This window comes from Aricia agestis, chromosome 2 (assembly GCF_905147365.1).
Source record: "Aricia agestis chromosome 2, ilAriAges1.1, whole genome shotgun sequence".
NCBI lineage: Eukaryota > Metazoa > Arthropoda > Insecta > Lepidoptera > Lycaenidae > Aricia > Aricia agestis.
The window spans coordinates 7,765,131-8,053,488 of NC_056407.1; the positions used below are offsets into that span (position 1 = coordinate 7,765,131).

At 36.2% G+C, this 288,358-nt stretch overlaps 12 protein-coding genes across 18 annotated transcripts; 9 read left to right on the plus strand and 3 right to left on the minus strand.

Annotated features, from left to right (window-relative positions):
- Window positions 1-11,121: 11,121 nt before the first annotated feature.
- LOC121739910 (protein dissatisfaction) lies at window positions 11,122-47,681 on the plus strand (the record flags this gene model as incomplete). The annotated part of the gene is made up of 9 exons (XM_042132517.1): window positions 11,122-11,206; window positions 11,499-11,660; window positions 38,900-39,048; window positions 39,349-39,522; window positions 42,193-42,303; window positions 43,698-43,937; window positions 44,324-44,405; window positions 45,184-45,289; window positions 46,628-47,681. Coding segments are annotated over 9 exons (1,296 nt in total), but the record flags the coding sequence as incomplete, so codon positions are not given.
- Window positions 47,682-48,027: 346 nt separating this feature from the next.
- LOC121739908 (cysteine and histidine-rich domain-containing protein) lies at window positions 48,028-50,338 on the minus strand. Its single transcript, XM_042132515.1, has 6 exons — window positions 50,152-50,338; window positions 49,873-50,009; window positions 48,969-49,171; window positions 48,661-48,880; window positions 48,365-48,559; window positions 48,028-48,279 (listed from the first exon to the last, which is right to left on the minus strand). Exons 1-6 carry the CDS (start codon window positions 50,228-50,230, stop codon window positions 48,052-48,054), a joined length of 1,062 nt encoding a protein of 353 aa, XP_041988449.1. The 5' UTR covers window positions 50,231-50,338; the 3' UTR covers window positions 48,028-48,051.
- A 942-nt stretch (window positions 50,339-51,280) lies between these two features.
- On the plus strand, window positions 51,281-78,338 carry LOC121739907 (WD repeat and FYVE domain-containing protein 3). Of its 4 annotated transcripts, XM_042132511.1 has the most exons (55): window positions 51,281-51,796; window positions 52,051-52,296; window positions 52,377-52,535; window positions 53,040-53,232; window positions 53,645-53,709; window positions 53,845-53,966; window positions 54,093-54,131; window positions 54,586-54,787; window positions 55,367-55,686; window positions 55,763-56,145; window positions 56,388-56,557; window positions 56,827-56,994; window positions 57,167-57,312; window positions 57,665-57,821; window positions 58,132-58,328; window positions 58,974-59,132; window positions 59,517-59,648; window positions 59,829-59,983; window positions 60,300-60,521; window positions 60,972-61,121; window positions 61,428-61,597; window positions 61,929-62,303; window positions 62,446-62,730; window positions 62,831-63,411; window positions 63,577-63,729; window positions 63,854-64,157; window positions 64,242-64,362; window positions 64,770-64,948; window positions 65,434-65,508; window positions 66,020-66,229; window positions 66,306-66,484; window positions 66,571-66,749; window positions 66,891-67,087; window positions 67,256-67,440; window positions 67,599-67,857; window positions 68,113-68,264; window positions 68,347-68,450; window positions 68,521-68,618; window positions 68,815-69,044; window positions 69,138-69,243; window positions 69,820-69,969; window positions 70,330-70,548; window positions 70,788-70,939; window positions 71,018-71,145; window positions 71,662-71,896; window positions 72,514-72,740; window positions 73,057-73,310; window positions 73,537-73,785; window positions 74,931-75,110; window positions 75,217-75,460; window positions 75,539-75,877; window positions 76,074-76,256; window positions 76,624-76,778; window positions 77,145-77,252; window positions 77,388-78,338. In XM_042132511.1, the coding sequence occupies exons 1-55, from the start codon at window positions 51,596-51,598 to the stop codon at window positions 77,550-77,552; spliced, it is 10,716 nt and encodes a 3,571-aa protein (XP_041988445.1). In that variant the 5' UTR covers window positions 51,281-51,595; the 3' UTR covers window positions 77,553-78,338. The 4 variants fall into 4 exon arrangements, with proteins under 4 accessions (XP_041988445.1, XP_041988447.1, XP_041988446.1 ...); XM_042132513.1 differs by lacking the exon at window positions 65,434-65,508; XM_042132512.1 differs by lacking the exon at window positions 54,093-54,131.
- A 3,969-nt stretch (window positions 78,339-82,307) lies between these two features.
- LOC121739913 (protein numb) lies at window positions 82,308-146,932 on the minus strand. Of its 3 annotated transcripts, none has more exons than XM_042132522.1 (8): window positions 146,870-146,932; window positions 98,767-98,880; window positions 98,107-98,265; window positions 90,031-90,182; window positions 86,084-86,295; window positions 85,516-85,699; window positions 84,911-85,118; window positions 82,308-84,499 (listed from the first exon to the last, which is right to left on the minus strand). In XM_042132522.1, the coding sequence occupies exons 2-8, from the start codon at window positions 98,812-98,814 to the stop codon at window positions 84,278-84,280; spliced, it is 1,185 nt and encodes a 394-aa protein (XP_041988456.1). In that variant the 5' UTR covers window positions 98,815-98,880; window positions 146,870-146,932; the 3' UTR covers window positions 82,308-84,277. The 3 variants fall into 3 exon arrangements, with proteins under 3 accessions (XP_041988456.1, XP_041988455.1, XP_041988454.1); XM_042132521.1 differs by lacking the exon at window positions 146,870-146,932 and adding an exon at window positions 130,708-130,986; XM_042132520.1 differs by lacking the exon at window positions 146,870-146,932 and adding an exon at window positions 103,748-104,151.
- LOC121739916 lies at window positions 125,103-145,108 on the plus strand. The gene is made up of 2 exons (XM_042132524.1): window positions 125,103-125,452; window positions 145,092-145,108. Exons 1-2 carry the CDS (start codon window positions 125,219-125,221, stop codon window positions 145,095-145,097), a joined length of 240 nt encoding a protein of 79 aa, XP_041988458.1. The 5' UTR covers window positions 125,103-125,218; the 3' UTR covers window positions 145,098-145,108.
- An 8,099-nt stretch (window positions 146,933-155,031) lies between the features above and the next one.
- On the plus strand, window positions 155,032-155,842 carry LOC121739915 (cytochrome c oxidase assembly protein COX20, mitochondrial). Its single transcript, XM_042132523.1, has 2 exons — window positions 155,032-155,206; window positions 155,424-155,842. The coding sequence occupies exons 1-2, from the start codon at window positions 155,153-155,155 to the stop codon at window positions 155,736-155,738; spliced, it is 369 nt and encodes a 122-aa protein (XP_041988457.1). The 5' UTR covers window positions 155,032-155,152; the 3' UTR covers window positions 155,739-155,842.
- An 803-nt stretch (window positions 155,843-156,645) lies between these two features.
- On the plus strand, window positions 156,646-168,170 carry LOC121739912 (xanthine dehydrogenase-like). Its single transcript, XM_042132519.1, has 8 exons — window positions 156,646-156,788; window positions 163,072-163,226; window positions 163,585-165,712; window positions 165,807-166,115; window positions 166,238-166,575; window positions 166,680-167,484; window positions 167,558-167,725; window positions 168,096-168,170. The coding sequence occupies exons 1-8, from the start codon at window positions 156,717-156,719 to the stop codon at window positions 168,144-168,146; spliced, it is 4,026 nt and encodes a 1,341-aa protein (XP_041988453.1). The 5' UTR covers window positions 156,646-156,716; the 3' UTR covers window positions 168,147-168,170.
- A 1,555-nt stretch (window positions 168,171-169,725) lies between these two features.
- On the plus strand, window positions 169,726-177,650 carry LOC121739911 (xanthine dehydrogenase-like). The gene is made up of 8 exons (XM_042132518.1): window positions 169,726-169,965; window positions 171,865-172,019; window positions 172,505-174,632; window positions 174,878-175,186; window positions 175,285-175,622; window positions 175,746-176,550; window positions 176,847-177,014; window positions 177,526-177,650. Exons 1-8 carry the CDS (start codon window positions 169,894-169,896, stop codon window positions 177,574-177,576), a joined length of 4,026 nt encoding a protein of 1,341 aa, XP_041988452.1. The 5' UTR covers window positions 169,726-169,893; the 3' UTR covers window positions 177,577-177,650.
- A 635-nt stretch (window positions 177,651-178,285) lies between these two features.
- LOC121740045 (xanthine dehydrogenase) lies at window positions 178,286-186,076 on the plus strand. Its single transcript, XM_042132752.1, has 8 exons — window positions 178,286-178,483; window positions 180,823-180,977; window positions 181,113-183,288; window positions 183,379-183,687; window positions 183,777-184,114; window positions 184,188-184,992; window positions 185,370-185,537; window positions 186,012-186,076. The coding sequence occupies exons 1-8, from the start codon at window positions 178,409-178,411 to the stop codon at window positions 186,060-186,062; spliced, it is 4,077 nt and encodes a 1,358-aa protein (XP_041988686.1). The 5' UTR covers window positions 178,286-178,408; the 3' UTR covers window positions 186,063-186,076.
- A 195-nt stretch (window positions 186,077-186,271) lies between these two features.
- LOC121740046 (transport and Golgi organization protein 1) lies at window positions 186,272-200,327 on the minus strand. 2 transcript variants are annotated; one of them, XM_042132755.1, is made up of 14 exons: window positions 200,157-200,327; window positions 199,409-199,996; window positions 198,047-199,246; window positions 197,391-197,587; window positions 196,777-197,068; window positions 195,038-195,234; window positions 194,357-194,488; window positions 193,593-193,741; window positions 193,245-193,346; window positions 189,963-190,174; window positions 189,551-189,686; window positions 187,612-187,797; window positions 187,260-187,360; window positions 186,272-186,949 (listed from the first exon to the last, which is right to left on the minus strand). In XM_042132755.1, the coding sequence occupies exons 1-14, from the start codon at window positions 200,248-200,250 to the stop codon at window positions 186,909-186,911; spliced, it is 3,627 nt and encodes a 1,208-aa protein (XP_041988689.1). In that variant the 5' UTR covers window positions 200,251-200,327; the 3' UTR covers window positions 186,272-186,908. The 2 variants fall into 2 exon arrangements, with proteins under 2 accessions (XP_041988689.1, XP_041988687.1); XM_042132753.1 differs by having other exon boundaries at window positions 198,047-199,996.
- Window positions 200,328-210,101: 9,774 nt separating this feature from the next.
- Window positions 210,102-219,502, plus strand: LOC121739877. The gene is made up of 7 exons (XM_042132470.1): window positions 210,102-210,258; window positions 210,680-212,035; window positions 212,599-212,752; window positions 213,144-213,405; window positions 214,679-214,802; window positions 215,136-215,296; window positions 219,141-219,502. The coding sequence occupies exons 1-7, from the start codon at window positions 210,195-210,197 to the stop codon at window positions 219,360-219,362; spliced, it is 2,343 nt and encodes a 780-aa protein (XP_041988404.1). The 5' UTR covers window positions 210,102-210,194; the 3' UTR covers window positions 219,363-219,502.
- Window positions 219,503-269,509: 50,007 nt separating this feature from the next.
- On the plus strand, window positions 269,510-278,359 carry LOC121739879. Its single transcript, XM_042132472.1, has 3 exons — window positions 269,510-270,398; window positions 275,503-275,513; window positions 278,348-278,359. Coding segments are annotated over exons 1-2 (711 nt in total). The 5' UTR covers window positions 269,510-269,688; the 3' UTR covers window positions 275,504-275,513; window positions 278,348-278,359.
- Window positions 278,360-288,358: the final 9,999 nt, after the last annotated feature.

Genomic DNA, 288,358 nt, shown 5'->3' on the forward strand with positions numbered 1-288,358 from the left:
TTACAATAAAATCCCGGAAAACGTTCAAAATCTATCAATTAATAAATTTAAAAAAGTAATTAAAGAACGTTTGTGTGCCAAAGCCTTCTATACGGTCAACGATTTCCTAAACGATAGCACATCTTGGGAGTAGGATGGCTGCTTGCAAGGCTGCTTCTACATTTATTATATCTGACTTACAATTGTGTATTCATATTGTATAGATTAAGTTATTTACATTGTAAATTTTATTTTTTTTAAAAGAAAAATTTTCCACTTTTTTACTAAAAAGTGGCCCCGTGCGAGTTTCTTACGCCGGTTCTTCTCGCCGGGTTAGTTCCCGAACCGGTGGTAGGCAACATGTAGTTCAACGTTCTGAAAATATTGGATTCAAATTTATTCAGAAATAAAACATTAGAACGCAGAACAAAGAACGCGTACCACGCGACTGCGAAGCGGGAGCGTCAATACAAAACACACATATGACAAGTTGTCAAATGTGTGTTTGGTATTGACGCTTCGCAGTCACGTGGTCGCGTAGGTTTGGCCTAAGCCTTATAGTTAAAGTTACAGTTATAGCTTAAGTAAAATCCGTCTTCATACCCATACAAATTGCCGATCCGGGCATATGGGTATTAGACCGGTTCAAAAAAATCGACTATTTTTTTTTTTTCAAAACCCGCAGTGAAATATCTTCCTAGTAATGAAAAAAGAAGCCTGTGAAAACGGGAGCTCTTAATATCAATTTTGAAAGGTCGCTCATCGTGAATTTCTATTTTACGTTTAAATAACATGGGAAATATTTTTTTTTTAATTTGGAATTTTACAACTCATTTTTGAATTAACATGTCGGGATGAGCGATACATATTTTTGAAGGAAATTGAACGCTCTAAATAAATTGTCTCTTATGTTTTTTCTGTAAGTTCACTCCTTCAAAAGTTATTCAAGTTTAAAATCCAACATGTAATCAATTCGTTTTTTTTTTATTTTTCTTAAATATTTCATATTGAAAAAAAAATTTTGGCTTAAAATATTGAATCATCAAGTTTAACGTCGTTTATAAAGTAGATCTTTATGATTCTGCTATTAAAAATAGTTGACTTTTTAATTTAAAAAATCCGAAATTAATTCTTTATTTGAAGTTTACAAAAAATTTGGATTGTATGTACATACATTTTGGAATAATGACCAACTGTGGTTTATAGGAAATGTAGTGCACTTCTTTACCGGTGAAATAGAGATGTGCTGTAATATCAACTTACTTTTTCGGTACTGTTGCTCAATTGTTGTTCTGGTTCCTAGCTGTTTGTTATAATTACGATTTTGAAATATAAAAATGAATGTACTGGTAATTTTGTAATGTTATCGTAAATTTTATCAACTGAAAATAATCGTGTTAAACGTAAAGCTATCAACTATACAATTAATAAGTGTACAATAATTTTTTTTGAAGATAAGTATTATTATTATATCACAATTAAGGAAAAAAACGTTGAATTGATTACATGTTGGATTTTAAACTCGAATAACTTTTGAAGGAGTGAACTTACAGAAAAAACATAAGAGACAATTTATTTAGAGCGTTCAATTTCCTTTAAAAATATGTATCGCTCATCCCGACATGTTAATTCAAAAATGAGTTGTAAAATTCCAAATTAAAAAAAAAAAAAAATCCCATGTTATTTAAACGTAAAATAGAAATTCATGATGAGCGACCTTTCAAAATTGATATTAAGAGCTCCCGTTTTCACAGGCTTCTTTTTTCATTACTAGGAAGATATTTCACTGCGGGTTTTGAAAAAAAAAAAAATAGTCGATTTTTTTGAACCGGTCTAATGGGTATGAAGACGGTTTTTTTTTTTGAGTTCCCAGCATTGTTCTCATAGAAAAAGTTGTTCATTTTAACGGTCTCATTTGATGGTTTCAAGGATAACGGTGTTTATACTAACACACTGTATATTATTTATACACCAGATAGTACCTAATAACTTACTTTTCAATGCTTAGTTAATACTTTGTAACTCCCGACGATAAAAGTGTTATAAGTTTGACATGGCCGTCTGTCTGTCTCTGTGTCTGTCTGTGGAATCGTTAACAACATTTAGTAATTTGATCAGTTTAATATTTTGATATCTGTGTCCTGATCCTAATAATGATTGGGGTTTTCTATTCGGGGTTGTGTTTAAATTTCCTAATTTAATATTATTAAAGTGCTCTTTTCAAACGTCTTGTTGAACTATTTATGTTGGTTGATCGTCTAATTTCATTTTTAATTTTTTCATTTTGTTTTAACCTTTAAGTACACGCGTTGTTTTGGGTAACGTTCCGTCACGCGTGGGGTCTAGAAGTACCCCAATATAAATACACATATAAATTCAGAATGGTTTAATAATTTTTAAAACCTGTTTTATATTACGAGAAAAAATATTATTTTATTTATGAAAAGCATTTATAAATAATAAACTAACCATTATTTAGTCAGTAATGAATATTTTTATGAAATAACCAATCTCGTGCATAGAATTTTTAGGGCACATGTTTAATGTACCAAAACTCAATAAAAATGTCTACTTCTGACTAACTTATTATTTTTTTCTAATAAAATAGAACTTATAAATAAGTAATCAAAATAAAAATTAACACTAAACATTACAAAAAAAAATTGACAATCCTTGAAAAGTACTACCCTAAACTAAAATTATTCCTTGAGTAGGCTAGGTAAGTAACAAATAATTTTACTGAATGAGGCTTGCAAATAGTTTTATAGCAAGGCTTACGGACAATAATAATAAGTTCTGGAACAATAATAGCATCTTCGCTTCATTTTTGGTGCACTAGGTCTGCCTACCTCTAACTCTTCCAAAATGTTTCCAAAAACTTTCAGAGTCATGAAATTGTATAATATGATTTGAGCAATTTGATTTCCTGTTAGTTGGCAACAATTATTTCCATTTATACATAGGAAATTAAAAAAAAACAAATAAATAAACACATAAACAATGTGAAAAAAGTATATACGTTAAATCACGGGTGGGGTCTGCAGGTATCCCCACATAAGCAAAAATGTAACTTCTCTTAGCAGAGGAGCGACGGCTTTTTACTCACTGAAAGACCTCGCGTTGCTTTGAGATTAGCCGAAAATGTGCGATCGTAACTTTCCAATTTAAAAAATTATCGTCAAAAAACGGCCTGTGGGGTCTGCGTAGACCCCGCCCGTGATGTTAAAGGTTAATATAATGACATTTAAATATTTAGCATCTTATACTCACTGAGTTTAAAATCAGTGAGTATCTGATCAAATTAAATTATGGAACGGAGTAAGTAAGACGTATAAGCTAACTTTATTCAAACCAAGTATACATTATTTGGTTAACTACAAACTCAGTACCCTGGGCAATCAAAATATAAGGTTAAAATACCCAAGATGCCACGCAAGTGTAGCACCTGTGAAATCAATAGGTGTATGTAAACGAGGTCAGTTTGGGGCATTTTCTAACGTAATGTCACGTGGCTCGCTTCGTAGCTCCACGCGCCGCCCCCTGGCGAGCCGCGCTCGGATTGGTCGCGCGACGCCCAGCCAATTACCACCCCTTCCCCTCCGCTCTTGACATTTTAATGTTTACTATCTTGCGACGGATTACTTTCCGCTACATTTTTAATTAGGTTTCGATGAGGTAGTTCTAATTTAAATGTAAAAAGCGGAATGTAAATGTCGTGAAATTACATTTGTAAAGTGTGCAATATAATAACGAGTATTGTAAAAGATATATTCCGAAAAAGTCTCTTTTTAAAAGTAAAATCCTTTTTTTTTGAAGTTCCTCTTGATACTATATATTATATTTTAATTACGAACTCCTTACCTGTAGGTAATAGATATGTCAGTACTCTGCAGTAGGTATGTCACACTTAAGATAAACTCAAAGACATAGTACAGACATAACACCTTTAAAAACCTGGTAAATATAATTTCATAAAAGGTAGAGGAAGTTTCGCGTCGGGTAGCGTTGAGCCCACAGGTCAGATTCACCGTCACCGATATCGTGACAACGTAGCCTGTGGACCGGGTACAAGATGGAACCGCGTCCGTCCCGCTCGCACCCCCACCTAAACCTATTTCCGTCTCGCTCGGGGGTGGGACTCGATGTAATCAGGGGATGATGTGACTCGCGATCTCCGCAGCGGCTTCAAAGATCACAATTATCAGACCAGTCTGTCGAAAGCCGCGGCACCGTTGCGAAGTCAAATTAGACAAGTCATCGGGATTTCTCGATGATGGTGACTTTATTGAATTCTTTTTATTTCAATTGAATGAAAAATATTATTTTATAGGAACTGAAGTTATTTACAGTGATATTTTAAATTATTAATTAAGAAAAAATTAAAAATTGAAATAAGTATATTTTTTTGTTACTTAAATCGAGTGGTGCTATTTTTTTTTTAACTGTTTTATTTAACGTTCGAGCTGTCGACGTTTTGGGAAAAGCAGCGGGTGCCGGCCCCAGCTTTCCGTAGGATGGGAACAGGTTAGATCATTTTTCTAAAAGCCTTTTTATAATAAGTAATAATTTATTAAATTGTACTTTGAGTGCGTAGTAAAATTAACATTTTGCAAAGGAATGGCCTTTTGAACACCAGTGTAAATTGTCGAATTTTCTTTAAAAAAAATTAAAAAATTATAGTTTAAAATAAAATTTTGATTCCAATATTTTGATTTTAAAGAGCTCTTCAAAATATAATCAGTAATAATAACTAATTAATAGGCATTGAAAATTGTAAGTTGATTTTATGTAGGTAGGTAATATAATTTGTGGATGCGAGATGGTGCTTGTGATAAAAAGCTGTAGCTTCCATTTTTCAGCTGTATATTAAGATTTAGCTAATTCAAAACAATATATCAATAAACTAAAAGAACTTCTATGTTTCGGTAATTTTATGTAGGATCTAAATATTATTAGGTATTACATACTTCTTAGGTAATAGAGAAGAAATGTAGAGTTCATTAAAAAGCGACGACTGTGACGTATTTATTGAATTTTCCTAAATATTTACTAAGTTTTACCCAATTATTATAAAAAGTAAGGTAGAGCCGCTTTAAGTCTTTTTGACTAAAAGTAAAAAACTTCTCTATAACAAAAGACGTGTAACGTTGCTGTTAAGTCTTTCTTTTTTTTAACATGGGGAAATGCTTTACGCATCCCCGGCAAATTGTGGATATCGGCCGGGGTATGTGGGACTCTGTAGTCTACCCACTAAAACCCCATGGTGCTCCACTCCTCGCTTAAGGCAGAGTTGCGGGTACGATAGAAACTACCGCAACTCTACCAGTGCTCTTAAGACCCAGTTTCATCAAGCAATGTTCAATAAATAACGGCTTGTTAAATCAGTTAACGGCCTGTTAGAGCTACCGAGCGTTCCATACGCTAATGTCATGTCAAATCGCCTAACACGGTGTTAAATTTTAATTCCTGCTGGGGAGGTCCGTTAAATATATAACAGGCCGTTATAATAGTCAAAACAACAACTTTTTAAAGACAATATCCAATATCAATAAAAGAATCTGTTTTGACTTTTGAGTGTTGCCGCCATGTTTCGCCACATCCTTTCATATTATTTATTATTTTTCATGTTATGCATAATTATTTATTTTCATTTTGTCAAAAATTCAGCCCTCGGATTTTCCTTGACATTGCAAATACACTGACTTGTATCAAAATTACCAAGCCGAAATAAGTAAATAAAAGTTTGTATCACGATTCATGTTTTCAGCTTTGACAGATCTTAATTATTAACCTGGTAAATTAAAAAGAACTATTGTAGTGTAACAAACGTATGCGATCAGTGATATTTTAATTTAGTCGCATTATCTACCAGATGACGTATTATACGAATAAGGTGAAAATGACACATTGCAGCCAACATGTCGTATTAAACTTGTACATTGCAATTTCGTCGCTTTATAACAAGAACGAACGAATTGAATGTTATTCATTCGTTGTTCACTTAACGTTGTATTTACTAATCCGCTGTTAAATTTTTACTGTGGGACATAAGTATTTTAACAGTCTGTTTAATTTTCCAAGGTCCGTTAAGTAATGTCTTGTTAGGATTTAACAAACAGAGGTTGGTGAAATTGGGTCTAAGTCTAATAATATATTATTTCGTTATCTACTTACCCGTGTTCTTACCAGCTAAAATTATAAAATTGAAAAGTTTATAAAGAATTATATATTTTTAAAAGGTCGACTATTTTTACCAGGTAATCGGTATATTTGTCAAACCATGAATAATTTAAACACTTTACTTATAAAATGTTTTACTTATTCATGGTTTTGAATTGATTAAGGGGGCGACTAACCCTAAATTGTCGATTTTATAATTCATTTTTATACTTGAAAATAAGCCCCAAATTGTTTCATTTTCTAAAATTAGATACTACAATATATTTCCGAGAATTCGATCTGAGCAAAAACACGATATCTTAAAATTTTCTCGATAGAAAAAAATCACAAAGATGCATCTAATTTTTACGAATTTTTCATTTATTGCCATAACCGTGCATTGAACTTAGTTAATATTTTAACACATTGTATAAAATTCTATCATTGAGAGATCGACCTAGCGGATTTTTAAAATGTTGTATATTTATCGAGTTATTGAGAAAAAACTAATTTGGCGATGAATCCGTTCTTTTTCACCTGGCATATAAAAGACGGGCGTGAGTGTGAAGAGAGAAGGACGATGTTTGATTTTTGGGGTTAGTCGCCCTCTTAAGGATAGTAAGTTAGGAATGAGAATGTAGTGTGTATAAGCCCTTGATACTCCGTAATCCGATTAAAGTTAATAACGCCGCTGTGCTCTATATCCAGTAGTAGAAGCATCAGACTATTCGCCTGGAGGAAGTGGTTTCGATGCTAGTAAATTATAATAAATAAAAAAATATAAGAAATTGTAAGGCTAATTGAATAATAGTGTTAGATAGTGTTAGATTTTAACCGGTGCACTTACCAGCAACAGTAAGAAAATGAAATTCGTCGCGTTCAGTCCAAGAAAAGCAGTTAAAATTGCTGCGCCAGCAGAGCAGTATTTTAAGATTATGTTTTATGATGTATCTATATATATAAAAATGGATTTCCAATTGTGTCAGTAACGCTATAACTCGATAATGGCTGAACCGATTATGCTAATTTTAGTCTTAAAATAATCATTGCAGTCCAAGGAAGGTTTTAAAGTGACACGAAGTTCACCGGGACAGCTAGTAATCATGGGCTTACCGAGGGGGGGGGCAGCTGCCCCCAACCCCCCCCCCCCCCCCCCGAACATGTTGACGTCCCTACTAAGTATATTATCTAGTACTTTTATCTATAAAAATTAAAAATTAAGAAAACGATTTTTTGCCATTTGTTTGCAATTAAAATTTTTTTTATTCTTTATAAACACCTAGCATATGAAAAAATTTATTTGCCCCCCCCTGGTCCAGAACCTGTGTAATTTGCCCCCCCCCCCCCCCCCCCCTTGGCCCAGAACCTGTTTACGCCCATGCTAGTAATATAATATATATGTGTAACTTAGAACTTAATATAACTGAAAAGTACTAGGACTATATTTTAGCGAATATTTAAAAAATATATTAAGTATATTTATAAAATACTATGTAAATTATATTTTTTGTGTTGTTGAAGCGTAGCTTCTGCGTAGCCCTGCTAGGGTACGACAAAGGTATCAAAATCATGAGAATTTGTTTTTGAGCTAGTTGAAAATATAATGCATAAATAATTTTTGTCTTAACTTACAAATCCCGGAAAATTTAAACTTGATGACAATCTTAATTATTCATTAAAGTTAGCGAATGTATTGTAGAGTCAGTGAAACGCAACAAATCTCCCCGGCGCGGATGCTACTTCGGGATCCTAAAACTTCCCTTCGCAGCCCTTTTCATATACAGAGTGATATTTACATTTTAGTACAAGAAGGGGCAGTTACTTGCATCTTGAACCCGTATATTATCTTGTGTCAAGTCGCAAAAGTTTTGACCAAACGACACAGGAACATATGGCCCGTAATGATAATACGCTTCTACCGCTAAGATTACGCTCAAAATTAATTTCGGGCTCACCCGACTGACTGAAAAATTTTAATAACGGAACTTGCACTCAACTGTTCTATCATACTTTTTGAGAAGCTGTTTCAGGAGTGTGGTCAAACCTTGACTTAAGTGAGCGTATCCAGCGCTAATTAATTTAGTTCTCAGATAGTTTTAGCTTGCTCTGATATATAAAAGAGTTTTCATCGCTGATTACTTCTACTAAGGGTGGGTTCCACCAACTTACTTTAACTACAACTTTAACCTTCACAAAATGTCAAATGAACTGTCAAATCCCTAGTCTAATAGACGCCTTATTTGACGATAACCTTTACCTTAACTACGCCTCTGGTGCAACCCACCCTTACTTATTTAGTACCCTCTAAGGTGTTGCATTTGTGGGAATGAATAGTAGGCCAATGCCTGATTTAAAATGCATAAATTTATTAGGTCACTAGGGTCACAGTAAGAATAAAGATACAAAAAATCACTACTATTTCCGAAAAAAAAATACATTTTTTTAATTATCAATAATAATATCATAATATAATCACCGGGCAACCGAAGACTAAAAGACCGGGCATATATTATATGCCCGGCTTTTTATTATTTTGAAAGGAGTTTATTCTATTTAACAGCATTGTAGATTGGTTAATGTTTAGCTAGTGAATCTATTTATTCAGTCTTAGACTACGGTCATAAAATCTCTAAAACCGAGCACTAATGCGTTAAACATCAATAATTATTTGTAACAGTCTGTACAAGATTACTTACAAAAGCTTAAATTGGACGGAGTCATTCGTCACTCAGTCCCACATCACAAACTTCAGATCAACATGGAGCGTGTGTGCTCAGCTTCAACGTCTTAGTTTACTCGCCTATTCAATTAGCACGGTCCCTTTAAATGCGAAAGTGTGTCTGTCTGTCTGTTACCTCTTCACACCCAAACCTCTGAACCCATTTTGAAGACATAGGATGCTTTTTGTCTCGAAAAAATATTATATAGTTTCCGCGCGACAAACGAATTTTGGTCGTAGACAGACAGACACACTTTCGGATTTATAATATTAGTATGGATGTTGAATACAGAATATAAACAGATGACACCGGTGTGGATGACACCGTTTTTCATAGTTACAAAAAAAAATATCAAACTTGCTAAAATTTTCTCAGAATCAAATCAAAATATGAACATTATTTATCACAAATTTTACTTGTAACATTTCCTATTACTAATAAAACCTATAATGGTTAGATATTATATTAATTTGCTATGATGGCCTTTGTACACGGTGTATAGGCGCGTGTGGCGTTTCACACGAGTGGTATTTGTCGCGATTATGTTGGTTCGATGCCCGGGGCCTCACGCACCGCTGCCCCATACTCACCCTCTCCCCTGCCAAGGTAAATACATCATCTTACACTAATTAAAACTGGCAACTTTTTGCTATAATAACATTAAACAAAACGATATTTTGTTCAGAACCTAAATCAATCATAAGATTTAAAAAAAGCGAACGTTGCATGCCGTCGTCGGTGCAAAAATATAGGTACCTACATGAAATATTGGAAGAATATTAGTAGGACACAATTATTAGTATTTGCAAGGAGTTTGATTTATCAAAGTACTAACTATAGTACTCTATTTTAACTAAGAATTTATTTTGTGTTAAAAGAATCTTGCTTCATACCAAAACTGGTTTAAACTTTCCGTCGCATATATTAATCCATAGTACCAAGTCCAATATTTCAAACTTGAATTATACAGTACCCAAGTAAAATATAATATATCTATACGCTATAACGCCTAATTCTAGTTCACGAAAATAAATATTTTAGTAAAAAAGTATTAGAAAAAAGTAGCGTGCTGTTGTTAATGATCGGCTGATCGCATAAAAGTCTTTTGAGGAAAATCCTTTTGAAATTGTAAAGAGATAATTACGACACTTCACGGCTTTTCTTGGAGGCCTGAAAGACGATCTGTAAAGTCGTCTAAGTCCGTTTCAGCGAAAAAAAGATCTCTTCCTCAAAAAGGCTTCGCTGTATTAAGCTCGGCTTGCGCTGACACCGTTATTGCATATTCGTGTAAACGCAATTTATTTTTTTGCCTACAAACAAAAAGTTTATGATTTTAAATAAAAAAAAAACATAATATTCTTGATGACGTAAGTTATATCTACTTATCAACTTGGTTGGCTAGCAATTAAAATTCTCATTTTTAAAAAAATGTTCATTCTTTAAATGAAAGCCCATGTTTTTTTAAATTACTTACAGACAGTCAATGCAAAATTAATAAATACTAAATACGTAAATTGGTTTAGATCTTACCGAATTATATCAAAGTTGTAATTCTACAGACAGTACAATAACGCCAAACATTATCAATGAAGAAAAATCGCTGTTAATAAGATGTTGCAGCACTGTGTAAATGTATTTATTGATTCAGAGCGTTAAGGAAAAGGGTCTGAAGGGATGGTCGGAGTAAACACAACAAAAACACCACCGTTATTAGCGAGATTGTTGTAATCTGACTAATCTATTTTGTAAGGGAGACCATGAGAATCAAAGTATTTAGAAGCATCAATCGATTAAAGGATACTTTGTGTTGGTGTAATATGTGGTGAATATCAGAGTATGACGTCTTAGAATAGAAAAAAAAAGAGTGAAGGTCGCTTCGGTTTCTTGTAAATCATAATTATTATTACCAAAATATTATTTGTATGATTTTCTAAATGACCGAATAGCCTTGACAATATAACTATATAGTTATTTCTTCTTTATAGTTTCTCGTTATGACTTAAGCTCTGCTCAGAGAGAGTCTGGAGTAAGATAAGGATAGTATAAAGATGTATAAATGCTAGTGCGTACTAAAAACGTGATGACTGATGAGATGTTGTCGATGTTTTTTATTAGATTGACAGTTAAAAAAATTACTAGGTTTGTTTCATACGTCGTTTCAAACTTACCGAAAACCGAACTAATTCAAAGTCCTGCAATACCGATTATTCTTTGGTACGAGTATGTTAATTGATGTTAATACAATGCAATATGTTTGTTATGCACAGGGGATCGGCTTCTGGACATTCCGTGCAATGTGTGCGGGGACCGGAGCTCCGGGAAACACTACGGCATCTACAGCTGCGATGGTATGTACGAAATCGATGTGATATCTGAACGGTGAACACCGTCTGTTAACATGGCAACGCGTATTGCTGTAGCAATCTGTCTTGTCTTGTGTATAGCGACTTTAGTCTCTATCGAGCACAATCGGAAAGGAAAATTTAATACGTCGAATTTTACGTCGTTTTCTACATGACGGACACCTTTGGCGAGACGGAACATATCCAAATCATAAATACGAAGTTATAAACATCCCGTTATATTTTAAAACCTTATATAAAAGCACATTCTTCATCAAGTAAAAAATGTTGTACACAGGGTGTTCGGGGTTCTTCAAGCGGTCGATCCACCGGAACCGCGTGTACACATGCAAGGCCGGCGGCGAAATGAAGGGCCGCTGCCCCGTCGACAAGACGCACCGCAACCAGTGCCGCGCCTGCCGCCTCGCCAAGTGCTTCCAGGCCAACATGAACAAGGACGGTGAGTACAGACTACAGAGCCGCATCCTGAACGCGTCCCGAGAACAAGGTCAGCGGGTACAAACTTCAGAACCGCGCCTGCCGTCTGGCCGAATGCTTCCCAAAAAGAATAAAGACGGTGTACAGAGTCGCAACTGCCACCTCGCCAAATGCTTCTAAGCCAACATGAATAAGGACGGTAAGTACAGACTACAGACTCCTGGACAAATTAATAAAAACGCCAACAAGAACAAGGTCAGCGGGTACAAACTTCAGAAACGCGCCTGCCGTCTGGCCGAATGCTTCCCAAAAAGAATAAAGACGGTGAGTACAGACTACAGAGTCGTACCTGCCGCCTCGCCAAGTGCTTCTAGGCCAACATGAATGAGGACTGTGAGTATAGAAGTACATTGAATAAGACTCACCCATTGTAGTGTCGCGCCGCTCGACAATTTTAGGCCCAAATAATATTCATTTCCTGACAAGGTAAGTACATGGTAAGTTCTCAGTGGAGCTCAAAACACACCGAAACCGTAGAGAGTGTAAAAGATGCATTACAAAAGCCCGTGGATTTAACAAGTGCTTTCATTCTGTAAACGGAGAATAAGGGCCTGTTTCACCACTTCCTGATAAGGCTATCCACCAATTAACTTGACAGATCAAGTAGAATCTGTCAAAAAAGTTGTGAATAGCCTATTAGGCACTTTATCAGAAAGTGGTGAAACAGGCCCTTAATGTTCTTAACCTATCTGCCACAGAAACGGTAAATACTAAATAAATACACTTTTTTTTTGCTTACTAATAAATAATAATAAAAATTAGCTTAATATGAACTATTTTAATACTTAATAGTATTGAGTTTTAAGATATATTTTAACAAAGGCGCTAAACTTGAGCTGCGTTTTGTATTTTATAGTTAGTTATTTTGTGTGACGTCATCTTTATAAAATTGTGCTATTTAAACTTGTTCAATTGTTAAAATAGTTACAATATAATTAAATTATTATGATATACGAAGATATTCAGTATCGGTGAACATTGCACAAACTGTAGCAATGTCTACGGCGGCGGCGGCGGCGGCGCTACGGCGTAGCTCGTAGCACATCTGTAGCATCTCGTAGCATATTGTAATTTTCACAGCTAACCGCGGCGTATAGTTTTGATCGTCCAAAAATCTTTTTATATAACCTACTCATATCTTATTATTATATTTTGTGAACTGGTAAATGGCGAATAAAAAAAAGTAATGAAGAAAATTAGGGACAGTAGTAAACATATAGTTTTCTAAGATGTACTTTTAACTGTTTAAGGATTACTAAGGAGTAGTAGACGAAAAATTACCGATTCTCGCGAAAATCAAAATCCATTTTATAGTAAATCATAACTCGATAGGTATCGCATTGTATAGGGACAGTATAATGGAACAATTTGTACGTGCACAGCGGGCGTCATGTCCGCTGAAATATTGGGTGAAATAAAACTAGCCGTCCTCACACATCGCCGGCTGATCCTATCTGTCATTATGTCACTTCTATAGATCCAATATTGTGGGTGTTGTCAGCCTTTGTCGCTTTTATTTATTACGCCTGTCGATGCTCTCGCGAACAAAAACGTACGTGGGGATTTTACATACGGTGTTTTTGTGTTGACAGATTTCTATGTAAATACCATTCGAGTAGATGTGTGGTAGATGATTTGTACAGTAGTATAAAATAAGGCGTCATGCTTGGCAATTCATATCGAGCTGTACCTTAATAAGGCATCACTATGACTTTCTTAACTAATATTTGTATTTCTAACTACGATGTTATAAACCTACGATACGATCAATTTAGTGGCTCTTCATCTTGACGCGATCTGTAATACCCCATCAAACTATTCTAATAATATTCAACTAAAATATAATTTGTAGCTGAGAATTGATCCAAATCTGTTTAATTAGGGTTTCGTTACATTGAATATTCATGGAGGCCGTGTCGGCCGTAAGTCGGGCAGAGCTCATGTGACGAAGCTCCGCTCTCGTCGGGCTCACAATAAAATATTTACCAGGGCTGTCACCTCCAGGCTTTTAAATCACAATCAATTATTTACTGCCTGATAGTGCATGACTTAATTAACTTGTCGTGTAGCAGTGTACGTGGCAGTATGTATTTTGGTCGCATCTACCTGAATATGTGTTACATTCTAAATATAGGTAATGAATGTCTGTGTCTAAACATGTAGCTATTGTGAAATGAAGACTAAGTTTAATAATTCTATGAAATTATGTCAGAATGTATAGTTATATATTTCAATATTCATAATATGAGTTACTAAGCTACTAAAACTACTAAGCCGGTCACCTAGTTCGTAAAATTGTCGCGCTGCTATCTCAAAGCAAGATAGCCGAGACGAAAGACAAAGACAAGTTGCGATCAATTGCTGGATCACCACATATTCGGTGACAAAAAGCATTTATTGCCATATACAAATTACTTACTCACAGTTAAGATTTACCTTTTCTCCGCTGACGCACAGCAGACGGCAAACAACGAGTTACTAGCCTATTTACGTTTCGTATATAACATACCGCATAGCCCTGGCGAAGGCTGCGGTCTCGCCGCAGGTGCTCGGCGCTAAATTATTCAGGAGCATCACTTTGTGCCGCCGCGGCCCGGATTACCTTTATATGTTTACTCGCGCGCAATTATACGCCCTCACGAAACTTAACCGCCGCAGACTCTACTTCCACAAATCACTCCTTAGATGTATATCAATATTTACATGTAAGTTGAGTTCTCGTAAGGTCTAGTATGATGTTATATAGTCTTGGATAGATAGGTTAGATGTTGTAAGTTTCAAACGATACAAGGTATGCGTTAGTACACATGTCCTGTAACTTTATATACAAGCATCAAACTTCAAATGATTTCGACTAGCAGTATCGCGGTGACTTCTGCGAATTCATGATACGTGGTACATTGTCTAGTCGCATAGACAGACTAGATTAGAAACAATAATATCAAAAATGTCTAGGATCTGACATAAGGCAGTACTAGAGCGACGCTTGTCTGTGTCAAATCCAATACATCCTACTAATATTATAAAGGCAAAAGTTTGTTTGGATGTATGGATGTGTGGATGTGTGGATGTATGGATGTTTGTTACTCTTTCACGCAAAAACTACTGAACGGATTTTAATGAAACTTTACAATAATATAGCTTATACATCAGAATAATATATAGGCTACAATTTTAATCGACTTTCAAAATGGGGGAGGTGTTATGTTCGTTTTCTTATATTCAACGATTACTCCGCCGTTTGTTAACCGATTTTCAAAATTTTTCTTTTGGTATATATACCCTATAGGGTATCATCCCAATTTGGTATTATATTCACAAAAGTGGTGATCTGATGAAGGATGCATAAGTAATCGAGGGAACTCCTCAATTTTTTATGGAAATTTATATGCAAACATGTGGTAACTTCGGTTTCGTGAGAAGTATTCTAAGCATATGCTCCCAACAAGTAAGATTTTGCACCGAGGTATACCTGGTATACCGAAGGTATACCTGGTTCGGAAGGTGCTGAGAGAATTCCTGATTCTTTATAGATACAAGTTTGGGAGTTTCGGCGTGGTTTTAAGAACGGAAAGCATATGCTACTATGCAAATTACATTCATCATCATCATCATCACTACCATATTAACCCTCGGTTGTCGCGCTTTCAAAATAACGCCGTTGGTCACCTGGGGTCTTTGAAAGCCCGAAAATTAAATGACATAAAAATGGCATAAAGTTATATATTTCTTCACCTTTTTATCTATATTATTATTTAAAACAATAATAATCAGATTCAATCAAAAACTTAATAATATTTTGAAGATTATTAATCTAAACACACAATTTAAAAATACAAGTCAAAAAATTTCAGCTGGAGACTGTAAGATTGGAAAATTGAAAAAAAATCAAAATTATTTTATGATTGTAGTAAAACATGAAGATAACTGAAATAACAGTTAAATTTCCTATAACTTAGCCTGCAATTTAAAAAGCTAAGTCCAAATAACATATAAACTATTAAATGTTAAACATTGACCAATTATCAGCATCAAAACCTACTATATTTTATATATTTTCCTGTTATAACACTTAGCACGTATCATCATTTCGGTCTCGGTAGCAAAATATGAATTTTTGGAAAAGTACGTCTAACGCTTCTTCTAAGTGACATAAAACAATAAGAACCAACACACGATGATTTTTATTGATTTATTATTAAAATACAATGAAAATCACGAAATAAATCCATTTCGCTGTGAAAACTGTATGAAAATATCAAATCAAATATAGTGACGCGGTTGGTCACCTGGGGTCTTTAAAGACCCCAGCGTGAATAAACGCATATGTAACACACAACACATGCACGTGAGCTCAGACGAGTGGCGATTATATTAAAATATAATTCCTTTTAGGAAGCTACCTAAAGAGAGGAGTTGCTACGATTAATTTAAATATAGTTTTATCACGTTTTCGCAAACTCCGGGCTTTTAAAGACCCCACGCGACCAACCGAGGGTTAATAATAATATGGTATAACCAAACATCGTCCCATGGTTATTATGAATTATGAGCCTATAATTGTCATTGGTACTTTTCATAGTCTTTAAGATCGAGACTCGAGTTTGTCAAGCGATAATTGAAAAAAATCTATACTTAATATTATAAACCTGAAGAGTATATTTGCTTGAACGCGTTAATCTCAGGAACTACAGGTCCGATTTAAAAGCTTATTTCAGTGTTAGATAGCTAATTTATCGAGTAAGACTATAGGCTATATATTATCACGCTAAGACTAATGCGACCGAAGAAACTCAGGAAAATGTGGGAAAAACGTGGGAAATATTAGAAATTACGAACTACTGGAGCAATTTTTATGGCAATATTTGGCACAGATATAGAGTAGACCAAGTGAAGGAGTAGGGACATAAGAGCTATTTTATGGGAAAATATACGGTTTCCGTAAAATGCCTAATTTATGCGGGCGAAGCCGCGCGGGAGATCTAGTTTAAAATAATGTATAACTTCACCATCGAAATTATCGAATACCAGTCGACTAAGAACCCGGGTAAATTTATTATTAACCGATCACTTTCTCGATACCAACCGCAGCTGAATTGTTCATGAGCCCGAGCTATATTCTTCTCTCTTCCTTCAGGTGTTGTAAAGGCGTTTAAAATCATTATTTTATCGAGATATGGCGAGAAAAGGGAGCCGATGCGTTTTTCTATGTTTTTAATATTTTCCTTTACAAGATGATTATGCTCGTTAAATATTTATAATCAGAAAACTCTCGTTGCCATCTCTGGGAAGTGGGTATAGCATTACATAATGCGGTCTCTCCATGATGAACAGGATATTGCGAACATGTAAAATGGTTTGTTCGACTTTAATTGCCCATAATCAACTTGATGTATATGTATAGAATGATCTCGATTGTGCATATGGTAGATACTAGACAGGACACAGGTGTCTACAAAACACAATCATGATGGTTATCATGGTGCTGACTGCTTCAGACAATCTTCTCAGAATAATTAATACAAAAATATCACTCCCGTCTTTCCGTCTGATCAAATATACGTAATCCCCAATTTAACTTCACAGAATTAAATTAAAATGGAAGCCGCTATGGAGGAGGGGCTTTTACACTGACTCGCTCGCTTTTTCTTAAACTTCTTAAAAGTTAAGGGGTTTATATCAAAAAGCTCTCGATTTTTCGTATTAAATATTTACGGTCTGAAGGATTGATTCGATTTCATTTTGCTACTATTAACGTGTTACTAGGCTGAATACTTTTAAATTTTTCGAGGCTTAAACTTTTTAATTTGCATAGTTTTAGATTTTTTTATAAATGATTGTATGCTATAATTATATAGGTCGCACTTATACTTTAAGTAGGTAAGCAATTTCTAACTTTTAATTTATTACTTCAGTGACTACAATATCTGCAGATGACGTATTAATGCAAGGCTAATAAGTTAATATTTGTTAATTGTACGAAAGATTATCATAAGGTATTTTAATGTTCATTTAAATCAATGGGCGAGCAACGCTATAATATTATGTAAGTAAGTATTTTCAAAATTTTATTTATAAATTGAGTAGCTAAAAATCCGTTTTAAAATTCATAAATACATTTTACACAGCTTTAGGCAATTATCACGATAAAAACTTATTATGAAGTGTCACGAAGACGAGTACCGTGGCCGCCGTCGGCTCGACAAGGGGCAAACTTTTCAATTACCGCTATGTCATGTAACCCCGCAGCGGGTTAAATTAATTCTCTCCACTTCACAAAAAGATTCACCTTGCCTCCTCTCTGCTCCCACTCCTCTCACCACCCCCTCGACCAAACGTTTTACTTTTTTTAATTTCCCCCGATATTTTCTGACGCTCGCCCGTAACATACTGACGTTTCACAATATTTATTTTTAATTTCACGGTTTCCGCACAGAATCTGAATCAACGGTACGCTAACCTTTTTGCGAAGTCCTTTGTTTTAAAAAACGTCCAAAACCGTAATGAATTCTCAGTTACTTTACCCGCTTTACCTTTGTATTTATTAGAATTTAGACGTGTAAAAAGGTAGATTGTTGAGAAAATTTTCAAGGTTTGTTTACCGACCTTTATTTAATGTACAGTGTACCTTAGAGAAATTTGAAATTATGAAATGAAAAAAATTGAAATTTTTAAATCCATACTAATATTATAAATGCGAAAGTATCTCTGTCTGTCTGTCTGTCTGTCTGTCTGTCTGTCTGTCTGTCTGTCTTGCTTTCACGCCAAAACTACTGAACGATTGCAATGAAATTTTGTATACAGTTATTCTAGAGTCTGAGAAAGGACATAGGCTACATTTTGATGTGGGAAAATATCTTATTTCCATGAAAATTTCGATGAAAATGAATTCGCATTGCGCGTGGCCAGCGCTCATCCCGGGGGTCCTGGATTCGAGTCCCGCAGGCGGAACAAAAAGTTTTCAATATTCCTGGGTCTTGGATGTGTATTAAAATAAAATTTCAAAAATCTTAAACATATTTTATGTATAATATTATAAAAAATCCAGAAATATATCGATGGAATGAACATTTTAGTTCTAATACGATTCAACAGATGGCGTTTTATTTTTTACTTTATTGTAACACTAGCTGTTGCCCGCGACTTCGTCCGCGTGGACTTTAGTTTATAGCGCGCGGTGTCAACAAAATTTGTGTCAAATTTAAAAACTTTTTAAAACCCTGGTAAGTGCTTCCGGTGTAGCGCGGCCCTTAATTAATCAAAATACCCAAAAACAGCTATGCAGTGTGCACAGAATCTATACTAATATTATAAATGCGAAAGTATCTCTGTCTGTCTGTCTGTCTGTCAGTCTCGCTTTCACGCCAAACGCCAAAAGTATCTCTGTCTGTCTGTCTGTCTGTCTGTCTGTCAGTCTCGCTTTCACGCCAAACGCCAAAACTTCCGAACCGATTGTGAAAGCCTGAGAAAGGACATAGGCTACTTTTTTTACTGGAAAAAAGGGTTGTAAGGGGGTGAAAATGCGTAAATTTGTTCAAATTAAGTTAGTTCCAACAATTCATAATAGATGGCGCCGTGCGTCTTCTACATCGCGCTGACGCTTGCTCAAAAGTCTTTCTATAAGACGTGGTATCATCTTTTTAAGTTTCGATTTTTTTCGATTGTTATATCTATTCTACGGTATTAAATAACTCAGTACTTTATCTGTGCAGTGACGTAACCTTAAATCTATCAATGATAAATAGTTTATGGGTAAAGTTGTGTAATTGGAGGGCTAAATAAGTTTTAAAATTTGGCATAAAATATAAAGTTTAATATAAAAAAATGAAATACTTATTGTGTGCACACTGCACAGCTGTATTGATTTAAGGGGTACCAGGGTTTTTTTATAAAAGCTTTTGACACCAATTTTGTTGACATCGCGCGCTATAAACTGAAGTCCACGCGGACGAAGTCGCGGGCAACAACTAGTTTAGAACTATATATGTACGGTGTCATAAATCATACCGTAGCATTTTTTACTTCACTATGCATTTTACCGTCAGTACGCGTTCATAATCAGTAAGCACCGCGCATGCTCCCTAGCTTCTTCTTTGTCCATCCCATGTCCCCAGTTTATCTGGGGTCGGGTCTTCCTGTACGTTTGCGCCAGAATTTTCTGTTCTGGGTTGTCTCAGTAGTTAGGCTTTCCTAGTCCATCTCTCTCTTGATGTTGTTCTACCAGATTGCGGGTGGTCTTCCTGGTCTCTTGTACACGTTTGGTATATTGAGGACTTTCTTTACGGCGTAGGCATCGTCTCTTCTTTGTATGTGACCGTACCATCCCAGTCTGGACTCTGACTTTTTCCACAACAGAAGCTACCCCGAACGGGCCCCTTTAATTTACTCATTGCGGACTTTATCTATGCAGGTTACACCATCTGAGCATCTTCATCTCATTCACGTGCAGTTGTTGTTCGTGAGCTTTTTTCATAGTCCAACATTCCACACCATAGGTAAGAGCTTACCACGGACTTATAAACTTTACCCTTGATTTTGATGCGCATTCTAGGGTCACATAGAACGCCAGTTAAAGACCACCACTTGAGCCATGCTGAATTTATACGGTGTTGGACATCTTAGTCGGCGTTTGTATCTGATGTTAGGATGGATCCAAGATACTTAAAGCTCTCTACCTTCGGGAGTGCTATGCCGTCTATGAACACATTATTGCAAGCACTTTCCGTTCCTTCGTAATTACATTCCATGTATTCTGCCTTTTTTTTAAAGTTTTAGTTTCTCTATTCTATCTACGCGCATGCTCCCTAGCACCTTTATATATCAATCTTATGTGGGACAATAAATAAAATTATATGTTCGGGAACACATTTGGTTTCATTAGCCAAGCCCCCACAATATAGTTAGTATATTATAATATCAACTAAGTATACATATTTAATTCATACACCTGTAACCATAACATGCCTAAAAAGTAAAAATATAATAAGTTAACATTAATTGTCTCAACAACTTACAATATATTATATAAAAAATCGGCCAAGTGCGAGTTGGACTCGCGCACGAAGGGTTCCGTACTATTATAGAGCGAAAGTAGAGAAAAATTTGTGATTTTTTGTATTTTTTCCTTAATTATTAATTTTATTTTAATTTTATTATTAAATATTAAAGCACACATATTTTTGAGAATTTTGTGAAAATTTCAAGTGTCTACATGTTGCCATTATAAATTACGAGCCAAAAAGGCCAAAAAAAATGATGTTTGTTGTATGGGAGCCCCCCTTGAATATAATAATAATAATAATAAAATTTTATTACCATAGATAACAGTTTACAGTAACCAACAGTTCTGGCCCCCACGCTAGGCGAAGACTGTCCTGTGGGGGAGTTTATATTAACTTTATTTTGTTTTTATTAGTAAGTATTTTTTGTTATAGCGGCATGCACTAGAAATACACAGTCTGTAAAAAAATCAGAAGTCTAGCTATAGCGGTTCTTGAGATACAGCCTGGAGACAGACAGACAGACGGACAGACATCGAAGTCTCAGTAATAGGGTCCCGTTTTTACCCTTTGGGTACGGAACCCTAAAAATATTAACTTAGCAATAAACTGTACTACAGTCTGATCATTAGGTATACCTATGCTAGATCATTTAAGTGTGAAGACTCTATTCTACACCCAGCAAATACTTAAATATAAACAAAATATACTCAAGCTCAAGCCCCACTCGAAATGAACCCATTGCGTGTTACGGAACCCTAAAAATATTAACTTAGCAATAAACTGTACCACAGTCTAATCATTAGGTATACCTATGCTAGATCATTTAAGTGTTATGGAGACCTTATTCTACACCCGGAAAATACTTAAATATAAACAAAATTTGCTCAAGCCCCACTCGAAATGAACCCATTGCGTGTTACGCAGTAGGCAGCGTGTCGGATCGCGCTGATCGCAAGGAGTTAGGAGTTCAACACGTGTTCACACCTCTGACCGCGACCCCTCCGGAGGGTGCACTACTATTGTTGTAAAATTTGTTATGCTAGTGAAGATGCAATTAAGAGTGAACAATAATTATTTTTAATAGTTCTGTTTTGTTGTTTACCTTTGTAGGTGTAATTGAATTTTTAATGGTGGCGCAAAAATGAATTACTTAGCTGATTCTGGTTGCTGTTTTTTGCAATAGTATTTTTTATTTAAACGTTTGATTCAAATCTTCAAATGCTCATGAGCTGCTCATAATATTAAAAATGTAAGTGAATTTCTGTAAGAAATTACTACGTACAAACTGCTAATTTGTATGCACTATGTGGACTGTAGACAACAATTTTATATGTAGCACTTAAAATTAAATAATTTTAATGTCGTTGTCACATTCTACGTCCACAAGCAATAGACAAAATTGCTTTCATCTAAAAAAATAACCCTACAAACATTAGATAATGGCTAATTTCAATAAACCGTAAAATAATACCATCCCTAATTATATCGAACAACCTCTTAAATAGGTACAAATTTAAATTAATATTTTGCTTCCCTCCCGTGGGTAAATCTTTCCCATTTAATTAGATGTCGTGCGTGAACATATTAAATTATTGCACGCTCGAAACGTTTAAAAATGAGCATTATGATAAACTGATGCATCTGCCATTAATGATACTTTTTTCTATGATCTACGCGTTAGTTAATTAGTTCCCGCGTTACGTGGGCTCATGTGGGGTGTGAGGATTTGGAATTGATTCGGTATTATTTTTTGTGTACCTATAGTTTAATTACGTAGTGGTTATTATATTATTTTTAACCCCCGACAAAAAAGAGGGGTGTTATAAGTTTTAAGTTTGACGTGTCTGTCTGTCTGTCTGTCTGTTTGTCTGTGTGTGTCCGTGGCATCGTAGCATCCAAACGGGTGGACCGATTTTGATCTAATTTTTTTTTGTTTGAAAGCTGACATGATCGAGAGTGTTCTTAGCTATAATTCATCATCATCAGCCTGCTCAGTCCTGGACAATCAGGGTTTATATGGTTCATGAAAGGCCGTTAGCAACTTGTAGTCGTTTGATGGGTTTAATATTTCATTCTAGTTCGTGATATTTGTGAATATACAATATACGTATACACATAATAATGGTAAGTTGACCTGGTGCTGCAGCATCACCTGGTAATCAATAGGATATCCAACTCCTCGCCAACTAAGAGCAGAGGTTTCGTGTTTGGGCTCATTTTAATTGTGACAACCAGTAAAAAGTAGATAAAGTATAAACAGTAAATATTTACATGCTGCTGCTGCAGCATCACCTGGATTCTATAGGAACCGAGCTTCGTATGAACCCAAAGTGGAGGTTTCATGTTTGGGCTCATTTTAACGGCCTCATCGAAAAGGACATTGACAGATGGTAATCATGAGAATATGATTCTGTTGATAGGAATTATTCTGCACTATAACCAACACAAGTTTAAAAAGTATGAAATAAAATTAAATTAAGAAATTTACAAAAACCCCCGCCAAAACAACTTTAAAAAGTAATGAAATAATATTTACTGCCTTTAAGTTCAAATAATTCCTAACTTGTGTAAAGTAATATTTTAGTCTATAATTGTTGTCAAGGTGTGTCGGGGGACCGCTAATGTAGATGTTTGATTTCACTTAACAAGTTTAAGGACACACACAATTCACAGCGATCTGAATCGAGATAGGTAATCAGCGACTTGGCAGTTGTAGGTTGTAGTTTACTTGGCGGTCCCCCGACACACCGTGACAACAATTATGGACTAAAATATTACTTTACACAAGTTAGGAATTATTTGAACTTAAAGGCAGTAAATATTATTTCATTACTTTTTAAAGTTGTTTTGGCGGCGGTTTTTTTAAATTTCTTAATTTAATTTTATAGATGATTTTATTCGTTCCAAAAAGAATTGCAAATCTTCACAGATTCTCATACTCGTATCACTTGTATGTAGATAATGTTTATCAAATATTTTCGGTCCTTATTGAATTTTTGTTTATCCACATATTCGCCGGCTACATCTATTCGGTTCCGGTAAAACAATGTTTCAGTTTTACAACTTATAAACTTTATTTACGTGGCGAAGCGCCCGTCGCACTCCCAACTTGTTCGGAGCTCCGCGATACCGCTGGCGGATACATCGTCAACTTTTTACAACTCGCTCCACAAACTGTTGCGACATATTTTTGCATTTATTTTACGAATTCAAACGGGAATGCAACGAAATGTACCCTCGATTTTATACCGAAGGTGAGTTTTATTTGGAACTATGATTAGAATCATGAGTCCGCAACATTTTATACAAATGTGGACATCTACCAAGCATTAAACAGTACTAAAGCCTCTATAAAGTTCTATATGCATAGCTACCTTTACCTACAGAACATTTATGCTACGGTACACAAACTCTTTCAAATATTCAGTTCTATGAACAGAATTTTGATCTTATTAATATTATCATGCTCAAGGAAATGTACCAAGTGTCTTAAGGGGTAAATATCATAATCGTCGTGTAACTCTACCTGTGAAAAAATACACAGGTAGAGTCCGTGTCCGAGCTCGGGGAGATATCAACTCGGATAATTCTCATATTTATGTTTGTGCACTCAAAAATATTTTCCGGATCGCTACTCCTCACCTGTGAGCTCCGAGGAAATATATTCTTTAAGTCGGGTGACGGTAAGGAGTAATATCGTGCGCAGGTGTAACTAAGCGTGGGAGCCGGTCCATCTGACGCGCCCCCTCTGCCTCTTCGCTGCCCTCCGCCCTCTCTGGCTCGTTAATGATGATGTGCTCAGCCAGCAGACTATTTCACTTCTGAATACATCTTTCTCACTTTTGATCTCGCGTCCCTGTCCCTCCCGCGGGGTGGCCTCGCTCCGTCCCCCTCCGTCTAGATTCGCCTGGTCGCATCCACCTAGTCAATTCGACAAACGCGTATCTACTTTGTGTCGGAAATGTAATGGAACAAATGCGGCGGGAATTAGCGTCGAAACGAATGTCGGAGCACGGGGTCGCTCTCTCACAGGATATTTTCCGCGCAATGATTTCAATGCACATACACCGAATGGAATATCGTCGAATTACAGCTGGAGGAATAAGCTCACCTGAGGATCTATAGCTTACGTTTATAGGTCCTGTATTCTATAGAGATTAGAATATAATGAAATAGGTTATAGAAACTAGTTGACAATAATAATAATAATAATAATTGTAGGCGTCAGTTTAATACCCAGACTATAATTCGAAAGTGTATATGCCTTTTACCTTTTTATGCTTAAGACGTTATATTTTATGATTTGGATCGGTATATGTACCTACATATTTTGAGTATCGAAAAAATTGCCTGGCGTTTCCCGCACACTTAGCGAAATTTTCTGATAAATTCTAAATATTGCCTTTCTATTGAGGTATAACCTAAGATTGTATGAAAATAGGAGCTTAACCGTAGAATATCGCTAGTCACTCCGCTCGCATTACGTCCTTAACTCTACGTATCATGACGGTGCTGTATTCCGCTTGATATCTCTATGTCCAAAATTATGTGGAGTAGATACGAAGTACGAATGTATTTAAACGTTTTACTTTAGCTCATGTTTTGTATTTGATAAAAAAAACCGGCCAAGTGCGAGTCGGACTCGCGCACCGAGGGTTCCGTACAAACCTGCAAGGTTTACAAAGTTCGTTCATTACGACAATCGAGTCATAACTATGGTATTTTTATTGCAAAATGAAATTCATAACATTACAATGGGGAAAGATGGAGGAGCATAAATTTAAGACAAAGATCTCTTTATCGTTTAAGTAATCCTTTATTTTAGAATTTTTCCTTTATGTGTGCTATAAAACGTTGCTTCATGCCAAATTTCAAGATTCTAGGTCGACTGGAAGTACCCTTTAGGTTTTGATTCCCTTGCGAGTACTTGCGAGTTTCAAAATATGCAGCTTAAATTGCTGTTTCTTTTGATTGCGTTGACATAGAAGTTTGATTTTGTTACAGCTTAAAGGTATTATAGACCTGAGTATTTGGTATGAATTTCAATTTAATACCTCTACGCGTTTATGAGGAAATGGGTAGTAAGTTTAAAATTATTTAAAAAAAATATATTATGTGATGTAACTAAAAATTTATGGTTTTCGTAATTTTTCCTTTATCTATGCTATAAGACGTTGCTTCGTACCAAATTTCAAGATTCTGAGTTCACGGGAAGCACCCTGTAGGTTTTGATTCCCTTGCAAGTGTCGAAAATTTGCGACATAAACGGCTGTATCTTTTGATTGCGTTGGCTTAGAAGTTTGATTTTTTCACAGCTTCAAGGGACAGTAGACCTGAGTAATTGATATAAATTTCAGCTTCATACCTCCACGCGTTCCTGAGAAAAAGGGTCTTGACAGACGGACGGACGGACAGACGGACAACAAAGTGATCCTATAAGGGTTCCGTTTTTTCCTTTTGAGGTACGGAACCCTAAAAATATGTATCTACTTACCGGTGTTTGTTATTTTGAGCAATGAATTTTTGACCTTGTTAACCTTTGTTACCTTTTTTTCGTAATCTAACATGTGATCAATTCAGGAAGTTGTTTAGTTTGATCCTTAAAATTAAAGGTATTATAGGAATTATCATTTAATTGTCATGATTAAATCGGAAAATTACGTAAGGAATCGGAAAAGTACATACACTATACAGTACAAAATTTAGTCGTGTCAGAACATTAACAGAAACGTTGTCATACATCGTACAAATCTTTTGCTTACTGTCTATGCTGATGCCTGCCGTCTATATAATATATGTTATTGTTCAAATATTATACTCTTTCAGTTTTCATTTTTGGACGTGGGAGAGCCATGCTTCGGCACGAATGGACCGGCTCGACCGGAGAAATACCACGCGGGCTCACAGAAAACCGACGTGAAACAGTGCTTGCGCTGTGTTTCGCTGAGTGAGTGAGTTTACCGGAGGCCCAATCCCCTACCCTATTCCCTTCCTTACCCTCCCCTATTACCCTATTCCCTCTTAAAATGCCGGCAACGCACCTGCAGCTCTTCTGATGCTGCGAGTGTCCATGGGCGACGGAAGTTGCTTTCCATCAGGTGACCCGTTTGCTCGTTTGCCCCCTTATTTCATAAAAAAATGATAATTTCAATACTAACATAATACATAACATGTAATATAACTAAAGGCATACAAGTAAACCTATTGACCATTCACCAATTCGGCTTCGTGAAGCTTTCATAGGCCAGGAGGCGGCGGGATTATTGGGTCATTAATCACACCCCCCACCCCGGCTACCCCGGCCACCCCGGCCACCTCCTGAGCTGCGGTGTGCCGGAATATCGATAAATATTATATTACTAGATATTGCTTGCAACTTCTCTTCTTGCGTTCGATTATAGCGATATATATTCGACGACCTCCGTGGCTCAATTGTCAGAGTGTGTGCCAACTCAAGCCGGGGGTCGCGAATGTAATAGGTATGTACCATCCAGGAAATTGATTCCTAGGCATTTGACAGACCAATCATTTTGTCGGATCATGTCAATTCAATGTAAATTGTGATCTGTCAGCTGGGTTAGACGTAACGCGACATAACTACGTAGGTCCCCCATCTGCCTAGGAATCAACGTCTCTGATAGTACCTAGTAGTGATTAAATTTTACATATTCAATACAGGTATTTTACAAGTATCGACAAAGTAAGCGCAGCACTACAATATCGACCGAAGAGCGCCATTTACACGAGCACATTACGTAGATGTATAGCTGAGATCTGCACTACGGTCTACGCCGTAGCCGACTGTAACGTAGTACCGGCTTTGTTCTCAAATGTTACGTTTTATACAGTCCAAAAATTTGGAACCTAGAAAAGGTTTAACTGTAGATTTATGTAATAGACAATAGACATGGCATATCGCGGGGAAAAGAGTGGCCAAATAAGCTATTCATTAATAAGCATAATATAAAGTTTAATATTAGCTTTACGTTATATATATATTTTTTTAATGAAATAAGGGGGCAAACGAGCAAACGGGTCACCTGATGGAAAGCAACTTCCGTCGCCCATGGACACTCGCAGCATCAGAAGAGCTGCAGGTGCGTTGCCGGCCTTTTAAGAGGGAATAGGGTAATAGGAGAGGGTAGGGATGGGAAGGGAATTTGGGAGGGTAGGGAAGGGAATAGGGTAGGGGATTGGGCCTCCGGTAAACTCACTCACTCGGCGAAACACAGCGCTAGCGCTGTTTCACGCCGGTTTTCTGTGAGAACGTATCTATACTTATACTTAATATAATATTATAATGCGGAAGAGTTTGTTTGTTTGAACGCGCTAATCTCAGGAACTACTGGTCCGATTTAAAAAAAATGTTTCAGTGTTAGATAGTCCATTCATCGAGGAAGGCTATATGCTATATTTTTATCACGCTAAGACTAGTAGGAGCGAAGAAATAGAGGAAAATGTAGAAAAACGAGAGGAAATCATTTGAAAGGGCTTACCTCAAGAACTACTGTAGCAATTTTTCTGTTATTTGGCACAGTTAAGAAGTAGACCACGTGAAGGATCATAGACTTTTTGTGGACTAATTTGTCTGTGAAATATCTAATTTACGCGGGCAAAGCCGCGCGGAACGTCTAGTATTAAGATAAATGGAGATTTTTTTTCCTTGTGTGAAGAGTTTTTTCTATCAAACCTACATAGCTCTTTAGTTTTAAAATATTAAATGGTGTAAGCATGCAGCCATCTATTCGATTTTCAAACACAACGGGTTTATTAATTGAAATTTTGAGGTTCCTAAAATATTGAATCCTGAATTTAATAACAATATTTAATAATTAATTTTAATTAACTTTGTATGATAAATAACTTAATTTAAGTTTTATAACACAAATGTTTTTAATTTTACCAACTACTTAATATGATCCCTACCTTTATTGATAAGACTCCTACACACATGACACAGTACTTAAACATGTAGGCAAGTAAGTAAGAAATAAATTTTATCAAAGGGGGACTTCTGGTCGGAGCAAAATGTTTGAAGTTAAATCTCTCTTTTATATAATCAAAAGGTTATTCATGTCAAACCATTTACAAGGAGCTTACTCAGTTAACGCCTCCGTGGTCTAGTGGTATAGAGCACGGCTCTTGACTCGGAGGTCGTGGGTTCGATTTCCGCGTTGGAAACATGTTATTTTCAAGTTTGGTTAGGACAATGCAGGCTGATCACCTGATTGTCTGACAAGTAAGATGATCCGTGCATCGGATGGGCATGTAAAAAGTCGGTCCTGCGCCTGATCTCTCGCCAGTCGTGTCGGTCGTCCGTCCCACTGGGTTATGAGAGTAAAGGAATAGAGAGTGCTCTTGTGTACTGCGCACACTCTTGGGTACTATAAAATTACTCCTGCGTAGCTGGGCTGGTTTCAATGAAACCGGCCACCGTCACCGAAACCGGTGTGGGAGCTATTATTATTACTCAGTAATTCCTGTTGCAAAATTATACAAATATTTTTTCGTAGATACAAAATTTACTTAAATATTATGATAATAACAACTAACAAGACATATAAATTATAAAGTAACTTATTAAAAATTATAAGTTACTTATTAAAAATTATAATTAAATAATTACATAATTCTTATTAATTCTATAGGTGTTGGGTACTGAAAGATTATTAGGTTTATTATATTATGTATCTACCTCATACCTGTATTACGAGTACATTGTTGCCTTCTAATAGGGACGTACTTAAGTAATGTTATTACAGCAGTAAGACAAATAAATTTAAAGATATAGAGGCGATAGTAACAAGTCAACACATCGAGATCAAACTTCGTTTAAACCTCTTCGTAATGTAATTAAAATCTAGCTTATCCGCGTTACACTGGAAGACCCCTGAATTGTTGGCTATTTCGTAAATCCAAGGGAAAATAACTCGTAAACCTTTCATCGAAGGGTTTAATTTTGATGGTCACGATGCGTAAAAGGCAGGGTGGAAGCCGAGAAAAAAGCACGTGTTCTATTTGGGATTACACGCGCCCCATAAACAAAGGTTAACAGTTGCGTATAGTTATGGAGTATGATACATGTTGACTGTTACTATAATAGCCTATTTCGCTTTGGGCTATATTCTGCATGCTCTACAAAGTGATTCTTATATTGCCTACATTATTATAAATTTGGAACATTTGAGAGCTTATAATATTTATGTTGCGCATTATTATAATATGGGAATGCTTGGTTTAGATTTGAAGTTGAACTTCAGTAACTACATAATATTACAATATATCTATCTACATGTATACAAGAATATTGATTAAAAAAAAATAAGTTTTAATTTAAGTCAAGATTGTAGTTAATTATTGTAATTGGGGTGACCCGTTGTAATTAACTTTAATAAATAAATAAATAAATAAATTTTATAATTAAATCTGAAATAATCGTCTCGAGTCAATTATACAGCTGAACTTTTTCAGCTTTAAAGGTAAAGCTCTACCTGAGGCGTACAGTCGTACAATTTTGTTTCTGAACAGTACTGAAGCATAAGCTAGAGACAAAGTGGAATTCGCATATTATGTATCATTGAAACCCTTTATAGTGTTTAAGCCGTGCCTCGTCCACTATTCTGTATAAGCCGTGCTCGGCGCGGGAACGAGCGTATGCAGCCGCCATGTGCCCGCACAATGCCCGCATTCTCATGGACTCAGCCTCGGTAAGCTGATTGCGTGACGTCATTATACTTAGGGCTGTGCACACTGTTTAACTTTTTATGTGCGCTCGGTAACCGGGGGGCATGTGAGATTAAAAACAAATTAAAAAATAATAGAGAATTTCGCAATTGCGCGAGTCAAAATTGGATGTTATTGACTTGATGTTGTTTTTGTAGATTGCCTTTTGGTTGTAAAAATGTATGTTAGCGTTTTTGAAGAGGTGCAGTCGTAACTGAATATTATATCTTACATAGATAGTGGTCTTCTTTCAATCTATTTTTGGGCGTATATTGTCGCGTTGCTTACTTTGTACGATGCTTGTCATGTCGTGCATTCAAGAGAATCTCCCGACAAAAAACTATAATTTTACTGCCATTAAAAGTATCTATTCCTAACCTAGCCTAGCCTCTGAACACATTATTTAGAGGAGCTGTGGAATATCTGAACATATTATTCCACAACTCCTCTAAACTTTCCTATACGTTTGAAGTCTCTCATATAAACATATCTCTTAAATAAACTTTTATTGGTAATCAATATTAGTATATTATGTTGTCATGAATGTGCCCCTGCACTCGGTGTAATGTATAGGTGATAGGCCGTGATCCTGGCTTACCGTGCCGCGCCGGGCGCCGACGGCAGCGTATAAACGGCTCACAGCTCTATAATCCCATGTGTTAAACAACGCCCAAATAACGCTTAGCCAACACGTTTATATACGCAAAAATGGACTTTCGAACTTTGTAAATACTTTTTTTGTAGTGTAAGTTTTAGAACTTCAAAATCATCTTAAAAATACAAATGATATTATCCAGTTTTTATGGTATTATTAATCTCTACAATTAAAACCCGAATTGAACATTTATAACATAATTCTAGCTTTTTCCTGTGGCTTCGATAACGTGGAATGTATATTACATTTAAATTCTAAAAATCGGCCAAGTTCGAGTTGGACTCGCGCATGAAGGGTTCCGTCAACTGCCTAGGAATTAATTTCCTCGATGGTACATAATTTGTAAAAATTTCATCAGAAGAAGAGACAGGAGACAGACAGATGGACGTCGGACAGACAACGATGTCTTAGTAAGTAGTGTCCCGTTTTTACCCTTTGGGTACGGAACCCTAAAAGGACATGCCTTTTTAACAATTTTAACAATCCAGGGTTGCAACTTGAAAATAGGAATACTTTTGACTTTGTGAAAATATAATATTACGAGCTTTTGCCCGCGGCTTCGCTCGCGTTAAGAAGTATTACTATATATACAAACTTTCATCCTCTATTTGAACCCCTTGGGGTTGGAATTTATCAAAATCCTTTCTTAGCGGATGCCTACGTCATAACATCTACCTGCATGCCAAATTTCAGCCCCATCCGTCCAGTGGTTTGGGCTGTGCGTTGATAGATCACTATGTCAATCAGTCAGTCACCTTTGAGTTTTATATATAAAGATGACTATCGCAGTTTCTAGCTTTAATGGACTAATGGCGCTAATTTCAGGAACTCCTGGTTCGAATAGTAAAATTGTTGTTGTTGGATGGTCCATCATAATGGATGGAATATGAATGGTGGGAATCCGACCATAGATATACCATCCCAGGAATGGTATATCTATGGTACTGTTACATCCCTAGTTAGTTAGAACATTCCGTTTACTTACGCATTTCTATATTAAGTATTCGATATTTTTCCGTTTGCGTTGCAGTTTTCGTTTAGTATTCATTCTAGTTCAATTTCTCAGTCAGTTAGATTCTGGAAGCCGGGCAAGTAGGTGTGGGAAGTCGTAGCTTAAAGTGTAACTAATTTAATTTTGGGTTAATAAATTAATTTAGGGTGAACTTTTGATTTTTTTTAAAACTGACACAGAGGGTGCTGCAAAACAAATTGGTGTCAGAAGTGGGATGTAATTTGATCCCGTAAAAAGTCTAGAAAAATTAGACCAGGGATCACGAACCCGTGGCACCCGTATTTTAAAGTTTTTGGTCGACGGTAAGACTCCGCCACCGAAGGCGCGAGCCCGCACCACGTTTTTGGACGACAGTAAGCCTCCGCACCTCTGCGCGAGCCTGCTCCAACTGGTCCACACACTCGGACGACGGTCAGCCTCAGGCCCTAGCCTCAGCCCGCTCCAGCTACAACCCCACGAGGACTTCGGTCTGCCCCAGCAGTTTCAACAGCGGTGCTGTGCTGTCTGGGCCGCTCCAGTCGCCAGGGTCACATCATCGGCCCCCAGCTCCGGGTAAAGCGTAGCCTCTGCACGCGACTACGGCTCCACTCCAGTCTCCACGGCATGAAGGTTATCGTCGTGTTCCTGTGAGTGTTTTCTAATTTTTCTAAATCCTCTGTTTCTGCTATATTCAGGAAATCGTGCTAAATCTATAAAGTGTTCTAAATTGTGAAGTGAATTCAAAATCAAATTTTACAAACTCTTAAGTCTAAAACAATTCTAAATCCTAGTTTATTCTACACATTACGAGTTCACCAGAATGCCTTTTGGGTTGAAAAACGCCCCAGCCACGTTCCAGCGGTTAATGAATACCGTATTATCAGGTCTACAATGTCTAGATTGCTTCATTTATCTTGATGACATTGTTATTTTCAGCCAAAATTTACAAGATCACATTGAAAAATTAAAACGTATTTTCGACAAACTTCGTCAAAGCAATTTAAAGCTTCAGCCAGATAAATGCGAATTTCTTCGACATGAAGTCGCTTATCTTGGTCATATCATCACCGATAAAGGTGTCACTCCGAATCCTGATAAGGTCAAGGCCGTTTCCTATTTTCCAGTTCCCAAAAATCCTAAAGACATCAAATCCTTTTTAGGTCTTATAGGCTATTATCGCCGTTTCATTGATAATTTTGCTAAGCTTACTAACCCTCTTACGTGTCTCTTAAGGAAAGATGCTGTATTCCACAGCAACAAGCATTCGAATTTTTAAAAGAAAAATTAATCTCTGCTCCTCTTCTTCAATGTCCCGATTTTTCACAACCTTTTAACGTCACTACAGACGCTAGTAACTATGCTGTAGGCGCAATTCTATCTCAAGGTCCCGTAGGCAAGGACAAACCTATAGCATACGCCTCACGAACTTTAAATAAGCCTGGAGGCAATTATTCTACGACGGAAAAAGAACTCCTAGCTATTTTATTTGCTGTTAAAACTTTTAGACCATACTTATATGGTAATAAATTCAAAATCGTTACGGATCATAGACCACTTGTTTAATGTAAAAGATCCAGGTAGCAGACTCATTCGCTGGCGCTTGAAACTCGAGGAGTATGACTACGAGATTGTTTATAAACAAGGTCGTCTCAATTCTAATGCCGACGCTCTGTCTAGGTCAATTTAATAATCAACTTCCAATTTCTAATTCTATTATCGAAGAATGTACTCAAGGTTTACATTTATCTAAATTAAATAATATTGCGTGTCCAGTTTCTCTAGATTTCGACAATTCTATTCCGCATTGCGAAGAAATTTTATCGCAGTTAGAAAATGCTGACGAATTACTAAATTCTGAACGTGAGCCGTTCACAATTAAACATTATAATTTTAAAGATAAAAATTACTATTTCCTTTTTACTAAAGTTCATCATTTTCATGAAACTCAATTTAATTAATAGATTATAAAGATATTTATAATCTATTAATTAAATTAAGAAATATTTTAGTCGATTGCCAAAATATTACGGATCTTGCTATTTCAGATTTTTTAGATCCATTTTCTAAGTTATCTTATACTAAAATTTACAATATGATTTCCTATATTTTTCATAATACTAATATTAAAATTTATATTTACAAAAATCAATTGATTTATCCTACTCCGGTAGAAGTTCCTAAAATTTTAAAGGAAAATCATGATTCGCCTATTGCGGGTCATCCAGGTTCTCAGAGGATGTACAAAAGAATTAAAGCCAGTTATTACTGGAAAGGTATGCGCTCTGATATTGAGCATTATGTTAAAAAATGCAAACTTTGCCAAATCAACAAGCCTTTACGTAAATCTAATAAAGCTCCAATGGAGATAACTTCTACTTCTACAATTTGAGAGATTAGCTCTCGATATTGTAGGCCCTCTGCCCGACGCGGGTTTCCAAAATTTTAAATTCATCTTAACGTTACAAGATGATCTAACTAAATTCACTAGCGCTTATCCTATAGTTTCGTCGACAAGTGACGAAATAGCTCGAAATCTTGTTCATTTTATGTCTCTTTTCGGATTTCCTAAAACTATTTTAACAGACTTAGGTACGCCCTTTACTTCTGATTAATTTAAACAATTAACTGAAATTTTAAAAGTAAAAGCATTATTTACTACTCCTTATCATCCTCAAACAAATGGCGCACTAGAACGCTCTCATGCAACTTTAAAAGAATATTTAAAATCTTTTGTCAATGAGAATCAAAACGATTGGTATTGCTATTTATTTACTGCTATCTTAGCTTATAATACGACGCCGCATTCTTCTACTAATTTTACGCCACATGAACTATTGTTCGGCTACAAACCTTCTATTCCTAGCTCTTTATACGAGAGTAATAATAATACTACATATAATGAATATATTCGTGCTTTACAATATAGAATGCGCTTTAGTCGCGAAAAAGCAATTCAGAACCTTATTAGTAGTAAAGAAAGGTCAAAACAATATTATGATTCTAATTCTCGCGAAGTCTCTTATAAGACAGGCGATATGGTGTATTTAAAACACCATCATAGATTAAGAAAAGCCTTATCTCCGATATGGAAAGGCCCATATAAAATTGTTAAGGTTCATAATAAACATAATGTGACTCTACAAATAGGTCGCAAAAATGTCAAACATCATACTAATGAAATTAAGCCTGCCAGTTCTTAGCTTTCTATCTCTATGTTATAAAAACATATTTCGTCTCTTTCTTTTCAGAATATTATGCTGTCATGGCTTTTGCCGCAGCGACGCGGAGTCAAATATCATTCCTATATCGCATAGTCCAGGAATTTACTTTGAACCTGTTACTTATGTAAATTTTTATAATGATTATTGGAAAGTTGTTACGCATATCGATTTATTTTCTCTTGAGCCTTATTTAAATAAAATACAAAATCTTTTATCCAATACAATTGATATTTGTAACAAGATTCAATCGCAAGATTTAAATTTTTGTAAAGACATATCTAACCCTATCGAGGTCTTGATTCATAGTAACAGTATTAAATTGCAATCTTTGTCTCATATTATTTCTGATCATAAGACTACTAAAGTCAAACGGTCACTAGAATTTGGTGGCGAAATTTTAAAGTTTTTCTTCGGCACGTTAGATGCTGACGATGCTAGAAAATATGATGCTGCAATTGAGTCTTGTAAGAAAAGCGAATCTGAAATGTTTCATTTAATGCGTGATAATATACACGTTATAAAGTCTACAATTAATAATTTTAATAATACTATTTACAAGCTCAATCAAAATGAAATTAAATTAAATACGCAAATTAATAATATGAATAATATTCTTTCTAAAATTACGGATACAGATAATCTAAAATTCTATACGGTAATATCGATATGGCAAAAGTTGCAAAATAATAAATGGATTTTTGTGCAGTCAAAACCAAATAAATTAACTATTCGTTGTGATGATGAAATTAATGATTTTTCTATCCAGGGTATTGTTAAATTAACAGCTGATTGTGTCGGCTATTCGAAGACTGTGCAATTGTTGCCAACCAATTCTTATTCTTTTATGATTAAATCTCCTTTAGATATAAGTTTTGATATTACCGAGGACGATTGTTGTAAAAAGGACATCTATCTATATCTATACTTATAATAAAATCGTAGAGGTAAAATTTTTGTACATTGAAAATAAACTTGAAAAAACAAGTCAGGGGCATGTTAGAAGAATAATAGAACACATTTTAACTGTTTTTGAAATTTTTGTTTCTATGTCTGTTTGTCTGTTTGTCTGTTTGTACAGGCTAATCTCTGAATCCGCTCGACTGATTTCAGTGAAATTTGGCATGATGATATCTTACATCCCTGGTCAACATCTCAGATACTTTTTTTTAACCGACTTTCAAAAAAGGAGGAGTTAATGTTTACTTTGCTGTTTGTGGTCAGATTTTCAAAATTCTTTTTTTGTTGTAAAGATTGCCCAAATTTGATACCATGTTTACAATAAAATCGGCCAAGTGCGAGTCGGACTTGCGCACGAAGGGTTCCGTACCGTTATACAGAAAAAATAGGCCAAAAGTTGTGTTTTTGTATGGGAGCCCCCCTTAAATTTTAATTATATTCTAATTTTATTATTAATTATTACAGTCCAAATATAATTAAGGATTCTGTGAAAATTTCAAGCGCCTGCCTGTTGTCATTATTGATATCGAGCAAAAAAGGCCAAAAAAATCATGTTTTTGTATGGGAGCACCCCTTAAATATTGATTTTATTTTGTTTTCAGTGTTTGTTGTTATAGCGGAAACAGATATACACAATCTGAAGAAAAATCGGAACTCTAGCTACAACGGTTCTTGAGATACAGCCTGGAGACAGACAGACGGACAGACAACGAAGTCTTAGTAATGGGGTCCCGTTTTTACCTTTTGGGCACGGAACCCTAAAAACGGTGACTTGATAAGTAATGGAATTGAAGAAACTCCTCGAAATTTACAACGACAACCAAAGTGATTACCAATTCTAGCAAAGGTCGATCTTTAAAACTTTTCCTAATATTCGTAAACGTTTTTTTTTTTATAATGAAATAAGGGGGCAAACGAGCAAACGGGTCACCTGATGGAAAGCAACTTCCGTCGCCCATGGACACTCGCAGCATCAGAAGAGCTGCAAGTGCGTTGCCGGCCTTTTAAGAGGGAATAGGGTAATAGGGGAGGGTAGGGAAGGGAAGGGAAGGGAATAGTTGAGGGTAGGGACGGGAATAGGGTAGGGGTTAGGGGATTGGGCCTCCGGTAAACTCACTCACTCGGCGAAACACAGCGCAAGCGCTGTTTCACGCCGGTTTTCTGTGAGAACGTGGTATTTATCCGGTCGAGCCGGCCCATTCGTGCCGAAGCATGGCTCTCCCACGTATAGCCAAACCCTGGATGGATATTGACCACTGCGTATCTCAATTCGTTACCGGCCATGGACATTTTAAAGTCAAACTTTACGGATATAAATTACTAGCATCGGTCGAGCACATAGGTAGAAATGGTAGAATATGTACGACCGAAGGCAGTTTGTTTGAATAAACCTCTCATCATGTTCTCTGGAAGAGTTTTTTCTGCCAAGACGAAAGAACTACAATCATCTACAATGCTAGACAACCTACAGTGTAAATCTGATGTCGCATACGATATCCAAATAAAATAGTCGTAGATGGGTGTTCAATTTTCTAAATCTCGATTTTAATAACATACATTCACGCGGACGAAGTTGCGGGCAACAGCTAGTATTTAATAAAAGTTTACCACAATTATCTCCTATTTCCTTAAGTAAAATAAATTTAGACTCTTTAAAATATGCCTCACATCAAATGGATAATTTACAAATTTAACTTAACAATTTAGAAAAGGCATCTCATTTTATTAAATATGGCCATTATTATTCTACATTTACTTATATTTTAATTGTGTCTCTATTTTTGTATTTTGTGTATAAGATTTTCAGATGTTTTAAAAATAAAAATTCAACGAATGACTCAGGATGTTGCATTCAGATTTTTAATCAATGTAATAATAAGAAAAATAAGACATAAATCTAAAATTTCAAATTCTATTGAGATGACTCAGATTTCATCCTCAGATGAAGAAAGGCAATAAGTTAAATCCTTGCCATTGCAACATCGAATAAATATTTTTGACAAAAGTAAATTTTCTTCTCATAGAAATTTTAATTTTTAATTCAAAATAATTTTGTCTATTTTAACTTTGAAACAAATCATATTTTGTCTCGTTTTATTTTCAATTTCTTTATTTTTGTGAAGTTTACGATTTTTCTATTTTATGAATTTATGATGTTTTACTATGTTGATATTTAAATTATGTTTTTGATAATGTCAACGATGTTTTATTTTTTAGAAATTTACTTTCTATTTGATTTGTGTTTTATATTTCTATGTTCTGTAGACTTCGCACACTTCACGTCTCTATCTTTTTAACTTCGCTTATCTTAAAGAGATAAATCTTCGTCAAAAGGGGGGAGCTGTTACATCCCTAGTTAGTTAGAACATTCCGTTTACTTAAGCATTTCTATATTCTTCGATATTTTTCCGTTTGCGTTGCAGTTTTCGTTTAGTATTCATTCTAGTTCAATTTCTCAGTCAGTTAGATTCTGGAAGCCGGGCAAGTAAGGTGTGGGAAGTCGTAGCTTAAAGTGTAACTAATTTAATTTTGGGTTAATAAATTAGTTTAGGGTGAACTTTTGGTTTTTTTAAAAACTGACACAGAGGGTGCTGCAAAACAGTACGATAGGCAGTTCCAGCCTCCAGCTTATCATAGGCATTTTCTGTGTAGCGGTGCAGCACGAGCGCGGCCCCCGCAAGCCGAAGCCGCACAACTCGCTGGGCTCGCTGCCGCCGCCTCTGCACACGCACAAGCCGCACGCACTCAAGCTCTCACCGCCCTCGCCTTACACATCCCTACCTCAGCCTTTCAACTTTCAGGTAATCACTGTTTAGTCATTAATCGATAATTGAATATGCACTCGTGCTTCGACTCATACTTTTCTCAGTCATTATTCATTGTGAATTTACTTATGATTTTTCAGACGTCTTTCATAGCTCTATTTGGCTCTAAACTTTATTCAACCAAATCGAATACATTAGCACTTTTTATATTACCACTGTCTCTAAAATTTAAAGTTTCCGGGAATCATCATCAACTTCCATGCTTGCTTCTTATCGTCATCCAATATTAGACAGATTATCAACTCGTTTTAACCTACTCGTATCTTCTTGTGCCAGTTCACAATAACCAGTCCAAACGACTCTGCGCCACTGAGCGCGACGTCGTCGGCCGGGTCCAGCGGTGCGGGCGGCGCGGGCGCCGTCAGTCCTCTGCCGCTCATCACGGAGCCCTTCCTGGCGCCGCCGCCCCCAGGGCTTCTGCATATGCTCATGTCCAGTGATAAGTGTCAGGTAATATTATGTTCTCTGTACTAACTATTATAACTAGTCCGAAAGACTCCGCGACGCTAAGCGCCTCGTCGTCCGTCGGGTCTACCGGTGCAGGTGGTGCAGGTGTTATCAGTTCCCTCTGCCGCTCATAACGGGGCCCTTTCTGGGGCCGCTGCAGCAAGTTAGAATTTTTTTTTTTAGAATTTTTTATTTAGAAAAGACACTTAAAAATAACATATACAATAATTTGATGTTCTAGTACTTAAACTAGGCCTAGCCTGTCTCTTAAGTACTAGTTACTTCCAGTGTAACAAACTACTAATATGTTTAATATGTATTAATAATAACTATCGCAACCACTATTTACTGTGGGTAGTAAGAAATATTTATCTACTACGTGGACCGCGGTGCAAGCGCTGGCGATACAGCCGATAAGACCCGATGCGACGCGAAGAGGAGTTCGTAAATACTGGCTACGTCACAAACAAGTTAGTTATGGTTAGACCACTGAAACTGTGGACTTGTGACATACAATCTTAAATTAAAATTTTAATTTATTTTATTATTTTAATTTTACGTAGTTTTCACAGGATAACAATTTTAACTATAGTAATGTTATTATTTTATTTATATCTACTTTTTTAATGAGGTCTTAAGCATTTATGTTAAATAATAGTTGATAGTAATACAAATAATTAAAAGACGGTATTTACATCGAAGTAAGGCTTAAATATAGACTTTAAATACATTATTATTGCATCTCATTACTGTATGAATGATATTGGCAGCATGACATAATATGATATTACTAGCAGACCCGGCGGACGTTGTTTTGCCATATAAGCCATTTCTAGTATCAATATAAAAGTATATAAAAATCTAATCTCACCCTAATGAATGTACATACAAAATTATATTAGAAATCGGTTGATACGTTTTGAAGGGGTTCGCGCACAGAACCGTGACACGAGAATTTTATATAGTATTAGATAAGATATAATATTATGCATAATATGCTGTCATCAGCCACTATAATAATATTATCACATTTATCACGGTCGGTACTAAATATTCTCATTTGATAGGAACCAGTAATTTTTCGATAATTTCATACGTTTGAGTCTTTAGCCACATTGTAATAATATTTTTACATTTGTTCATATTATAGGTAGTGAGATTCAATTTCTGATTTAATTTTTTGTACAGTACAGGAGCTAGGTAACACTGGAATTTATTAATGAAGAATGTTCTAAACTGGGGGGTTTGAATCATCAGGTGTCTTCGGTTTCGTACTGGTTGTTCTGTAATAGTGGGTAATTTCTGGTGGTACTTGAGTATACTTTCTTTAATAAATATTTGCCTTACAGTCAGAAGGTCGCAATTTTTATAAAGATCTAGTGTAGGGGTTGTGTATGGTTTGAAAGTCATTACTTTGAGGAGCGCCCTTTGCGATCTCTCTAACTTTATTAAATGGCTTTTACTAGCTCCTCCCCATACAGTGATACAGTAGCTAATAATGGACTGTGCCAATGCAAAATAAACAGTTTTAAGGAGCTTAAAGTCGGCCACAGACCTCAGGCAACGAAATATGTACATCGTCTTTCGGATTCTATCGGATAGGTTATTAATTTGCTGTTTCCATGTAAGTGTTTGGTCCACTATAATCCCTAGATACTTTACATCTGTGGATTTTTCTATTTTAAGACACTTGCAATGAGTATTTGTAGGCTGATTACAGATGTGAATTTTAATAGTGTAATAGGTTTTTGGTATGAGTCCTAGAGTAATGCCAAAGGTGATAAATTTAGTTTTAGCTATATTTAATGTAAGTTTGTTTTCATTGAGCCATTGGAAAACAATTGAGAGTCCCTTTTCTGTGCGCGCCCTAGTCTCTTCCCAGTCCTTACCATAGAATATGAGAGCCGTATCATCAGCAAAGGTATATGTGTGACTATTATCAATTTTTAGGCTACATAAGTCGTTGATGTAAATTAGGAAGAGGCTAGGTCCGAGTACACTTCCTTGGGGAACTCCGTAGATGACTTCCTGATTTCTACTGTAAAAATCACCAATTTTAACTCTTTGGATTCTATTAGTTAGATAATCTTTAAACAATATCAACGGTAGACCTCTTATACCAACATGTTCCATTTTCGTTAGTAGCCTAGGAATAGAAACCGTGTCAAAAATAGAAACCGTGTCAAAACAGCAAGTGCTGTTGCATATGCTCATGTCCAGTGATAAGTGTCAGGTAATATTATCTGCTTTATACTTTATAGCCAGACTAAATGAGGCCGCACTATTATATAGTCTGTCAAGAAAGTGAAGAAATTAAAAAGTGGCAACATCGTAGGGATGACATAACGATGTTCACTTTTTAATTTCTTCACTTTCTTGACGGACTATATAACAAAGTGTCGTCATCATTCCAGAGATAAGAATGTTACTGATGCGACCATTATTCTAAGTATTTTTAAAAGGAAGTTAGTTATAAAATATGATTTCGACTCTAGTTGAAGATTAGTAAAATTACTAATTTGTTAACTAAGTTTATGTTTTGTATCAACGGCGATTTAAATGTTAGTAGGTTTTCGTAGCAGGGCAGCTACACGCTGGTTATTGCATACCAAGATGAGTCCGGTACAGAAGCATTCGTAGAGAATACAATGCTAACTTATAATAATATCTCAGGAGCTAATGTGGAGCGCGAAACAACTGCAGCTACAGGGGGACCCGTCGCTACTGCGGCCCCCGCCGAACGCGTTCGGAGCACCCCTTGCGCCAACATGGGAACTGTTACAGGTTTGTTGAAAACATTTCGAATGTCTTATTTTTATGATCTTTGATTTTAAAATTACCAATTCTTTCTTGGCGTAACAACATATTTTTTTATATATAATTGTAACAAATCTGTTAGAGGAAGAGCACATTTTATAACGTGCTCACAACAGCACAATTTGTTAATGATTTCTTAAGTAACCAAAGTACCAGCTACATAAACTCCTTCATTACATAAAAAACGCGCTCTAACTCTATTGTCATTGGTATCCCTATACAAAGAGAATATAATCACTACGTTTTATCCCTATATACCGCGACTACACGCCTGCCTTTTTGACTTGGCGGGCGGGCTCGCGTCGCGATTGGGCGGCCGAGGGTGACTTATCGCCTACTTGACTTACACCCATCGGCTTACTCCGCCCATCTCGCGACGTGACGCTGACTTCGTTACGCCTACTGCGAAAACGATACAAACTTTGTTCGTTGATTTTAAAGGCTTCATTGTTGAACTTACGTTCTAACTAGCTTAGTCTGTGGTTATGCTAATTTGTTATTAGAATTCATTATAGTGTAGTAATTTGTTGGGATTACTTAAAAGTTATAACAATATTAAACCGCAATTTGTGTGTTTTGTGTAAGCTATCGCAATGGCGGTAGCTAACAGCATTGTGATAGCTTACCTAGGTATATTGCAAAATTTTGCAAATAGCCAGTCTTTCAAAAGTATATTCCACAGCCCACATAAGGTCGCATTTCTATATATATTTCACTTGCAAAGAGGTAGAGCTTGTCTAATTTGAAATGACGCGCGCGAATATTTCACTAAGGTTCACTCGGCGTAACTTGGCGGTAGCGGTCATTGACTCCCTGTCAAAAACTTGTCATTTTCTATACAAAGCGCGATTGACAACATCTGACACCCTATTGTTAATTGTTAGTTTAAATTAAGAATATAAACTACGTATTGCAAAGTACTAGTGCAATATGTAGTTCATGTTCTTAATTTAAACTTCGGATGTTTCCGTATCCTGTCGGCCCACCCTGCTCCGGGGCAGTTCAGATGCCGAAAACGCTATTAATTTTAAATATAAATGAAAAATTTTATATTGTTATTCACAATATAAAATTTTTCATTTATATTTAAAATTGTTATTCACAATATAAAATTTTTCATTTATATTTAAAATTAATAGCGTTTTCGGCATCTGAACTGCCCCGGAGCAGGGTGGGCCGAGGGAGGGGCGCGTCATTTTAAGTTAGACAAGCTCTACCTACATAATATTATGGTTAAACTCGTTCGTGTACGAGTGGAAAGGGCAATACGAATAACGAATATGACAGTGTACGAATTTCTATAATCTATACTTTCGGCGGAAATATAGCAATCCAATAAATAAGTGCATAAACTTACCCAGGAAACCAGCGCCCGGTTACTGTTCATGGCGGTCCGCTGGGTCCGCTGCCTCGCGCCTTTCCAGGCGTTGGCGCCAGGTGACCAGCTGGTGCTGCTGCGGGCCGCGTGGAAGGACTTGTTCCTGCTGCACCTGGCGCAGTGGTCCGCGCCCTGGGACCTGGCGCCGCTGCTGGCGGCCCCCGCGGCCAGGTCCCGCCTGCCGCCCGAACCGCTGGCGGACTTGGAGCTGAATACGTTACAGGTGAGATCTAGTTACGTTGGGATAAAATGGTAGTTCGGGAATAGAGGATATGCTATAAAATAGTATGTTGAAGATGTGAAAATGCGAGCGTTTCATGCGGAGGAAAAAACGAAGGATTTATCATTTTTTTTATTTTGGTAAAAATCGATTTAAAATAGAACTAAAATCTTCACAAAATATTTTTAACTCCGTAGTCCGCAGTCAGTATCCACCATTTCCTATTATTAGAGCTTAGATGCTACTTTTATATTGATTCGTGCTTAGATATCTCCAAATCTTTACTTCATTTCGCATCATATATTACCTACTGCAATGGAAAGATCGTTACTTAAAAACACTGAAAAAAATGTATCCGTTTTCCACAAATGCAAATTTCCCGCTTTCAGGAAATCCTGTGTCGGTTCCGGCAGATTGCGCCCGACGGCAGCGAGTGCGGCTGCATGAAGGCCATCGTCCTTTTTTCGCCTGGTCAGTTCACAGTACACTCAAATATACCTCTTTGCACTCATATTCTGCTAAGTGATTTTAACATTCGAATGGAATCATAAGCGATGATTATGAAAGGTTAACATTTGAATTGTAAAACTTCAGTTGATTGATTGATTAATAAATAGTTATAAATATTAACTTTTAAATTATTGTAAAACCTCAATGATTTGATTGAATATTATGTAACAAAGACAATAAAGTTTGATTACATAATAGGTACAACGCACGTAGCGGTACGCGGCCTACGGCCTACAAGCTACGGCGTAGCTGTAGCGTAGTCGTAGCTTAAGTTTGCTACGTAATTTTTTCCAGTGTCAGATTTTTTTTCAGCTTCGATTAATGGCTGGTTTACACGTATTATGTAGATAAGTATTTAACTAAATTTTAACTAAATTTTAAGTTATTTATTGCATGTATACACAAAATTTAGTAGCAAGTAGTAAGTTAAAATTTAGTTGAGTACTAAACAAGGAAATTAGAATTTTGACTATTTTCTGTAAGGTTGGCAGGCGAGGCTTGTCACTTGACACATTTCCGGCAGGCACTTCAAATTAAGTTAAAATTTAGTTACTACTTATCTACTTAATACGTGTAAACCAGCCCTAATGTATAGATCTTAAAATTTCAGTTAGTACCAAACTTATAAGTTCTTTAATTTTCAATAATACAATGTAATAATTATAAGATCGCACGATCTCCGCGGTGTTTTATACTATTTTTTCACAAGCTAGAAATAATAAGAGCGTATTTTGAACAGATACACCGGGTCTCAGTGAAACCCAGCCAGTGGAGATGCTGCAGGACCAAGCACAGTGCATACTCGCCGACTACGTGCGGACGAGGTACACGCGACAACCTACACGGTACGATTTTTATTATTATTGAGATTTTTATGAAAACATGTTTTGTTTACAAGGCTGCCATTTGTTCCCTGTTTATGAGAGCGTCTTATATTGCTATCTTAAAAAAATACGTGTGGCACTTCGGGGACCGCGGGTGTCGCGGTTAAATAAATAAAACTAATAAAATAAAAAAATAAAACAAAATAAAATAAAATGTCTTTATTTCAGGTATCAAAGACCCATATCATGTAAATATTTCATTAATAGCATCACATAAAAATTCAAAAATCTACAATTAAATTAAGAATAATCTAGTTAATGCATAATAATTATGATGAAATAAATTTAAATTAAATTGATAAATAAAATTCAACTTAGTTTAGCTTTTGCATAGCATTTTTTATCAACTAAGGGTCAATTTATGATAGCGCAGAGTCGAAGCGAAGCGAAGTGAATTCCCAAACACTGAACACAGTAAATTCAACCTTAACTCTAGAGCGTAACGCATACATTACCTAAGCGAGGCCAATCAGCGTTGGTCGGGCGCATCGACGCGAATACGCGCGGATGCGCGCGCCTTTTTCAATTCTCAGAAGTAATACAGTGGTACCATAACGCTTTGGAGTTAAGGTTGAATTTGTTATGTTTAGTTTTAATAATTCGCTTCGATGCGCTTCGACTCTGCGCTAGTATAAATTGACCCTTATGCAATTATAATTCGCATACGTCTAGTCACACGCATACAAACACCGTGCCGAAGTCTGGCAACGCTGCACCGGCCGGCACAGCGGTCGACGGAGTGGGGTGTGTTAGGTTTTTAGGCGCTCAAAGCCCGTGATACAAGCTATGCAAAAGCTTAACAAGTTCATTTGCGACCAAACAATTTTCAAAAACACCATAATCTAATCGATCCGTCCAATGAGCGGTCATCCTAAAATGAATGTGCGACGGTTCATTTTTGGACATTTTTGTCTTTTATTTTGCATCCCTCATAGAGAAAAACGTCTGAACTAAAATTAAACATGAGTATTGATAATGGATTCATGGCACATCGGTTGTGTTACTACTAATACCACAGAATAGATAATAGTACAAGTACAAATACCAGTAAAGATTTTATCAAAGACTTATTATTTAAACTAAGAATTCTTTGGATTTTATCCATACTTACAGGCTTAGCATTACAACATTAGAAACGGGAAAGAATGGTCATAGACATACAGATTTTAGTGACAAAATGGCGGATTACCTTTGTCAATTCTTCCGTAGAAAGAAATCGTTCCTATGGAGACTATAATAAGCCTGCAGCTAAAACATTTCTCCGGTTATTCACGACGTAAATACCATTGGATATTCTAGATTCGGTCGTCTCCTCCTGCTGCTGCCGTCGCTGCGCGCTGTCCGAGCCCGGTCGATTGAGCTGCTGCTGTTCCGCGACACGGTGGGCGACGTGTCTGTGGCGACGCTCCTACACGACATGTACCGCATGCAGCCCGCGCCCGCCGCCTTCCCGTCCGCCACCATCACTGACTGCTCCTCGCCGTAACTTCATCGCTAGTTGCTCTTCAACTTTACAGCTGAGAGCGTAACTTTACAGCTGAGAGCGTAACTTTATTGCTGAGAGCGTAACTTTATTGCTGAGAGCGTAACTTCATTACTGACTGCTCCTCGCCGCGCGGTAACTTCATCGCTAGTTGATTATTACCGTAGCCTCATAACTGGCTGCTCTTCGCTCTAACTTCGTCACTGAGCGCTCTTCTCTGTAATGTTACTGACTGCTTCCTGCCGGAACTGAAATAACAGAGGGCTCTTCACCAAAACCTGTTAGTAGCCTTAACTTCATCGTTGTCTGTTCTTCGTCACTAATTCATCACAGGCTCGCTGTAGCGTTATAACTTAGCGCTCTTTGACTTTATCAGCTCTTCGTTACTTCATCACACACTGTTACTAGCCATAACTTCATCACTAGTGCCTACTTTATACTTACCTACCGTAATTTCATCAATACCTTCTCGTCACAAGAGTTAACATTCACGAATGTTAAAATTTTGATTTGCATGATATTACGTAATGAAAATAGAAATTATGTGCGTTAAAGACACTGCATTGGCACAATATATGGAGTGCAGCAGGGTTCTATTTTAGCCCCTTCTCGATATAATATAAAGTTGAATTTTTCAAGCCTAAGCCCTAAGCAGTGATTTCGCTCCTCATGAGCAATGAGCATACGTTCATAGGACTTTAAAAATAACAATGCGTTTGAATCGGAGTATAGTATCCAGAAACGCAGTTAGTGAAGATTATTATGGTAATGTGGTAACTATAGTGTAAAAATATATTGTAAAGAATAACCTAATAATGCATGACCGTGTATAGTTTATAAATTATATTAATAGTAATTTAAACTTTTAAGTAGACTAGATACCAACTTATTGGTTACAAACACTAGTCACAGAAATCAGATCTAGTCAATATTTTTTCTTTAAAAATTGTAAATTTTTATTACATAAATTATATCATAATAATATAGTAATTAATGTTATCATTACTTATCTTTATGTAAATAAATTAAAATGCAAGATGCTGTAAAATGCTTAAAATATTTATTGCATGATTAAAAGTTGTTTTATTTAATAAATTGTCATGATTTAGAAATTGTTTTCTTGCTCCTTATTTAGGTCTCGTATTTTTTAACTACTGCCTTTTTAACTTGTTAAAAATAAACACTAAACATTTACAGTAATAAAAACAACTTGTAATATAAATTATTTATTTGTGCATTTTTAGTCTGACACATTGACTTTCCCAATAGAATGGATGGCTTCAACATCTGACAGATCCACTGCATCGTCAAGATCTGCTTCAACAACTTGTGTTGGTGGTGCTACTTCCTTTTTCGGGGCTTCTCGGGGGAAGTCTAATTTACTCCAAGCACCGGGCTCACCCTTTTTAAGCTTAATCTCTACTTTTGTAGACAACATTGAAGCACTGCTCTTACTTACATCAATTACCTAAAAAATATAGAAATTAAAATGAATGAATTGATCATTACATAACAGAAATCAATTCAATTATTATTATAACAATTAATCTTACCCCTCTTAATTCTAGATCCAATTCAAAAGCAGCGTTGTCTTCTTCGGTAAAAATTAATTTAGTGTTTAAGCGAATAGGGTTTATTTTAACAAAGCTTGCTGTAGGATTGTACTTCTTAGCGTATACACTTATGATGACATAGTCGGGAGTTTGGTGCCAATCCCAGCGACATTTAACTGTACCAGAAGGTGCACTCTGAAAATAAATAATAACATATTATATTATTTACATCATATACTAAATATTGACTTAGACCCTGTAAAATAAATTTTATCATCATAAAATATAGTACACACCTCTTTCAGCCATTTGTGATTTCCAGTTGTGCAACCCGGTTGACTGAGGAAGGTGTTAAAATCGGTTGTGCGTTTCTGACAGCAGGACCAAAACTTCAGACCCTCGTGGAATACAGGACACCCTGGGTGATATGTGCACATTGAATTGTTACTCTGTGGCCCTTCGTAAGACACATTGCATCCACCGTTCTTGCATGTAGTTCCAATTTCTATGGCTCCACTGGAACAAAAATGTAAAATGTTGCCAATTTAAAAAATGATTAATATATTTTTAATTTCAGGCAATCATTAGACAGTACAGTAATTACCTTTCAGAAGATTTTGCAGTCTGTTGTGCACTCTTGTTGACAATATCTTTAAGTGAATCTGCAATACGTGCTTCTAGGGTTACCAGTGGTGTGTCAAATGGTGGTCTCACAAGCTGAGGTCCCACTATCGGTGCTCTCACTTCTATCACCTCTTTTTTATCCAACTCTTTGTCTAATGCTTTCTTCTCTGGCTCTGGTGGTTTCTTTAAAAATACAAAAATGGTTAAGATTTTTAATTAATACACATACACACATTTAATGCACATTTGATACTGAAAAATATTTTAGTCATTGCAAACTGCAGATTGTGCAGTTTGCAAAGAATAAATTATTTTTGAGTACTTCAATAATAATATTATACAAAGATAGTAGAGTAGTATGATGAATGTGCTGTGATGACACAATCAAATTATGTCTTTAGGTATTATTGTGATCAGGTTGTTTAGAAAAAAATAAATTTCTAAAAAACAAAAGAGATGAAGAACTAATGAAATTCTCTGTTAGGATCCGATTCAGTTTGACAAAGGTCATTGTGAAACTGAATCACACAGCGGACACATAAAAGCAGATGCTGATGAGCAATATAGCAATATTTTAACCCACAAAAAAACTGGAACTGAATATAATTCACATTCATCAAACTTATAAATGCAGTCTTGTACTTTAGATCATACAAAAAAAGACTGCATTCATATCTCAGTAGGTACTTGATTTTTGTGGGTGAACACATTAACCCATCAATCCCCAAGCGGCACCCGGCTGTCGCATAGCAATTGAAAACCTATTGTGTCTGCGATTCCCACGATCGAGGTATTAATACTTATCAGTGTCCATTATTTACTTATTTTTACTTATTCATTCATACATGCATTCATTTGTCCTTTCATTTATTTATATAACATACCACATTTGAGTGCTTTGACTGTGTGCATCCTTTGATATTTAGGAATTCAGTGAAATCAACACTCTTTTTGTTGCAACAAGACCATCCTTTATAGGCATCGTGGAACACAGGTGATCCAGGATGATGACAGCACTCATCTAAAAATAAAATTTCAATCTAAAAAAATTAAATAATAGAAGCGATTCACAAGTTAGTAGCAATATTATAAGGTGTAGTACTAAAATACTAGATAATACCAGAATTTTTGCTAGCAGTTTAGTGTTCTAGAAAAGTCGTTACCTTTGTCGTTATCATTGGGATTAAAAAGCTTTCCACATCCTCGATTGTAACATAGAACAAGATCCTTATTTTCAGGCATTTTTAAGGAATCAATTCTGGAGTAATTAACTGGTTAAATAATTGGTTTTGTTATAAAATGATCACTAGTTGCATCCACGCTCGATTCACAAAATACATTATACAATTGACAATTGACATGATTGACATTCAACATTGACAAACAAAAATATCGAAAGTGACACTGACAATTCTGACAAAAGGCCTAAGTCCTCTCCTCCCCCTGATAGTATAGGAAGTTAAGCATCGCTCCATCACATATATTCCTTAATACTCGATTTACACTCGCGCGCGAGCCACGAGGCAAGCCGCGAGACGCGCCGCGAGCCCTAAGTGTAAACTCGAGCTCACGGCTCGTCTCGCGGCGCGGCTCGCGGCTCGCAGGGCTCGCGTCGGGAGCGATTTCCAAAGTAGCTCGAGGGGGACGCGAGCTTTGTGTTTACAGTCGCGCTTCGACGCGAGTTGCGAGACGCGCCGCGAGCCCAGCCACGACCACGAGGCGCGAGTATAAATCTCATATAAGTGATTCTAAGCATGCACTGCACTGCACGGCCGTGCAGTGCAGTGGCGTGGCGGCCATCTTTGAACCACCCCCCCCCCCCCCCTCCCCCGCTAGCCACATGTTTCGTTTTGCCCCCCGGACTGAAAATGCTTAGAATCACTTATGGAACTTATGTGATGAAGCTCATAATCATTGTTTGTAAGTTTCCTATTTGACGACCATGTGTAGAAGGTCGTATATTTGCTTGTAGCTTGCGTATTCGTCAATAATGTTGCCGTGTGAACTGTGAAGTGCTAGCATTATAATCAATGACATAAGAATGTGAACCGTGAATGTTACCTAAATAATAAACATGATAAAAGTTATTGAAATTTGAAACATTGGTTTTGTTCTATTAATCCGAAAAATCGTGAGACGCAATCACGATTCACGAATCACGAATAATTTTTTTTTCAAAAAAAAATTTTGTTTTTTTTCCTAAGAATCTAAACGGCTAATATGAAAGGTTTTTGAGTAGCAAGAAGAAAACGATGTAGAACGACATTCAATCTGTCATTTCATTTTCTTCGAAAATTATTGGCAACAAAAATCGAAAAATTACTGTGGGCGTACAGCGTAATTTTTGTATTGGAAAAATTCATTGAACCAAAAATATTTATTTACAAGGAATTGATTTTTAGATCGTGGGCTAAATAATAATCGAGTGATGAGGAAAACAAGAAGAAACCGATATGTCGTTTTTTTGTTTAAATAAAAAATGTATTTCATCCAAACCATCTAAATAAAATAGCGAGAATGTGTTAAAATTACACAGAATAAATAAAAGTGATTCACAACATGTTTTTACAAAAATCTATTTGTTTTTGATCATCTGAAGTTCCCATTATGAATTTGATGCGCAAATTACGTGGGGCTTCGGCCTCTACGTCTTCAGAATCAGCAGAGGCAGCCAGTACTTCATCCCACGTCCAACTGGGTCTAATGCACCTGAAAAAATTGTTTGCCGAATACACTCACCCTCCACAGCCACTATCCGAATCTGAGAAGGATGATAAGTTGTATAATATGTTGCCACTATTTTGCAAGGTAAGTAAAACAGCTGATTTTATTTTGTAATTATTTAATTTTCTTACTCTTCTTACTATTGCAAAATCGATGCACCACTACTTAATAGTTGTGGTGCATCTATTTTGCAATATTTAACTGTCCAAAGGTTTTGTAAATTGATTAATTCATCAAGCCCCATATGGTCACCGGTGACCGAGACACAATAGAAATTCTATTGTGTTTCGTTTTTGCCATGATCAACGGTTAATTATTGTTACTTTATTTTCCTATAGGTTTTCGGTACCAGTCCTAGCAGTGATATGAATGAAAAATTTTGGGATATACTATCATTTTGTCAACAAGTTTCCAAATTAATGGTATCAGAAATAAGGAAGAGAGCGAGCAATCAGAGCACGGAGGCTGCTAGTTGTGCTATAGCAAAGTTTTTGGAAATAGAGAACTCTGAAGAGTCAAGCAACGGTTGGATGTTACTGTCAACCCTAAATTTACTAGCAGCTGGGGACCATTCTCTTATACAGGTATTTTAATATAGAATATTACTTATATTTTATATTCACAGAAGTATATGTACATTACTTAATTGTTTTACAATTTTTAGGTCATGACAACAGCGGCTATTCCCTCAACCTTAGTCAAATGTCTATATTTATTCTTTGATTTGCCGGAAATACCTGAATCTGAAGCAGACATCCAGGATGATAACAGTGAATTTACTCCTAGAGAAAGACGAATATTGCTTCAAAAGATTTTTGTTCAGGTGAGTTTCAAATTTAATACCTATACCAATATAATAAAGCTGAAGAGTTTGTTTGTTTGAATGCGCTAATCTCAGGAACTACTGGTCCGATTAAAAAAAATTTTTTGGTGTTAGATAGCTCATATTAATGATGAAACCGCATGGAACATCTAGTATAATATATTATTTTTAAAATATCAATTTTGTGCACAAGAATTTATTAAACTTATCCATTCTATATATTTTGTATGTAAAAATGTGTTTGTCTATCTGCTACCTGTTCGTGCTAAAACCTCTGAAATTAACGAATGTTTATGAAATTTGTTATTGAACACACTTTCAATTTCAAGACAAGACTTATGATAGTTGTTGTAAGTTGTTATCCACAGGCCCACAGCTAATAAATAAACTTTGACAAAATTAAGTTGCAGGCATCATCTAGTAAAAATAAATTTTAAATATTTTTCCTACTAAATAGTAAATATACTTCATATAAAAATACATCAATATACTTACTTTTTGTAGGTGCTTGTGAGACTATCCAGTCACCCATTTCCCTGTGAAGAGTTGGCGAGGAAAGATGACTTAAGTTTGCTCTTCTCTGCTATTACATCTTGGTGTGCTCCGTATAATATTATGTGGAGAAAGTCTGCTGCAGAAGTGCTGATGACATTGTCTAGACATGGATTAACACCAGCTGTTGTGCAATACATACACAGTAAGTCTATACTTAGTCTTATCATTAATATATTATAGTACAACATATTGTATACAACTATACATGTAAGTGTTTCATACACAACTAAAGGTCATAGAAAAAAAAAATCATATTAATATAATGCTTTAAAAAAAACATACATTTGCTATAAGTATTTATATCTCTAGTAATTAAAATTAACACTTTTCTACTATGGTAATCTTAGCTGGAAGTTGTTAGTTTGTTAGGGTCAATTTATAATAGAGCAGAGTCGAAGCGCAGCGAAGTGAATTTCCAAAAACTGTACACAGAAAATTCAACCTTAAATCAAGAACGTAAAGCACACGTTACTTCTGCGAGATCAACCAGCGTTGGTCGGGCGCATGCGCATAATTTACCCTTAGAAGAATATTGAGGTCTATTATTTTTTCAGATAAAGGATGTGTTGCATTGTGCATAGAAAATATGCAAAAAATACCAGAATTGACACCATTAGAGGTATGTGAGATTGTTTTTCTAATCTTATTCACATATATAAAGAAATAAAGAAAAGAAATATTTTGGGTTTAATATCTTATTGCATTCTGTATTTTAAACTGACGAAATATGTACCTACTTGTAAACTTTTTTCAGGTGGTGGAGATGTTTGTAGCAGTGTTTTGTTTTCTGAAAGATTCCAGTGAAGTTAGTCAACTGCTCTTAGATGATTTCAGATCATGTCAAGGATATTTGTTTCTATCAGAATTTCTTCTAAAGTATGCATAAAATTTATTATTATAGCTGCATGTATTAATTTTTAATGCTTAGTATCTAATGCTTTGTATGCAAACGCCTTTGTTTTTTTTTAATTTTTTTTTTACATTTTATTTTTGTTATCACAGACATCAACATCAAGGTGACCCTGATCTTTTGACTAATGGGTAAGATTACTTGTTAATTAACTAGTCAAGTGAATAATAAATTAAACAAAAAGTTTTAATTCCTATTTACCTAAATGGATACTAATTATTTTAGTGACAATTATTGCAAGATAAACAAGAACTTCTTTATATCAAATGAAATTCAAAATCATTTAAATATGAAATTTAAAAAACACGCAATGGCAAAGATAGATTAATTATAGTCATATCAAAAGATTCATGGTAACATATTACAGACTAAGCACAATATTATTTACTTTTTTTTATCTAGATTATTTTTTGTTTGTAATTTAGTATTCTAGGTGTATGTGCTAGTTTAGATAGTAGAATATCAAGTTTATTTGCTTAACAGACCGTAAATTGTAATAATATTGATACAAAATGTTTTTTAATATTGTTTTAGAAGGTGTATGAGTACACAGCGAAAATAACTTAGTGTCTTTTTCTAATGTAGGCTGGAAGAGGAAAGAGTGAGCGGGACAGAAGCCAGAGCTGCTTTGCGGAATTTGGTTCTAATGATATCGTCGCTCTGCGCCTGTGGGTTCTCAGAGCTAAGACCAACTCGGGCTAACACAGAACTATTCCAACTGCAAGGTTTTGTACTGCCTCAGCCGTCAGCTGCGGGACAGGCAGTAAGGAATGTTCAAGCATTTCAGGTAATAACTCCATTTATAAGAGCCTTCAAAAATTTCACTGCCTATAGGAAAAATATTGCTCATGATCTACAAATTCAAATTCTTTATTAAGCATACAATAATATACAATATTATAAAAGCTAGGAGGGCGTACATCACGTCGTCTAATCCCATGCTAAGTAAAAACTTGTGTTATGGCAATCAGATAACGGATGCACGCCCAACAATTTTATTCTAATAATCATATATTATTTACACATTCACACACACAATCACACTACACTTTATCACGTAAAGTCTCTTTCGGCCACGTGATGCGCGCTTCGTTCAGGAGCCTCCCTTGGAACCTCCGGTAAACTACACCGGCGGGCCAGAACTCCACCTCGAAGATGGATAAAACTTGAGTCGGCACTCCCACCACAAAGGAACTGAAATTCACTTTGTGGCGAGAGTTCAGACGCTCCACCCTCAAGGTGTAAGCGGTCTTCTCGCGGATGTAGTTTACGACGTCTTCGACCGTCATGGACCAGTGCAACAAGACAATAAGAGATAAAATGTTGGTGAAAAGATTTTTTATATTAATTGATTTGTTTTTTACAGGTTCTGCAGTCTGTGTTTTTAAAGTCCACTTCCCCAGCTTTATGCTGCACTATTCTTGATGCGATTTCGAGCGTATATCACGCCGATAACGCTAATTATTTTATACTAGAAAACCAAAACACACTGAGTCAGTTCTCCGAGAAAATCTACATGAAAAATGCTGAAATACAAGAGAAGTTCTTTGAACTACTAGAGTTTATAGTTTTTCAACTAAATTTTGTACCTTGTAAGGAATTGATATCGTTGTCGCTGCTGCTCAAAGCTAATAAATCAAAGAGCTGTAGTATTTTGTGTATAAAAACTCTTCTAAATATTCTTAAGTAAGTAATATTTGTTCATCCAATTTTTTTAACCCTCGCACTACGATATTTTAATACAATTTTTATGTACTCGTAGGCACAACCCCATCTTCAAAGACGTATACCGGGAAGTGGGGATGCTCGAAGTATTCGTGACGTGTCTCACGCGCTACGCCGTCTATCTCAAGGACAAACAACTCCTGGAGGAGGAAAAAGCTAAACAAGATGGCGACCGGGCGAACGAAATGGCGGGCTCGCCGAAAGTTCCAGAGAGGAGAAAAAGACAGTCGCGTCAGGATTCCCTGATCCAGGATCCAAATGCTGATACCGAGGAGGAAGAACTGGGGTCTCTCGTCATGGACGGCTTGACGGCACTGCTGAATGGCAACGTCAACAACTGCAACGTGTTTCGGGAGTGCGGAGGAGCGAAGTGCGTACACGGCATGGTCATACACGAGTCCTGCAGGAGTAAGGCGTTGGGTAAGCCACCAAATTGCTATAAGCTATTAGGGAAATCATTCTTATGCAGTATTGTTAATTTTCATGTAACCAAAAGGCGTGTTAGCATATAATCATATTATTATTATTGTTTAAACAAATTATAACAACCTGCTTATGGGATTCCGCAATAGAATTTAAACCTTGCCGCTAGTGCCATCTTATGTCAATTTGAATATACGTCTTTGATCCTAGTAATTTCACATTGAAATAATTCCATTCAGGTGTGGTTCGCGAGCTAATAGTGAGCGGTTCGGGCGAAGAGGACATGGCGGCGCTGTTGTGCGGCATGCACGCCGCGCCCGCCAGCGCCGCGACGCTCAAGCTGCACGTGCTGCGTGCGCTGCTCGTGTGTCTACGTGACTCGCACCGCACTAGGACTATATTTAGAAAGGTTCGCAATATATGAAGTGATAGATGAAAAATGTATAGGAAATATAATATTATGTCTCTTCGCATTGATGAGGCTGAAAGATTTGGGACAATTTTATTAAACTAGGCAAATAATCGACCACTGCCTACAAACTTTTATTTACAAGACAAAATGTATGACTGCGGGCCAGGAAGCAAGGCTGAATTTACTTCAGCTGACACAAAGTCGCAAGCTACATTTTTCTTAAAGTGGTTATGGCAAGCTAAGGTAACGTTTTCTTTGGTTCCTAGGTCAGCGGTTTCGTCTATGTGACCGGTGTGCTGGTTTCACTGGAAGGGAAGTTGAAAGGTGATGAACCTATGGATCGGGATATGTTGCAACTTATCCACATAGTGTTCTACACTATCAGCACAGCCATGAGATTTGAGCCGGCAAATGCAAAGTTTTTTCATCATGAGGTATGTTAATTTTTAATGGATAAATAAGGAAAACAAACCAATTATGTAGTGTTGAAATCAATGAATGATAGCAGCAACTTGTTATTTAAAAAAAAGTCTAGCTGTACATAATATAATATACATCGAAATTCGAAAAACACTGTATTACATTGTAAAATTGTTTTTTTTTCAGATATGTATGACGACACTATATGAGACCATACGCCTGTTGGGCTGTTTCACCGACGATACGGAACTCCTGAATGACACAGAACCCGGTGATCCAGAACTGTATGAGGTGTTTCATGAGATATTCACAGGAAACATCTTAGAAATGACGTTAGTATACTTTCCTTGTCATACCCATTTAAAAGCATTGCAATAAATTATAAAAAAAAAAAAATCATATTAAGAGCGGTTCTGCTACTATTCATATTCGATCGGAAGCAAAATCACAATTAATAGAGAAGTGAGGTAAACAAAGCCGGACCAAGTGCATAAGTTTTCATAGTTATATGTCTACACATGGACTGTTTTTTTGGATTTGAACGAGTGGACGTAGTGAAAAACCAAACTTAAAGTTATCTTTTATCTTAATAATGAAAATTATGCCAACAAATCTTAAAAATAGGTACAGATAATTAATTAGCGCTAGATCAAGTTGCTTTAACTAATCTTCGATCTTTGTCAGATTTCCCGACAAAGTTCCTGCGGTGTTTGTGCACGCGTGTGTAGTGCTGCGGCTACTGTACGATGTAGCGTTGGACGCGTTCGACAAGCCTAATTTCTGCGGCTCGCTGGACGTCAAATCGCCCAGTTTGACGAGACAGGGTTCGGCAATTAATGAGGTAATTAGTTTAGAACTATAAAACTAAAAAGTCCTACAGTTACCATTCATTGTATAAAAGTACTTTATGTATGAAAAGTAAGGTTTGCGGACTACATGGAATGCACTTTAGTGCAAATTAATCCTTTAGCAAGCAACTATATTATGTAAGTTTAAAACTTCTTATTTAAAGTAGGCGGGTTTAAGCTCCGTTAACGTTTAAGTTTGTTCTTCTTGCCTACAATTTCTTGTATATGTTGGGTTTTACGTGTTAATTTCTTTATCCACTTGTGTTGTTAACACCTTTATTTACTTGTTTATTATTGTATTAGATCAAACCGGCCGGTCGTGCTACATCGTTAAATCTGACATCAGGCGGCTCAAACAATGAGGCGTGGATAGTGCACTCGGGCGTCGTGATCGTTCTGGCCAAACTGCTGCCCGCTATGCCCCGCCCACCCGAGCACGAGAAACATGCGAGAGCTATTAGAGACTATCTCGCGCATGTTTTGAAGAGCCTTGTGAGGAGGTATGTAATAATTTCATCTTTAAGCAATAGTAATCTGGAATAGATATCGAAATACTAGTAATTATGAATCTTTCAACACTTAGATATAACACTATAATAATAGTTTCGGCCGCACTCATTTTATAATTACTTAACTTTGATTGTATGAAGATTTTGGTATAAACTATTTATTTCCTGATTAAATTAAAGTTAAGTTTAGTTTGATAATTGAATGTCTTTGAGTGCGACTGTTAGGGTTGTTATAGTTAAGGCGTTGTTATAGTTAAGGTTACGGTTAGCCCAATAGCGCACTATCGGCCAGACCGCAGCGGCCGGGTCGCGGTAGTCATCGGAAGTATGGTGTGGCCGCTGGCCGCCGTGCGCCAGGTGCGCGTGGTCTATGGCGGTTTCATACTAAGGTATCTTGATGGCCGCCGGCACCTGGCCGCTACGGCCTAGCCGCTAGTGCGCGCCTGGCCTTGTCGTCATATGGCGTTCATTATTGACTTTAACTAGAGATTTAACGGTTCATTTGACATTTTTTTTATAGTTAAAACAAAAGTTAAAGTTATAGTTTAAGTAAGTTGGATCAACCCATCCTTAATGACAGAAAAAAATTATAGAGATATTAAAGTTATAGTTACGATGAAACAAATTTTGCTCCAGTGAGCGCAATCAACAAGTAATGTGCGGCGCCGGCCTGGCTGGCGTGGTTTTGCGTGTGTGTGGGTGTGCGTTACGAGCGGAGCGTCATCCGCTTCACGCGCCCGCCATGTACGTGCTCGAGCGTCTTGCCGCGCACGCGCTGCGTCCGCATGAACTCAGGTACATTTTTTTATTTATTTATGCTAAATGGCAAGGTTAAAGACACAATAAATTAGTATAGCAGAATTGAAAAGCAATCAGTGTTTCAAGATATTGTAAAGTATTTTCGTTGTATTAAAATGATTTAATTTATTGGTAAGTATTTAGTATTATGATTAATGAAGATGTTGTTATTTAAAAGAATTACGTTAACTATACTTAATTATTTAAGAATGTACTTATCCTAATTCCTAAATTAACATTTGCATGTCGAGAAAATTGACAAAATATGTGAAACACTGTTAGAATAATAACACCTTATTGTACCATATTAAACCAAAAGAGAATATTATTATTATTATTATGCACAAAATAAATGTTTTTTAGTATAGTTTTCCTTTTTAGGGATTTTCTTCGAATGGGCAATCCATTGAATTGCCAAGCTCCCGAGCCCGGGCAAGTGTGGCAACCTGGTGGGCCGGTGCCTCTTACGAGAATCAAAACATTAGTGTCTATGACCACACCTCGCGATTACAGGTAAAATATAGATCTTAGCAAAACTATGTTTAACTGCAAAAGATAAAGCAAAGCCGTGAGATGTGGCACAGAATATCATAGAAATTGTGTGTCAGTACGAATATTTGGGCATCGTCTTACAGTTTTCACTTTTCTAATAATAGTCTAATAATAGTTAAAAATAATTAAATGTTATCGCAGGTCACAAAATTCGTGCACTCTTCCGCCATTCGTGGAATTCGACATGTCTGCCGAAGGTTTTGGATGTCTGTATCTACCGAGCATAGCGCCGCAGTCTGCAAATTTGAACGCATTGGGCACGCAAGATACAGCTACACTCGGCGGCATTGGATCAGGTACGAGAAAATAGAAATCATGATTTCATATTTTAATTAATCTCCCCTCTTAATTGTCCAATATCTTTCTGATATATAATAAAAAGTTTTCATTCGTTATAATACATATTCTAAAAACGAAAATAAACTATTATTGTAAAAATTTATGTCACATACTTTTTTAGGGTTCTTTTATTAAAATGTCAAAGAAATTGTTCGATGTGTAAGTTAGGTAATTTTTGTATTTTTGTTTCTCCTTCAAGGTACTTTTTAACAAGCATAACCTATAAGCATAACGTCTGTAGACACCGTTTTAAGTATATTTTTTCCCCCCCAGGTGACCGAGTCTTCCCGCCGCAAACCGGCCTCACATATTCCACGTGGATATGCGTGGAGAAGTACTCCGACCCGCGTACCGACCCGCACTGCGTCCGCCTGCTGACGCTCGTACGCAACATCAACAACAGCCGCGACGAACACCTCGTATGTCTGACGGTTGTGTTATCTGCCAGAGATAAGGCGATTATCGTGTCGACACAAGAGACTCTGGTTCCGCATAGTGAGTATTTTTTAAATTGTTTTTGTACTAAACTGATGAAGAAATATTGTAATATTCATACTAGTATTATAAATGCGAGGATGTATCGGTCTGCTTATCTGAATGTTACTATTTTAAGCTTGAACCTCTAAACCGATTTTGCTGAAATATTATGTTAGACACAGGACACTTCAGTTGCTGGAAAGGACAGGGCTTTAATATCCGAGACATCCTTTTATTATTAATTTCAATCACGTGTCTATAGATTTTATCGTAGAAATGTCTGGTTTGTTCTATAATATCGATTTTATGTCCGTGTTGCAACATTTAATTTTCTTGTAAACTCGGCGTACGACGTACAGTAGCTCGGCGTAGTTTCTTTTATCAGATAAACGGATTTTTGTAAATAATACACCCGCAAGCACTGTAATTTTTTAAATTACGTTAACCATAAGCATACTATATAATCAGACGTGGGCGAGTGGGAGCCGGAGGGCACGGGCGAGTGCGGCGCGCGCGTGTGGTGCCCGGACCTGCAGCATGAGGGACAGTGGCACCATCTCGCGCTGCTCTTCAACCGCGCTGTACTCAAGAACTCCTCGTTCTCGCTGTATCTTGATGGTAATTTATTTTTTTCAGTAACTTGTTTTATATAAACTAACTGACTGGCATGAAACCAAGTTGTAGAGTAAAACATCAATTACCAGGCATTTTTGACGCGTTGACTACTGAACTCTAAAATATGGTGTCAAGTTAGTACTAGTTATTCGCTAGCTCTTATCGACATTTAAAATTAATTTATTACGGCTTCAAATGTTTTAAAAAAAATATTTGATCCTCGCTATTGAGATTAAATATAGATTTTCTATATTATGTCTAATGTATTTACTGTACAAAAAGTTAAAAAACCATACATACCAATCCCAGGCCAGCACATGCACTCGGGCAAGCTGCACTACGTGAGCGCGAACCCGGGTGGCGGCGCGGCGACGTTGTCGGGCGCGTCGAGCGTATACTGCGTCGTGGGCACCCCGCCGCAGTGGCGTCGCTACTCGCGCCTCGTGTGGAGGCAGGGGCCCGCTCTGCTCCTAGAAGACGTACGTTATTTATTACGTATCTTTCAGATTTACGCGTATTTTGTATTTTGCGATGTTAATGTTTATGTCTCGTTCATATTTCGTTATCGTTTAGTATCTGACAGAAGAGCGTACTCTTACTACTAGGTATATGTTATCTAGTCCGGTTGTGAAACATGTAGAAATTCATAAATTATTGACCTAGCTCTTGCGTGCTAATATTAAATAAGATTACAATTATTTTCATGCACGATTAAGACAGACAAGTAACGTTTGTAATGTTTCTTTTACTACCGTCTCGCGTCCGGATTTTACAAAAAATATTTTATTCAATTTTGAAACATCTTTGCAGGTGCTACCAGCTCAGACGATATCAGTAATTTATCAGCTCGGTCCTCACTACGTAGGCACATTACAAGCTCCTATGTTACCTGGACCTAACCAAGAACCGCTTGCGCCGTTGATCGCAGAAGAGAAAGTAGTTTTTGGCATAAACGCCCGTGCTTTATCTCAATTGACTCTAGCTAAGATACGCAAAGTTTACAGCAAGAATGATAATAAAGCTATAGCGAAACAGCTCGGCATGTCGTCCCATGAGAATGCGACTCCTATAAGGATCCTACATAACTCCGCTGGTCATCTTATGGGGCCGGCGCGGTGCTTGGGTGGCACTGTTGTTGGCTATTTGGGCGTGAGGGTATTCTGTCCCAAGCCTGCAGCTATAATGGTAAGTTACAAGACATTAACTTTTCTAGAGCTGTTTTATAAAAACAATGTAAAAACCTTGTCTAAAGTGAATTCATAGAATAAAGTGTATGTAGGTAAAAAAAACATACTGTATATTATGTATGTATATATCTTTCTTACAGATTGATACCGTTGGTGGATGTTCAGTTCTTTTGGGGCTAATAGCAATGGCCCAAGACGTAGAGTGTTTGTATGCTGGTGTCAAGGCACTAGTATGCGTGGTACGGTCCAACAAAGCGGCTCAAGCCGAGATGGACCGGCGAAAAGGTTATCAAACATTAGCCATGTTATTGAAAAGGAAGAAGCAACTGCTCAACTCACACATATTGCATTTAGTATTTGGACTTGTCGGTACAGTTGATAGCCAGAAAGAAACGTCGTCGATTCCAAATTTAACAGCATTTCAGGTAAGCTGTAAGTTTTTATTTTAAATTTTTTTATTCCTTGCAATACTGGATTGTTTTTTTTTTTAATTTGTTTGATACGTTTTGATAAAATACTTTTTAGGATCTCATCTGTGACTTGGAAGTCTGGCTCGGGGCACCGGGTGGTCTTATTAAATCCTTACTGGAGCATCTACTGGAACTAGCCACGGAAACCGCACACAGAACGCACAATCTCCGCACAATGAGGGAACTTCAGTTGGTCCCGAAAATTCTCTACATAGTCAATGACGTCAAAGTCGCAAGCACAAAGAACGTTCTTATACACCTACTAACTGCCCTCCTAGGGGGTCAGCCTAGACCCAGCGACCTGTTATGCTTGGGTCAATTTATGGCGTACACTTTACCACTTCCGTCGCAAACAGAGAAAGAAATAGACATAAAAGATGGTGAATTTGACACCGAAGGCGAATGTGACAGTATTATTTTAAGAAATAAATGCCTGAGTGTACTACATGGTCTGCTGTTTACACAGAGGAATTTAGTTAATTCCATTGTATGCGAGGAGATATCGAGAGTGCTCGGTATGGATTGGCTGCTCAGTTTCATGCAAGAGAATGTTCACCCGAGCTCTGTGCTGTGGGCTCTGAGAATACTGGTTATTCTCTGCTCAGGACAAGGCCAACAGTCCGGTATATTACAACGGTAAGTAAAATATATTTTTGTTATTCGTGTAAACTATAAAAATGTTTATTTTTATAGTTTACATACTTAAAACATTTCCAAGAGCCAAATTTTCGATACCGTATTATCGTAAAAATTATAACGATTCGTATTAATAATAATAATTAATTATACACATACATCCAGATTTCGTGAGGGTGCGGGCACGGGCGGATGGTTGCGTCACACGGAGCCGGCTGCGCGCGCTGCGGGCGTACTACTGGCGGGCACGCAGCCGGCACCTAACTCGCATCTGCACGCTCCGTTGTTATACATGCCTGGATTTACGTTGCTCGCATGGTAAGTATGTTTGTAAATTTATTATAATGTGAAATGTATATGATATAAAGTTTTTTGAATTATGAATAAAAGATATAACCTCAAAAAATACAACGTATATCTTATTTATTTATTTCTCCTACAGGTCGTGTCTATACCACCTCGATATACCAGAGTTATACTACTTACTATTCGGCCTGGCTTTGGGCCAGCCGGCGCGAGCCACGGCTGGGGAACGCGCCCTAAGTGTCGAGCGTGTATGGGCGGCGGCGTGGGGTGCAGCCGCACCGCAGCGGCAATCCGCAGCGGCGCTTGCAGCAAGAATATCGTTGAGTCCCGAGCCCGTAGTGATATTACTCGCGGCTGCGCGTGCGCTCGTCCACGATCCTGCACGCACAGGCCCGGACGCGCCGGCGTGGAGGGCCGACCATCCGCTAGCTATTGTCCAGGTATTTATGCAAAAAAAGTCATGATGACTTCTTACTTAACATTACAATTCGGATCTTCAATATAATGTGTCTTGTTGCCTTTAGGTTCTCTTCTCTCTATACAACACATTACCGGATTTCGTGACTCTAGTGATGAGTGCCGAAGTTCTTACGGCACTGGCCTCGATACTCTTTCCACCAAACACAACGGATGATATACACATGCGTGAGTATAACTATATAGTGCTCCATAACATAATATGTTAAGTATGTAAATTATTAGGTTATTCAATTTATTGTTTGAATACTAATGTGAAAAAATGGAGGCATTGGACTTTTTTTTTTCTTTTTTTTAGTTTTAAAGTAAAATTGTATAACCTGTAAAAAAGGTTTATGATATTTGACTTTCAAATTGCGATATTTGAAAGGTGAATAGCATGTTTAGACTTTAGATATGAAAATTAATGATTTTAGTTTATAATACCTATTCGAAAGTTGAATATTTTGAACCTTTTTTACAGGTTATATAAGTTTACATTAAAATTCAAAAAAGAAACAAAAAATCAAGTCTAATGCCTCCATTTTTTTCACATTAGTATTCAAACAATAAATTCAATAACCTAATTTACACAGCGGCCATATGCGAGAGCGGCGACAGTTCTGGCGCGTCGACGCCGGGTACGGAGGACCCGCCCGCTCTGGGTGCGGGCGCGGCGCTCACCACGCACCCCGTGCGTACCGCTGTCATGGACTTCCTGCGCGTCGTCGTGTTAGACTCGCTACCGTTGAGCGTGTCGGCTAAGTCTGCACCGGTGAGTGATATTATCTATGTTCTTTTTTTTCGATTTTTATGTTATGTTCGTTTTAGTGCACGGTAGTTCAAAGTTTTTGCATTTATTACAAAGTTTAATATGAGTGAGGCATGAAGTATTTGCGATAAATTATTAACATAAGAAAATGATATATATAAGAGGTTTCAAGTAATAAAAATATGTGGTGCCAGGTCAGGGCATGACAATGGTATTGTGATTCTATTATCCGATTGGTTTTTTACTTATTAGCCATGGGAGCACGAGGTTAAAATATATTTCCTATGTATAACGGACAGAAAGGAAAAACCAGAAATTACTCGAATTTATTTAGATAAAGGCGTTCGACAGTTTATAACATCGAAGCATACAAATTCCTTGATGGATGTTTTAGTTTTGAAAAAGTTAGGATTCCTATCTTAGGAATAGGCTAACCGTTCGTTGGTTTTAAACTAACAAGTAACAAAAGCTTTGGGTGTTGCTTCTAGACCGCTGACACAGTGCAAGCGACAATGTTTTGTACGCCATGTAGTTTCGCCACGTCAAGATCGTATTTCTTTAGCGTAAATATTCAGAATTTTATTTTAATCGCTTATTGCATCTATGCTATTAATAAGTGGATGGCGGAAATCGCATGTGTTTGGGAAAACTTAAACTAACGTTACTAAAGCTTTTCAGTCTCGAAATCAGCGGCCAGCAGGGCGAGAGCGGCAAACGGCGCGCGACGTACCAGACGGCTTATCCATATAAATCTATAAATTGTCATTTGTTGTCTGATTTCGAGACTGAAGTCTTATTAATACTCTTCTTATTTATTCTCTTCTATTATTATTATTAAACTTTTCTACAGCTCTAACCAACAAAAGTAAACTAATAATTTTTCAAGTAGCACATGCTTTGTTTAAAACCTTAAAATTTTATTTAGCATAGTCAGTTAAACCAAGTCTATATTGGGTGTAATTAGGCAAAATAAAGTCACATTTTCTATTTATGCATTAAACACACATATTTATTGGACAAATTACTTATACATATTTTCTTTTAGAAATAACGTTAGTGATTTTACTATTTCAGGTAATCGATCTTGTATTGGATGCATCACCTGTAAATTCAACAAGTCAACAACAAATAGAATATCAAACAGAGGTTTTGACGACAATAATGGAAAATCTACTGAACACGGAACTATTTAGTTCAGAGACTAATATATCTAATGTTTGCTACTTGGCTGCAAGGCTAGTTGATAAACTATGGCAGGGGCAACTTTCGAGAGATCCACATGAGGTATAAATTGATTTCGATTTAAATTTTATTTCAAATAATAAATAACCAATAATGACTAAAAATATTTCTTTTGCAGGTATTTGATTTCTTAGTAAAATTACTAACTCAAGCGAAAAAGAAGTCATCTGTAATATCATTGGAAGGCCTACATCATTGCCTCAATCGGGCAATTCTGTATTTATTGTCGCGCTCCACTGAGTCTATTGCTGACCAAATGTCGGTTTTGGAAGCTTTACATAAACTGACTACAAATAGGTATGTTTGAAACGTAAATCGAAATGATATACACATTTTTATAACTATCAATAAGTTTTAATTTAACACTTTTTGATGTCTTGTAGGTTACTAATATTTGGAGCGGGTAATCATGAGCCAGAATTTATTGGCTGTTTAACTTACTGCTTGCTGCAACTGAGCGCAAATATGAAGATTGCTCTGGACTCGCACATGCGTACCACGTGGCATGTTAATCCTAGTGGAGATTTGGAGTCACAGGATGACAAACTTACAGCCCATCAAGGTTTGTATAATACGACTAATAATAATTAGTAGTTACATAAGCCATAAGGGATAGTATAAATGCCAGATTAATTGCAAACTCATTATACACAATATATCACTGCAATGTTGTAAATTATAAAGATTTTCTAAAACCTTGTAGGTCGTAATCTAATGGCGGGTGCGGCGCGGCGTGTATGGGAGGAGCTATATGCGTGCAAGAAGCCCGCTATAGAGGAGGTGTTCAAGGTCACGCTCGCTTGCGGCGCCGCGAAAGCACCCGCGTTACCGGCCGTACGAGACCAAATCGCAGACGCCGCCGCTAAACTGTGGCTCGCCTATCTAGACGCTGAGAGGAAGGTAAATAAGGTGTAATAAGCTGAATATGACGCAAAAATTCGAAGATATAACAGGAACTTTATCAGTTACTTTATATCAACAAAATTAGATATTATATCATACTATCTGACCGTCATAACTTGGTCCAGAGCTTATATGGCCCTTTTTAATGGTTATTTGATTTGACAGGCTGTTTATCGCGTACCATGGGAGCTACATAACCAAATACAGTCGAAGATACAGAAGGTGACCGGTGGGCTGACTCGACTAGCGTCGCGGACTAAAGTCAAGAAAGAAGAATCAGTGAAACAGAGATCTCATCTGCCCCGAGAACACGCTCTAGCGTATATGCAGGATCATGTTCAATTAGTGAGGTAGGTGTGTTTGTGTAATATAGGCGTTATAGATTACACAAATTTTATTTTATTTATTTTATTTATTTCGTGTTTACATAGCAAATAGTGGAATAGTTTTGTTTAAATAATTACGCAAATAGAATGTAAGTTAAAAAAAATTACAAATATGTTATCAGGGCCGCATGGGTGAGCGGTGCGGCGGCGCGGGCCAGCACGGCTGCGCATACAACACGTTACGTACAAGCAGAATGGGCCAGCGCATGGCGGGAGTTGGTTCGAGAGCGAGGTCTGTGGGGACCGCCCACCGCGTCGCCGCTCGACAAGTGGGCGTTACACTGCACCGAGGGGCCCGCGCGCATGCGCAAACAACTGCGCCGCAACCCCGCCTTCTACACGCACTACCCGCATCGCCCGGAGCTTGAGCGCTCTAACAACGTGAGTACTACTTCTTATCTTTAAAAGCAATGCAGAGTTGGTAAATTGCAACTGTATACAAAATATATTTGTTGCATGATGTAAAAAATATTTGAACATAAAATTCATTAATCTCAGTATTATCAGCCGTAAAGAAAGTACAATAAGATTCGTTTTTCGTAGGTTTTAGCGTTTAAAAAGATGTTTCTTAGTAACGTGCATATGTTACATCCTATCCATATACTCTTATCCTTAACATATATTTTGTTTATGCAGAAACAACTGAAATACAAAGTGGCGCAGAGCCGAGACAGTAAGGAGTACTACAGAGTGTACCAACAGTGGCGCAGCGTCAGCACCTACGGCGAAACCGACGTTATAGAGACGACAGAAATACAGAGCTATGAAGAAGATATTAACACATCCACGTTAGTAGTACTAGCTTTGAATTATAATACATCTATACTTATATTTAATATTAAGGCAATAAAATTATTATCTAATTTATAGGAATAAAGAACAAATCTCCATAGAAGTAGCCAATGAAGATGGTTCGCCTTCGGATTTAGTTAGCAGCGGTGTCGTGAGCAAAGGGACGATCCAGTCAATAGATGGTAAGTTATGGAGCTTTTATTGGGCGGAAAGTATATTTTTTTTCTTGCTACATTAATATAATTATTATAGCAAACGAAGATGGACCAGACGTTGAAGATGAGGATGAACAGCAACCTCTGCCTCCGGACAACCAGACACTACTCAGGCTGTTGGAACACCATGAAAAGGTAAGAAAATTGGTTTAACAGGGTTAAAAAAAACTATGAGGAATGAGGATAATCCAATTCCAGACAATCGATCTGTAGCCACTGTCTAATTCATGTGCTGTTGACTAAACACAACTAATTTGATAATTTAAAAAAGATAGAAATTTTTTTTTTTTTATTATTTTCTAGATTATTTTTGACGTATCCATTCTTTCAGATATCACACATGTTCAGATGTGCTCGTATACAAGGTCTCGATACCACGGAAGGTCTTTTGCTGTTTGGTCGGGAGCATTGCTACGTCATCGATGGGTTCACTCTCCTAAGAAATAGAGAGATAAGAGACTTGGACGGATGTCCTGAGGACTACGAGCCAATATTACCTAGTCAGGGCATTCAGCGCAGCAACCAGAGACAATGCTCTAAGTTCTTATACGAGGACATAAGGTAAATAATTTTTGATAAAGTTATTCGTATCATTCTGTATAGAGATTAGTCCTGATTCAATTACTTAGGTATTTAAATTATAATAATTTTTAGGGAAGTACACAAGAGAAGATATCTACTGCAACCAATAGCACTCGAAGTTTTTTCCAGTGACGGTCGTAATTACTTACTCGCTTTCCCGAGGAAAGTTAGAAATAAGGTAGGCTATTTGAATAATTGTTACATATAAAAGCATTACGGCACAACCCACTCTTTAATTTACTTATGCTATCTTTCTAATTCGCATAAACTACTACAGAAAACAGCGGGGCTAAAATGGTCACATTTAGCAATTCCTCTCAATCAATTCAGCAAATGAATTGTCAAAACTGTCAAACTGACAAATGTCAAATCAGTACAAAAATACAGAAATGAATTGCAAGCAGAGTTGCATTTTGCGATTTTAGAAAAATGAATCATTTTGATTCATATCATGATTCTTCAAAGCGACCATTTTAGCCTCGCTGACCAATAAACTGTTACGATCGGCAGCCATTGGGTGCGCTACCGTTTTAGATCTAGCGTGATTTGTTATTCATCAGTTGTAATTAAGACTGTGTTTCAGACTTTAAATAAAGCTGACATAAAAATAGATATAATATTATGTATAAACAGGTTCGAAATTGGACAAGTAAGATGGATAGTAATGGAGGGGGGTCCGGACCCCCAAGACACCCCCCTTATATACGCCCATGAACAGGTGCCATCATGGTTACATGTCCTATGCTTGTCGCAGGTATATAGCCGGTTCACGGCGCTAGCGACGGGCATGGCGGACAGTGCGGCGGGCTCGGTGGCGGGTCAGCGTCGCGGCGTGGCTGTCGAGCAACCCGCTGGGTTACTGGCCTCGCTCATCGGTGACACCTCTGTTACGCAGCGGTGGCTGGTAAGGCTTTGATAACTTTAGACTTTTTCATCACCTGGGAAGAGGTCCTTTCCTTCCTTCAACGATCATGTACGAATTACGATGGCTTTTATTGCGTTTCTAGTCACAAGAAGTGTAGCCGCCAATTTCGAGAACTGGTTACTTCTTTTCGTAGATTGCGATAAATAAGTGACATTCAAAATGGTTACCAAATACGTAAAAATTGGCTATTGATTTCGTTATCAAACTTATATGTCTTTCATTCACAAGCAAAAAGTATTGCTATTGTGCACTGCGTACATAATATGAAACCAAGGTCTTACATTTTCATATTTTTTTGGGTTATAAATTATAATATTAAGTATGATATTTATTTTGCAGAGAGGAGAAATAACGAACTTCCAATACCTGATGCATTTGAATTCTCTGGCGGGTCGATCCTACAACGATCTCATGCAGTACCCAGTGTTCCCGTGGATCCTCGCTGACTACGATTCGTTGGAGTTAGATCTTACTAATCCCGCCACGTTTCGTGATCTCACAAAGCCAATGGGTGCTCAGAGTCCAGATAGGCTTGAGCAGTTTAGGAAACGATATAAGGTATATGAAAACACTCAATAATATATTTTATGAATACGTAGTTATGTACAGTATTCCCCATACCAATAAAATTTTGTTAAACAATGGGTGCTCTATAAAACTGCAATGTATTGTCCATACTTATCAATCGACTTTTCCAATGAATTTTCATGATTCATTTTTATATTAGTAAGGGCTTAATGGTGCCTTAAGTATATAATTCTGATATAACATCTAAAGTTTTTATTTTTGTTTTACAGGAATGGGACGATCCTCACGGTGAAACTCCACCATATCATTACGGCACGCATTATTCTTCAGCCATGATAGTATGCTCTTACCTGGTACGAATGGAACCGTTTACTCAACATTTTCTAAGGCTCCAAGGTGGCCATTTTGACTTGGCGGACAGGTAAGATTTTATCACTCTTAATTTTGTTGTATTTTATGGTTGCACACAATAATAATATTATATATTTTGCCTTTCTAGAATGTTCCACTCCATTAAAGAAGCATGGAACTCAGCATCTAAACACAATATGGCAGATGTGAAAGAATTAATACCGGAGTTCTTTTACTTGCCCGAATTCCTACTCAACTCTAACAATTTTGATTTAGGTAAGTAGTTCCATTTGGTCAACCTACAGTAATAAACGCTACAAAAGATCGTTATTGAATAGTCTACAAATTCTGTGTACGTTTTTATGTGCGTATACGTGTGCGTATACGTGTGCGTGTACGTGTAGAGTGCGTGTGTATTTGCGTATACGTAAGCATTTTCTCTATACATATCGTCTTACACATGATTTACTTTATACGTGGGAGAGCCATGCTTCGGCACGAATGGGCCGGCTGGACCGCAGAAATACCACGTTCTCACAGAAAACCGGCGTGAAACAGCGCTTGCTCTGTGTTTCGCCGAGTGAGTGAGTTTACCGGAGGCCTAATCCCCTACTATATTCCCTTCCCTACCCTCCCCTATTCTCTTCCCTTCACATCCCTACCTATAGGGGAGCTATTACCTCTTAAAAGGCCGGCAACGCACCTGCAGCTCTTCTGATGCTGCTGCGTTTGTTCGTTTGCCCCCTTATTTCATTAAAGAAATGAAAATATCTCACCTAATATACATTTCAGGGTCCAAACAGTCTGGCGTCGCTCTAGGCGATGTCGTCTTACCGCCGTGGGCTCGCGGCGATCCGCGCGAATTCATACGCGTGCACCGCGCGGCGCTTGAGTCCGACTACGTGTCGCACCGCCTGCATCACTGGATAGACCTCGTGTTCGGGTATAAACAGGCCGGCCCACCCGCTGTCGAGGCCTGCAATGTGTTCCACCATCTGTTCTACGAAGGAAATGTCGATATTTACAAGTAAGTTGTATTGTTTGGTTGCAAAGCACGTAATCTAGACATCGACGTGAAGCTACTAGTGCTTTTCACTCGCGCACGAAAAAATATCGCGTAGTTGTGGAAACGAGAATCCATACTAATATTATAAATGCGAAAGTGTGTCTGTCTGTTACCTCTTCACGCCCGAACCGCTGAACCGATTTGTCTGAAATTTGGTATTTATTATTTTATTTTATTTTATATTCAGAAGGCTTACAGACAAATAACTTAAATAGCTAGTACAATAATTTAGATAACTAAATAGCTAATGACAAGTCTCCACATGTATGTAAAAAGATAAATATATAAGATAAATGTAAATATGGAGATACTTTGAGTCCCGGGAAAGGACATAGGATACTTTTTATCCCGGAAAATGTACGGTTCCCGCGCGATAAACGAATTTGGGCGCAACGGAGTTGCGGGCGTCATCTAGTACATTATAATCGGGTGCCGGTGAAGAAGGCAAGAGCTTTTACTTTCTTAAATGTATTGATTATAGGATTAATTTACATTTTATAGATCTATTTCAAAACTTCATATCTATAAAGATTAATAATTCTAGTCCTGTTCATTTATAACCTGTCTCTTTTTCATAGTATCGATGATCCACTAAAGAAGAATGCTACAATCGGATTTATTAACAACTTCGGCCAAATACCAAAGCAGCTTTTCAAAAAAGCGCACCCGAGCAAAAAGATGTCCCAACGAAGTTCCACAATACTAGATCCGAATAATATTATACCATCCCAAGGCATCACTCCGCCTGAGAAGTTGTTCTTCCATAACTTAGAGAATTTAAGGCCTTCTTTGCAGCCAGTCAAAGGTAAGTTAATATACTTTCCATACATTATATTATAATTATGTTACTTATACCCCGATTCTAAAATTTAATGCTACAATTACTGCAGATTCATATTTTCTTGTTCGATCCAGTCCGTATCCTATCAAACTGTACAATTATCTTCTCGTGAAAATATTAAATAAACTATATTACATTCATTTGTTTGATGGGAAAAAGGCTTAATGAAAGAAGGAACAAAGCTACATTGCATACATGCGTTGCATAAAAATAATATAGTTTCGTTACTAACTAAAGTATCCAGTTACGTTTAATACGTAATTACCCGGTATTTCCACAGAGGTAAAAGGTCCTGTCGGTCAAATCCTTTACACGGACAAGGCTATACTGGCAGTGGAACAGAATAAAGTGTTGATGCCGCCAACCTACAACAAATACGTGGCGTGGGGCTTCGCGGACCATTCCCTGCGTATCGGCAACTATGATAATGATAAGGCTGTATTCGTTTGTGAGTCCGTCGCGCAGGCTTGCGGGGAAATCGTCGCGTGCGTCTGTTTGTCCGATAAGACCATTGTCACGGCTGGTACCAGCACTGTAAGTACTTTTTTATAACTCATAATAGTTGTTGTTTAAAATTAGTTGAGTAAAACAGTTGTTTTAAAAGACCTGTAATTAATTCATCAATGAATATTATGATGACCTAAATCGTTTACGTCAATCCTGAAGATCTGTAGTAACAATTTCAATGTCGCACATATAAATGTTAAGGATCTATATAGACACATTATTGAAGCAATCGGGTAATAAAAAATCATCATAGGTGGTGACAGTATGGCAGTACTGGGCGCGCCGGCGGAAGCTATCAGTAAAGACGTGCCTGTACGGGCACAGCGACGCGGTCACGTGTTTGGCGGCTAGCCCCGCCTACAACCTCGTCGTGAGCGGCAGTCGCGACGGTCTGCTATTAGTGTGGGACGTAGAACGCGGCGCGTACGTACGCCAGTTGAAACCGCCCATCGCGACCGTATCGCTGCCGCCCGTGTCCGCGCTGGCTATTGATGATATCACGGTAAGGGTTTAAAACACTATAAACACTAGTGTAAAACTTTTTAAGCACAGTCACAACTTTATAGATAAAGTTTAATAATATCTAGTTATACCCTGATAATGTTATAATATTTTATTCTTTATTGATACGAATTTAGCCAGGTGATGTCAACCCAACCAATATTATGACTAACAAAAACTTGAGATAAATAATCTAACTAATAGGCTACTCGACCTCATTTTTTTCTTCATGCTAATCGCTTCATAATCATTCATTATTACAAAAAAAACTAATATTTTAATATTTTAGACAGTAGAAACCCATAAAAATGGTAATTGAAAAATATGCCTTATAAATGGCGCCGAAAACACTGTCCGCCATAGTGTGACGTCATACGTTTTGTATTTTAAGCTTTCTTTAATGAAAAATTTTTTATATGCTAAGTGTACGCATCTAAAAGTGCCCAAAAATTATAAAATAATTAAATAAGAAATTAGAAATCATTTGTAATGTTGAAAACTTTTGGAGAAAAGTTTTAGCCATTTCGTTTCCCGTCTACAATAAATGGAGATAAAATTATCTCCATTTATTGTAGAATTTAATATATTTTCTTGAATAATTCAAATAAAACATCAGCTTTATAAATATAAAGCTGATGTTTTATTATACAAATCTATTTTACTTTGTATTGATTTGTAAATATATTTTACAAATCTTTCTAGGCTTATATTTATTATTTATGTACAAATAAACTTACATATAACGAGCGCGATAAATAAAAGATATTAAATTAGGAATAGAATGACGTCACAACCAATTCGGAAGTACCGCAAAAGCGTTTTCGTCAGTACAAATCCTATTTTCAAATCGACTGCTGACTGAATCATAAGCTTTTATTTGATGATAAGGGTGAAATACGGTTTCCTAGGCCAAGTTCTACTAGAAATATGTATTTGTTCAATGAAATTGAATATAGGTCAAGTAGCCTATTGTTTAGCGTGGACTATTTGACTATTCAGAATTAATCTTACGATACTTTTAATTAATTTAAAGATTACTGACGGTACTTACAAAAAATATGGTTGAAGCTTTAGAAAAGTTATCTGCTTTAGTACCTCGATAAGAAATACGTAATATTCAAATAATACATGACTAAATATTACCAGGGTGACATAGCGACGTGTGCGGGCAGCTGGCTGCACGTGTGGTCTATCAACGGCACGCTGTTGGGCGGGGCAGACGCCGGCGGCGAGCGCGCGCAGATCCTGTGCGTCGCATTCAGCCAGACGCGAGAGTGGGACCCGCTCAACGTGGTGATTACGGGCTCCGGTGATGGCGTTGTTAGGGTATGATTAGTTTTGTTGCCATGTCCTAATTTATTAGAGGTACAGATTTTTTTATAAATATGTATGATATTATGTCTTATGTCACACCTTCTTTTGGTCACAACAGATGTGGTCTATTGAATACGTTCTGAAGACGGATGATCACGATACTACGGCAGAAATTGATGAAGCTGACAGTTTACAAAAAGACAAAACTTTGGAGAGCGGTGAGCAGACCACCCTCGAGATCGATAGCGTAGACAAAGAAGACGAATCACAGAGCAAAACGGAAACTGAGTCAGAGAGGGACGCAGCATTAAAGAGGGTGGAAGCATTGGTGAAACAAATGAGTTTGTCACAGGAACAAGAAGGTAAAACACACGAATTTAATAATAATAATTATTAAAAATTATATTCAGAATCATTATTGACCTAAAATAAATTTGCAGTACATTTAACGAAATCTGGATCGGAGAGTTCTTTATCGGACGTGGGAGAGACGACTAGCGCCAAGGAATCAGCGAGGAGGCACGACGAGAAAGATATATGCAGCGACGAAGAAACACATACAGACCACGTCGATTCCTGCGAAGAGGGTAAAGAATATGACAACGAGAAGGACACGGGTGCGGACAGAGATGACACTAGTGCAGATAGAGATGACACAAATGCAGACAGAGATGACGCGATTGCGGACAAAGACAACGTTACGCACCGGACCAAGTTGCAAAAGCAGGGCAATGTGGTACTGCGTCGCAAGTCAAAAACTAACCCCCTGTACCGCAAAAGTGAGTTAATTTATTTCTTACATTGTTTAAATAGGGAATCAATAGATTTTTTTATTTATTGCATACATTTTTTGACGGCTCACCGGAGAGAAACAAAGTCGGGGAGAAATGAACTCGATTGTAAATGAATGGTGAATCGATTTAACTTGATTCGATGAATCTAAAAAATTGAATTGATGTAACTTTTTATCTGTAGGTGGCGGCAGCATCGGCGACAGTAGCGAGTCCGGTTCAGTGGACATGGCGGTGCCGGCGGAGGGTGAGGGGGGGTTGCGGCCGAGCAAGTCCGACACTTCGCTCACGGACTCATTCGTTGTGCTCGCTGCGCCCGAGCCCGCCCCGCCCCCCGCGCCACGCCCAGTCGCTGAACCTGCACCAGGTATGTAAAAGTCCTGTCATACAATTAGAAATTCTATATTCATTATAATATGTAAAAGCTACAAGAAGTGATTCTAATATCTTTTACATTATAATAAATATCTTTTACGATTATATTGCTGTCTCGTTCCCACAGCTACGGGATAAGGCCAGATAGCGATGTTTTCGTGACTTTCGATGTCCAATAATTATTGTAATTATCTCTGCTTCTCTTTATTGTTAACTTGATAATACGATAAAGCCTTTTAATATCTTTTCACCTATCATTAGAACTCAAATGTAATTTAAGCAATATTCCATGTGTAACGTTAAAATGTCACAAAATATGCTGTTCTGTTAGTAATAAATAAAATAAACATCGTGCTCAGAGGGCGGTCAGTGGGTGCGTCGTCTGGTGCTGCGCGGCAAGCTGACGATGCACACGGCGTTCGAGCGGCGCGACAACGCCACGCCCGCCGCCGTCACCGCGCTCGCTGCGGCGCGCTCCGGACGCGGTCTCGCGGTCGGCGACGGACGGGGACGGGTCCGTATACTTGGTCCTAATCCTTACTATTATCTAGTTGTGTTAAGTCACTGAATCATAAACGCGCGTCATTGTGTAGATTAATCATATGGTCGTGTATACAATTGCTCGTGTTTTGGATCTGTCTAGGGGTTCCGACGTCGGTTAACGACCGGCGTTGCCGGTCGTTAACTCACCGAAACCGTTAAAAGCGTTGGGTTGGGGCGTCATCGTCAGTGTTCGGTTTTCTATAGAAATGGCAGAGCATGTCACAAAAGCTAGTTTCCTAAAGCCATTACCGTCGTCGTACTACTCATTGTTTGCCATGATTGACATTCCTTATCCCGCTAGAGTAGGATATCAAATTGATTTAACTATTTTGACTAGATATTCCGATGGTCGGCGCCGGACATGACGAGCGCTGCGGGCGCGAAGGGCGGCCCCGCGGACCACTGGATTCGCGATGACACCGCACCATTCTGCACGCAATGTCAGGTAAAAAGTTTAGCTCCTTTATTTACTTCAATTTGAAAGCGTGCTTATAAAAAAATATCATCATCTTATATGGTTCATATAAAATGATGAGACTATTTATTAACACTAACCAAAACTAATTTTATGTTTTATCAGGTCCGCTTCACGGCTCTAGAGCGGCGGCACCACTGCCGCGAGTGCGGCGCGGTGTTCTGCGGCCGCTGCTCGCGGTACGAGGCGCCGGTGCGTCGCCTGCGTGCGCTGCGGCCCGTGCGCGTCTGCCAGCGTTGTCACGACAACATACACGCCTCGCGGGATTAAACGTTGCTACGATAACCTCCACGACTCGCGCAGGTAGTAGGGTCGATTCCGACCGCAACGCGACGCGTAGATGCATTTCTAAATTTGTACGGATTCGAAAGATTTGCAAGACGTCTCACGCAATTGTAATTCTGTCAATTCAGTACAAATTTAGAAATGCGTCTACGCGTCGCGTTGCTGTCTGAAGTGACCCTTAGACGGCGTTGCAATGACAACGTACACGCCTCGCATCGTTATTCAGTGTTTCCATGCCAATATCCACGCCTCGTGCGATTAGACAGAGTTGTCAAGACAAAGTATACGCTCCGCACGATCAAACAGCGTGCGGTACCGTTGTCATAACGACACATGCGCAACAGCATTCAATACTTTAAAATATAATGATGTTATTATCTGGACGAATATACTTGTCTATATAGGTATTACTCCGACTTGATATTTAATCAACAATCGCGCTCAATATAATCCTTAAAATAAATAATAATCAAGAATCCAATAATCACTTTTAACCCTTGATGGATTCGATATGGACTATTTGTTGCAACTTGCAAGCAGTGTGGTCCAGCGATTAACATTATTGTTAAAGATTCTATTTAATATACTTTGTCACAAAGTTAAATCATGTATGGAATGAAAATTACCTATCACTATTTTATTGAGAAGTAATAACAATCACCATGGAGGCTGTTAAAAAAATAAAAAGTTTCGGGCTAACAAAAATGAGTATTAATGAAATAAGTTATATGGTAGTGACCATGACTAATTTATAATAAAAGTAGCTGTTCCGGCAAATGTTGTTTTGCCATAAAATGATTTTCCCTGTTTTCCTGCTTTTCTCTTGAAGTTTTTCTGATATTTTTTTCTATAGACCTCGCGGAGCCCGAGACCTTTCCAACGAATGCAAAACCGTGGAAATCGGTTCGTACCTTCGTTCTGGAGTAAGTCAGGAAGGAAACCCCGACTTATTTTTATATATTAGATTATAATTTATTAACCTTATAAATATTGCAAAAGGCGCAGGAATCCCTTTTGATATTTATGATGAAGATTAGTGTTGGTAAAAATATTATTTATAATACGAATGGATATAGTTTTAATACAGCTACGAGCACTAACATGTATAAAGACCATTTTTCACGAAATGAGCGACCAAATATGTAGGTTTACGTAAAAAACTAATTTAATATACAGAACAGTATAATTTGAGATAACAATGTATGGCTAATATCTTTAAAATTTAAGTTTTAGAGGAAATCATGCTCCGTGTATAAAATGTTTGAAATTGATGTATCTGTGTTAGTGCTTATAGCTTCAAAGTAAAGGTTGATTTTCTATATGGAATGTAAGATTATCATGTATTAACAATTATATAATAAGGATTAATTTCAACATGGCAGCTAAAATATTTTACCAATGTGATACACTGACATGTATATTTATAAAATTTATTATAAATTCTTATGCAAATGCTTGAACACAGTAAAATAATCTGCAGATAAAAGTAAGGCTGCCTTAAATCATTATAAACAAATTTTAGTGTATTCCCCTGCTAGTTTGCTTTTAAATCGAATAAACTTTATAGAAAATTATTTATAAAACGAGTGGAAAATATAATTGATATTATCGTACAAATATTTAAAAGTCTAAAATCTATTTAGATACTTATTTATTTTATTTATTACTTAGAGCTCCGAGTAGCGTTCGTTACTTGCTTATTAGTTTACAAAAAATAATTCTTATGAAGTCAGTATTAGAGGATGTATGATAAATTATAATACTACTTCTGTAGCGTGCGATCTCAATGCCTCGAAAATGAAATAATTTTTTGAGATTTTATTTGTGTAAGTATATTCCTTTAAATCAATTAACCTTTTATAGGGCGTGATATTTTTTTGATAAGCTATCTTACTCGAACTACACATTGATGTGTGAAATGTTATAAACGTTAGCTCTAGTCATAATATATTGAAAGATCACTGTATCTTAGTTATAACTTTTGTGTGTGATTTACCATACATTTGGTTGAATATAAATGTACCGAACTATTATTTTATACAACTAAACAATTATTTGCAATATTTGTAATGATTTTTCACTTTCAATTTTTAATAATTATATTTTTACTATTAATCAAATATGAATGCATTTTATAACATTCCTTGTGTTACTCGATGTCAATAATATATTGTACGTAATGAAACTGTAAACTTGTTGAATCATAGATAATATTATATGTATGTAAAATGCTTGTATGTCTCTATCGTAACGGCGGTTTGTCAGTCAATTGATATAGTAGCTGCATGGTATATCGCTTTCACGTGCACTCGCAGGTTTCTATAAAGATATAAATATATTAAACAGCTTTTGCCATTATCTTGCAGGGTATCGAGTAGTATTCCCCTAGCGATCCGTTCACAGAGTAGCACAGAGCTCTAACATTCAAATACAACAGAAATACCCCAACCGTAGCGTTCGAATATGTAAAAACGTTTAGAAAAATCATTTTATATCTTTGTAAATCCGTAGTGGAATGTAAAAATATATATACCGACCCGCAGCGAGTTCTGTCGAACATTATCTATTTGTGAACTATCTCTTGCTATCTAATGTAAATGTGTTTTCCGGTCACCTGATGTGCGGTGTTAGGATAAATCGCAGACAATAGTTACGTTGTTTAGGTAGTTTGTAGGCACTGAAGTTTATGCCGTTGATATGTTCATGTGTAAATGAATAAAATGGTGCAGCAAAATTATAACTATTTTATTTTGAATTCCCTTTATTTAACCCATTAAGATAAACTTGCGCCATTCTGGTTTAAAATTAAGTACTGTGGTTATAAACCATGTTTTTCTCCAATCGTTTCTTCAGTTCTATTGGAGGACATGTTTATAAAAAAAATTAATAAAATATTAAACATTTACTCCCTGACGAAGACATCTTGCAAAAGTAAAATTAATGAATGGCTGCTAACTCTTAACTACGAAAACACAGAAAAACTGATAACTGTACCGGACTAACACACACCCACACGTAAACACACACACACACACACACACACACTAAAGCACAACCAACCCTCACACCCTACACAATAACTTGTACTATTATCTATTCTGTAACAATAATAATAAGTTCACTACTCCGTGTGACTAGCTAGAAAAAACGAGCGAGATCCTGGTGTCCTGAAATACAGGCTACGCCTAATTTAGGCACCAGTCTCCCACATAAGTTGTGAGAACTTTGTAGAGTGTGTAAAACATCTTGTATTGGACCTGTGGTGAGTTAAATAAACCAATTTTTTATTATTTTATTATTTATTATTATTTTTATCTTGTACTCTGTAGAAGCGAAAGAGATAGCATGTTATGACATACGATTAATTTAGCTATAATCCAGATTGGAGCTGCTGGTGGGCTGGTGGGGATAGGTATAATGGCAGGAGAGTGGAGAAGTATAAATAAAATGAAAATGTTACCAACTAACATAATATTTATTATTCTTCATAATATTTGAACTTTCATTGTCTATTTAATATCTACATATCGTATGCCCCGGTATGTACAAGCTTGAAAGATATACAATTTAGAAAAATAATTCAAGACAAATATACAAAATAACGCCCAACAAGAAATTCCGAAACAACTGGATTATTTATATTAAGTACAATATAAGAAATATTTTATATTAATGTAACATATTGATCTAAAAATAAGTACGTATTGGCTTAGCTGGCATAGTCTAACGTTCATACTTCCCATGGCAACTGATAACGGGTGCAAAAAGTTTAAAAACGGTGCGAGTTATTAGAATCGTCATCACAATCAACAAGTCATTAACACCATCCAGTAACACGTACCGATAAGTACAAGCATTACACATTTAGGTTTGTAACCTAAAGCTTTAAACCTGAAAGCTTCGAACGTATACCTAATTCCAACTTTTACAGTAGGCTGGAAGAAATTAAGTACTATGACCTAGTGATTATTTCAAATCAATCGATCGCGAAATGTTGATTAGTAAGATTATTTCGGTAAAACAAAATTTAGAAGTACTCCTGGAATGTAATTCAAAATTATATTGTGCAAAATCATTGTGCTACTGACAAAATATTTACATAATTCAACTGACATTCTCAACGATGAGAGAATCAAAGTATGAACCGCTTAAATTAAACTTGAATTACTTTACATCAAAATAATAACAAAAAAAAAACTATAAAAAACTTTATATTAACTAAAAATAGGTAATATAAATCACACAAACCAACAACTCCGGCGCAAACTAGAAGTAATTTGATCGACCCCGTCCCTAATCGTTACTGCAATAATAAAATATAAACAAGGCAGATTCACAAAAGACGTAATTGTAAAGTATCCTACAAATTTACAATTATATACAAAAAATTAAAAAATATATCCAAAAAGCTCTATGATAAGAGTTTTGTAATAAATACTGTAAGATTTGTTCGCCTCTCAGCTGGACTCGGGCCCGGCTAATACTGTCCCCTGGACGTTTGCAGTGCGGAGTAAGTCTTATCTTAGTTACACATTGACGTACCATATCTAGAGACATCACAATCCTATGCGCAGTGTGTACACCGAACGCCGTAACAGCGTACAGCCCCTAGAAGAAATTAAAAAGTAGTGTCATCCCTTTCAAATCAATCTAAGAAAAAAGAAATGACACAACGATGTTGCCATTTTTTAATTTCTTCACTTTTTTGCCAGACTATAAAGCTTTAGATTTCGGTGTGGAACGGAATGCGACATCTTTAAATATAGTACATCGATGCAGTTTACGTATTTCTATCGAACAACATCGAGTGCAGAGTAAGCGCAGTGCACCTCACTATTAAGTACGATACTTATTACATTGTACATTATGTAAAGTTAAGTCTAGCGCCCATCTCTATGGCCTAAACGTGACTGCTAACCAGTGTTAGTGACTACTAAACAGTGTATGTAAATAATTCCTAAACGTTTTAAGTCCATTTAATACTCAAGTGTGTGCATGTCCTATTCACAACGTTTCAAACTTGAGCACATTAAGACACGAGAAAAATCACAAATTTTAGTAACTTGTTCGTCTATTGAGGAAGGTTTCTGTATGAAGACTGGAGGAATATTTTAGAAAAATATCCTTTTTAACAAAAATATATTTAGATTTTACCACTGTTTGGGATGTATATGAAGGTGCATATATATTAAAAGAACTGTGGATGTGCCGCTTTATGTCTAATACGATGGAAGGTTCTACGCGAAGTAAATTATACCTAAAATATTTACTTGGAAAGTCATTACGTAAATCGACTTGGTCACTTCGATTCTTTAAGCGCAAAGCACTTTTCAATAGGACAAAACTGTCAAGTTAGCATTATAATTATATGAATATACTTTTAATTTGCCGTAATAATATGTCAAGAATAAACGTTTATAATTCAAGTAGTTTAGTCCAATAAACATTTGAAACCGTATAAGTTGTTAATATCTAAAATATGTTTTTCAGTTTGGATTACGTCGTACACTAATATATTAGGAGTAAAAAATATTTATGTGCTCATTATACTGCTACAGGTGCAATAAATTTTTGATAATATTAGACATTGAAGACTAAATTGGACGACAAGTGAGCAGCTTTCAACCACTTTCCTTTCTAGACTCCTCTGGCCTAGTTCAAGCGTACACTTTAGTGACCAATTATTATAGTGACAATCATCACCGTGTTTTGTCAAAAAATCTTTGGAACTATTTAAGAATTTTTAAATAGTTTTCGTCATCATTTTCATAAGTCGTTACATTAAACAATATGTACACTTCACATGCGAGATTTTTATAAAATCGATATAATAATCATTCGTAACAATCGATAAACATTTAATAATGAAAAAACAATCATCAACGCCTGAAAAAGTAATGAATGGAAGTTCAAACTAAATTTTTTTTCGCGCAACGTGCGGTTCACTGTCAATAATTTTGTTTGGAAAGCCGATTAGATGAACTAAAAGTAATTAAGTAGTATTAACTTGTTCCTTGAGATCAGTCACTTGGCGTTGTTGCATTATTTCTTTGAATAATGACAACGAGTAAGACGAAAATGACTCGCAAACGCATTGCAAAGTTAGTCAAAGACAAAGTCATACGCATGCCGTATAAAGCATATTTCGTTGCCAAAGTTAAGTACACGCATTCAGAATACTCTCGAATGAATTTCACTTCGAGAAGTCAATTAAGTACATAATGTACTTTGAGTATTGTTATATAATGTTGACACATGTTTACGACTTTAATTTTTAATAAATTCGACACCAAAACGCAGTGTCTGAAAAATTAAAACCTGATATAATGGTTAATAGTCTGCCATTTTATAGGACAATAAATTCTTAACCGCTCGTTTTCTCCCTATCATTTCGCAGCATATAGGTATGCTTTAAGAATTAAGTTGCCTTAAACAGGCAATACAATGATTTATAGAAAATTAGGAACGAACTCTTAATAGTTCTTTTACCTTCGAGTATGATAAAGCCCCTACCCCTGTTTATAGTAACAAGCTGTAGCTGTAAAGTCTAAACATTAGTTACGGCTGTCAAGCGTTACGGTAACAAGCTACAGCTTGTCAAAATTAAGACGAGCTCAGCAATGTTTATTACAGTTTGTGTTACAGCTCGCGAGTTACGGTTACAGCTCACTGAAGTAACAGTTACTACTGGCGAGTTACATATAGCTCGTTTACATCGGAGCAGGCGTCAAGAAGGGGTTGGTAGGTTGTCCGGCGAAGGAGTTAGCTCGTGCGGCGGCGGAGAGCGCCGGTGCGCGGGCGACGCGGCCGAGCCACGCGTCGGGGTGCGGCAGCCCCGCGCCCGCCACCGGCTCCTCGGCCAGCGCCCGCAGACCCACTGACAGCTGCTGACACATTGCTGCCACCGCGTCGCTGCACACCTCGCTGCTCGACTGCGGAAGAGAATAAAGTGAGTGGATTGCAAAGGGAAGTTTTACTTATAAAGTGTTGTTAATGCTGGCTTTAACTATCCGGGACACCCGTACGGGCTGGTAATACGGACACATATGAGACGCCAGCACATCGTTTCACAGCGACGCGGAGCGGGTCGTGTGCGGATAACTGTAATGCCAGCCTTAGTTTTGTTAGACAAGTTTTCATTGTTTGTAAAATATGTTAAATTGCTTATTTCTTGTTAACTTTAGGAGAGTTTCAATAACAAAATCAACCTCTCGATAAATGAGGCTACTATTGACGTAATTAAATGTGGCAAGGTGTTTAAAAAATACTGTTTTATTAGTACTTGGGGTCTTTCGATTGAATATCATTAAGTTTCGCTAGATTAAAATAACTATTATACTTACATCGTTAGACGTATCAGTAATGGGATTGATAGGATTGATGGGATTGGTGATGGGGTTAGTTATGGGGTTGGCGGCGGGTATGGTGGGTAGCGGCGGCAGCGCGGGCGCGGCGGGCGCGCTCGACGGCGACTGCAGCCCGAGGCGCTGTCTCTCCAGGTTCGATGGTAATTCGCTAATGCGGAGAGACATCTGACGCTTGAAGGGCGAGCTAAAATAGACAGAGTTTGTATTTAGTATAATAAAATGCATATATTATGTTTAAGTTTCTGAGTAGAATATAATTTTTAAACGGCATGATAAAATTGATACGCACGCTTGATTAATATCGTACTTAATCAAAGTTAAGCAAATATAAATATTATCAACCAATCACATCTACCAAAATGGTAGATAATGTTGCGAAAGTCCAATAATCAAATTGTTACGCAACGCATTCAAAGCCAGTCAAAGTCCCTATCTTTGTCAATTGCTTTAACGTATCAGTCAAAGATTTTGCATTGTATGGTCTATGCATTGTGTTTTTAAATATTTTAGCAAGGGGAATATAATGATTGCCTTTATTTTATCTCTCTATCCATCAATCACGTGTTGAAATATAAACTAACTTGTTATTAAGATGCGCGAACCCGCGGAATGATCCCTGCCGCTCGAGCAGGTGCGGCGCTGCGTGCGGGCGCTCCACGGCGAACGGGTTGTGCGGCGCGCGGGGCGGGGCGCTGGCGGGCGGGGGCGGAGCTGCGGGCGCGGGCGACGGCGCGTCCGCCTCCGATACGCGCCGACTTATTATACCTGCAAATAGATTGTTTATTAGTTGGGAAAATATTCATTATAAGAGTACTCTCTTATAATGAATATTTTCCCAAGTAAAGTAGCGATAAAAGATTTTATTAATATTTTGTTTATAAGGTAAGGTTTTTTAATTAGATACTGCCCGTGTAAGCTAGGTTAGGTTAGTCTGGGGCTCTAACATTACGCAACTGTAACGGCTAACCTAACCTAGCTATAACTTATGTTTGAAACAAGAACGCATATAATATTATAAAGATATAATATTATAAGTGCACGATGAGTTTCTATAAGAGTAATCATGACGAGAATAATTTCGGAAGTTTTGTATAATAATTGTGACGTGAATAAAAATATAAAATGTTTGAGTAACCATTATAATATTACCTGACTTGCGGAAGGAGCCCTGTCTAGTGAAGGCGTGGCTGGCGGCGTCGATGCTCATGGAGACGGCGCACTCCTTGTCGCGGCGCTGCTTGCGCTCGAGGCAGGCGGCGAACGCGCACCCCACCGCGTGCGACAGTCGCTCCCCGCTGTCGCGGCCCGCAAGAAACCCGTGACACATCCAACGACGCGTCGTGCCGTCGCGGCATATGTAACTGCAAATTAATATACAATGTTAGCTTGAGATTTGATTGTAGTCGATTAGGGTAAGTCGAAATATAAGAAAGACTTCGAGACTATAATGGGCATTGTCCAAAAAAAATCACATGTACTTTTTATATTTTTTTTCGTTAAAATAGGGTATTTTAAGAATATAAATTAAATAATTTTGAAATTCATTGGCTAGTTTTTTCTCAATAAATTTTTAAAGTTTCGCTCTGACGTCATCATCAGCGGCCAATTGACCTCTGAGAATGTTTTAAATTTCCTTTCAATCTTATTTATAATGGCTGGTTCGTCAAATGCAAGTTCTCATTATGTGAAAGCTGATACGAGAAGCTTACCAAAAGTTCGAAACGTAATGTTGGTCGAATTTATTGCTAATTTAACGCCATTGAAGGTCAAACAAAGGTTAAACATATTTGTTCAAAAATCTAAGTAACTAATGGGTATTTTTTTCGTTTATATACAGAAAAACGATCACTGACCTTATTCCTCGAAATGTTTTTGTAATGAGCAAAATTAAAAAAAAATGGACAATCCCCATTGATGACCTAACGTTAAGCGTTATGACAATTGACATGTGTATGTAGCTCATATACTTAATAGATGTAAATTTTAATTTTGTTATCATTTAAACCACTTATAAGTACATATTATAAATGTAGAAATACCACAAAACTATGCATTAAATCCTAGATATTAAATTCCTAAAACAACAATAATTGATGAACGTATCAATCGTAATCTAAATCATTATTCAGGAGGCAAAATTATAACAACAAATTCATTTCATAACAAATTAATTAGATATTTTTTAGTTTGTTCAGTGTTCTACCTAAGATATCCTAGTTAATGGTCCTGTCAGATCTGCGAAAGTACACTGTAAAGTGCGTTTGATAAACTATTGCCTCGGAGATTGTAAGCTTTATCATAGAATATATATTAGTAGTACCAACAGAAATCTCACTGGCGAAACCCGTTTAAAGAAATAACGACTCATGCTACGATACTATAAAGTTCAAATTCCGACCGCACAGTGCTAGGTGCCCACAATTACATTCACCTACATGTCCGCTCTCTGTCTATCGCATAACTCGTACCTTTTCTGACGAAATCAAGGTTTTCGCCTTTTAGAAAACAAAATAATCTTTTTTAATTACTATCGGTACGAATAGCAAACCTTTTTGTAGTAATAAAAAATTTTAGGAATCCAAGCTATATTTTATAGTAGTTGTATATATTCGATTATAGTGCAGGAAACTTTTACAATTTAAACATAGTAACTTGTGTTTATTTCTGTGTAGTTTGTGCGTTTCTTTGTATGAAATTGGTTTATTTGCTATGTTTGTATAGTTTTTATCTACTTTTTGTATTTAAATACCTTATTCAAATACATATTTCATATGCCTTTTTTAGTTGTTTATTTTTATAAGATTTATAACGATTTTGTCACAACGGTTAAATCAGTATCATGAATAAAATTCCTCTATGATCAGTAAACAGTAGATACGCGACGAAAAATCTTGCGCGTGCGTCACCGCTCGCTTGTGAGTCCCTATTGATTGGCCACCCCCGGGTGGTACTTACAGTTCGATGCCTATTCTCGCGAGTGGGACAGGCCTGGCTTTATGTCGGTGGCATAAAGCGCTATCGGAGGTAAAACGCGAACGCAGCGTGCAGGGGTCACGAACTCTGTGCGTTCTCGTATTGCACTACGCGGTGACATCATCAGCTGAGCTGGCCGTAATTAAACACCGCGCTGTCACGCGCCAGCGACGACCAACATAGCTCACGAAAGGATAGACGGGGTAATGATATATGCAATAATAATATCATTGTTTGTTTATCATATTTTAGTTGCACTATTTTTAGGGTTATTACTTATTACAGTTCAGTCTCTATTGGTAACAGTAGAGTCCTGCATCTGTCTTTCTACAGGCTACATGTCGTGAAACGCGATTCCAGGACAGATGATAAAGAAGTTTGGACATATGCAAAAATCTAATAAAATCCAGATGACGCTCTCATATACAAGTATAAAAGTGTTATGTATTTATTTCTTCCGGAATATTTCGTGTGCGCGTGAAAAACTCACGATAAGTCGGGTTTTCTAGAAAATCAAGATTATCTCAGATTTATAGCTATACTATTTTCAGCTGACTACTACTACTTTCAATGAAGACAAATAATACGAAGCTGCAACACAGATTTTTATCATTACTAGACATCGCCCAATGTTAAAATTTAATAGTGTGCACATTGTAGTGTGTGCAGGCGCGGTCCGAAGGGGCGGGTCACAGGGGACATGACCCCCCCCCCCCAAAATCTAAGGTTAAATTGTAAAATCTCAAAATATTGCTAAATAATAAAAGGCTAGGCTAGCTAACCACCACTTTGTCCGACCTTAGACAGCTGCTGTGAACCCAGAACCGTCCGAGGACGCAGATAAAAAAAATAGTGTAGTGACTACTGAGTGACCCCCCCCCCCAAAATTTCAGGCTGCGACCGCGCCTGAGTGTGTGTAATGTTTTATTTGTTAAAAAAATTATGATAAAAGCATAATTTCAAAATAATATTAGTTCGATGAACTCCTTCACCATAAAAACTATAACTGTGAAAAATTTCATTCACCTACGTTTCCGCATTTTTCGTCAAAAGGGATCTAAAGGTTTTCGCTCGCGTAAATAAAATAATTAATAATAATAATACCCACCTACTATAAAACTATGTTACAGATTTATAATGTCTAACATTTTGCAACTAGACGAAAATGCGAAATAGCTGATCATATATTATAGTTCAATTATGAATTATTTGCGTGTGTTCCAAGTATAGGTTGTGCTTACTAATCATGTACCGACTTAAACAGTCACATCATCGCTATTTTATTAAACGCCCGATTGCGTAATCAGACGGGAAAACGTTTTATAATTTAAAATCAATAAACATCTAAATAAAACACCTGAATGTATTTTTATTCTGAGGATACACGAGCAAAGGCTGTTAAGAAACAATGAATTTCCGTAGACATTCACATAAACGCATTAAACAACGAGGTCCGCATAACCCAAATCCTGGTTGGCTCCCTCTCTTCATCTCATTCCAAACATGCAAAGCAATTCACGGAGATTTAGAACTAAATTATCTTCCCAAGACATAAGACACGTTTATACGTGGGAGAGCCATGCTTCGGCACGAATGGGCCGGCTCGACCGGAGAAATACCACGCTCTCACAGAAAACCGGCGTGAAACAGCGCTTGCGCTGTGTTTCGCCGAGTGAGTGAGTTTACCGGAGGCCCAATCCCCTACCCTATTCCCTTCCCTACCCTCCCCTATTCCCTTCCCTACCCTCCCCTATTTCCTTCCCTTCCCATCCCTACCCTCCCCTATTACCCTATTCCCTCTTAAAAGGCCGGCAACGCACCTGCAGCTCTTCTGATGCTGCGAGTGTCCATGGGCGACGGAAGTTGCTTTCCATCAGGTGACCCGTTTGCTCGTTTGCCCCCTTATTTCATAAAAATTAAAAATAAAATAAAAGACACACCGTGAGACAAGATATTTATTTAACTCGAATTGCGATTTCCTACTCTCTATTAAATGCACTATATCTTGTGCGCGCTCTACAAACGAATGAGTATTGAAGTTATTGAATCTAATCATCAAATCGAAAAGTTGACCTGGCCTTAATTTGAAAGGATCTATGCGATACATTACAAGGACAAAGTACCTGAACCCGCGCTCGTGGTTTCTGTCTGGCGCACAGAAGGACACCTTCTCTATGGTCTGGTCCACGATGAGGCCCTTCGTCTCCTCTTCCACCACCCGCAGGCCGTCTCCGCTCACGTGTAACACCGCACGGATAGGACGACGACGGGAGTTCTGAAAGAGATAAACAAAAATTATATCGACTGTTGCTAAGTATAGTATAGACCAGTGTTTTTCCCAACCTGTGCTCCGCGGGGCCCGCGGTATCCTCTATGAACCAAATATAAATGCAAATTTCTCGTAATCGCTATTCACTACGCTTACTTAGCAGGGCGAATCTGATTTTTTTTGCTGTTAATTTTATTAAGGGGGTCCGTGAAAATTCTGCTTGATTATCTAGGGGTCCGTGGCTAAAAAAGGTTGGGAAAAACTGGCATAGACTATAGAAGGTACACTTTAAAAGCATTTTTTGTTATTATATATTTTACTATTGGAAAAAAAATATATAAATCTGCGTATTTTTTTTCTCTTTGGCTATTTTTCAAAACATAAAACAAGTTGCAAGGCAACTACGTAACATACAGTCTGTCAAAAAAGTCATGAAATTAAAAAGTGGCAACATCGTAGTGTCATCCCTTTTTTCTTAGATTGATTTGAAAGGGGTGACACTACGATGTTGCCACTTTTTAATTTCATGACTATTTTGACAGACTGTACATAAAGTACGGCACACTAGATGTTGCCTGCAACTTTGTTGCAAAAATAATTGTTTATCACGCCGCGCGCGGAAACGTACAGTTTCCCGGGCTTAAAACTATATTATTTAGAGCGTACTTTTCCAAGAATCAAAGTTTCTAAAAATAACTACAACTAAAGGTAGGTATTGAACCTAGAATATCGACACATTAAGACATATTGCTAAGTTACTGCCGCGCTCAGAGACGAATATTAATTACTTAATTGTAATTAAATGTAGATTTTGACATATTAAGCACCGTACATTATCTGTCAAACTCTTCATTAAATTGAAGTTTAATCATCATTAAATGTCTCTGTGTGCGGCAGTAAGTTATGTTAACTAAGTTAACTCCTCATTATACAGATGGCAGTGTATGTTAAACAACCAGATAGCATCCGTAGTGTTCTTCAGATATAGGTATAAAATGCTGTTGGACGATATAACGACACACGAGTATGCTCTTAAAACTTTGTATGAGAGACTTGAAATCTTTGCTCGGAATTTTTGTGACATCGCTAGAGTATCTTTAGAGTTTAGGGGGATCGGGGCATTTTTAGTGCTTCTACCACGCTTAGGATTCCTACGAAAATGTTTCTTTCTACGGAAGAATAGACGAACGAAAAAAATGACATATTGACAATGGTCATCTTCATTGCCCGTAAAATCTTTTTTTTATGAAATAAGGGAGCAAACGAGCAAACGGGTCACCTGATGGCAAGCAACTACCGTCGCCCATGGACACTCGCAACATCAGAAGAGTTGCAGGTACGTTGCCGGCCTTTTTTGAAGGAATATGAGTAAAAGAGTAGGGGAGGGTAATTGTAAGGAAGGGCATAAGGAAAAGTTTGGAAGGGAATAGGTTAGGCCTTAGGGAATTGGGCCTCCGGTAAACTCACTCACTCGGCGAAACACAGCGCAAACGCTGGTTCACGCCGGTTTTCTGTGAGCCCGTGATATTACTCCGGTTGAGCCGGCCCATTCGTGCCGAAGCGAATTTTACCACGTAACCGAAGCATGGCTCTACCACGTAAATCGGTCATAATTTTTCAATCGTATTTCTACACTGGCCATGCTGACTGCTAGCATGTGATATTTAGCACACATCATAAGTCATAACTCAAATCAAACTAAGCGCAAATGCACTATAGACTATAGTCAATAGCCATATAATTCATGAAGCTATAATTGTGCTCATAGTAGACAGTATAAAGCCATACTAGTCACAGACGGAATCCTTATAAGTTATAAGATACATTCTATATTGCAGAGCGTAGAGCTGCGTGAGACGGAGGATTAACTAAATAAAGTTACAGCTAATTGACACTCACATGTTTGTCCTATTTCAAATCGGTCAAGAAAGTGTTAGGTCATACGTATGTTGTATTGGCTCTTCCACTTGCAATATATCTCTTATGATTTATTTAATCGATTATTTTGTATATGAAAAATGTATTGTATTTGTGTGTTGTGGAAAAAACTATCTAGTTATCTACCTGTTCTATTCTATAGTCTTAAATCAATTGGCAAACTATTATACTTATTTTTATTTGTACTAGAGATCGCCCAATGGTCGAAATTCGACCTTAGTTTCAACGACATTAGGACTACTACCTATAATATTTTGTAAAAAATATTGACTTTATCATATATTTTTTCAACTCTTGTCCCTGGGACTCAGCTGATCTCAGACTGGCCGTGTAAGCATTGTCTAATAGTATTTAAGATTCAATAAAAAAATTATAATCCATTTTCAATTTGTCACCTTGTTGTCAACAGACTTCAACCATAAGTAAAAGAGAATATTCCGTATGTATAGGCTTGTCACTCAAAAATCTGTCATTTTCCCTAGTGTGTGTGCTGTAGTGTGTGGGATGTTTTATTTGTTAAAAAAATGTATGATAAAAGCATAATTTCAAAATAATATTAGCTCGATGCACTCCTTCACCATATGAACTATAACTGTGCAAAATTTCATTCACCTACGTTTCCCCATTTTTCGTCAAAAGGGATACAAAGTTTTTGGCTCACGTATTAATATATAGATTTTTGTGCATTGCATAATTATATTATAAAGGACAAGTAAAGTTAACTTTGAGATTGACTGATTTCATAAATATTTTATCTATACTAATATTATAAAGCGGAAGAGTTTGTTAGTTTGTTTGTTTGTTTGAATGCGCTAATCTCAGGAACTACTGGTCGGATTTGAAAATTTATTTCAGTGTTAGACAGTCCAGTTATCAAGGAAGGCTATAGGCTATATTTTATTACGCTAAGACTAAAAGGAGCGAAGAAATAGAGGAAAATGTGGAAAAAATTTATTTGAAAGGGCTTACTTGAAAGCGCTAATCTCAGGAACTACTGGTCCGAATTAAAAAATTCTTTCAATGTTTGATAGCTCAGTTATTGAGAAAGGCTATAAGTTATATTTTATCACGCTAAGACTAATATGAGCGGAGAAATAGAGGAAAATGTGAAAAAAAAACGGGGGAAATTATTTGCAAGGGCTTATCTCACGAACTACTGGAGCATTTTTTCTGTTATTTGGGTGAGATAAGAAGTACACCACGTGCAGGATCATAGGCTTTTTTGTGTACTAATTTGTGTCTGAAATATCTAACTTACGCGGGCGAAGCCGCGCGGAACGTCTAGTAAATCATAAAATATGACTTGTAGTAATTTTTCCTGTTAAACCTTATTCAAAGACAAAAGCATGTTAAATATTTAAGTATGGATTCATGGAAAACTTAAACACGTAAAAAATTTTCTGAGACTTAGCAGAAATGAATGTACTTGGAAAATATTGCGAGTCACGACTAAAAACATTTTCCTCATTCCTCTCGTGTGCCGTCCATGCACATAACACATTGCACAGATTATGAAAATTCAATAGTCTATAAGCTTATGACTCTTAAAGCTACTTAGAAGAAAAATATCCAAAGCTGTCTATAATATTGTATAATGTACTAGACATATCCATAATATTATCTAACAGAAAAACACGTACACAAGTAGTTTGTCTTGGCAGACGCATGAAATAGTAGTATAGTAGGAGTGAATGATCACTTTATAATCCCAGACGTATAATATGTGGAAGACTGCCAAACCGTTTTTTCGTCGTATAAACGTTACACATTTTATGAGTTCACAAAGCGTGTCACTTCTAAAATATCTTCAATCTTAAAATATCAATTTTTAGGGTTCCGTACCTCAAAAGGAAAAAACGGAACCCTTATAGGATCACTTTGTTGTCCGTCTGTCCGTCCGTCCGTCTGTCAAGACCCTTTTTCTCAGGAACGCGTGGAGGTATGAAGCTGAAATTTATATCAATTACTCAGGTCTACTGTCCCTTGAAGCTGTGAAAAAATCAAACTTCTAAGCCAACGCAATCAAAAGATACAGCCGTTTATGCCGCAAATTTTCGACACTTGCAAGGGAATCAAAACCTACAGGGTGCTTCCCGTGAACTCAGAATCTTGAAATTTGGTACGAAGCAACGTCTTATAGCATAGATAAAGGAAAAATTACGAAAACCATAAATTTTTAGTTACATCACATAATATATATTTTTTTAATAGTTTTAAACTTACTACCCATTTCCTCATAAACGCGTAGAGGTATTAAATTGAAATTCATACCAAATACTCAGGTCTATAATACCTTTAAGCTGTAACAAAATCAAACTTCTATGTCAACGCAATCAAAAGAAACAGCAATTTAAGCTGCATATTTTGAAACTCGCAAGTACTCGCAAGGGAATCAAAACCTAAAGGGTACTTCCAGTCGACCTAGAATCTTGAAATTTGGCATGAAGCAACGTTTTATAGCACACATAAAGGAAAAATTCCGAAAACCTTAAATTTTTAGTTACATTACAAAATATATATTGTTTAATAAATATAAACTTATTACTTTTTTCCTCATGAACGCGTAGAGCTATCAAGTTGAAATTCATATCAAATACTTAGATCTTTGTACGGAACCCTCGGTGCGCGAGTCCGACTCGCACTTGGCCGGTTTTTTGGTAAAAAAATTGCAGTTTTCTGTATAGAGTTTGTAATACTAGTGACGACGAGTAGTGAAGACGGTACGTATATTTTGAATTAAAAATATAGATTTTAAGAAGTAAAATTACTGAATCCATAAACATATTTTTTTTTATCCCAAAAAACCTATACCTTGGCCGTAGCCGTAGCCCGGGCCGTGGCCTCTAATCTAAATTAAGGCCTTTGCATCCGTAATCCGTTGTGGATGATTTATACAATATTTTCAGAGCGAAGTAAGCATTCTTCGAATACTGTGGTGCCTGGAAAATGAAATTAAATGTCTGTATATTCTTACGCTTAGGCGGCTTAGGCAACCATTCGGACATTATACGGCATCCTCGCAACATAGTCCCCCTAATCTAAACCTATGTTAAAACTCGTAAATAGTAATTTGGCTTCGTATTTAGGTACTGACACCAGCTAAGCCTAATGCCGACACTGTGTAGTTTCAGTAAACGCGGATAAGTCACACCTCGCTACACACAGATAAGGTTGAGCGGCTACAAAATTGGTGGAACTGTGCTTTTTGTTGCTTCTTCATTATACAGAAGCTCGGCCTATCGTCGAGTGACATATTGATATCAAGGGTCCAATCATTGCTGCTTACGTCAATCGGCAGAAGTAATTTACGGACGTGACTTTTGTATAAATTACGAGCTGACTCGGCAGACGTCATTTTGCCATACGTTAGTATCTTATATCTTTAAACGAGCAATTCTTGTATATATAATATATATTTATAATTGGAATTTCGGAATCGGCTTCAACGATTTTCATGAAATTTAGTATATAGGGGGTTTCGGGGGCGATAAATCGTTCTAGCTAGGAATCATTTTTAGAAAATGTCTTTTTATTCGTGTTTTATCGATAATCGATAAACTGAAAAATATGACTCTTCCTGACACATCTATTGGCGAATAATAATACTATTTTGTGAGCAACTAATTGCTTTAACGACACAACAACAGCTAAAGCTATTCCAGCAGATGGCGTTGTTAAGTAACATGAAGTCAATGAGTGTTTGCTATACCGAGCAAAGCTCGGTGATCCAAAAAGGTACTACTTTTATATTATACAAGTACAAGCAAGTACAGACATATTGTTAATCTTCCTTTTGAATAACTCTAGTCTCTATTAGAATAATCGGGACAAGTGCGAGTCGGACTCGCGCACGAAGGGTTCCGTACCGTTACTTATAGAGGAAAAATAGGCCAAAAATTGTGTTTTTGTATGGGAGCCCCCCTTAATTTTTTTATTTTATTTAAATATTATTATTAATTATTATTAAAGTAGACATATAACTAAGGCCTACATAAAAATTTCAAGTGCCTAGCTATTGCCATTACTGATTACGAGCAAAAAGGCCAAAAAAAATAACGTTTGTTGTATGGGAGCTCCCCTTAAACATTATTTTAATTTGTTTTTAGTATTTGCTGTTATAGCGGCAACAGAAATACACAATCTGTGAAATAGAAGTCTAGCTATATCGGTTATTGAGTTACAGCCTGGAGACAGACGGACAGACAGACATCGAAGTCTTAGTAATAGGGTCCCGTTTTTGCCCTTTGGGAACGGAACCCTAAAAACCACATTACTGGATTATGTACCTAGTGATTATGAATTACAGACACGATTAAAATAGTAGTAGAAATAATATAATGAATCTGTCTCATCGTTATTATTTCATTACAGTCAACTCGTGTATATTATCTGGAAACACGAGTTTTTCCGGTTCAATATGCTCACATCATGCATTGTTTCGGCGACTTCAAATTACACTGACGACAATAACTTGGCAGCCATATTTTTTTTGAAACACGCTCAATAAAAAGTGGGTTATTTTTAGGATGGCCCGAGTTGAAACAGGAAACTTGAAACTAAAGATTGAAGGAAAACCCCTTCGTTGGATTCGACCTTTATTTTATAAAATCGTTTTTCCATTATAGGTTATTGACCCTAATGACGTCGTTATTTCAAGGTTTGACTTATCGATTTGACGAAATTAAAATATTTAAAGAAAAGCCAAAAGTGGCTCTACCGAGCTCTACCATAACCACCATAGTATAACTCCTACACCGATTTACATACGTCATGTCGGTTGCCGGTTTCACTGAAATGCAGAAATCATTTTTTCTGTGCCCAGTAGCCCTAGCACGGCCACCAGTAGAAATGCGAAAGTATGGACAAAATGTGGAGATAAACTTAAGGTAGCGTTTCGATCTTTTTTCGTTCCCAAAAATTCAATTAAAATGCCACTTTATGACAGACTATAGTCCTAAAAATTCAAATAATATCCTACTCTATGACATATTATGCTATAGTCTGTCATAAAGTGGCATTTTAATTGAATTTTTTTCGATCGCGATTGGTGCGCGGTAAAGATCGGAACGGCACCTTTAGTTTATGTCCACAGTTTGTCTATACTTTCGCATTTCTACTGGCGGCCGTGCAAGGGCTACAGGTGCCTTTACTATGATGGACATCACAAGATATTAAGTGCAGTATCGACTTTTTACTTGCTATCAGAAGCACTTTCTTTGTCCTCCATTAGACTTCAAAGATTTTTACAACAATCGAATTAAAGACTTCTAGATTGAGAGCTAGACTCCAACTTCAACCACGGCGTTGTGCAGAAGCCACCCAGTGACACCGCCGCGCCCTGCCTAAAATCGGTTAGGAGGCCATTCCACATAACTCAAAATACTTTTATAAGGCTGCACGTGAAATTTCACTTACTATCGAGTTCTTGAACCTAACTGTAAACATAAATCTTGCTGTCCGCAACCTACATTACTCAGGAATTTTGGCATCTCGTGACAATCTGATTAAGCAATAAGGCTTGATGCATTTGCTCGCATGATATTACGTACAAAGCTATAAATTTTATTCATAGTATTTATTAGTAAATACTATGAAAAAAACTAACTAACATATTCTGATATCAATTAATATAAGAATTAGAATATAAGCTGATACTAGGTAGAGAAGCTCTACATTTTAGAATCTTGGTGTTTATCGCTTAAATCTTTTTTTTAAACCATAATGACATTTTAAACATTCAACCTTTGTTTGTTAAATCCGTACTCCGGTTTCAGAGAATGTACTTGTACTACTGCTCAATCACATGACCTTCAGGTTTTAATTTGTATACGAATATATTGCTATCGCTTTTCCACAAGTACGCGACAGGAGCAGCAACAATATTCTCGTGCGAGAGCTGAGACAGGATTGATAAGAGAATGCTCCTCATCAATTATCATTTTTACACCTCGCGGCCATATTTTCTCCCACTCTTTCTCCATGCTAAACTCACCCGCAGCACCTTAAGCGCCTCCTCGCAGACCTGCATGCCGCGCGACTCGAACACCTCGACGCAGCCGAGGTACTTGACGGGGAAGGTGCAGGTGCCCGCGCGCACCGCCGCCTCGTCCGCGTGCCATTGGTGCGGCCGCGCCGACTCCGGCGGGGAACCCTGTGGTTGGTTAACGGCTCGTTATAGCTCACTGGGATTCTTGGATTAATAAACACTGGGGTTTCTTCCGGGTTATTAGATGCTCACATTGAGGTGAGTGGGGTTTTATATCAGGTCTTTGGCTATTGACGCTGGCTGCGAGCAACGAATTACGGGTTATCGCAGGTGCACTTAGCAACGAGCATGCGCTGTAAGTAACCGTAAAAGTGTCCTGGCTGACGTGACAATTGCCTCTTGCACGTAAACAGCTCTTACTAGTTGGCAGTTGCTACTGATTCCATAGACAAAATCGTTATTAGTCTATCCAGTCTTTTATAAAGTCTACCTTTACATATTTATAACTTATTCTAGTCTTTTCCGTCTCTACCCGATAAAGACTTCCTACATCGTCAAGTTCCACTCTACCCGAGGAGAAACCTCAATTTTTTCCCTAGAGAGACTAATCTCAAGATATGCCTCTTCAAACTCATATCAGTATGCCATACAATATTCAGTAATCACCTTGCGTCGTCGGAAGGACTCGCGGAAGGAACGTCGCAGACGCTCCATGCTCCGCGGCGGCGACAGCGCGGCGCCCGCGCGCGCCCGCCTCAGGGAGCTGCGGACCGACGACTTCTGGAATACAACAAGATGCACGTTAGCATGACACTCCAACGGGCTTAGCTTGGCCGCAGTAGAAATGCGAAAGAATAGAAACGCTGACAGTTTTTGCGGACATACTGACTTCCTTTGTTAATCCATCACTTTGTCTACTTTACAGCGAGAGTCTATGGTGGCCTAAGCCTGCAACCATGCATACTTTCAATGGAAACCCTTTCAAAGAATAGTTGCAGCAAGACGGAGCCGGTCAGTATAAGAATTCATTTTAAGTTACTAGACTTAGGTGCAAGAGGGTGTAAGTAGATTATTTGGCTGGACAGCGGGTTTAAGTAGACGAATGCATCACATTAAGTGAGGACAAGTATCTGGCGTTCTAGTGATTTGATCTGCTAATTTAATGTTTTAGCTGTATACGTCTTGCGTGTAGACTGCAGTGGGTTGAAGAATGTTAAGTTGCTAGACGTAGCTGTCTCTTTAGGAGTTTATAGAGTCATTAGACGTAGACATCACCTAAACTTACTAAACCTAGCGGTCCTACAGTATTCCTGACCTCTTTCATGACATGTTAACAAGAGCGAGGCGTGATGTGCAACGCAGTCGCGTGCAACTATGCACTCTACATTGATTAGACGCAGAGCACTGCAGATACCTAGCATGACAAAGTCTAGCCTAATACTCGTATAAGTACTTATATTCAAACTACAACACAAATTACAAAATGTTGAAGTTTTGTAACTCGCCAAGGTTTGGACCATAGCCAATATTCTTTACTCGAAAATTTTGTGAAGCAGTATGTAAACAACTGTACGTCAAAGTAAAGAACGCCCACACTATCATGGTGCATCTAACGTGTTTGGCTTCGTGAGAGGTCAATAGGTGCATGAGTGATGACTACGGTAAAAACAACCACGCCCGCACATTGTTGACATCCTATGGTCCAAACTACAAGCGAACATTTCTATCACATTTTGTGTCTGTACTAGACAAGTGGCTTTAATCAGCCCAACATCCGTATTATTAGTCGTTTTCTCGAGATTTTCTCCACTTGACTAACCCTCAATCCTCTAAAATCAAAATCTACAAATTACTAGCAAATGTCATAATTTTTGAGGATTGTGATTGAATCGAGTGAAGAAAATGTCGAGAAAACTAATGATACTCGGAGCGTAAGTCTATTGTAAGTTCTACAAAATTGTAGGCTAGATTCTATAATCTAGCGAGCTTTTAGACAATACTAGCCCAAGATTATTTGAGTCAAAAAGTCCATGCGGTGAAAACACCCTGTTATGTAAAACCATCAGTTAAAAACGTGTAAGTAGTTTATGTCATTTATAAATATTGTAGATAACATTTTAGATATCATTCCCCGCATTATTTACTTAAAAATTAGGAAGTTTCGTCTTACATCTTTAATTTAACCGAGATAAGATTGCGAAGAATTTAACTATGTGTTTAAGAAATTATGAAATCAAATGTACATAATAAGATTTTTTCCTCATCTGAACATAACATTTCTTAATTATTATTATGTCCCAATAATACAAAATACTCTTTCCCTCAAACTTATTAAATCGAATTTAAGAACAAGGTCAAACAACGAACTAAACTGCCACCGGCCCTTGCAGTAATATTAGCGCTATTATAAACACCAAAATTCAACTTTTTGGAGGAGAGAATCCCAATTTTTTTTACACGTAAATAATGAAACAAAAAATGTGTAATGTGAATGGGTCACGTTCGTATGTCAGAGTGATAAGCTGCTGGGTCCAATTACATGAATCTGGAGCACACAGGCACTGGGGAATTGTGGACGTGGCTAACTTCATTTTTAACCGATTACCAAGATTACACGTCGCAATTAAAGTCATTTAATGCTTACTTAACTGTAATTAATGACGAGTTTGACTGAGAATATATCGTCGAACTTACATCAAAATCTCCATTGAATAGAACTTGAGTTATCCTTATATTATATTTCTGAGTGCGGACTGCGGCCATAAACTATCATAATAAGCTGCAAGAATGCTATCATATTTGGTACAAATAATATTAAAAACAAATGAGACAAATGAAGGATAAGGGCGAAAGACCCATAGACAACATTTAAACAACAACAAACAACATTTAAACAATAATAATTATGAACCCGTCTACTAAAAAGAGGTATTTATGACATACAAATAGCCCACGAATTTAAGTTTGCCTGCATCAAGTCATATAAAAATAAACTAATCATCTGGGATACACTGTTGGCAAAAACTGAAAACTGTCTGCTCTACAATCAAACAATAACAAAATTTTTAATTATAATAAATACCCAATACTCCGCTATTAAAATACATTTTATTAGGGTTATTAATCCTTCTATGGGAAATTCAACCATATGTTTAAGTGAGGTATTCGGTATTCCCTATTTACATGAAGTATGCAATCGACCACATGTCATGATGTCAGTCATATTGGTAGGGGTGATAATATTACTGTAATAATATATTTCACTGAAATCAAAATTCATATTATTCTAGTTTAATTTTGGGATTGTAAATAGGAAAAAGTTATTTAAAGTTAAACAATGATGAATTAGATACTGTATTACGTAAGATATAATTTGGTAAAAATATGAAAAGAAAGTTGTCCAGGAAGGATGTTGCAAATTAGAATAAAATAATGTGTTTTTATTAATTTAAAAAGTTGAATTTAAAATTTAAATATTAATATACACTAGAGATCGCCCAATGGTCGAAATTCGACCTTACTTGCAACGACATTAGGACTACTACCTATATTTTGTAAAAAATATTGACTTCATCATAGTTTTTTTCAATTCTTGTCTCTGGGACTCAGCTGATCTCAGACTGGCCGTTTAAGCATTGTCTAATAGTATCTAAAATTAAATAAAAAAAAACAATAATCCATTTTCAATTTGTTAACGTGTTGTCAACAGACTTCAACCATAAATAAAAGAGTATAATTCGTATGTATAGGCTTGTCACTCAAAAATCTGTCATTTTTCCTAGTAGTAGTGTCATTGTGTGTGTAACGTTTTATTTGTTAAAAATATATATGATAAAAGCATCATTTTAAAATAATATTAGCTCGATGAACTCCTTCATCATATAAACTATAACTGTGCGAAATTTCATGCACCTACGTTTCCCCATTTTTCGTAAAAAGGGTTACAAAGTTTTTCTCTCACGTATTAATATATAGATAACTTGTATTTGAGTTAATTAAGGGTATTGAGCATCTTTTACTAAATTAATAAAGACGTAACTACTTCTAATTTTGGTGCTTAGGGTAACCAACATTTTTAGGAATACAGGACAGTCAGCAACTGTGTTAAAAACGACTACCACATTCCACAATATTACTCATTGCCTCATTAGCATTCGATGATGCATGCGCTGGCCTCGTAACTCGTAAGGACCATTTGATTTGCAAAATAATATTGACGTCAGCGATATTATGTATCGTAATATCTTTGTCCATTAAACCTTCACAAAATTACTGAAAACCCTCAAAGTGGATGTAACATTATCCTTATTTATAATCAGGAAGAAATTCCTGACATCCTACTTCAATATAATGTGCTTCCTTTAAAGAAAGAATGTACTTATAGGTGTTATTTGTGTCATCAAGTACCAAGTGTATAATTGTTGATGCCTACATAATATTGTCGATTGCATGAACTTATTAATCAAATTCGTAATACGTATTGGTAAGTGCAAATACTCGTATCAATAATTACAGTTAATTATTAAAATTCCAACACCACACAATTATTGCAACCCGAATAATATAAACAGTGTAAGCTAGCGATGTATTTTATCGTATAAAGTGCCTAGTTGTAAAGTCGTTTACATTTTCAACACGCAAAAAGTCATTTAAATGCGAACCATGAAGTGAAGGTCTCGTAGTATGTTAAATGTCAAACTCAGAATATATACAAGGCTTCTCAATTATTCGACGGATGTGTCTGGATACCAGTTTTTGTACATTCTGACGGAATATGTGTGAGCGTGACGGTTTAACATGTAACGAACAGCAAAATACACCTAATTCAAATCCAACGTGGAGCTATAAACGCACCGCATCTTGGCAAGCTTTCAAACCCCGGAAAAGCTTGATAAGATTACGAACGAAGAAACGTAAACAGTGAAGGATTACAAAAGCAGCAAACTAGAAAGTGAGATAATGGGACAACGGCGTGCGTAAATATTTAGTTTCCAAACTAAGAAGTACGCGTTAAAGAGTTAGTGGGACTAAATACTCACACGATTATGAATATAACACTTGGATTGTATGAATAAAATAATTTAGTCGTTGATGTCTCGCTTGTAACTAGGCCTTTACATCCGTTGTGGATGATTTATACAGTATTTTTCAGAGCGAAGTAACCACTTCTGAAATACTGTAGTGCCTAGGACAAGATTTTTAAATGACCGTATGGTTGCCCAAGCGCATACGGCATTCTCGCATCATAGTCGGCCTAGTCCAGAGGAAAGAACTAGTCAATACGTCTGGGACCAACTATGTGCGGGTTTCCTCACGATGTTTTCCTTCACCGTACGAGCGTCCGTATTATGTACTTGAGATCTGAAAATGTCTCATAGGTACGCGCCTCCACCCGGGTTCGAACCTGCACCCTCTATGAGTGCGAACCGAAGGTCTACCCATTAGGCCACGGACGCTCACTCGCTTGTAAATATTATGCAAATTAACGGAACTCGAGAAGGTCATCAAGTCGGGGTTTAAAGCAGTGTATAATTTTAATCCGTCTGCGATAAAGTTAATTGTTAAGCAAGAATACAATACAATCACGATGAATCAAGTGACCGAGGAAAGGAAGACAATAAGTCACTAATAAAATAACTGTTCGTACCATCTTAAGATCGGCGTTCTGCACTTGCGCACGATCCAAAGGTTCGTGAGGCGAGGATCCTTGATTGCCCATTGTTATTGATCGTTAACGGACGACACAACTCGATAAATACTGCTACTGCTGCATATTCTTCACAAACTTGGCGACACTTAGCACAGTCCGCGACAAACTTTTAAAACTCAAACTAGTAACGGCTGTTTTGCAACATGACACATTCGCGCACACTCGTTACCCGACGTTACTGTAGTCCTCCTCGGATAGAGACATTTCGCTTCACCCAATATGAGATAACTATTTCGTAGTATCTGATGCTTCACAAACATATCAAATCTTAAAACAAACAACGGTTCCGTGAAATATGGAATGTAAAGTCCTCAACCGTAACTATTATGACTAAAATCACGTCCCATTTTCTGCACGATGCTCAATCACAGTAATATTTGTTCACTTCACTTAAAAATTGCAAATCGAGACGACCACCATTTATTTCACGAACGCATCCAGCATGGACCCACTTTCGAAGATGCGGTAGTCACAAAAACGAAATCGTGTGAATTCGTTAACAATAAAATTTAAAAACGGGGGTCATTTTTTCCCACAAACGATGAATAAACGCACGGAGGCACGTTGAACCCGGTACCCGGTTAGCGGGGGGAGAGACGGAGGTAGCTGGGAACGCCCGTGCGCCAGCTGAACGTTATTTTTTCCCACAGCATTGTTCCTCGGACCGTGGCGGGACGTTCGGGTCTAAGTTACTATCGGTAAAGCACTAAAACGTAAACACTGATTCACCGGGTATCACTAAACTACATTTTGACTAGACACAAAAAATTGAGTAAAGATGTGTATTCGGGTGTGGGACGGGGCGCGCGCGCCGCGCTCGAAGCGGACAACTTTACTGCGGAGCGCGCGCACGGCTGGCGGCATGCGGTGTGCAGAAACCCTGCCCGGTGAGCCCCCCGGACGTCCCCGGCCTCGCCCGGCGCCCGCGACCCGCGCCGCTAGACCGGTCCCTGCATTGTTAAGATTGACGAGCGGTGAGATCATCGCTAGCCAGCCTTTAATTTCAATTCGATAGTACTGGACGATTAACTGCCCACATAAAGCTCTAATTACGAGAAGTAATTGCTTTAAATTTTCTAATGAGCTCCATCTAACGACTTGTTAATAGCGCATTGTTCATTTTAAAAAGCTTGTTCATTTTAAAAATTTTGTTTTTCGGAATCGAAGGTTTTACAAACAGCGCAACTTTTTATAATTGCCAAATCAAATTAAATGTTTCCTTTTATTTTTCCTCTTTTGATATTATACTTTAAAAAACTCAACGCTAAAATGCCGATTGCCTCTTAACTAGATATTAGATAATTAAAATTTTAGAGCCGCCATGAGGCATAATTCATAAATAACGTTTACGATATTGAATTTATGAGCTGCAATATCTCCAAGTCTATCAAAACAGCTTCCCAAGCTATAAACTATGTTTATTTCATAGTCTTATATTTTATCATAGAGTCAGATTATTCGATCTAAGTACTTTTCTTTTAAAATGTCCTCAATCCTCATAAATTGAATCCAGTTTCTTCTTAAAGTTATTTTAGTTCGCCCATAACAAGAAATTGGTAGGTACTATAACAATAACATAAACCTAGGATCAATGCGCCATATTCACTCTCTCAAGGGCACAATATGTTCGTCCTTAACATGTGACCAACCTTTACCAAAAACCAGGACAAAATACTATTTTTACAGTATAAAAACCTGTCGCCAAACAAAAATCTTGAACCGAATTATACAAAAAAAAACTATATATCTTTTTTATTATGTGACTTCTCTTGCCTCGTCCTTATTTGAACTTCACTAGTTTAGTAGTTTCAAAAGTTTCTGAGCATCCGTGATATTTGACAGATTTTTTTGACGTGCTTTGGCCCACCACACATTCCCACCGTTGTATCTCCCAACGGATATAGTAAAATATGTCAAAGAATTCTACTTCAAATGGTAAATGTCCACAAAAGTTCGTGACTATGGTCACCTCATCCAAAGCATCTGGCGGGGCGCGTGCTGCGCGGGACGGATGCAGGTGGTCCCGGCGAAGCTTACTATTGGCTCAAGTCGGGTAACTTACATTTTGCTACTGACTCTACATTCTACGATTAATTCATCAATTTTAATTTGCAATTTCAAACTTCAATGTCTTTGTCGGATATTTTGCAGACACTCTTGTAAATGCCACGACAAAAATTCGCGAGGATCGCTCTGCGCGCATCCTCGCTTGTTTTTGTTAGTGACATATTTTTTCTTAGTGACACATTTCTTTTGCGAATCTTTAATAACATTGAATATGGTCTTGCTTTCTTCAGATATTATTATCCAGTTTTCAACTCTCTCAACTTCAACTCAACTCTTGTTTTGATGTATCTTTGGTCTGGTCTTTTTAAATGCCTGCTCCAGTATTTTCTTCTAGATTGTTTCAGTAGAAACGAGTCTTTTCCATATTTCTCTTATTATTTGATAACCAGACATCACTTTACTTAAAATAATTTAAATATTCACGAGTAACGACTTTAGTACAAAGGTAGCTTTCAGTTTTCACAATGAATAAATTATTAGGATTGTTATAAATGTTATAAAAATCTAATAACTAATTTTTATCTTACATTTTCGTTTTCTAAGAAAAGGGAAAATGTAAATCTCTTTTGTTAATTTTTAAGCTTAGTTATTACTTTATTTTAGTCCGAGCATTTATTAAGTAAACACATTATTATTTATTTTTACTACCTTAATTAACAAGGTAGTAAAAATAAAATAACTTAAAATATATTACGAGCATTCGAAAATATTACTCAGTTTCATTTCTTTGTTATAAAAATTCGAATATCTAAGGAAAATTACCGGAGAGATTAAGACCGGAGCAAACACTCTAAATTCAAATCATCTTAATAACAATTATTAAGTACATTTCAACCGGAATTACAAAATCGTAAATTGTATAAGGCGAATGTATGTGCTTAGTTTTTAGGGTTCCGTAGCCAAATGGCAAAAAAACCCTTATAGATTCGTCATGTCTGTCTGTCTGTCCGTCCGTATGTCACAGCCACTTTTCTCCGAAACTATAAGAGATATACTATTGAAACTTGGTAAGTAGATGTAGTCTGTGAACCGCTTTAAGATTTTGATACAAAAATGGAAAAATTATAAAAAGTTTTAGGGGTCCCCATAGATACAACTAAAACAAAAAAAAAATCATCTAACCTATGCGTATGGGATATCTGGACGATTCCATTATCGCGGGTGCAACAGCTTGACACACTTAGAGCTTCCTACAGGCAACATGAAGCATATTTATTAATAAAATATCCCTTGAAGGGATACATTTTAACTAGTTTAACTATCATTTATAAATGAAAACCTTCATCAAATGTATGAAGGGCCACAAAACAGGTCTGAAGTGCCATCGCGGGTGCAACCAATTTGACCCTCCATTAAGAACTGCGATGAGTTCATATGTGAATACTGGTTATTGCGAAACTTTTACAAAATAACTTGCCTATATTTCAAAATAGCATAAAACAAAGAAACTATGTAACTAGATAAAAGTAATTATAGTAATAAGTACTAGAAATTATAACCATTTCTACGATCGCGGGTGCAACATCAAAATTCTCAAATCTCTTAAAGGTGAATTGAATCGTAATTCTCCAACAAATTTTAAAATTTTCGATATGGAATATATAATGATACTAGTAAGTTTGTAATAAAACCGCACCAAAATGTAGTTTTTTTTTAATTTTCAGTTGTTTATTGGCCTGACAAACTTAATCGTCTAAATCACTAAAAACGATTGAATAGTGTAATTTATACAAAAGATTTCGACGTATTGCTGTTTAACTATATTACAACTAAACATTAATTTGAAATAAATGCTATTTTAATTTAAAAATACGGGAAAAAAACATCGCGTCCCTTAGATGATTTTGCTTAAAAACGCTCTAAATTATTCGAATTCTATTTTTTTACCGATAAAAGTTGTTTTGTTAGTAAATACACATCTTCTTACGTATATTTCAATTAAAAAATGTAACTAATGCCACATTTTAAAAATTCTCGTTAAGGTCCGTCTCTTGGGGAATGGCCCATCTATGGATAGGTCTTCAAAAATCATATTAAGGTTTCTAATATCATTTTTTTCTAACCTGAATAGTTTGCGAGAGAGACTCTTCCAAAGTGGCAAAATGTGTCCCCCCCCTCTAACTTCTAAAGTAAGGGCATGATAAGTCTAAAAAAATATATGATGTAGACTACTACAAAAACTACCAACGAAAATTGGTTCGAACGATATCTAGGCAGTAGTTTTTTTTATACGTCATAAATGGTAAACCTTAATTTAACTTTCATTAAATCAACTGAAATCTTATATCTTTAAACGAGCAATTCTTGTATATATATATAATTGGAATCTCGGAATCGGCTCCAACGATTTTCATGAAATCTATACTAATATTATAAATGCGAAAGTATTTCTGTCTGTCTGTCTGTCTGTCTGTCTCGCTTTCACGCCAAAACTACCGAACCGATTGTAATGAAATTTTGTATACAGATAGTCTAAAACCTGAGAAAGGACATAGGCTACTTTTTTAGTGGAAAAAAGCGTTGTAAGGGGGTGAAAATGCGTAAATTTGTTCAAATTACGTTAGTTCCAAAAATCCATAATAGATGGCGCTATGCGTCTCCTACATCGCGCTAACGCTTGCCCGAAAGTCTTTCTATAAGAGGTGGTATTATCTTACATTTAGTTTCCGATTTTTTTTCGTTGTTATTTCTTATTTACGTTATTTAATAAATCAGTACTTTATCTATGCAGTGAGCCAGTGACATAACCTTAAACCTATCAATGATAAATAGTTTATGGGTAAAGTTGTGTAATTGCGAGGCTAAATAAGCTTAAAAATTTGGCGTAAAATATAAAGTTTAATTAAAAAAATTGAAATATTATGTGCACACTGCACAGCTATTTTGATTTAAGGGGTACCAGGTTTTTTTTTATAAAAGCTTTTGACACCAAGTTTGTTGACATCGCGCGCTATAAGGTAGTAGGCCTCATGTAGACACGACGTTCTATAAGTGTTAACTTTGTTAACCTACTTAGAAATAAATATTTTTCATTTCATTTCATTTTCATTTCATTTCATATAAACTGAAGTCAACGCGGACGAAGTCGCGGGCAACAGCTAGTTTAGTATATAGGGGGTTTCGGGGGCGATAAATCGATCTAGCTAGGAATCATTCTTAGAAAATGTATTTTATTCGTGTTTTATCGATAATCGATATACTTACTGAAAAATATGACACTTCCTGACATCTATTGGCGAATAATAATACTATTTTGCTGCATTTGCAGCTAAAGCTATTCCATCAGATGGCGTTGTTAAGTAACACGAAGCCAATGAGTGTTTGCTATACCGATAACCGAGCAAAGCTCGGTCATCCAGGTACTATGAAAATAAATCAAAAATCTCTTAATTTCATAAAAATAAACCTTATTGCTGCTGCGGAACCCTTCATGGGCGAGTCCAACTCGCACTTGGCCGGTTTTTTTTAAATGAAATAAGGGGGCAAACGAACAAACGGGTCACGTGATGGAAAGCAACTTCCGACGCCCATGGACACTCGCAGCATCAGAAGAGCTGCAATTGCGTTGCCGACCTTTTGAGAGGGAATAGGGTAATAGGGGAGAGTATGGAAGGGAATAGGAGAGGGTAGGGAAGGGAAAAGGGTAGGGGATTGGGCCTCCGGTAAACTCACTCACTCGGCGAAAATAACAAACACAGCGCAAGCACTGTTTCACGCCGGTTTTCTGTGAGCCCGTGGTATTTCTCCGGTCGAGCCGGCCCATTCGTGCTGAAGCATAGCTCTCCCACGTCAAATTGAAATGATATCAGAATTCCCAGAGTAATTTCCTTTCGCGCTTTCAAAATACGTTATCTCAAAATCACGGATATAATATGACTCACATATTGAAATGTGCCTGAAGTTCCGAACGTTCAAGTGAACGAATTAGCTACAAAACAAAAACAACTTATCTTGTGTATCAAAATATAATATGCATCATAGTGAGATAAGGGGACACTTTTAGAGGGTGCAAATGTTATTTCTAACTCAAAAAATAGTCACCCCTAAAACCCACCCTTATAATTCCAAGTCGATTTTCTTCCACCCCACAGTGATTGAAAATTCTAAAAAAATTCATGCTAGTATATTTATAGATCCTACATACGATGGTAATATTTTCAACCTGCGGACTCACCCCTAAAACTTACCCTTAAAATACAAAGTCGATTTTCTCCCACACCACAGTGATTGAAAATTCTAAAAAAATTCATGCTAGTATACTTATAGATCCTACATATGATGGTAATATTTTCAACTTGCGGACTCACCCCTAAAACTTACCCTTAAAATTCAAAGTCGATTTTCTCCCACACCACAGTGATTGAAAATTCTAAAAAAATTCATGCTAGTATACTTATAGATCCTACATACGATGGTAATATTTTCAACTTGCGGACTCACCCCTAAAAATTACCCTTAAAATTCAAAGTCGATTTTCTCCCACACCACAGTGATTGAAAATTCTAAAAAAATTCATGCTAGTATATTTTAAGATCCTACATACGATGGTAATATTTTCAACTTGCGGACTCACCCCTAAAACTTACCCTTAAAATTCAAAGTCAATTTTCTCCCACACCACAGTGATTGAAAATTCTAAAAAAATTCATGCTAGTATACTTATAGATCCTACATACGATGGTAATATTTTCAACTTGCGGACTCACCCCTAAAAATTACCCTTAAAATTCAAAGTCGATTTTCTCCCACACCACAGTGATTGAAAATTCTAAAAAAATTCATGCTAGTATATTTTAAGATCCTACATACGATGGTAATATTTTCAACTTGCGGACTCACCCCTAAAAATTACCCTTAAAATTCAAAGTCGATTTTCTCCCACACCACAGTGATTGAAAATTCTAAAAAAATTCATGCTAGTATACTTATAGATCCTACATACGATGGTAATATTTTCAACTTGCGGACTCACCCCTAAAAATTACCCTTAAAATTCAAAGTCGATTTTCTCCCACACCACAGTGATTGAAAATTCTAAAAAAAATCATGCTAGTATATTTTAAGATCCTACATACGATGGTAATATTTTCAACTTGCGGACTCACCCCTAAAACTTACCCTTAAAATTCAAAGTCGATTTTCTACCATACCACAGTGATTGAAAATTCTAAAAAAATTCATGCTAGTAAACTTATAGATTCTACATACCATGGTCATATTTTCAACTTGCGGACTCACCCCTAAAACTTACCCTTAAAATTCAAAGTCGATTTTCTACCATACCACAGTGATTGAAAATTCTAAAAAAATTCATGCTAGTATACTTATAGATCCTACATACGATGGTAATATTTTCAACTTGCGGACTCACCCCTAAAAATTACCCTTAAAATTCAAAGTCGATTTTCTCCCACACCACAGTGATTGAAAATTCTAAAAAAATTGATGCTAGAATATTTTAAGATCCTACATACGATGGTAATATTTTCAACTTGCGGACTCACCCCTAAAACTTACCCTTAAAATTCAAAGTCGATTTTCTCCCACACCACAGTGATTGAAAATTCTAAAAAAATTCATGCTAGTATACTTATAGATCCTACATACGATGGTAATATTTTCAACTTGCGGACTCACCCCTAAAAATTACCCTTAAAATTCAAAGTCGATTTTCTCCCACACCACAGTGATTGAAAATTCTAAAAAAATTCATGCTAGTATATTTTAAGATCCTACATACGATGGTAATATTTTCAACTTGCGGACTCACCCCTAAAACTTACCCTTAAAATTCAAAGTCGATTTTCTACCATACCACAGTGATTGAAAATTCTAAAAAAATTCATGCTAGTAAACTTATAGATTCTACATACCATGGTCATATTTTCAACTTGCGGACTCACCCCTAAAACTTACCCTTAAAATTCAAAGTCGATTTTCTACCATACCACAGTGATTGAAAATTCTAAAAAAATTCATGCTAGTATACTTATAGATCCTACATACGATGGTAATATTTTCAACTTGCGGACTCACCCCTAAAACTTACCCTTAAAATTCAAAGTCGATTTTCTACCATACCACAGTGATTGAAAATTCTAAAAAAATTCATGCTAGTATACTTATAGATCCTACATACGATGGTAATATTTTCAACTTGCGGACTCACCCCTAAAAATTACCCTTAAAATTCGAAGTCGATTTTCTCCCACACCACAGTGATTGAAAATTCTAAAAAAATTTATGCTAGTATACTTATAGATCCTACATACGATGGTAATATTTTCAACTTGCGGACTCACCCCTAAAACTTACCCTTAAAATTCAAAGTCGATTTTCTCCCACACCACAGTGATTGAAAATTCTAAAAAAATTCATGCTAGTATACTTATAGATCCTACATACGATGGTAATATTTTCAACTTGCGGACTCACCCCTAAAACTTACCCTTAAAATTCAAAGTCGATTTTCTACCATACCACAGTGATCGAAAATTCTAAAAAAATTCATGCTAGTATACTTATAGATCCTACATACGATGGTAATATTTTCAACTTGCGGACTCACCCCTAAAACCCACCCTTAAAATTCAAAGTCGATTTTCTCCCACAACACAGTGATTGAAAATTCTAAAAAAATTCATGCTAGTAGACTTATAGATTCTACATACCATGGTAATATTTTCAACTTGCGGACTCACCCCTAAAACTTACCCTTAAAATTCAAAATTTATGGAACTTTCCACGACTACATTCAAGCTCGACCATCTGTGACGTAACGCTTTGAGATATTTCGAGACATTGTGGTTTTTTACTTGGTTTAATTTATTTAAAATAACCCACAGCAAAAAAAGTTTCTCTCGCAGAAGTAATACCTACACTAATTAAAAATATAGAAAACATCGACGGTGTGTCGTTTTCATCGATTGCTAAAGGATCTCTGTGTCATTCGGTAAGTATACATTTATCAGTCATCTTTTTCGTATTTTATTTCATTGGAAGTAATAATATAAGTTTAAATAATAGATGCCTTATAGTTAAAAATATTTGTCAATAATAGATAACAGGGCAGTTCCATGTAAAAGTCTACCATAAACTAAAAAAATTAATACCCAATTTTGGTATTAAAAATACTTACCCTTACTTAGGATCTATAAGTATACTAGCATGAATTTTTTTAGAATTTTCAATCACTGTGGTATGGTAGAAAATCGACTTTGAATTTTAAGGGTAAGTTTTAGGGGTGAGTCCGCAAGTTGAAAATATTACCATCGTATGTAGGATCTATAAGTATACTAGCATGAATTTTTTTAGAATTTTCAATCACTGTGGTGTGGGAGAAAATCGACTTTGAATTTTAAGGGTAAGTTTAAGGGGTGAGTCTGCAAGTTGAAAATATTACCATCGTATGTAGGATTTTAAAATATACTAGCATGAATTTTTTTAGAATTTTCAATCACTGTGGTGTGGGAGAAAATCGACTTTGAATTTTAAGGGTAATTTTTAGGGGTGAGTCCGCAAGTTGAAAATATTACCATCGTATGTAGGATCTATAAGTATACTAGCATGAATTTTTTTAGAATTTTCAATCACTGTGGTATGGTAGAAAATCGACTTTGAATTTTAAGGGTAAGTTTTAGGGGTGAGTCCGCAAGTTGAAAATATTACCATCGTATGTAGGATCTATAAGTATACTAGCATGAATTTTTTTAGAATTTTCAATCACTGTGGTATGGTAGAAAATCGACTTTGAATTTTAAGGGTAAGTTTTAGGGGTGAGTCCGCAAGTTGAAAATATTACCATCGTATGTAGGATCTATAAGTATACTAGCATGAATTTTTTTAGAATTTTCAACCACTGTGGTATGGTAGAAAATCGACTTTGAATTTTAAGGGTAAGTTTTAGGGGTGAGTCCGCAAGTTGAAAATATTACCATCGTATGTAGGATCTATAAGTATACTAGCATGAATTTTTTTAGAATTTTCAATCACTGTGGTATGGTAGAAAATCGACTTTGAATTTTAAGGGTAAGTTTTAGGGGTGAGTCCGCAAGTTGAAAATATTACCATCGTATGTAGGATCTATAAGTATACTAGCATGAATTTTTTTAGAATTTTCAATCACTGTGGTGTGGGAGAAAATCGACTTTGAATTTTAAGGGTAAGTTTTAGGGGTGAGTCCGCAAGTTGAAAATATTACCATCGTATGTAGGATCTTAAAATATACTAGCATGATTTTTTTTAGAATTTTCAATCACTGTGGTGTGGGAGAAAATCGACTTTGAATTTTAAGGGTAATTTTTAGGGGTGAGTCCGCAAGTTGAAAATATTACCATCGTATGTAGGATCTATAAGTATACTAGCATGAATTTTTTTAGAATTTTCAATCACTGTGGTATGGTAGAAAATCGACTTTGAATTTTAAGGGTAAGTTTTAGGGGTGAGTCCGCAAGTTGAAAATATTACCATCGTATGTAGGATCCATAAGTATACTAGCATGAATTTTTTTAGAATTTTCAATCACTGTGGTATGGTAGAAAATCGACTTTGAATTTTAAGGGTAAGTTTTAGGGGTGAGTCCGCAAGTTGAAAATATTACCATCGTATGTAGGATCTATAAGTATACTAGCATGAATTTTTTTAGAATTTTCAATCACTGTGGTATGGGAGAAAATCGACTTTGAATTTTAAGGGTAAGTTTTAGGGGTGAGTCCGCAAGTTGAAAATATTACCATCGTATGTAGGATCTATAAGTATACTAGCATGAATTTTTTTAGAATTTTCAATCACTGTGGTGTGGGAGAAAATCGACTTTGAATTTTAAGGGTAAGTTTTAGGGGTGAGTCCGCAAGTTGAAAATATTACCATCGTATGTAGGATCTATAAATATACTAGCATGATTTTTTTTAGAATTTTCAATCACTGTGGGGTGGAAGAAAATCGACTTGGAATTATAAGGGTGGGTTTTAGGGGTGACTATTTTTTGAGTTAGAAATAACATTTGCACCCTCTAAAAGTGTCCCCTTATCTCACTATGATGCATATTATATTTTGATACACAAGATAAGTTGTTTTTGTTTTGTAGCTAATTCGTTCACTTGAACGTTCGGAACTTCAGGCACATATATTGAATCACGTTTCGCGCCGTTACGCGTGTTAAAGGTAAGGCTTCACTGTATGAAACAAGAGTTAAATTTAAAACAAGCAATCGAAATGCCATGCTATACAATCATATTTACCAAAAGACACATAAAGTTATCACTAAATGGAATTCAATTACAAAGAAGTATCTATCTAAGCATAAAACTACTGAGCTCAGTGCTCTACATTCATATTAACCAAAAGTCCTATTGCTGAAGACGCGTAAAAATATTTTGAGCCTTATCATTGTTGCAATAAGGTGCGCAAGCGCAGCAAAATGAAAGGGGAATGCAGGCATTCTTTGGTATCTGTCCTTCGGTAAAAGGCTTTGTAGTGTCGCTTGAGCGTGACGCATTGACAAAGTACTCGCATTATCTATACATCTATACATATAAATAAAATTGGAGTGTCTGTTTGTAATATTGAAAGAACCGTTTTTTACTACATGCATATTAATCTAAATACGATACATACACCAAAACAACATTTTTTACAATTTTTGTCTGTATGTCTGTCTGTTTGTTCCAGCTAATCTCTGAAATGGCTGAGCTATTTTGCCGGGACTTTTTTTGGTAGATAGCTGATGTAGTAAGGTGTAACTTAGGCTACTTTTTAACCGACTTCCAAAAAGGAGGAGGTTATATTTTACTTTTTTCATATTTGTTAGCGGACTATCCATCTTTGTTATACTATGTTAACGCGGACGAAGTCGCGGGCAACAGCTAATCCATTTATAAAGCACAGGTACTGTCAGGCTTACCACAGCCACTATAACGTTACATTCTACGGAAGAAGAAAGTGACAGATCTATGACAAAGAGAATCTGACTTTTTGTCCGGGCTAAACTCTATCTTTTTATCCATCTATCATTTAGTCAGTAAAATCTGTCACTATCCCTATTATTTCTTCGGTGTTAATTAACTGTGGAATTAAATTGTGGTCACGCTTAGACTGGGCTGGCAAGTGAAAAAGGAGCTTGCTAGAGCGCTATGATACAAACTTATCAGCCAAGTAGAAACGAACACTTTTTTTTAATGGGCTTTGGCTTCCCACCACTGTATCTCCTGTGTCGCCAGGATCGACAGCGGTATCCAACCACGAAAACCCTTTGATATGATTTTAGGGAGCCCGAGGGACATGCTTAAGCTGTCTTGGGACCCGCAACGAATTTAATCAGAAGAAGATAGGAGGAGTAGGAAGTATAACTGAAACGAACACCTTAACACCTTTTGATCTAATTCGTACTTCTTTCTGATGACTTAATAGGAAGCATCGATCTTACTTAGTTGACCTAAAATGAGGTTTCAAAGAAGCCGCGCTATTTATGTCACTGAGTGACTGAACTGTTAATTGTAGAGCTGTTGGATAATTAAATGTAACTCCATATACAAAAATATATATCATTTAGATACAAAATATCTAAATGATAATTAGCTACAAACACCAAACACAAACAGGCCATAAAATGGCGTTTTAACAAAGAGTTAGGTGGGATTTCACCAAACACACATAAAACTTAGTTCCCATTGAACGCGTTCATGCTGCAACGTAAATCTCGTTTTGTTTCGTATGGATTTCACAAACTTCTTTTGATCGCGATTATTAAATCTAAGTTTACGTGACGTCACGCGATTATTTTACATGTCTTCATCATTTTAAAGCCTTTTCACGTTAATTTAACTACAAAATAGCAAGAAAAAATACATAAACTAACAAACGCATGTGTCAAAACTGTCATCTTGACATTTCTTTTGTTTATGTTTTTCGTTCCGCCATGACAGGGCTTGAACGGGTTTTATGACGTTAAACTTCGGACTTTGGGCGTTCGGAAGATAAAACTCGGATTTGCTGTGAACGCGTTCAGTTTATGCTGGTGAAATGCATTTCGATGTTATAATCGCGTTTATACGGTTCAGAGTGCTTTGAACGCGTTCCATTTCTTTGGTGAAATCGCCCCTTAGCCATTTAACCCTCCGACTTCGCCGGGTTAAATATTTAATTTTTTAACTCGTGGTTAAGTCTTAACTGTTGGCAATGCAAGAAAATATAAATATTTAATCCAGAGTTAGAAGTTAACTCAGAGACAAATTATTTAACCCTGGAACGTGCAAGCGGCCCTTACTATAATAATATAATACCTACAGGATTACGTGCATAAACAGAAAAATAAAATCTCGTAATTTTATCTCTAAGTACAGTGATTAAGTTTCTATAATTATTTCGATGTATTTACTTTTTGTTATTGTTCAATTAGGTTCAAAAAATATTCGCTAACGTTAAGGCATGATAAATCTAAACTTTTTATTATGTGGTAAATGCTAATCGCTATGTCCAATAACTGGTTAGTACACTACAGCTATTATATTATTATTATCGTGTAGTTATAACCTCACTGCGAATTATTTGTCATGACTTGCCAATAAAGGCCACACATAATTTACTATTATTTATTCAACAAATGCACTTATCAATATAAAAAGTACCCAGTAGTCGATACTCAGACACGAAAGTACCCAGTAGTCGATACTCAGATACTCTAACATCGTGACACGAGAATTTTATACTATACTAGCTGTCCCGGCAAACGTTGTTTTGCCATATATTTTTTTTTGTATGAAAAATAGATGTTGGCCGATTCTCAGACCTACTCAACATGCTCACAAAATTTCATGAGAAGTATGGCAACGAAAATTGTGACACGAGAATTTTATATATTAGATAAGATAAAGGCAGTACAAAATTACTCGTAATTACATTTTATTTAACCTATACCAGCTTGTTTGAGTAATCATGGCATTCTATAATTACCTAATTTAAATTACCTATACGTCTATGATATGACTAAAGACTAAATGAATAATGACAAATAGACTAGACAGTAGACTAGAGTCGTAATAATATACGAATCACCCCTATGCCTACTATCTAATATGGTTTTAATATTCGAATGAACCACAATTGCAATGAATATTGCAGAAGTTAAATACAACAACCGCAGTATTTTTTTTTAAATGTAATAAAGGTCATTAAAATAAACTTTTACATGACGATTTTTTTTTTAAGTAGGTAGAGTCACAGAATATATTATATTAGTAGTACCAAGTAGAGTGTAGACGTAGGTACTTTACGTGCTGACGTTATAATACAAGTGGTTTTATTAAATAAATAATTTAGTATGCAAAACAAGCACCGACTAGTTATAAAGTCACTAATTTAAATAGCAAGTAGTTGGATACGTTGGCAGAAAACGTAAATAGTAGTTACTAGTTAGTTATACAGGGTGTAACAAAAATAAGTGATAATACTTTAGGGTGTGTACGTGTTCCTTGTAGAGAGTTCACTGTGAAAGTAGCAGCGCTGAAAGAACAATTTTTTTTTTTCACTTTTGTATGGGGAAACTCGTGACGCTCGGGCCCTTGCCCATACAAAAGTGAAAAAAAAATTTCGTCTTTCAGAGGTGCTACTTTCACAGTGAACACTCTACAAGGAACACGTACACACCCTAGTCCCTAAAGTATTATCACTTATTTTTGTTACACACTGTAGAGCTATATTATGTATTAGCTACAGCGTGTTTTAAAATTAATAATAATACTCCCCACACCGATTTCGGTGGCCAGTTTCATTGAAACCAGGCCTGTTACGCAGGAGTAATTTTATAGTGCCCAAGTGTGTGCGCAGTACACAAGAGCACTCTCTATTCCTTTACTCTCATCCCAGTGGGTTTAAAATTATAATAATAATAGCAATAAAAATATCACTCTACGGTAGAGTCTTCAAATCCACGTCTTGTAAGTTGTAGTAATAAGGTAGCGTATCTAATTTCTAACTCTATCTCCTTGCTGCCTAATTACCTGTCGGGTTTGTTTTTTTTTAATTTAACAGAAAACCGTTTTGTTTTGTAAATGTTCTTAATCATGTGGCGCTCTAGCTGTAAATACCAGACTATTACTATCCAACTTAAGGTGTAAATAATTACTAACCATCATCTATTAGATCTTATAAGGATAACTAATCGTTTATCTAATTGATATATATTTTATGTGCAATCCAAGCGCAATATCTTACTTTAATCAATTCCTCATATGCAAGTAACATTAATTAACATTTATTAACTTTGAGTGGCGTCAAGTATACCGCGTTCTTTGTACCGTATCTTTAACCGATTTCCAAAAAAGAGCGTGAAGTATTTTTTGCGCCCTGTGCTGTGTACGAGATTCTATAACTGCGCCCCTGTTTCTTTTTTAGATATTATAGTACCCGAGCAATGCTACGTATAGGCCCCTCTGGTCTGGCCATTCTTGCGCCCCCAAAGAGTCTACGCCCTGTGCCTGGGCACCGGTGGCAGGCTGTGATGCGTAGCTTAATACAGTGTTCGTGACAAAAACACAAGAAAATCCCGAGTCCCGACGTCGCACTCCAAATTTAGCAACCCCTTCGAGAAATAAACTAAAAAAGCTTTTTGTAATTGTACATTTTTGTTCGTTTTACTGAATCAGTTTTTAGCTTCAAGGTGACCAAACAAATGCGAAACAGTATAGGAAAAATACTGTTTATACGCTTTAAATAAAAAAAAATAAGATTTTATGGAATTTTCTATTACGGTCCTGTGGGAGAAACATCGACCTGCCCAGGTTCCATCGCGCATTTTTGAGTTTTTGATGTTTTCCTTTTATACTGCTCTCCCGTTTGGTTTCCCGGTACATCTTTATTCCTAAGTGCTCATAATATTAGCTAATAAATTATAATATGTTTTGAAGGCTCAATTAGTTTGCAACTAAGTACCATGTCTACTAGTATAAGGTATTAGTGCTCAAGTTATTTAAAATACCTGGTACGATGATAAGTAAGAGTGAATTCAGTGTTAAAAGGTTAATTGCGTTTTATCTTCAATTTCCAATTCTAAGTACTGTTTATCTCGGCGCGTTCACACGGAGCGAAAGTCTATGTAGCTCTTAATAATGCACTCAGTAATGATGATAACTGTTACTTAGGTATCTGCTTTTACTAATTATGGCTTGTGCAGGCTTTAGTTTAATGGTTTAGAAAGTTTTCATAAGCCTCTAAATGAATCTATACTAATATCTATACTAATATTATAAAGCGGAAGAGTTTGTTTGTTTGAACGCGCTAATCTCAGGAACTACTGGTCCGATTTGAAAAATTATTTCAGTTTATCTTTAGAACTACTGAAGCAATTTTTATGTTATTTGGCAAACATGAAGAATAGACCACGTGAAGGGACAAAGGCTATTTTTTGCGGAAAAATGTACGGTTGCGTGAAATTCCTAAATTACGCAAGCAAAGCCGCGCGGAACATCTATATATTATGATAAAATCGTAGGAAAGTCAATTCTGTACATTGAATATTTTTGTGCAATAAATAATACTTGGGATGTGAACTACTATGCTAACGCGGACGAAGTCGCGGGCAACAGCTAGTAATTTATAATTATAATTTAAATACATAGAGTTAGGATTAATTTGAGAAAAGTGGAGTTTAGATTTTTTACAGTAGTTCCTGAGACGCATACAGTAGCGCGTTCAAATAAGCCCTTTCCTCCCGTTTTTTCTACATTTTCCTCTATTTCTTCGCTCCTATTAGTCTTAGCGTGATAAAATGTAGCCTATAGCCTTCCTCGATCAATAGGCTATCCAACAGTAAAAGAATTATTCAAATCGGACCAGTAGTTCCTGAGATTAGCGCGTTCAAATAAACAAACAAACTCTGCAGAATTATTATATTAGTATAGATATGATTTAGAACTATTTAGAATAAATTAGTTCATATCAACATTTAGGTCATTATAATTCTAAATGTCAATGCCGCCAAATTGAGTCTCTACATTTTATCTTAATGTCATAGGTAAATACTTGACAGGTCATTAAAATAATTGCTTTGAACCACAGATTTTAGAAGTAAGAGATATGTTATAGAGCGTGTCACATGTCGCCAAATCCTGCCCATATGGGCACAAATTGTCAGTCGCATGTCAATCACTCCACGGCTTACACGTTTTCACTACGCCGTAAATTGTGAACAAAATGCTGACTTGTGCTATAATTACCTACAAAAATTGCAGCGATACTGTGAATTTCAAAAATAGCGGGATCACCTATCACAGCCAACTGTAATTTATTCGACTTTTTAATTAAAAAATCAATTATTCTTCACGAAAAATATTCTTCACGAAAAATGTTGCGTGAACTATCAAACTAAGGCACTAGTGATGTGGTGTGATGCAGATTTTGGTATCGATATTTTTATCGACATTTTTTATGCGGTTGCGTTATTACTTATTAGCTACACTAATATTATAAAGCTGAAGAGTTTGTTTGTTTGAACGCACTAATCTCAGGAACTACTAGTCCGATATGAAATTTTGAAGTATCCTTTCAGAGTTATATAGGTAGCTCATAGCCAAGAAACAGAGGAAAATGTGGAAAAAACGGGGAAAATTATTTGAAAGGGCTTATCTCACGCACCATCCAGCAATGTTTATGTTGTTTGGCATAAATAAAAAGTAGACCACATGAAGGATCATAGGCTATTTTTTTGGGCTAATTTGTCTTTGAAATTCCTAATTTACGGGGGTGAAACCGCGCGGAAGGTCTAAATTTATTATAAATATGCGGAAGTTTTATTTTATAGTCGAAAGAAGTGGTGCTTTAATGCTTACTCATATAATAACTTACAATAATTTGTGCATCTTTGAAGAATGATTTGTATTACCTTCATCGCTTTTAGTCCTATTTCAGTTTTCCAAGTGACGCAAAATTCAAAGAGAAATGTATGAAAAAAATCGGCCAAGTGCGAGTTGGCCTCGCGCACGAAGGGTTCCTTATTATAATAAGCAAGCAAAATTAGGCAAATAATGTGTTTTTGTATGGATCCTTAATTATTTTAATTATTTTGATTTTATTATTAATTGTTCAAGTATCTACCTATAAATACAATGGAGTATTTTGTACTTTTCAAGTGCCTAGCTAGTACCTGTTGCCATTATTATTATCGAGCAAAAAATAGCAAAAAAATCACGTTTGTTGTGTGGGAGCCCCCCTTAAATATTTAATTTAATTTGTTTTAGTATCTGTTACATAATATACATACGATAACAGACATACACAATCTGTGAAAATTTCAGAAGTGTAGCGGTTATTGAGATATACAGCCGAGACAGACAATAAGACATCGAAGTCTTAGGAATAGGGTCCCTTTTTTCCTTCTTAAAGATATTCAAAAAATAATAAGCGGGGGAAGTTAAAACTGTTGCTAGTTTTTTGTCTATCTGTCTGTCTGTATGTTTGTTCCAGCATCACACGAAAACTACTGATCCGTTTTGAATGCGGTTTTCGCAGATATATTTGAATGTTTGTTTATCTATTGCCTAGTTACGATTTTGCCAAACAGCTGATTATTTTTCCGAATTGAGTTGGTCCCATAGTGAAAGTTTTTACTATGGGACCAATTTCGTAATCGTAATCACGGATGATTTCAACCCCTTTCGGCCTTTAAGTTGTTATATCTTTAAACGAGCAATTCTTGTATATATATATATATATATATATATATATATATATATATATATATATATATATATATATATATATAATTGGAATCTCGGAATCGGCTCCAACGATTTTCATGAAATTTAGTATATAGGGGGTTTCGGGGCCGATAAATCTATCTAGCTAGGAATCATTCTCAGAAAATGTCTTTTTATTCGTGTTTTATCGATAATCGATAAACTGAAAAATATGAATCTTCGTTCTGAGCAACTAATTGTTTTAACGACCAGCAGATGGCGTTATTAAGTAACACGAAGTCAATGAGTGTTTGCTATACCGAGCAAAGCTCGGTCATCCAGGTACTAATAATTAATCGACACCGTAGATAGACCGGACATCACTAGACCGTTGACCGTGTACCGTTGACACTATGCTGACAATATAGTGTCATTGAAGTCGGCGACATAGGTTTCCATATAAACGGCGCTACATAACACTTCTCCTTATCTTCCTGTTCTGAGCTTTGAACGTTTTAAATTTGGAGCACGCTGTATTTTCATACTTTTTTATAACCAAAAAAATGTGCAGATGAAACAAAGGACATTGGCACTGTCACGCTTTTGCAGACCATAAAATTACTGCCGCCATTATTGTCTATAGACTATAGTGTTTCCACAGTATTTCAGTGCATTCATTTTGTATCCCGTTAGCTTTTGTTCGAGTTCGGCAGCACGGTGTACAGTGATCTATGAAAATCTATACTGTGCATCACATACTAATTTAAACAGTATCAAAAATTGTATAGTGTACAATCTTATGCTAAGTACATACGGTTTTGCTCGATCGAGCAATAACCTCGAGCAAAACCCGCGGCTCGGGCTTTCGTCCACACATTCAGCATTGCTCGATAGTTTTATTCTAAATCGATATATTTAATTCCATCGAGCCGGCTCGATGCGAGCCTTCGAGCGGCTCGAAAGTCGAAACGAGCCTTCGAGCTGTGAGTTTTGCGGTCCACACAGTAATAATTACTCGATTTAGAGTAAAACTATCGAGCAAAACCGCATGTGAGTACTTAGCATTACAAGGATCTTATGTCACTTGGCCGACACTTAAGGGTCAATGCAGACTTCAACGCGACGCGTAGGTGCATTTCTAAATTTGTATGGATTTGATAGACTTTAATTGCGTGAGACGTATTGCAAATCTGTCATTTACGCGTCACGTTGGTTTGAATTGACCCTAAAACGATACGCGTTTCTACTTATTTCATCCAAATGTAAAACGATAGTTTAATCAATAACTAAATTTATAGTGTGTGTAAACAGTTGTCTTTCAAGAGACGCTTTACAAGAGCAACACAACAGCAACGTTAGTTAATAGTTATGATTTTAGCCACGCCTTAAAACATCCTTGGAGAGCTGTAAGTTCAGTCAGTAAAAGTTGAATTTGACACACGAAATCATTTCAGTATGGAAAAACATGTGTTATCTAGCAAGTAGCAAATAGAGTTTTTCTATTACATTATCAATTATCATCTTAGTTTTCGTATCTTAAACCAGACAAAAACAATTTCAAACATTGTTGTTATCTGTTTGTCAAACAACTTTTTCCATAGGTACTTTAAAGTTGCTGTTTTATGGATGACAAAATATGACACGTATTTAATGGATTTTAAGTATTTCTCTAAGACCAGAACGAGTACCTAAATCTAAATATATATAACTCAAAGGTTAACTATGATCTATCAACGCACAGCCCAAACCACTGGACGGATCGGGCTGAAATTTGGCATGCAGGTAGATGTTATGACGTAGGCATCCGCTAAGAAAATATTTTGATAAATTCCACCCCTAAAGTACTATTGAAAAGTAAGTTAAGGCCATACATAAATAAAAAAAGAACCTCCTCCGTTTTTGTCAGTCGGTTAAAAATAGGAGTCATGAAAATCAAATCGTTGTCATGTAGACGAGTTCTCGTATTGATTGAAACAAGCGGCTTAGGTTAAGTATAAATAGAACACCTATCTACTTACTGGCGCACGTCAAACCTTGGGTAATCGTGTAACTTACAGGTGCCTTGGCTTTTAGGCCAGTTACTTTACTGAGCATGTAGATTGTAGAGTAAGTAGATATTAGGCACGTAACTTAGAATAGATTCAAGATTAGATTCTGAGCAATTTCCAGGCAATTTAAACAAATTGAACAATTAAAAATTAAGAATAGCAGCTCAAGTACAAATTGCAACAAAAAATAGATAATATCATCCTATTGTTTTATGCAGTAGCTAAGTATTAACAGTACATATTTGCAAACCGTTCTTTTCACACATCAAAATAAGGCCAAGTGCCAACTCTATAATAGATACAGTTAATTGTACAATAACGGCCCAACGCTATATGGAGCGAGATATACAAAAGAATCTAACCGATTGCGCGCTAAATTTGTTCACGATTGATTACTATGTATTTAACGTAACGATACTTTGATCATGTTTAGAATAAGACGGAAGTCACGTATGCGTGGACAGATTACAAATATCGCGTAGCCATCGTCCTCAACTGAGCAGTTGCCAACTGATGTTCGGCTCGGTCGGATACCCCAAAACCAGTGCACAGAGTGCAAAATAAAAATAAAGTTTTGAAAGTTCAAGAAAGTTCCACCCAAGACGGCGCAGTACGGGGACGAAGCGATGACCGCTTGGACGATGTTTAGCTGGAGAAGGCTCTACAACGGCAGGAGCGGGGAGAACTGCGACGACTCCAGGACAGAGCTGCCGGCGGACACCAGGCAGCTGGTCTACAACGTGTATGTCTACTTCAGCCGGAGACCGGGCAGGAGCGCCAAGACGATACTGACCAAGACGGCCCGAGCGACGATGCTGCCGCCCGACATCGTCGCGGACATCATCAGAGATAAGCATAGTGTCAGTGATTAAGTTTATGGTGATTAAGGTATTCTTTTAGGGACCAGAATTTTAGGGCAATTAACGTGGGCAATAGATTTTCGAAATGAAATGTCAACATTATAAATGTAGAGTCAATTAAAGAACTACATATCTACATAATAATTTTAATCAAGTTTAAATTCCAACAAAATAAACTATCCACGTAGATAAATTGCCACATCATCAGTCAGAACTATGCACATAACAACGAAAATCTGTTTAGAATTATTCAGATACTAGCTGTTGCCCGCAACTTCGTCCGCGTTAGCATAGTAGATCACATCCCAAGTATTACTTATTGTACAAAAATATTCAATATACAGAATTGACTTTCCTACGATTTGATTATGTAAAGATGTTCCGCGCGGCTTCGCTTGCGTAATTTAGGAATTTCACGCAACCGTACATTTTGCAGCAAAAAATAGCCTATGTCCCTTTACGTGGTCTATACTTCATGTTTGCCAAATAACATAAAAATTGCTCCAGTAGTTCATAAGATAATAAGCAATTCCATATAATTTTCCCAGTTTTTTCCACATTTTCATCTATTTCTTCGCTCTTATTAGCCTTAGCGTGATAAAATATAGCCTATAGCCTTTCTCGACAAATGGGCTATCTAACACTGAAATATTTTTTTAAATCGGACCAGCAGTTCCTGAGATTAGCGCGTTCAAATAAGCCCTTTCATATAATTTCCCACGTTTTTTCCACATTTTCCTCTATTTCTTAGTTCCTATTAGTCTTAGCGTGATAAAATATAGCTTATAGCCTACCTCGATGAATGGGCTATCTAACATTGAAAGAATTTTTCAAATCGGATAAGTAGTTCCTGAGATTAGCGCGTTCAAATAAGACCTTTCATATAATTTCCCCCGTTTTTTCCACATTTTCCTCTATTTCTTCGCTCCTATTAGTTCTAGCGTGATAAAATATAGCCTATAGCCTACCTCGATGAATGGGCTATCTAACATTGAAAGAATTTTTCAAATCGGACCAGTAGTTCCTGAGATTAGCGCGTTTAAATAAGCCCTTTCAAATAATTTCTTCCCGTTTTTTCCACATTTTCCTCTATTTCTTCGCTTCTATTATACTTAGCGTGATAAAATATAGCCTATACCTTCCTCGATAAATGGGCTATCCAACAATAAAATAATTTTTCAAATCGGACCAGTAGTTCCTGAGATTAGCGCGTTCAAACAAACAAACAAACTCTTCCCAATTATAATATTAGTATAGATAGGTTGAGCATTTTGTCTAATTGAAGCACGCATCCGGCATCATATTATTACGGTTTTACATAACAATAAAACCGATATTATGTGCCGAAGAGAAAAACATACAGCATTGTTTTGAAGAAAGCAGTGTATTCATAAACGGTCTATGCTCTATGCTATAACTGGTCTATGCTCCATCATAGAGATCGCTCCTAGCGCCATCTAGTTAAGTTACCGAAACCCGTTTATGAAGATAAAACAGACCGAAACAGATAAGTATACACTGCTTTCTTCAAAACAATGTTGTATGTTTTCCGGAGGCACATCAATATTATGCCAGCTAGCTGCAAGTAGTAGCTACAGTAAAACGGTAAATATTTGACGGTAGTTTTGTAGAGCAAAGGTTGCCTAACAAACAGGCCATTGCCTTTACATGTTATTTTTAATAATGCAGTTAAAATTATCATTCTTAAGTTTGTTTATAATAAGCTCACCAGTTTGTTTATAATAAGCTCACCAGAGTGCATATTTACATTTCGTTTATTATATAAGAATGTAAACGATGTAATTAAGTCATTATTCGTTACTATTTTTTAACTTTATTGTTCTACTGACTTACTAGACTTATTTTTATCAACAATTTTTATTCTACGTTTTATTTCTTTTGTACTTGCATTGTTAGCACGAAGTTGTATAGTTAATATGTTTTGCTCAATCTTGAAGTAGCAGCTGTAGGTAAACGTTTTATTTCAGTAATGAGGTGCTAAGCGCTTATCGCCTCCATTATTTCGGTGTAAATTAAAGTCTGGAAATAAAATGTTCCTTTTAATTCGGGAAATGAATTTGGAATTGCGTTTTAAATTGAATTTTGTTTTTGTTCTTTAATATAACATTCAGCATATGCAGCATGTTATAAACATATTTTACGTTTTATTGTATTGGAACTTCTTGTAAACATAGACATTGTGTCAGGCGCGGTCGCAGCCTGAAGTTTTGAAGAGGGTCACTCACTAGTAACTACACTAAAAATTTATCGCTGTTATAGGATAACTAGAAATTTCCTTTTATTATTTGGCAAGATTTTGAGATTTTTCAATTTGACCTTAGATTGGGGGGGGGGGGGGGTCATGTCCCCTGTGACCCCCCCCCCCCCTTCGGACCGCGCCTGCATTGTGTACTCCTATGAGCTTAGATCTAACATAATTATATCATCAGAGAAATAGCGAAATGTTACTAATTTTATATTTTTCCTTGTTTGGAAATGTGATCTCATTAATTTTGTATGAATGTACATTGCTTTGCAAATATTCACTGTCACCTTCACCACCTCATGTTATTATCAATTATAAATACATTATTATCTTTCGTATCGTGATGTCGAATTGTAAATAAAATTGTTACTTGTTGATGTATCTTTTCATTTTCTAACTTTTTCATTACATTATTTTTATTATTAATCTATATCTATACAGGGTGTAACAAAAATAAGTGATAATACTTTAGGGTGTGTACGTGTTCCCTGTGAAGAGATCACTGTGAAAATAGCAGCGCTGAAAGACCAAAATTTTTTTTCACTTTTGTATGGGGAAACTCGTGACGCTCGGGCCCTTGCCCATACAAAAGTGAAAAAAAAATCGTTTTTCAGTGCTGCTACTTTCACAGTGATCTCTTCACACGGAACACGTACACACCCTAAAGTATTATCACTTATTTTTGTTACATGTATATAATCCATACTAATATTATAAATGCGAAAGTATCTCTGTCTGTCTGTCTGTCTCGCTTTCACGCCAAAACTACTGAACCGATTGCAATGAAATTTTGTACACAGTTATTCTAGAGTCTGAGAAAGGACATAGGCTACATTTTGATGTGGGAAAATATCTTATTTCCATGAAAATATCGATGAAAGTGAATTCGCATTGCGCGTGGCCAGCGCTCATCCCGGGGGTCCTGGGTTCGAGTCCCGCAGGCGGAACAAAAAGTTTTGAATGTTCCTGGGTCTTGGATGTGTATTAAAATAAAATTTCAAAAATCTTAAACATATTTTATGTATAATATTATAAAAACTCCAGAAATATATCGATGTAATGAATATTTTAGTTCTAATACGATTCAACAGATGGCGTTTTATTTTTTACTTCATTGTAACATAGAACTAATCATACTTATTAGTTATTATGTTTTTGTTTATAGTTTTTAATACGTTAGAATATTATGTTTAGTAATATTATCACTTGGTATAATAATAATCAATATATCTTATCTTATAGAACTCCTACTGCATTTCTAATATATGTGACAAGTTGATAACAGAAGGCACTCTAAAATAAAGGAGTTCAAGTGTACCGTGTTGGCCTATATTCCATCCAGAAAATATTATATCAATGCAATCAACATTTTAATTTTAATATATGAAAACAGATGGCGTTTTATTTTTTACTTAAATATATTTTATGTATAATATTATAAAAAATCCAGAAATATATCGATGCAATGAACATTTTAGTTCTAATACGATTCAACAGATGGCGTTTTATTTTTTACTTCATTGTAACATAGAACTAATCATACTTATTAGTTACTAGCTGTTGCCCGCGACTTCGTCCGCGTGGACTTCAGTTTATAAAGCGCGATGTCAACAAAATTGGTGTCAAAAGCTTTTATAAAAAAACCCTGGTACCCCTTAAATCAATACAGCTGTGCAGTGTGCACACAATAAGTATTTCATTTTTTTTATATTAAACTTTATATTTTATGCCAAATTTTAAAGCTTATTTAACCCCCCAATTACACAACTTTACCCATAATACAATCGAAAAAAATCGAAACTTAAATGTAAGATGATACCACCTCTTATAGAAAGACTTTTGAGCAAGCGTCAGCGCGATGTAGAAGACGCACGGCGCTATCTATTATGAATTTTTGGAACTAACTTAATTTGAACAAATTTACGCATTTTCACCCCCTGACAACCCTTTTTTCCAGTAAAAAAAATAGCCTATGTCCTTTCTCAGGCTTTAGACTATCTGTAAAATTTCATTACAATCGGTTCGGTAGTTTTGGCGTTTGGCGTGAAAGCGAGACTGACAGACAGACAGAGATACTTTCGCATTTATAATATTAGTATAGATTATGTGCACACTGCACAGCTGTTTTTGGGTTTTTTTTATTAATTAAGGGCCGCGCTACACCGGAATGGCAGCGGCGAGGCGAGCACTTTCAGCGCTGCCATTCCGGTGTAGCGCGGCACTAAGAGGGGTACCACTTACCAGGGTTTTAAAAAGTTTTTAAATTTGACACAAATTTTGTTGACACCGCGCGCTACTAAAGTCCACGCGGACGAAGTCGCGGGCAACAGCTAGTAATTATATAAAACTCAAAGGTGACTGACTCACATGGTGATCTATCAACGCACAGCCCAAACCACCGGACCGATCAGGCTGAAATTTGGCATGCAGGTAGATATTATTATGACGTACGCATCCGCTAAGAAAGGATTTTGATCAATTCTACCTCCAAGGGGTTAAAATAGGGGATGAAAGTGTGAAATGTGAATATAATAATACTTCTTAACGTGAGTGAAGCCGCGGGCAAAAGCTCGTTTTAAAATATAGTTGGAGTCAAACCAACAAACGAGCAAAAAATGAAGAACAACGTAAGAAAATAAGAATAAATACTACTGGTTTTTACTTGACTTCCAGTTTAAAATGTAAACAAGCGGAAAAGTACGGTTTTAAAATATTCAACAACTCTACACCTATTTCGAAGTCAGCCCTTGGAATAATTGTACGAGTCGGAGTTATTTTGATGGCATAGTTTCATTACACCACATAATACTGCGTTCGATACATCGTTGCCCTTGTTATGAATAGTCTATCATCAATCTATTGACGATCAATGGAAAACAGATGGGTAGGTATCTATAACCGTTTAGATATTATATTTTATCTCGGAGTTTCTCAACTCATCCTTATATCCTTAGCATTAAGGTCTTGTCAAAAGTAAAATAGACTTTACCTGCTTCGTACAATAGAGATACAGTATTCCAAACAACGCAATCCAAATTTCCACCGTCTTATCACTCTCTTTCACTGATTACACACAATTTCACGGATAAACACTCGCGTGCTTCACTGAGCAACTTGGACTCGGTTCGGAGATTAATAATAACATGTGTCAAGTGCCAAATAACTGTATACAATAGTGGTTATGTATGTGCACTTGTGGAGCGGTAATTGTGGTGCACTATTTCAGGCGAGCGTCAAGGCACTGAATCACTTCACACGGAAGGCGTTTCGACATCAGATATTGACGAAGGTTAGGCCCTCCATTCTATTAAAAGGCCGAATTACTCAACGCGTACTCCTTATTATCGGGGATATCGGTATCGCACTATTACTGTGATAAATACTGCTAGTATCGACTTATAACAAGTAGATAATTTTTATTTCCACTCTAGCTGTTTTTGTGAGCTGACAATGGTTTGTCATTGAATTTAATGAGGTTGTAAAAAATTATTTTCTTTACTTCTAACTAGTGTTTTCATTGGCAATAAAAATTAATTATTACAATGAAAATTAAATTATAGTTTTTCTATGTCGCTTGTAGATTAGACAAAACTCTCGTTAAAATTACTGAAAACAGCTATTAGTTACATCAATGCAGACTATATTGTATTGTAGCATTATATTAAAGGCATAATTAATTTATGAAAGAACTGGGTGCTAAACTGAATATGAAGTGGGTGCTAATGCTACCAGAATAACAAGATTGTAAGTTGCAATAACACTACCTCTCTTCAAATGACTAGATCGAAAGCTACGCGACTCAAGTTCAATCCCCCGTCAAACTTTAAATTTCTGTGTCCTGCTAACTACGGTCTACGAATGGTGCGGGCGTGGACTTCCTATAAATCCATCCCTTCCTGCTTTTCTTAGTTTTTAGGGTTCCGTACCGAAAGGGTAAAAACGGGACCCTATTACTAAGACTTCGATGTCTGTCTCCAGGCTGTAACTAGGTAATAAGGTAACCGTAATAGCTAGAAAGTTGAAATTTTTACAGATTATGTAAGTATTTCTGTTGCCGCTATATAACAACGAATACTTAAAAACAAAATAAATTAAATATTTAAGAGTACCCAATACCCATACAACAAACGTGATGTTTTTTGGAATTTCTTGCTCAATATGAATGATGACAACAGGTAGGCACCTGAAATGTTCACAAAATACTCAATAATTGTTTTTATACTTTAATAATTAATAATAAAATTTAAATAAAATAAATAATCAAGGGGGGCTCCCATACAAAAAACACAATTTTTGCTCTATAATGGTACGGAACCCTTCGTGCGCGAGTCCAACTAGCACTTGGCCGGTTTTTTACTTTTTGTAGATAGGCCATGGGTTTCCTTCTGCAGAATATCCATAATCCAGCCTTCGCCACGTTTATCTGCTTTCAAAAGACGAAATTGCCGTGACCTTTTAAAAATCAAATTATAAAAACCTAATCGTGAATCCTGTACAATGTTGTACACGATTTGTAGTTAGTACACGTATTTCGTAATGCCGTACTGAATAGAATATGCCGCCTCTGCCCTCTTCACTCTCACCTCTAATCCCCAACCATTCAACTTCGTGGGCGGCTGTGGGCGAACCTGTATGAACTATGAATCACAATTTTTACACTTGAAACCTAAATTACAAAAACCAAAATTTTATACCATCCGAGTTATTACGAGCGATAAAACGAGGTTGTTTTAACTTTAGCAGTAAACGTACCTACTCTACAAAATGGAATGTTCTGTGGTGAGGTAAAAATATAAAATATCTTGTCCGATTTAATTATGGTAATTAAATTGAACAAGATATTTAATATAAAATAGGAATATATCCATACTAATCCATACTAATATTATAAATGCGAAAGTATCTCTGTCTGTCTGTCTGTCTGTCTGTCTGTCTGTCTGTCTGTCTTGCTTTCACGCCAAAACTACTGAACCGATTGCAATGAAATTTTGTACACAGTTATTCTAGAGTCTGAGAAAGGACATAGGCTACATTTTGATGTGGGAAAATATCTTATTTCCATGAAAATATCGATGAAAATGAATTCGCATTGCGCGTGGCCAGCGCTCATCCCGGGGGTCCTGGGTTCGAGTCCCGCAGGCGGAACAAAAAGTTTTCAATGTTCCTGGGTCTTGGATGTGTATTAAAATAAAATTTCAAAAATCTTAAACATATTTTATGTATAATACTAGCTGTTGCCCGCGACTTCGTCTGCGTGGACTTTAGTTTATAGCGCGCGGTGTCAACAAAATTTGTCAAATTTAAAAACTTTTTAAAACCCTGGCAAGTGGTACCCCTCTTAGGGCCGCGCAGCGCGCTACACCGGAATGGCAGCGCTGAAAGTGCTCGCCTCGCCGCTGCTATTCCGGTGTAGCGCGGCCCTTAATTAATCAAAATACCCAAAAACAGCTGTGCAGTGTGCACATAATCTATACTAATATTATAAATGCGAACGTATCTCTGTCTGTCTGTCTGTCTGTCAGTCTCGCTTTCACGCCAAACGCCAAAAGTATCTCTGTCTGTCTGTCTGTCTGTCTGTCAGTCTCGCTTTCACGCCAAACGCCAAAAGTATCTCTGTCTGTCTGTCTGTCTGTCAGTCTCGCTTTCACGCCAAACGCCAAAACTTCCGAACCGATTGTAATGAAATTTTGTATACAGATAGTCTAAAGCCTGAGAAAGGACATAGGCTACTTTTTTTACTGGAAAAAAGGGTTGTAAGGGGGTGAAAATGCGTAAATTTGTTCAAATTAAGTTAGTTCCAACAATTCATAATAGATGGCGCCGTGAGTCTTCTACATCGCGCTGACGCTTGCTCAAAAGTCTTTCTATAAGACGTGGTATCATCTTACATTTAAGTTTCGATTTTTTTCGATTGTTATATCTATTCTACGGTATTAAATAACTCAGTACTTTATCTGTGTGTGACGTAACCTTAAATCTATCAATGATAAATAGTTTATGGGTAAAGTTGTGTAATTGGAGGGCTAAATAAGCTTTAAAATTTGGCATAAAATATAAAGTTTAATATAAAAAAAAGAAATACTTATTGTGTGCACACTGCACAGCTCTATTGATTTAAGGGGTACCAGGGTTTTTTTATAAAAGCTTTTGACACCAATTTTGTTGACATCGCGCGCTATAAACTGAAGTCCACGCGGACGAAGTCGCGGGCAACAGCTAGTAATCTTATATATAAAATTCTCGTGTTAGGCCGCGTACTCCTCCGAAACGGCTTTACCGATTTTAATCAAATTTTATATGCATATTCAGTGAGGCTGTACTTTTTATATTGATAAGTGCGTTTGTTGAAAAAATAATAGTAAATTATTACAACTCGAGACTGACGGCGAACATTGTTTGTGCGACGGGATAGCGATGGACGTTGCCATGGTGACATACTTATTTATTCACTTCAATAAAATAATACGGGCGAAATACTTTATATGGCAAAGAAACGTTTGCCGGGACAGCTAGTAATAATATACTTTATTGCATTCCACAAAATTATGTAAGTAAACAGCGAATGCAGAAACAGATGATACAATAGGCATGATGACTATTTTTTTTCTTATCGGTAATTGAAAGACACTTAAAAAATAGAAACATCGTTGAAAGAATGACTCTGATAGCTTAAAAATTCACCAAGATATGACAATTCAAATCTATACTAATATTATAAATGCGAAAGTATCTCTGTCTGTCTGTCTGTCTGTCTGTCTGTCTGTCTGTCTCGCTTTCACGCCAAAACTACTGAACCGATTGCAATGAAATTTTGTACACAGTTATTCTAGAGTCTGAGAAAGGACATAGGCTACATTTTGATGTGGGAAAATATCTTATTTCCATGAAAATATCGATGAAAATTAATTCGCATTGCGCGTGGCCAGCGCTCATCCCGGGGGTCCTGGGTTCGAGTCCCGCAGGCGGAACAAAAAGTTTTCAATTTTCCTGGGTCTTGGATGTGTATTAAAATAATATTTCAAAAATCTTAAATATATTTTATGTATAATATTATAAAAAATCCAGAAATATATCGATGCACTGAACATTTTAGTTCTAATACGATTCAACAGATGGCGTTTTATTTTTTACTTCAATGTAACATAGAACTAATCATACTTATTAGTTATTATGTTTTTGTTTATAGTTTTTAATACGTTAGAATATTATGTTTAATAATATTATCACTTGGTATAATAATAATCAATCTATCTTATCTTATAGAACTCCTACTGCATTTCTAAGGAGTTCGAGTGTACCGTGTTGGCCTATATTCCATCCAAAAAATATACCAATGCAATCAACATTTTAATTCTAATATATGAAAACAGATGGCGTTTTATTTTTTACTTTATTATTGTAACAGAACTAATCATACCTACTTTATTATATATTATAAATTATCCATACTAATATTATAAATGCGAAAGTATCTCTGTCTGTCTGTCTGTCTGTCTGTCTGTCTCGCTTTCACGCCAAAACTACTGAACCGATTGCAATGAAATTTTGTACACAGTTATTCTAGAGTCTGAGAAAGGACATAGGCTACATTTTGGTGTGGGAAAATATCTTATTTCCATGAAAATATCGATGAAAATGAATTCGCATTGCGCGTGGCCAGCGCTCATCCCGGGGGTCCTGGGTTCGAGTCCCACAGGCGGAACAAAAAGTTTTCAATGTTCTTGGGTCTTGGATGTGTATTAAAATAAAATTTCAAAAATCTTAAACATATTTTATGTATAATATTATAAAAAATCCAGAAATATATCGATGGAATGAACATTTTAGTTCTAATACGATTCAACAGATGGCGTTTTATTTTTTACTTTATTGTAAAATAGAACTAATCATACTTATTAGTTAGTATGTTTTTGTTTATAGTTTTTAATACGTTAGAATATTATGTTTAATAATATAATCACTTGGTATAATAATAATAATCAATCTATCTTATCTTATAGAACTCCTACTGCATTTCTAATCAAGTTGACAACAGAAGGCGCTCTAAAATAAAGGAGTTCGAGTGTACCGTGTTGGCCTATATTCCATCCAGAAAATATATTAATGCAATCAATATTTTAATTCTAATATATGAAAACAGATGGCGTTTTATTTTTTACTTTATTATTGTAACAGAACTAATCATACCTACTTTACTATATAATATTGTTTTTATTCATAACTAGCTGTTGCCCGCAACTTCGTCCGCGTGGACTTTAGTTTATAGCGCGCGGTGTCAACAAAATTTGTGTCAAATTTAAAAACTTTTTAAAACCCTGGTAAGTGGTACCCCTCTTAGGGCCGCGCTACTTTGGAATGGCAGCGCTGAAAGTGCTCGCCTCGCCGCTGCCATTCCGGTGTAGCGCGGCCCTTAATTAATCAAAATACCCAAAAACAGCTGTGCAGTGTGCACATAATTTATACTAATATTATAAATGCGAAAGTATCTCTGTCTGTCTGTCAGTCTCGCTTTCACGCCAAACGCCAAAACTACCGAACCGATTGTAATGAAATTTTGTATACAGATAGACTAAAGCCTGAGAAAGGACAAAGGCTACTTTTTTACTGGAAAAAGGGGTTGTAAGGATCGTAAATTTGTTCAAAAAATTCATAATAGATGGCACCGTGCGTCTTCTACATCGCGCTGACGCTTGCTCAAAAGTCTTTCTATAAGAGGTGGTATCATCTTACATTTAAGTCTCGATTTTTTTCGATTGTCATATCTATTCTACGGTATTAAATAACTCAGTACTTTATGTGCAGGCAGTGACGTAACCTTAAGACCAAATTTCACCAACGACTGTTAAAGTTAATGCTCGAATTAGTATCACGTTAGCTGTTTCGTTTTTCATATGAATGAAAGAGAAGACAGGACATTTTAACAAGCTGTTAACACTAACAGACATTGGTGAAATTGGGGCTAACCCTATCAATGATAAATAGTTTATGGGTAAAGTTGTGTAATTGGGGGGCTAAATAAGGTTTAAAATTTGGCATAAAATGTAAAGTTTAATATAAAAAATGAAGTACTTATTGTGTGCACACTGCACAGCTGTATTGATTTAAGGGGTACCAGGGTTTTTTTTATAAAAGCTTTTGACACCAATTTTGTTGACATCACGCGCTATAAACTGAAGTCCACGCGGACGAAGTCGCGGGCAACAGCTAGTATCTCATAAAAAAGACCTGCCCGAAACGATCCATACAAAGCGCTACGAAAGTATGACGTCAGTCTTTCGTAGTTTGTACGCATCGGGAGACAACTTTGTTCGACAGGTATATTAAATATTGCGTTTATGAAAGTGGTTTCATAACAAAAGTTGCTTTTAATTGCATAAGTTATCCAATTGTATACAAATATTAAGAAATTTAATTGAAAAAAAAAATCGACTTGAATATCCAACTTTGAAGGCGCATAACAAAAAAAAAATACAAATGCTATCAAGCTGAAATTTTGGGAACACTTATTTTTTAGCGTGATTTGTCTTTAACCTTGTCATCATCCCTATTCTGGCGGATCGCTATTTAGCGCTATCTTCCAGGCATACATCCGAAGACTACTACATTGATATTATGGTAAATTAAAAACGAGTGGATGCATAATGTGCATAACAAACTAAGATTACAAGATATATGATATACTCGTAGCAAATAGCAATTTCGTAGTGAAAGTGACAAGATTTTGTTTTATTCATCTACTCTACATTCGTGGCCCGTGGGTAATCCAAACTTATTTAAACTGCGACGCCTTTTTTAAACGATGAACTATTTAGAAAACGCTTCCATAGTGCTTTTTAAAAAGCAAGAAACTACATTTTTAGGGTTCCGTACCCAAAGGGTAAAAACGGGACCCTATTACTGAGACTACGATGTCTGTTCGTCTGTCTGTTCGTCTGTCTGTCTGTCTCCAGGCTGTAACTCAAGAACGGTAATAGCTAGAGAGTTGAAATTTTCACAGATTATGTATATCTGTTGCAGCTATAACAATAAATGAGTAATTCTTCAAAAATGATTCTCCGCGTCACTTTCGTGAGAATTTTTTATTTTCGAGTTATCTTTAAACAAATGCATATACCTTTAAGGTGCTCAAAAGATAATAAATACGATCTTTAAGGCATGTAAATCGGTCTATAAACTACTGAGATAATCAAATTTGAAATTTCGGTCCCCACGAAAGTTGCGACAAACTCCACGAAAGTTACGATTGAATTTTCTAGGAACAAAATATGGCTAGAAATCTTTTTTTCCTTAAAAAATAAAATAAATTATTATTTATTTAATCAGTTTTTATTAAGGTCAACAATACTAAAGAGCATGGAACTTTAATTTGTTGCTTAATCTGTCAAGTAACCGGTCCTGAAATGCTGTGATTTTTTCGAGGTTCAGGTGATTTTATTTGAAGTTCGCGAAGAATAAGTGATTTAGGAGGTCATATAAGGGGGTTTTCAACTAAATATGGAGATTTAGGACACAAGATCATAATATTTTCTTCGATTCAGTTTGTGGATATACGAAGGCTCGCTTCGCTCGCTCTCGTCTGAGTATCGTATCGCATTGCATTTGGATTGAGGATGTAATATCAGTTGTTCATGTAAAATACTGATATTTAGATAAATCCACTAGATTAGAAGCAGATTCGATATATTTGGGGAAAAGATCAGAAGGTAGATTGATGTATAAAGCCACATATGTTTTGTTTTTCAAAAAAAGCTTGTAGAGTGAAAAATTAGTTCTGGGTACCAAAACCATAGCTGGAAATACTATACTATAGCCAATTCAAATAGGAAAACGGTGTACAAAACAGCTTACGTAGCTTTCGTAGGTCACTAGGTAACTTTCATGGGTGAAAATCCACGAAAATTGTGCCACGAAAGTTACGAAAATTTTACATTTTTTAGAATTATGATTAAAGTAATAGGTAAATAAACAAACAAAGTACTAGGAAATAATCTCGATCATACGAGGGCTGCTATTTATGTATCCGGAACTGGCCACTTACAAGAACAATATTTAAAAAGTAATTACAACATTTGAAAATAGAACTCTTTGGTTGAAGAATACATTTTGTTTCATGTGACTGTCAATTATTTTTCCATTGTGGCGTCATTTTGAAAATTGCGTGTCTTCATTTGCCATGGATTTAACGCGTGAACATTTTCGTGCAATGATTTACTACGATTTTCGGCGTGGGCTAAATCAACAACAGTACTTTATTCAACTCACCGCAACTTTTGGAGATGAAGCACCATCAAAAACCACTGTTTATCACTGGTACAGTGAGTTTAATCGTGGGCGGTCTATGCTCACGGATGAAAATAAAGAAGGTCGCCCAAAAACAGCTGTTGTGCCACAAAATACGAGGGCTGCTATTTATGTATCCGGAATTAAAAAAAGAAACAAACATATATCATTTAATATGGTTTTATTGCTTTTCAAAATATTCGCCGCGATGATCAACACACTTTTGCATACGCTGGAACCAATTTTCATAGCACTTTTTCCATTCTGATTGAGGTATCTCCAAAACGTGCATTTTGAACGCATCAACAGCCTCTTCGCGGCTCGAAAAACGTTGACCACGTAATTTGTTCTTCGCGTATGGAAATAAAAAGAAATCGTTAGGTGCCAAATCAGGGCTGTACGGCGGATGACCAGTCAATTCGATCTTTTGACCCTCCAAAAACTGAGTTGTTTCAGCTGAGGTGTGACAGCTAGCATTGTCGTGATGTAATATGATTCTGCGTTGTCGGTTGTCCTTTCTTATTTCTTCAAAGACTTCTGGTAAACAAATGGTCGTATACCATTCAGAATTAACCGTTTTACGATTCTCTAATGGCACTGTAGCCACATGTCCATTAATTCCAAAAAAACAGGCGACCATTTGCTTCAAAGTACTTTTTGCACGAGTAACTTTTGTTGGTTTCGGCTCATCTTGGAACACCCACACCGTTGACTGTTGTTTAGTTTCGGGGTCATATGCATAGATCCAAGATTCATCACCTGTGTAGATATTATAAACGGCTTTTGACGTACCACGGTTGTATTTTTTTATCATTTTTTTTGCACCAATCGACACGAGCCCGTTTTTGATCGATTGTCAAGTTGTGCGGAATCCAACGCGAACATATTTTTTTTACAGCCAAATGTTCGTGTAATATCTTATGTATGCTCGTCATACTTATGCCTAAGGACGCCTCTATCTCGCGATATGTAACATGACGATCACGCATTATTAGTTCCCGCACAGCATCTATATTTTGTGGGACAACAGCTGTTTTTGGGCGACCTTCTTTATTTTCATCCGTGAGCATAGACCGCCCACGATTAAACTCACTGTACCAGTGATAAACAGTGGTTTTTGATGGTGCTTCATCTCCAAAAGTTGCGGTGAGTTGAATAAAGCACTGTTGTTGATTTAGCCCACGCCGAAAATCGTAGTAAATCATTGCACGAAAATGTTCACGCGTTAAATCCATGGCAAATGAAGACACGCAATTTTCAAAATGACGCCACAATGGAAAAATAATTGACAAGTCACATGAAACAAAATGTATTCTTCAACCAAAGAGTTCTATTTTCAAATGTTGTAATTACTTTTTAAATATTGTTCTTGTAAGTGGCCAGTTCCGGATACATAAATAGCAGCCCTCGTATAGATGCTGTGCGGGAACTAATAATGCATGATCGTCATGTTACATATCGCGAGATAGAGGCGTCCTTAGGCATAAGTATGACGAGCATACATAAGATATTACACGAACATTTGGCTGTAAAAAAAATATGTTCGCGTTGGATTCCGCACAACTTGACAATCGATCAAAAACGGGCTCGTGTCGATTGGTGCAAAAAAATGATAAAAAAATACAACCGTGGTACGTCAAAAGCCGTTTATAATATCTACACAGGTGATGAATCTTGGATCTATGCATATGACCCCGAAACTAAACAACAGTCAACGGTGTGGGTGTTCCAAGATGAGCCGAAACCAACAAAAGTTACTCGTGCAAAAAGTACTTTGAAGCAAATGGTCGCCTGTTTTTTTGGAATTAATGGACATGTGGCTACAGTGCCATTAGAGAATCGTAAAACGGTTAATTCTGAATGGTATACGACCATTTGTTTACCAGAAGTCTTTGAAGAAATAAGAAAGGACAACCGACAACGCAGAATCATATTACATCACGACAATGCTAGCTGTCACACCTCAGCTGAAACAACTCAGTTTTTGGAGGGTCAAAAGATCGAATTGACTGGTCATCCGCCGTACAGCCCTGATTTGGCACCTAACGATTTCTTTTTATTTCCATACGCGAAGAACAAATTACGTGGTCAACGTTTTTCGAGCCGCGAAGAGGCTGTTGATGCGTTCAAAATGCACGTTTTGGAGATACCTCAATCAGAATGGAAAAAGTGCTATGAAAATTGGTTCCAGCGTATGCAAAAGTGTGTCGATCATCGCGGCGAATATTTTGAAAAGCAATAAAACCATATTAAATGATATATGTTTGTTTCTTTTTTTAATTCCGGATACATAAATAGCAGCCCTCGTATACCTTATTTCTTAATTTGATATGAGTGTCATAATTATAAATTATTATCATTCAAAACATGCTCGCAAAAGTTACGTGACTACAGCGACCACAAAATTATTAAGGAATATCTTATCTTATATTTTCTTTATTTTGAAGCAACGAGGGTTTGAGTCCCCTGTACTGATGCTGGAAAGACACTGAGCGTTGGTGCAGCTAAAACGTGTAACCACAAGTCGTCGCGTTTGGAAGATAGGTGCAGTTTTATTACCTGCTCGTGAAACTAGCAAAATCGTGTGACACAGACGTTATGCTTATTTTTTAACTTAAGGTTTTATTTTTTAAATTAACTTTTTTAACTTAAGGTATAATATTATTTTATTTTAGGAATTAGGTAGCCCAGTTAATCTAGATTATTTTGATGTATCACACTCTATGCTAATGAATAGAATACAAAAGTTATTAAAGCTTTCCGTAAGCGCGAACAGAGTGTGACACGCGGAGAACACCGATTTTGCCCCCGATTTCGACATTGAATTAACCATTAAACAAAAACTATAAATAATTATAGATGTTTTTTATTGAAATCAGATACTTAAATATATGAGGAATAACGTGTGTTTGGTCCTAATGCTGTATGTTTATTAGGGTAGTAGTAAAGAGCGTGTGACCACATTTTGAGGGGCCTCGGAGAATTACTCAAATACTAAAAACAAAATAAAATTAATATTAAATGGGGCGCTCCCGTACCACAAACGTGAATTTTTTGGCCTTTCTTGCTCTATATCAATAAAGTTGAATTTTTCTCAAAGTCTTTAGTTATATGTGTACTTTAATTTTAAAACATAATATTAAAATTAAGGGTATAAATAAATATCTATAAAAACTGGTACTGTTTACTAGCTTTCCGTCGATGGCCGTAAGTTCTACTCATTTGGCGTCTCCTATCTACAGACTACAAGTACAAGACAACACAGTCACATTCAGCAGACTGATGATGATCATTCAATCAATGCAGAAACTGGCCCGGCCGGACTAACCGCAAATCAACGTCCTTGCGAGTGGCGCCAGACAAATGAGACGAACTGGTAACAAATTGCGTGGACGTCGTCGTATTGAACTATCGAGTATTAACATTGATTTAATATATCGTTGAATATCAACTAACAAGTGATCAGTTGCAGTGTACAGATATCAGGCATTTTTCATTTTGTTAGATCCGGCAACGCAACAGCAACTCTTCTGATGTTGCGAGTGTACATGAGCGACGGTAGTTGATTTCCATCAGGTGACCCGTTTGCTAGTTTGCCTTCTTATCTTTAAAAAAAAATATACTTACCTTAGTTTTTAGAAGTAGTACCTAACTAATAAGGCTACTCCTTTTTTCCTTGGAACGTAAAGACAATAGTTCAAAACGAGCCGTCGCAATGTTCAATTTTCATATCCTTAAGTCTTTAACAGTGCTCTAATCTTAAAAAAATAAGAGCAATCCAAGCAAATTTCATTTTTTGTCATAGGTACTGCTTGTACTTCGAAGCAAAAAAGGTTTAAAAGTCGCTTGAGACGCACTATCAGGGAAATGGATTACTGGAAGATTACAGGAGCCAAGGACTACTTAAGTCATGAACTTTCAAGGTATACGATTGTAGCACTTAAAGGGTGCGTGTTTCGTACATTAGTAGTTAGTACTTTGACCTTTTTGAGTAGCTTAATAGTATTTATTCGTATTGCATTTACTAACAAAAATATATATGCACCGTGTATTACAGATTTTATAGTAATGGTGGTGACAAACTATGTCTGTCGAGACTCTTTTCTCATATAAATCAGACAAGGAAAAACATGTACTTATCATAATAGCTCCCACATCGGTTTCGGTGGCGGTGGCTGGTTTCATTGAAACCAGGCCAGCTACGCAGGAGTAATTTTATAGTGCCCAAGTGTGTGCGCGGTACACAAGAGCACTCTCTATTCCTTTACTCTCATAACCCAGTCGGACGGAAGACCGACACGACCGGCGAGAGATCAGGCGCAGGACCGACTTTTTACATGCCCATCCGACGCATGGATCATCTTACTTGTCAGACAATCAGGTGATCAGCCTGCATTGTCCTAACCAAACTTGGAAATAACATGTTTCCAACGCGGGAATCGAAACCACGACCTCCGAGTCAAGAGCCGCGCTCTATACCACTAGACCACGGAGGCGTTTGTACTTATCATACAGTGTGTATGTACATATTATATACAGTGTGGACCTTTTTCATTAGTGAGGGGGGGGAGGGGGCTTAATGAATTCTGGCGCATTGTGCCTCGAATGGTTAAATAAAATATTAACAATGAAAATCTAAACATGTTTTGTTTACTCACTGATTTACATGAAAATAACACCTACAAATATATTTTATACACAATGTAAACACTGCACATCCATTCATTTTGAATTGAGGTCATGGAAACTAAAATTGCATGTAATTTAGTATGTGACTATATGAACGATGGGCGTAAATAATCTAAACGAACGAGCATTTGAATACGCATGGAGTCTTTGTAAAGTTCATAGGTTACATATACAGGCACTGAAAGGTTACCGTATACTCAATCTTATTACTATGGCGATAAAGACTAAAACATGTACACTAGGTACTTTGTTGGTGATTGTACTGTCAGGAAAATTTATTCATAGGCATATTTGATATTGCAGACCTATACAATTTGGTCAGCTAATGTAAATCCCCTGACAGATCATGATTAACAAATAACAAGGATTGTGAATAATAAAAATATATTCTTAAAGTCGAAATTTTGTAGGCCCTAAATTCAAGGTTGTATCAAGATACAACCTTGAATTTAGGGCCTGTTTCACCACTTTCTGATAAAGTGCCTAATAGGCTATTCACAACTTTTTTGACAAATTCTCCATACTTGATCTGTCAAGTTAATTGGTGGATACTGGATAGCCTTATCAGGAAGTGGTGAAACAGGCCCTTAGACAAAATACTCTAGGTCCACCATCTGCCTATCTACGTACATCTGTAGTGATAAAAATAATTTTGTAGTGTTGAAAAATGCTTGTGTAGCTTTTGAGTCATGAATAACAATATGGCAATCTTTGCAATAATAATGTTAATAAATCAAGTGGGCTCACAGTGTCTGTAATCAAACTTCTTTAGAAAATTGTTCAATTTTTATCATAAAAGTTTTGTATTGGGATTTGGGTTTGATAATTTTTATGGCAGAAAAATATTTGTATAGGTAGAAATTGTCTTAATAATATTTTCTCGTCAGAATTACTAAAACAAAACTTAGTAGTAGAAAAAAAGGGTAGGTATTTACTATTTAATAACCGTTTCTATAACAGCAAAAACTGCATAAAAGATAGGATTTTTGTCAAATATGCTAAAATGGTTAATTCTATTTCTATCATTTTAGCATATTTGATTGATGTTGAGCACTTCGATAATTCTTTATCTAAATGTAGACAAAAAATTCATAGTCAACCAAATAATATTTATTTGTATCTCTTTGATGTTATTAATATATTATGTTACATTTACAATAACACCATCATAGCCTATACTGAGCTTTGTTGGTTATACTTAAATAATTAACATTAGAAAATTTTTAATGCTGCCACTATACTCAAGAATAAAATTTCTACACCCTGTGTTTCGAGGAGTTTTAAATATTTTAAAAGCATAATTATTATGCATCTAAACAAAAATTTGCACTCCTGTAAAATTGAATTTTTGAGGCTTATGACTTGTCACTGTTGAAATGTTTCTAAAGTTTTTTAAATGAAAATGAATAATTTATAATTAACTTATTTACCATTTATTTCAGGCTACCATGACCCAAACAATAAATTTACTGCTTTTATTTACCATAAAGCTAACATGTTAGCCTTTATGGTAAATAGATATTATTTAAATATGTTAATTACCTCGATCGTGGAAAAACCAGACACAATAGCTTATCTATTGTTATTGCTGCCGCATGTGGCCGCTCGGAAGTTGAAGCATTAAGGATAAGAAAATGGGCAGATGCACTGTTTAACAGTAAGAGGTTTTCAACGCACAAACCTTACAACACCGCAAGAATTTGTGTCCTGCCCTTGTATTGCTAGTTCTTATAATCCAAAAGTGCTTTTGCATTTTTTCCCCGACCGACACAGTAGAAACCACAGCCACATAGCTTAACATTGTGAGTGGTTAACTATGATACCATGGTTTTTATTTAGGGGTTGCATTTGAATTACGCATTATAGGGAGGGGGCGGGAGAGGAGGGGGGAGGGGAGGGGGGCAAGGGGGAACCCCCCCTACCCCCTCCCTAAAGTTAGGAAATCAGTAGTAACCAAGAATTTTTTTTTTAGTTTTTGAGGTTATGTTCAATAAAACAACCAAATTAGTGGACTTACGACAAAATTAGTCTTTTTTGGGTGTGGGCAACTCGGTTCCATCAGTTCTATGTCTTATATTGTAAATATACAGCTCCGACGCTGCGGGAATGCAATGCCCTATCGCCCTTGCGTAACAAATAATAGGCACTTATTTGCACCCTGGCAAACTAACTAAAGGTTTAATTGCACCCCCTATATTTTTTATAGGTATATTATAACAACAGGCTTCAATTATTAGTCGACGGAGCCCCGCTACGTGGGGCTCCTATTTCTGCGTGGTTCACAAAAAAAATAACCACGATGGCTAAGGCCTCGCTGCGCTACGCTCCCGCCTTAGCCATCTAACCTAACACAACCAAGTCGTATTGGGCCAGCACGGAGCGATACATTGCTATAATTCATTAGGTACCTAAGAATTGTATACTGTTCTTATATTTATGACACTTAAATACATTTTACAACAAATTACGCGTAAAACAAAACGTAACTCTAGTGAAAAATTAATATTAAAGACACGTTAACAAAAAGCAATGTTCCGTCACACGTAACTTCAAACACGTATTTAAAAAAAAACTATGCTTCTCCTAGACACAAATCAGGTGTCATTTAAAAGGGGTAACTAACCCCTATAAAATGCCACCGTTCTTGCCCCTCTACCTATAATGCGTGATTCAAATGCCAACCCTTTATTTAGACTATCCAGCCCAATTCTAATCCATATTAACGTTATAAAATATGTGAAAGTAACTCTGTCAGTCTGTCTGTTAAGTTTTAATATTTAAAAGCTCAACAGATTTTGATGTTTAAAAATGAAGATACTGATAAGTCATACCCCGGCCGATTTGCCGGGGATGCGTAAAGCATTTCCCCATGTTAAAAAAAAGGTAGGAACTAAGAAAAATTCCTTCCGAAATGTACACTTTCCTCGCGATAAATACATAGTTCCGGCGTAATGAAGTTGCGAGTAACAATTACTATTCTAGTATCAGATAATGTGCAAGATGGATAGTGCAAAATTGTAAACTCTATTTTTCGTACAAGTATGCACAAGGATATTAATTGAGAAATGCAGTTAAAAGTCTTAATATTTAAGTTATAATATAATCAGTTTTCGGCAAGAATTAGTTAGCCCTTGGGATCTGAGACAAATAAAAATTAATAAAATTAAAATAAAAGTACTTACCTTACATATACTGATTTGTAGCAATGATGTTACTTTTCCATTATTTATTGTGCACACCCTAATTTTTTAATAAAATTACTGGAAAATGATTATAATACAAATTTTTCTAAAAATATAACTGGTTTCAGACACCCACGTCTATTGTGCGATTTGTGTATAATTTCTATTAGATAACTAAGAAAAAGAACAAACACAAATAATATTTCGAAATATTCGATTCTTTACACAAATTTGATCTAATTTTTGGTCTGAAAATCTAGAGATAATAAAAGGATAAAATTTTGGATTTTTACAAGAATCGATGACATTTTTGACAAGCTGACAAGTGACAACAGTGCACAGTTGTCAAATTTTCTGTCATTGACAAAAAAAATTAATATGGCAATACGGCTAGACTACAGCAGACTCGGCTGCTCAACACTCGCGTGAAGGCGGCTCTCGACATAGGCGAACGCGTTGGCCCAATGTGTAGAACGGGCGTTCGCGCGTTGGCCAACGTCTAAATACCTACGGCCAACGCGCGAACGCCCGTTCTACACATTGGGGCCAACGCGTCTGCAGACGCGTTGGCCAACGCGTTCGCCTATGTCGAGAGCCGCCATGAGATATTCGTGGGCAATCGTGGGAATCTTCAGAGAACCTTCAAAAATTCAATTTTTAAGATGCCCGCTCCACACTTTCAGGAGAATTTCGGGAGAATATGGTGTCGGCTGTATATTCTCGCTGAGAGCGCGCCGCTGGACAGTGCAGAAAAGATAAATACGGCATTATCACGCAATATCATTGACATTAGTCAGTCATCTACACTACTATTATAAATAGGAAAGATTTGATTGTTTGTTTGTCTTGAATAGGCTCCGAACCTACTGGACCGATTTGAAAGATTCTTTTACCATTGGAATCTTACATTAATTTTGCTGAACATAGACTAAATTTTATTTTGGAAAAAAATAGGGTTCCGTAAGATATTTAGGATTTTCTTTGGATGAAATGTTACTTTTTTCGCGTACGCTGCCTAAACTATAAAAGATAGAACCATAAAATGTTCTAAGTAATTGTAGCTCTTTTAAATATCTACAAAAAAGTCCGCGACACACTACACCTATCTATATTGAGTGAGGCACAATAACCATTTTTTTATTAAAAAATCTTGAAATGTTTTTGGGCTACATTTAAATGCCTTTATTTTACTCATGGCATTAATTCTTATCAAAATAAATATTTCATTACTAAGTACAGTTAATGTAGATAATATTTGGTCTTTGAATGATTAAAATTGGACGTTTGGTTTTAATGTTAAGGCGAAATTAAAATATTACGATTTCTGCTGCACGTTGCGAATTGGGCGTCGTTAAGGCCCGCCGCGCGGGTGTGCTCGCCTGGAGAGTCCACGTAAATATTAATTATTATTACCTCGATCATGGGTATCGCAGACACAATAGATTTATAATATAATAGTTATGCGACAGCCGGGTGCCGCTTCATTGATGGGATAATATTATAGTGCTTCATTTATTCATTACGTTTTGAATGACTATTATTTTTAATTGCTATTTTAATTAACTAGCGGCCCGCCCCGGCTTCGCACGGGTGGACATTGATTTTTAAATATTTTTTTTCAATCTTTATTTCTTAGTCAATCTTTATGTTAAGCAGAACATAAAAATGGTTTACACTATTTATCCTGTAACTACTATATTATAATTATTATACCTACACATTTTTATTGTATTTTTTTATATTTTAAGTGTTATGTTTGATTATTTTATCCTTACCTAAAGAAGATACTATTATTCCGACTGATCTGCCAATCCCATTTAAACGCCTTCAATTTCCGGTAAAAATATCTTTCGCATTGGCTATTAACAAGTCCCAAGGTCAGACTTTCAAATTAGTAGGTATCGATCTACGAAAAGAATGTTTTACTCATGGTCAACTATACGTTGGCCTATCCCGAGTTGGAGCTGCTGATAATCAATTTATTTTGTTGCCACAAAATAAAACAACATCAAATATCGTTTACAGGGAAGCTTTAACCCAATTTTAATGGAATCTTTTACGCATGGTAAAGCAAGGTAAGCATAAAATAATAGCCGCTAGTATAATGTATTTGTTTTTGTCATAGAGAAAAATAAACATAATATACCGGTTTAGGTTTATGCCGGTTTCTGTTGTAAGAAGTTGTTTAGAACAGGGCTTCAAATACCGGTATTTTTTCATAACGTTACTGCTTCAAGGGCATAGATAACGGTATGAAAATTTACCCGATACCAATTTTTACCGTTATTTCAACGGTAAAAATGAGGAGCAAAACTGCCTTTTTATCCCGATAGGCGTCGCATCGTCGACTGACCGTAATTTCACATTAGAGCTGTCAAATCCAATACATTTTTTGTAAACAAGAGTATTATTTATCAATTTTCGTAAAAATGCCTCAATGTTGTGCTTTGAGTTTTAAAAACTGGAGAGTTCATATATTTCCCAAAGACCCAAAGTGAAGAAAAAGTGGGGAAATGCCTTGTGAATAAAGAATTTCAAGGAAAGAATATGGCACGCTTAAGTTCACTTCATTTCACAGAAGATGATTATTTTGAAGGAAGTAAATACACAGGTAAGTTGTGAAATTATGATGTCTAGCCTAAGCCAAACTTATTATTTCTATATACACATACCTTTACAGATAATATTATATTATTTCCTGCTTGCTGATGCTTGGAACAGGTTAATCGGTGTTCATGTCTCTGAATGTATTAGGGTGTGGATAGATAAGAGAATTGTCTTTTTGATCGCCCAAACCATCGGCAAAGTTTTGGTTCCGATCACACGCCTCCAATCTTGAAATAAAAACTCCTTATGAGGATAACATATTTAAACAAATAAGCACATTAACTAAGATACAGCGGACAATCTAAACATAAAAAAATACAATCTAAAATATACCAATATATACAAACTTAAAGTATAAAGCTGCGAAAAGAAAAACTTCCCCCCTTCCCAAGTTGGCTGTCAACAGGGCGACCCTCTAGGTCCAGCAATCTTCAGTCTAGCTATTCACCCGGTCATCGAGCTCCTAAATTCCAAATTCAGCGTGTGGTATCTAGACGACGGGACACTTGCCAGCGACGTATCTACAGTTCTTTCGGATTTTCGGACCCTAATTCGTGAATTCCAAATTATAGGTCTCGGTCTGAACCTGGCGAAGTGTGAGCTTTTCATCCCTGATAATTGTGAGGAAAGAGACGGAATAATATCCAGCTTCAAGTCCGTCGTCCCAGAATTATCAGTGATTGAAATTCACTTTTTCTCTTGGGTTCGCCTATTCTAGCCGACTCCTTTTCGGATTATATCAATGAGAAAATACGAAATTTCAGTGAAAGTTTAGACCATCTTCTCCAAATTAACAGTCACAACTCACATGGCATTCACTTTGATTCGATTTTGTTTATTCGTCCCCAAATTTACGTATGTCTTGCGGTGTTGTCAGCTTTGGAAGTTTCCACAACTTCTCCATAGCTTAGATGACACCCTAAAACATACGCTTTCCACAATTTTAAACATCAAAGTTGATGAACGCTCCTGGATCCAAGCTACACTCCCCGTAAGGTTCGGTGGCCTGGGAATACGGAAAACATCAGACACAGCATTACCGGCGTTCTTGTCCTCAGTCCATGCAAATCGCGCAACAATAGCCAGAATTTTAGAGCCCTCGTCTTGCCCTTTAGTTATTCCTTTTGCTGACGAGGCCAAGGATGCCTGGGACATTGCTAGTGCCGGCAGTAAGGTCCCCGAGAACACATCTTCCCAAAGGCTCTGGGACGGGCCCATCTGCGAACTGGTGCGTAATAAACTGTTAAACACGTCTACCAGTGCCGCAGAACGGGCTCGACTTTTGGCTGTGGAGAGATGGGAATCGGGAGCTTGGCTGCAGGCACTACCATCTAAAAACACTGGAACATTGCTGGACCGTAACACATTCCGCTTAGCTACTGCCCTGCGTCTTGGTGCTCCCCATGTCGTCCCCCATCAGTGTGTTTGCGGCGCGCACGTAGACAGCTACGGTCACCACGGGTTGTATTGCTCTTTTCGCGGCATCACAGCCTGAACGACCTCATTCGTCGGGCTCTTGTCACTGCCGGTATGCCAGCTATACTGGAGCCCTCCGGTTTGGCGCGCGACGATGGGAAGAGACCCGACGGAATGACCCTGGTCCCCTGGAATGTGGGACGGGCCCTTGTGTGGGACGCTACTTGTGTCGACACACTTGCCCCGTCCCATATCCAGGGAACCTCGAGCTGTGCGGGCGCAGCCGCAAACCAGGCATAAAACCTGAAGCGGCACAAATATGAGAACCTCAGCGGAGATCTCATATTTGAACCGTTTGGGGTAGAAACCCAAAGGGTAGGCGCATGGGGTCCGGGGGCACATAAGCTTTTTAGACAGATATCTAAAAAGCTTATTGAAGCTACCCGAGACCCCAGAGCCGGGAGCTGCCTGGCACAGCGGATAGCAATTGCCATCCAGCGTGGCAATGCTGGCAGCTTGCTAGGCACTCTGCCAGATGGGGACGACCTGGGGAAGTTTTTCTTTTTGTAGCTTTATACTTTAAACAAATTGTGAAATAAGAAATATAAGTAACCTAAAAACACAAAAATATTACTATGTTTACCTTTCGCTCAGATCGGCTTTTTGCTCACCACTGACGCATTTCTCTTACGAAGCTCACTTTTCAGCTCACTCACAGTAAACAAAGAATATATTTTAAGATCGTTAACACAAAGAAAACATAGAAAATTGTCGAAAACTTCTTGTATGTATATATATATATATATATATATATATATATATATATATATATATATATATATATATATATATATATATATATATATATATATATATATATATATATATATATATATATATATATATATAAAATTGGAATCTCGGAATCGGCTCCAACGATTTTCATGAAATTTAGTATATAGGGGGTTTCGGGGGCGATAAATCGATCTAGCTAGGAATCATTTTTACAAAATGTCATTTTATTCGTGTGTTATCGAATACCGAGCAAAGCTTGGTCGAATAACTGGTATAATATTATAGGAAAAATGACGTCTAATGAGGAATGACATGGTCAGTACTCAGTAGTTCAGTGCTCAGTATCTTTGTTCAAATATTACTAATTTACGGTTTGTATAGTAAATTATTGTACTGCCAGCACGTGCGCCGTGCGCTAGCTGCCGGGCGGACTCTGTTGTTTTGCAGACGACGGGGCGAGCAGGGCCGTAGCTAGGGGGGGGCATAGTGGGGCAATGCCCTACCTTAAAATCACAATGCCCTACCTTAAAAATACCAATAATCGGCCAAGTGCGAGTCGGACCCGCGCACGAAGGGTTATACCGCGCACGTACCGTTATAGAGCAAAAATAGTATGGGACCTACCTACCTACCTAACCCTTAATTTTTTTTTTTACTTTTATTATTAGGTATTTATTAAATTACATATATTATTAAGGCCTTTGTGAAAATTTCAAGTGCCTACCTGTTGTCATCATTGATAGTTAAGCAAAAAATGTTAGAAAAATCACGTTTGTTGTATGGGAGCCCTCCTTAAATATTTAATTTATTTTGTTTTTAGTATTTGTTGTTATAGCGGCAACAGAAATACATAATCTGTGAAAATTTCATTTCTCTAGCTATTACCGTTCTTGAGTTACAGCCTGGAAACAGACGGACAGACGGACAGACATCGAAGTCTCAGTAATAGGGTCCCGTTTTTACCCTTTGGGTACGGAACCCTAAAAAGGAAGACCTAAAGGACTTGCATTACAGGTATTAGACAACAGAAATATACTTTATTCTTATATAAACTATACATTATATAGTTAAGATTTTTATTATACCTTTAAAAACTTTTTGTTCCGTTGGCAGGATTCGAACCCGCGACCCCCAGATTAAGCTTCCACACGCCCAACCATTGGGCCACAGAAGTCGTCGATAATAATTCTTTGTTCTGTGTATAGATGGCATTTGAATCACGATTACATGAAGCGATGCGTCCATTTAATTATAATAGTATCTGTGAATACCATAGATTGCAATATCGGCAATCTTTCGTACGGGGAATCCCAGTTAATAAACATTTTACATTACCGAAAGGTTGTTTATGATTGTTGGTTGTTTGGTTCAAGTGAAGTAAAGTAAAGAGTGTTTTCTTCAAAAATAAATACAGTTCTTTTTTGTATTGACATAATATTAAATTGAATATTCTTTGATTTCGCGATGGATATACGGGCTTTCTTTGGAAAAAAACGGAAGGTTGAAGAGCAAATTGACGACGAAAAACCTCACTGCTCAAAACAGGTGAAAGCGCAAAATACAATCGCTATTCGTGGATCACTACATCCAGAAGTTTAACCATATTGTTCGCTTGTTCTTCGTAATTGAGGATTTAATAATATGTAGTTCTTAGATATAGTGCTCATGCTTTGTCACAGATTTTTTTTAAGTATCTAAGAATAACTATTGAATGAATTGAATACATCATTGACCTAGAGATAAATCAAAACAACAAATACTAAAAACAAAATAAAATCAATATTTAAGGATTCGTGTTTTTTGGCCTTTTTTGCTGCATAGTGATATTAATGGCAACAGTAGGCACTGGACATTTTTGCGAAATCACTTAATTAATTAATAATACAATTAAAATAACATTTATATTTAAAGGGGGCTCAATTACAAAAAACACAATTTTGGCCTATTTTTTTATCTATAACGGTACGAAACCCTTCGTGCACGAATCCGACTCGCACTTGACCGATTTTTTTTGCTTCCGCCCTACCTGTAACCGACGCTGCCCTACCTCAAATTTGACTCTAGCTACAGCCCTAGGGGCGAGGCAGGCTTTTTGTCCACGAAGGAATAAAGACCGCGTCTGCCCGTCGATGTCTGCAGCTGCCCTCGCCGCGTAGGTACACAAAGCACACCACGAGTGGAGGCAGTCAGTTCAGGACGTTCGTTCTAGTGGAGATAGAGAGAATAGAGCTAGCTGCCGCCTCGCGCCGCCGCGCCGTCTGCATTACTGCATGTAAACTTGTTTGTGTGATCCACGGCGGGCAGCCGCGGACATGCCGCGCCGCCAGAGCCCGGCAGCCTGCCGTGAATGGGCCCCTTTAGCAATTTTAGTTGACGGAGAAAAGAGAGTGACAAGTCAACACATCAGTCACAATGACAGTGACAAAAACCGGAATAACACAATTTTAGGAAAATAATACAAAAACACAACGTCACTCTTTCGTATTCCCCATATTCCCGGCATAACTCCAGTTTATGGAGTGTAGATGGAGGAGAACTATCTCTGTATGTAAAAAGTGTCCGCTGAAATGCGTTAAATTAAGGTGGCGCTACAGTAGCAACAGGGTAAATTTTAAATAATTTAGCAGCTTTTATTTCAGCTATTTTAGGTTATATTTTTCAAAATATATTGGTATTAACCCAGTAATTCTGTGACTCGGCTATTCGGCTAACTTCAATTTATATTTTGTTACCACCAGCTACATTCATTTCATACCCTTTGCTGCAGCTAGCGCCACTTTTGGAGGATTTTTTAACTGTTATTTACTGCGTACAGCTGGACACTTTTTCAAATATCCCCCATATAAGATAGTTCTCCTATGGTTCTCCTCCACCATCTACCCTCCATAAACTGGAGTTATGCCGGGAATATGGAGAATACGAAAGAGTAACGTTGTGTTTTTGTATTATTTTCCTAAAATTGTGTTATTCCGGTTTTTATGAGTAATGTTGGTAGAATATTAACCATTAAATATTCGATGTCGTGCACAAGTGTGGGCAAGTAATACAACTTCAAGAAACATGCCATTTTGTGTTCCCACCAAAACTCCATCAAAAGTTTCAGTAAAGGGTACCACTTTACTAAAACAACTGTCTTGACTCGTTGACTTTACTGACTACTTTTTAAGACTTTTACTAGACTTTCAACTTGACGATAATCTGATATTTTCCCGCCATATTTTACTTGACACTGGCCATGGTTAAAAAACCGAGCGCCATATTAAGAAAAAAAAAGTGACAACTGACATCTGTGACAGTGACAAGTTGACAACTGAAATGTTTTTACTTTTTCCAATAGGTACCTACTCCGTACTGGATGGAAATTGTATTTTAGGCTAATTTGATTATTTAGTTAAAAAATAGAAGCAAATTTTAAATCAACAAATATTATTTTAGTTTAGTTCAATAACAGAAGCAAATTACAATATGGATACCGTTGTAAAGAGTATGTTAGAAGATGATGTAGAGGAAGAGAGTAAGGTAATACTTATAAGTATTTTATTTTGCAGCTATTTGTGTAACGTTGTAGTAAATGATAAATGAAAAACTTCATTAATCCTACTAGGACTATGATTACTAACAATAGTGGTAATTAGGTTGGACTGGAGGAAATGGGGCACTATAGGAAAACATTAATAATCACAGGCTACCTGTTACAAAAACATTGTTACTGCAAAACTTTTTTTTTTTATTGCAGGGCTTAGTAATATTTGGACGGGATGTTTCGAAAATTCCATGCTTTAGAGATAGTTTTATGTACGGAATATCTTCTGGTATTGGTATGGGATTTGCTGCCTTTTTAAAAACATCAAAACCAGTATTATCACAACATGTTGGCATGGGATCATTTGCAATAGTAACACTCATGTACTGGACTTACTGTAGAATGCAATGGTCTCAGCAGAGGTTTAACTCTCAACTATTGCAAGACGCTTTGAAAGAGAAAATGAAGTACGAAGGAACTGCAGTTGAAAAGGAATTGGAGCAAAAAGGTGTCTTAAAAACAGTCTAATTAACAGTATAACTTAAATTTTCTGTAGATAATTTATGATTAGATGTTGATATTTACTGTACATAATATTTTATATATGTTTATGTAATTAAATAATATAGGATGTGTGCTTAGCATTTGTTTCATTTTTCACTAGTACTCTGTTATGCTAAAAAATGTTATTTGTAGACATTTTACTACATTTCCTTTTACCATTGATAAACATTATTTTAGTTATCATATCTTGTAGACATGTACTCTATAACCAATTTTGGGCAAGTAACTGTTAGAATAACTATAAACTAACAATGCAATGTTATGAACATAAAAATAATAATCTTTTCATTAAGGGAGAACTTTAAGAGTTTAAAAAATCTGTTATCAAACCCCATATGCTCACTGGTGAACGAGACACAATAGAATATCTATTGTGTCCCATTTTCCTACGATCAACGGGCTAAGTATTAGATGATGTGACTGATGTGGTCCTAGCATCATTGTTTGCCATAATGTGCAATTAGTTTTTACCACAAAGCAATTTCCAAAAAGCTTGAATACAATGCCACAACCTGCTTGTTTATCCAAATAGATTTGTACCTTACATTCAAACATTGGTTGAATTTTGAAGTCATTTACGGGCAATATTATGTTGATTCTCCCACACTTTTTATATGAGTGATTGTCTAAATATCTAACACCTCTGATATGTCTTATCTATTTATTGTTATTCTGCTTGATAACAGTTTTTTTAATAAAAATAGATAAGGTTCAATATCGTAGCACGTAAAGCTCTAGTTAATACAGTGTTCTAGGTAGCATGTTAGTCATATTTGATAGTATGGTGTAAAAGTTTTTATAAGCAGAAGCGAGGGCTGTCTGTGCCACAGTTGGTGCGCACGTCCGACTCGAGTGTCGCGCCCCGCGCCGGTGCGTGTTTTGTTTAGGCGCTAAAATATTGCGACATAATATCACTTAATAATATTTTGAGTTAAAAACACCATGGAAGAAATTGAAGCTTTTATTCCAGAAGACAGAGTAACGAATTTGGTATTTTTCGTAAATGGCAAAAAGGTACGTAAACTGTAAATATTTTTTAATCATGATTATTGTTTGTACGCAATTCCTAAATATGACATTATCAGTTTAATAGAAAATTAAAAAGTGAATATTATGCTACTTCTCAAGTGTTCTTTTTATTGCTTAAATTGCGTAGGAAAAATAAAAATATTTTGATATAGAGCAGATTAAAGCAAATGAGCATGAAAAATATTGACCCTCTGTAGTTAGTGTAGAGTATGGGCTATGGCCATTGGCCTGTATGGTGCCTAGACCCACTGCAGGAATCTGAGGTTCCCAATCTTTACTTTAGGTAAAGTCGTCGTAACCAGTAGTAACACTGTTCAAGTGTATTTGACTCTGATTTATTTTTCAGTAGAACTTTACAAAATATTAAGTACGGTACCGTACTTATATTAATTATTATTATTAGCTGTCGATGTGGCCTTTGGCTTGGTAAAGCAGACAAAAAGAAATCCTAACTTATAAGCTATCTTGTAAATGGTTGCTGCTAAGCATTTGTGTATTAACCCACAAAAAATGTGTTGTGTTTTGAAAACTTGTTCTGACTGGGTTGCACCAACTAACCTTAACTTTAACTTTAACTACAGTGCAAAATGTCAAACCTTTGGTTAAAGTTAAATATGGCGTCCTTAGTCCTTACCTCCGCTCATACGTGAATTTCTCCATTTAAAGTTGAGGTTAAAGTTAAAGCTAAAGGACGCCATAACTATTTAACTATAAAAATAACTTTAACTTTAACCACGCCTCTGGTGCAATACAACCCAATCAATGGTCTAAAGAACATAACTGCATTCATTACACTCAATTCGTATTTTTTGTGGGATGATACACAAATCCAGTCCAGTCCAAAAAGCTAAATAAGGTATTCTTCCGTTTTGTGGGATTTTTTATAAAAGGAGGTTTTAGCTAACTCGCCGCGCGACTACAGCTGATCGTCTTCATCGAGTTGTATATTTTTTGGGTGATATTGCGCAATGTTGTTTCAAAAATATTTCGCAACATAGACGTAATGTCGATTATTACCTATTTAGTACCAGCTAGCATCTATACTAATACTAGCTGTTGCCCGCGACTTCGTCCGCGTGGACTTCAGTTTATAACGCGCGATGTCAACAAAATTGGTGTCAAAAGCTTTTATAAAAAAAAACCCTGGTACCCCTTAAATCAAAACAGCTGTGCAGTGTGCACATAATATTTCATTTTTAAAATTAAACTTTATAATATTTTATGCCAAATTTTAAAGCTTATTTAGCCAATTACACAACCTTACCCATAAACTATTTATCATTGATAGGATTACGTCACAAAGTACTGACTTATTAAATAACGTAAAAAAGAAATAACAATCGAAAAAAAATCGAAACTCAAATACATGATGATACCACCTCTTATAGAAAGATGTTGTGCAAGCGTTAGCGCGATGTAAGAGACGCACGGCGCCATCTAGTATGAATTTTTGGAACTAACTTAATTTGAACAAATTTTCGTATTTTCACCCCCTTACAACCCTTTTTTCCAGTAAAAAAGTAGCCTATGTCCTTTCTCAGGCTTTAGACTATCTGTATACAAAATTTCATTACAATCGGTTCGGTAGTTTTGGCGTGAAAGCGAGACAGACAGACAGACAGACAGACAGAGATACTTTCGCATTTATAATATTAGTATAGATTATAAAGCGGAAGAGTTTGTTTGAACGCGCTAATCTCAAGAACTACTGGTCCGATTTTAAAAATTATTTTAGTGTTAGATATGAGCTATCATATTTGATCGAGGAAGCCTTATTGGCTGTAATTATTTTATGACGCCAAGACTAATAGGAGCAAAGAAACAGAGCAAAATGTGGAAATAATTACTTATCGGCCAAGTGCGAGTCGGACTCGCGCACGTAGGGTTCCGTACTGTTAAAGAAAATATATAAGTTATTAGTTGTTAGAGCATTAATAGGCCAATTATTGTGTATTTTGTATGGGAGTCCCTCTTTAATATTTATTTTATTTTAATTTTATTATTATTAAGTAAGTAATAAAATACAAAATATATACTTACTTAATTGAAGATTTTCTGAGAATTTTAACTGCCTACTTGTTACCATTATTGATACCTGTCGAGTATCGAGCAAAAAAGGCCAAAAATCACGTTTGGTGTATAGGAGCCCCCCTTAAGTATTTTATTTTATTTTTAGTACCTACTTATTTATTTGTTGTTATAGCGGCAACAGAAATACACAATCTGTAAAAATTTCAGAAGTCAAGCTATAGCGGTTCTTGAGATACCTACAGCCTGGAGACAGACAGACATACAGACCAGACGGACAGACATCGAAGTCTCAGTAATAGGGTCCCGTTTTTACCTTTTAGGTAGGTACGGAACCCTAAAAACGGGGAAAATTATTAGAAAGGGCTTATCTCACGAACTACTGGAGCAATGTTTATGTTATTCACAGTCACAGATAAAAAGTAGTAGACCACGTCACAGAATATAATATACTAGCTGTTGCCCGCGACTTCGTCCGCGTGGACTTCAGTTTATAGCGCGCGGTGTCAATAAAATTGGTGTCAAAAGCTTTTTAAAACCCTGGTACCCCTTAAATCAAAATACCCAAAACAGCTGTGTAGTGTGCACATAATATGATTTTTTAAATTAAACTTTTTTATACCTTTTAAAGCTTATTTAGCGTTACACAACTTAGCTGCATAATGCATTACACAACTTTAGCTTTGCCCAATAGCCAATACCCATAGGCCATAAACTATTTAGTATTTATTATAGGTACGTGAGTTATTTAATAACATGTATAACAATCGAAAGAATCGAAATATTAACTCGATATGGCACCACCTCTTATAGAAATACGCATGAGCAAGCAATAGCGCGATCTAGGGGACTCTTGGTGCCATCTATTTTGAGTTTTTGGAACTAACTTAATTTGACCAAATTTACGCATTTTCACCCCCTTACAACCCCCTTTTCCAGTTAAAAAGTAGCCTATGTCCTTTCTCAGGCTTTAGACTATCTGTGTACAAAATTTCATTACAATCGGTTCAGTAGTTTTGGCGTGAAAGCGAGACAGACAGACAGACAGAGATACTTTCGCATTTATAATATTAAGTATAGAACGTGTATATTGTATAACAATCGAAAAAATCGAAAACCAAGCTTGACATGGTACCACCTCTTATGCCGGCACTTGATATATAGGCGAACGCGATGGCCAACGCGTCTGCAGACGCGTTGGCCCAATGTGTAGAACGGGCGTTCGCGCGTTGGCCGTAGGTATTTAGACGTTGGCCGACGCGTCTGCGAGCTTGCCGCGCGGGTCGGAAATGTCGGCAAAAGATCAAAGGACATTTGTCGCAAGCTTCGCGCTCCATCCACCAGCGTTGCCAGAATGTTACTTTTGTAACATTTTACGTTACTTTTGACCCTTGCATGTTACATTCATGTGACATGTCACATGACTACAGATGTTACTTTTACGTTACTTTTGGTAATTGAAAAAAAAAAAAAGTTTGAAACCAAAAATGCGAAAACGAAACACACTTAGTTTTATTGAGTTTTGTCGTTACAGCTGACAATGCTTTGAATGAACGTGGCGAAAAAAGCAACTAACGCTGCCATCATACAAAAACAAATTTTTGACAGTTCTCCTTTATCAGCAGCGCCCCCGCCCACGAGTCTGACTCGCTCATAAAGGGTTCCGTACCGTGATAGAGCAAAAATAGGCCAAAAATTGTGTTTTTTTGTATATGAGCTTATGTTATTATATTTTCATTTTAATAGGTATATAAATAATTTTAATAATAAAATAATTATACGGAATCCAAAAAATCACTTCATCTCTATATCTCTATATGTATAGTATGTTTTCGTGCATTCTGGATAAACCCCCCCCCCCCCCCCCCCCCATTTAAAATATTATATATGTAATACGAAATGTTACTTTTCCCCTCAAAATGTTACTTTTCGCATGACAATAAGTAACTTTCGAACATACAGCTCTGGCAACACTGCCATCCACACATAGGCCGCGCGATCAGTTCGCCCGGAGCGGCGATGAAGAGTGCACGTTTCCTTCTTGTGGCGAATTAACATCTAACTTGACGAAATGGCGAACAATATGAGTATCGAGAAAACATTTAAATTTATTGGGCCCTATGGGTCTATACAGACGGACTGCATTTCAACTGCAATCCAACCGCAAATTGCAGTTGAAGTGCAGTTTGAATGCAGTTGACACGACTGCAATAGAACTGCAAACCGAACGCGCAGTCGGATTGCAGTTGACTGCAGTCGTGTGAACTTCATACCGACTGCATCCAAACTGCACTATCCCACCCACCCGTACGCTCTGCTCTCCCGCGCATGGAATCAGTAGCAGTGCAGTTTGGATGCAGTCGGTATGCGGTTCACACGACTGCACGCCAACTGCAACTGAACTGCAATTCGACTGCGCATTTGGTTTGCAGTTCTATTGCAGTCATGTCAACTGCATTCAAACTGCACTTGAACTGCAATTCGCGGTTGGATTGCAGTTGAAATGCGGTCCGTCTGTATAGACCCTATCAGAGTAAAAACTGCCTGTGGAACCAAAAATCATATCAAAAGTTGCAAAAAAAAATAAGGTTATTGGACATTCTATTTTCCTCACGATGTTTTTAGGGTTCCGTACCCAACGGGTAAAAACGGGACCCTATTACTAAGACTTCAACGTCTGTCTGCATTTCTGTCTGTCCGTCTGTCTGTCTGTCCATCTGTCTGTCCGTCTGTCTGTCTCCAGGCTGTATCTCAAGAACCGCTATACTTAGCTAGATTTCTGAAATTTTCACAGATTATGTACCTATATCTGTTGTCGCTATAACAACAAAATATACTAAAAACAAAATAAATTAAATATTTAATAAATAAATATTATTAATTATTAATCATGATAATTATAATAAGTAATAAGTAATAATTTTTATATATAATAAATAATAAGTAATAAAAAAAATTATTTTAATAATATAAAATATGCAAAAGTGAGTTTATTTCTTTGTTTGTTACGTTTTCTCGCCTTTTACTTTATTTCGAGAATACCCTTTAAAAACTATTTCTTGTCCACATTTACAAAGTAATTATAAGCTGTGAATAAAAAACAGCTGCAGCTGTTAGCGACTCAACATCCATTTTGAATCCGTCCGCACATTGGCGCGATCCAAAGCATACTGAACGACCTTCCTATGTGTGGATTACTCACAAACGCCGTTGCAAGCGCACTGCCAACGCGTCTGCAGACGCGTTGGCCAACGCGTTCGCCTATGTCGAGAGCCGCCATTATAGAAATACATAATATGAGCAAGCAATAGCGCGATCTAGGGGACTCTTGGCGCCATCTATTTTGAGTTTTTGGAACTAACTTAATTTGACCAAATTTACGCATTTTCACCCCCTTACAACACCCTTTTCCAGTTAAAAAGTAGCCTATGTCCTTTCTCGGGCTTTAGACTATCTGTGTACAAAATTTCATTACAATCGGTTCAGTAGTTTTGGCGTGAAAGCGAGACAGACAGACAGACAGACAGACAGACAGACAGACAGACAGAGATACTTTCGCATTTATAATATTAGTATAGATTAGTAGTACCAAACCACGTGAAGAATTATAGGTTATTTTTGTGGGCTAATTTGTCTGTGAAATTCCTAATTTACGCGGGCGAAGCCGCGCGGAACGTCTAGTAATATTTAATATGGTACCTACCTACTTAATTTATAAACAACTGATTTATAAAACTTACATTTTTAATTATATTTTTATTGATAATTGAATATTTCCTAATTAAATAAAGCCAAAACGACAGTATATTATAAGTCTATGGCCAAAACATTATAAAGATTAAAGACCACTTCGATTTTTGCGCCTGTCGCTTTTTAGGTCGCAAAACGCAATATCGATTTGATTTAGCGGTAGGTAATTTTATGCCTACAAGCTACGCCCCAATAAAAACTACTTTTTAACCGACTTCCAAAAAGGAAAGAGGTTATATGTCCGGCTGTGGATTTTTTTTGTCATTCTATTTTTAGTTTGCTTATACATACATATTTGCAAATTCCAAGCTGGTTCTCTTTAGAAGTAGATAAGGACTACAGACCTTTTTAAAGCGTCATTCAGACATGAGACATACCTACTTCCTTCTAGTTTCGCGTAATGCGCACTTAAATAAAAAAAAGCCCTAACTATACGTTAGCGGTTAGACCCTACTTTTTTATTACTTACCTTTTCATAATATTCTTGCAGGTGATGGAACCGAGCCCTGATCCATCATGGACGCTGCTGTGGTACCTGCGCAAGAGACTGTTGCTGACCGGCACCAAGTACGGCTGCGGGGAGGGCGGCTGCGGCGCCTGCACCGTCATGCTGTCACAGTACAGGAAACATGAAGACCGTGTCAAGTATCCTTTCAAATCGAGAAAATGTCACGATGTCACTGGTTACACGTTACCATTAGCATACTGCATGGCCTTGCCAACAAAGAAAGAACTCACTTAGCGTGGCCACTTACCACTACAGAAAGAGCAGGCTTTGATATCTTTTTTCCACGGAAGAAACCCTTATTAGACCCTATACAGGCTATAGACAAACAGGCCTATTGTCAAAGGTAATATTTATCAATTTGTCCCTTAAATAATTTTGTCCCCTAAATTGTAGATACCTATATAACTTTTGCGGTATTCATTTACATTCGTAGTTACTTACGTTTAAATTCATAACAGTAACTACATTACATAATTTTCCTTAACAACATAATAGACATACTGCGGTAAACGCCTGTTTGATGCCAATATGCGCGCTGCACGGACAAGCGGTGACCACAGTGGAAGGCATCGGGTCGACCGCGGAGAGATTACATCCTGTCCAAGAGAGAATAGCAAAAGCACACGGATCACAGTGCGGATTTTGTACACCAGGCATAGTTATGTCCATGTACACGCTGCTGAGAAATAAAACAAGCATTAAATACGAAGACATCGAAACTGCCTTACAAGGAAACCTCTGCAGATGCACAGGATATAGACCCATCATTGAAGGTTTCAAAACTTTTATCGAACCATGGGAAACTAAATACCAATCTGTCGATCAAGTTTCATCTTGTGGCTTGGGAAAAGATTGCTGTCGAAATAAAAACATTGATTTACAAGAGGACGCAAAACTGTACAAGCCATCAGAGTTCATTCCTTACTGCCCCAGTCAGGAACCAATTTTTCCACCGGAATTAAGACTAAATGATGAATTTTACAGATCCGCATTTATATATTTTAGGGGCAATGATGGTGTGTGGATAAGGCCTCGAACACTCGAAGAACTAGCAATCATCAAACAAAAATTTCCTCATAGTAAAATAGTAATGGGCAATACTGAAGTAGGAGTGGAAGTTAAGTTCAAAAATAAATATTATCCTATCATGATTTCCCCAAGTATGATACCGGAGCTAAGTGTTTTAAAAGTAGTAGACAGCGGAATTGTTATCGGAGCAGCTATCACGTTAAATGATCTTAATGATTTTTTGGAAATAGTTATAAGAGAGCAGGGGAAAAAGGCCGCAATATTTGAATCAATTCGAGAAATGCTGCACTATTTTGCGGGCAATCAAGTGAGAAACGTTGCATCACTTATAGGAAATATAGTGACGGCTAGCCCTATATCTGACTTGAATCCAATTATGTTGGCTTGTGAAGCAATCATTTGCGTGTACAGTACCACATATGGAATAAAATATATTCGTATTGACAGTACCTTCTTCAAGGGCTACCGAAAAGTTAATATAGCAGAAGACGAAATAGTAATAGCTATTGAAATACCATTTGTAGATAGTTGTCAGTATTTTAAATCCTACAAGCAATCTCGAAGAAGAGATGATGATATTTCAATTGTGACGGCAGCATTTAACATTAAATTCGCAGATGACTTCACAGTATCTCAAGCCCAGTTATGTTACGGAGGTATGGCATCAACCACAGTCTGTGCTACTAAAGCATCGCACGCGTTCACAGGATGTAAGTGGAACGACAAAACTTTAAAAGTACTTTTAAAATTACTTGTCGAAGAATTAGAGCTCGATGATTCTGCTCCTGGGGGAATGGCAAATTACAGGAAATCTCTTTGTCTGAGTCTGTTTTACAGATTTTATATGTACGTTTTCAGTAACATGAAAAATAATGGCCTTTTAAATACAAAACAACAGTCCGGCGTTTTCCAAATCCATAGTGAAGATCCTAAAAGTTCTCAATGTTTCGAAATAAATAGTAACGTGATTCACAAACATGACAATATTGGGAAGCCTATAGTTCACAGATCAGCATTAAAGCAGGCTACTGGAGAGGCAATTTATTGTGATGATATCCCGCCACTCAACGAAGAACTCTATTTGTGTTTAATAAAAAGCTCAGAATGCTTTGCAAGAATTAAGATGATTGATGTTAGTAAAGCGTTAGCATTGCCTGGTGTCGTCGCTTTTTTTTCGGCTTCCGATTTGTCTAAGGAAAGAAACAAAATGGGAACTATTGTAAAAGACGAACAGATATTTGCTAGCGATACAGTCTCGAGCCAAGCTTGTGTGATTGGAGCTGTCGTTGCGAAATCTGAAAGCATTGCACGTAAGGCAAAAAATCTTGTGTCGGTGATTTACGAAAAATTACGGCCAGTTGTTATTACTATTGAAGATGCTATAAAACATAAATCATATTTCACTGGGTATCCGAAAACAATTAGGAAAGGCAACGTAGAAAAAATATTTTCACGATCTCGTAACATTATTGAAGGATATATAAGAAACGGATCCCAAGAACATTTTTATTTAGAAACAATGTCTGCTTTAGCGGTGAGAAAAGAAGATGATCTGGAAATAATATGTTCATCACAAAACCCTGCAGAAATTTCGGTAAGTACTTACTAAGCGTTACTAACTGTAGATAAAAGATAATCATAGTTAATTTCTTTAAAAATGGTATTAATTTCATTTGCTTGTTTTACAGCGAGTAGCTGCCGAAGTTCTTGGTATTCCAAATCACAATGTAGTAACAAGAGTCAAAAGAATAGGTGGTGGCTTCGGAGGAAAAGAAACTAGGGGTGTTGTATTGACTATACCAGTGGCTATAGCTGCATATAAACTGAAGAAACCTGTAAGAGGTGTGCTAGATAGAGACGAGGATATGCAGATGACTGGTTTCAGACATCCGTCGTTGATCAAATATAAAGTCTCCTGTGATGACGACGGCAAGATTACTGCTGCTATTTTTGACATGTATTTCAACGCTGGTAATTTCATGGATATTTCTTGCTCGGTAAGACTTTTATTCCTATCTGTGATTTGATTGCAAAGATTTTTATAGCTGAAAATATTACAAATATTTATTTTATAATTAACGGATACGTAATACATTTCTGCTACTTTCTTACCTTTTAGCTAGTATATAAAGCAATAATGCATGTTGATAACTGTTACAATATACCGAATATTGAAGTTAACGGTTACCTTTGTAAAACCAATCTTCCGTCAAATACTGCATTCAGAGGATTTGGCGCTCCTCAAGCTATGATGGCTGCTGAAGTGGTGATTAGGGACATAGCTGAAAAAATTAATAAGCCATATGAAGACGTAATGGAAATTAATTTGTACCGTGTAGGTGATTTCACACACTTTAATCAAGAACTTACTCACTGTACGATATACCGATGTTGGAAGGAATGCATAGAAATTTCGAAATACTGGCAACGGAAGAAAATTATCAAAGAGTTTAATAGGTAGATATGTGAACTTACATTTTCAGATGATAATATAATGTAATCCTTAAAGGTACCTGAATATGTGTCCGATCATCGACTCATTATATCTTTCTTATTTTCAGCCAAAATAGATGGAAAAAGAAAGGCATTAGTTTGGTTCCAACCAAATTTGGCATCTCCTTCCAAACTGACTTCCTAATGCAAGGGGGTGCATTGATTCTTATTTACATAGATGGATCTGTCCTACTATCTATAGGTGGTATTGAAATGGGCCAAGGTCTCTTCACAAAGATGATGCAAGTGGCTTCTAGATGTTTAGGAATAGACATCACAAAGATTCATATAAGTGAAATGGCAACAGATAAAGTCCCGAACAGTACGTCAACTGCAGCCAGCTTGAGTTCTGACTTGTACGGTATGGCCGTAATCGATGCTTGTCGTAAAATAAATGAAAGATTGGAACCGATCAAAATCAAAAATCCAACTGGAACATGGGAGGAATGGATTTCTGCAGCATATTTTGACCGAGTGTCGTTGTCAGCAACCGGCTTCTATTCGGCGCCGAAAATAGAGTACAACGAAGAAACGAATTCTGGAAATCTATTCGAATACTTTACTTTTGGAGTGGCATGTTCTGAGGTTATAGTAGACTGTCTTACCGGAGACCATCAAGTCGTAAGAACTGATATCGTGATGGATATAGGTGAAAGTCTCAATCCTGCTATAGACATTGGACAAATTGAGGGAGCCTTTGTTCAGGGCTACGGATTTTACACCATGGAAGAAATTCTAGTATCTCCAGAGGGTGAAGTCCTCTCGCGCGGTCCAGGCACTTACAAAATACCGACGCTGTCTGATATACCTAAAGAATTTAATGTCACTTTATTGAAAGGAGCTCCAAATCCACGCGCTGTCTTTTCTTCGAAGGTTAGTTATTATTTTGAGTCTTTAATTTAAGTTTTCTTTTAGGTAGCCTGTAATAGCTTTTGTTCATTTTTAGGCTGTAGGTGAGCCACCACTTTTCCTCTCTGCGTCAGTTTTCTTTGCCATCAAAGAAGCCATAAAGTATGCTCGAGTTGATGCGGGGGTCAGTCCTGAATTTTCCCTAATCGTCCCAGCTACATGTGCTCGAATTAGAATGGCATGTGAAGATTTTATAACACAAGAGGTACGAAATGTAATATCAACCACGACAATAATTACTTTTATTTTTACATTCTATTGACGAATTTTACGTTGTGTGAATAATTATAGTGAAGAATCTGGGGGATTTTTTCTTTTCCTTAAATTTCAAAGCAACATGGGTTAAGTGTTATTATTAACTACATTTGTACTGGGTGTTACAAAACAAAGTAAATAATAATGCTTTACGGATTGTATGAGTCCCCTCTATAGTCACTGTGAATGAAGCAGCGCTGAAAGCGGAAAATATTTTTTTAATTTTGTATGTGCAAACTTATGACGCTCGTGCTGGGGCTGGTAGATAGTATGTCTTGAGTTGAATCTATTCTAAATAACAAGTCAACGTTTTATTGCAGGTGGAGCCGACTGTAAGACACGTCGACCAACCGTGGAACATTATATTATAAAATAGAGCCAATAAAAATATCAATAATCTACAATAACTCTACTGGAATTTAATTTATCCAACTAATATTTTAAATAATAATTTACTTACCTCACTAAAATTACCTTTATAATTACAACAGTTCCTTGACACAAATTGTTTACCTATTTCAATATTCTACTGATAACACAGAAAACGGTCTCTAAACTGGTGAGTTGATAACACACAAATATTTTTGGTCAAAATTGACATGGTACCGGCTCAGCGATATTAGGCCATCGAAATTACCTGCAACCACACTTCAGGAACTGACAATGGCGAATTAGACATTAGTTATTAGTAGACATCGGATTATATATGCATTTGCATATTTGCATATGCAATGCATATATTGGCACCTTTTAGGCGATAGTGCATATTTTGGCAAATTTTCGTTGATAGTGCATATTTCGGCCGTATTATGCCCTCGTAATCTACAAACTAGCTATCATAGTACACACCGAGGCCACGAAACAGAGGTACGATAGATCAAAATACTTCAAATATGTGGCTCTACACCTGTTTCAAGACTTCCACAATTCACCCGATATTTTTAATCAATATCTTTCTAGAAACAAAATGTTTCTTTGTACTTGGCAACATTAGAAAAAAATGGAATAAAGTAGGTAATGAACTTCCATGAGCACTAAGATTGCAATCGGAAAGAATGAAAAAATCCTGGATTTGATGGCTTTATGGAAATTAGCGCATTTACTATGGAAAACACCGGAAAACTCTTCCAAAAATAATAAATTTTAATAATAAGTGACTTTTGATTGTGCATATTTTGTGCATATTTGGACCATTTTTCGTGCATATTTGCATGCATATATCGGCACTTTGATCGTGCATGTATACATAGTAATTAATAATATTATATCCTTAAGTAGCTACAGTTGTAAAAGGGAAGTGCAGAAATGGCTACTAAATCTAAATTATAGGGACTCCGAGAGTATTATTTCATACACATTGTAACTCTCCATCTCCCATACACAAACACATTCACACCCACCCACATGCACAGACACACACACACACACACACACACACACACACACACACACACACACACACACACACACACACACACACACACACACACACACACACACACACACATACACACACACACACACACACACACACACACACACACCTTAGAGGAACCATGGATACACTTAGTTTAATTAATTTAAAAAGTACGTGCTTGAAGAGATTCTGATAATGATAATGATAATTTAATATAAATATGATTATTTAATTATAATTAAGCATTCTAGAAATGTTAATTTAGTTCTTTCACCAATTGATGTAAATAATAATTATGATGTACTTACCTTTGTAGATTGATATAGTATTCCAGAGTGGAAGACGCTGGGAGCTGTGTCACAGTTTTCACTAGTACAGCTCCCAACGCTAAAATCACTGATCTCGTATTGAAATTAAATATGCCTTATTTATAAGCTTTTCAATGTATATGATTTGAAATAAATAAACTATTACTATTATGTAATCCGATGTCTAGTCATTAGTCATTAGTCATTCATTACTGATGAAGTGAAGCTTCGTTCAACAATTAACATGGTGATAATATGCGGCGCTTAGTGTAGCCCCTGTGTAACTCCCATTCTAGAAGTGTCGCAAACAGCTCGCGTTTATTTATCTCAGTCCGTTCTAAACATTGGGTGCGTTTGTTTGTCACTGTTCCGTATTTTATTTTTATATGAAATATGAACGATATAGAAAGTCTGATCCCCGAAGATAAGGAAACGAGACTCGTGTTTTTTGTTAATGGAAAAAAGGTAGGTGACCTTTTCCTGTTGGTGTGTTTATTTAATTTTTATTCATTTTATACACGTAGGTATTACTTAACATAACTAGTTTTTGATATGGTGCAACGTAAATATTATTTTGTCGACTGTGTAAGCCGGCGATGGTTCGATTCCAAAATAAATATACAAAATGATAGAGATTGCTTATCTTTAACTAGCAATGCTAAGAGCACTGTGCTCTACAAGGGATAATAACTTTACTTAAATAAGGAGATATTCATTGTTAATAATTTGTTCTTGAGATATCATTAAGTAGATATATATTTTCTGGAAAACAATAAAATATATTGTATACTGAAAAAGTCTCGCCTAGACGGATTAACTAAGTTGGCGCCAGCCGCGGCACTCGAAATTAAAAGGGTATCTAAAGCTATCGTCACACTTAGGCTGCGTCCCCATCAGACACGGCACGGCGCCGCCACCGTGTTACGGCACGACGCCGCCACCGTGATACGGTACGGCGCCGCACCGTGACACGGTGCCGTGTACGGTGCACCGCGCGCCCCTATTCTGGTGAAACTTCCGAACAAAATTTGTGTCCAAACTTAAACGAGGCATAATATGAAAATACATATCAAATTCGCGTAATGCAAATATTGTCATGTATACCGAGGAAATTTTATCTATAATAAATAATAGATAAAATTTCCTTGGTTTCTTTCTAACCGACTTCAAAAAATATTTAATGATTATTTTTCAATCTTCGTCTTAGTAACAACAAGAGAATAACTTTTTCGCGATCCATATCCATTATCCAGACAAGCACTCTCGTTCGAGCGCAAATATCGACTGAATAGGGACGCACCGTACGCGGCACCGTGACACGGTGCGGCGCCGTACCGTATCACGGTGGCGGCGTCGTGCCGTAACACGGTGCCGGCGCCGCGCCGTGTCTGATGGGGACAGAGCCTTAGACCGTACTATATTATACTTGGTGGCATCAATACTATGAAGAATATGTTCAATGAATATCATTATATTAAGGTTTCTAACCTTCTAAGTAAAAAATCCTTTAAGCTATATAGCCCAGTTGCAGTATAGGGTCCGTTGCCTTATCACAATAATTCATATTATGCAATGGCTTTTAGGGAATGGTTCATAGCGCCTATGTCCTTTAAAAGGTCTTCTATATTCATTATTCATACAAAGAACATTTTATTAGCTTGGCGCAATAAAAGTATAAATCATCCAATAAGTCTAAGGGACCATCCATAAAGTAGGTACGTCACACGATTTTCATCATTTTGAGACTCCCCCTCCCCCCTTGTCACAACTCACAGGTGGTCATATATTTTGTGAGCTAAGGTGACGTCACAAATTTACATTTTTTTTTCCTAATTATCATTTTACCATCTTTTCCAAATTACTTGGGGTCCGTCATCCTGGTGCGGTGTAGATTGTTGTTGTGGAAAGTTTTGTATCACAAAAGTTGCTATTTGGTTGGATCGAGGGGTCATTGTGTTTTTAACACTAACAGCTACTAAACTAACAATCACTAAGAAAAAAATTAATTACAAAAGTCATTAGATAAAACTGATAATTTATCTATTAAGTACTTGTACCTACTCCTTGAACTCAAAAGTGATTATAATTTTGTTATCACAATGTTATATATCTGCTACAATAAACAAGAAGATTTTACATTGTAGGTGATAATAAATTATTGTAATAATTTATTATTAATATTATCAACTAATTAATTATTACTATCCACTGTAGAGTACGCTACTTGGACAAAAGGAATAAAAAGTAGCAATAATTTCGTTAATTCAACACCGCGTATATTATAATTATTTAGGTAAGTAAGTTCACGGGGAGAAAATACTTGCCTTTACAACATAATACAAAAGTGTATTATAAACACTTCAGGTGATAGAACCGAGCCCTGACCCATTATGGACGCTGCTGTGGTACCTGCGCAAGAGACTGTTGCTGACCGGCACCAAGTACGGCTGCGGGGAGGGCGGCTGCGGCGCCTGCACCGTCATGCTGTCACAGTACAGGAAACACGAAGATCGTGTCAAGTATCCTTTGTTGTAACAATCTCCTAGAAGGTATAAGGCAGGCTATTTATAAGCTCTTATCTATGGATATGGATAAGATATCTATGGACGCTTCACACCACGTCAGTCTGACCCGTGCGGGCCGTGCTAAGTACCCGAAGGACTTGTGTTACAGGTACCAGATAACGGAAATATATTTAACACTTTAAAATTTTTATTATATGATACACATGATATTATTTAATACACATCCATGACCCAAGAACATTGAAAACTTTTTGTTCCGTCGGCGGGATTCGAACCCGCAACTCCGGCATGAGCACTGACCACGCGCTCAACCACTGCGCCACAGATGTCGTCATAATAATTATATTCGTCGTTATAAACCTTCGTTGTCAATACAACGATTTCTTTAAAAAATAAATTATTAAAACGTTATCTAATCGATACCAAAAAGACAAATTTGAAAATTTTGATAATTATTTTCTTTGACTTGATTTAATCAGGCACATCGCAGTAAACGCATGCTTGACTCCTTTATCGGCTGTGCACGGACTGGCAGTGACTACTGTTGAAGGTATTGGATCGACCGCGGAGAAGTTGCATCCTGTCCAAGAGAGAATAGCAAAATCACACGGATCACAGTGCGGATTTTGTACGCCAGGCATAGTTATGTCCATGTACACGCTGCTGAGAAATAAAACAAGCATTAAATACGAAGACATCGAAACTGCCTTACAAGGAAATCTCTGCAGATGCACAGGATATAGACCTATCATAGAGGGTTTCAAAACATTTATTGAACCCTGGGAAGCAAAGTATAGTCCTGTTGATCAGGTTGCATCGTGTGGAATGGGAAAAGATTGCTGTCGTAACAAAAATAATGATATAAACTCGGACGAGAAACTGTTTAATACTACAGAGTTCAAGCCCTATGATCCTACCCAAGAACCTATATTTCCACCAGAATTAAAATTGTCCGATGAATACAATTCAAACTACTTATTTTACAGAGGAGAAGAAAACGTGTGGTTAAGACCCCGTAGCCTCGAAGAACTCTTAAAGATAAAAGAAAAATTCCCATTTAGTAAAATTGTAGTCGGTAATACCGAAATAGGGGTAGAAGTCAAATTTAAAAGAAAGGTTTATCCCATTTTGATTTCTCCACTAATGGTGCCGGAACTAAATGTATTGCAAGTGGTAGATAAGGGAATTCAAATCGGCGGTGCGATCACACTTACAGAGTTGAATAGCTTTTTACAACATTTTATTGAAAAAAATAACGAGAAAGCTGGTATTTTGGACTCGGTTAGTGATATGTTACATTATTTTGCCGGCCAACAAGTACGGAATGTAGCATCGCTTGTAGGAAACATAATAACATCTAGTCCCATATCAGATATAAATCCAATACTATTGGCGTCTTCAGCAACCATTTGTGTATCTAGTTCAAGAAACGGTTTAAGGAAAATAACTATAGACGATAATTTTTTTACTGGCTATAGGAAAGTTAATATTGCCGATAATGAAGTAGTTTTATACGTCGAGATCCCATTTACAGATAAACTCCAGTTTTTCAAAGCGTATAAGCAGGCTAAACGCAATGATGATGACATTTCAATAGTAACTGCAGCCTTTAATGTTAAATTCACTGATGCTTATAACGTTTGTGAAGCACAAATTTGCTATGGAGGTATGGGACCGACGACTATTTGTGCCTCCAAATCGTCAAATTTGATAAAAGGTCAGCATTGGAATGATGCTATGTTACAAAAAGTATTTGAGTCTCTTACACAAGAATTACAACTCAATAACTCTGCACCAGGAGGTATGGCTGCGTATAGAAAATCACTGTGCCTCAGTTTATTTTTCAGATTTTATATGTTTGTTTTAAGCAAGCTGCAATACAATGGTTACTGTATAGATAATAAAGATGCATTAGGAGCATATTGCATACCTAGCGCGGAGCCAGAAAGCTCCCAATGTTTTGAAATCAAAAACAATAGGAAAAGCGATTTTGATACGATTGGGAAACCTATTGTGCATATGTCAGCGCTGAAACAAGCCACTGGAGAAGCAATTTATTGCGATGATATTCAGCCTACTCAAGGAGAGTTGTATTTATGTTTAGTTAAAAGCACAGAGAGCTATGCAAGAATAATTTCTATGGATTCATCTAAAGCTCTGTCACTGCCAGGAGTAGTAGCTTTCTTATCAGCAGATGATTTACCCGGACAAAGGAATAAAATGGGAGCTATTGAACAAGATGAAGATATCTTTGCTAGGAATGTCGTGACAAGTCAGTCTTGCATTGTCGGTGCTGTTGTAGCTACATCAGAAAATATAGCACGCAAAGCAAGAGATGCGATTGTAGTGAATTATGAAAAATTACATCCAGTTGTTGTTAGCATTGAGGATGCAATTTACAATAAATCTTACTTTCCCGGCTATCCAAAAACGCTAAACAAAGGTAATGTCGATGATGCATTTTCTAAATGTACCAAAACAACAGAAGGAATTATACGAAATGGAGCGCAAGAACATTTTTACTTAGAAACAATGTCTGCGATTGCCGTTCGAAAAGAAGATGATTTGGAAATTGTATGTTCGTCACAGGATCCTGCAGAAGTATCTGTAAGTATGTTCTTAAGTTGCCTCTTCACAATGAACCATACTGGACGGCTATTATCCATGGCCATTGTGTAGACGGTACTGGCGTATGATGGCACTTTTTCCAGGCGCGGCGCGCAATGGCGTGGCCTGCAGCGGGCCATCGTGATTCGTGAGCCATTGTATACAGCCAGTACACAATGGCTCTTTGCATTTTATTCATACATTAGAAAGTCATAATTTCTAATTAATCATAATTTACGTTTCAGATATTGGTGTCAAAAGCACTGGGCATCCCAAATAATAAAGTTGTAACTACAGTTAAAAGAATCGGAGGAGGTTTTGGTGGCAAGGAAACGAGGGCTAATGTACTGGCTGTTCCTGTCGCTGTAGCAGCATATAAATTAAAGAAACCTATTAGGGCCGTATTTGATAGAGATGAAGATATGCAAATTACTGGATACAGACATCCTTGCCTTATAAAGTACAAGGTTGCCTTTAACGACGACGGCAAAATCACTGGGATTATCTATGAAATGTATTTTAATGCAGGCAATTATATGGACATCTCGCCATCGGTAAAAATTATGCATAATATATACTTGGTTATTTAATATTTATTAAAAAATAGTTATATATATGGCTAGTTATTTACTAATGTAACTTTTGATTTCAGATGGTTTCGCGAGCTATTTTTCACGTGGATAACTGTTATTTTGTCCCAAATATACAAGTCAACGCATATCTCTGCAAAACCAATACCCCATCTAATACCGCATTCAGAGGATTTGGTGCCCCTCAAGCTATGTTGGCCGCAGAAGTAGTAGTACGAGATGTGGCTGCAAAGCTCAACAAACCATATGAGAACTTGATTGAGATGAATTTGTACCGAGAAGGAGATTTGACTCATTTCAACCAAAAACTCGTCCATTGTTCTCTATCGCGTTGTTGGAACGAATGTATTGAGACATCAAATTATTGGGAACGCAAGAAGCATGTTGAAGAGTTTAATAGGTTTGTAATTTATCTGTCGACTTTTTAACACTAGTGTTATACTTATATTTAAATAAAAATTGCTTTTAATAAAATACAACAGCAGGAAAAAACAGGGTTCAATAAATAAATTTTTGATTACAGGCTAAACAGGTGGAAGAAGAAAGGAATCAGTCTTGTTCCAACTAAATATGGCATATCTTTTGGTGCTGACTTCTTCATGCAAGCAGGTGCACTATTGCACATCTATAGAGATGGATCCGTTCTTTTGTCTATTGGCGGAATCGAGATGGGTCAGGGACTGTTTACGAAAATGATTCAAGTGGCATCTAAAGCCCTGGACGTGGATATATCCAAAGTCCATATAAGCGAGATGGCAACAGACAAGGTTCCGAACAGTTCACCGACAGCTGCAAGTATGAGTTCCGATTTGTACGGAATGGCTGTGTTGAACGCTTGCGAAAAATTAAACGAAAGACTTAAGCCAATCAAGGAGATGAATCCGAATTGGTCATGGGAGGAGTGGATTTCTAGCGCATATTTCGACCGCATCGCTTTGTCAGCTACAGGGTTTTATTCTGCCCAAAAAGTGGATTACAACGCAGAAACGAATTCCGGCACGCTATACGAGTATTTTACTTATGGTGTTGCGTGCTCCGAGGTCATAATCGACTGCCTCACCGGAGATCATCAGGTTCTTAGGACAGATATCGTGATGGACCTAGGAGACAGTCTCAACCCGGCCATCGATATCGGTCAGATCGAGGGAGCATTTGTCCAGGGCTATGGATTTTACACGATGGAGGAAATGCTGGTGTCACCGTCCGGAGAGATTTTGTCAAAGGGCCCAGGAGCGTACAAGATACCTAGCTTGTCGGATATACCGAAGCAATTTAACGTGTCGCTATTGAAAGGAGCTCCGAACCCACGAGCTGTGTACTCGTCAAAGGTACTTATTGTTTGCAAATATAATTTTAAAAGAATCGATACATTCATATTAGTCAATACAAATTTTATAAAAGCAAAAATGTGTATCTCTCAGTCTCTCTATCTGTTATCTCTTCACACCAAAACCGCTGAATCGATTTTGACGAAATTAGGTATGGAAAATGGAAATACTATATGTATTATGTATTAGTCCCGGGAAATGACTTATCATAGTTTTTAAATCGGAAATGTACGGTAACGAATTTGAGCGCAAAAAAGTTGCGAACATCATCTATTAACTTTGGTGATACATTTCAGGCAGTAGGTGAGCCCCCACTGTTTCTGTCTGCGTCGGTGTTGTTCGCCATCAAGGAAGCTATCAAGAGTGCTCGTGTAGATGCGGGGGTGACGCCGGATTTCACACTCTCAGCGCCAGCTACCTGCGCCCGTATTAGGATGGCTTGCGTCGATTTTATTACACAGCAGGTAAAAATTATATCAATTTGGAATTTTTATTTATAAGCCCATTGATACTTAACTTAATAAAACAATGAACGTAACTGCATTCTTAATTTTATAATGTGGTGACTTAACATATACAGGGTGTAACAAAAATAAGTGATAATACTTTAGGGTGTGTATGTGTTCCTTATAGAGAGTTAAGTGTGAAAGTAGCAGCACTGAAAGACCAAAATTTTTTTTCACTTTTGTATGGGGAAACTCGAGACGCTCGGGCCCTTGCCCATACAAAAGTAAAAAAAGAAATTGGTCTTTCAGCGTTGCTACTTTCACAGTGAACTCTATATAAGGAACACATACACACCCTAAAATATTATCACTTATTTTTGTTACACCCTGTAGACTTTCTTAGATATAGAAGTAATATTTAACCACTGACCTTTAACTAACCATTAGTATAACTGTTGAATGGTTTCAACAATTTTTAATTTAGTAGGTACTAAAATGAAATGCTGTAAGGATCCTTTTCTACTTTCAGGTTGAGCCTACTATCAAGAACGACGGGAAACCTTGGAATATAGAATTGTAGTAGGCTGTAGCAATACTTGTATCTACTAAGACTTCATTGTCTCTCCGTCTGTCTGTCTCCAGGCTGTATCTCAAGAACCGCTATAGTTCTGAAATTTTCATAGATTGTGTTATGTGTGTGTTGCCGCTATAACAACAAATACTGAAAACAAAATAAAATTAATATTTAAGGGGGTAAAAATTAATAATTAATATTTTTTATCACAACTTTTGGCCTATTTTTCTCTAAAACGGTACGGAACCCTTCGAGCGCGAGTCCGACTCGCACTTGGCCGATTTTATATTATGTAGCTATGAATAGAGGTTTACTAGTTATTACGCGTACATCCTTATAAAGTCAATATCATATCTCCGTTTTACTAAAACTAAAATTACAAGTACAACAGTTTGTAGTCTAAAACATTGTAAAATATAAAATAAAAAAAAAAAAGATTTTGAGAATAAAAATACGTAGAACCTAAAAAAATAGTTTTAATTTAAACCTTGTTTTATTTCTTTTCAGCTTTTTAATGTTTTTTTTTTAAATAGGTAGGTACCTACTTACCTATGAATACCATGTTGTAACTTACTAAATAAAGTCAAGTTAACACGCGTAGGGTAATCTAAATTATAACTATACCAATATTTTTCCAATCGCGAGGAACTCTAAAAATAAACTCATAACTGTCACAGCACAAGAACGCTCGAATGATAACACTAGGATATATTTTATTGTACGTAACATCTTGGACATAGCACACTCGATAGTCGCTCAGTCTCGTTTCCAACAGCGCGCGGAGCGTATGTCAGTTATACGACTGTTGATAACATTACTGTTGCTAGCCTGTTGAGTGATGGGATTACTAAACGCCGACCAGAGGGCCGGGGAAGCCAGCACCGAATTGATCTTCTTTGTTAACGGGAAGAAGGTAAGGTATATTGATAATAATCTTTGTATGACTATCTTATAATTATAATAAAATTTGAATGCGGAGTAGAGAACACGTTCTATAATCACGTATGTACACTACTCTCAACATTTTTACGTATTTTATCTTTCCTCCTAAAGTTACAATTTTTAATTAAAATAAATTAACATAATTAGTGTGGTCTGTGGAGTATGGTAAACACGTTTCGCATTATTCATGTTGTTGATGCGTTCTTAAATACAGAAAGTTTGGGAACCACTCGCTATTAATTTTGCGATATTTGTAATGGACTCAAATTGTTTGTTAGCATTATCTTTATTATCTTTGTCTATTTAACTTTATGATTACGTTATCATCGCGATGTTTGCTCCAACAGAAACAAGTAGATACATATTAAAGATGAAGGGAGTAACCAAATCTTTAATTCTGCAGTTAGGATAAAGATCATAATTAAAGTACTTATGAAAAGTATAACAATTAGCAATTTTACACACAATTACTCTTAAGCCTTCAACTCCAGTGGACACTGACCTATGAACCTAAAGGTTATGTTTAATTTAAGCCTGGAAGCCATATAGGTTGGAAAAATTTAATCCGGTTAGGCAAAATGCTATAATATTTTCCAACCTATCGAAAACTAGATTTATTTAGGTCATTTAGTATTTGCGAGTCCATCTTACACTACTATTATGTACTAAGTACGTTAATTGGAGTATACTTAAGTACAATATTGTAGTTAGTTACATCTTTAATGCTAGGCTTTAATTTAGGTCACAAGCACATAGAGTGGGTACTAAATTAATGTTTTCTGTACCTACCTAATGATGCATAGTTACCTATTATTATAGTTTGTGTTTATTAGCCCATTCGTACCTTAAGCCAAGGGCAAATAAGGTAATATGTAGTTAACCTACGCTTTTAATTTAAAATTTAATGTTATATTTTAGAATCGATATCCGAGTCATAAGCATTTTACTACCTAACCGATAGGTTAGGAATGATAATTCCTAAATGCTGTTGGAATACAATAATCAAATCAAAAATTTGTTTAAAATAAATTGATTAACGACAATGATCCTGTAAAAAAACTACAGATAAGATGGTTATATTTTGTTCTCTGGTACATATATGTAAAAGCTAATAACCGTGTCTATAATTATTAGACCACCACACTTGAGAGATGACTATTAATCAATACTAAACTGTAATTAAAATAATATGAAGACTTTCACAGTTGTATGGGGCTAATGTCAAAATATTTATTTAGAACTTACAGTTACGTAAATAATATTCGTCTGGAAGTGTGGCAGTAAAATGTGTTATCTAACTTGCCTATAATATACATACCGATATTTCATCATTCGCAACAACATTGACGATAATAATGTTTATAATTACCTACGTCTTGATGTCGAGTGACCCTTTGATAAGTGACGTTCGCCCCTTACCACTAATCGACTCATTCTTCGCAGTTGATATATTCTATTACAAAAATAAGCTATCAATTTAATAGATTAGAATATTATTAAAGGTAAGAATCTTCAAAGGCACTTTAGAATTTGTAAAACAATGGACCAACTTAGTAACAACACGGTTTGTCACCACGTTAATTTGCGAAAAAATCCAAAGAAGTTTTATTTAGATTTGTTGTTGTTATCAAAATTGTCTGACATTACGTACATCTATACATATAAATAAAATTTGAGTGTCTGTTTGTAATTTTAAAATAACCGTTTTTAACTACATGCATATGAATATTTAGACGGTACTTACACCAAAATATCAATTTTTAAAATTTTTGTCTGTCTGTATGTCTGTCTGTTTGTTCCGGCTAATCTCCGAAATGGCTGGACCGATTTTGACGGGACTTTTATTGGCAGATAGCTGATGTAATAAGGAGTAACTTAGGCTACTTTTTAACCGACTTCCAAAAAGGAGGAGGACATATTTTTACTTTTTTATTTTTACCTATGTATTTTACATTTTGTTGACGCGGACGAAGTCGCGGGTAACAGCTAGTATCCAATGAACATACTACATACAAAATGATACACCTCACACCAGCAAAGCAAGTTTGTGGGGTCATTGATACCTTGAGCGGTGTCAATGCAATGGGATCTCAGTGAAGGTTAATTTGTCGTTTATCACGTCGCATACCTACATTTTAATCTATCCATATATATGGTTAGTTTCCATAAATTGCTATCTGTATTCTAGTAAATGTTTTTATTCAATACCTTATCGTGCAGAATGCAGTTTATGATTGTGAATTTATTTCCCGTTTACTGACAAGGAGTTTGAACACTTTGATAGTAAGAAATGTTTTATTGACATTTCAGGTCGTTGAACCCCATCCCGATCCAGAGTGGACGTTGCTGTGGTATCTCCGGAGGAAGCTGCGGCTGACGGGAACGAAGTTGGGCTGTGCCGAGGGCGGCTGCGGCGCTTGCACTGTCATGGTGTCCAAATACAACAGAAAAGAGAAGAGAATTATGTATCCTTTAAAAAAAACTGATTTCATAGATTTTTTTATATTTGCTGGTTTTTAAGGTAGTTATTTGTTATTTAATATTTATTTGTTTTGAAATTCGAAATCATGAAATAATAATTTTCCTTAAATTGATAACAGTCACTTAGCAGTAAACGCGTGTCTTGCTCCAGTATGCGCCATGCACGGTTTGGCTGTAACTACAATCGAGGGAATAGGCACAACTAAAACGAAACTTCACCCAGTTCAAGAACGTCTGGCTAAAGCTCACGGCTCACAATGTGGTTTCTGCACACCCGGCATTGTCATGTCTATGTACAGTTTACTCAGAACTACTCAAAATATTAAATACTCAGACCTAGAAGTGGCATTCCAAGGAAATCTATGTCGGTGTACTGGATATCGAGCCATCATCGAGGGATACAAAACTTTCATCGAAGATTGGGAAGTAAAAAGAGTTGCGAATGGAACTAGTAGTCACAGCAATGGAACTAGCAATGGAAACGGTTGCGCCATGGGAAAGGATTGCTGTAAAAATAAAATTGACGACAGTGAGACAGAATTTATATTTGATAAATCGTCGTTTCTGCCATACGATCCAAGTCAGGAGCCAATTTTTCCACCCGAGTTAAAACTGTACCCAGTATTGGACGAACAATATTTAGTATACGAGGGAAGCAAAACTACATGGTATAGACCGACAGAACTAAGCACGTTACTGAAGTTAAAAGAAAAATACAATGATGCCAAAATAGTCGTTGGTAATAGTGAAGTCGGTGTTGAAGTTAAATTCAAGCATTGCGTGTATCCAGTTATTATAATGCCCAATTTTGTGCCAGAAATGAACACTATAAAAGAAAACGAAACTGGACTCGTTGTCGGTGCATCCGTTACGCTAATGGAAATGGAAAATGTTTTTAAAAGTTACATAGATTTATTGCCAACATACAAAACGAGGACACTAAAAACTATCATCAGCATGTTAAATTGGTTTGCGGGCAAACAAATAAGAAACGTTGCAGCCATCGGCGGGAATATAATGACTGGAAGTCCAATATCCGATTTGAATCCAATTTTGATGTCATTAAAAGTCAAATTAAATCTTATGAGCGAAAAAGATGGTCCACGTTCAGTATTTATGGACGAGACTTTCTTCACCGGGTATAGAAGAAATGTCGTGAAGCCTAATGAAATTTTGCTATCCATCGAAGTACCTTACTCTACTAGATATCAATATTTGAGAGCATACAAACAGGCCAAACGACGCGAGGATGATATTTCAATAGTCACAGCAGCAATAAACGTAGAGTTTGAAAATCACACAAATATAATTAAATATATAAATATAGCTTATGGCGGTATGGCTCCTGTAACTAAAGTTGCTGTCAACACGAGTAAAGCTCTCAAAGGACTAAAATGGGATGAGCGGATGGTCGAAAAAACATATGAATGTTTACTAGAAGAATTTCCTTTGCCTCCTTCAGTTCCAGGAGGAAATGTTCTTTTTAGACGGACTCTAACAATGAGTTTGTTTTTTAAAGCATACTTAGCTATAGCCAAAGATGTTTGCAAAGACTACTTAAACGAGGACTTAATTATTCCATATCATAGCAGCGGTGCTGAGCAATTCCACGGTGGCATGCCAAAGAGTTCTCAGTATTTTGAATTAGTTGGAGACAGACAAGTTAAGAGTGACGCTGTTGGCAGACCTATTACCCATTTCTCAGCAATGAAGCAAGTAACTGGCGAAGCTATATACTGCGACGATATACCAACTGCTGAAGGAGAGCTGTATTTAGCTTTTGTATTGAGCTCGAAAGCACATGCACGAATTGTATCAATTAACGCCGACGAAGCTTTGAAACAACCGGGAGTAGTAGCTTTCTTTTCTGGTAAAGATTTGACTAAAGATCAAAATAGCATAGGACCAATTTTCCACGATGAAGAATTATTCGCTACTGAAAAGGTTATCAGTCAAGGTCAAACAATCGGTGTTATTGTGGCTGAGGATCAACAAACAGCACAAGATGCGGCTAGAAAAGTAAAAATTGAGTACGAAGAATTGCAACCTATTATAGTCACAATAGAAGACGCAATCAAACATAACTCTTTCTATAAACAGTATCCAAAAAGTATAAAGAGAGGAGATCCGGATAAAGCTTTTGAAGATCCCAATAACATTGTAATAGAAGGACAGTGTAGGATGGGAGGGCAAGAACACTTTTATTTGGAAACTCATGCTGCATTTGCAATTCCAAAGAAAGAAGATGACGAATTAGAAATAATTTGTTCCAGTCAACATCCTTCGGAAATTACAGTGAGTATCATTGCACTTTGGCAACAAACAAACATTACATATTACAATAGTAAATGAAGGTTTAAATTTATGATGTGTTTTCTTTTCTAGAAATTAGTAAGCCACATACTGCACGTTCCAATGAACAGGATTGTAACAAAAGTTAAACGAATGGGTGGAGGATTTGGAGGAAAAGAATCTCGTGGAATGTTAATTTCTTTACCTGTAGCCCTAGCTGCACACAAACTTCAAAGACCCGTGCGTTGTATGCTTGATAGAGATGAAGACATGCAAATGACTGGAACCCGACATCCATTTTTAATTAAGTACAAAGTAGCATTTACTAAAGAAGGTAAAATTATGGGAGCACGTGTAAACATTTACAATAACGGCGGATATTCCATCGATCTTTCTGGACCTGTAAGTTATACAAATGACATAATAATATAATGAAGACGTATTTTTTTTAAATAAATCTGTAGTAAATCCTTGGTCAATAAATGTTTCAGGTGGTAGAGAGAGCCATGTTCCATTTCGAAAATGCATACTACATACCACACTGTGAGGTCATTGGTCACATATGCAAGACGAACCTACCATCAAACACTGCTTTCCGTGGATTTGGCGGACCTCAAGGAATGTTTGGTGCTGAAAATATGGCTTGGGATATAGCTAGTAAGCTTGGAAAGACAGCTGAGGAAATAAGTAGAATCAATTTGTACAGAGAGAACTTAACAACGCATTATGGACAATCACTCGTACATTGCACACTACAAAGATGCTGGGATGAATGTGTGGAAAAGAGTAACCTAGCGCAAAGAAGAATTGATATTGAGAACTTTAACAAGTAAGTTGACAATTATAATATTAGGTATAAATATAATATAATACCTCTACATACTATATTTTGCTCTTTTCAGACAGCACCGTTGGCGCAAGAGGGGCATCTACATCGTTCCAACGAAATTCGGTATTGCTTTCACTGAAAAATTACTCAATCAAGCAGGAGCACTGCTTATCATTTACACTGATGGATCTGTGCTCCTCTCTCATGGTGGTACGGAAATGGGTCAAGGCTTGCACACGAAAATGTTGCAAGTCGCTTCACGAGCTCTCGGCGTTGATATATCCAAGATACACATAAGTGAAACTGCAACTGATAAGGTGCCAAATACGTCTGCCACCGCCGCCAGCGCCGGATCAGATCTCAATGGTATGGCTGTCCTCGAAGCTTGTGAAACATTGAACAAAAGATTGCAGCCGTTTAAGGACAAGAATCCCGATGGTAAATGGGAGGATTGGGTCCTACAAGCTTACTTGAACCGAGTCAGCTTATCAGCAACGGGATTCCACGCGACCCCTGACATTGGGTACGACTTTAAAAATAACATAGGAAAGCCATTCAACTACTTCACTTTTGGAGCTGCTTGCACAGAAGTCGAAATCGACTGCTTGAGTGGAGACCATCAAATTCTTAGATCTGACATTGTAATGGATTTGGGTGAAAGTATCAATCCTGCGATTGACATAGGACAAATTGAAGGCGGATTTGTACAGGGATATGGGTTGTTTACAATGGAGGAACTTATTTACTCGCCAACCGGAACGTTATACTCTCGTGGGCCTGGTGCTTACAAAATTCCCGGATTTGGGGATATTCCGCTGGAGTTCAACGTGTCTTTGCTGAAAGGAGCTCCGAACCCAAGAGCAGTTTACTCGTCTAAGGTATGTTTGTTGTACATCCTTACTTATATACTGAATATTATAAATGCGAAAGTGTGTCTTTTTCTGTTACGTCTTCAAGCTTAAACCGCTAAACCGATTCACACGAAATTTGGTAAGAAAATAGTTTGAATCACGGAAAATAAGGATATTTTTTATCCCGGAAAAATGTACGGTCCTCGCACCATAAACGAATTTCTGTGCGACGGAGTTGTGGGCGTCATCTATATAACGCATATATACATTTAATTTGAACATTCCTTGCGAAAAACGCTGATTTAATGACTTGGTAATTTTAACGACCACAATAGTTTTGATATTTGAAATAGCTGAACATGTATTTATTAACCTAAACGCTAATGTTATTTTTTGGTTTTCAGGCGGTTGGAGAGCCTCCCCTATTCCTTGCCAGTTCCGCGTTCTTTGCTATAAAAGAAGCTATAAAGGCAGCGCGTGTCGACGCGGGTGTGCCTTTGGACTTTTATTTGGAGTCTCCTGCCACATCTGCTAGAATACGAATGGCCTGCGAAGATCATATCACTAAGAGAGTAAGTTTCAATTCATATTATTGCGCAAATTGTATAAATGCAGAATTGTTTATTTTTATTTTAAATCGCTGAAACTTTCTTTCTACTGAAATCTTTTGTGTACTCTGGACGGAAGAGGATAATATAGGAACATTTTTATCCCGGAAAAATGTAAGTACGGTTCCTGCACGATGAATTTAGGCACAAAGGAGTTACGGGTGAAATCTAGGTAGAATTTTAAGCATCATTATTAGAAGTCAGTTGATTACAAGGCTACGTATTCATTATTGGAACGAAGTTCCTTATCGCTCGTTGCGAAAGAGGGCTAGACGGAAAAAGTTGTAACGACACTTTTTGACAATAATTTTTTAGCTGGGTGGGGTGGCAGTACTCTTTATTATTGTTTTTTTTATAACTCCATCCTGGTATCCCTTGACACCTCTCAAGTTTTATTATTATAATTATGTTTCAATTGCTTTTTTTATTTTTTTACAGATCCCACGACCAGAGCCAGGAAGTTTTGTGCCATGGAACGTAGTTCCCTAGATTATTTTTTAAGAGTAGATAGATTTATTTTCTGTTTAAATACAATACATATCATTTATTGTTACTAAACTTATAAAATACTCGTGTATATAAATGTTAAAAGAAAAAAGTATTTTATTTAAAAATATGAGGAAATCCCTAACTAAAATTACCTAGTACAGCTGAAATTTTTATAGTCTTTTGTGTTTTAGGAAATAAAAGAATATATATAAAACAATGAATAGTATATTAGATACAGACAAATTTACAGAATGTAATTAATAATACCTAGTTCTACAAAGATAACATCGATGACTTTTCGGTGGCTGAATAATTGTATTTTTAGTAATAAGTACCTTGTATTCAATAAACGGAAGTAAGTTAATTAAAAAAAAGCTATTCTTTTCTAAAGGAACTTTAAGAGATTTTCAGTATTATTCTACTATCGAAATAGTAAGTGTAATAAAATGTCACGTCTACACAAAACATTATTCACATATTTTATGCAATAATAAAGTAAAATTAAAGCAACATTTAAAATCATTCTATAACCAGTAATAGTACCTATGTTAAGCCGTTCCAGTTCATATGAAATTCATCGTGTAATATCAATTTATCTTCCTTACTTTGGTAGTGATAACTAACAAAAACATCAGTGCTCTAGGAAGATTCGAATTTTCTCACGTTGGGATTGTATAAAACTTTCAATAACAATATCGTAATATAATAATATTTATTGCATCGCGTTCAATACTATCGAATCGTACAGCATATTTACAATTTTACACGCCCTGTCCGCTCTCGATATTCAGTACAATCCCTATACCAAAGTAATAAATAGCATGACCTTATTGTCGAACACTCGCGCTACTTCTCCGACTCCGTCGAGCAGCCCGAACCGGAACTATCTGTAAAATGTAAATAAAAATAAACCATAATATCATTAGTAAAATAAATTCTATACCAAAAATATACTGTCATTTCTACTGCGCGGCACTAACAACACTTTGCAGGGGGGAGAGACAACTATAGTACACATTAGCGTGCATGGATAAAGGCGAGACCTAGCCACAATATGAATTAGTAACTACGGTTCTCATATTATGTCAAATGTCGCTACGAGTCTTATGCGCTCATACAATTTTCCGCGAGTGAGTGAGACAGCCTGAGGTATAATAATTAGAGCTAGACTACCACATGCAGTAAGCAGCGGCATACCTGACCGCCTGGAGTAGCGGCGTCGCGGGCGGCGGGAGGGGCTGTCGCTGTTGTACTCCGTCTCCGTGTCGCCGTTACGCCGCGACCCCCGCGAGCTGTACCTGCACAGATAGTATATGTATTGAGCAAGTATATAAAAAGTGGTGAACTCATTATTAGCTACCACAGGGACTACTATACTAATACTATAGGTGGCAGACCGTCACGTCTACTGAAATTTTTTAGTTTCGGATTGGCGATAACAGTTCGAACATCGTTGCGCACGTTTCTTATACTTATAAAACAGTTATGACGTCACACCATGCGCAATAAATACACACATCAAATGATTTGTAAATCATGCGTGAATTACCTATCGATAGATCTTCTCCTAGATCGCGAGGAGTAGGGCGACCGGCGGCGCGGCGAGTAGCCCCGCTCGGGCGAGTAGCGCGCGCGAGTGGGAGAGTAGCGCGACTCGGGCGAGTAGCGGGACTCCGGCGAGTAGCGCGTCTCGGGCGAGTAGCGCGAATCGGGGGAGAAGCGGCGCTCGCCGAATCTAAAGATTATATGAACAATGAAGCATATTATAATGTGATAATAAATTGGTGACGTAAGTATGTAAGTACGTATAACTAATAGTCTAAAGTAGTCACGGACATTTTTTGTTGACAAACGACTTAAATCCAGACGGTGAATCAAGGCACTCAACTTCATATAAAATATTATAAGTTGTATGAAATTCTGTGCCTGCTTATTTTCATAATTTAGATCAGCTAGCAACCTGCGGCTCGCCGACATGAAACTTTATCAAGTAGTTTCTTACGTTGTGTGCAATATAAGTGTCGGTTATACTACCTATCGTACCCTAAGTTACTAGAAAAGTATAAATTACTAAGCTTAAAATGTAGAAGAATGCAACTTCAGATGATGTTATTGTATGACATCTGCCACAATAAATATGACTGTATCGATATTGTAAATGACCTTAGTTACAGAGTGCCTCTCAGAACACACAAAAGAGCTTGTCGTGCTGCTTCTGAAGTATTTGCGACAAGATTATCACGTACTAATGCAGGTCTCCGTGCACCAACTAATCATATGCTTGCCTTATACAACAGACACTTTAACCATATAGATATTAATGCCAATAAAGCCACTGCTTTTAAAAAACTGCTCTCAGAGGAACTCTCTAAAATAAATATCACTAGTGTCACTTAATGATAAAACTGTATTGTTAAGATATTTCGCGAAATGTTCGTGCGTAGTGTGTTAAACATATACAGAAACAGGATACGGCACCCTAGTGGTCATCGTCACCGATCCCAAGATCTCAATAATATGTCGTAGGGCTAGGGTGCCACACACTCAAAATACGATGATAAACACAATTAGCACACATATAAACTCAAACAAACTCTCACATGTCTTACCGCAGGTATTGTGCACTTACACGTGTTATCAATTTGTGCCTACATATTGTATATTTTTTTAAAATTTATATAAAAATAACACATGTTAACTTATAGCCTTAGTTACTGATCCCATGACCTCGTGTCGCAGGGCTAGGGTGCCACACACTCATAAATGGCAAACCAAGGTACACATAACACAGACAAACGCATAGCTTTGATTGTTAACTCCTAGTAATTAGGTATTACTTTAAACTGTTAGATCCTGTAAATCTTTTCGTTTTATTTGATACTAGAATTTGTTTAGTTGTTTGGCTTTGATCTTGTAATAAGCTTGTAAAAATCAAAAGCAGCCTTATACGTTATTACTTAAAGTAATTTTAATTAACTACATGATACTAAATAGGTACTGTTTGTAAACTAGATTGATCTCGCATACGGCACCCTAGTGGTACTTGTCACTGATCCCAAGACCTAATGTCGTAGGGCTAGGGTGCCGCCTGCTAATCAATCAAGGTTAAAATCTCAACTACTTATAATTAAACTTAAATACATTTTACATTTTATATATGTGGTAAATGATGTGGATATCACAATTACTTATATGTATAGAGTAAGACTGTGTAAACGTATCTTATATTGTGATATTGTTTTTTTACCCTAATAAACAATTAAAAAAAAAAATTAAAAAAGTAGCCTTGAATTTTAAAAAACATAATTTTTTAATCTTGAAGTAATTCTGCTTGCAGCCTGCGTCACTAAAACATGTCTGTGGCCCCCTATAAAAAAGGTTGAGTACCACTGTTTTAGATGATATTATACTAAAATTTTGAAAGACGCCCATGTCCAGCAGCGGACGAGTACAGGCTGATAGATAGAAAATTTGGAGTAAGTTTTCACCTGGGCGGCAGCGGTGGCGAGGGCAAGCGTCCGAGTGGCGGCGGGCGCGCGAGCGGCGGCAGCAGCGGCGGCGGCAGGAACGCCAGCGGCAGCGGCGGCACCGGCGCACCCTCCGCCTCTAGCGGCGACGCTACCTCTGTTCGTTATAAAGTAGAATGAGGGTCTAGTTATAACGTTATAAAGCTGATAAGCTTTAAAAAATGTAGGTGGAATTTCACCAATCACACATAAAACATCGTTTTATAAAAAAAAGCCCGGGTTGCACTCCGGGAGTGCCGGCAGAAGTGTCAATTCGGTACCGCTAAGCTCCTCTCCGCTCCGCTCCGCGTCAGTGGAAACGCAGTCTTAGGGTCCAGTTTGTACACTACGGGTACGGAACCATAAAAATGTTTTCATAGAAAAGTGTACTAACGTCTGTGCGGCGACGCGGCGCCATCAGCGTGTGACACTGCGACTAGTTTGCGTCGTAACGCCGCGGCGTCCGCAGCTGCAGCGTCCGCGTCGCGCCGCGCCGCCCGCGCCTCGAGCCACGCCTGGTGCGCACGCGTCTCGAATTCACTCACTGCCGCGCGCTTCGCTGACTCAAGTTCGGCCAACGAGAGTGTTAACGCATCGCATTTTTCCCTGCGAATAAAATAAATTATTATAAAATTAGTATTTTAAAGACAATGATGATATATGGATGCTGTTAAGCATTGGTGTGTCATCCCACATCGGACTAGTTTTGAGTAATCGGTTGTTTTAAGTTTTTTTGGAATAATCTTTATTTTCTGCTTATTTTAAGCAGAAAAATGTTATTGTGCAGTATCATTTTTTTTGTTGAAATGCGTAGATTATGATTATGAAAAAAGAAATTAATTTTACATTCGGTTTTAAGAGAAAAAGTATAAAAATGGTTAATGCTATATTGCTATAGGGCTTATTACATATTATAACATTAATGTCCTATTATATAAAATTACCTCGTCACGCCCACACCACTGAACTGATTTTTCCAAAATTTGGTATGGAGATACTTTGAGTCCCTGAAAAGGACATAGGATCCCTTTTATTCCGAAAAAATGTACGGTTCCCAGGCATTTAATAAAAATGATTTCTGCTTATACCGCTACATGGATTTCAATGATATTTGGTATGTAGGTACGTTATGTGTCGGGAAAGGACATAGGATACTTTACATCCGGGAAAAAGGTACGGTACCCATACGATAAACAAAAATTATTTGCGCCTAAACCGCTGAACCAATTTTGATGAAAATTGGTGTGCACATACTTTGACTCTCGTGAAAAGATATAAGATAATTATTGTCTTGAAAAATGTACGGTTACCGAGTAATAAAGTTTCCTATTTTGCGCCTAAGCCGCTGAACAGATTTTGATGAAACTTGGTATGGAGATATTCTGAGTACCGGAAAAGGCCATAGGATCCTTGTTATCTCGGAAAAAAGTACGGTTCCCAGGCGTTAAATAAAATGATTTCTGCTTATACCGCTACAATGGATTTTGATGATATTTGGTATGCACATATACGTTATGTTTCGGGAAAAGACAGAGAGTTCCCGCTTCTTCTTGCCTTCCCGCAGAAAGCTCTTGCGATACGCAAGAGCTATTAATACGCACACACTTGGGCACTATAAAATTACTCCTACATAACTGGCCTGTTTTCATTGAAACCAGAGTGCTCTTGTGTATTGCGCACACACTTGGGCACTATAAAATTACTCCTTCTTAGCTGGCCTGTTTTCATTGAAACCAGAGTGCTCTTGCATATTGCGCACACACTTGGGCACTATAAAATTACTCCTTCTTAACTGGCCTGTTTTCATTGAAACCAGAGTGCTCTTGTGTATTGCGCACACACTTGGGCACTATAAAATTACTCCTGCGTAACATGGCCTGGTTTCATTGAACCCAGAGTGCTCTTGTGTATTGCGCACACACTTGGGCACTATGATATTACTCCTGCGTAACTGGCCTGGTTTTATTAAAACCGGCCACCGCCACAGAAAAGAACAAATGGCAAAAAAATGGAACCCTTAAAGATTCGTCATGTCTGTCTGTCTGTCTGTCCGTCCGTATGTCACAGCCACTTTTCTCCGAAACTATAAGAGCTATACTATTGAAACTTGGCAAGTAGATGTAGTCTGTGAACCGCATTAAGATTTTGATACAAAAATGGAGAAATTATCAAAAATTTTAGGGATTCCCCTAGGTACAACTGAAACAAAAATATTTTTTTTCGTCTAACCTATTCGTGTGGGGTATCTATAGATAGGTCTTCAAAAATCATATTGAAGTTTTTAATAACATTTTTTTGTAGCCTGAATAGTTTGGAAGAGAGACTCTTCCAAATTGTTAAAATGTGTGTCCCCCCACCCTCTAACTTCTAAAGTAGGGGCATGATAATTATAAAAAAAATAATATATGATGTACATTACTATAAAATCTACCAACTAAAATTAGTTTGAACGAGATCTAGCAAGTAGTTTTTTTATACGTCATAAATGGTAAACCTTAATTTAACATTCATTAAATCAACTGAAATATAAAAATAAATCAAAAACCTTTTTATTTCATAGAAATTAACCTTATTGCTGCTGCGGAATCCTTCATGGGCGAGTCCAACTTGCACTTGGCCGGTTTTTATTTATTATAATTACCAGCATTGGACATTGGGCATAATTATTGAAATACTCGTTGGTCTAATTAAATTATTAATCTAATTGCAAACTAAAATTAGAATACATTTCATACATATTATTAATTAATCAACTTACAGGTAATTTCAGATGCACAACAATTACTTCATCAATCAGATTAATTTGTAATCTGATTAAAATTACTAATTACTTTTTGCCCAACTCTGCACGTGTAAACTAGTTATTTCTACATTAACTAAATTTAATCAAAATCGGTTCAGCAGCTTAAACGCAAATTAATATAGTTTATTGCGTGAAACCCGAACATTTTCCATGATAAAAAATATTATCCTATGTCCTTCTCCAAAACTTTACGTAATATCTACATGTACTCAATATCGATATCATAAGCCAAGTTCATTTTTGTTGTACATTTTCCGGGACAAAAAGTATCTAATGTCATTTTAATCGATTCAAAGTATCTGCATACAAAATTTTATCAAAATCGGTTCAGCAGTTTAAGCGCAAATCATTTTAGAAACATAGTACATAAATGCTATAGACAAAACCTCACTTACAGGAATAAGCATTAACCATTTTTGTACTCTAGAATATGCTAGTTGGTTTTCAAAAAAATGGATTTCACTGTCGTAAACCTTATGTTATAAAGAACAAAACTGCATTATTAACTCAAAACCCGATTTTATGTGGCATGAAACACCAATGCTTAACAGCAGCCATATATAATTTGTAATATTAATCAAGTTCACAAAATAAGTTATAATATAGATAAATCAGGTTCAAATAGATACTATGACATTTTTCATTTCATTTTCATAAGACGACAAATTCTGATGAGCTATTCTGGCAAATAAAACTAAGTAGGTTATACATAGAAACAGTTTTTAAACGGCGATAATATTTTTTGAAATCTTAACTGATGTGTTTAATTACAGGTATTTAGAGAGTATTATTACTTACTTTAATTTAAAGAAGATTTTGACATAAGCTCCATACATTGTCAGTCTCATAATTAAAGTTACTGTTTGAACTTACTTGTATCTCTGTATTTCCTGCTGTAATAAATCCATCTTCTCGACGGTACTAGCAGATTCTCCCTGTTTGCTAAGATACAACGATTCCTTCGCACTCAACTCCCTGTGGAACAAATATTATGTGTAAGTATTTTAAAACTTATTAAATCATTACTATTTTCTAGTTGCTTTTCTACGTAATATGCTTTATTTATTTCTTTAAAATATATTATATTAATAATTGGTCAAATGTACAATATTTTTCCGAGTAAACGTTGCTAATCAAAGTTAATCAAAACATCTACTACTACCATAACTAATTTCATCAAGCTCTTAGTAACAAACACAAAATAACAAATGTAATACTAACTTCATGAGTTCACTTTCTCTTTCTTGGAAGTATTTGCCCAACACTTCTAGTCGAGTGACGGCCTCTGTGGCTTGCTGACTGGTGGTCTGGTAGGACTCTTGCGTCGCCTTCAACTCTTCTGCCAGCCGAGTTTGTTCTTTGTGCGCCAACTGAATTAATAAATATTACATTATTTATGTGTAAAGATATTGTCAATCTAATATATATTTTTATAGGAAATATATTTTTTACTGACAGCATTCTTCTTTCATAATGTTCATAATTCTTTACACACTAACTCCCTAATTAATAAAATATTTAATCAGCATAATATAACTATTCAGTTCTACAGTGGGATAGCCATGCTTCGGCATGAATGGGCCGGTGCGACCGGAGAAATATCACGGGCTCACAGAAAACCGGCATAAAACAACGCTTGCACTGTGTTTCGCCGAGTGAGTGAGTTTACCGGAGGCCTAATCCCCTACCCTATTCCCTCCCCTACCCTATTCCTTCTTAAAAGGCCGGCAACGTACCTGCAGCTCTTCTGATGTTGCGAGTGTCCATGGGCGACGGTAGTTGCTTTCCATCAGGTGACGCATTTGCTCGTTTGCCCCCTTATTTCATAAACAAGGTCCACTGTCCATCCTTGTCTGTTATGCAATGTTTGACGTTTTTAAAGTTACTTGCTGTGTATTTTTTTAATAGTATGGGGAATATTATATTACTGTTGATTTTTTTTGTTTAATGTGATACAATAAATAAATTAAAATAGTATTACATACCTCATACTTGCTCATATATGAGTTCTTCTCCTCTAGAGCTTTGGCGAGCTTAGCTTTGATCTCAGTGTGATCTATCAAAGAGTTCACATCCACGTTAGATGATGATCCACTTTTTATTTCCTTGATGGTATCCTTAAAATAAACAAAGGCAGCATTATTGCATATTTTTCAAATAATATTACATGTAATATTTTAGGTAAGCACCATGTTTTACATTATGAAAACACTTTATGACTCTTAAATACATAATACATATTAAGTTATGTCATGTTGTATGTGTAAAATGAACAATGATTACACATGGTGTATGTTACAGTCCACTAAGTAAATTGGCCAGCCAATTTAACGGCTAGCCCTTTCACTAAATTGTAGTGAAATTATAATTTTTTATGTTAATTTTTGGAAAATTCATGTTAGCTGTTTCTCGTACGTTAGAATGATAAAGTCAAAGTTATTCACGATATTTCTATACACAAGTTAACTTACTTACTTAACCACAAACAGCTGGGGTGTGGCATTGGCTGGTCAATTTAACTAGATGGCTACTGATGTATTCAGTCATAATTCAGATTTTTAAGAGCTTAAATGCTGTGAGCTGTCCATCAGCTGGGTAAAGGCCTCAGGCCATCATTCAGTTTACAAAAATATTATTTTATTCATTAACTTTTAGATAAATCATACCTTTAGTGCGACAATTTCATGTCTCTGCAACTCAATAGTGTTGTTTGCTTCGACAAGTTTCTTGTTCAGTTCCTCCAAAACTTTTTTCTGTTTGTTGAATTCCTCCAAGGCATTCTCAGCGGACACATACTTTAGTTGGAAGTTGTCTCTATCTCTACTAACTGATATAAGTTCTTCTTCGAAAGCTCGTATTTTTTCTGAAATGTATAAAAAACTAAAGTTTATAGATCATATTGCAATTCCGCTACATCTATACTAGTTATTATAAAGAAGAAAAGTTTGTTTGCATAGAAAAGACTTCTAAAACTCCTGGGCTTACTTTGATGAAATTTGGAATGAACATAGAGTAAACCACAGGGAAAAACGTAGGATACTTTTATCGCGGGAAATGTATGGTATACTATTTTAAAGCAAGCAGCCCCGCGCACGGCAACTTATTAAGTATAAACTGGTGAGATATCATCAAACAGTCAAAGTACCACAGATACAGATCAAAATAGATCCCGCATGTCCCTCCATTTGTATGGAAACGAGCGTGCCACTTTTTTCCTACCTACTGTGACGTACCGACGATAAGAAACGTGTCCATTATGTAGGCCAACATTTTTATTTGAATTTCTACAGCTCAATACGGCACAATTAGGCATTTAGGCATTTTTAAAATTCCGATTGACGTCCAATTCCAATAGCAGACAAAGAACAACGGGGCTAAAATGATCACATTTAGCAATTCCTCTCAATCAATTCAGCAAGTGAATTGTCAAAACTGTCAAACTGACAAAATATTATGTCAAATCTACGAATTACTAGACATGAATTGCAAGCAGAGTTGCATTTTGTGATTTAAAAAAATGAATCATATCATGATTCTACAAAGCGACCATTTTAGCCCAGCTGACTTTCGAAAGACGAGCATTGCTCATCGTTTGGGAACGCGATATGGCACGCGAAGCACATACACATGCGGTATCTATCTTGATCTATGTCTGTGCAAATTACAAAGAAAAGCAGTTGCTGTAATTAACATTACACAATAATTTTCTTTTCAAACAATAATGTGTAAATGCAGCAATCAGTGTTTGATGACTCAATTTTAAGATAGTTAACAATCTGTTTTCATATTATCTGCTACTGTATTTGTTTACTTATCACTTTCATTATAACTTGATAACATTATTATTACTGTTCTGCATTCATCACCTATAGTCAATTATTATTATATATTTAAATAATTTAATTGTATCTATTTTTTGTAAGTATCAACAGTAGAATATTAAAGTTGTCAGAAATTTTTGGATAACCTCATTTCATAAAAGTTAGCCAAGCACAAGAGTATAGTATCATAGAAACATGATAAGGTCCATCTTCACTTCTATCAGACACATTTTGTTGACAAAATCTTCAAGATTTGTCAATGTCTGTTATCTAAAAACTGATAAGTAACTATTTCTATTTCAAAAATACTTGCATCTTTTCTATGAATATTATTGACTTTTAATGAAATCCATACTAATATTATAAATGCGAAAGTGTGTCTGTCTGTTTGTTACCTCTTTACACTTAAACAGCTGAACTGATTTTGATAAATTTTGGTATGGAGATACTTTGCGTCCCAGGAGAGGACATGTTATAATTTTTATACCAAAAAATACCTCGACTAGTAACTGTATACATATAATATGTATACTAGTTGTGGCCACTTATTAGTTATTACTTATACTTAGTAGCAAAAACATTACCGTTTAACTCAGCAATTTGTTCCTCTGAATTAGACCTCTCTTCCATTAATTCACTGAGCGTATTCTCCACTTCACCTAGCGTATTTTGTAATTCGCTCGCTGTGTTTTCAGAAACTCTCAACAATTTCTCATTGTCATCCAATGAGTTTCTCAATCTTTCGTTCTGTTCCTTCAATTCGTTGATTTCCTCCTTCAATGACTGCACCATGTCATCCATACCAAATGAATTGTCCTCGATTCCAGCTAACTTTGTTTTAGTAGTAGTAAGCTCCTCTTTAAGGATCTCACACTCCTATAAGATAATTTATCCAAATTATTGGTTGTTTAATTTAAAAATAAAAATTTTAAAAATAAATTAGCCCTTAAGTATATTATGATGGAAATGTATGTTTTTCTGTATGTATTCTATAACTGTATTTATAAACAATTTGGGATAGTATCAATACCTTATATTATGATTTTTTTCTCTCATAAATGTATTTAATTTATCTTAATTTGAAAAAGATCTGAAGAAGTTTAAAAAATAAAAGCTTTTAAAAACATTCAATCGAACTTAATGCTGAACATAAGATTATGAGTTGATACACAATACAGAAATATGCATGAAATGTTACCTTCGTAGCAAAAAGCAGCTCCCTTTGCAGGTTATTAATATTTCCAATGAGCCTACTGTCTTGTCTTTTATTGTCTATGTAGTAATAACCAAGCGTGAAAAGCAATATTGTACTGGCAGTTGTTAGAAGAAATGTGAGAAACCGGTTGTGATTATTGCCTGTGCCATCACAATATTCATCTGTATAACATGTTTCACCTAAAATAAATATAAAATTTAACTAAAATAGAAATTTTGGTTTTAATATTATGTAAGTAATTTAGTTTTTTCTAACTTTCTATTTAAATTAGAAATATGGAATAACTCTAAATAATGTAAGCTTTTCGCCATTTTAAACTTTGAGAATTGTGAGAATTGATACTAGCAAAATTAAAAAAAATAGTACAGTGTGTTAGTGTAAACACCGTTATCCTTGAAACCATCAAATGAGCCCGTAAAAATGAACAACTTTTTATATGAGAATAATGCTGGGAACTCAAAAAAAAAAAAGCCGTCTTCATACCCATACGGATGATCGGATCGGCAATTTGTATGGATATGAAGATGGATTTTTTTTTAGTTCCCAGCATTGTCCTCATAGAAAAAGTTATTCATTTTGACGGGCTCATTTGATGGTTTCAAGGATAACGGTGTTTACATCTTGTATAATATGCTTACCAACAACAGGAAATAAAGCACTAGTTTCATCCTTTGCTCCCATTACAGAAGTGTATGTCACCCACAAGTAATTCATAAAAGAGAAACTTTCAGTCTCCTCAGGTTCATTTTCAGTCTTTTGAACATAATCAGGATTAAAAACATTTTCTGGTGGTGGCTGTTCAGTTGACGGTGGCATCATATCAGCAATTGTTGTATAAATATTTGAGAAGAAACCTTCAGTAGCGTCTTCAACTGGGGCTTGGGTAGTTGCTTCAGTAAATATTTCATTGATAAGATTCTCACTTGACTCACTTGAATCATAAGTATTTGGTGTTTCCTCTGGTATTGAAGTTGGGATATCAGACTCAGAAGATCTATCATCAATAATAACATGGGACTCAGTGCTTGTTTCAATGGCTGGTATGGTTTCTGTTGTGTATTGTGAATTTAAAACAGTTTCTGATGAACTATAGTCTGGTGCTGAAATTACAGGTTGAACTACGGGCACTTCTGGTATAGTTGGTACGGGTTCTGGAGGATTAGTTTCAACAGGTGGGGTGCTTGGTGCAATATCACTAAACTGTATAGGTATTTCAGGCACTGATGTAACAGTTTCAACAATATTGCTAGGCACTTCTTCAACAGGGCTTCCTGTTACAGTTGGCGGAGGCTCAGTCATTGGAGGAATCTCTGTAGGCACAAACTCAATTGGTAGAGGATTTTCCGGTGTAATATTAATATTTGGTAAAATTTCATTATTAGGCACATTGTTAGAAGATGTAAGAGTATTGTGTTCTGTTAGTTCAGGCACTTGAGGTACGGGGGTTGTTTCTGGTATTGTCTGAATTACATTTTGATTTATTTCACTTGATGGCACAATATGTTCTGTAGATACCTCTAAAGGTAAATTTTCTGAATCTTTTGATTGGTTTTCGTCTATTTTTCTAGGCTGTTCTTCTTTGTTTTTCTCTTCATTTGGGTTAGAAATATTGCTGTTACTATTGTCTATTTTACTTTGCATTTCAGTTTTAGAGTTAATAATATTATCATTTACTTCGTTTACAGCAACAACAGTAGGTTCAGTAGGTAATATATTAAGTTTATTATCATTGTTTGTTTGACTTACCACACTTTGGTCATTTAAATTGTTAGAAGGAGATAAACTCTGGTCAATCAAACTAAGCTTTTCTGGTTCCGTATTTGCATCAATAGATACATTTTCATTATCGTTTGTAGTTTTATCATTACTGCCAACATTAAGGTTATTATCATTGTTTGTTTGAATTACCACACTTTGGTCATTGAAATTGTTAGAAGGAGATGAACTCTGGTCAATCAAACTAAGCTTTTCTGGTTCTGTATTTGCATCAATAGATACATTTTCAGTATCATTTGTAGTTTTTTCATTACTGCCAACACTTTGTTCATTTATACCAGATGCTTCAGGTAAATTACTTTCCACATTAGTTGGAGTGCTGACATTATTAGATGCATCATTATCAGATATTTCAGCCGAGGTTACAACTGGCACATTTTGAGGTTCAAAAAATTTTTGAATTGAATTACTTTCTATGTTTTCGACCCCTGTGGAAGGTAATTTATTTTGGTCATTTAAAGCAAGGCTTTCAGAGTATTCAGTATCGGATGATGTGGATGACTCTGTGGTAAAAATGGTTGTACCTTCAAACACTTCATGAGGTTTCTTTACTCTGTCCGGCTGAACCTCTGGTTTTTTACTGATTAAATTAACTGTTGGGAGTGTCAGTGGGGTTTTCTCAATAATTTTAATCTCTTTCAGAAATCTTGGATTAACAAACCCATTTTTACCATTTATACTTGCAAACCAAATGTCTGGATTAGTTTCAACTGATTTCATATATATTAGAGCTTCACTTTTAGATTTAAATGAAATATACTCAGAATCCGGGCTGTTGTAGTTTAATAGAGTTGTTGCTTTCGATATTGGCTCTGTAAGAAGATTTTAGAATTAGCACACTTCCTGTCATTTCATTCATAATTTTTATATCAAGAAAACATATATTTATTTTTAAACATAAAAAAATTACGAGCCCTATGGTACCGTACACTTTTGTACACTATCACAACACTTTTACAAGCAAATACTTACTGTTACATTCTTCATTGGCACATAAAACTTTTTCGGGTAATTTACAGTGGTAAGTAGAAATTAGAAATATAAATACAATTACTGAAAGATACATTTTAGCATTATTATTCAATTAATAATAAAATAAATTCATAAAATACTAGACAAGACCGTAGGCCACATCATCTGTCAGTTGTCGCACTCGTTTGTCACTGTGACGAGACTTTGGAAAGAAACGTGACAGGTAGTTTTTTTTAATATGATGTAGCAAAGAAACGAGTCGTAACGTAAAATGGTACGTAAGGTAAATGACTAGTAGATTAGACAGTACCAGTCATTGGAAAAAACACAGTCAGTTTTTAAAGCAACATTAATAAATATGGTGTTTTTGTGCTTTTTCCAATGACTATGAATAAAATGAGAAATGTGAAATCATATTATTTTTGTAATGTTGAAAACTTTTGGAGAAAAGTTTTGGCCATTTCATTTCCCAACTACAATAAATGGAGATAATATTATATAAAACTGATGTTTTATTTGAATTATTCAATAAAATATATTTTACAAATCTTTTCTAAAAGTCAACACATCTCTTAAAAGGCCGGCAATGCACCTGCAGCTCCTCTGATGCTGCGAGTGTCCATGGGCAACGGAAGTTGCTTTCCATCAGGTGAACCGTTTGCTCGTTTGCCCCCTTATTTCATAAAAAAAAGTGCGAGTTAGACTCGCGCACGAAGGGTTCCGTACCACAATAGAGCAAAAATAGACTGAAAATTGTGTTTTTTGTATGGGAGCCCCCCTTAATTATTTCTGAATATTTTGTGAATATTTCAAGTGCCTATGTGTTACCGTTATTGACACGCAAAAAAAAAATCACGTTTGTTGTATGGGAGCCCCTCGGGAGCCCCCTTAAATTTAATTTATTTCGATTTTAGTAAGTAGATGTTATATCGGCAACAGGCATGATATCCTAAGATCCGACCGTAAAATCCTGCATGAATCGTTTTTTTCGATCAAATCTATTTTAAAATAATCTTTAGAACGTATAGAATGGATCAATGTTGGGTTGCCTTGCTAAAAGTAGCCTGTTAAATAAAAATAGCAATCCTGCGGGTTCTCGACGTTCTCAAATCCAGCTAGGCATAATAATTGTAGGCCTGAACATTTGTCATATACAAAAGTGATGGCAACCCCAGTTTGCGGCTATCGTGCAACTGGCAACCATGGATATTCATGTACAAAATGCGTAAAACTTTAATTTTGTACCAAAATTATTAAAAAAATCGATGCTTAAATTTTGATGAAGAACTATGTCTGTTTACGGGCTGGCAAACCTAGGTTGCGGCCGACTTAGAGCTGGCAACAATTTATACCTTATTTTGTCACGTCATTTTCTTTCAAATGATGTAAAATTTACTGAAAAAAAAGATACATGCAAATTTATGCATTTATCTCATGAACATTAAACTTAATTAAAGGTATTTTTTTTTTGATGCTCAAGGGAAACCCATCATGGGTCTCCCGGGTCGGGTATGTGCCTCAGTTAAGCTGAAGCACCCCGGGGGTATGTGAGACTCCTACTCACTAAAACCACCTGCGGTTCGCCTTCAGCCGTATAAAGGAGGGATATCCCGGATCTACCAAACACATAGGGCTCCCTCCACGACCGGCCGGTCTACCTCAAAAAAGGGACCGGACTTCCACCAAAAATGAGGGAACGCTTAGGCAAACTAAAGCGTTCCCCTCGGCTCCGGGACTACCTAAGCCGGGCAGGTACCCATCCTGACCCGGAGCCCCGTGGGACAAAAGCTATTGGAGGTTCGCATAGCGACGCCTCCGCACTCCCGTCCTACGCCGGCGGAGCGGCAGAGAGGTGGGATCGTCCTCTCTGTCCCGCTCCGCGGCCTCTTTCTGCGACATCACGATTTTGCAGAAAGAGACTGCAGCCTGCCAGGACTCATCGCTCTCGAGCATGCAGCGCACCATGCTCGGTAGCGTAAGGTCCCCGCCTAGCACTGCCACGAGATCGTGGCGCTGCACGGCCAAACGATCGCACACCTCGAGGGTATGCTAGGCCGTGTCCTCCGCAGCGCCGCATTCATGGCAGGCTGGTAATTAAAGGTACTTGCGGCTACTTTTGACAAGGCAACATAACATTAATCCATTCTATAAGTTCTAAAGATTATTTTAAAATATATTTGATCGAAAAAAAACGATTCCTGCAGGATTTTACGGTCGGATCCAATACTATGATGACTATTTTTTTTTCTTATAGGTAATGGAAAGACACTTAAAAAATAGAAACATCGTTGAAAGAATGACTCTGATAGCTTAAAAATTCACCAAGATATGACAATTCAAATCTTACTAATAAAGGCGAAAGTTTGTTTGGATGTAGGCTACAATTTTAACCGACTTTCAAAATGGGGGAGGTGTTATGTTCGTTTTCTTATGTTCAACGATTACTCCGCCGTTTGTTAACCGATTTTCAAAATTTTTCTTTGGGTATGTAGGGTATCATCCCAATTTGGTATTATATTCACAAAAGTGGTGATCTGATGAAGGATCCATAAGTAATCGAGGGAACTCCTCAAAATTTATGGGGAAATATGTGGTAACTTCGGTTTCGTGAGAAGTATTCTAAGCATATGCTACAAACAAGTAAGATTTTGCACCGAGGTATACCTGGTATACCGTGGTTCGGAAGGTGCTGAGAGAACTCTTGATTCTTTATAGATACAAGTTTGGGAGTTTCGGCGTTGTTTTAAGAACGGAAAGCATATGCTACTATGCAAATTACATTCATCATCATCATCATCACTACCATAATATTATACCATGCATCGTCCCATGATTATGAGCCTTTTCATAGTCTTTTAGATCGAGGCTCGAGTTTGTCAAGCGATAATTTAAAAAAATCAATAAGTACTTAAATTATAAACCTGAAGAGTATGTTGGCTTGAATGCGCTAATCTCAGGAATTACAGGTCCGATTTAAAAACTTATTTCAGTGTTAGATATCTCATTTATCGAGTAAGGCTATATTATATTATATTATATTATATTATATTATATTATATTATATTATATTATATTATATTATATTATATTATATTATATTATATTATATTATATTATATTATATTATATTATATTATATTATATTATATTATATTATATTATATTATATTATATTATATTATATTATATTATATTATATTATATTATATTATATTATATTATATTATATTATATTATATTATATTATATTATATTATATTATATTATATTATATTATATTATATTATATTATATTGTCACGCTAAGACTAATACGACCGAAGAAACTCAGGAAAATGTGGTAAAATTCCTAATTTACGCGGGCGAAGCCGCGCGGGACATCTAGTATCTCATAAAAAAGACCTGCCCGAAACGCTCCATACAAAGTGCTACGAAAGTATGACGTCAATCTTTCGTAGTTTGTACGCATCGGGACTCGGGAGACAACTTTGTTCGACAGGTATATTAAATATTGCGTTTATGAAAGTGGTTTCATAACAAAAGTTGCTTTTAATTGCATAAGTTATCGAATTGTATACAAATATTAAAGAATTTAATTGAAAAAAAAAAATCGACTTGATTATCCAACTTTGAAGGCGCATAACAAAAAAAATACAAATGCTATGAAGCTGAAATTTTGGGAACACTTATTTTTTACCGTGATTTTCTGTTTTGGTAACAAGATTCGCTAATCTTTGACCTTGTCATCATCCCTATTACAGATACACAGAATCTGTAAAAATTTCAGATGTGTAGCTATAGCGGTTCTTGAGTTACAGCCTGACGGACAGATTTTGCTGAAATTCGGTATGACGAGATACTTTGAGTACCGGGAAATAACATAGGTATACTTTTTATTCGGGAAACACGTACGGTTTCCGTTCGATAAACGAAATTTGGCGCAGCAGCAGTGCCGAATGTATATTTTTATGAGAGTAGGCCATTTTATTTCCGCCGCCCATGTACGTATTCTATAGGGCCTCTGTCATTGGCATAGGAAAAGAGGCCTCAATGGACACTGCCGGAGGACGCTGCCGCTCATAAGCCGTGGCCTATAATAGCGGCCTTTTTATAAATCCGGGGCTGTGCAACGCAGTTGCGGGCGTCATCTATACTAATATTATTATCTAAGTAAATTCTATACTTATATATTTATACTTATATACTTATCTATACTAATATTATAATTGGGAAGAGTTTGTTTGTTTGTTTGTTTGTTTGAACGCACTAATCTCAGGAACTACTGGTCCGATTCGAAAAATTCTTTCAGTGTTAGATAGCCTATTTATTGAGGAAGGCTATAGGCTATATTTTATCACGCTAATACTAACAGAAGCGAAGAAATAGAGGAAAGTGTGGAAAAAACGGGGGGAAATTATTTGAAAGGGCTTATTTAAACGCGCTTATCTCAGGAACTACAGGTCCGATTTGAAAAACTCTTTCAGTATTAGATAGCCTATTTATCGAGGAAGGCTATAGGCTATATTTTATTGCGCTAAAACCAATAGGAGCGAAGAAATAGAGGAAAGTGTGAAAAAAACGGGAGAAATTATTTGAAATGGCTTATTTGAATGCGCTAATCTCAGGAACTACTGGTCCGATTTGAAAAATTCTTTCAGTGTTAGATAGCCCACTTATCGAGAAAAGCTATGAACTATATTTTATTACGCTAAAACTAATAGAAGCTAAGAAATAGAGGAAAATGTGGAAAAAATGGGGGAAATTATTTGAAAGGGCTTATTTGAACGCGCTAATCTCAGGAAGTACTGGTCCGATTTGAAAAATTCTTTCAGTGGTAGATAGCCCATTTATCGAGAAAGACTATAGGCTATATTTTATCACGCTAAGACTAATAGGAGCGAAGAAATAGAGGAAAATACGGACAAAAACGGGGGAAATTATTTGAAAGGGCTTACTTCACGAACTACTGGAGCAATTTTTCTGTTATATTTAGCACAGATAAGAAGTAGACCACGTGAAGGATCATAGGCTATTTTTTGTGGACTAATTTATCTGTGAAATATCTAATTTACGCGGGCGAAGCTGCGCGGAACGTTATATTATTTCGCGTGGTCACGACATCACGCGTAAACGGCTGGACCCATTTTGCTGAAATTTGGTATAAAGATACTATGAGCCCCGGAAAAGAACATAGGATACATTTTGTCTCGGAAAAATGTACGGTTACTGCATAATATACTTTTATGATTTGCGCGTAAACTATTCAATCTATTTTGATGGAATTTAATATGGAGATACTTTGAGTCTCGGGAAAGGACAATGGATACTTTTTATCCCGGAAAATATACGGTTCCCGCACAATAAACTTTTATGATTCTTCATTCTCGCCTAAACTATTTAATCTATTTTGATGAAATTTGGATTGGAGATGCTAATTTGAATCTGGGACAAGGAATGTTTTTTGTCCCGGAAAAATGTGCGGTTCCCACACAATATACTTTTCTGTTTTGCGCGTAAACGACTCAATCAAAGTACGGGAACAACTATAAACTGAAGTCCACGCGGGTGAAGTCGCGGGCAACAGCTAGTATACTTATCTATATAATATTATAATTGGGAAGAGTTTGTTTGTTTGTTTATTTGTTTGTTTGAACGCGCTAATCTCAGGAACTGCTGGTCCGATTTGAAAAATTCTTTCAGTGTTGGATAGCCCATTTATCGGGGAAGGCTATAGGCTATATTTTATCACGCTATGACTAATAGGAGCGAAGAAATAGAGGAAAATGTGGAAAAAACGGGGGAAATTATATGAAAGGGCTTATTTGAACGCGCTAATCTCAGGAACTACTGGTCCGATTTGAAAAATTCTTTCAGTGTTAGGTAGCCTATTTAGCGAGGAAGGCTATAGGCTATATTTTTTATTATGATAAACTAACAGGAGTGAATAAATAGAGGAAAATGTGGAAAAAATGGGGGATTTTCTTTTTGAAAGGGCTTATCTCACGAACTACTGGAGCAATTTTTCTGTTATTTGGCACAAATAAGAAGTAGACCACGTGAAGGATCATAGGCTATTTTTGACTGACTTCCAAAAAGGAGGAGGTAATACGTTCGGCTGTATGTATCTTTTTTTATGTCTGTTCAACGATTACTCAGCCGTTTGTGGTCCGATTTACAAAATTCTTTTTGTGTTGTATAGCGTTTGACTCGAATTTGGTACCATGTTCATAAAAATGGTGACTTAATGATGGGATCCATGAGTAATCGAGGGAACTCCTCAAAATTTATATGGAAACATATAGTGATTTCGATTTTTTCTGAAGTGTTTCAGGCATATACTACCAAAAAGTAAGATTTTGCACCAAGATGTACCCTGGTTCCGAACGAACCAAGTTCGAGGATTTTGGCTTTATTTAAACTACTTCAAGCAAAAGCCAATGAATTCAACATTATTTCTGCTGAACATAGGCTAAATTTTATTTTGGAAAAAATTGGGTTTCGTAAGATATTTGGGTTTTTCGGACGCCAGGTGTAAAATCAACCAGAAAAGTTACTTATTTTGCGTACGCTGCCGAAACTATAAAAGAACCATAAAATGTTCTATGTAATTGTAGATCTTATAAATATCTATAAAAAAGTCCGCGACACACTATACTTATCTATGTCGAGTGAGGCACAATAACCATTTTTTTATTTAAAAATCTTGAATGTTTTTGGACTACATTTAAACGCGTTTATTTTACTTATTCTATTAATCCTTATGAAAATAAATTATTTCGTCACTAAGTACAGTTTATGTAGATAACATTTGGTCTTTGAATGATTAAAATTGGACGTTTAGTTTTGAAATTATGGGGAAATTAAAATATAACGATAGTGGGCGTCACCAAGCGAGGGTGCGCGTGCGGGAGGAAGACAGTCTGTGCAGTGTGCACTATTAAATGCATCCCTTCGGATAATGACTGCGTCCGCGTCGTCGATGTCAGTGTTGGAGTCTGTGAATTGACCTCATTCATCATCATTTTGCTAACCGAGTCTTTCCTGGGTAGGCTTTTGCAGCCGTAACCGCGGGCGACCGCTAGTAATAATATTATGTACAACTCTAAGACAACAAGCTATATATAAGTAATATAACCTTGTGGTTTCATAGGTAACTAAAAAGGGTAAAATTATTATTTTTTAACAAAAAATTGAAACCGACTTCCAAGGTAAAAACAAAAGTAATATTCTTAAAAATAAGTAATCTAAGAAAAATCAAATAATTCTTACTTATTCCTCAAGGGCGTCGCCAGCCGATGACGCATGGGGGGGGGGGGGGGGCAAGTTGACTTTACCTACTACTATGAGCCTTACATGTATTACCAGATTTTAATATAATATTGGTCGTTGTTTGCATTATATTTTATTGCTATTCTTCTGTGTTATAAACTCTGGCTGTGCTCTGTCCTTGTATGTTTAATCAAGATGTTTTTATTTATTGTGTACTTTATTTGGCTACTTTTTTTAGAGCAGCTGCCCCTCCCTACCTTGGCGACGCCCTTGTTATCTCTTATTTTATTATAGTGCCGTCTTCAGACTTCACCTAAACCTCAACTATTTCTGTACTCAATCTTCGTGCTTTTGAAGTCGGTACCAGCTTACCTTAGCGTAAGTTCTATGTCAAGGATCTCAGAACTTTTCCAGGCTGGTAGCGACTTCAAAAATACGAAGATTGAGTACAGAAATAGTTGAGGCTTAGGCGAAGTATGAAGACGGCACTATCTATATATTAATACGTGAGCCAAAAATTTTGTATCCCTTTTGACGAAAAATGAGGAAACGTAGGTGAATGAAATTTTGCACAGTTATAGTTTATATGGTGAAGGAGTGCATCGAGCTAATATTATTTTGAAATTATGCTTTTATCATAAAAAATTTAACAAATAAAACATTACACACACTACAACACACACACTAGGAAAAATGACAGATTTTTGAGTGACAAGCCTACCTATACATACGAATTATACTCTTTTATTTATGGTTGAAGTCTATTGACAATAAGGTGACAAATTGAAAATGGATTATAGTTTTTTTATTGAATCTGAGATATTATTAGACAATGCTTACACGGCCAGTCTGAGATCAGCTGAATTCCAGAGACAAGAGTTGAAAAAAATATAATAAAGTCAATATTTTTTTACATTATTTTTAACAAAAAATTAAAACCGACTTCCAAGGTAAAAACAATAATAACATCCTTATAATATGAACTAAAAAGTATTAAATAATTTTTCCTATCTAATAGTGCCTTTTTCCGTATTCGGCTAAAACTCTACTATTTCTGTACTCAATCTTCATCATTTTGAAGTCGGTACCAGATAACTGAATCTTCAGTCTGCCAGAATATTTGAAACTTTTGGAACTGGCACCGACTTCAAAATTATGGTTGAAATTAGGTTGTTTTCCAGAACAGTAGGTAAATAATATCTCGGCGATTTCGCGCCGTTTGTATTACTTTGTATGGAAGTGAGACATTTTTTTTTATGAAATAAGGGGGCAAACGAGCAAACGGGTCACCTGATGGAAATCAACTTCCGTCGCCCATGGACACTCGCAGCATCAGAAGAGCTGCAAGTGCGTTGCCGGCCTTTTAAGAGGCAACAGGGTAATAGGGGACGGTAAGGATGGGAAAGGAAGGGAATAGGGGAGGGTAGAGAAGGGAATAGGGTACGGGATTGGGCCTCCGGTAAACTCACTCACTCGGCGAAACACAGCGCAAGCGCTGTTTCACGCCGGTTTTCTGTGAGAACGTGGTATTTCTCCGGTCGAGCCGGCCCATTTGTGCCGTAGCATGGCTCTCCCACGTATATCCCTCGGAGCCATGCATGTACTTACTTGTATTATCGAAGCAGCTTATTTCTCAAAGTAATGTCAAATGTGTGCCTTACGCTCTGAAGTTAAGGCTGAATTTGTTATGTTTAATTTTGGTGACATTGGTGACCCTGACGTGGTAATGATGATGATGAATGTAATTTGCATAGTAGTATATGCTTTCAGTTCTTAAAACAGCGCCTAAACCCGCGAACTTGTATTTATAAGGAATCTGGAGTTCTCTTAGTATCTTTGGAACCATAGTATACCTCGGTACAAAATCTTGCGTTTTGGGAGCATATGCTTAGGATTCTTCTTATAAAACCAAAATCACCATATGTTTCCATATAAATTTCGAGGAGTTCCCTCGATTACTCATGGATCCCATCATCAGGTCACCTTTTTTGTGAACATGGTACCAAATTGGAATGAAACCTAATACAACAAAACAAAAATTTCGAAAATCGGTCCACAAACGGCGGAGTAATCGTTGAACATACACAAATAAAAATAAAAATAAATAAAATATATCCACAGCCGAACATATAACCTCCTCCTTTTTGGCAGTCGGTTAAAAATATAGGTAGTAGTCCTAATGTCGTTGAAACTAAGGTCGAATTTCGAGCATTGGGCGATCTCTAGTAATAAGGAATAAGTAAGAATTATTTGATTCTTTTTAGATTACTTATTTTTAAGAATATTACTTTTGTTTTTACCTTGGAAGTCGGTTTCAATTTTTTGTTAAAAAATAATAATTGTGGACTAATTTGTCTGTGAAATATCTAATTTACGCGGGCGAAGGTGAGCGGAATGTCTATATTTACTATAATAATAATATTATTATTTATTATATTAAAGTCCAGGTGCGGTGGGTCGCAAGTTTGCTGTTTTAAGGATTTAGGTTTCTTTATTACGTAGGTAGTAAAAAGTATTAAAAATACTTACTTATTTTTTTATATCCGACCAAAGTATTCGACATAATAATATTGTTATTCTGTACTTACCTATATCTATGGTCTAATTGAAATTTGAAAGTCACTAAATGTCACCTAGTTTATATCCTCGGCTACATCCTCGGTCACCAACACGTCACCAAAGTTTGTCTAATTTTGATCTTATTATTTCTGCTATCAATAGTTCACTCGAACATAATAATATAACATCCATCTATTTATTATTCCTTAAAATGTCCAATGAACCACATAAAATTTTTCTAATTGACTTATCGAAACAATTTCCATTTCAAATTGGTGAGTACCGCAATGTTGTTTGTTATGAAAATGGCACTCACAAGTCACAGTAGCTATAAGATTTAAGGTACTTATGGTACCTATTAAACGAAGAAAAAAACGGCCGATTCAAAAATTCTGTACTAACGTTCAGTACCACGTCTCACGCCAATCCATGCGTCATAGACTCGGTCACCTCTGGCTTCCGGGCGGCATAAAATGATTAGGCACAGGGCTCCAGCAGTAAACTTTAAGGTACCGTCCGCTAACTGCTTACCATCGACCTACCTTTCAATACAGACATGACTTCATAACCCGGACAATTCACAATACGCGTAGAATACTAAGTACCTATCTATCGTGAAAAGCATTTGAACTACTATTCAAACAACAATATTTCTTTTATTAATTATGTTTTATTTCTCTTACTATCTCAACAAAGGTAATGAACAGAAAAGCGAGTTATGTTTTCGAGAAACACTGATTATAAGTTGTGCACATTGCGAAGACATAGGGGAGGGTGATTCTGATTCGGAATGGACATGCAGCGAACCCTCTGATAGTAAAGATAACGTCAAAGAAAAGAAAGAAGACAGTGAAGAGACTAATGACATCGAAACTATATCTGAAAACGTGTCCAAGCGTAGTGTTTATTCCGAAGAAGAGGACTTTCATTTTTATTTTTTTCCTGATTGCGAAAAACCTTACGTCCAGGGCAGTAATGATTCAATTTTACTCAAAGACGGTATCCCCACGATAAACCCATTGAAACAAAGGGGTTTCCATTGTACATGTAGCTCAGACGGGTCGCTGTGTAAATGTTTCGTACAAGAATTTTGTGAATGCGGTAAAAAACCTAAAGATAAATGTTCGTGTGACAAATTAGACGCTATATGTATCTGCGATGAAAAAGAACTTAAAATAACTTGTACTTGTAAACCTAGCCTGGTATGTTTATGCGCCTCCGATGGTAAAATTCAGCCTAAATGTACTTGTATCGCCGAAGTTGATGAGAAGTCTGACAATGAGGAAGACAAACAGAAAGTTTTAAAAGAAAATATTGTCCTAAAATGCTCCTGCCCTAATATAGCAACCGCAGAGTGCAATTGCAATACTGTTCCTGAACAAGATGTTAATTTAAAATGCTCCTGCCCTAACATAGCGGCTGCAGAGTGTAATTGCAATACTGTGTCTAACCAAGATATTCAATTGAAATGCTCATGCCCAAATATAGCAACTGGAGAATGCAACTGCAATAATATTGAACAAGATGTTCCACTAAAATGTTCATGTTCTAATATAACGATTGAGGAATGTGAACGTAGCTCTCCGCCCGAAGAATGCACCTGTGGCGACACTAATGACTGTAAATGTTCCGACACGCAGGAAAAAACTTCTGTCACGCATGAAAGTGGAGATGCATGCGTTTGCGATACGCCGTCGGAAAATACGTGCGATTGCGATCCGTGTGCTTGTGCTGAAATATCTGATCCCTGTATTTGCGATAAAGACATTTCTGAAGCCCAAGAAAAACCGACGAAGTTGGTACGAAAGAGAGCAGGGAAGCACGGACATAGATGGTGTCACCAGGTCGACCCGAGGCACACTTACTTTGACTATGCCTACGATAGACACGACAAAATAGACTACAAAGTACCCGAAAAAGAGAAATTTAAGATATTAGGCCTCCACGACGAAATTAAATCTGAAATAAAAGTCGAGACTGAAGAAATCACAGTCCCAATTTTCAAAAGAAAAGTACGCAAACCGTCGTTAGATTGCTGTAGTGCTGTTGGTGGTACGTTAAAATTATATCAAATTATTACTTACACATTTTTTTTTTTTAATTTATTCCTTTATTTTCATAAATCATACAAGACGTTTGAGATATACTCTCCATAAGCCACGAAGGTTTGTCCGGAGTGTATTACAATAATAATAAGAATTAAGTACATTGTCATTACAATTATTTTATACTCATTAAAGAAATTAATATTTTTTATCAAACTTAACAAAACAACATAATAAACTTATTAATTATACTTACTTAAATATTCAACAAAAAATTGGTAGAATTGCAATTACTTACTTATTAACAAGAAAATAAATCTTGATGTCAGTCCTATTCATTTAGGAATTTGTTTAAATATAATGTTTTTAGCTTGTATTTAATATTTTTTTCTGTGATTTTGCTTACAATTATTGGGTCCAGATTGTTAATTAGGTGCGGTACTATATATTCGGTTGTTCTCTCTCCATAAACATTATTTGCCCTTGATATGTTCAGTTGGTTTTTAGTTTTTTAAATTTTTATTTAAAAGACATTAAATACTTCGAAACTTAAAAATATGCTTTTTCTAGGTATAAGCATTAGTGTGGAAGTGCTAGGCGAAGAGAAGGACAAGTTTCTCGTCCAAGTCGTGTCCAACTCGTCTAAAGAGGGAGCTAAATGCGGATCAAAACTTATCAGTATTATGGACTGTAAACTACACACATTAGAGGAAAATAGAACAGAGTAAGCAACTTTTTCAGGTTTGACTAGGCAATAAAGTTTAAATTAGTTGAGAGTTTGACTGTGCTCACTTATACTTATACACGACGTATGGCTATCTATGCCCTAGAATCTAGATAATAAGGTAGAAATGTCCAACCAACATGCTACCTATAAATATTTGTCTAAAGCATAGGATCGAGTGTATTTACATTCGATTACGAAGCAAACTTTATACACATATTTCTGTAAAGTTTAGTGTATCAATTACTATTTTTGCCTAAGCTTTGCTTTTGCCTAAGCTTTGACTGATTTATATGGTGTAAATACCTATAGCGTTTCTTAGAATTCGTCGTTTATTAGTTCTTTGTACTAAACCGAAAATATACCTATGTAGAACAATGAGATCTTGCAGGCACATAACAAGGGGCGACGTTACGAAGGAGCGTCGTAGTTATATGACAATTTGCGAGAGCGGCTATTACAATAAAGTGACCCGTATATGCGGCGAGCGTAATTTGGTGAAAAGAATTTATCATTCCTTCGATGATGCCCATAACTTTTTACTGGAGGGAGCGAACGTTGTACTTTTGCGCTACTTTGCGATAAACCGTTACAAAGGTCGCGTCAAAACCGACACTGTTCTTATAAATGGGACCATCTGCGAAAGCGTTTATGTGAGTACCTAATCATTTTTATAATCATAATAATGAAGACGTGAGTGGAAGAATCGAACAAGTAACATTTCGTAACATACGGACAATAACTCATTTTTCCCTTATTGTATTCATAAAACTTGTAACTTATTTACTTCATAACCTAGCTAATATATCTGGCTACATATAATCCACAGTTTTTCTATTTCAAATAATTTTTGCGGCACTAAAGCCTCCATTTAAGCAAAAAAACGGGAAGTTTTTTCATGTTACTTACCCTATTCTTCCACTCACTTATATAAATATCGTACATTAAGGCCGGTATAAATAGTCTGTACTCAAGATTCATCTCGGTCTCAAGACACGGTTCAGGCTCTGTGATTGGTTGGCTGTCAAAATTTGGACCAATCACAGAGCCGAACCGCGTCTTGAGACCGGGTCGCATCTTGAGTGCTGACTATTTATACCAGCCTAAGTAAGTAAAACGCTGCTTCGAAGTACCTAGCCGATATCACTCTCATGATTTAAATTAAGCTGGTTAGTTACCTGCCAAGTAAGTCTACCTAATTACGCTCTAAAAATCATACCCAGACCAGTAGTGCTAGCACGGCGACCAGCGGAAATGCGAAAGTATGGACAAACTGTGGAAATAAACCTAAGGTGCCGTTCCGATCTTTTTTCGTTCCGAAAAATTCAATTAAAATGCCACTTTATGGCACACTATAGTATATGTCATAATGTAGGATATTATTTGAATTTTTGGAACTATAGTCTGTCATAAAGTGGCTTTTTAATTGAATTATTCGGAACTAAAAAAGATCGGAACGGCACCTTAAGTTCATCTCCACAGTTTGTGACTATAGTCTGTCATAAAGTGGCATTTTAATTGAATTTTTCGGAACGAAAAAAGATCGGAACGGCACCTTAGGTTTATTTCCACAGTTTGTCCATACTTTCGCATTTCCGCTGGTCGCCGTGCTAGCACTACTGGTTATGGCACATTAGAGTAAATAAAACGAAATCAAAACTTATTACCTCATAGGTATTAAATTTATAGAGCCCAACATACCGTCATAATATTATGCTGTTAATTTTTTAAGACCATCCGCGTGGGTAACTTTATAATGCTTTAAAATTCTTAATTTCCGCTGCTTTACGGGCTAAAGCAATTTGCCGTAACGTAATGTTATGAAAGCTAAAAAAGAAAATACCGAAAACTCATTTGACAATTCTGTAGCTAGCGTTTTATTATACAAATTGATATTCTCGTTCTGTATAAAATGGTATTGTCCAGGTTTGTCTCGGAGTGAGCCAGGCCATTGTGAACGGTAAGCCGCTATTCATCGCGAAAGTTGAGCGCCACATTATAGAGCCATCTGGATTTATTCATCAAACACTGACAGTCCTGACGCTCAGAGGTAGGAATTTTCATAAGACGCTCTCCTTTAAGCTCCCCGAGTTTCATTTCGACTTTAGTTTTTAGGTCGGGAAATTCAATTTATGCTGCTGAATACTTACTTAGTTTTGTAATAGTTTAGTTGTGAAATTTTAATTGAATTAGTTTTAAAATATCAACTATATATAACCATGCCCTGCTATAGTCGCTTTGCGCTAGCTGCATTAAGATTTTTTAATGTTTAACTCACTCGTCTTTACCATTAAACATAGCTTTTCGTGAGGCCATATATTTTACACATCAACATTAAACAAAAGGCGGGGAAGGGTAGTTAACCAGAACAAATTGTCGTAAGGCTACATCGTGACTCACGAGTGGGCGGACAACTGCTACATATTTCATCTGAACCCGCTGCTGCGCGTCAACCCTGAAAAAGATGAAATAGAGTCGCACGAGCCGCTGCGGGAGAAATGGCGTGACGATTTGCAACTCTTATCTGATTACTTGGAATTTAAGGTGAGCTTATTATGGTTCTTTGTAACGATGGTTCGCATTGCGACGTTGCGAGGTGTAATATGCATTGAAAAACCATTCGAATTTGGATCAGGCATCCCAACACCGGCAAAGTAAAAAAAAAGTCTTAAAAAGATTGCTTGAAAATTCATCACATTGCATCGACGCCGCGTTGTAATGGCGACTTCGGGTCAATTCAGACCGCAACGCGACGCGTGAATGCATTTCTCAATATTTTATATGGATTTGACAGATTCGCAAGACGTCTCACTCAATTCAAATCTGTTCCACTCAATGCATTTGGGTATATGATGAAAGTTTGTAATTCGCCAGATTGTAGTTTGTGTCACAAGCGGGAAGATGTTTACCATGCTTTGGTGGAGTGTGCCCGGGTGGAGTCAGAGAGGCGCAGGTTTGAGGCTGATGCGGGGGTGGCGCTGACGCAGCTTGGTTGCGTGAGCGCCATTCTCGCTCAGCCGAAAGATCCTGTTTGCTGGGGGCTAGTAAATTTGTATTTATATTTTATTAAGTGTAGATCTGATTAGTACTTACCTCTTTTAATTCATTACCCATAAGAATTTTGTAATTTTGATTTTTATGAGGCTGGCATTGTCAGTTTCGATACAAGCCTTTAAATAAAGAAAAAAAATATAATTCAAATCTGTCAAATCCATACAAATTTATGCCGCGCCTCGCCTCGCCTTTTCGCGTTGCGGTCTGAATTGACCCTTAAGCTTATCTTGATATTTGTTCGACCTCAGTAGGTAGTACCTACTGAGGTCGAACAAATATTATCAACATAAGCTTAAGGGTCAATTCAGACCGCAACGCGAAAAGGAGTAGCTTTTTACTAATATGTTAGAGCATTCAGGTACATCTCATTAAAGATTTTATGTTATTTTACATCTTATAATTTAAAAAGTACTGTGTTTCATAATATTAAAATAGTTATTTTTTAAAGAAGGATTTTACCTTAATTAAATACCTTACTCTTTATCTACTTACCTGTTTACTTAAATTTTAATGCGAGGAACATTCTGTCCGCGTAAGTTTGAGAACTAAAATGTTCATTTTGTTTTGCTGTATAAAACTCTACCTTCTGATATTTCTCATTATATTTACAGCCTCGTAAAATTTATATTGCGTTAACAATATCTTGCTCGGATGCGCTCCTTTTGCTTCATCTATGAGATATGCTTAGTGGTTGAGAGAAAAGTTTCTCAAGCAAAAAACTACGAAAGGAAAGGGTTCATTTTCCTATTTTCATAACAAAAGCGGTTTACCGGCCGTCATGTTTATCAGTTATGGTTCATAACGTAACCGACAACAGTTACCCCGGCCTATTTCGTTTCGGTTGTTTACAAAATTTTGAATACATTTTTTTCTGTATTTCGGAATACTTCGAAATACTGCTACTATTCAGTTACCATAAAGTAAAATAAAAGGGATCCAAGGGCAAAAAGAATATAATTGTATTTGTGATATATGCGGGCCTATGTGAAAACAATTTGGCGATTTAAAAATATTATATTTGCTTTATGATACACGATGAATTCAAAATAATCGTTTATCATAAATCCAATAATGATCGTGTTATATTAACCCTAAAAGCCATTAAACTTTTTTATGTTTTTTTAATAATAGAAGTCTAAATAAAATAATAAGCCATTAAACTTTTTTATGTTTTTTTTTTAATAATAGAAGTCTAAATAAAATAATTCAATCGGAAACAGCTGTTACATCGTATAATGCTTGGCACGGAGGCAGGACTAATCTACACACAGAATAAATTTCGTATCGCCGTATATTTTGTTCCCGCCACGGGTGATAGTTTGATTGGATATTGATGAAACTCCAAACAAAGGCAACGTTTATCTGTTTATTGCACTGACAGTTTTTGTTAGAGTTTTTAAATTAAAAATGTAAAAATTCGATCTATTATTTTGGACGTGTAAATAAATATACTCTGGCAGGTAGGGATTATTAGGGTTATAGAATATGCCGTGGGTTATAAAATAAGTATATTGTTTTGTCATAGAGGAGTTTAAATGGTCCTCTTCTAGGTAGTGTAGACTCTGCTTACTGTAGAGTATACTAATGATAGGAAGTAGCTGAGTATGATATTCATGTATATTTCGTATTATTAAGAAGTAATATCTATATAATCTACAAGTAATTTTGTTGTAGCCTAATATAACTGATTTTCATGTTTTTTGACTAAAACACATTATTTATGCTACCCCAAAAATATGTGAGGTCAGAGGGTGATCCTATTTTATTTACGTAGTTATAGTATTTGCTGATAAGTATCTATCATTAAGTCGGGGTCGTATCCTTTCCCGTCAAGAATTCGCTGACAAAAGCTATAAAATGATTGTAAAAAGTGCCGCTCGGTGAGATCACATCGGACCGATGTTATGCCTCGACTTTATAACTCCTATTAGCAGTTTCTTTGTCTATGGTTCACGTGTAATTTCTGATTGGGTTCCGACGATACCGCGGTAACAGTTCGCCCGAACGTAATTACATGAATATTAGGTTTTTATAGCTTAGTTATTTACTCGGTAATGGCGGATGGCGTGGTAGTAAATGTCTTCTAAAAAAATATTCTTGCGTCGCTTGTTTCATGTCAATTAGCTTATAAAATAGAGCGTTATAGTTCTGTGACTGGCGTACGCGTGTACTCTACGTAATAACGTCGTGTTCGCTCAACTTTTACAGGATTCCGAAGTCAATAAGAAAACTATGTTAGAACAGCTGCATTATATCATACTAAACAAAGATAATTTCTAAGCCTCTATTGTACTTTTTGGGGTTGTTTCCGTTAATATTATCAACTTGCTTTTACCCACAGCTCCACCAGGGTAAACCTAGTACAGTATCCCACAAAAACACTGCCTTTTTTGGCCTGAGATAAAGTAGCGTTAGCTGCTATAATAGCAAGTAATTTATCTACCACTAAATTTCTAGTTCATATAATTTTTTAAATACATAGAAAAACACAAAAGACATTGGGCAAATTGGGACCTTGGGACCATTGGGCAAAATGAGTACATATCACTGGACAGGTCCCCTCAATAGGAACAACAATTACTATGACCACCTTGCTGTAACAACTGTCCATTTGGAGTAATGAGACTTTTTATCGCTTAAGAAAAATATATTCTAAACTTAAGAATTACACTTGCTGACACGAAAACTGACACGCAAATAATTCAAGACATCATGAATGACGATGAAAACACATTGCTTTTCTTGGACCGTGGGTTTGGGGATGGGTTGGAGTTTATCAAAGCTTGCGGTTATGGGTGGTTCGTACCACCATCTAAAGACCGTGGAGAGACACAGCTTGCTACAGAACTGGCGAGTAAAGCTCAAGCTGTAACAGTATGCCGCTGGGTAGTGGAAGTGGTGAACAGCCGCCTAAAACGAGATTTAAAGCTGCTGCGGCAAAAATATTTTGATAAAGCGCTGCCTTACGTGTTGGTAAATTTTTAAATAGCTGCTGCTATTATAAACCACTTTCACACACGCACAAAGTCATATACGCCACAAAGTGGATGCAACAAACATCCTCTACAATTATGTAAAAAGCAAGTGCTTTTAAATAACAGGCGGGTGGAGGGAGGAGGAGGAACAGTACCTTTATAATAAATCTTAACTTATATGTCTCATAACTCGGAACGGACAGCAGTAATAACAAATGTATCTTAGCAATTGTTGTTTAAATTCAAGAGACCTATCCGATGATACATATTTCAATGCCATTGGTGGATGGTCCCAGGTTCCATAAATTTTTGCCCATTATCTTTTAAATAATACCAAAACTATTTAAATAACATTACAGAGTACTCGCACGTCGGAGGGAGGTCTCTACGCGTTGGAGAACCGTGAGCTGACCGGGGTCATCCGCGACTACCTGCAAACACTGCTGCTCCTCCGTCCCCAAAACGCTATGGACTTCACCAGGGAGTACTTTGGGGCTACACTCCAAGACCTGGATCTGCCCCACAATGAGTTTTTCAACCCGACTCACAGAAATGTCCGCTATTATTTCTATGAAAACTAATAGGTAGTGCGTGTTTTTTGTTTATTTTCTAAATTTTATAGAATCTTATACTCGATCCATAGTCGAGCCAGCTTCAAACAGAGTTTTTCATAGTAACTCTAAATTCTATGTATGGTAGCGTTACCGGTTTTGTTCTTGATACTTTGAAAATTTATTATTTACTAAAATAATATAGTTTTGTTTAAAAAAATACTGTATTTTTATAGCAATCATTGTTTTATAGTTTTGGTAAATAAATGTTAAAATGTAATCACCTGATTTTATTACGGATTTAGGGCGTTCGCTGGGTTTAGCGCGTACCCGTCGCGGGCGCCCGGGCGCTACCACGAAACCGTTTTGAGATTCAAACAATCCGTCGAGAATGCTGCGTCCTGCTCTAACAGCGTCATTTCACGTTTGTTAGAGAAGGACGCAACATTCTCGTACGATTGTTTAAGTCTCAAAACCGTTTCGTGGTACGGGCTCTGATTATGATTACGACTGCAATGTATTTTAAATTACCGATGACACACCATGCCTGAACTACGTCGCGTGATGGTATTGTATGCGTAGCGCATTGCTGATGTAATCATACCGAACTTCGGCCGCGTTTTTTCGGCTTAGGCCCTTAGACACGTGTCTAAACACACTACGCCTGCGTAACCCTTGATGAGAGTCTATCATCACATTTTTATCTTAGGCAACAATTCTCATAAAAAAGGTAAAAAAAATATTCAGAAAAGTATCCAAAGTAGTTTGGCCTCAAGCCGCGATGGTTATTTTATTTTCTTTATACACTTTGCATAATATAACTCAATCAGACTTATTTGTGGACTTCAAAGTCTCATTCTGTATAAATACAGTTATTTAAAAACTTTCTCAAGATTATCTTTCTTTGATTTTAAACTGTGTTCAAGTGTATTAACTCCTCACAACTTCGAAAGGTTAAGAGGTTTAGAAAAATGGAAACGAAATAAAAAGGTTTCTCGTGTATTTTATTGGAAGATATAAAATAATATTTTCAGTTTGTTTGGGTAGGTAATATATTTTGCCAATATTTGGATTTTGGGGATTGATATTAGATTTTGTCGGTGCGATGCTTTATCCCAGACAAGCTTTCGTCACTCACACTTACCATAGTTAGTATCTAAACACACTAGATCGAAAATCGCGGCCGAAGTTCGGCCTCGTTTTTACGCGACGTAATTTCGGCATGGTGTGTCATCACTGTCATCAGTGATGACACACCATGCCGAAATTACGTCGCGTTATATTGTATGCGTACCGCATTGCAACCGTAAGGCGCAGTAAAATACATTGCAGGCGTAATCATGCCGACCTTCGGCCGCGTTTTTTCAGCTTAGTATGTTTAGACACTAAGTGTCTAAACACACTAGGCCGAAAATACACGGCCGTAGTTCGGCATAGTGAGGCGCAGCGCAGACGACAGACTATCCGTGACGCACTTTTTAGTCCGTGGAAATAGAACCTATGCAATTATATGCAGTAACGCACACGACACGCAGCGCAGACGTGTGCGTTACTGCATATAATTGCATAATATAGTTCTATTTCCACGGACTAAAAAGTGTGTCACGGACAGTCTGTCGTCTGCGCTGCGCCTCACTATGCCGAACTACGGCCGTGTATTTTCGGCCTAGTGTGCTTAGACACTTAGTGTCTAAACATACTAAGCTGAAAAAACGCGGCCGAAGGTCGGCATGATTACGCCTGCAATGTATTTTAAATTACTGATGACACACCATGCCGAAATTACGTCGCGTTATATTATATGCGTAGCGCATTGCTGACGTAATCATGCCGAACTTCGGCTGCGTATTTTCGGCCTAGTGTGTTTAGACACTTAATGTCAGAAATTATTCTGTTCGTAACTTTTGAGTGAAATAAATAGGCTTACAACACGCTAGGCTGTAATAAAATGTACCTAATATACCCGAAGTATGTTTATTTTTCTCTATGATTTAATACAAAACATCTAGACAACAAGCATCATTATAATAATAATTACGATGGAACGGAGTAAAAGCATTCGAAAGCAAAGCAAAAACGGTGCACTGTCACAAATCTTCAAAAAATCTTTGAAAGGATTCCCCATGTATAATGCAAAAATACATTAAAATAAACGATGGGCATAAAACACAATGTTTCAAGTCCTCGGCCGAGGAGCCATTCAAACGGAGCGCAGTAAATTTTTAATAAAGAGAATCTTTTTTTAAACACGAGGAATGTAATCCATTCATGTTGGGAGAGAGCCGTTATTCTTTTCCATCCGGTTCATATAAAATGTGATATAGTAAAGTACTTGAACCGTTTTGTTCGGAGCGGCGACTGCATGTGACGGAGCCTAAGTAACGTATGCGAGTTTAATGTGTGTCGTCCATAAAACAAGCACCATTTTTGTATTCTTTCACGTCGTATTTTTGCGTCCTTTGCATTTCGAAGAGGGATCGTGGAAGGATTGCTTTGTAATAGACATGACATCTTATTATAAAAACATTTAGCTCCGAGAATCGTGATCCATCTTCGTAAGTCATGACTGAATCTAAAATTTGCAAGAAAAAAGAGTAAAAATATGAAAAATATTATGTTTTTATGATATCCCTTATTTGACATAAATTTTAATAGTATGCAGTGTTTTCGCCTTCAAACCTAGAATCTTCTTAAAATATAAACCTACATTTTTTATATTAAAAGTTACGACCGATAAAATTAAAACTCATGATATAAACAGGGTTCATTATAAACAATAAGAGTTTATAACCCAAAAATTATCTTCAAAATATACTTTCTTCATTACCATCAAGCCACCGAAATAGGCTACTAAAACGAACCCGTCTTTATGTAGGTATCTCAAAATATCATGCACATAACATTTTTATAGAATGGCGTGAAAAATAAAATGTTTCTATCAGCTCTTTTACCCACATAGGATTTAATAGCTTCCTACCTTTTAGCCTTGGTCTCGTAGCACGCGCGTAGCGGATGCGTAGAGCGGCTACGCGTAGGACAGCTACGCGCGAAAACTACACAGTATTCTACGCGTCGTAACTCGTATAATACAGGGTGTAACAAAAACAAGTGATAATACGAGTGTGTAATGTGTCGAGCAAGCGGACGGTCGCGCTCCACGTTATGCACACGCAGCAAATATTATTAATTATTAATTAATATTATTTTCGCGAATCGCGCGGCTGATTGCCGCTGCACGTCACCAAGGCACTCGTGGCGAATGAGTTGCTGGCGTTTATCCAGCACGCCATCGACACAATGGACGAGGTGAGCATAATGCAGATCTGCAAGTCCTCCTTCACCAGCGAGGAGATTTGCCAGGGGAAGCATTTGCTCTACGAGACGCTCGGCCAGAGCGCGAATATGCCATCGCGACGGAGGGATGGAACAGAAAGAAGCGTGCAGGATATAATATCCTTGCTGAAGCAGACGGATCCGGATGAGGTGCCGGCTTTTGTGGCGAAAAAACTGCACAAGCTGCCGCCTGTGACGCTGGACCACGTCGACGTCGTCACCCTCTTAAAGGACATCAGATTCCTGAAAAAAGAGTTGGCCGAAGTTCGAGGTAGACTGCAGGCATCGGAGTCTACGATCAGCGATCTACGTAATGAATTATCACAATTAAAGAGTGGTAATTCAATATGTAGGTCACCTGATGCCGCGTTCGTCACTCGCCGACGTGGTGCGCAAGCGATCACGTTCAGCCCGTCAGCACTTTCAGACGGGTCAACGCACGAGCACGTCATCGCCACCCGCGCCCCGCCTGCAACGGAGCCGCGGCCGAACTACGCAAGTGTCGCCGCTTGCCCCCCGCCTCCCCCCCCCGCGTTCCAAAAACAAAGGGAAAAAGGAGGCCCCTGCAAAGGAGTGTCCTCCCTCCGAAAAGGACCGAAAGTGCGATGATGACGGGTTTATAAGAGTGGAGACGAAGAAGAAGAAACCCGTCGTCCGCAACCATCGCGGCACCGCACCCGAAGGACCCGAGCAGCTGTTGCGGCGTGAGACTCCCGCGACGCCGCTGTACGTGTCCAGGCTGCACTGGTCCACGACGGTCGAGCAAGTCATGGACTACATCAGGAGCAAGACCCACTTCGTCTTGAGGGTCGAGCGCTTGGAGTCCCGCTACAAAGTGAATTTTATCTCTTTTGTGGTGAGAGTCCCGACGCACCATCTACCGACCTTCGAGAAGGAGGAGTTCTGGCCGATTGGAGTTGTCTACAGGAGGTTCCGAGGACGACTTCCGAACACGTCGCGCCCCACGTCGCAGACAATACGTGTTTAGTGTTTTAGTGTTAGTGTTAGTTTTTAGTATAATTGTATGTATCTTATATCTTTAAACGAGCAATTCTTGTATATATATATATATATATATATATATATATATATATATATATATATATATATATATATATATATATATATATATATATATATATATATATATATATACAGTGTGTAACAAAAATAAGTGATAATACTTTAGGGTGTGTACGTGTTCCTTGTAGAGAGTTCACTGTGAAAGTAGCAGCTCTGAAAGACGAATTTTTTTTTTCACTTTTGTATGGGCAAGGGCCCGAGCGTCACGAGTTTCCCCATACAAAAGCGAAAAAAATGTTTGGTCTTTCAGCGATGCTACTTTCACAGTGAACTTTCTACAAGGAATACGTACACACCCTAAGGTATTATCACTTATTTTTGTTACACCCTGTATATATATATATATATATATAATTGAAATCTCGGAATCGGCTCCAACAATTTTCATGAAATTTAGTATATAGGGGGTTTCGGGGGCGATAAATCGATCTAGCTAGAAATCATTTTTAGAAAATGTCATTTTATTCGTGTTTTATTGAATACCGAGCAAAGCTCGGTCAAACAGCTAGTGTTAGTCTATAAGGTATCTATAATATGGGCCAAGATGCCTGATTTAAATAAAAAAATAAATACTTTAGGTTGTGTACGTGTTCCTTGTAGAGAGTTCACTGTGAAAGTAGCAGCGCTGTAAGACCAATTTTTTTTTTCGTCTTTCAGAGCTGCTACTTTCACCGTGAACTCTCTACAAGGAACACGTACACACCCTAAAGTATTATCACTTATTTTTATTACACACTGTATACAAGCTACGCATAGAAAACAAGCTACTCATAAAAAATAAGCTAGGTACGTGAAGTTCTTTATCACGTACTCGTAGAATATTACTAGGTATTATTATATCTGGTCTCTGGTATTATAAGTAATGTTTTCCGTTTGTTTTTAGGGTTCCGTACCCAAAGGGTAAAAACGGGACCCTATTACTGAGACTTGAATGTCTGTCTGTCCGTCTGTCTATCTCCAGGCTGTATCTCAAGAACAATGATAGCTAGAGAGTTGAAATTTTCACAGATTATGTATTTCTTTTGCCGCTATAACAACAAAATATACAATAAATATATATTATATACTAGCTGTCCCGGCAAACGTTGTTTTGCCATATATTTTTTTTTGTATGAAAAATAGATTTTGGCCGATTCTCAGACCTACTCAACATGCTCACAAAATTTCATGAGAATCGGTCAAGCCGTTTCGGAGGAGTATGGCAACGAAAACTGAGACACGAGAATTTTATATATTAGATTTAATATTTAAGGGGGACTCCCATACAACCAACTTGATTTTTTTTGTCATTTTTTGCTTTATATCAAAAATATAATAGTAGGCACTTGATTTTTTTTTAATTTTTCGTTTTGAGATTTTAATTAATATAATATATAATGACTTTTTTTACTACAAAGTTACTTCTACATAACGACAAGTAGGCTACTTTAACTTTCTTCAACCATACATAGTATTACAATGAGATATCTGAATATAATCTGAATATGAATAGTAAATCACGAAGGTTGGGTAGCATGTACACTGTACAGCAATAAAGATGTAATCTTATAGACGTCCTTGTATCTCAACGAACACAGAACAGATTTTGTTACTCAGTCAGCTAACTCGTCAATCCCATATTTACATTTCACGCTACATAATACCGTATACGTTCCGAATACAAATTCGTATGAAGCCAGGCCATATGTCATGAAACTTAGTAAATTGGATTCCGCGCTCCACTATTGTAACGCTGACAAGATACGTTATAATATATCATTTTTATTGACTAAGGTCTAGCCGCATTGCGCCTCGGAAGTTATTTACATGTATTCGCATCTCCGTAATACCTCATTGCTGATTTATAAGCAATGGAATAGTGTTTATTTGAGCGGTAATTTAGCCAAGAAATGACTTACTTACTACGGCGTAACGGCCAGTAACTCATGAACCGTCGTGATTTATAAAAAAACAACGTATGTTGTATCAGCTAATTTTTTTCATTATTTAAATGGCTTGTAGGTCATTTAAAATAGGCTTGTTATTAGAATCGTTTTAGTATGAAATAGCTTCCCACCGTCTGTCCTTATAATAATAAGCTGGTCCTATCTTTAAATGGAGAGTTATTCAAGAGTCAGGTTTACATACTGCGCAAGTCAGCTAGTTTACTATTATAAGACAAAACAAGTTTCATTAGAGTTGACATTATGTAACTGGGCTGCAGAAGTTCCCACACGCGCGTACACACATATTTACGACTTTCATATTATGAACAAAGAGCGGGAGTTAGAAGACAGAGATAATGCGAAACTTGCCGTCGTCCTACGGACTCGCCTAGTAATTTTAATGTTGGCAATTTTGTATGCAACGTAAAGCAGCGGGTCTTTGTTTGTGGAGTGTTTCGGTGAGGCGGCACGAGTCGCCCAAACAAGTTAATTTAAACTTCAACGCTCATCCGATTTAGGTTTACGAAGCTTAATATTACTTTGTAAGTAAAATTTGATTTCATTAAGGAGTACGGACCCACACCTTGAGTAATTTGTGTAGAGTTAACTCGGACTGAGGGCGCTTCGGTTTAAGTAAAGCAAGTTGGAGGGATTTGGTGATCCCGCGATTAAATAATAACGTTCTAAGGTTTAAGTCTAGACTCTAGAGTCTAGACTAAATACGTTACGCTAGTTATTTTTGAATGGTTTGAAAGCTAAACACAATAATATTTTTTTAACAATTAATTGGACGAGCAAACAGAAATATGTTTGCGGCTACTGACCTCTAAAGACACGAAACAAAATCGCCTACGTTGATGCAGTGAAGATGATTCTGCATTTATCCTCGAGTAATGGCTCCGATATCGACATGGTAAAATAACATTAAACTTTTTCTTCAGAAAATTTTATATTTACAATTTGTGTTCTTGCCATTATGATTTAAAGTAGCAGATTATCCATTTTCACTTAGCGAGAGAGCTTCCTAATCCGAAACGCTGATCCACGTAAAAACCATAAGGAAAATTAAAGGTGGAAAAGTTAATCAGAATTCTTATTTTGAAACTAAATAAATGTTCGAGAAAATTGAAGCCTCGGAGCTTGACGCTTGTAATTTAGTTTCTGACAATAAATTTCTTTGCGGAAAAGGAATAAAAAAATTAAAATTCTTTTCGAGTTCCCCGCTTACCTTCGGCGCAATTACGTCGTTTTCATGGGGATGTGAGGCACAAATCTCGCACAAATTCAGCAACATTACATTTTTATGGCGGCCATGTTGTTAATAAAACTTCCCAAACTTATACATTTGCATCCGCACAAAGTTCTCAAAGTTTTAATTAGCCGCTTTCAAATATCAAACGTTCACTTCTCGCCAGAATATTCGTCAGAATATAATATTTTACATTCTCTTATTCATTTCATATAACTTTTGTCCCTAATAATAATGATTGGAGGTTCATTTTAAGCCGCAGACTTACCTACTTAATTTTTTCCTGTCATGTCCGTTAAAGATTATGTAACGTATTATATGTGGGATATTTGGGTTTTTTATTAGATTTCATAAGTGACCTTTTCATCTTTAATATGAAATTTTACTTTAATAACAACAAAATATATTGGCAGGGAGAAATTTAATATTCTGAAACTATATTAGCTAAATACAAGGTAAGGCAATTTTGTTGATATTGTATAAGTTAGCAATTTCAGGTTTAAATGAAAGGTACTTTGTATTTACATTAATAACATTAATCTCCTTTGACTGCGCTATTGGGGGATTAAAATAATAAAGTAAGGCCCGTGGCTGGTCCGTGCTAAAACGTTTGGCGCGCCTCGATAATGTTACCCGAGTCTCCTAAAGTATAAGATTAGAATTATGACAAAACGTCCATTCAAATGTTATAAATTAAGTGTGTGCTTCTTTACGTTTAAGCTGTTGAGCCTATTGTTATGGAGATAATATTATGTCGGCAAAAGAACATAGCGTAGTTCTCAAGATATCAAGTAAATAAGAGATTGATTAAAGAAGATGAAAGTACTAGATAATATACAAAAATTAGTTTTATTATTTTTATAGATGAAAGTACTAGATAATATACTTAGTAGGGACGTCAACATCATCCAGGGGGGGGGGGGGGGGCAGCTGGTCCCCCTGCTTCCCCCTCGGTACGCCCATGCTCATACAATCATCTTATCTGTGTGTGACATGGATGTAAGCCGTCAGGGATAATTAATTTTAATATCATATTAAAATTTACTTATTATAATTAAATAAAACATATTAATAATATGTTTTATTTAATTCTAATAAGTGAACTTATTAGAAATAATTAGCAAGGTCTAAGGCAAGATATAAGGTATTTATTAGTATCTTATATCTTTAAACGAGCAATTCTTGTATATCTTAATATATATATTTCTTGTGTGCGTGTGTATGTGACTGAACTCCTCCTAAACGACTGGACCAATTTTGATGAAATTTTTTGTGTGTGTTCGTGGAGATTCGAGAATGGTTTAGATTTACAGTTTGGTCTACTGGAAAATGTTTTTTCAATTAATTTCTTATTTATAAGGAGTTGTTGATTTTGGAATGTTTTACATTAGATCCGGCGGACGGCGCTATCATCGCATTCAATATTATTCTATTTCAATTTTAGTTTGTCCTGACAGATGGTGCTACGATTAATTTGAAAAAAAATTTGTTATTCAATTCATGTGCTGATTAAAATATTAAATAAATAACACATAGGCTACAATTTTAACCGACTTTCAAAATGGGGGAGGTGTTATGTTCGTTTTCTTATATTCAACGATTACTCCGCCGTTTGTTAACCGATTTTCAAAATTTTTCTTTTGGTATATAGGGTATCATCCCAATTTGGTATTATATTCAGAAAAGTGGTGATCTGATGAAGGATCCATAAGTAATCGAGGGAACTCCTCAAAACTTATAGGGAAACATATGGTGACTTCGGTTTCGTGAGAAGTATTCTAAGCATATGCTACCAACAAGTAAGATTTTGCACCGAGATATACCTGGTATACCGTGGTTCGGAAGGTGCTGAGAGAATTCCTGATTCTTTATAGATACAAGTTTGGGAGTTTCGGCGTTGTTTTAAGAACAGAAAGCATATGCTACTATGCAAATTACATTCTTCATCATCATCATCATCATCATCACTACCATATTATACCATTTCATAGTCTTTTAGATCGAGACTCGAGTTTGTCAAGCGATAATTAAAAAAAATCTATATCTACCTAATATTATAAACCTGAAGAGTATGTTTGCTTGAACGCGTCAATCTCAGAAACTACAGGTCCGATTTAAAAACTTATCTCAGTGTTAGATAGATCATTTATCGAGTAAGACTCATCATTTATCGAGAAGGTTATATTATATTATTACTCTAAGACTAATACGACAGAAGAAACTCAGGAAAATGTGGGAAAAACGGGGGAAATATTTTTTATGGGAAAATGTACCTACGGATTCTGTAAAATTTCTAATTTACGCGGGCGAAGCCGCGCGGGACATCTAGTATATATATATATATATATAGTATATATCTAGTATATATATATATATATATATATATATATATATATATATATATATATATATATATATATATATATATATATATATATATATATATATATATATATATATATATATATATATATATATATATATATATATATATATATATATATATATATATATATATATATATATATATATATATATATATATAGAATTAGAATCTCAGAATCCGCTCAAATGATTTTCATGAAATTCAGTATATAGAAGGTTTCGGGGGCGATAAATCGATCTAGCCAGGAATTATTTTTAGAAAATGTCTTTTTATTCGTGTTTTATCGATAATTGATAAACTGAAAAATATGACTCTTCCTGACATCTATTGGCGAATAATTATACTATTTTGTGAGCAAGTAATTGCTTTAACGACACAACAACAGCTAAAGCTATTCCAGCAGATGGCGTTGTTATGTAACACGAAGTCAATGAGTGTTTGCTATACCGAGCAAAGCTCGGTCATCCAGGTACTTTATCTCCTAATACGTAGTATTATAGGCTATAGCACTATACATTAGCAAGGTAGATATTAGGTATTTATTAGTATTTATCTCCTAATACGTAGTATTATAGGCTATAGAACTATACATTGGCAAGGTAGATATTAGGTATTTATTAGTATTTATCTCCTAATACGTAGTATTATAGGCTATAGCACTATACATTAGCAAGGTAGATATTAGGTATTTATTAGTATTTATCTCCTAATACGTAGTATTATAGGCTATAGAACTATACATTAGCAAGGTAGATATTAGGTATTTATTAGTATTTATCTCCTAATACGTAGTATTATAGGCTATAGAACTATACATTAGCAAGGTAGATATTAGGTATTTATTAGTATTTATCTCCTAATACGTAGTATTATAGGCTATAGCACTATACATTAGCAAGGTAGATATTAGGTATTTATTAGTATTTATCTCCTAATACGTAGTATTATAGGCTATAGAACTATACATTAGCAAGGTAGATATTAGGTATTTATTAGTATTTATCTCCTAATACGTAGTATTATAGGCTATAGAACTATACATTAGCAAGGTAGATATTAGGTATTTATTAGTATTTATCTCCTAATACGTAGTATTATAGGCTATAGAACTATACATTAGCAAGGTAGATATGAGGTATTTATTAGTATTTATCTCCTAATACGTAGTATTATAGGCTATAGAACTATACATTAGCAAGGTAGATATTAGGTATTTATTAGTATTTATCTCCTAATACGTAGTATTATAGGCTATAGAACTATACATTAGCAAGGTAGATATTAGGTATTTATTAGTATTTATCTCCTAATACGTAGTATTATAGGCTATAGAACTATACATTAGCAAGGTAGATATTAGGTATTTATTAGTATTTATCTCCTAATACGTAGTATTATAGGCTATAGAACTATACATTAGCAAGGTAGATATTAGGTATTTATTAGTATTTATCTCCTAATACGTAGTATTATAGGCTATAGAACTATACATTAGCAAGGTAGATATTAGGTATTTATTAGTATTTATCTCCTAATACGTAGTATTATAGGCTATAGCACTATACATAGAATTGAAGACTTTTTTTTTAATTTTAATAGTTTTCTGATAATTTAGTTTAAAAAACTATTTATTACAACTTATTACAGATAGTATTTAAACTATATAATCGGATATATTATAATATACTAGATGACGCCCGCAACTCCGTTGCGCCAAAACTCGTTTATCGCGCGGGAACCGTACATTTTTCCGGGATAAAAACTATCCTATGTCCTTTCTCGGGACTCAAAATATCTCCATGTCAAATTTCAGCAAAATCTGTTCAGCGGTTTGAGCGTGAAGAGGTGACAGACAGACAGACAGACAGACAGACGGACAGGCAGACAGACACACTTTCGCATTTATAATATTAGTATGGATTAAAATTTTAAAAAAGTTTCAATTTTATACATGGTGTCTAATATTACGTATTCAGAGATAAATACCTAATATATACCTATTCGTTTGTATGCAGAGTTCAAACCCCCTGCAATTTTTTTTTTTTTTTTTTATGAAATAAGGGGGCAAGCGAGCAAACGGGTCACCTGATGGAAAGCAACTTCCGTCGCCCATGGACACTCGCAGCATCAGAAGAGCTGCAGGTGCGTTGCCGGCCTTCTAAGGGGTAATAGGGGAGGGTAGGGAAGGGAATAGGGGAGGGTACGGAAGGGAATAGGGGAGGGTACGGAAGGAAATAGGGGAGGGTAGGGAAAGGAAAAGGGTAGGGGATTGGGCCTCCGGTAAACTCACTTACTCGGCGAAACACAGCGGAAGCGCTGTTTCACGCCGGTTTTCTGTGAGGACGTGGTATTTCTCCGGTCGAGCCGGCCCATTCGTGCCGAAGCATGGCTCTCCCACGTCAAAAAATAAGGGTCACAGTAGGGCTGAGTCTATTGTTGCCGGTACTAGGCACCGCAAACGTATATTTATATGACATTTATTTTAATTAGAGTGTGTTTGACCGCACTGCCGCCTCAGGCATGACCCTAACTACGAGAGGAGGCCCGAGTCTGAATGACCCCGAAGGGAGCACGGTTGCTGTTCCATGGAAAACCCTCGCAGTTATAAATATATGCGTATAAGCGTCATAAGTAGAGCATATTACCTTTTTAGGATTCCGTACCCAAAGGGTAAAAACGGGACCCTATTACTGAGACTTCGACGTCTGTCCGTCTGTCTATTTCCAGGCTGTAACTCAAGAACGGTAATAGCTAGGGAGTTGAAATTTTCACAGATCATGTATTTCTGTTGCCGCTATAACAAATACTAAAAATAAAATAAATTAAATATTTAAGGGGGCTCCCATACAACAAACGTTATTTTTCAAAAATTTTTTGCTCGGTATCAACGATGACAGCAGGTAGGCACTTGAAATGTACACAGAATACTCAACTGTATTTATACTTTAATAATTAAAAATAAAATTTAAATAAAATAAATAATTAAGAGGGGCTCCCATACAAAAAACACAATTCAAACACAATTCAAAATCCATACTAATATTATAAAATACTTACGTAAAAGTATGTCTATCTGTCTGTTACCTATTCACGTTCATACCGCTGAATCGATTTTGCTGAAATGTATAGAGACCTTTGGGTCTCGGGAAAGGACATAGGATACTTTTTATCCTGGGAAAACGTACGGTTTGGGAGCCGTACGTTTTCGCAATAAACGGCTTTTGGCGCAACGGAGTTACTATAGTCCGTAGTTATAAAACTACAATGATGATATCTTGGTGGGTCTAAACTACAATGATAATATCAATGGTCGCTACGTGTTCCTGAATCCTGATTGGTTAAAACGATGCATCTTCCGATTTTCTAGCGAATGGCACAAAATGACAAAATATCGAAAAAGTGACTTAGCCTGTCCACACGGCGCGTTGCGTCAGCGTTGCATCGACGTAGCGCTGCCGTTTGACGCATAGCCGGCCACACGGGCGCTGCGTCATCGCAGCGTTATTACGAAGCAGTCTGGGCCAACCCACACGTACCATAACCACACCCCACGCCGTCAAGCAGTGGTTAACTGTGAATGGTGTCGCTGTAGCTTTTTGTAGTTGAGTTGTGGTACCGACAATATGTCGACTTGGTTGAGTTTCGCCAGTACTTCTGTCAAGTCAATGTAACGGAGGAGGCGAAGAGCGCGGGCGGTGTACGCGCACTGTCATTGCATCGATGCAACGTTATGGTTGCGATGTGGTCGGTATCACACAAGTGGTCGACAACGACTGCAAAATGTGGTACGTGTGGATAGTCCAGTTCATTTAGTATACGAAATATACGCCCCACCACTTGGTGTGGTTGTGGTTGTCGTGTGGTTGTGGTACGTGTGGGTTGGCCCTTAATGTCAACACCAAGCGGGAGGGCCGCTTCGTCTCGGGGGCTGCTGTACGTCATGTGTGCGCTGCGCGCTGCTGTCACGACGCAGCGCGCCGTGTGAACACCTTGGTTATATGTATTTTTTTTTAAATAAGGGGGCAAACGAGCAAACGGGTCACCTGTTGGAAAGCAACTTCCGTCGCCCATGGACACTCGCAGCATCAGAAGAGCTGCAAGTGCGTTGCCAGCCTTTTAAGAGGGAATAGGGCAATAGGGAAGGAAAGGGAAGTTAATAGGGGAGGGTAGGGCAGGGAATAGGGTAGGGGATTGGGCCTTCGGTAAACTCACTCACACGGCGTGAAACAGCGCAAGCGCTGTTTCACGCCGGTTTTCTGTGAGAACGTGGTATTTCTCCGGTCGAGCCGGCCCATTCGTGCCGAAGCATGGCTCTCCCACGTGTAAAATAACGGCAGCGCTGCGTCGACGCAATGCTGACGCAACACGCCGTGTTCAGGCTCTAACGTGGTGTTAGAGCGTAAAGTTGCTTCAACGACGTCATGTGCGTCTGCTAAGGAATTCAATAAGATCACATCGCGTCTTATTGCAAATACATTGCGTATACAGAAATGCATAGTTACTAAGTTGTACTTACAGTGAAAGGTTGTACATAGTTTAGTAGCCATCCTAGCTTTTGTTAAGTAAAATATAATATAAGAAATCTGTGGACAGTGCTGTGGGCTACACTATTATTATTATTGTACTTTGTTTATGCTATAGTTCTATGTACATAGTGTAGCTGTTTACTGTTCCTTTCTAATAAAATAAAAAAATAAAATAAAAAATAGTGGGCGATTTCAACGTAGTAATTTCCTTACCTATATTTTCAGAGCAAGACCTAGTTATTATCCTTATCTCACGCCCACGGTGAACTTTATATAGGACTAGATGACGCCCGCAACTCCGTCGCGTCAAAACTCGTTTGTGTGGCGGGAACCGTACATTTTTTCGGGATAGAAAGTATCCTATGTTCTTTTTCAGGACTCAAAGTACATCCATACCAAAATTCAGCAAAATCGGTTCAGCGGTTTGGGCGTGAAGAGGTGACAGACAGACAGACACACTTTCACATTTATATTATTACTAGATGTCCCGCGCGGCTTCGCCCGCGTAAATTAGGAATTTTACGGAAACCGTACATTTTCCGATAAAAAATAGCTCTTATGTCCCTACTCCTTCACTTGGTCTCCTCTATATCTGTGCCAAATATTGCCATAAAAATTGCTCCAGTAGTTCGTAATTTCTAATATTATTTCCCCCGTTTTTCCCACATTTTCCTGAGTTTCTTCGTTTCGTATTATTCGTATTAGTCTTAGCCTACTCAATAAATGAGCTGTCTAACACTGAAATAAGTTTTAAATCGGACCTGTAGTTCCTGAGATTAACGCGTTCAAGCAAACATATTCTTCAGGTTTATAATATTTGGTAGGTATAGATTTTTTTTATCGCTTGACAAACTCGAGTCTCGATCTAAAAGACTATGAAAAGTACCAATAACAGGGTCATTATAGGCTCATAACTCATAAGTCATAACCATGGGACGATGTATGGTATAATATGGTAGTGATGATGATGATGATGAATTGCATTTCCATAGTAGCATATGCTTTCCGTTTTTAAAACAACGCCGAAACTCCCAAACTTGTATCTATAAAGAATCAGGAGTTCTCTCAGCACCTTCCGAACCACGGTATACCAGGTATACCTCGGTGCAAAATCTTACTTGTTGGTAGCATATGCTTAGAATACTTCTCACGAAACCGAAGTCACCACATGTTTCCCAATAAATTTTGAGGAGTTCCCTCGATTACTTATGGATCCTTCATCAGATCACCACTTTTGTTAATATAATACCAATTTGGAATGATACCCTATATACCTTTTGGCATATATTAACCGATTTTCAAAATTTTTCTTTTGAAACATTTTGAAAATCGGTTAACAAATAGCGGAGTAATCGTTGAACATAAGAAGACGAACATAACACCTCCCCCATTTTGAAAGTCGGTTAAAATTGTAGCCTATGTGTTATTCTGATATATAAGCTATATTATTGTAAAGTTTCAATTCAGTTCCGTTCAGTAGTTTTTGCGCGAAAGAGTAACAAACATCCATACATCCACACATCCATACATCCAAACAAACTTTCGGCTTTATAATATTATGTAGGAAGTATGGATTAAAAGAAGCCTATGTGTCAATCTCTAAAGCTTAATTCAAATAATAAAAAATTTAAACCTATTCAGTAGTTTTTACGTAAATATGTGAAAAATAAAATATTATACACAAATTTTCGTCTTTATAAAAGTAGTGTTTAGTTGGTATTTTTGGTAGGTAACTCTCATACATACTCACAGTGTGTTTAATGTAATATTAGTACTATCATAATGCGCGTCAGAACTCCCAATGTGTAGCTCAATGTAGAGCGCATTAAATCAGGGCGCGCAGTAAATAGTATGTGACCCGGCGGAGGCTGACTAGAGTACGCGGGGGAATTGCACTGTCTATCAGGCGGACAATAAATTAACGTTAATTGTCAACGTTTTATTGGACAGGTAACAGGCGAACATCCTACTGGGAGTGGGAAGTTTGTATTGTCTCAGGAATTAAATATTTACGCGCAATGAAGATAAAGATCTTGTAATTTGCTTAACGCGAGACAAATGTAATTGTTTTTGTAGATTCAATCAGCTTTTGTTTACATGAACACTGTTTAAAAACTTGTTAATTATGGTTAAGTGATTTTGATGAAATTTGGAATTTGGTATGGGGCAACTTAGAATCCCGGGAATGGACGTAGGATACTTTTTATCCCGGGTAAACATTTTATGGTTCGCGTTAAGTTTGATTAACATAAATAAAAATAAATAATTTAAGTTGAATATATAGGTAACTGATTATTTTTATTAAGTTTCCGATGCCGCTCAAAAGCTTTCAAGTTTCAGCGAGAGAACCTTCCAAGGTTCTCTCGCTGAAACTTAAAGGGCGCATTTAATTACTCTGATCAATATGTGATAGAGCCTAATGTTGATTTATGGTCAAAAGGGTCTAGGGATTTACAAGGGTTATATTGGCATGATTTAGAGCGCAACTTTTGCACAACTATTTATTTAAAGGAACTGTCCCTTTGACATTATTCGGGTTTTATAGCAATCAATTATTTGTTTGGCCAGTCATTGACTCGGGCGTTGAACTTTTTCGACTAAACATCTGGATGAGTATTGGTACCGTATCCGTTCCGGGGCTGCTCTAACAAGCATCAAAGCATTACAAAGGTCCGTCTACTTTATCGGAGAACTTTAGTTTTAAGCGATTAAGCGCTAGAAAAGCAAGCCGAACTATGGACATGCTAACAAATATGTCGGCAAATCCCTCGTAACTTTTGCCAGCTCCGGTCTACAAATTTTATTAGTTCGAACCTTCGTAGTGTATAAAGTTTAATACATTCGCCGTAACGCGTAAAATGAAAACAAATTTTGTTGTTACTAAACATATTACGCTACAATGGAGCGAATTAGGTACAATGTTTTAACAGGTACTTACAACAACAACTAGACGTGTTCGCCCCTAAAGTGCACATAAACCTCGAAAGTTTGTTCCGTTTAATAAAAAGTTAATACTCGGCGCGGGCGGCGGAGGGGGCGGGGGCGGCGGCCGGGTCGGGTTAGATTGCGTTACTCGGTACATTATAAACAAGGCTGCCGGTGACACCCCTCTTTTACGACCTCCTCGGGCGGGCGGCGGCATGCATAATTAAATCTCCGCGGTCAAATTAGCAATTTGGAACCCGACAATAGAACATAGTTCAGTTTTAAGTGTCTTTATTGTCCAAACAAATTTATTCGAGCATTACTCACTTCAATTAGCGCGGCGTACACGCTTTACTTTCTTTTTCGTTCTGCGATATCTCCGGCGAGATCAGAAATAAAGGATCGACTACGGTTTTTATGAAAGGATGAAATAATTAGGTTTACATTCAAACCTGACTACTGCCGCGAAAGAGAATATGAAAAACCTCGGGGCTCCATAATTATACACGAGGCCATTGTGGCCGTGGATTGTCGACTTTTACGGCGCGATGAATAAAAAATATTATTTAAAGTGAGTTCAGGGAGGAGGGGAATTAAGAGATTGCATTATTTATTGATACGTCTCTCTATCAAAAGGGTAAAAGGAAAAAGATAAAAAAGTTAAGATATACGTGTCGTATAGTTTTTGTATAATATACGGGTTGTAACAAAACAAAGTGATACTTTTAGAGTAGGGGTCGACAAGTAGTTTTAGGTGGGGTCCGGTTAATGTGGTAAAATTTTAACGAGGTCCAGAAAAAAACACACTTGTCCTACATAGCTTAAAAATATTATTTTAATTAATAAAGGTATACGTATAACTTACATTCTATGTATTAATTAATTTGATACTTAGAATAAAATACATTACAATATTTCGCGTTCCGAGATTCGATCTTTCGCAGTCCGCATACGGACCGCGGTCCGCCTATAATTGCTGTCCGCTTCTTTAAAGTTTAGTACCTGGATGACCGAGCTTTGCTCGGTATAGCCATAGAGGAATTAAATATATAGCAAACACTCATTGACTTCGTGTTACTTAATAACGCCATCTGCTGGTCGTTCAAACAAGTAGTTGCTAACAAAATAGTATTATTATTCGCCAATAGATGTCAGGAAGAGTCATATTTTTCAGTTTATCGATTATCGATAAAAAACCCATAAAAAGACATTTTCTGAAAATGATTCCTAGCTAGATCGATTTATCGCCCCCGAAACCCCCTATATACTAAATTTCATGAAAATGCCGAACACACCATGCCGAAGTTACGCGGCGGAAGTTCGGCATGATTACGTCAGCAATGTCAAATACATACAATATAACGCAACGTAATTGCGGCATGGTGTGTCATCGGTAATTTAAAATAAATTGCAGGCGTAATCCAAGCGTAATCATGTCGAACTTCGGACGCGTTTTTTCGGCTCAGTTTGTTTAACCACTAATATCAACTCTTCACTAGTGTTATCACTAGTTTTGTTGCACCCAGAATATTTTAGGATCAATATGTCATCTATTACTAGTCGTGAAAACTTTTATGCCTGGAGGGTACACCGTTAAATCTCACGTTTTTATCATTCCGCGCATCGAGCTGGCTTATGAATATTTAAAATTAATCACAATAAAGTCCCCGATACTCTCACTTTTATCCACAACAGTATCTCGACTCCGCTGAATTAATTTAAACTTTGCGTTTAGTCTGGTCGGCTGACAAAACTTTAGAATTGAGATAAAGCACCTAAAATAGCAGACTTTTCAGTAATATCTGAGATAACACGAGATTCGTCGGAACGGTCGGCGATAAATCCTAGTTGTCTCCTACATAATTTCTTTGATTAATATTGTAAGTTAAATTGTGCAAAGAAAATTTCATCAAACTTGAAGACATTACGCAGTTGATACTTTCTTTGTAATTCAAGATTCAAATATAATAATATCTGTTACACTAGTATAAAAAACAGCTCGTATTTCACAAACATTTTGTTCCACTAGCCTTTTTTTTTTTTTGATGCGCAGGGTAAACCCGTCATGGGTGCCCGGGGCACCCATGATGGGTTTACCCTGCGCTGTTGGGCGCCGTTGGGGATGTGCCTCAGTTAGCTGAAGCACCCCGGGGGTATGTGAGACTCTTACTCACTAAAACCACCTGCGGTTCGCCTTCAGCCGCATAAAGGAGGAATCAATTAAAACCAGTTTCTATTTCAAAAATTGAACACTACAAAAACTGCAAGGTGAATCTGAAAGACTGGAACATAATAAACTAGTAGAGCTAAATGGTTTCTGAGTGAAGTCAGTGAATATTTGCATGTCCAAACACCATCCATCTTCAGTATTAACCGCGAGAAGTGAATTCCATAATAGCGAGTGCTTTCGATTCATATCTGCGGCGTAGTTGGAAATATTTTATTATGTTTTTAAAAAGTTACTTGAGGTGGTGAAAATAATAACAAAAGTAAAAGGCGAACATAGTTTAGACTGGGGGAAAGCAAAGGAATACTATTAATATCCATACTAATATTATAAATGCGAAAGTGTGTCTGTCTGTCTGTCTATTACCTCTTCACGCCCAAACCGCTGAACCGATTTTGCTGAAATTTTGCATGGAGATACTTTGAGACCCGGGAAAGGACATAGGATACTTTTTGTCCCGGAAAAATGTACGGTTCCAGCGCGATACACTAATTTTAGAGCAACAGAGTTGCGGGCATCATCTAGTAAAATAATATGTGAATACGAATTACGAAGTGTTCGCTTTTAGTTTTCCATTTAATTTAATAGCGTTTTTAATTTATAACATTAATGTACTTACGCAAACAAATTAGAAGTCATAATTATAATACAATTTTATCCAAACATAACACTTTCTATCAATTTTATTTCAATAAAATGGGTTTTTATATATTTTATTTAAGTAAATGATTATGTGTGTGATTAGGTACTGATCACTATAAATTTTGCATGTCTATAGTTATTAGGTAGAATCCCAAAATCCTGTATAATTATTGTAACATCTTTTGTAACGGTACCTACTTTCTGCAAATAAATGATTCTTATTCTTAATGAATAGATAAACTTCTGTCAAAAAACCCCAAAAATATTTGTGGCATTAGCACAGTATAGCAATATGACATGTGGCATTAGTTACCAAAAACAAAAAAATGTGTAAGTACATAATTAAGTTGACAACACGTAGTGATTATATTCTCTTTGGTTGACAAAAGTATATTCTATAGTCTACATTCTATAGTATAGACTATAGCAGAGGTCACTAATTAGTCTCGCTCAGGGTCCATTTTAAGAAATGAAATGACCTTCGTGGTCCACAAATTTTATAAAAAATATATTTATTAAACAAAAGTAATTGTGGAAATTACAAAGATATTTATTGACATATCAATGAGAAAGAGCCAATTTTTCGAGCTAATTATCTTTCTGATGTTTGGAGTGTTTGTGCAAGCTATTAATACTAAATCCTGGAGATGTTCATCAGTAAATCGAGGCTGAAAACTATTTTTAACGAAGTTCATCTTTGAAAATGCTTGGGTGAAAATATTGGAAAAACGTACTCCACACACAATGGTTCGGCGGTCCGGATGCGTACCGCGGCCCGCCATTTGGTGACCCCTGGACTATAGAAACAAAAGAAAACAAGGAATACGTATAGACTATAGAGTATAGACTCTATACTCAATACCTATTCCTTGTTTTCATTATGTTTTTTAATTTATATTGTTTGTATTAGGGATCCATTGTACTCAGTTATCTTTACATTTATAAGTTTTAAGCCCTTGGAACGCTCGGAAGTTTAAAGCAACTTGCAGCAGTCCATCGCAGTTTGTTTGCGATGTTTCTAAAGCAGCCTCTACACGTTGGCCGTGTTTGCCGAAAAGAAGAGAACGGCGCTATACTAAAAAAAGAGATTGAATTATTTGCGTCTTTCTTTCTAGTATAGCGCCGTCCCCTTCTGTTCGGCAAACACGGCCAACGTGTAAAGGCTGCTTTACGGAGCTCTGCAAACAAATCAAATTTCCTAAAGTATATAGATAAATGTCTCTCGCTCTCTCTCGCACAGTACTTCAATAAAGTTTAAAATTTTAAAGGAAAATTTGCATAACTCTCCTTGTAATTGAGCAAGTTTGCGAGTAGTTGTTTTAAGAAATATGATTTTCAATATTTTGTGTTGAGAGAATTTGAAGGTTAAAAATATTTGAGAACAGGAATAATATATTTTTAAATATGAATATTTTCAATGTATTCTCATTGAAAACATTCATATTTAGTATTTGAAAAATACTAAATTTTATTAAGTAAGTAAGTATTTGAAAATTATTCAAATCGTATTTTAGCTAAAACAGCTAACCTAGGTGACAGTTTGAAAAATACCAGTTATGGTTCGGCACCTGTTTTGAAAATTGTATTGTTTTCAAAAAGGTGCCTAAACAAAACAAAGTGAAGGTAATATTCGGTTTATTGCGAACAACATTCAACTGATATACCTTAATAACCGTGTTTCAAAAGTACATTTCGTTTCAGAATCGTACTTGGGGTTTTAAGGTAATATCATAAGTTTTTATTATTGTGTATCGTGTAGGGAATATGAGCCCTGTCCCTTTCTAAAACTAATTTTAGAGCAATACAATTCTCGTAAAATAAAATTGCTTCGACGATTTAAATTTGTTCGAATCGTTCGATTCCAACGTAAATGTATCCCAGTAGAGTGTTTGAATAACTTTTCATATATATTCTTGATAAAAAGATCAAAGTCGCACTATAAGAAAGCTATAAAATATACGTCAGTTCCTACTCGACTATAATAACACAAATAGTAAAATACGAAGCCAATAAAAATATTGACTTAATAAAATACGAAGCCAATAAAATTACTGTTTAAAGTTATAATTGTTAAGTAACATAATATATATTAATCTAATAATGTTCCTCGAAATTCAATTATTATTTACCGATAAAAATGATTTTGTGGCGTAAAGTATAGTTTTCGCAGAGCCAGCACTGGCTGTCAATAAGACTGGCAGCCAGTATTGGCTTGGTATATGCCGCGTGTGAACAGTTTTGCCTGGCTTGAAAAACTGTTTTTGTGGCGTAAAGTATAGTTTTCACAGAGCCAGTACTGGCTGCCAATAAGACTGGCAGCCAGTATTGGCTTGGTATATGCCGCGTGTGAACAGTTTGGCCTGGCTTGAAAAACTGTTCACACGCGGCATGTACCAAGCCCATACTGGCTGCCAGGCTTATTGGCAGCCAGTACTGGCTCTGTGAAAACCATACTTTACGCCACAAAATCATTTTTATCGGTAAATAATTGAATTTCGAGGAACCTTATTAGATTAATAAATATGTTACTTAACATTTATAACTTTAAACAGTAATAAAAGTTGTGTTTAGTTATTGATGCAAAGTAATTTAATTTATTCAAACAAATAATTGGTTGTTCGTGGATGTTTAGCATAATTTAACATAAAATGTAATCTGTGGTTATTTGGTCAGTATCATATTGTTAAATTATAACAATATGAATTACTTAGGTGGTTTTTGTTTCATAGTTACAGAATAAATAAATATATTATAGTGGTTTTCAATATCTTTGTTGATCTGTAATTGAAAAACTCATTACAAAATAGGTATATTATCTTTATAAAAGAAACACAGCACTACGTCAATGTGGTATCTTAAAATTTAATAAAATGGTGGGGCCAGCACAAGTTCACCGAAGTAGGATCATTTATATGACCATGCTTTTTAACCCTATATGCCGTGCCACGACATTTATTTTTATTTATTATATTATTATAATAAGTCTATATATCTATGCCTTAAACGATAATATTATACTTATCTGAAAACTGATGGTAAGGAATAAGAACCAACAATAATTCGGGTCGAACTATTTGGTAGTAGCTAGTAACTCTTTAAAATGAAATTTCACAAAATTAATTAATTTAATACAATATTAAAATTGAAGTTATGAGCCCAATAAAAGGGTATTATAATAATTACAGTCCACACTCAAAAACAAATTTAAGTATTTTTTTTTTTGGAATTGACGTGGCACTAGCTGAACGTTTCGAGATAAAAAAGTAGCACAAACACGTTCAAATCGCTAGCCGGGTATTTTCACAGAATGGAAATATTTCAATCCTTTATAATTGGTTCTTTGTTCACTTTAATAACCAAATATTGGGTATATTCCGTAAATGAATTAAGGCTTTGTACACTTTCAAATTATTCAAGCTTTTATATTTATTTTAAACATGTAACATCTAAATCGATTTCAATGTATTGTTTAGAGACTGGTAAATTGTTTTAAAAACACTTTGCGTCCAATTAAAAGAAATGATTATTGATTAACGATCTCTAAAGATGACGTACCTGATACTGTATATCAAACAACCAAAAATTCACGATCTACACTAAAAATGTACAATTTTATTTTGCAACATTAAAAATTACTTACACTAACATGAAGAAAATCATGCTCAAAATGTATGAAATAAAATTCATACGGTACGCAGAGCTCCATATGTACAAACAGAATAACTGAGAGGCTCAAACATCGCGTGCTACAGCTAATATACAGTTTTGATACTTTAAGTTCGTCGCTTTAATGTCCCTATAAGCTCTTAATCTCTACAATGTCATAACCGGCTAGTCGGATTACATCGCGGCCAATTACAAATGCGACAAATATTTTCAAATTAAGGCCGTATAATTTGAAAATATTTGTCGCATTTGCGTTTTTATTTTCACTACAACTTTGACCAGAAGTAATTATAGGTATTTAAACATTTTTTGTAGCTTTGTTACGTTTCTTACCAAGGTTCCTGACAGCTTAGAATTTTGATTTAAATCCATTTACTACTAAAAAAAGAGTAATAAAGAATGATACTTTCAAAATTTTATTTCGACTAGAATTCAGCGAAAATAAATGCAGGAAAAAATATTTTTACACAAAAATGTTTAAATTATGATTTCGAAGGTCCTGGTCAGCTTCGTTTTTGATAAATAATAATAATAATAAAAATGAGTAGTTTAGATTACAAATTCGAACGATTTGTTATTTTACAAAAGCAACGATTTGATTTTGAATTTGCCACTTTAATTCCACAGGCGCTTTGATGGATAAAAATTGAATGACATAAGTCAAATATGTGTGTCAGAGGCTGATTGTCTATCATAGAGTATGTTCACAAATATATCCCAGTATTCTGGCCTACAATAGTATAGCGCCGTAATTTGACGTCTTGAGCAATGGTCAGTAGACTGAGTTTTATTTCGGATCCTAGTCAACATTTTTGGTTTACAAATTCTACAATATTGCTTTGTAACCTAAATTATATGGCGAGAGACTATCTAATAAGATGCTATTTGATAATTTAAATTCGCCAAACGATAATTTTTACGTTTTTGGTAGGTTTTAAAGTCATAAAATGTAAAAATTACAGCTTAGTCAGAAAACAATGTACAGAGTACTGCAACAGAGAGTTATCTATGTGTCAAAACTTTGTAAAATGATATTATGTCATTTTATCGCACATGTCCAATCCATAGCAATAGAAAGAATTATCACATCTTAGCACTGGAGTACTGAAATCTGCACAAGAACTCGCAAAAACATAGTGCTATTATCATGCGGATAGATCTAGATGTATAGATACCTACACCATGATTTTGGTGCACCTCGGGAGGAAATAACTTAGGATTCTTTACAGAAAATATATTGTGATCGAAATGAAATGCCCTAAAACCTTATTTAATTTTATCAAAAAAATATATATTTTTTGAACGAAAATCGCGACGACATTTAAAAGTAAATAGTGAAGAGCATTTATACAATTTATACATATTTCCTAAATATTTCAAACACCTACCGCTTGCCATTATTGAATTATTGATGTCAAACAAAAAAGGTCTAAAATCGCGATTTTGCTTTGAATATTCCAGCCCTCTTAAAAATTCATTTTAGCTTGTTTCTATTTGTTGTTATGGTAACAACAAGAATACATATTCTTTAAAATGTCAGTTCTCTAGCTACCGCGTTACTTGATATTGTTACGTGCTATCCACTGACTCATCTACCAGTGGCTATTTATATGGGCCGAGACGAGTTCCAGAACGTACGAGAATTTCCTTCCATTCCTTTCTAGAATGTACCCGATTCCCGTAAACAAGTGTGGAATATTTCTGAAAGCCTAACGCCATCTAGTATCGAGTAGGGGTTTTATGTTGTTTGAGAGTATAATATCCCCCGATAAGTTCCATTCGGTTTGACGCTAGATGGCATTATATGACGTAAGTTCGTAACAATATACACCCTGGAGACAGACAGACGGATAGATAGCAAAGCGAAGACTTCCCGGGCCAAGGGTCTCTTTTGGGAACAGATTCCTGAAAATGACAAAGAAAATGTGAATATGATCTGCATAACTATAGTGTATACATTTTATTATAATACAAAATTCATTAAAGATTTCGTTTATATCAAGTGGTGAACATGGCCTCTCTGCTAATCCTTACTCTGTGTGTCGAGTTTACCACGTGATCACACTATTTCTGAAAATATTAAAATCGACGATGGCTTGCTATGTAAATATGTGCCTTTTGAGCGCCATCTATTGAGCTAGTTTGCCTCGAATTCTAAAACGTCAGTGGCCTATAATCCCGCCTTAATTTTATAGGTATATTAGCTTTGTTTTTTCACTGAAAGTACATAAAATATGCCACAATTATACTCGTTTCGATTAGTTGCTAAACTGAGAAAAAGTAAAAGATTAGAACTAAACCTTTCAAAAGAGTTACAAAAATTGCTCTTTTACCTCATGTATGCTTGCTCTACGTGAGTCGCGATTTTGTTTTAAATATAAGTCACTCTATATATTGCCTGCATTATGGAAATCCTTAAAGGAACATTTCACATGTAAATAGAGCGTTCATAGCAAAAAATGCGTATGAGCAATTTGTAATGGAACGTTTCATGAATTATGCAACGATACGTCTGAAGAACTTGCCGACACTGTGCAGGTATAAACAGCAATGGTGTATGATTTTCGCATCATTTGTGAACCTGGCATCAAGTTGGTAAGCATGGAGAATTTTGTGATGTTATGTAGCTCCATCTTTGATTGGCAATCGCCAATCGGCTACGAACGTTATATTATATTTCTCCATGATTGACGCTAATTGTCCACGCTTGATACAGCTTTACAATCATGTTGGAGATGTTGGCAACAACGGTTACCCAACATAAAGATGAAGATAGCCTGGCCCCTTAGACAAAGTCTCTTTTGTTAAAAACGATGACGATATTCGTTATCAAAATGTATGGGATTTGAAATTAGTCTTTGCAAGCGAAATGTCATTTAGCAATGAATTAGACGTCAAACCGCATACATTTTGTTACCGCATACAACCGAATTTCGTCATCGTTTTTAACGAAAGATACTTTGTCTAAGGGGCCTGTAAGCTTGTTTTATAAAATATGTTTTAATTTGTATCTACCTTTATAACCAAAGCCTCTCGTAGAATTGCCTTTTTAAAAATACAGCAACCGCCTTCTCCGAGTGAGAAAACTCTGTTTAAACTTTAATTAGTAATTTAGGTGGGTGTACTCTAGAGAATTACCCCGTAATGGCAAATTTAATGAACCGAATAGCAACACCTGCATAGAGAACACTGCACAATACCATTACAAGTGGGGTAGGTACGAATATTTTATTATTACCTGATATCGCAAGTGTAGTAATTTAAATACAGAGCAATATAAATATTATGTTAGTTTTTTTAAATTATTTGAAAAATAATATTGGGACATTGTGTTAAAGAAAACTATACCCTGATTTTAAATTATCTCCGTATTAAATTTCAGTTAAATTTGTTCAGTGATTTGTGCGTGAAGAGGTAGACAAACATACAGATAGAGTAACTTTCGCATTTAAAATATTAGTATTGATTTAATTATTGATCATTATGTATGACGACCTCTGTGGCTCAAATTGGTTGAGTGTGTATATATATATATATATATATATATATATATATATATATATATATATATATATATATATATATATATATATATATATATATATATATATATATATATATATATATATATGCTGATTGCTTAATTGAATGACGTAATATTATGTGGAAGCCGCAAGGTTCGCGTCTGTCCTGAAGCTAGGGCGGGATTACCAGCTAAAGCCATTATTGTACATATTGCGACAAGAGATAGCGTCTACAGATATACCACATAAGCCGATTTAACAGCCCTTATACACATCTGCATGTGCAAATACAGCCGGGCAAATAATGTCGTCTATTGACTATTGTACAGCGTAATTAAACTACTGTTTAATTGATTGGTATTATTTGTGTTGTACGTTTTTAACTCCCGGTAGTTTGTTGTATGAAATATTAAAGCCACACGTTTTTGCAGGATAATTTGGAATGGTACAGAAATTAGTAAATATAGGAAAAATTGGCTTTGATTTGATTGATGTGAAGTCCAAAGTACAGATTCTCTTGGTCAGTATGTTCTTATATCTGGAACAAGCCTCATACAAATATAGTTATTATCACTAAAAGTGACATTCTGAATATGCCCTGCAGGTAATTACGGCAAATAATATCCACAGATGAACATAAAAATACCTCCTTTTTGGAAGTCGGTTAAAATTACACATACAGAAGAAGCACTCATAGCCAAATAAGTAAGGCAAATACTCATAGTAACGTGGACCGAAATGCTTTAAATAGATTTCCAACTAAGTCTTAGGACGAAAACTTTCCTTTTGTTATAACGAAGTCAAGGGTCGGCGCATTGTTCCAGTTGTATTAAACTTGAATTTAATGCTTCAAAGGATTACTGTGAAATATGGTCACAAGCGAAACGTGAAAACTGAAAACAGATTTGCTGCATTTTATGTTCGCCATGCTGTTACAATTATAATTTAAATAATGACGAAAAAATTAACACTTTAAAAATCTTAGATTTTTTTTTAAGTACAGATAGAAACAGAATAATATTCTGTCTCTGTTATGTATCTTTAATATATAATATCGATTCAATATGCCGTATCTTGATCCGTATCAAGATACTATAATATATTTACTGAATTTCAATACATATCTATCTGAGCGTAAACAAAATACATCATTATGAAAGGCGATAAATGCATTTTAAATATCACCTATTAACCACGCAGTCAAGAAATACTTTACCTTAATATGGTTAGTTTCCATTTTTAAGCTATCGAAGTATAATATATTATATTCCAAAACTTTGTAAAAGTTGCCGTTAATGATACTATAAGAAAATTCGGAACGCCCACGCCCTCTACGGGAAAGAAACATGGGACCTTTCATAAAAAGGAGGCATAAATAGGGTAATAACACCCAAGGCGCGCTAGCGTGACGAGTGACAAGCCGACTAAAGAGAATGTTCGCACTCCATACATTTTATATATTATGCATATTGCATCATCATTAACATTAACTACTACTAAAGTCAAAGTTGATAGAACCTTTACTACATTAAATACTGCAAATTTCATAGTTTTGATATATACATTATACAGTTAACATTCACAATAATATTATTATTTAAAGACTTAATTTGACTCAAAATAATAATTTAAATACTCCTTTTTGTTTTTTTTACGGGATTCTATTGAGATTGTTCATTTATGGCCGGTGTTGCCTTCAGCATTATTTAAATTTTATTTATGTTTAATATTCTTGTCTAGTTGATTGCTAGACATTATTTATAATATTACTAGCTATTTGACCGAGCTTTGCTCGGTATTCGATACAACTCGAATAAAATGACATTTTCTAAAAATGATTCCTAGCTAGATCGATTTATCGCCCCCGAAACCCCCTATATACATAATTTCATGAAAATTGTTGGAGCCGATTTCGAGATTCCATTTATATATATTATAAGTACAAGAATTGCTCGTTTAAAGATATAAGTTTATCAATTTTGTCAATGTTTTTGTCAATGGAACGCGGGGACCATTTGATGTTAAAAACGACCAAAACGCTCAAAATACGAGTAGCAGGCATTTTGAGCGTTTCGATCGTTTTTAAGGCCATCCCCCGAGCAAACGACCTTGACCATACATATGACGCGTTGCCGAGACCGCACAAAATCCTATTTTTTACTAATCTTAGTTCAAATTTGATAAAAAAAACGGGGAATACCTATGTAGTTAATTAAATTGTCTATCTATTGTCGTGTGTGTCAAATAAATGTAATTTTTAAATACTAGGGAGATGCTGCAAGTATGCTTCAATTTTAATAAATTGGTAATACCTACTTTGGAAGCTAATATCATGAGTATAATAAACAAAAACAGAAAATTTACAACGGGAAAGGAATGTTGATATACTGAAGATTGTTGTTGTATATTTATTATAACTTTGTAGCTTTCAAATTATAGTTTATAAGGCTCTAAATACGATAAATTACGGAATCTCCGCAGGGGGAATGCCCTAACATCAAATGAAACGCGGGCTATGTAACATAATATTATTATGAATAACTATATTGTGTATGATGTTTAGATCGTGGTATACTTAATATATTATTATACTACGACGTCAGTATTGTACTTGATGATGTTGTTTTTATAGGACTCTATTGAGATTATTCGTTTTTTGGTAAATTTGGTACTATAATTTTTTATGTTTAATATTATCTACTTTAAATATTTATGTTTTTACCATAGTGTATTACTGCGTTGCTCTCAATTCTTGATTCTTCCGGTTTCCGTCAAGTGATATTACACTAGGTGCAGTGACGGATTAGCCCTTAATCAAATTAAGCAATGGGGATTGTCCATTTTTTTTAATTTTGCTCAGTACAAAAACATTTCGAGGAATAAGGTCAGTGATCATTTTTCTGTATATAAATGAAAAAAATACCCAATAGTTACTTATATTTTTGAACAAATATGTTTAACCTTTGTTTGACCTTCAATGGCGTTAAATTAGCAATAAATTCGACCAACATTACGTTTCGAACTTTTGGTAAGCTTCTCGTATCAGCTTTCACATAATGAGAACTTGCATTTGACGAACCAGCCATTATAAATAAGATTGAAAGAAAAAACATACTGCAGGGGTCAATTATTGGCCGCCGATGATGACGTCAGAGCGAAACTTTAAAAATTTATTGAGAAAAAACTAGCCAATGAATTTCAAAATTATTTAATTTATATTCTTAAAATACCCTATTTTAACGAAAAAAAATATAAAAAGTACATGTGATTTTTTTTGGACAATGCCCATTGCCTAGGGCATCACGCCTCAGGGGGCACCAGAAGAGTAAAGGTTCAAAGACCGATTCTAGTTGAGATACGCATAGGGGGCCCCACAGACATGGATTTCTTAGGGCATCAAGTAGTCTTAATCCGTCACTGACTAGGTGAATGCTACCAGTAAGGACCTCCTTCGCTGCTTCGCTTACCCAATAAATCGATTAATATCTTCTAGTCAAAGAGCCGTGGACGGTTCCATTAGAGCGAAAAAATATCTTCAAATATTTTCCGCTCCATCCACCGGACTTATCAGATCAGGAATTTTCAAGTGGAACCCGATGTGTGTAAATTTTCTGGAATCCTATTGGATGGCCTAAATTTTGGTCCCTAATATCGAAATAGAACGTAGTCAAAGGTAGATTAGTTCTGAATTTTAATGTCCCGTACATTTTACATTCGGAAAAAATATTAATTTCAGTTATAGTTCTGATTAGTTTTTAGGGTTCCGTAGCCAAATGGCTAAAAACGGAACCCTTATAGATTCATCATGTCTGTCTGTCTGTCTGTCCGTCCGTATGTCACAGCCACTTTTCTCCGAAACTATAAGAGCTATACTATTGAAACTTGGTAAGTAGATGTAGTCCACAGACTATGCGGTTCACAAACCGCATTAAGGTTTTGATACAAAAGTGGAAAAATTATTAAAAATTTTAGGTGCAATTGAAACAAAAAAAAAATTTTTCATCTAACTTATGCGTGTGGGGTATTTATGAATAGGTTTTTAAAAATCATATTGAGGTTTCCAAAATCATTTTTTTGTAACCTGAATAGTTTGTGAGAGAGACTCTTCCAAAGTGATAAAAAGTGTGTCCCTCTAACTTCTAAAGTAGGGGCATGATAGTTCTAAAAAAAAAACTACCAACAAAAATTGGTTTGAACGAGATCTAGCAAGTAGTTTTTTTTTATAGGTGATAAATGGTACACCTTAATTTAACTTTCATTAAATTAACTGAAATATAGAAATAAATCAAAAACCGTTTAATTTCAGAGAAATAAACTTTATTGCTGTTGCGGAACCCTTCATGGGCGAGTCCAACTCGCACTTGGCCGGTTTTTTTTAATTGTCCTTATGAGTGTGTGTCTTTTAAAAGATAACTATTCGATAAAACACGAATAAAATGACATTTTCTAAAAATGATTCCTAGCTAGATCGATTTATCGCCCCCGAAACCCCTTATATACTAAATTTCATGAAAATCTTTGGAGCCGATTCCGAGATTCCAATTCTTGTATATATATATATATATATATATATATATATATATATATATATATATATATATATATATATATATATATATATATATATATATATATATATATACAAGAATTGCTCATTTAAAGATATAAGACATATTATTTGTATATTATCTAAGCATGTGTTTTTTGATGCATAAAATGTTAATGTAACAATTAAAACTAATATACAACTAAAAAAATATATTAAAAGGAAACTTTTAATCTCCCTCACTAACGTCAATTCACACGTATTCTCCTATACATAAAACAAAAACAAACCACGGTTTTGGTATTAATGGAAGTTGATTAAGATCACCGTATGTGAGGTAAAGTAAATTGAATTCTATTGAATCGTTTGTAGGGTTGATTATTCCTTATTGTTTGCGTAAAACTGATCCGCATGGCTTTGATGCAGGTGCGGTGGTCGGTGAGGCGGCTTTGTGAGAATGTACTAGTATCGAGCTTAAACTTTTTTGTCCGTGTATTGCAGTATTGCGAGGTCCATTATTCAAAATTCAGGTGTAATATTATGTGGATGGCTAAGGTGAAGTTGAAAGATCAACGAGAAGGTGCAATAAAAAAAGTAAAAATAATAGAGTTTTATTAAATCTGACAACCTAACATAGAGTCAGGGCTGGGACCAGTGCGCCTAACATGCGCATAACTAGAAAATTTTGTCTACATATTGTTTTCTCGATGTTTGATGGATTGACCCTTCATCTCTATTGTAGGGTCTACATGACATACATTTTTTCTCGTGTAGATCTGACGTCAAAATCTATCGACATAATATCAACTCAAGAGTGAGATAATATCTCGTTATAGTACGCACATGCTAGACGCACATATTGTGTAGGAATGTATTATATTTCTCATAGAGTAAAATATATACGTAAGTACGAGGAAAAAAATTATGATTTTTGATTTTTAATGTTAAATAATAAAAGTTCTCATAAAATTAAATGATAAGGCCTGCTTTTGCCTAGTTTTAATTTCCAGCACAGCTTTTATACCAAAGTTTTTGTAAAGGCTGTTTAAAATATGTAATGTTTTCGCGTTTAAAATGCCAGCTTTTAAATTTTGAGGCACTTAACCGAATTATATTTTGGTGGAATGTTATATAGTTGAGATGAGTAAGACTCGGGCGAAACGTGCAAGCGTAGAGTCACTTGAGCAAAAGTAGCAGCCGGTACTCAGTAGGGCATAACACGAGCTCTTCAAAAGAACTAGTTATGAGGTAGTTGTCTGAGTATATCTATACTAATATTATAAAGAAAGAATATTCTGTTATAATAAAATTAAACATACACTTTTAGTATCTGTAGTTGTACTGTAGTTGTAAGTACTTTGAATTTTGTCGCATGTACCATTATTATTTTCTTCTATTATCGAGTCAAGTAGGTAAGTATACATTTTCTTGACATAATAAAGTGCATTTTATATTTCCATAAAGTTTCGACCAGACTATTTACGATACGTTTTCGTCTAAGCAAAAGTATTTTTAGACCAAAAACGTAAACATTTTTCTCGTTGTAAATTAGATCTTGCGTGCAGATTGTAAAGAAAATTGAAATCCCCACTAAATTCATAACAAAGTGTAATGTTAACGACCAAGTGCGTAAATCCCAGTGTAATTATAGCCCCTGGCCGCAAACAAAATTAGAGGCGAAGTAAATCTGGGTTGTTACAAACTTTCCGACTACGAGTACGTGTTAAAAAATAACGTGGAACCTTCTGGAGCTTACGAAGATTTGGGTCCGATATTAACAAAGTCCGGTAAAGTCTTGGGAATTTGCTCATTGACACGCCAAAATTGTTTTTGTACCACATACGTTTTGACTCAAATAAAGGACGTTTTTGCTCTCATTGCCGATATACTTTCATGAATTTTTCACCGGCCGGCGGAATTTTTGAATGGCCGGCCCAATAGGCGGCTCGACCGGAGAAATAACATGTTCTCACAGAAAACCGGCGTGAAAAAGCGCTTGCGCTGTGTTTCGCCGAGTGAGTGAGTTTACTGGAGGCCCAATTCCCTACCCTATTCCCTTCCCTACCCTCCCCTATTCCCTTCCCTTCCCTACCCTTCCCTATTATCCTATTCCCTCTTAAAAGGCCGGCAACGCACTTGCAGCTCTTCTGATGCTGCGAGTGTCCATGGGCGACGGAAGTTGCTTTCCATCAGGTGACCCGTTTGCTCGTTTGCCCCCTTATTTCATAAAAAAAAAATAGTTGTTGTAAATGCATAATATAATGTTACTAGCTGTCTCGGCAAACGTTTCTTGGCCATGTAAAGTATTTCGTATTATTTTATTGAAGTGACTAAATAAGTATGTCACCATGGCAACGTCCATCGCTATCCCGTCGCACAAACAATGGTCGCCGTCAGTCTCGAGTTGTAATAATTTACTATTATTTATTCAACAAATGCACTAATCGATATAAAAAGTACCCAGTAGCCGATTCTCAGACCCACTGAATATGCATATAAAATTTGGTTAAAATCAGTAAAGCCGTTTCGGAGGAGTACTATTAGAAGCTAGAAGATTAGAAGATAAAGCTAAAGGTCAGTCTACAAGTTAGGCCAAAATAGATACCTACCTAACATTTGTCAGCATGTTAAATGGCTTTGAACATAGACAATCATAAACTAATATTTCCCTCGACACAGAGATATCGTTTGGTTGGTTTGGTATCAATTGGTCTATTACTGGCGTGGAGGCCGCATTACGCTATTGTGATGCAGTGCGCGGCAAAGTTTTCAGTAAAGTTACAGGTGAATCTTTCAACTTCTATCTCTTTGGAGTCTATGTTTTAGGTTTTTGGCGGTACAACGAGTGCCACAATCCTGAATTTCTGAGATTGGCATGTTTTCTCACTCGGTCGAAAGATCTACCTTTGGGGTCGTCACGCATAATATTGCCATTTGCCACAGGCTTTATATTGAAACTTTTTTTGATTTTTCATACATGATATGAAAAAATCTAAATAAACAGGATGAGTGGCAAAGTTTCATCGAGCCCATTTGTTATTTACGTCTCAAGAGATCTAACAACAACATTTCCTGTGCGCACTTAGAAATATCTGTACAGTGTACTTACATGAAATATTACAACAATTTATCGAGACATTTTAATGCAGTATTATTGCTTAGGCCTTAAAATAGTAACGATAATAATGATGATTTGATACGGAATATTTATCAATCAAAGAAAAAAGTATATGAGCTACTTGCTCATAAAGTTTTAAAGTATAATACATAATAAAATCCATCTCTCCCGTTCGCTACGCATATTACCCTATGTGGTTCATTTATAGCGGTCAAACTATAATTAAGTGGGGTAAACCAATTTGCCATAAATTGCCAAACAATCAAGTGCCCGTCTCATCCACCTACTGATCCCATTTTATGAAGTCTATGATGATAATCGAAGGTAAAATAGTAGCTTCCTTAAACATCCTATTTTGTGTCCCTTATATCAGGTCTTGTTTACTATACGAGCTTAGATAAAACCGTGTTCTATAATTAAAAGCAATTTACCACGTAATATTGCAGTTCAGTGTAAGGAAACCCCCGGCTGCCTTATTTTAAATGGCTCTAGGGCTGCATTTTTCTCCTCAAATTAACACGTAGCGTTGCGGGGCAGACGCTTGGCAGGGGAATACGGCCACCACTGAGCCAAATAGGTCATTAATTATTTTAACATTTTTGGATCTAGCCGCTGTATAGCGAGATGAAAAATAGAGATTGCATTTTTACTCCTCAGACGAACTCGTATGATGGGAAATTTTAATGTAAGTAGTGTTATGAATACACATTATTTAATTAAATTACTAGCGTAGAAACGGTGAGGGGAGTTTCAGCTTGTTTTATGAATTTGTAGACCGGCTAAAGTTGTAAAGCTCGCGTACACATGCATACAGACAAAACTACTCTCAAAATTAATTTAATTTTATGGAGTACAGCCGAAAGCTGCTCTTCAAATCTAGATTTTAATGTCGTAAAAAAGTTTTTTTCTCATCTTCCGGGCGGAAAACGTCAACTTTCTTCCCGCTACGCTTACAGATGTTGTTGATTCATCATGTCATGTTTCTTGACCTCGGCTTCGCCTCGGCCAACAATTACATGTGATCTGAGAGAATTTCTTATTTTCCTGCCCTAGGTGCGTATTGTACTATTTTGGTTATTCAACAACTTACTATAATTTTTGTAAGCTATAGTTAGCCTAAAATAGAGATTACTTATCACAAAATGTTAATGAAGAAAAGCTAACAACAAATTCTATGCACCGCATAGAATTTGTTGTTAGCTTCAGTTGTTTTGAATTTTACAATTTGCTACTTACATAATAATAAATAATATTTTATGCAAAGTAAGTAATAGGCTTGATGCTACGAATAATAAATGACTATTTTTTTTCTTATTAGTAATTGAAAGACCCTTAAAAAATAGAAACATCGCTAAAAGAATGACTCTGATAGCTTAAAAATTCACCAAGATTTCACAATTCAAACATCTCATAAAATAGACCTGCCCGAAACGCTCCATACAAAGTGCTACGAAAGACTGACGTCACTCTTTCGCAGTTTGTACGCATCGGGAGAGAACTTTGTTCGATAGGTATATTAAATATTGCGTTTATGAAAGTGGTTTCATAACAAAAGTTGCTTTTAATTACATAAGTTATCGATTGGTATACAAATATTAAGAAATTTAATTGAAAAAAAAAATCGACTTGATTATCTAACTTTGCAGGCGCATAACAAAAAAAATGCTATCGAGCTGTAATTTTGGGAACACTTATTTTTCACCGTGATTTCTTTATTTTATTAACAAAATTCGCTAATCTTTGACCTTGTCATCATCCCTATTCATATGAATTATGAAATGTAAACAAAATCCACATTACAATAGGAATAGTAGGCAATATGCAGCTTATTCGCAGAGGACAATGCAAGAACCCTTAAATATATTATACAATTTTATTATTTTATTCTTTACTACTAATACTTCAAAGAAAGAAAAAAAGATGATGACTAGACGTTTATTAAGCTTCCATCGAAATGTCAAGCCCACGCCATAAATAGATTACCTTCCGTTCAGAAATATGATACTATACAAGCAAAAATAATATAAAGTTTATTAATCTAAGGGCATTTTCCGTACGTTGCTTTTAGTGTGATGAAAGTTGTGCGCAAAGTCCCTCGTGCCGTATAAGTCCATTAAGCAAATGGATGAAACAGAAATGAGAGCTCGTTTTTAATTTTTCGTCATGTAAATAACGTTATAATATGTCCCCAGCTACCTGGCCTGGCCCTCATTATGTAGTTCTTGGTATTCATTTATTAAACAAATGGATCGAAATTAATTAAACATGGATATCATCATCGAAACTTGTGTTTGTATGGCCTTTGAAAAGGTTTTCTACATACGCGAGGATCAAAACCCCCATTTTTTATTTTAAGGCCACATATTAATGTGGCCCTTCATTAGAAGCTTCAGTCCTTCCTCAGTCCAGTATGATTCAGTATTTTTATGAAGAGTCTAATGAAAAAAAAGTAAAATTGGGGTTCAGGTTTCTCAATTAGGTAATGATCCGTAAACAGCGTTATCCATACTAATATTATAAATGCGAAAGTATCTCTGTCTGTCTGTCTGTCTGTCTTGCTTTCACGCCAAAACTACTGAACCGATTGCAATGAAATTTTGTACACAGTTATTCTAGAGTCTGAGAAAGGACATAGGCTACATTTTGATGTGGGAAAATATCTTATTTCCATGAAAATATCGATGAAAATAAATTCGCATTGCGCGTGGCCAGCGCTCATCCCGGGGGTCCTGGGTTCGAGTCCCGCAGGCGGAACAAAAAGTTTTCAATGTTCCTGTGTCTTGGATGTGTATTAAAATAAAATTTCAAAAATCTTAAACATATTTTATGTATAATATTATAAAAAATCCAGAAATATATCGATGCAATGAACATTTTAGTTCTAATACGATTCAACAGATGGCGTTTTATTTTTTACTTTATTGTAACATAGAACTAATCATACTTATTAGTTAGTATGTTTTTGTTTATAGTTTTTAATACGTTAGAATATTATGTTTAATAATATAATCACTTGGTATAATAATAATCAATCTATCTTATCTTATAGAACTCCTACTGCATTTCTAATATATGTGACAAGTTGACAACAGAAGGCGCTCTAAAATAAAGGAGTTCGAGTGTACCGTGTTGGCCTATATTCCATCCAGAAAATATATCAATGCAATCAACATTTTAATTCTAATATATGAAAACAGATGGCGTTTTAATTTTTACTTTATTATTGTAACAGAACTAATCATACCTACTTTACTATATAATATTGTTTTTATTCATAACTAGCTGTTGCCCGCGACATCATCTGCGTGGACTTTAGTTTATAGCGCGCGGTGTCAACAAAATTTGTGTCAAATTTAAAAACTTTTTAAAACCCTGGTAAGTGCTTCCGGTGTAGCGCGGCCCTTAATTAATCAAAATACCCAAAAACAGCTATGCAGTGTGCACATAATCTATACTAATATTATAAATGCGAAAGTATCTCTGTCTGTCTGTCTGTCTGTCAGTCTCGCTTTCACGCCAAACGCCAAAACTTCCGAACCGATTGTAATGAAATTTTGTATACAGATAGTCTAAAGCCTGAGAAAGGACATAGGCTACTTTTTTACTGGAAAAAAGGGTTGTAAGGGGGTGAAAATGCGTAAATTTGTTCAAATTAAGTTAGTTCCAACAATTCATAATAGATGGCGCTGTGCGTCTTCTACATCGCGCTGACGCTTGCTCAAAAGTCTTTCTATAAGACGTGGTATCATCTTACATTTAAGTTTCGATTTTTTTCGATTGTTATATCTATTCTACGGTATTAAATAACTCAGTACTTTATCTGTGCAGTGACGTAACCTTAAATCTATCAATGATAAATAGTTTATGGGTAAAGTTGTGTAATTGGAGGGCTAAATAAGCTTTAAAATTTGGCATAAAATATAAAGTTTAATATAAAAAAATGAAATACTTATTGTTTGCACACTGCACAGCTGTATTGATTTACCAGGGTTTTTTTATAAAAGCTTTTGACACCAATTTTGTTGACATCGCGCGCTATAAACTGAAGTCCACGCGGACGAAGTCGCGGGCAACACTAAGTTATAAATAAACTGAAGAGTTTGTTTGTTATTTCATTTGTTTGAACGCATTAGCACAGAATAGTGCTAATGCGTTGCGTAATTTTTATACGTGGGAGAGCCATGCTTCGGCACGAATGGGTCGGCTCGACCGGAGAAATACCACGTTCTCACAGAAAACCGGCGTGAAACAGCGCTAGCGCTGTGTTTCGCCGAGTGAGTGAGTTTACCGGAGGCCCAATCCCCTACCCTATTCCCTTCCCTACCCTCCCCAATTCCCTTCCCATCCCTACCCTCCCCTATTACCCTATTCCCTCTTAAAAGGCCGGCAACACACCTGCAGCTCTTCTGATGCTGCGAGTGTCCATGGGCGACGGAAGTTGCTTTCCATCAGGTGACCCGTTTGCTCGTTTGCCCCCTTATTTCATAAAAAAAAAAAAAAAAGAATATATATTAGTAGTACCAACAGAATTCCCACTCGTGAAACCCGTTTAAAAAAATAACAACTCATGCTGCGATACTATAAAGTTCAAATTCCGACCGCGCAGTGCTAGGTGCCTACAATTATATTATTTGCCTACATGTGCGCTCTCTTTCTATCGCTCTAAAGGTACCCTTTCTGACGAAATCAAGATTGTCACCTTTTAGAAAATAAAATAATCTTCTTTTAATTACTATAGCTACTAATAGCAAACTTTTTTATAGTAATAATCAAATTTTAGTAACCCAACGTATATTCTATAATAGTTTTATTTTATATTCGATTATAGCGTAGGAGCTGGTCAGGAATTTTTTACAACTTAAACATAGTAACATGTGTTTATTTATGTGTAGTATGCGGTTTGTAACAAATTGGTTTATTTGCTATGTTTGTGTATTTTTTTATCTTTTTTGTATTTTAAAGTCTTAAATTACCTACTTTATTGAAATATTTCTTTGACTTTTTAACCGACTTCCAAAAAACGAGGAGGTTATAATTATATTCGGCTGTGGATATATTTTTTTTTAATTTTTTTTGTATGTTCGACCACTACTCCGCCGTTTGTGAACCGATTTTCAAAATTTTTATTTTGTTATATTAGGTTTCACTCCAATTTGGTCCCATTTTCCCAAAAGTGGTGATCTGATGATGGGATCCATGAGTAATCGAGAAAACTCTTCAAAATTTATATGGAAACATATGTTGATTTTGGTTTTATAAGAAGCATCCTAAGCATATGCTACCAAAACGCAAGATTTTGCACCAAGGTATACTATGGTTTCGAAGATACTAAGAGAACTCCGGATTCCTTATAGATACAAGTTTGGGGGTTTAGGCATTGTTTTAAGAACTGAAACCATATGCTACTATGCAAATTACATTCATCATCATTATCATCATCACTACCATGTCAGGGTCAGCAATGTCACAACTCACATGGTTGTATATGGATACAATATACACACAACACCATATAATATCATCAGTCATCACGTTATGTCCTTATTTATTTGGTATATTTCAAAGCGATTTTAATATAAAAAAATATACTTAATATTGTTTCATAATGTTGTTTCAAAATATATAATATTTCAAGTACCACAAAATTGAACATAAGTAACAAATTCAACCTTTACTCCAGAGCGTAAGGCACACCTTTGGGTTGGACTGAAGGAAGGGAGTTTTAAGGCATCTCAAGGCTGATGAGTGGGTCTTACTTAACTACTCAGCCACGAATACCGAAGGGGGGAGACGAGGGGGCGCAGCCCCCCGCCAAAACAAAAACAAACACAATCTAGAAAGTCCAAAAGTAGGTTAGGTTAGGTTGGAACTTAGACCACAACACCCAGATATGGGAGCCCGCGTAGCGGGGCGCCGTCGACTTTCTTTTGTAGTAGTTTGTCAAATAAATTGGGGTAGGTTTGTAAACATTTACCAAGATTAAGATAATATTTTCTTACACTAAGCTAAGGGGTTGAAGTATTTTCTTACGCGATGGTTAGTAGGTAACTAAAAGAGTGAAATTATTATTTTTAACAAAAAATTAAAACCGACTTCCAAGGTAAAAACAATAATAACATCCTTATAAATGATGAAGATTGAGTACAGAAATAGTTGAGGTTTAGCCGTATTCGGAAAAAGGCACTATTAGATAGGAAAAATTATTTAATACTTTTTAGTTCATATTATAAGGATGTTATTATTGTTTTTACCTTGGAAGTCGGTTTTAATTTTTTGTTAAAAATAATAATTTCAATTGTTCATATTTAACAGGTTAATAACGATTCTGTCACAGCGGTTAAATCAGTACGTAGATATATGCGATGAAAAAATCTTGCGCGCGCGTCACCGCTCCCTTGTGAGTCCTTTGTGATCTGCCCCTTTAAAGGGGTACTTACAGTTCGATACCTAAACGCGCGTGAGGTCAGACCTGGCATTAGTCTCAGGAACTACTGGGTCAAATAATAAAATTGTTTTTGTGTTGGATAGTCTATTTATTGAGGAAAGCCTCGGGGAACGTCTAGTGATAAACTTAAACTAAACTCTAGTATGTAGGATAATATTTGTGTAGATCAATATTATTTTTACATGCCACAGTTCAGTGTTTATTATTGTGAAGTGTTTAGTTATTCTATAGGTTGAATCTCAAAGTACCATCGAGGAAATTGATTTCTACGCAGTTGATAAACCAACGTCATTTGGTCGGATCATGTAAATTTAACACCTCCAGGCTCCATCGTGGGTATCGCAGACACAATTTTCAATTGTTATACGGCAGCCAGCTGCCGCTTATATGTATATTAAATTGATGGGTTAATGTTAATTGTGATCCATCGGCTGCGTTTGACCTAACGTAATTAAACTTCGTAGGGGATCTACCCTAGTAAGCCTAGGAATCAACTTCTCTGATAATACATTCTAAAATAACCTTAACGCCGATATAATGATGTGTCTTGGGAGTCGACCGCGAGTCTTGTAGCAGGGATCGGATGGAATATGAATCCTCTAGGGGTCGATTTTTCAATGCCGAGATAAACAGGATATCTATGTGTTTATTTGTTTTAAAAAGAAATTTTAAAATTTGAATTGTTGGATAGATATCAGATAGTTTTGAAGTAATAGGTTTGGTAAAAAGTTCGCCAGGCAGTTGGTTGTTGAGATAAATCAGTGTTTATCAACCTTTTTTATGATGCGACGTATGAAGAAATATTTGGCGACCGTATCACTTTGCTTTTTTACGAAGTATGTACGCTTAAGAATAATTATTACTTTTAAAATTCTCCTACTTAATATGTCAATATTTATTATGTATTGTTTTTTTACTGAAATTCTGTTCTGTCGACTTCTGGCGACCCCCCTAAAGCAGCTTCGCGACCCTCCAGGGGGTTGCGACCCACAGGTTTAAAAAACATTGAAATAAATGGTTATATTTACAATAATTCTGTAGGTTGCCGATTGGTATACCAGTACGTTATCTGCGTCCTAAGTAACAAAATAGTTATTTGCACTTATTTGATAGTTATCATATCTATCTTACAAAGAAAATATTTCTTCGGTATTCAGAACAAATACTAAAATTGTGGTGATTTGTCTAAATGCTTTTGCGTAGTATTAAAATTTTGATATGTAACTCGTTATGATAGTAATTTGGCGCATTGCATTATGCGTAACAAAAAATATTATAAACATCTTACACCTCAGAACAACAAAATATACTGTTTAGTGATAATTTATTTGTTCTCTTTAAATTTATTTCAACTCTTTTCAGAAGGGTCCTGTAATTATAAAGAAAGGCTTTCACAAAGTCCTGAAAGGGACTTTTATAATAATTACAATAAAATTACATTCAAAATTAAGTTAAAAGGTAATAAGATTCGGAGCGTTTTCTTGGCGAGTTCTAGAAGGTAAAACATAAATTGCGTTTCGGGTTTCTTAACTTATTTACTTCTTATAAGAGGAAACAAAATATAATTCCACTTCAGGTCAAAAGATAATGGCCTTTGATAACAGTCTGAAAAGCTTTCCGCTGTTTTGTTTTGTTTATCTCCGACTTTACGTGGACTCCCGAAAAAATTATAACTTACGAGATTAAGTAAGAAGTTTTAATAAATAGCTTTGGGTCGGACCAGATCCGCCTCGATCTCAGATCGTGTTTTCTAGACATGTTTGTTCGGTATAATGAAAAAATAACAAGAATTTTTGCTTTAAATATAACCATTGGTAGCTTACTGTTCAATTCAAGTATTTATTACATTTTTTTATCAAATCTTAATAAAGAGGATGAATGGAAATAATATTTTATTAATTTTGCTCGATTTGAGTATTTAATAACGCAATATTTTTATTAAATTCCGAACAAAGAGGAGTAATCAAATTAATTTTATTAGTTTAATATGCTTATGTGCGGTTAAATTTATTGTGATAAAAGTTTTGTATTTTATATGATTTTTCAGGTTTCTGGTTTTTTTTACTTTTTAATTCATCGTAGTCAGGGAGCCCTAGAACATTTTTTTTATTACTATCAAGTAAATTTTTTGTGAGTAGTCATTTTGATAAGACAAACAACATTTTATCTGCGAAAAATCTTGAAAGTGGTAGCTAACAGAGATAGAAAGGATTTCATAATTATTTTGATGTGATGGTCCTAAAATATGGATTGTTTTATTTTATTTTATTTATTTTATTTTATTTATTTAGAAAACTTACAGCTCTATTTAACAGGATAACTTACTATTCTAAAAAACTGCAAGCCAATAATAAGTTTCCACTAACACAAAATCTAAAGTACTTATGAAATATAAGTACTATAAATAGTAATATAATAACCTTTAAGAAATATACTTAACTACTATTATAATTAAATACTACTTTTCTAAGACAAATCTTCTTAAAACCAGCCACCAATGGCATGTATCATTGATAGCTAGTTTTAGAAAACTTATGCTAATTGGAAATAATTAGTGTTAAAGTTGAATTATTGTAAGATAATACTTTAAAATAGTTTCAGATAAATCAAAACAATACCTATATAAGTATGTTTTTTAAGTTGCGACTTTCACCATGCAAGTCTGGGCTAAATAACAAATTAAAATAATACTACATTAAGTACCTATACTAAAAGTTTATAATTAAATTTAATTTTACTTAATAGTTTTAAGTAATAGTTTTAACAGTCTAACATTACTGCAATTTATTATAAGCTTTATAATAAATTATAATACCATCACACTATTAAACCGTATATCTTTAAATCTTTAAACGAGCAATTATTGTATACATATACATACACATACATTCACATACACATATATATACGCATATACACATAAATACATACTTACATACATACACACACATATACATACATATTTATATTATATATCTTAGGGGGTTTCAGGGGCGATAAATCGATCTAGCTAGGGATCATTTTTAAAAAAAATGTCATTTTATTCGTGTTTTATCGAATAGGTAGTTTGATATTAAGTATCAAAAAAAGATTTTGATATAGCCTGTCTAATATTACAAGGTTTTGCGGAGTAAATGTCAAATGTGGGTTTTTTTTTAACAAACTCATTTATTCGACCACATGCCCTAAAAATATACGAATTACGCCGATAATATGTGTTGAAAGTTGGTAAGTAGAGTGGAACAAAATTTCTGAAATATTTTGTAGGGATGTTAAAATGTAGTTTATTATGTAGATATGGGCAGTCAATGTTACCATTAATTATTTTTATTAAATAAGACAAGTCTGTAATATTTCTGTGAATTGATAATGGTAGAAAATGAAAATGCCTACATCTGTCCTCATAAGTCGAAAAATAGTAACCACTTTTGTATTGAAGGAATCGTAAAAACCGCTTTTGAATGGATTCGATTCTATTAATATAAATGTCATATTTGGGGTTCCAAACCTCAGACGCATATTCTAGTATACTCCGGACATAGGCACAATATAAGATCTTGAATACTTTTAGAGCAAAGAAGTTTTTACTCACTCTAATGATAAACCCCAGAGCCTTTGACGCCTTAGTAACTATGAAATCAATATGTTTATAAAATAATAATTTTGAATCTACCATGACTCCCAGGTCTCTCATATTTAACGTTCTCTTAAGCACAGTACCCCTGATGTTGTAGGAGAAATTAAGTAATTTAATATTTCGTGTGAGAGTCATGGCATAACATTTCGAGATGTTAAGATCTATCTTATTAGCTAGAAAGTATTCATTAAATCGATCAAGATCTTCTTGAAGTAGTTGACAGTCAGTTAATGAACGAATATTTTTGAAGATTTTTTTGTCATCGGCGTATAATAAGAAATTTGAGTTCTTAAAACATAGGGCTATATCATTGAGGAAGATCGCAAACAAGAGAGGGTCTAGGAGTGAGCCTTGGGGGACACCTGAGGGAACTATAGTCCAATAAGATATAAAGCCGTTTATAGCGACAGCTTGCGAACGATTAGCGATATATGATGAAAACCACCGAAGTAAATTGCCATGAATTCCTGCATTATATAATTTTTTAAGTAAGATAGAGTGATCTATACGGTCAAATGCTTTACTAAAATCAGTGTAAATCATGTCGACTTGTTCACCTATATCCATAAATGAAGAAGTATAGTCATTTGCTGTTAGAAGATTAGAAACAGTAGAGCGCCCTTTCAAAAATCCGTGTTGTTCGGGAATGAACCATCCGCGTAACGATGAGTACAGTTGTCGGTGCACGATTCCTTCAAAGATCTTAGAGAAGACACTCAGTTTTGAGATGGGTCTGTAGTTCTTAACTGAGGCTTTATCTCCGCCTTTATGTACTGGCGTAATAAAGGCGGTCTTCCAAATATGGGGCACATATCCTTCTTCTAATGATCTACTGTAAAGGATGCAGAGTGGATCAACTAAACTCTTTGCACATTTTAGTATAAGTACTGGATGCAAATTGTCAGGACCTGCTCCTTTATTCGGGTTGACAGACTTGAGTGCCTTATGCACTTCTTCAGCATCAATGTTAATATTGCCTATATTAATGTTATTTATATTGACAGTATTTGTAGGACTATGTTACTCTTAAATTATATTACTATTAACCTACCAATATACAAAAAAATCTGCTGTTAGGGTTCCGTTTTAGGGTTCTGTAATCAACAAAACTTGGTTGACTACGGTACCCTAAAACGGAACCCGAACCAGCTGATCAAGAATAATATGTAAGTATAAATAACTTTTTTTTTTAAATAAAATGACGTATCTACTAGGAATTATCAAATTAATACGAATACTTATTAATTATTATAATCAGGGTGAGCGGAGCGAGTCCTATAGTATATTCCACATCCTGAACATTTTGTGGTACACTTTACGGAAAAACTATCACGCCTATTGATTTGTGCTTTAACATAGTAATTTTTATTTATATGTAGATGTGTGATCATCAGTCAGTCAAGGTGTGACGACGCGAGCCCCCACAAAGCTCGGCTGTTAGCTAGTAGAATAATACTAAACTAACTTTTGTTACAGAAAATTAGATAAAGAAGTATTCATTTAAATTAAATTTGTATGCTGAAACTCCGCGGTTATTGTAATAATTTTATTAAAACTTTGCCTGTGAGTTTAAAAGTAATCCCCAAGCTTGTTAATGAACGAGACAGATTTTTAATTAATAGCACAGTCCTTGCAAGGCCCTCCAATATTTTAATGGTACAAAGAATCATACTGCTTTCTATCATGGTGTATTTTTGAGTTTCATTTTATTCATGCAGCTTTGAGGGCTTTTGAAAATAATGATTTATGTTAAAGGATGTGAGTCTCAAATTAACATCTCAAGCATGCCTTACTCAAAATATTAATTAAGCTTTTTTTTGTATGTATGAATTAATATAGAAATAAACTTGTATAGGAATTATCCGTATAAGTGTTTCATTTGCAGATATTATGTTCCTAGATATTATATATATTACCAGTATACAATAATAACAAATTAGCTATAATCAAATAATTTGGGTAATAATTCTCATTACCGTTGGAATTTCACAATGTTATGCCTGATTTAATCAGCTAATTAAGTTTAGCCGATATTTAGTGAGCAATTTTAAATAGCGGGCTCGTGTTATCCCATGCAATTACACAATATGATTAGATTGGATTGATTTAATTCGAATAGCGATTATAACATAATTGTAACTCACAATCACACAAAAGCCCCCACAATTACTCGGAGCGCGCGAACCGAACGCGGTACAAACTCGCCTCTATATAATTTTCATATTTTATCGCTTGTGATTTCACACATTGGCGAATAGTTTCGAAACTAAGCTGGCAACGAGCATCAAAAGATTATTATGCAAAATTTAAGCCAAAACCTTACCAACTGCGTGTCGTTTTGAATTCCGGAAACGTTTTATTTACGAACCAACGCTGTTGGACAATAATTCGACGTAATTCAAAAGTTTATGTTTTTGCGCAAAAAAAAAACTGATCAAAATTTTACCATTATCTTTATGATGAAAATTTAATAAAATCCCGTTCTATCAAATTTTCATCTTAACGCGCACGAATCATCATTTACATCCCATCTTTAAAATGTAAGTACTTAATAATTATTATATTCTTTGTATAATGTATACCCTACTTTGGAATTTGACTTCCCAGTAAAAATATAGAGAGTGCAGATCAAAAACAAAATTGAAATGATTTTATAAACAATATTTTATGATTATCTGATAGAATATAATATCTGTTATAATAATTAATAATATAATAGAAAAGATCTATTATTAATTATTATAACTATTCTACGCACACAGCTTTATTGAAAATACCTCGTACAGCCCTCATAATATTTTTGTAAATTTCTCGTAGCTCGCGCGTGGGGTATATCGATTAAAAGTCATTGTTACTGGCTTGTTCCGATAGTTGATAAATAGTTTCATTTATTTAATCGAAAATGATACCTAACAGAATTTAAGTTTTATCTGATCCTAACGTCGTTAATACGACTTTGTCGACCTAAATAAGTATTATAATTATTATATTTAACGCTGTTTCAATACATTTAAACAGCTTGTAAAGTTTATTAAGAGAGCGAATAAAGCAAAAAATCAAACATCGTCCTTCTCTCTTCACACTCACGCCCGTCTTTCATAATTTGCCAGGTGAAAAAGGACGACGCGGAATGATCGATAAGTTAGTTTTTAGGGTTCCGTACCCAAAGGGTAAAAACGGGACCCTATTACTGAGACTTCGATGTCTGTCTGTCTGGCTGTCTGTCTCTCCGTCTGTCTGTCCGTCTGTCTGTCCGTCTGTCCGTCCGTCAGTCTGTCCGTCTGTCTGTCCGTGTGTCTGTCCGTCTGTCTGTCCGTCTGTCTGTCCGTCTGTCTGTCCGTCTGTCTGTCTGTCTGTCTTCAGGCTGTATCTCAAGAACTGCTATAGCTAGACTTCTGAAATTTTCACAGATTGTGTAAGTATATCTGTTGCCACTACAACAACAAATACTGAAAACAAAATAAAGTTAATATTTAAGGGAGGCTCCCATACAACAAACGTGATATTTTTGCCTTTTTTGCTCGTAATCCATAATGGCAACTGGCATTAGACGCTTGAAATATTCACAAAATATTTAATTATATTCGTACTTAAATATTTAATATAAAATTAAAATAAAATAAATAATTAAGAGGGCTCCCATACAAAAAACACAATTTTTTTTCTCTATAACGGTACGGATTCCTTCGTGCGCGAGTCCAACTAACACTTGGCCGATTTTTTCTTAGCAACTCGAAAAATACACAACCAGGAGCGATGTGCTCTGCTGGTGATCAGGAGAGATGTGCTCTGCTTGCTGACCGGTCGGTGTAGTGAGAAAGCCCGTTGATGTCGATGAGGAATCGCCTAGACCGCGCTACATTGCTGCTAATGGACGAGGTACCCGATGAGGAGATGCTGGCTGGCGCGGTGCGGTGGGGCAGGGAGTGATGATGATTCCTTAATCAACGCCTCCTTAGGGCGTGTTCTGTCGAGGGTCACAAATATGGGAATATGCGTGACGATCCCAAAGGAAGATCTTACGAGCGAGGTGTTATACTCAGTCAGGCCGAAGCCCACGTGATTGATTTCAGCTGTCGTTTAAATATAGTTACTTACATACCGAAGCACTTAATAGTCTTCAATAGCGCGATGCAGGAATGTGGCGCTAATTGTGGGTAGCACCACAAATTTTTAGAATATTTAAGGATAAAATTATTGACCTCTTATAAAGAGACATATTATTACAGATTCATCGGAAAATCTCTTGGTAACTCTTAGATTGATAATTCCAACTTTTTATGAGTTCATACTTCATAGTGATATGCTTCATATTCATTTCACATCGAGTACCTATGCAAAATACGATATCGCCATTAAGCGGGGAATTGACTACCGGGCCGCCCGCTACGGGCCGCCCGTCACGGGCGGTCTGTCGCATGTCTGCTCGTCAATTCCTAGGTACGGGCACAGACATGCCCGTTGGCCGGTGCCCGCAGCCTGCCCGCGAGATCGCATTTTCCCCGCGCGGGCACGGGCAAGTCTGTACATGAATGGTCGCGACGGGCGGTCTGTCGCATGTCTGCTCGTCAATTCCTAGGTACGGGCACAGACATGCCCGTTGGCCGGTACCCGCAGCCTGCCCGCGAGATCGCATTTTCCCCGCGCGGGCACGGGCAAGTCTGTACATGAATGGTCGCGACGGGCGGCCCGTTGTCATTTGCGCCTTGGAGAGCGACTGGAGTGCACTTAAAATATTAAAATATTTTAAAACATATTATTGTAAACAATACAAACACTATAATATAATACTTAGGAATGAAGGAACAAAAACAATTTTGACATATGTTTATTTCCATTTACCGGTCGTATCCTTGTTTGTAGAAAGTTAAAAGGTAGGTGTAAATAACTTTTCGGGTAGGTGTAAATAAAGTGAATAGAAGTCTCTATATTTATAATATTTAAATAATTGAGTTTGCATTAATTTTCAATAATTATTTGTAATAAATTGAGTGCAATACATACGGATTTCCCGAAGTTTCATGTTATTGGTCCTCTATGTAACAAGCAGACCTCCTAACTGAGACACCACCTGCCAGCTGATTGATTTAGCAATTACTTGCAACTTCTACCCCGCACAACAAAATGTCACAATTGGACGACATTCAAAAAGCACAACAGAGCTTAGAGGAATGTGTAATGAAGAAGATGGAGGAGCTTCAGGCACAGTTGCAAGGTGGAGCTGCCGCGAAGGATACCGTGGCCAAAGTGGCTGAAGAGTTCCGCACTTTTCGTGAGCTCACTTTCTCTATGCTTAGCTTGCTTCGGAAACAAATTGCAGAATGCTCCAAGGCTGCTGACATAATGGAAACCAGGGATCGTAGAAAGTTTTTACTTCTCACTGGAGTACCCGAGCAAAGTGGCGAAAACTGTTTATCTTTGGTTCTGGACATTGTGCATCATAAGCTTGCTATGAAAGATATAACAGCCGCCTCAATTAAGGTATGTCATAGACTAGGTAGTCAGTCCAATCCTAGTATTCCCCACAAATGCCGGCCGTTGCTAGTCAAGTTCTCCACTATTGACATCAAAGCTGCTATTTTTCGGGCTAAAACCAAGTTAAAAGGTACACCATTCTCATTGAGAGAGTTTCTGACTAAAGTACGACAGTCAGTGTTTAGTAAGGCAAGAATGCACTTCGGTTTGAGGGGCTGTTGGACATTGGATGGTGCAGTCATTATTAAGAGCACTGACGGTAAACGCCACAAGGTAACGTCCATGGAGGAGCTCCAGCCACTTATGCAGAAGTATCAGAAGGCAACACCATCGATAGTTTCCTCTAATGCCGGAAAATAATATCAATAGGTTCATTTATGCTTATAAACTTTATCATAATAGGTTACCTACTTAGACAACAATATTATGTACTAAGTATGTGCCCATATTACTCTGTTTTATGAAAGATTTTGTCGATAACTTTGTTCTGTCGTACACTTTGCCATTTTATTTGATATGTATTAAGTTACATGATTTAATTTAAGGGTAATTTCAGTATTACAAAAGGGTACCTACTCGGTTTCCAACATTTTCAATATCAATAATAATATGTCAATGTCAATTGTCACATCGTTGTTTTAAATGTCATTTGTCAGTTGCGTTCCAATACAAGTACTTCTTCTTCTTTTAAAGAAGAAAAGTTTAAGATATTTTTTTTGTGTCGTTGAATGCTAATATTAAAATATTATGTAAACTACATAGTTTAGCATAACATAACTTTATTCACATTCACTATTTTAATAATTGTTACAATTAATTTTTAACTTAGACACGAGTTGATATAATTGTCATCATTCTGTTGTGTAAAATTTTGATTATTTATATTGTAACTGTCGGCTGGCGGGTGGTGCAGTGATGCATACCACTCAAATTAAATTAATTTTAAATATTTAGTGAATATAATATTTTATAGGTACATATATATTTTACTCAATAAACGTTAATTTAATATTATTTTATATAATATAATATTATTATTTATTATTTTATTTATTATATATAATTATGTCTCATTCCGATAGTGACTCATTTCACTCAGCAAATGATTCTATTGTTTTATCTGACGATGATAGTTTTGATTCTATAAATACGAACACCCTAGGTGAACTTTTGCATCAAACTTTTAACGATCAGAATAATCTGTTACTAAACGTGTGTCATATCAACGCACAAAGTGTGCCTAGTCACTTTAACGACATTTTGGACACATTTGCAGGTAACAATATCCACGGACTTTTGATTTCAGAGACCTGGCTTAAACCTAACCTACTTTCCACAACTTACAGTTTGCCCGGGTTTGTTTTAATTCGAAATGATCGTTGCGACCGACGTGGTGGTGGTGTAGGTATCTACCTGCGGAGTGACCTCTCATATAAAATAATTGCTAGCTCGCCTCCACATTATTCCGCCTCCGCTGAATTTCTATTTCTAGAGGTCTGCATTAGGGGAACGAAGGCTGTTCTTGGAGTTGTATATTGCCCTCCTTCCATCGATTACTTTAACCAATTAGAGTCCGTTCTGGAGTCGGTGAGTGCTGATTATAAACACCACATTATTATGGGCGACTTCAATACAAATTTACTTGACGCATCTTCTTCGCGCGCACGCAGATTACTACACATTCTGGAGTCAACTAGCTTGCAACAGTTACCTTTGCAAGCCACACACCATAACATCAATGGCGATGATACCTGGTTGGACCTAATTTTAACGTCAAACCATTCACTGGTTCATTCTCATGGACAATATCATGCCCCTGGTTTTTCATTGCACGACCTTATCTATCTTAGGTATGTTTTAAAGCCCCCTAAAATAAAACCAAAGATTATTCACAAACGTTGCTTTTCTCGTATGGACATTGATAAGCTTAAATCAGATGCAGCGAATGTCGATTGGAATCCACTTATTGCTGCTTCTTGTATCGATCACAAAGTCCAAGTTTTTAATAATAGGATTCATGCTCTTTATGACGTCCATGCGCCTATTAGGAAAGTTAAAATAAAGAGCGTTCCAGCGCCTTGGTTGACTCCCGACATAAAAGTAGCCATGAGACTTAGGGACCGTGCCTATCGTAAATTTAGAAAGAATCGTAGCGACAGTAATTGGGTGAACTTTAAAACAGCTAGGAATAGATGTAATCAAATGGTCAGAAATGCTAAACGTCGACATATTTTCATAAACATAAGCAACTCATCTTCCTCGGCTAACTTATGGAAGTTCCTAGGTACCTTAGGCGTAAGTAAGTCTCATCACACGGTACTGCCGAGTACTATTAGTTTGAATGACCTCAACACCAGTTTCTCTTCTGTCACAACTCTAGATGCAAGTACAAAGTCCTCAACTATTAGTTATGTAAACGGATTACCACGTGCTGCTAAACATCTGTTTCAATTTGAACCTGTTTCTGCAGACGAGGTCAAAACTATAATCAAATCTTTGAGCTCTAAGGCTGTTGGTTGCGACGACATCAGTCGTCAAATGATTACCACCATTCTCGACAGTCTCTTGCCTGCAATTTCCCATATTATTAACTTCTCCCTCGAGTCCTCTACCTACCCCGACCTTTGGCGTAAGGCTTACGTCTGTCCCTTACCAAAAGTTCCAAATCCTGCACAACCCTCCCATTTCCGTCCCATTTCAATACTCCCTTTCCTCTCTAAAATAATCGAGGCGTGTGTTCACAAGCAATTGTCCAGGTTTGTATTCGATAACAACCTTCTTTCTCCACTACAATCTGGATTCAAGCCTGGGCATAGTACCACTACGGCCTTGTTAAAAATTACCAGTGACATTAGGGCTGGCATGGAGGAATCAAAAGTCACTGTCCTAGTGCTCATTGATTTCTCTAATGCTTTTAATAACGTGAACCACGATATCCTCTTATCCATTCTGTCCCACCTCAATATCTCGCCTGAAGTAGTAAACTGGTTCTCCTCCTACCTTAAGGGGCGCCAGCAACGTGTACGCGTCGACGGGTCCTTCTCTGATTGGGTCCTTCTCGAGGATGGGGTTCCTCAAGGTGGTATACTTTCTCCCCTTTTATTTTCCTTATTTATTAACTTATTGGTTTATATAATTAGCAGTGCGCATCATTTATATGCTGATGATTTTCAGCTATATAGACAAGAAACAATTGAAAACCTCTCCACGGCCATCGATGCTTTAAACCGGGATCTCGTTGCTATAAACACCTGGTCTGCTAATTTCGGACTGTCAGTAAATGCGGCTAAGTGTCAGGCCATTTTAATAGGAAGTCCGAGAGTTCTAAGAAGAGTCGACACTAGATCTATTCCGCCTCTAATGTTTAACAGCAGTATTATACCCTATAGCTCTTGTGTTAAGGACCTCGGTTTGCACATCGACGCTAACTTAGACTGGCATACACAAATTGCTAGCGTCAGTAATAAAGTCACCTACTCTTTGCGAGCATTATACCGACTTAAAAATTTCTTACCATCGTGTATAAAATTGATGCTAGTTCAGAGTCTTATACTCCCAATAATTGATTACTGTGACGTTTGCTATCTTGACCTTAATGCGGACCTCCTTAACAAACTAGATCGTCTCCTGAATAGCTGCATTAGATTTGTTTTCAGCCTCCGCAAGTACGATCACGTCTCCTCCTACCGCTCAAAATTACGCTGGCTCCCTGTTCGCCAACGCCGATCCCAGCGGGCAGTGTGCATGCTCTATTCCATACTATACTCCCCCTCCGCTCCCAGCTACCTAACTCCTCTTTTCGAATACCTAGGCAGCAATCATGACAGAAATCTCCGTTCCACGAATAATTTACGCCTCCAATGTCCTCCCCATAGTTCCACTCTCGTCCACTCTTCCTTTAATATTCAATCAATTCTCCTTTGGAATTCACTTCCAAAAGAAATTAGGATGTCCAAAACTAAAGAACTGTTCAAACGTAAAGTTCATGAACATTACCTTAAATCATTAACTAAATGAGACAACAAAATCGATATTAATTAGTTATTTATCTATCTATAATCTATATATATGTCTACTTATATTTTATATTTAGTAGTTTATTTTATACATAATATTTATACTTATTATAGAAGTATATATTTTAAATATGTATTATGTTTATTTTATTTTGAATTAAGTATATATTACTATGTTGTACCTAGATATGTATTTATATTATCATAATGTTAATTATAAGATGTTTTAATCCCTCTGTCCTCTAAATGTTTGCATCTACCTCACTATCTCTGCAACACCCTAAGGTTTGGCTGGAAGAAAATGCCACAAGGCATTAAGCCCGCCTTTGTACTACAACGTGCAAAAAGTTTTTAAATAAATAAATAAATAAATAAAAGCAAGGATTACATGAACACCAATCTACGTAATGCCGCTAATACAGCGAACTTATTGAAAAATCCAAAGAAATCAATGCCGATGCTGATCTATCATTTGTTACAAAGAAGATTGAGTTCATGAGTTCACGGCCGTGCTGCAGCCCTCTATCTATTCGACTGACTTGCCTGTTATGTGTGTATTCAAAAGGGGCAAGCGGCAGACTTCTGCCAGACCAGGCGGCCCGCGGGTAGCCCGGTAGTGAATTCCCTGCTTTAGATAGGAACATCCGACACTTCATTGTCAATCACGTTTTATATAGAAAATGAAATTTTTTTTTGCTTCTCTGCCAAAAAACTTTCAAATCAATGACCGCTACTGTCTTGAATCTCGATTTCCCGAGTACACCTTAGTAATTTTATAATAAGTAGTATGTAACTATAAGTGTTTGGTAATTGGTCCAATTAGTATAGTATATCTTATATATTTAAACGAGCAATTCTTGTATATATATATATATATATAATTGGAATCTCGGAAACGGCTCCAACGATTTTCATGAAATTTAGTATATAGGGGGTTTGGGGGGCGATAAATCGATCTAGCTAGGAATCATTTTTAGAAAATGTCACTATCATCGAAAACCGAGCAAAGCTCGGTCAAATAGCTAGTGAAATATTTATGCTAGATAATATGTACTCTACAGAAATTGAGTTTTCGTTCCCAAGGACACATCGATATTACTCTGTTAATAAATGAGAAGCTAGTAATTACTAAACGTAATATAAAGCAGTGACAAAAATGGCGCAGCTGTCAAATATTAATAGATGAAAGGTAGACTAATTGGTTTGTCGACCGCGCCTATATTGTCACCTTGTCACTAAATTATTGCCCAATTGTAACTCACCCTAATTTTATTTTGGGTGGAAAAATGTAGCGCAAACAAAGATATCCACAGCAAAAAGTCTACTCACGGCGCGTTACTAGCTATAGCCTACTAATATATATTCTGTGCTATAGCTTTAGATTTTAGCAACCTTATGGTATTGAATATCCACATTCCACATTATGAACTAATGCAACGTTAAATGTATAACTTAATAGTTATACAATGCTTTTCAAATATGGAAAAACAGTTATAGCATAATTTGAGCAAACATGTCACCTGATGGGAAGCAACTAAGTGTCGCCAATGGACACTCGCAACATCAGAAGGGTTGCAGATGCGTTGCCAGCCTTTAATATCGAATAAAGATCTGTTTTTAAAGTCTAAAAGAGAATAACCTAAAATGTTCCCTTAGAAAAGAAAATAAACCGTGCACCGTTAACCGTAAATTATTATTGTTTCTTTATTGGTTTTGCGATAATTACGTTAAAACATTGTTCGGTAAACGCTCGTTACTTGATTTACGCTCAACGCACGCCAAATAATTATAAAATTACCGTTATGATTATTTACCCGAAACCAAACACGCCATACATCTTGTAAATTACCAGTCAATTATAATTGGTTTATCTGAAATTATGCGGGTAGTATAATCAATAACAATAGTTATTACTGTAATGATCGGATTCAATTATATTATTTTCAATGAGACAATTTTGAATATTTACATTAAGAGGAGTCCACACCGCCCTTTTTTCCATACAAACGCTGTCCCCTGTTTCCTCCCTGGATAATGCTAGTAGAGTTATAATTTTTTTCCTGAATATCTATGGCCACTAATACAATGTCCCTATGTTTTCTTTTTTTTCATAATTTAATTATTAAATAAAATATGAACGTTCAAAAACCCCAAAAAAATGGCCAGATGTTCCGCTGTGTTTAAACGTCCAGAAAACAGATTTGGCTAGATTATACAAAAAAAGCAAAACATAGGAACACAGCTCAAGCCTTTCTTTAATCTTTAGTGAAAAAAGTTCTTAAATCGGTTAAGTTTTGGAGAAGGAATCAGGGGACAACGAATCGTTGATTTTCTGCAGTTGTCTCTATCGTTTTCTGCGGTATAGGCTTGAGGTAAGGGAGACAGCTATAGATATTACACGTACTTTTTTTTCATTTCTCTAGCCCCTGGTGTATCCTCTTAAGTATATAAGTAATTTTATAAAATTTTGTATGTAGACAATACCGGGTAAGAAAAATTACCTATCAAGATTCTGTAGCGTATCTACACTGTGTATTTTTTGTAGGTAACCCATGTTTCTGTAAATCCCGAGCAAAGCTTGGTATCCCAAAAATTATATTAATTGCCTCAGAAGGCAGATTCAATAGAAATAAAGTTTATAAAATGCCTTCGCATATACAAAATATCGGCCAAGTGCGAGTCGGACTCGCATATTTAAATATTATTATTAATTATTAAAGTACTAAGTAGACATAATATAACTAAGGCCTTTATGAAAATGTCAAGTGCCTGGCTGTTGCCATTATTGATTACGAGCAAAAAAGGCCAAAAAATAACGTTTGTTGTATTGGACCCCCCCTTAAATAAGTATTAATTTTATTTTGTTTTTAATATTTGTTGTTATAGCGGCAACAGAAATACACAATCTGTGAAAATTTCAGAAATCTAGCTATAGCGGTTATTGAGTTACAGCCTGGAAACAGACAGACGGACAGACATCGAAGTCTCAGTAATAGGGTCCGTTTTTACCCTTTGGGTACGGAACCCTAAAAATTAATAACTTAAAATCATAAATTATGTAGACTTTAATGAGAAATAAATAAGGTAGGATATAATATCGATTCTATGAATTTTGAAAGCGTCTCCGCTCGAAATATTTGATATTGTTCGAAATCAACGGTATTTCTTACATACCTCATCAATACTACTATTATGGTGAATGTGATATCGTAAATAATTACATTTTTTTCCGCTTACATTGCAAACGCAGGCTGAACCCTACGAGATTTATCAAAATAATGTACCAAGTATAGTACACATTGAAAAGGTCTACAGAAAACTCCGCGATGGTATATGTCTATCTCTTATGGATATCCCACAATAACATTTTTTGTCATTTTATTTTTACGACAAATAGTGGCTAATTTTCGAAGCAATTTCAATAAATACGGCATTCATCCTTATCCAATTAAATAACTTAAATTGCGGCGGTACCGACCAATGCGGGCCACGGGTAGTAATAATGAATACAAGTCAAAACTGCTGAATCGATTTTAATCATTTTTCAGTGGCTATATAAAATTTTATACCCGATGCGAAGCCGGGGCGGGTCGCTAGTAAGATATAATTAATATTAATAGGATATATCTTATTCAACCACAGTAAAGGCTTCTAGAAACATGAGTTGTAAGCATTCGATGATGATGTAAAGCATATTGCGAATAGGTGTATCTTGGCGTCCAACAGGAATTTATTAGAGCGAACTAGATAACAATTTGTGCGGCGCGCGCTAAGCATACCAACTATTTTCAATCCTATTTGGATCAATGTTTAGCGCCTTATATTGTATTCCGTGTGAAATCCCCGTTTGCAGCTTGCTTCAAATTGGTCTCATGTACGTGTGGAGCGGGGGTCTCCAACCAATTTGGTATTGCAATCAACTGTGGTTAATACGGCAGTGCGATCGTGTCTAGTAACTAGCTATAACACCCTGTTGATTGTATACACGGTCCAATTTGCTCTTGTTCATTTCGTATTCTGTGGCTCATTAAGTACGTCGATAACGGGTCGTTATTCCGTGGTTATATGACATCATTCATAATCAAAGTGACTTAGGGCTTGTTTCACCACTTCCCAATAAAGTGCCGGATAGGCTATCCACATTTTTTTTGACATATTATCCATACTCTATCTGTCAAGTTAACTGGTGGATAGCCTATCAGGAACCTTATCAGAAAGTGGTGAAACAGGGCCTAAAAGTTGTCAAGCTATATTTTCAAAAGGAAACATTACGCAAACGTCAGATATAATAGAGTATGGATAATATGTCAAAAAAGTTGTGGATAGCCTATCCGGCACTTTATCAGGAAGTGGTGAAACAAGCCCTTAGCCTTAGGCCTAATCTCACGTTTTTACTTACCTACTCAAAGTTAGAAATGTACTTGAAAATGCAGTGTCCATAGTGGTCCACGGTACATCCAATGTATCACCAATGCATTGACAAGTTATCACTTATCGCTGATCAATAAAACCGCAAGTTATATCCCGTCTCCTTTGTCCATAGCTATATCATGAAACAAAAGGTAAATGTTGTCTGTCTCATCCCTGTCCAGGTGACTATAATCCCTCATACCCTCATCTCGCGTCGGCCTCTATCAAATATTCACAAACATCATAGATTTTGACGTGATTTTAAAAACGTTTCATGAAAAATTTAAGCAAAAATGAACCTTTTATGAAAACAAGAGCATAACCCCGATTCTACAATTAGAGTGCAACACTAATGCAGCTACGTTTATTGTGATCGAACAATAAACGTAGCTGCATTTCGGTTTCTATTAACTAAATCACATAAAAGTTGGTATACTCATGAAATATATTTTTATCTCTTTAAACAAAAGTAAATTTTGAATTCTCGCTAAAACTCGAGAACAGATGTTCTCGAATATTTCAAGCCAAATTGGAACCAATTCGTGGAAGTCGAAGGGAGGTCGGGTCATTTCATAAAAAATAAAAATTACTAATTGTTATAAAACAACAACAAAATATTTAATGTAACCATACTACGAAATAAACTATTTAAGGTTTTTAATTATACTTTTGCATTTATCCTATAATTTAAGAATTAAGATAAAACTAACAGAACTAAAATTAGTACTTACTATGATAACATTTTGGAGCACACAGACGACAGACCTGATAAAGTTAAACATAGTTTGCCTATGTTTATCTATAAAGGTTCTGACCGAACATGCTCATATTTTGCCATATCTATTCTATGAAAAGTTTGTATCATATTATCAGGGATCTATGTTTTACCTACTTTGTATTGTTAACATATTTTTCGGAAATACAAGCATTGTGTACTAATAGCTTTGTCCACACTGTGCCTTTTTCTGTTCATCAAGGAAATGCGTCGCGGGCATGCCGTATGACCGTATCCAAAACTTCAAAAATGACAATATTGGCGTTGCGTTTCTTGACGAATTCAATTATTGAATGCGCCAATATGAAAGTTGATGACGAAAATTGAAGATGAAAGTGCACAGTGTGGACATAGCTAGGTATTCATACGTTCATTGATTCGACCCTTTGGCAAGAGATGGCGCTATAAAGACCGAATCACATTTAAAACTTTTAAAAGGCATGTTTTAAACTAGTAATAATTTGAGTATTACATTATTTAGATAATCAAATTTACTATAGTATTAAACATAATATTTTCAGAAATAATTCAAAATTTTAAAATTCTTTATTATTGACGACAAAATTTTAGTTTTGCTACTTAACAAGACGTAGAATCTTACTCTTGTAGCATACAATTACTATTATTAGTAATATTTGTTATACTGTACATAATGCCAGATAATTTGCGTGAATTGACAATGATATTGTAATGCCTATCACCGGGTCTGTGGGGCCCGGTGCGCAGGGTGAGGTATTTAATAGTGCGTACTGCGGGGTTAATTGATATTGCGGTTTGTAGGGGGTCAATAATGTTTTCCACCGTCATCACCGCTGTTTTATGGACCCCTGGTATTACATATTAATATTATCAGATCGAGGTCGCAAGGTCTACTGTAAATTGTAAGTATTTCAGAAATCAAGGCTCATTGGCTTTTTTAGGGTTCCGTTATAGTCAACAAGGAACCCTTATAGTTTCGGTCAGACCGCCCGTCCGTCCGTCCGTCTGTCTATCCGCGGTTTTGATAAGAGACTATAATTGACCTACAAAGCTGTAATTCGGCACGAACTCACATTTTTATCATGCCAACAAAATGGTATAAAAAAATCTTAATTTTTTTATGGTACCTCCCTAGGTATATAATATAGATCATTTTCCGATTTAGGGATGCATTTGTGAAATATGACGTTTCAAAGTGGAAAAAATTGTTAAGAGTCTAGTGTCCCCCCCTTCTACCAGTTAAACGGTTCCTTCTGGAAATGTGAAAAAATTCACGGGAGTAGGAAATATGCTGAATTTAAAAGGAAAACTATCACGGCTAAAAAAATTCATAAGTTTTTGAGTAATAGTCAATTACGAGTAACTGAAAAAAAAGTATTCGGCGAAGTATAAAAGAACTTTTCGTTCAAATTCCTTCGAACGTAACTGAGATGATGTTCTTAGTAGTGTAAAACACGTTATAAAATATGTAGATTCATTGACCATACAAAAATTATCAAAATCTAGCTCTATGTTCTACGTAGAGCTAGTTTTTGACAATAGTAATCTAGTACTACGGAACCCTATATTGCGCGTGGCCCGACACGCACTTGGCCGGTTTTTTTAATCTAGAATACGACTGAAGTTATTTTAGCAACAAAGTTTAAAAATAGCAACACACTTTTTGTGTCATGTGAAAAATGGTGTACTAGAATTTTCTACAATAGTGTGAATTTTTTTGAACAAAATACAAAGAGCATTTTCACCATCATTAATGAAAAAAGAAGAAAACGAAACGTTATTAAATTACGTCCCCACCCTAATAGGTAGACAAGCTCCATGATTTTTTTACTCGCAATCCCCCGTGTATCTTCAATGATAATACAATAATACATTAACGTCGGGAGGAATCTGTGAGGCCGAGTGCGGTGGCGTCTTTTATATTCTGCGAGTCTCTCCCCAGACGTGCAAATTGTTCTTTGTAATATCCCCCGAAGTTATCCGAAGCGACCGGCATAATTATAAAATACTCTAGTTACGAGTCGCCGCACCTGTTTCTAATATTAATTTAAAGTTATGTTCAAAAATTTCATAATTTGCGAAATTACACTTCTTTTCTTTTGATATATTATACGATTAATGGAAGACAGATTAGGGAAAATGTTCCGGAAATTTTATACAAAATGTGTTTGGTATTTTAAATTAATTTACGAACGAATAAGCTACGACGTGATTTAGGATGCGATTATAATCACTTTATGAGTTTATGAAGAAATAAATTGAGCTACAGATAGGTATATATTATGTCTCTACGCATCTACGCATCTACGGTAGTCAGTAAGTAAGATAGCTACCAAGGTCACAACATAAAACAAGTCCTATGACAAATTTAAATTTGGTAGGAACTCCATTATAAATTTTATATTCAAGAACTAAAGTAATATTCAAAAAGCTGGAAAGATTTTCCAGCGAATTCCATTTTATTAGGCAAAAGTTCAAGATCAAATTATGTCATGTGAAAAGTTGTTAGCTCATTCCGAAAGTGTTGTAATACAATTTTTATAGATCCCTCATCTTTCTGCAATGCGAACAGAGTTGGCAGGGAGCCCGGAAGCTGGATTTACACCGAACTGCTCATATATTTTTTGGGGTGGCTGAGAGTTGTGAATATTTTGCGAAGTCTGCCAATATAAACATAAACGGTCTCTACGTTGATTGGATGTTATGAAAAAAATATTTTATCTTATTACTCGCCAAAATCAACTCGCCAAGATGAATAAAGTTTTACGACTGAGAAATATTTGTTTTGTACTCGCCGAGTTGAACGAGTAATTCCCTCATGCGATTGTTCATGGTTCCGTGCCACAAAATATCTAAGGCTAATTAAACAGAACTTTTGATATTATGTAAATTGTTGAAGATATAAAGCTGCGCGTGTGATGCGAAGAAAGTTTTCATTGGCGTTACTGTATAAGATATCGTTTTCACTACCATCAATAATCCTCTGGTTCACAAATGCGATTTTCCTCAGCACTGAAAATTATGATTTTGGTCTCATTCGATTCGGAATACCATCTAAAACATTCTATCCAAATTCCAAGAGGGGCAGAAAAAAAATGCAGAAGTTATAAACAATAAAGTAAACAAAAAAAGAAGGTTTTTTTTTATTTTTCCAACGGGGATTGTCTTCTAAGCCCTTTTAAGATTAGCTACAAGGAATAATAAAAAATCCTGATTTCTTGTTTTGACATAATCAGCGTTTTTGTGTTAACATTAAAATAGTGACTATTAACAAATTAACAAAAGCATAACAATTAAACTAATTGCGATAATTTATTTTTGTTGACGGAATATTGTTTATTGATAAGTATCTTTACATCTTAGAACAGGAAAATAAGGACTACATAGTACTCAAATTTCTTTATTCATTCATAATTAATATTTAATCAGTTAAAATATCCAACCCTAAACCCGAACTACGCGTTTTTACCGTTACTTTCGCCGCTCAATTAAAGTTATAAAGATTGTTGACAGTTCCAGGAGGCAGGGACTTTTTTTAGGAAATTTCCTGTTCTTTATGGACCTTTTTTCAAATTTTGATTATCTCAGACAAAAAAGAAGAGTTTTTTTTATTTTTCAAAAAAAAAAAAAAAACTCTTCTTTTATGGTTTAAGTAACTTATTGTTTATAACTTTTGCATTTGTTCAGCTACTCTCGGAATTTTTTCTGTGGAATAACGTTCACCGTTTCTTACGACTTACACACATATAGTTACGCGTAGTTTACGGATCGTCTACAAATTATGATAAACGCCCGTGTCATTACTACTTCCCATAACCTAGTTTCGTCAAAGCTCCCATCGTTAATAATAATAATTGTTATTAGCTGGTGTCGTAGCCGTAGCACCCTCCTAATTTGTTACGACTGAATTGTCCCACTTACAAAAAACTAGTTTTCTACTTGATTACGGTAAACGTTTTCAAGTAATTTTGAGGTGTTTAAAATTATTTACCTCTTTATTGACTGTTGCTGTTGTATTTTTGTACTAAATACACTTATTTTAAATTAAATTAATATAAAATTATTATAGTCTTTGTTTCCCTTATACTAGTAGTATAAGGGAAACAAACGACGACTACAATATCGTTAAGAAGTTTATTTATCGCACGGTAGCCCTACATAATTTATAGTGTAAACTCTATTAAACAGAGTGTAATAAAAATAAGTGATAATACTTTCGTATGTGTACGTGTTCCTTGTAGAGAGTTCACTGTGAAAGAAGCAGCACTGAAAGATCAAAATTTTTTTTCACTTTTGTATGGGAAAACTCGTGACGCTCGGGCCTTTGTCTTTCAACGGTGGTACTTTCACATTGAACTCTCTGCAAGGAACACGTACACACCCTTATGTATTATCACTTATTTTTGTTACACACTGTATATTATAACGTCACTGAAGGGACTGTGCATTTTATGGCGTAATAATATAGAGTTGTCGTTAAATTGAAAAGAAGAAAAATTGGCCAAGTGCGAGTCGGACCCACGCACGAAGGGATCCGTACCGTTAAGAGCAAAAGTAGATGAAAAATTGTGTTTTTTTGTATGGGATCCTTAATAATTTACTTTATTATATTATAATTTTATTATTAAATATTAAAGTACCTGGATGACCGAGCTTTGCTCGGTATAGCAGACACTCATTGACTTCGTGTTACTTAATAACGCCATCTGCTGGTCGTTAAAATAATTAGTTGCTAACAAAATAGTATTATTATTCGCCAATAGATGTCAGGAAGAGTCATATTTTTCAGTTTATCGATTATCGATAAAACACTAATAGCTCGTTTAAAGATATAAGATAACACATAATAAAATTGAGGATTTTGGGAAAGTTTCAAATATCTACATTTTACATGTTGTCATTATGGATTACAGGCCGAAAAGGTCAAAAAATCACGTTTGTTGTATGGGAGCCCCCCTTAAATATTAATTTTATTTTGTTTTTAGTAACTGTTGTTATAGCGGCACCAGAAATACATAATCTGTGAAAATTTCAGAACTCAAACGTTGTAATTTTGTCGCTATTAAGAGTGGGTGTGATGCCATGTAGTGTATCATTGTATGGTAGACAAGTTAACTGCTAAACCAACCAAAATCGAATGATTTCGACGCTTTTAGAGAGTTTGTCGTTAAATCGAGTGACGTTACATGGAGTTTACACTGTATTTCAATTTCTGGAACTCAAAATATATTGTTATAGTACTAAGTATCCGAAATAATAATAATAATAGCTCCCACACCGGTTTCGGTGACGGTGGCTAGTTTAATTGAAACCAGGCCAGCTACGCAGGAGTAATTTTATAGTGCCCAAGTGTGTGCGCAGTACACAAGAGCACTCTCTATTGCTTTACTCTCGTAACCCAGTGGGACGGAAGACCGACACGACCGGCGAGAGATCAGGCGCAGGGCCGACTTTTTACATGCCCATCCGACGCATGGATCATCTTACTTGTCAGACAATCAGGTGATCAGCCTGCATTGTCCTAACCAAACTTGGAAATACCATGTTTCCAACGCGGGAATCGAACCCACGACCTCCGCGCTCTATACAACTAGACCACGGAGGCGTTAATCCGTAATAAATCTATAGTATATAATTGTATAGATTGCTAGACTAGTAACTAATGAAACTCGCTTACTGTAGCAAAGACCAGACTATAATATGCTTTGTAAGCTGCCGGGCTTATTACTGCGCACTGTGCAGTGTGCAGGAAGTTCGATGTGGGCGAATCCGTACCTTGCTAGTTGCTCCAGCACACCAAGTTTGATCCTTATTTAAACTAAAAGGGTATCGGCTATCTTGTTGTTAATTAAAAGAGGACAATAGTTGGCTCGTAATATCATCATGTTTCAGTACAACTTTATCAAGAGATTATACGTGGGAGAGCCATGCTTCGGCACGTATGGGCCGGCTCGATCGAAAAACAGCGCTTGCGCTGTTTCACGTGAGTTTTTTTCATATGTGTGAGTTTTTTATGTGTGTGAGTTTTTCATGTGAGTGAGTTTACCGGAGGCCCAATCTCCTACCCTATTCCCTTCCCTACGCTCCCCTATTCCCTTCCCTTCCCATCCCTATCCTCCCCTATTACCCTATTCACTCTTAAAAGGCCGGCAACGCACCTGCAGCTCTTCTGATGCTGCGAGTATCCATGGGCGACGGATGTTGCTTTCCATCAGGTGACCCGTTTGCTCGTTTTCCGCCTTATTTCATAAAAAAAGAAGTGATTTTCTATGTTTGAGCTACAATTATTGTGAAAAATATTTTTTTATTATTTCCGAATACGAGTACACTTTAATCAAATGCTTTCAGAACGTCCTAGATGTTGCCTACCACCGTTTCCTGAACTAATACAATTGTAGGATTATGCATGTGTGAATGTGCGGATGTCAGCAGATTTGTGTCTGGAAGTCGATGTATGTTTGTAACGGCGCGCGATGGGCAGTCACTACTTAGAGTGGGTTGCACCAACTTACTTTAACTATAACTTTAACTTTAACTACAATGCAAAATGATATCTTTGGTTAAAGTAAAAAATGGACGCCATATTTAACCATAATCATAGAGCTCGACAAGGCTTTAAATGCACTGTCACTTTAAACTAACGCTGTCATCATACAAAAACGCCATTTTTGACAGTTCTTCTTTACCAGCAGCGCCCCGCCGACGTTCATTTATAGCCTTGTCGGACCAGCTGTCATCTGTAAAGATCTGTGGTCAAAATTAAAGTTAAAGTTAGCCTTAACTATAACCATAACTTTGACCATAACTTTAACTTTAACCACGCTTCTCGTGCAACCCACCCTTAGATACTCACCGCGTGTGGCCTTTTGGTAAGTAAGAGTGTTAGTTTCGGTATAATAAAAGGTCCAGTTTAATGTAGATTACGTGTTTTATTGTTGCAACCTGGGGATTAAGTACCTATAAGTGACTAGTAAGACTTAAGATAAAGCAATATTATGTCCGCCTGATGTTTGGTTACGATGCGTTTTTATGCTTATGCTGTTTTTGAAACGTGGTAGTTTAAAATAAAATAATATAATAATAGAAAAATTAATGTAAGCGTGACACGGGCATCAAAAACGAATCTTCATCAAGAAAATATTAATCCTACTAAAAGCTGACTTTTACTAATATGTGGTCCAACCGCGGGTCAATCCTCCAGAACCAAAGATAAATTGTGTGGTCATCTATTACAAGCAAAAATGCAGGATTTTATTGCAAGAACTCTTCATCCACATAGCAGCTCAAGTATCAAGATCGCTATTTACTTCTAGAAGTATTACTCGGGAACAAGAATTTGTCACTCGAGAAACTCTGCCTCTGGTAAAACTATATTTAACGTGCTAAAACTTGATCAAAGGCTACTGCATGGCTTTGATAAGCAATACGGTTTTCTTAGCGAAGTTCCAAATCGGAAATGTCACCTTCGAGTTTATTTATTGTTTCCTGTTTAAGCCGGATTTGTGCGGAATTGGACTTTGTGATTGGTGGCTGTTTAATTGGCTGTTTGACCTTTGTTTAATGGATTCGTTATACGAAGAGAGTATTGGCTGGATCGAATTTTGATGCTGTACCTACTCATTTTGTCATTGAGCTCTAAACTCTACTTGTCTTGTGTAGCTCACCGACTCGTAATCATACAGGATGAAAAAGGCGCTAAAACTGGCGATATTTTAAATCGTTCCATAAAATTACCGAACCATTTCAGCGGGGTATTATGTTGTAGCGCTAAAGCAATATGTAACTTCCTTTTGTAATATACTTAATGGGGGTCTTCTATAATGAACGCTCCCAGTTTCGGCCGAAATTAAATTACACCTCGTCGATAGGATATTGATATGGGAGCGTCAATATCGGCTCATCAATAACGTCCTATTATATGTGTTGGCCACAAGGGGCTTCACAAAAGGCTATAGCAGAATCGTGCCTCAAAGGACGTGGCTTAAAATTTAAATTATAATGACAAATATGCTTTATAACTTACACGGACGCGCATAAGTTAACGGTATTAACTTGTGAAGCTTTTTGATTGGGTATGGTTTTTTGTTGTGATTGATTAATATTTGCATTTTTGTTAACGATTTGAGTGGTGATTGATATCTATATTGATCTCGATTCGCTATAATTTTGTTTGTTGGAAAAAAAAACTTTGAAATGTACGAAATTGTAAACATAAAAATATATCGAGATATAAGTTATATACAGTATACTATATATTTATCCTATTTTTCGGTATAATTCCTGAAACGTCGTATTCAGGGTACCGATAAATAAAACGAGAACAATCGAGAGACGAAGGCACTAATGAAATGTAGCGAGCGGAGAGCCGGCGAACCGGCGTAATGTACCGAAACAAACGTAGACAACAACTTTTGCGAAATATCATCGATAAAAACAAAGATTAAAGACGAGGATCTATTTCAAACGTAAATGAAAGCTTTTCGTTCAGTTTTAATAAAACGTTGACCTACAAAAGGGCTTTTTACCATTGTGCTTCTTTGAGCCTTTGTTTATTTTCGAGTAATTTATTTTTTGAATTTGTCATTGAAGTCGCTCGGGTTAATTACTTTTTGGAATGAAAGCAAAGTACCTTTTCGCTTTTCATTAAGTTTGTAACGAAACGTCGGGTCGTATTCGGGAGGAATTCGGCACACGCGGCGCGCGAACTTCGCGCTGTTACATCTTAACTTATGCAATATACAGTCTGCCTTTATACTTTCCGTGACGCTCGATTACGCTTAACAACGCGATCCGGATGAATTTTCTTATTTACTGTAATCCTACGAAATTGGGTTGGACGATATACGAGCACGGAGTCGTAGTGATTTCACACATGATATGCTTCATTAAGCATACTTCGGGCTTTATTAGATTTGTTATTAGAAGCTTTGCGTTTTATTACCCTTCTATTCCATAACTCTAAATAATTCCGCGTACGAATTTTATGTATCGTTCGGATTTCGGGATTTATAGTTTCCTTGTTTTCCAGTGAAAGGGTATAAAATCATTTTGTAATAGAAGTACTTTGAGGATTGCAACTAAAGCTTTCAAAGCAGTGGTTATCAAACTCCTTAGTTTCCTAGACACCTTTTAAAATATG

Bases quoted from the DNA above. Each gene is read 5' to 3' on its own strand.
- LOC121739908 (XM_042132515.1), bottom strand. From the start codon at position 50,230: ATGCCTGAAAATAAGGATCTTGTTCTATGTTACAATCGAGGATGTGGA. The intron at 50,010-50,151 runs GTAACGACTTTT...TTTTATTTTTAG, and splicing joins TCCCAATGATAACGACAAAG to ATGAGTGCTGTCATCATCCT. The intron at 48,280-48,364 runs GTAAGATTAATT...TATATTTTTTAG, and splicing joins TGGATCTAGAATTAAGAGGG to GTAATTGATGTAAGTAAGAG.
- LOC121739907 (XM_042132511.1), top strand. From the start codon at position 51,596: ATGAATTTGATGCGCAAATTACGTGGGGCTTCGGCCTCTACGTCTTCA. The intron at 58,329-58,973 runs GTATGTAATAAT...ATTTTGCTCCAG, and splicing joins TTGAAGAGCCTTGTGAGGAG to TGAGCGCAATCAACAAGTAA. The intron at 63,730-63,853 runs GTAAGTATGTTT...TTTCTCCTACAG, and splicing joins GGATTTACGTTGCTCGCATG to GTCGTGTCTATACCACCTCG.
- LOC121739913 (XM_042132520.1), bottom strand. From the start codon at position 103,819: ATGGGCAATCAAGGATCCTCGCCTCACGAACCTTTGGATCGTGCGCAA. The intron at 98,881-103,747 runs GTACGAACAGTT...GTTGTATTCCAG, and splicing joins AGAACGCCGATCTTAAGATG to AAGTCGTCGGTCCGCAGCTC. The intron at 98,266-98,766 runs GTGATTACTGAA...AACCAACCACAG, and splicing joins AGTCCTTCCGACGACGCAAG to GGTTCCCCGCCGGAGTCGGC.
- LOC121739916 (XM_042132524.1), top strand. From the start codon at position 125,219: ATGACCGCTTGGACGATGTTTAGCTGGAGAAGGCTCTACAACGGCAGG.
- LOC121739915 (XM_042132523.1), top strand. From the start codon at position 155,153: ATGGATACCGTTGTAAAGAGTATGTTAGAAGATGATGTAGAGGAAGAG. The intron at 155,207-155,423 runs GTAATACTTATA...TTTTTATTGCAG, and splicing joins ATGTAGAGGAAGAGAGTAAG to GGCTTAGTAATATTTGGACG.
- LOC121739912 (XM_042132519.1), top strand. From the start codon at position 156,717: ATGGAAGAAATTGAAGCTTTTATTCCAGAAGACAGAGTAACGAATTTG. The intron at 156,789-163,071 runs GTACGTAAACTG...ATATTCTTGCAG, and splicing joins TTTTCGTAAATGGCAAAAAG to GTGATGGAACCGAGCCCTGA. The intron at 167,485-167,557 runs GTTAGTTATTAT...GTTCATTTTTAG, and splicing joins GCGCTGTCTTTTCTTCGAAG to GCTGTAGGTGAGCCACCACT.
- LOC121739911 (XM_042132518.1), top strand. From the start codon at position 169,894: ATGAACGATATAGAAAGTCTGATCCCCGAAGATAAGGAAACGAGACTC. The intron at 174,633-174,877 runs GTAAGTATGTTC...TTTACGTTTCAG, and splicing joins AGGATCCTGCAGAAGTATCT to ATATTGGTGTCAAAAGCACT. The intron at 176,551-176,846 runs GTACTTATTGTT...GATACATTTCAG, and splicing joins GAGCTGTGTACTCGTCAAAG to GCAGTAGGTGAGCCCCCACT.
- LOC121740045 (XM_042132752.1), top strand. From the start codon at position 178,409: ATGGGATTACTAAACGCCGACCAGAGGGCCGGGGAAGCCAGCACCGAA. The intron at 178,484-180,822 runs GTAAGGTATATT...TTGACATTTCAG, and splicing joins TCTTTGTTAACGGGAAGAAG to GTCGTTGAACCCCATCCCGA. The intron at 184,993-185,369 runs GTATGTTTGTTG...TTTGGTTTTCAG, and splicing joins GAGCAGTTTACTCGTCTAAG to GCGGTTGGAGAGCCTCCCCT.
- LOC121740046 (XM_042132753.1), bottom strand. From the start codon at position 200,250: ATGTATCTTTCAGTAATTGTATTTATATTTCTAATTTCTACTTACCAC. The intron at 197,588-198,046 runs GTAAGCATATTA...TATTTATTTTAG, and splicing joins TGCTTTATTTCCTGTTGTTG to GTGAAACATGTTATACAGAT. The intron at 193,347-193,592 runs GTTAGTATTACA...TTTGTTCCACAG, and splicing joins AGAGAAAGTGAACTCATGAA to GGAGTTGAGTGCGAAGGAAT.
- LOC121739877 (XM_042132470.1), top strand. From the start codon at position 210,195: ATGTCCAATGAACCACATAAAATTTTTCTAATTGACTTATCGAAACAA. The intron at 214,803-215,135 runs GTAGGAATTTTC...AATTGTCGTAAG, and splicing joins GACAGTCCTGACGCTCAGAG to GCTACATCGTGACTCACGAG. The intron at 215,297-219,140 runs GTGAGCTTATTA...ATAACATTACAG, and splicing joins CTGATTACTTGGAATTTAAG to AGTACTCGCACGTCGGAGGG.
- LOC121739879 (XM_042132472.1), top strand. From the start codon at position 269,689: ATGTCACAATTGGACGACATTCAAAAAGCACAACAGAGCTTAGAGGAA.